Below are 288,358 nucleotides of genomic sequence, written 5' to 3' on the forward strand. Positions count from 1 at the left end.
CAGTCTGCCAGACTACCGTTGCAAAGGAGACACATTCTTCTATTGGTTGCCCAATGACAAGTCAAACCTTGCCTCGGGGGAAGTTGCAATCCACTGGCCTCTTGTAAGTCCATGTAAAAGTTGTCATCTGTGTAGCACGGGAGGTCATAACCATCTCCATCCCCACAATCAACATTCCCAACCTGGAGTGCCCTTATTCAGAGTCAAAAAGATAATGGAGCTTTCACTGGCATGTACGCCCTTGTGGAGACACAGGGTCACTGCTGACTGCTCGCGGGCGTGACTCCGGCAACTTGGTGTGGGAGACGTTTTTACATGAAGACCACAACTTCTTCTGATGTTTGGTGACACACAAGTTTACCACCGGGTCCTTGGTCATCTTTGGGTGCAGGAAGGGACACTTCCCATAAAACTTCAAGTCAAGGCCTGAGCCCATACACCAAAGAGACACCCCTTGTGTGTTAATTACCAACATCTGTTTCCTGCAGTCACAGTACGGTTTGAAATATGTAGCACACTGGAACAGATTTTAGAAGTTGTTATGGGAGCAGAGGTCTAGTTCTGCAGCAAAAGACACAGAAAATGAAGAACTGACAGCAGCATGAAGGGGTGGGCTTTAGGCATCTCAACTGCCACTTCTGGGGTGCTATGGAGCCAATGCAGAGCACCAGGGAGCCACCAAGCGACATACAGGAGCACTGCTGAAAAAAGCAGTCCGGTGCCTATGGAATATTCAAAGGTGAGGAATCTGTGGTTAGAAATACCATGAGAAATGTTTTATGTTGTTATCCAGATAGAAAATGGTGACATGTGGCAAGCTTTTGAAATTTATTCTCAGAGGCCTATATTCAAGTCTAGTATTTTACATTGCTTTCACTACTATTAAGGAATGCTTTTATCTGTGAATGTGGCCAGAGAGTGCTTGTTTAGCATGTCAGATAGCACACAGGGATAGGCCCGACACTATTTTTTTATATTGAAGTGAAGTTACCATACATGTTTTTCTAAACTATGGCAATTGCTTGAGGAAAATAGATCTGGACGGGAATGTACGTGCTGATTTTCTTCTATGATACCATCCCTAGGATGAAGAACATTCAACTCGTGGATTCTCGAGAGAATTTGTAAGTTCTCTTGACAATGGGGGATTTTCTATTGCCCCTAAAAAAGTGATTCTAGTGATATAGTGATATAGTGAATCTAGTGATTTTTAGCTCAGGCTACTCTTTCTCAGGGAAAGCAAGTTTTATGAACACTGTAAATTTAGGCTTACTTTCTAAAGGTTTTTTTACCACCGTCTTTTTACAGCTACTGGTATCAATTCTTTCAAGTATAAAGTGGGTTTTGTCTCCACACTGAGAAGTATTTCTCTCTCAGCACATGCTACTGGCTATTTTACGAACCAATGCACACTTTTCGGGTCTTTATCTCATAGCTATCCTGTATATAGAAAACAATGTTTCTCACTGCACCTGGCGTTTTGGAATGTAACACTGGCATACACAAAAGGTCTGGTTTTATGTGGTACTGCATGGAGACAGACATGCACAATTACAGTTGCATGCATTAGCACATTAAAGCTAGAACTATTCGGAGAGGAATACCTTTCTCTGTTATGTTAGCATGATGAGTTACTTGAGCGCTTCTAGAACCTTTAGGGATTTTGTATCAGAAATAGTGTTCAACTTTTTCGTTCCAGAGTTAGCGAAGACCTTCGGATTTTATCAAAATAATATGTGTACTGTACTCATCTATAATAGGTTTCAGCAAGACCTCTTCATCCATATGTATCTCATTGTGCAATTCACATTTTCTTCCAGCCACTACAGGATACAGCTGGGTCAGCTGTCGTCAGCCATTAAATAACTTCACTGTGAGAGATGAATTCGAACCTTTCACAAGGAACGCATCCACAAAGTAGTTCCCTTCAGTGCCAGAAACTACTATAGCAGTGTGCGCTTTTTAAAACCAAAAATAGATTTCCTTTTGGCTCCTTTGGAGCTTCCCAAACAATAAAGGTTAGCCAAAACCATGACAAAGCAAAAGAAGAGCTGACAAAGTTGAAAGTCTGGCAAATCATGCAAACTTATTGACTTTGTCAATGTTTGCTGTATATCGATATTACTGGCAATGTTTGTTGTATGATGAAATCACAATTAAATCTGAAAAAAGAACATATTAAACAGTGTACTCTTAATGCTGAACACTTAATACAACTGAGGTCCGGGGCAGTTACTTGTTTGTTGTGCTGAAGTTGTTTTCTTGATTGGTCTATGAGAATGGATTGAAATTTTATATGATAGCAATAATGTGACTAAAACAACTAAATGTATGAATTAAAAAGGAAAAGAGTTTTTGTTAATTATTTTTACAATTTCCGGATGGACAGTTGATTAAATTGCATGTGGAATATGGTGTGGCAAATTTCCTCAACTGGGAAACAAGAATCTTTCACTTGCTGTAAACATGTGCGCATAGATGTAATAATTTTATTTGTCTGCAAGATCACAGTAACTATTTACAGAACATGAGTAGAGAAATTCTACATACAGTCTTTGAGATGTAAACAAGAACCTCCTGAGGCACAGGAGAAGGAAGATATTGTGGGGGCAAGGAGAAACAATCCATGACAATAAAATACAGAATTTAAAATACAAACTTTATAACTTTCTGGACAAGATATCATTTTGGTTAAATTACCTACAAAGCTACAAAAATCAATCATGTAGAATTTTTTAAAAAAACAATTTCCTTTATAAGGTAATTTGTGAAATCACACAGAGGAAATAAAAGTTTAACAAACGGATGAAGGCATAGGAATTTGTGCCAGAGTTGGTTAAAAGCACTTTACATAAATAAGGGAACAAAATGTAAAAGTGAAATATTATGTCTGTAAAAAAACCTCTACCAATTAAAAAAATAATGTTTTCAATTAATCAGTAAAATCAACTATAAGCAGTGTTTCTTAAAAAAAGAAAAAGTAGAAATGAGCCTACTTATAAATAAAGTGGAGGAAGTACTCCCCCCATCCTTGTGAAATTTCCACACCTTTTCGCCCCAGAAGTACATCGGGTCACACACGCACACACACTATATGCACACAAACCTCCCGCACCCCTATTTTCAGATATTTTCTGCAATCGTAATGCCCCTTAAAACCTCTCTTAAATAAGGCCTGTTCTAGCCGTTCTCTCCTTCCAAAACAAAAACAAGGCTACATGTTAAACTTTTGCTCTGGAGACAGTTTGGTGAAAACCCATGTTTCCAGTGGGTCTGAAATTTGCTGGACAGCAAAACCAGGGAAGGTGCCCACTGCATTTACCAAGATGCACTTCAGCAGGAAAGTGTGCACTGCTAAGCCACAGTAAGCAGTTCATAAATACACATTGGTGGACGGGGTGGGGAGGTGTGCTGCACAAAGTAATCCTAAGGGACATTTCCTAAATTGTGGAGTACCTAGCCCTATAGAGTTGGAAGCCAGGTACAACACTAGAGATTATACATTGTTTTAAGATCGGTCAGTGTTCCAAAAATAAATACAGTCCTTGGTATCCATTCACAGGCTCTTGTAGCCAGTTAGCTATTTTGCACTGAATATCTGTGCTGAAAATAAATCAATGCATTTACCACCTAACTGTAAAGAAACAACCTTCTGATGTGAAACTCCGCCAACAACCTTTACTGTTCCTTCTGGCTCCATTTTCCAGAGCAACCACTCTGCTGGAATGTGAGTGGCATCTCTTCTGGTTCATCTTAGATTGCAATGTCTAAGACATCCCCTCCTATTTTAATGGACACTTCCTTCCAAATGGAAGCGGAGCGGCGTGATGTCCAGAGGACATTCTGAAAATCACAGATGGGTAGTATCTGGACTTACAACCTCTACGTTGAGTCTGTGCTTGGCTTCAGCAAAGTAAGGGAACTCCATATGGTGGAAGGAGAACAACCAGATTGAAAAATAAGTACACACACACACACCATAGGAATGGGCTACTGTTGCTGCTTTGTCGAACGGACTGAGCTGTAGCGGCTCCCATGGAAGCTAACAAAGTCTGTGCAGGAGCACCTTCTACCCTACAGTACAAAAGGAAAACGTTCCAATGCTCTAGTCTCATCTCCTTCGACTACCTGTTCATTACATCTTAAACTTTTAATACAGAACATTCAAAACATTAACACTACTTGGGGGGGTTTACTCCTCTGCAAGGAACCACACTGACATGAAGGGACGGTGTTGATTCAGTGGACCATCATTTAACACCCTTGGGACACAAACATTGGGTTGATCCAAAAATAGGGTTTCCTTCACCCAGAACCCCTACTCTCACTTCAACCCACCCCTCCTATACGTAATGGCTTCTTTTTTGTTTTTCTTCACTTTATGTGTTTTACAATAACGGGTTAAGTGCCTCTGGCTGTTTTTTCCATCACACCATCACCAGGTGGGTTCTTTCCACCAAAACAATTTGCCATGTACATGTTCTGGTCGTGGTGGGCTTCGATTCCCAATTTTAACATGCCTTCGTAGCAAACCCGTGGGTATAACCAGTTGCTAATAACAAGCATTCGCTGTGCATTCACTCTTCCCAGGCCGAAAGTAGCCTGCTCTATGATCGAAGGTCCAGACCAGTCACCTGTCTGGTGGTTAGCTAGAAGCAGCAGGGGTGGTTACCCCACTGCTCTGGATAACTGTGCGTTTCTAATGAGTCTTCTCACGTTTGCATAAGTGCCTGTGAATGTTCTTTCAAAATGATAATCTAAAGGCCTCAGGAAATGCACACATAAACACAAAGTAAGCTCTTATTGCATCCTGCCCCAGTAGTTCTGGCTTGAATCATGGCACGGTCCAGCTGACGTCGGATACATTTTATGATATTGCCCATCATTGCAGCAAGTGGAATCCAGTTTAAGTTCTATAGAACTTAAAAATAGAGTCAGCAGAAACATGTTGGGTCAAAGGTTGATGATCACCCGAAGTTGATGGAGGGAAACAGTTTTGTACAACACCAACAGCAGCGTGCCCATCATAAACATTTCTTATTTTTGTCTAGAACCAGAGCCAATTAGCCAATGGATTTTACATTATGCCAGGGAGATGCAATAAAACATCTAGTTGCTGCTTCAAGCATGTTTTTTTTTCTGAACGTAAGCACGGCACAGAATAGTACAGTTCCACCCTAGGGGCGTCATGGTTTATACATTCTACAGTAAAGCTCTATTGCAATCACATGTAAACATCATTGTTTAGAAGGAACAAAGGCAGAGCTACAATGAGGCCCTGGCCAAAGACAGACGCTCAATCCTTCCTCAGAACTAAGAGTGGGTCAGAAACACTACTTCTTTGGGAAAACTACAAATATCTCCAACTTATTCTAAGGCTGTTGAGGCTGTTATTGCCTATCTATACATTATGGCTAAATCCCACAGGTCCTCTTTTGTCAAAGATCTGCAACATGTAGAGGTCTATGGAATGTGGAAAACGCATGTCCATAACAAAGCATGTCAGGAATCCTTTTTCCTTCCCTTCTGTTTGGATGCCAGGATCCTTATGGAATATCCTGATATCGCAGACAATTTTCCATTGGCCAGGTCAATGGAGAATATGGCTTTTATGCTACCATGGTGACCAAATGCATCATGGAATTCTAATCTTCATGGCTTCTAGCTCTTGGACATATGTAATACGAAGGACAAAGACAAGAACTGAGACTCAAAAGGCCTGGGGAAATTTCTTGCATTATTGCTGAAAAAAATATTTTCCTCGGATTTCGAGGGCAGGAGGCAAAGAAGGCAAATATATTCTCTAAACCCCAGAAGACAGTAAGAAGCAGGTAAAATACAGTAGTGGAAATGAGGACTACTTAAATGAAGTGCTCTCTTTTCCAGGCTCCCTCAGCAATAACCCCAGATCAGATATAACCAGAGCCAATGGAATGATGTGATTCTGCAGCCGTGGGGCTTTGCGCCTAATTATGGATTAGCTGCCCCGTCACAATCCATCTGCTGAATAATCTGTAGATTTTAACAAAAACAAATTCTATCTCAAACAGATCAAAAGTTACTAAAATGTGGAAATTTGTTCCCAGGTAGAGGAAGGCCCTTCGAAAAAGTTCAGTAGTCATCCTTAAGTTGCTGATGGTGCATTTGGTTATTAAGCAGGTACTAACGAGGTGGACTCTTTTCCGAGACACTTTATCATGAGGAAAAGTGCCAAAATACTAAAATAGTACTGTCACAAGATGTGTTGAATTATGCCACATAATTTAGCTTTTCTTGACAGATAATTTAGTCACCATTGCGGCATAATGTCTCTCACGAGCTGCATAATTCCTGTGGTCCTTGATATAATTCAACCACGGAAAAATAAGCTGGAGAAGTTAAAGCATTGATGTGTGACCACTGTTGAACAAATGGATGACTAACATCTTGGTACAGGCCATGGCAGGCTGTTATCAAAAAAACTCTTCCAAGTCATTACTTAATTGGCGCTATTTATTTTAACGTGCTTAATGGAAATCAGTTTAATTGCCACATACAATCAATTTGGACAGAAAAAGGTTCTTCAAAACATCCACAAAGGATTTGTGCAGTACAACACCAATCCACTAAGGAGAAGAGAACGCCATCTCACATGTTTGAGCACCTTGATCTTGCGTTCTCGACCAATTTTCAGCTTCCAGCCGCAGAAGAGACCCTCTAGAACCACAAATAGCACTATGCGAAAAAGACATCTTTATTGCAAGACTTAATTTCCAAATAAGAGTATTCCATGTGCGGGGCCACCTCAACACCAACTTCCCTGCTTTCATAAAGAGAGGTAGAAAGGCAGATGCGCCATAATCGGACATTTTTACTAATAATGGCAGCAACAATTTGAGAAATATATTTCATTTGACTGCAAGCTTGTACACCTTTGTCAGCCCCTTCAAACCCTATCTCTCACTTGTTTCCTTTTCAGAATAATCCACTCCAACGCATCTTGGAATTGGAAGCTGCTCAGTTTGCACACAGAAGATAAGTGGTGCTTAATTTGTAAAGAAGTGTTAGGGCCATGGTTTTGCTCAGGAATCCACAGTAGGTTGCACTACCGACTGGATCTGCCATCACTTCCATATGCCAGTATAATCGCGGTCTACCAAATATAACACTCCTATAAACATTGCTGTATGGACAATTCCAGGTCAATTAAAACAGTAACAATGGCCTAAAGCTGCAGAATTATTTTTAATGGTTAATTTATTGTTAATCTGATGTGCTCCGTACACAAGTTAGACAGAGCCACCATGTGGTCTAGTGTCATTCATTAATTCCCTTGTAATCAAGTGCAGAGCACAGGAAAACAACACAAATTAAGCACTGAAGACAAGGTATAGGTTTGTAACTTTAGTTGCTTATGCTCGTCACCTATGACTCTGCTGACTAGACCTGTTCTGTCCATTGAATGTAGCAAACAATATTTATATGACACACAAGGGTTGGAGTGAACACCCCTCTAAAGCAAAATTCTGGCCTTCAACACACTTTTGGGAGGAGCCAACTGACGGGGCCCAAAGAGGTGTATGTTGGTATGTTTTAAGGGCTATCTCAGTGTCCCACAGATAGAATAAATAACCCAGAGGGTTGCGCACCCCTATAAGTATCTATAATCTGCAAGATCAGCAATTTACTAATTATACTTAAATAGAGATGATTGTTTTGGGCTTATTCTGAGTAAGTTACTTTCCAGAAGGAAAACCGACGTGTGTTGAACCTCTACAAAGACAGGCCCGTCAGTTATCTGTCTAAGGTCGCTACACTAAGACCTAGTAAGCGAGATGGCAATAACATACATCTTTGAAGAAACAAAAAATAATCCTCCGTTTAGATGTAAAACTTCATTATCTGCCTTGTATGCCAGAAAAGCTCCTTATTATTAGCTAGTTAATGAATGTACCGATTCTTGAAGGCAGCTCACCTCACTGTGAATTTTACAATCTATTACTTCTCTGATCAAGACTTTTGGGAGTTAGTGCCAGGGTTTAGCTTACTTTAAGTGACTTTTGTACCCTTCTGGTATGCTAATTGAACGTCATTTATTCTTTGGCAAAAACCTCATTACAATGCATAGTTTTAAACCAAGGAAACACACATTGAACCAGGAACACACAGTACAAGGCTAACAATAAATACATCTTTAGGATAGAACTTCTCTTTTTCCTATTAAAAAGTAGTTTATAAGTCCATCTCTATACACAATTGACATCTTTGTTATTACACACAACAGATGGCAATGGCAAGTGGAAAATACATTTGGAACTCCGTGACGGGGCAGGTAAAGGGCGAAGAATGACCGGAGCAGGCATGGAGGAGCCAATGTCTACAAGCACACCAAGAATAACCAATCTGAAGCGACAATGCTATAGTGTGGCAGTGGGACATCAAACACCGGTGAGACTCACAAACAGAAGCAGCTTTACTCAATGTAAACATCAATTTAAAGGGATACAAGTCTTTGTTCTTTCTCTTTCTGTTCTCCCTACCCCCAATAGACTCAGTTAGTTTTTTTTAGAACGTAAACATTTCCGAAGTGCCTTGACTGAGGTATTGAGGTGCTCCTGGGGGTGTAAGGCCATTATCGCTGTAGGCTGCGCTGGGCCTCCTTCAACAGGCTGTCAAAGTCCATGGTCTCATACTTGCTCTTCATGGCGGCCGACGGGGACATGTCCTCCATGTTTGAATCTGAGGGCGAGAAAATGAAAGAGGCTGTGTGAGACACAGTAAGTGCCATGGCTCGTCATAAGCTCACTAAACATGGCGGATGGAGGCTGTGTGAGATTTACCCAGCAGGAGGGAACAAGAGGTATTAAATCTAACAAATTCACTTAACTCATTATTCCCAAAAAGCACCTACCACGCATGTTTGCTCTCCATTACTTTCAGTTATGCTTCAAAACATTTAATATGGTTTATAAGTGAATAAAAAGAAGAAAAAAAAGTTGATGAGTGGTAAGAGGCACACGATGCAGCACTTCCGTCCACGCCCTTAGTTATGGGAGGAGTGTTTGCTTCTGGTATATCAGACAGAGGCCAACAACTCAAGTTTCCGTCCAGTTCAAAGGGATATGGGAGGAAGGGGCACGGTATTGTAGACTTTCAGTGAAAACTGACCTATTTAGAAACTGACCCCCAAGCATGAACTCTGGCTTCCATGTTTATCGTTTAATGGTACCAATAAGAAAGCGACCCAGACAAAGAGATTCTGAAATGAGGCTCGTCATGGTCATCTTTACAATACAGCGGAGAATGATTCACTTGCTCGTGCCCCCTGTATTACAGTATTGCCCTCTTACAGTCTGATCTCCGTCTACATGAGGCACATTCCGTGCGGTCACCGGTCTTACCCAGGTCAGTGTATCTGGTCCAGAAGTGCCTCAGGCCCCCGTAGCTCAGCTGGAAGGCTGGCTCTTGCCTCTTCCGCAGGGAGGCCCCATTCTTCATCGACAGAGCAGCATTCTCTGGGCATCGGAAGGTGACGAAGCCATACTTTCCCGCTCTTGAACATTGAGAAGAGGCACGTCATTACCTTCGGGTTATGTTTTCTAACTTTCACATTTCAACACGAACTCTGCATTTCACGACATTGTGCAGACATTATTACAAGGTATTACCGATTCAATGCAAAGCATTAAGATAAAAAAACACCCGACATGAGCTCTGCAAACATAAACATACACACCTACATATCCCAAGTGTATACACACCCTACATGGGTAGACCACCCGTTGTTTTAATTCACTTAAAAAACTCTAAATGCTAATGCCGACAGCATCTTTAAAGCGAGGATGCCAGCAGTATAGACAGACCTAGCAGCCGTATTCTATTCAGCACCATGCGTTATCTCAAAGCTCTGTAATCGTGGCCTTGAAACCCTTCTGACTTCCCATATCCCCGCATTCACACAAATGTGGGACTACAAGATTTCAACACCCAATACTTCAGCAAATTGTTCCTGCAACAACTTGTCGGTACAATTAGGCCTAAGTCACCATCCGAAAAGTAACCCTTGATGGATGAACTTGGGCACTTCCAGATCCCAAAATGGGTAATGTGATGGGAAAAACTCTGCCAACATTTAAAAGGTACGGTGAGACGTAAGTGCTTTCAAAGTGGCACAGCTACACCTCTCTGACGAACTCAAAGCCAAATGTGCGCTAGGAGTTGCCCAAAAGCAAAAACGTGAGGAAATCTACTACCACACAAATATCAATCAGCATCGACTACAATTCACTTGGACACAAGATTTTGGGATAACAACCCAAGGGCTATTTTCAATTGTGACAAAGCAGATGAAGCTCTGAACATGTATACACGGTCTGCAATGAGTGGACGGATCATTAAATCTAAGAACACTGGAACGTTAGGTAAGCTGACTTACTGTATTACATCCACATTAGCACACGTTAGAAGTGCACATAATCAGTTTTCAGAAGTGTACGTGTTTATTTTTAAATAATGGCACATGTTTTTTTTTTTTAATTGGCAGAATTGTAGATTATCTTACTTATTGTTTCTACTGAGCACCCTGCACTCTGTTATCTCCCCAAATACTTCAAAGCGCTTCTTTAGCTCACAAGAGCTCATGCTGCTGGAAAGATTCCGGATATACACCAAACGACCCTCGTCCTGCACAGAAAGAAAGAGTAGTTAACACAACCTCCACCAGACCTTTCCCGGGGAACACACCTGATTAGGCCATTCTGCACCTTAATCACAGTTCATTCTTATAGTAACCTTTCGTTCTCTAAACCACATTAATCCCATGCTCAATTTGCACTTCTCCTGTCTTCTGAATTAAGTCTTGGTGTGATTTTAGAGCCCCTTCTTTGAGTTTATGGGGGGTGGCCACCCATTTAAAGAGTCGCAATGAAGGATGTAAAAATGTCAGGTGTGATGCTTGAATTAATCTCAGTCACTAGTACTTACTTCGGGCCACATCCCTTCCAAGCATTTTCTTGCCTAGAACGCCACATGAGGTTAGACCCAGCTATATGCAAATCACTGCAATATTAGGAGCTGAGAATAATGCGAGCATGCACTCCATCCATCACTTTTTTGTATACTTTTAACTGGATATGACCAGACATGGGACCTGTGCACACTGTGCAACTAGAACTAAGCTATGCCTGACTGATGAGCCCTAATAAGGGTGAAACCAGTCTCGAGTTGCCTGTGTTTTGTTTCAGGGAGCACCTGACCTGGCAGTTCAGGCTGGACTGTTCCGGTTCGAGTAGGGTCAAGACCAATTTGCATATGGCTGGGTCCAAACTGAGGTGGCTTGGTGTGCAAAATAACGAAATAATTAGCAGTGGCTGAGATTAATTCAAGAATTACAGCCACTATATACTTTGCTGGTACATTCAGAACTAAGTTTGAAATGAGGTGTGAAAATCTTTAGATACAGGACAAATATGTATATTTTTTATGAAAGAAGGGACAAGACCTTAAAAATGAAACAGTACCTATGGACATAAAACCAACTATCAAGAGTCAATTCAAAACACAGCAATGTGTTAAGCAGTTCCTCCATTTTGACACACAACAGTCAGTGTTGCCGTCAGCAGGTACTCTCTATAACCACCTCTACTATTAAGAATGGTCTCTCAGGTCAGTCTTCACCTGAGCATACAGAGATTACCAAACTCTTCATAGCTCTCCAAGGTCCTCAGATTAAGGCAAAACTTCAGGTAGATGCATATTATTCAGTCACACAAACGGGAAAAGAACAAATTGTACAGAAAATCAGAACTGTTGGTCCTCTTTCTAAGAAACAAATCTAGTTACTTTTTCTTAGTAATACTGAAATCTACTATATCATACTAAAAAAATGTGGATTGTTTTTTAAATTCTCCAGTTTATCTGAACATTTTTTATGCAGAAATAAATCCCACCATTCCATTTTTTTGTGGGACTTTTTGGAAGAGCTTCATTGTATTAGAGTAAATTCAACAAGAGTGTAAGGAGCAAAGGATTCAAGGATCTGCTTTGGTTTTTAGCTAGTCATAATTTTACCTGAAGAAAAGAAAAATCTGCTGGCTGCTGGCGAGAATCTAGTAAATTCTTAGAAGTTCTGGAATGGAGTCAGCATACTAGTGCCATCCTGCCTTACTCTTGTCAACAGAGACAACTCCAAACTATACTACTTAAGGGAGGCGTGGGAACTAGTGCCTAGAACTCAAAGACAGAGGGCATTTACTGTAGTGTCAATGTAGGCACACCGTTCTCCATCCTTGCTATCCATGCTGGCATTTTGCCAATTAGTTACAGTTTTCAGCTTATGAGTGGGATCCTTATGACAGGTGCACATCTGCATACATCTGGCATATCTTTTTTGATTGAATCCTACAGTTTTGGGACACATCTGGTAAAGCATCTAATATGTTACTTACAATTGCACGTTGGCGACTCCGCTGGACATGCCAATGGCTCTGCTTCCAGTCCTGCTCATTTGTTTCACACCTGGTTAAAAAAAGAAAGATTTGGTTTACTTATCTGAAACAGCGATTCAAGCAATTCCATGTACTTACAGCAAACATTTCAGAAAAGCGACGGTAGAGAAAATATACTCTATGAGATGATGCAAAATAGGTAAATGGTTACGTGCAATAGCACTAAACTAAATGCAACCTAATTCAGATCATGCAAAGCGAACTGCAAGCCAGCATGTAAACGAACCTCTACCATAGGGAACACCGGTACTCTGGGAAGGACCCGTCACACATCAGGCTTGTTCAGTTCAATGGTGGTTTGAACTCTGTGCGAGAAAACCATGGTGGCTAAGAAAGCCCCAAATCAAATATCAGCCATTCACCTGCAGTAGGTGAGGGCAGCAAGCACTATAGCTTTCAACGATTCATACATAAAATCCAATAGGAGTTCGGCCACAAGGATAGTACAGCAGGCAAAAGAGGAGAAGACTTTCACAGAGGTGTGCTGTGCTAGGATCTGGCAAGGAAGGTGCATTAAATATCTCAGTCCTGACACTTTATACTCCTGTGTACGTGCACCTGTTTTTCTGAACGCTCATCGCAGACACACATTATTTTAGGAGTATCTTGCAAAGACCGCTTGCCCATGCCCCATGTGAGACGGGCACCTTAATATGTTTCCTTTGTTATAGAACATTAAGTCTTGCTTTTTTCCAATCTGCCTGACTTGTTCATCAGCGACAACAAAGCCCTCCTTGGGTGTATTATGCAGTCATTTAAGGTCATATTAGGAGCTTAGGGTACGCTCTCAGTCAATAATACACCTTAAGTCCACTTCATGCACAATGTTTGGTTTACAGCGTGCCTCAAATGTATGTGTCTGGTATGTGTACAGCAAGAACCTAGCCAAAAGTCAGCAGACCGCTGTACAGGGTCAAAGGCAGCAATACAGTCAGTGGGTGACAGGGGAGAGAAGCAGAGCTCTGCAAGTGAAATAGGACTGTCACTTCGTGGTGATGTAGTGTTCTTTAAAGGAATAGGTCTTATTTTACTTCTGAGATTTTTGTGTTCCGGTTTGTAATTGCTCCCTGGAACTCCTCGCAATAAGTTATGCTCTTGCCAGGGTAACTGACTGTAGTAGCCAGTAGAAACCCCAGTGCTACTGTCAATCAATCAGTACTTGTGTATTTGCAGTGTCTTCCGTGTGTTGTGTTACTCTGGTAATTCATCATCTTCTGGCAATGAAAGGTAAGTATTAACAATTTAGATATCTTTCCATCTGTAACTAGTACTCGTAAGTAAATGGAACGTTAGTTGGCAGCATGATACAAAACTGTAGTAATGAATAAATGGTTATCTTGTCCTGACAACAGAAGTCTGTCTTACAGCAAGGATGTCCAATATGTATCTGAAAGAACCAGATTCATGCCAGATTTTCAGCCTATACACAAAGAACAAATTACTTATCGTTGGTAACACCCTTCCTGATGGATACTCGATCTGCTTACTTCTCACCTTTTGATTGCTCACTTTTGGAATCTCCCCAAGGCGCAAGACAGGATACTGAACATTTGCTCCACCAAGCTGACATGTGCCACAACTGGACTCACATAGTTGAATTACATAGCCTCTGGAAGGGACAGTACACAGCCATATATAGATGCTACCACTGTGAGCTGACATTGTTTTTTTTAATGAACCTTCAGACATGGATCACACCTAACAGCCTGCAAACATCACAGTGTGCCAAACCGAACCTTAAAATTCCTCACCACAAAATGAGGAAGGAGTAAGACAGAGACAAAACTGTGGTTAGAAAGAATATCCAATGGAAAGAATACCATCAAAGTTAAGTAACTTGTTCTTCAGGTGGATACTTCTAACCACACATCCCACACTTGAATAGACGGCATTGCAGAACCTCGCAAAAGATGGAGGGTCTGTAGTGTGGACTTTGCATCAGCAAGTCCTGAACATGCAAAATGTCCCTCTCAGTGGACTTGAGACAGCACTGCCTTGAGAAGGGGTATATCCCCAGAGTAGCAGCTTGGCAAATGTTCAACACCAGGACACACCTAGCCAACGCCATAGTGGCACCCTTGGCTTTGGTGGAATGAATCCAAAATAAGCTTCTTCTTTGCCAGGGCATAACCCATTTTATGCACAAGACAATACACCTGAACTGTCCTTCCTTTCTTAACTGCAGCAAAACGGACAAACAACTGGTCGTCCACCAGGTATCCATATTCTAGTTGATTTAAAAACGAAGGGACTCTGAGATGTAGCCGGCCAAGCCTCTCCTCTTCCTTCTTGAGGCATGGAGAAGATAAAAAGTAGGAGGGACAGGCATTATGGGCTCTCTCAAGTCGAAGGCTGACCCTATTTTTGGTTCAAAGGAAGCAAAAGCCTGCAGCACCAATTTGTCAGGGAAGAAGCGGACATACAGCAGTTACACTGACAGCACCTGCAGTTCACACACACGCATAGATAAGCAACGGCAATTAGCAATCTATCACTATAACTCTAGAAAAGTCCTTCCTGATTTTCTTCAGACTTCATGACAGGAGTGGCAGCAGTGAAATTGCATACAGGAGGCTGTTGCCCCACCGTAGGCGAAACAAGTCTCTTAGTGAGCCTCAAGTTAGAGAAGTTCCAGGGCATAGTAGTTGTGAGACTGTATGTTCTCCACAGTGGCAAAAAGTTTTATCCAAGGCACACCGAACTGAATGAATATGTCTTGAACCATACCAAGGGCGCAGACACCATTTATTGTCCACCAGATGACGCCTGATGAGTCTAAGCGCTACCTGGCACCATACCCAGCTCCCCAGACTGCCATGTTTGTTGCAGTACAACATGGTGGTTCTGTTGTCCATTAGGATCTGGACCTGCCTCCCCTTGATTGATGAACCTTCAGGGTCAGCTGGATCTGTCACAGCTCCTGAAGACGGATATGGTGCCTCTGCTCCAGAGATCAAAGACCTTTTATTTCTATCTCATCCAGGTCACCATTCCATCCCAGAAATTATGCCTGTCAATACGGAGTTCTGGGTGAGGAAGGAAGAACAGTCTTCTATAGGTCAGGTTGGCATCCGCCAGCCAGCACTGAAGGTCACAGGCTGCCTCGTATGATGTATAGATGCAGTCTAAGAGCAACCTTAAGGCAGAGCCCATTGCAGGCAGAAGTTCCACTGCAAATCTTGCAATGGTCAATGGGGGCAGGAAGCCAATGGAATGGAGGAGGCAAGAAGAATAAGAAGCCTCAGAATGGTCTACATCAGTATTGAAAATGTCACTTACCCAGTGTACATCTGTTTGTGGCATCAGTCGCAGTAGATTCGCATGTTTTGCAATAGCTCGCCATCTGGTGTTGGGCCGGAGTGTTACAAGTTGTTTTTCTTCGAAGAAGTCTTTCGAGTCACGGGACCGAGTGACTCCTCCTTTTGTCTCCATTGCGCATGGGCGTCGACTCCATCTTCGATTGTTTTTCCCCGCAGAGGGTGAGGTAGGAGTTGAATTGTAGTAATAGTGCCCATGCAATGGAGTGACTAAGTATGCACCTATTTAAGGTTGAGATGATACATATATAAATAGTTGAAGGTAACTTCCAAACTGCTACAGGCTCCCGGGGAGGCGGGTGGGCACATGCGAATCTACTGCGACTGATGCCACGAACAGATGTACACTGGGTAAGTGACATTTTCAGTTCGATGGCATCTGTCGCTGTAGATACGCATGTTTTGCATAGACTAGTAAGCAGTTATCTCCCCAAAAGCGGTGGATCAGCCTGTAGGAGTGGAAGTAGTCTGAAATAATGTTCTTAATACTGCTTGACCTACTGTGGCTTGTTGTGCGGATAACACGTCTACACAGTAGTGCTTGGTGAATGTGTGAGGCATAGACCATGTGGCTGCCTTACATATTTCTTGCATTGGGATGTTTCCTAGAAAGGCCATGGTAGCACCTTTCTTTCTGGTTGAGTGTGCCCTTGGTGTAATGGGCAGCTGTCGTTTAGCTTTAAGGTAGCAGATTTGGATGCATTTAACTATCCATCTGGCTATACCTTGTTTTGATATTGGGTTTCCTGCATGAGGTTTTTGAAATGCAATAAATAGTTGTTTAGTCTTTCTGATGTTTTTTGTTCTGTCAATGTAATACATCAATGCTCTTTTGACATCTAATGTATGTAGTGCCCTTTCAGCTACGGTATCTGGCTGTGGAAAGAACACTGGAAGTTCCACTGTTTGATTTAGATGGAACAGTGAAATAACCTTTGGCAAAAATTTAGGATTGGTCCTTAGGACGACCTTATTCTTGTGTAGTTGTATAAAAGGTTCCTGTATTGTAAACGCCTGAATCTCGCTTACTCTTCTTAGGGAAGTAATGGCGATGAGAAATGCCACCTTCCAGGTTAGGAACTGTATTTCGCAGGAGTGCATGGGTTCAAAAGGTGGACCCATAAGTCTAGTTAGGACAACATTTAGGTTCCATGAAGGAACAGGTGGTGTTCTTGGTGGTATAATTCTCCTAAGGCCCTCCATGAATGCTTTAATGACTGGTATCTTATATAGGGAAGTTGAATAGGTAGTCTGCAGGTATGCAGATATTGCTGCAAGGTGTATTTTAATGGAAGAGAAAGCCAGGTTAGATTTTTGTAAGTGAAGCAAGTAACCCACTACATGTTCTGGAGTTGTGTGTAATGGTTGTATTTGATTAATATGGCAGTAGCAAACAAACCTCTTCCATTTACTTGCATAGCAGTGCCTGGTGGATGGCCTTCTGGCTTGTTTTATGACTTCCATACATTCTTGGGTAAGTTGTAAGTGCCCGAATTCTAGGATTTCAGGAGCCAGATTGCTAGATTCAGCGATGCTGGATCTGGGTGTCTGATCTTTTGGTTGTGCTGTGTCAACAGATCTGGCCTGTTGGGCAATTTGATGCAGGGTACTACTGATCGGTCTAGCAGCGTTGTGTACCAGGGTTGCCTTGCCCAAGTTGGTGCTATTAATATGAGTTTGAGTTTGTTTTGAGTGAGTTTGTTTACCAGGTAAGGAAGGAGAGGGAGAGGAGGAAAAGCGTAAGCAAATATCCCTGACCAGTTCATCCATAGGGCATTGCCTTGGGACTGTTTGTGTGGGTATCTGGATGCGAAGTTTTGGCATTTTGCGTTCTCCTTTGTCGCAAACAAGTCTATCTGAGGTGTTCCCCAGAGTTTGAAATAAGTGTTCAGAATTTGGGGGTGAATTTCCCATTCGTGGACCTGTTGGTGATCTCGAGAGAGATTGTCTGCGAGTTGATTTTGGATCCCTGGTATAAATTGTGCTATTAGGCGAATTTGGTTGTGAATTGCCCAACGCCAAATCTTTTGTGCTAGCAGGCTTAACTGCGTGGAGTGCGTCCCCCCTTGCTTGTTTAGATAATACATTGTTGTCATGTTGTCTGTTTTGACGAGAATGTATTTGTGAACTATTATTGGTTGGAAAGCTTTTAGTGCTTGAAAAACTGCTAGAAGTTCTAGGTGATTTATATGCAGTTTTGTTTGATGAACGTTCCATTGTCCTTGTATGCTGTGTTGATCGAGGTGTGCTCCCCACCCTGACATGGAAGCATCTGTTGTTATTACGTATTGTGGCACTGGGTCTTGGAAAGGCCGCCCTTTGTTTAAATTTATGTTGTTCCACCACAGAAGCGAGAGGTAAGTTTGGCGGTCTATTAACACCAGATCTAGAAGGTGACCCTGTGCTTGTGACCATTGTGATGCTAGGCACTGTTGTAAGGGCCTCATGTGCAGTCTTGCGTTTGGGACAATGGCTATGCATGAAGACATCATGCCTAGGAGTTGTAATATCATCTTTGCTTGTATTCTTTGTGTTGGATACATGCGTTGTATGATGGTGTTGAAATTTTGAATTCTTTGTGGACTTGGAGTGGCTACTCCTCTTGATGTGTCTATTATGGCTCCCAGGTATTGTTGTACCTTGCGCGGCAGAATTTTGGATTTTGTGAAATTGACGGTGAACCCTAGTTTGAAGAGGGTTTGTATGATATGATTTGTGTGATTTGAGCACTCTATTAACGAATGGGCCTTGATTAGCCAGTCGTCTAGATATGGGAACACATGTATTTGCTGCCTTCTTATGTGTGCAGCGACTACCGCTAGACATTTGGTAAAGACTCTTGGTGCGGTTGTTAATCCGAAAGGCAGTACCTTGAATTGGTAATGTATTCCCTTGAATACAAACCTTAGGTATTTCCTGTGCGATGGGTGTATTGGTATATGGAAATAAGCATCCTTGAGGTCTAAAGTTGCCATGTAGTGGTGTAGTTTTAGCAATGGCAATACTTCTTGTAGTGTGACCATGTGAAAGTGGTCTGATTTGATGAAAGTGTTCACTACTCTGAGGTCTAGGATTGGTCTCAGCGTTTTGTCCTTCTTTGGTATCAGAAAGTACAGTGAGTAAACTCCTGTGTTTATTTGTGTGTTTGGCACTAATTCGATTGCATTCTTTTGCAATAGTGCCTGCACTTCTATCTCCAGGAGATTGGAATGGTGTGTTGTCAAATTTTGTGCTTTTGGTGGTATGTTTGGAGGGAATTGTAGAACTTCTATGCAATAACCATGTTGGATAATTGCTAGAACCCAAGTGTCTGTAGTGATTTCCTCCCATGCTTTGTAATAATGACTTATTCTTCCCCCCACTGGTGTTGTGTGGAGGGGGTAAGTGACATGTGAGTCACTGTTTAGTAGTAGGGGTTTTGGGGCTCTGAAATCTTCCTCTATTCCTAGGGAATTGCCCTCCTCTATATTGTCCCCGAAAACCTCCTCTATACTGTCCCTGGTAACTGGACGGTGTTGCTTGTGAGGTGCTGGCTTGTGTGCTCTGACCCCGAAACCCCCCTCGAAAGGGTGTTTTACGGAATGTGCTGTAATTCCCTCTGCTCTGCGGGGAGTAGAGTGCGCCCATGGCTTTGGCAGTGTCCGTATCTTTTTTGAGTTTCTCAATCGCTGTGTCCACTTCTGGACCGAACAGTTCTTTTTCGTTAAAAGGCATATTGAGAACTGCTTGTTGAATCTCTGGTTTAAATCCAGACGTTCGGAGCCATGCATGCCTTCTGATAGTTACAGATGTATTAATTGTCCGTGCAGCTGTATCTGCAGCGTCCATGGAGGAGCGGATCTGGTTGTTGGAAATGGTCTGTCCCTCCTCAACCACTTGTTTTGCCCTATTTTGTAAGTCCTTGGGCAGATGTTCAATGAGATGTTGCATCAGTGGGCTCTGTCATAGCGCGCAAGTAGTGCCTGGGAGTTCGCGATGCGCCACTGGTTTGCAGCTTGTGCTGCGACTCTCTTACCAGCTGCATCGAACTTGCGGCTTTCTTTATCTGGGGGTGGTGCATCTCCAGATGTGTGGGAGTTGGTCCTTTTCCTAGCTGCTCCTACAACGACAGAGTCTGGTGGCAGCTGTGTAGTGATGAAAACCGGGTCTGTAGGAGGCGCCTTATACTTTTTTTCCACCCTTGGTGTGATTGCCCTACTTTTGACCGGCTCCTTAAAGATTTCTTTTGCGTGCCGGAGCATACCAGGGAGCATAGGCAGGCTTTGGTATGAGCTGTGGGTGGAGGAGAGTGTGTTGAATAAAAAATCATCCTCGACCTGTTCTGAGTGGAGGCTTACGTTGTGAAATTGTGCTGCTCTAGCCACCACTTGAGAATACACGGTGCTGTCCTCTGGTGGAGATGGCTTCGTAGGGTATGCCTCCGGACTGTTATCCGACACTGGGGCGTCGTATAGGTCCCATGCGTCTTGATCTTGGTCACCCTGGCTTATGGTGGTGTGAGCTGGGGAGTGTGATGGAGTGTGTGCTGGTGAGACGTTAATCACGGGCGGAGGAGAGGGTGGTGGGGTAACTCTTTTCACCACTTTTGGTTGTGGTGTCTGTTCAGTTTGGAACTCCAACCTTCTCTTTCTTCTAATGGGGGGAAGGGTGCTTATTTTTCCTGTCCCCTGCTGTATGAAAATACGCTTTTGCGTATGGTCCACATCAGTTGATTGTAGCTCTTCCTCAAACCTATGCTTTTGCATTTGGGAGGTTAGCGAGTGCTCTTCTGTATAAGAGACTGAAGCTGGGTCGCTTGCAGTTTGTTTCGGCACCGAAACCCTGTCTGCGTGTTTTTTCGGCTCCGAGGTGACTTTTTTCTTTTTCGGGGCCGAAACCTCTCGGCGTCTATCTTCTTCGGTGCCGCTGTCTCGGCGTCGAGCCGTGTCCACACCGGCATCTCGGTGTCGAGGCTTGTCTCCAGCACTTTCTCGGTCCCGAGAAGGCTGCGTGCCGGTGTCTCGACCGGAGTCGGACGATCTCGGCACTGTTTGGGCCTTTTTCGGTGCCGACGGTCGGTCACCAAATTTATGGGTGGAGCCATGGCCTGATGGCAGTGGCGTCCCCTGGGCCTTGTAAATCTTCCTCTGTGTGGTTTTCGACGTCTTACTCACGGTTTGTGTATCGTCGAATCCTTCGGAGTCTGAGTCTTGGATCGAGAAGGTACCTTCCTCTTCTTGTTCCTCGAACTCTCGGTGGGCTGTCGGCGCGGACGCCATCTGAAGTCTTCTGGCTCGACGGTCTCGGAGTGTTTTTCGGGACCGGAACGCACGACAGGCCTCACAGGTGTCTTCACTGTGCTCGGGTGACAGGCACAGGTTACAGACCAAGTGTTGGTCTGTATAGGGGTATTTATTGTGGCATTTGGGGCAGAAACGGAACGGGTTCCGTTCCATCGGCGTTCTTCAGCACGCGGTCGGGCCGACCAGGCCCCGACGGGGGATCGAAAAACTACCCCGAAGGGCACCGGAGCTCTTCGATCTTCGATGCGGTGTTGAATCTAACTACGCCGATCCCGAACGCAACAATACCGACGAAAATCTTCCGAAATTAGCTATCTTTCCAGTCCGAAACTCGGAGCGACAGGAACACGTCCGAACCCGATGGCGGAAAAAAAACAATCGAAGATGGAGTCGACGCCCATGCGCAATGGAGACAAAAGGAGGAGTCACTCGGTCCCGTGACTCGAAAGACTTCTTCGAAGAAAAACAACTTGTAACACTCCGGCCCAACACCAGATGGCGAGCTATTGCAAAACATGCGTATCTACAGCGACAGATGCCATCGAACACATGATTCCGATGATTCAGGCACAGTCTTAACATGAATGTTCCAAATTGGCTGTGGTGGTGGGAAGGTCTTTAAAACCACTATATCCAAGGTGGCCCCAGTGAATGAAATCTTCTGCATTGGTTGCAAATTAGGCTCGCTGATGGAGAACCTCAGGAATGACAGGTCTAGAATCCTGTGCTCTTCTCCTAGGGTACGCTCCTTACAGCCCTCTTAGCCACCAGTCCTCACACTTTCAGTGAGAGGACGGAAGCATGATAAGTTGAAATCCAAGCAAGAGTGAGAGGATCAAGATTAGGAGGAACATGAGGTGGAGAAGACTAGAACAGGAGGGTGTAACCTTGTTGAACAATTTGAAGAACTCACCAGTCTGAGGTAGCTGCAATCAAAATGGGTAGAAAATAATTTGCTAGCTGCAAACAAGTAAAGTGGGAGGAATCGTATCGGTTCAGCTGTAGTTGTGGCAAGGGACGAAGAAGAAGATGAATGCTGTCACTGCTGATGGCTGAGAACTGTGCCACCCCACGTCCTCTAGAACCTTGATAGTGCTGCTTTGGGTGCAGCGAGGATTACCTCAGTAAACTAGCAAGGCCTTGCGAGTATCCTTTGAATTTGCGGTACTGCTAGAGGAACTGAAAACTTAATTTATTCCACTTCAAGAAATATCTCATCAGCTCGATAAGTACATCTTTGTTGTTCTTTACTATCTTCTACTAGCTACCACTAATCAGTATTCCTAGGTACTTTATCTTGTTCTGCGCCCATTTGAGGGCCGGACCATAAGGAATGAGCTATTGTCGGAGGTGCCATTGCCATGAGTGCAATATTGTTTGAGGTGCCATTGCCATGGGTTTGCTTAGCCCAATTAATTATGTAACCAGAAAACAAAAAAACGTCTGAACCAAATCTATCAGTGCTGGGATGGATATCTCAGGGGAAGTCAACGTTATCAGCAAACAACTTAATTTTTAGATTGCCAGCTGGACCGTCAATACCCACCATCTCCTACAAACAGCATATGGTAATTGTTACTGGCTCCAGCGCTGGTAAAAAGAAGGGAGGCAGAGAACAACCATGGCTGGTACCTCTGTTGATCTAGATATTGTCTGATGGCAAACTGTTGCAATTTTGTTATTTGATTGTTGAACTACAGTATAACCAGTTCATCGTATTAAGCTCTTGTGGTCTTTTAATGATCCTCTGTTGGAAACATTGGTTGAGATCTGGTCTAAGCCATGCTTGCCTCCGCCGGTGAGTTGCCTTGTTGTGAGTGTAATAGACCTGCTCATTGGGACCTTGTCTTTCTGAACCAAAATCCAACTCCTGAAAGATGGGTGGTTCAAGCCTTCACCAGCAAGGTCAACCCTAGTTCGTACCCCATGGCCCTTTCTCACAAGGGGATGAAACACATTTACTACTATCGTAAGAGGGTTCTTGTTAATATTGAGTTCCATGAACACAGTGTCTGCCATACAAGTCTCCCGGAATATGTCAATTAATTAACTTAAAGATACTTTATGATTGGCACTGGTCTCTGAATAAGCTACACACAGTATTTCTGGTTCTGAATTCATAACGCAGGAGATGTAGCTAGATCAAAGAAGATATAGTACTTATTTTACGGCATTGCCTGGTTTTGCTGAATTTCTGTAATTCAGTCTAGTATAAAATTAAAGACACAAGTGACTTAAATCTAAAAACGCCTCTGGAACTTGCTTTGCTCCATGATGTATGTGGAATCCCCAGAATCACTAACCACAAGAAGAGATAGCTGCCTTAGGCGGTGGCAGTCAGTACAGTGTGTATCTTGAGGTATGAACTTTGAAAATGTCTCCCATGCTGCAAGAATGACTAGGGCCTTAGTGACTATGGCATGCAAAACATGAACCCTTGATTTATATACTAAATGATCAACTGCAACTATTTGCAGCAATCTGGGGGCCATAAGTCACATAGTGGCTTGCAGCCGCCCACCACCCGCATTGACACAGTAGATGAGCAGATTTGCTGCAATAAGATTGCTCTTGGGAATGTTCCTTATGACGAGTGTATCTAGAGTCATCTATGGTTATACTAGAATTCATATAATAATCATTAATTAATTAGGATTCAGAGTACTAGTTGAAGAAACACTACATTATTAATGTTTCTGAGAGCTTATCATTGCTGTCATATCTTCTGTTATTTTTAGTGTCAAAAATGATTAAAAGATTAAACAAAAGTAAATGTAGCAAGGGCTCAGAAGATGTAGGCCCCGGCCGCAATATCTCATTGAGAAGATTTGTCGTTGTTCCAACCATAGGCAACTGAAGGTATAGCACTGCAGGGCTCTGTGGGCTTACCAGCATGAACACGATACTCTCCTTTGTAGGGAGACTGTCTTGAGAACCAAATTCTGTTTTAGATTAAGCGTATTTAGGCCACTAGCATTCTGCAAATCAATTTATAAGCCATAATTGATGTAATGGGGAGGGAGTAAATTATCTACCTACTTGTCATATTCATTTTGGAGCCCTGGTCAACATCCGGATCCAATCCAAAAAGTCTTACGCCTGAGGTAGTTCAGAGGTTAAGGCATCACCAATGTCTGGGATTCCTCACAAACCAATGGCTGTGCTTTTGTTACAGTGCATTGAGACATTGGCTGAGATAAGGCCGATAGTGGCACTGCATCAGATGCGGAACTTCTGGAGCAGAGACTAGTGCTGGAGCAGTTTAAGCCTACTGCACAGATACTGAAGCATGGGTTGGCAACGCAGGGGGACGTTCAAATGTGGGAATCCAGCAGATCCATGGGCCCAAAGGCCCTCCAAATGGACCTAGAATCATCCGAAACAACTGCAATATGGTCTCTCTAAAGGTCTCTACTTGCAGCAGAGGGTCGATTATGGCCTCAGAAACAGAGCATATTGGGACAAGTTGGTGGGTACGCTTTAAGATGGATGACTGAAGCGGCGTTGGGTCCTTCTAATGCAGACTATGTGACCTCTCCCAAGAGTGTAAGTATTTATGACAAGACCGGTCTTTCAACTTGGTTTTCAACTTACCAAGGGATGGTTATTTGGACTTGAACCAGGTTTAGAGCCCCAGAGCAGGCGCACAACCTATCCAGTTTCTTGTGCTTGGACACGTACATCTTTGCCATAAGCTTTCTAGTGCATCAGGGAGCAATTGTCGCAGTACTTCAAATGCAGGGACCCAAGACTCCAAAGATAGATGTGCAGGATCATGATCAACATTTGTTTCCTGTAGTCATGAAACGGATTCAAGCCTTTAAACTTGGAGGGAGACATTTTCCTAACACAATTTCAGAAAAGGAATGTCTGTGACTAGTTTGGCACAGACTAAAGGTAGATAGCGGAGCTCTAGATCAGAGTCAAAGGAAGAAAAAAGAATGGGACCCAAAATAAGCCTGCAGAAGTCTATACACTCAATTCCTGAGGAGGTTCGATCCAGCGCTGGTTCCAAAGGCGCACACCTGTCTGCAAACAGGAGCAACTGCTGAAAAAGTTCCAGATTCAGTCTGGAATTCAAAAGATGAAGAAACAAAATGTTAGGAATCCGCAGTTAGAAGTAACCATGAGAAATCCATGTGCATCGAGTGTCTTTTCTAAATGGAGCTTACTTACATATACATTGCTTATCCTGAAAGTCTGGTATGGCTCTAAACCCTCCTGAAGTGTGTTGTGCAGCTATGTCTTACAGCCTGTCTTCACTGGTAGACAGGAAGAGGGCATCTCACCAGGGGAGCCAATTAAATAGCACGCCTTGCATGAACTAACATGACCAGCTTCACCTCCTATGGCTGCAACCATCTATGCACGTTTCCTCACGCTATGACTCAATGTAATAGAGGGCAGCACTGAAAGCCACTGGAGGTTGAAGAGATAAGCGGAAGGAAGACACTAAACAAGTTTGAAAATCCATTTTTAAAAACGTTGTTATAAATGTGGATCTGAAAGAGAAGTGCTTACTCAATCACAAATGCTTTCAACTGACAGCTTTTGGATCACTCACTGGTGGTGTATGGATGTGCATAATACGTATTTCTGCATACATATATGATGAGGTATTTGTAAAGCACAAACCAACCTGGTAAGCCACAAACCACAGCACACCAATGATTTGGGGGAAGTTAGGAACATTTTCTGTAGAAACCTCAATCAATCATATACCAATGTTACAAGCGGAACAACACGACACACTGAACATCTTTCAATGAGAACAATCCCTGGATGAGTCCTCGCTCCACAAAGTGTCAAGAAAAAAACAACCAGGGCCACATATCTGAAGGCTCATTCACACTCTTTAAAAACTGGCTCAAATGGGACCGTTATTTGCCTTTATTTGAAGACCTCTGAGAAGCCTCAATTACACACCTGTTCTTGACTTCATTTAATGAATCCCATTGCCTCTTATTACCACGATTAGCCTACCTAAGATACTTTTGTTGTATTCCTCAAAGAAATACCTTAAATTTCTGCTGTTTGCCGGTGACCTGGACCTGCAGGACGACCTGGAGCCAGAGAGACTGCGGTAACGTAGATGAGAAACGGTGCGCGTTGGAGAGCTCCTGTGTGGGCACTGCGTGGACTGGAAAGGGGAACGGCTGCATGTATCCCCTGCCTGGGAGCCATCACTCTCGCTGCCACTGTCTTCAAAGACTGTATCGTTACTTGGACTCAGGCAAGGCATAATGTTCACGTCCTCCAGAGCCTGGTCAAGGAAGCCAAAGTGCTTGGTGAGGCTGGCACGGATCTCAAGGTCTCTCAGCTGGTTTTCATCCTCTGTGTGAGACTCCTGCAGTTGTATGCCATCCGTGCTGTCCCCTGAAAGTCTACGCTTTGGTGGCACTGACGCCAATGACAGATGCTTGGTTGCCAACTTACTGGGGGGTTCCCACGAATTTAACACTTTTCTCTGTGACCAGACCTCAGACCGCACAACCTGACAGTAGTCGTGGTCACCAAAGGAGCGGGACAGCGGCCTCTTGGTGCTCTGATGCTCCTTCCAGCATGGCCGTCCTGATGAACGACTCAGGTGTGCAAATAGCTCTGTCCTCTCCGGCTGCCTCCTGCAAGACTTGCCAGAGATCTCCAAGGAGGTTTCTGTGCCCTCACCGGTTGGTGAGGGGATGTTTGGGACCTTGTCCTTCACAAGTCTGCACTCTATGTCAGGCTTGAACAAGTCGTCATCAGCTGGCTTGTATGGTGGTGTTGTTGGTGGTGTAAGACCTTCAGAGAAAAATAATGATATTAAAGTAAGCAAAACCGGAACTTGCTACCTACATGTGTAGGAGTCAACAATGCAAAGTGCAAATAAGACCACATAGAAGGCACAATCCAATATTTGTAAAAAAAAAATATATATGCTTATATATATATATATATATATATATATATATATATATATATATATATATATATATATATATATCAACTTGTATTTTCCTTAGGGGGCCTTTTGGAGCTCCTTGGTACTATACAAACTGCTTTTCCCACTAGGAATGAAATTGTCTTCACAAAAAAGAGGCTTATCTTGTAAGAAAGAGATCATAATCCAGAATAAAGAAACCCAAATCTGTAAGAGCAGAGGGACATATGCAGTTTATTCTAATCAAACTAAACATGCTTGCAACCACAACCCTGAACTGTGCAGGACAGTCACTGCCGGACACCACCCACTCCTCACTGTGGGAGGATGTTGTTGTGCCTACCGAACTATAGGTGGTGGCCTTGCAGCTTCACAAACCATGGCCCATAAAAGCTATTTTGCTCACAATGAGATGCGGGAGGCGACCATGAAGGGGTACAGGTCAAGACTGCCACTAGCTTGCGGGAGCTACTGAGCTGACGGCGGTCACTGGCACAAAAGTAGAAACCACTTTACCCTCCACTGCACCAAGTTTAGCGCTCCAGGAAGAAACACATCAGTGGTGCTGGTCTTGTTCCACCCAGAGCCTTCTGTTAAAGCTGCTATGCTCTCCCCTACAGCTCAGTCACCTGCTCAGGCTGTTGTGGACATTACTACGTCCTCAATGCTCCAGGGAACACTTGGAAATAATGGGCAGGAGCAGCCACTATTTCTCTGCATGTGGTACGCACTTGTCACTGCCTCCCTCCTGCTCCAACGGTCCCATCTGCTTCAGATTAACTTCCGAAGGAGCTCATAAGGAGCGCTGGAGCAGCCCATCCTACACCACGACCTCTGAAGTTCACTTGTATGCTTACCTGCTGTTCCGCACAACTCCACGGTGACGCCCGGGTCAAAAGCCTTCTTGGTATAGATAGAATCACTGTGGGAGACCGAGAAAAAGGCAATTAGAGGTGGGGATAGCAGCAGAGAAAGCAGTCAGAACCCTAATCACAAAGCATCAAGTCATAAAGGCTGGTGTTGTTGGTGGTCTAAGACCTTTAGAGAAAAATAATGATATTAAAGTAAGCAAAAACGTAACTTGCTACCTACATGTGTAGTAGTCAACAATGCAGAGTGCAGAAGGCCAACACCCAGGGCTCAAGATCGGGCCTCCTCTGACAATCGGACACCAACTTTCCCTGGGTGCCTCTACTCTGTGGAAGTGAGATGCTTTGGTTCGGAGAGTGCAGGTTCTTTGAAAGGAAGCCATCCTAGTCCCCGGTGCGTATATATCATGATAAAAACATCCGGGTGAGTGTACATCATGAGAGGAAGATGCTATTTTTTCCAATGCATGTGTGTCTTAGGAGGCCGAGAGGCTCTAGTTTCCGGTCCATGCATGTCATACATGAACAAGGAGCTCTGGCTCTCGGTACATGTATGTCACATGAAAATGAGACTATGAGGTATCTAGTGTGTCCCAGTCACATAGTTCATTACAAGTTTGAGGCATAAGCATAAGACACGGTCTCCCACCCATGGAGGATGCTGGATATATTCCCAGCAGAAGATAAGGGCAGCCACCCATACCCAAAGATTGAGTCCCGTGAGAACAAAAAAAATAAAAATAAGCGGGAGAGAGAATAAATCAGAATCCATGACATCCCCGAGGGTACCTTTATGTGAACACATGTACCTCTTCGGAGGCACTGTTTGGAGGGAGAAAGTGGAGAAGGTTCAAAATTCAACTATTATGCTCTTACAAGGAGGCAACAGCTGTTGAACACCATGTGCCAAGGACATGTATGGCCACAAATACCTAGCTCTATCGGGAGACTGGCAAGTTCTGGAAAAACGTACCTTTCGGGCGAAGGAAGCGTGGAGCCAAGATCTGAAAAAATAAAAAAGTAAAGAAAGAATGCATTACTCCCATAGTTTTCAAAAACATACTTGTTGGGTACATGAGGCAGGAGTAAGAAAAATTATGCCAGTGTTCTCACTGCTTTTATGGGCTTTGGAGGGAGGAAGGATGTGGGTTACATCCAGGATACTACTCTAACCACAAGGCCTGACAAAGTAACCCACCATGCGCACACCATCAACGTTCCTGGGAGACAGAAGTATGTTATGTGTTAGGTACACAGGGAGAGTCAGGCTCAGGATGGCTCAAGCCATCGTCATGAAGCCACTGATACTTCACGCAGGCTATCAAATGCCACACAGGGATTTAAGAGCTCACAGCCCCACAGCGATGTGACAAGGCCTAAAATAAATCTCCTGGACCCAGTCACAACCTCAATGGTGGAGTTTAATACTGTATGACACATCTCAACTCAGTCATGTACACCCAGATATATTTAACTGCCCACTAAACTATCTTTGTGTATGAAGATTATGGTGGGTCGGCAAAGGAGTTACTCTGGCCAACTCAGGCATCTAATTATTTGAACTGTATCCTTCCCGTATGGTCTACACTCAAGATGTTGACATGGAGTGTCCATTTTTCCACTCATTTGGAAGGGCAAGGGTTGACCCGTGAGCTCTTACGGCATACACTCTAGCTTTCATAGAGTGATAATCATTCATGAGCTCCCAATGTACCCCTTTGGAGGATTTGGCCCATTTTAAGGGTATCCTTCGACCCAGACGACATCACTGGAACATTAATATGGACAATATAATGCTACTCTGTCCAAAATAATAATGATGTGGGTCTCAATCTCCTAATCGTGTGACGTGCCCTGAGAAGACAAACACACCTGCAACCAAGGTTAACATGTCTGTACCAATTTGTAGGCTAAAGAAATTTTAATGGTGAACTTCCATACGCATAAAAGTTCAATCAGAAAATCAGTTACTGGAAGAGCAAGTTGACAGATACACACTGTTTGCTCTGTGTGTTCTTAGTTCCTCATCTGGGGAACCCTAAAGAGGAACTCAAAGTTCCTTGCAATCAAAGTTCTGACCTTTCAGCTTACAGTTTCAACTGAGGTATCTGCATCTATATGCCAAAAATGGCCTTTATGTGAGAGGATCTGGGGTTCCAGCTGATCAGTAAATGGCCAGTAATGACCATCTGAGACATCGTTGTCAAGAGTGATATTTGGAATGTGTGTACCATTAGTATGACCATAGATTGTTTTTTTTTAGACGAGCAGTGACTTTTATAAAAGAGCCCCAATGTTTCCATCATAGATTGGAATCTGATGCGGTTTGTGGATCCGTGTTCAACAGAGAGTGGGATGGTTCACTTCACATTGGACACCAAAGATCAGATGCTGGACACGGAGAGGTGAAGCAATTTTTTCAGCCCCCATTCTAGGGCAATGTTCAACCTCTGGGCGTCACAACATGATTATACTCTCACAGGGTTGAAAAGATTACAGTTTGCCCTTTTAAGGCCCTCGGTTTTATAAATTATTTAATTCAAGAATAACGGGGAATCTACAAACGTGACAAGAGTAAATACTTGTTTTTCTACTTTATAACTCTCAAGTCTGTCTCTTGCCAGGTAAAACATATTTTGACCGTATCTTCCTTGAGCCAAGTATAGCATATAGATAAATATGGCCACCACAGAGCAACACAAAAACAATAAACTAAGTATTGCAACAACACACAATCTTGGGGCACTATTGGCGATCTAGGCTCGTTTAATCAAAGTTTATATATACCCACAGAGAACACTTTAGATAGTGATTTTTTACAAAACACAGTGAGATTCTACTTGGATTATTTAAGACCACAGAAAAAAGCATTCTTTGCAGGAGAACAACATTCCCCGTTCACATTAAGTGGCAACAGAAGAACCATGTCAAACTCTGGATGTATGCAGCACTTTATTAACTTTATAAAGTGGCGCTTGGAAACCCTGCCAGGTGATCAATTTGTCCATGGCGATTTTGCTCTCTGGCTACCACGTCCTGTAAATCGACTATTTTGATATGGGAACCTGGCTATTTGTTTGTTAAACTGTGGCTACCTGTCCATTGATGTTTCATACCTCCATGAGGCGCATGTTTAGTAACCAAGCTGTGAAGGTGTAGCTATTTGAGTGCCATGCTCTGATTGCTATCTTATCCTTTGGATTTTGGTTAAAATGGACACCCTTTTGGCAAGCACCTATACCACTGGCTGCACACAAATCAACTCAACATCCAGTGGCGGCCAGTAACTTTAAGAGGGCGGGGGGGGGGGGGGGGAGGTTACACAAGCACACAAACACCTCAGTCACACCTATTCATTCACACAAGTACTTACCCACTTATTCACAACACTCAATAGAAATACACATACATTCATACATGCACTTACACACAAACCAAACATAACGAAGAAAAAAAAAATTGCCTCCAGAGCAGCAGCTTCGACAGGGTCGCCTCGGAGGTCCCAGGAGAGTTAGGACTGCTGCCTTCCCTCATCAGATGACCCTAGATCAGCTGACCCTAGAAGGCAGCAGTCCCAATCTTGTCACTGAGTGGGGTGGGGTCAGCAAGACTGCTGACCAATGTTCCCTCTAATTTTTTTCCACTGTGTGCGGCAGTGTGCGGTCTCTGTGCGCTGCAGCCAAGGATACGTGTGCCAAGAAATTGACCATTCAAGCGCGCGCATCGCATAACTAGCCAAGATCTTTGGCATTAGCCTCTCCATACCACTAAAGCAAAAAAGGGATATCATTGCTCCATGCAATAGGGCATCAAGGCAGTTTTGTGACCTGGGTGCACACCCCAAGGACATGACCTGTTATGTGCCACCTACACCCCAGTTAGAGAAAACAGAGGAACATTGCCCGCGGCCTTTAAACGCTGTTTTCATTGACTTCAATCCAGATTCAAATATTAGCATTTTCTGCAATAGAAGAGCACGACTATCGCTCTAAAAGGCTTATTTGAGCTTAGAAAGTGATAATGCATATAAACAACTATGAAGTATGACAATGATGGAAAAGTTGATAACAGCACATTTCCTACTGTTCTGAAGCATTTCCTAGCTCATTAGCCATTAATTTTCAACATAAATATCACTTGCTCGCTTGTATGCTAAAGTACGCCAAATGATGTTTAAAACACTCCCCGCGGCATTTAAACGCTGTTTTCATTCACTTCAATCCAGATTCAAATATGAGCATTATCTGCCTTAGGAGAGCACGACTATCGCTCTAAAAGGCTTATTTGAGCTGAGAAAGTGATAATGCATATAAACAACTATGAAGTATGACAATGGTGCCTTAGGAGAGCACGACTATCGCTCTAAAAGGCTTATTTGAGCTGAGAAAGTGATAATGCATATAAACAACTATGAAGTATGACAATGGTGGAAAAGTTGATAACAGCACATTTCCTACTGTTCTGAAGCATTTCCTAGCTCATTAACCATTAATTTTCAACATAAATATCACTTGCTCGCTTGTATGCTAAAGTCCGCCAAATGATGTTTAAAATACTCCCCGCGGCATTTAAACGCTGTTTTCATTCACTTCAATCCAGATTCAAATATGAGCATTATCTGCCTTAGGGGAGCACGTATATCGCTCTAAGAGGCTTATTTATTAACGTGTGCGCTTGCCGAAGGGGCCTGCGCGATGGGGTGCGCGTGCGCCTTACAGGGAACATTGCTGCTGACCCCACCCCACCCTATGACGAGGTATCACCGATTGACACTCTGCCCAGGGCACTTCAGGGCTTAAAACTGAGGTGCCCAAGTCCAAAGCAATCAGTGACGCTCCCCCTCGTCTTGAGGGGGAGGGCCTCGAGGCACCCTATCCAGGCTGAAGAGGTCACGCTGACAGGAGCTGTGGTTCCAGCCCAGCAAAGTTCAGCTCAGGCAGCTAGGAGTCTGCGCATTTAGCGCATGTCCAGCTCCTGGCTGCGTAACCTGAACCAGAAGAGTGTCTGTCAGGTTGTCTTTTGTTCAGCCTGACAGACACTCCTCATGTCAAGAAAAATGCAGAGGTTGTGGGGGCCACTGCTGCAACCATCAATTATTGACAACTGATACTCAAGGTTTGGACTATATGAACTGCCATTTCTCCCCATCATATACAAGGATTGCTTCCACCCTCGTTTAAATAATAAAGTATTTGTAATCCCATCCATTGACTATCCCTGAAAGAGGTAGACCCAATGTCAATGCGGTTATCTGCATCTGATGGGCCTTCTATAAACCGAGCCTCTGACAGACGGACACACAAAGCCTACACCTTCAGCCCTCGGGGGTGCTTTGTGTACCTTATTTAGAAAATCACTATCCAATCATCTACCAAACACAGACATGAGGTAGGGAAGGTAGGTGTGGCAGTTCTGGTTAAGAAATTTACGAGGTTTAAGGTAGGAGTGGTACAGGTTGATTCCAGAGGAAGATGGGTAGTGGTAGAACTGTGTGTATGCGGTTATTGGATCACAGTGGCGGGTTATTACGGGCCGAACATCGACGATCCAACGCCATTTCAAGACTTATTTAAGATTTTACTTTCAGCTAGGTACCCAGTGGTATTAGGTGGGGATTTTAACATATTGTTAGACCCTGCTCAGGACAAGTCAACTCCCCGGGGTACAGTTAATTCACCTGAAACAAGGGCATTGGTGAAACAAGCGATGCAGGATTTAGGCATGGTAGATGTTTGGCATTGGATAGGGGGTGAAGGAGACAGATACACATTTCACAATAAAAAATATGGGCACAGATCTAGAATAGATTTTTTTTTAATACATAAAAGTTTATGCTCAGAGGTGAGAAGGGTAGCCCACAATATACCACATCTTTCAGATCATTCAGCGGTAACACTACATTTGGATATCAGGGTCACAAACAAGGGTATTAGGAGTTCAATTAATCGTGCTTTATTCTTAAACGCAATAGTAGAAGCGTTAAAAAAAGATACAAGAGAATTTTTCCATATGAATCAAGGCACTGCAAGTTTATGGTGTGTTTGGGATGCATTCAAGGCCTATATAAGAGGGAGGTTAGTGAGCCTAGCTACTTACAAGTATCGAGAAGAGAGGGAAAAGCTGGGCAATACGGAATTGTCATTAAAAACGCTTCGAGTCTCAATGTATAATGCACGGTTAGAAGGGAAAAACGATCTATTAGAGGAGCTGTCTCGTCAAGAGGAAAAGGTTCGGACTACCTTAGACGCATTTTTGGAAAATCGCAGCAGGCTAAAGTGGGAAAGTAGTCAATATGCACACTTTGAATATGGAGAAGGTTGTAGTAAGCTGTTAGCGTGGAAGGTTAAGTCGGACCTTTCCAAAAAGCATATCTTATCAGTTAAATCCGATCTTACGAATCAGATCTGTACGGAGCAAGAAGAGATTGAGGGGGCATTGGTATCTTTTTTCAGGAGATATATTCAGAAAGCTCGGTTAACTCGGAAGAGTCGGTGAGAGAGTTTTTAGATAAAGCATCTCTCCCAGCATTAGAGGAGTCTAAAATGCTCTTATTGAATGATAAGTTAATTAAGGCTGAGCTTGTTGAAGGCATAAAGGCGTTGAAAAAAGGAAAGGCAGCTGGTCCAGATTGTCTACCCAATGAATTATATAAGGCTTTGGGGGATGAACTTGTTCCATTTTTATTAGAGTTATTTAATTCTATGTTGATAGAAGGTGCCCAAATACCGAATTCCTGGAGAGAGGCGATAATTTGTTTACTGTTAAAGCCAGGTAAGGACTCAATGTCTTGTTCATCATATAGGCCCATCTCCTTGTTGAATGCGGACTACAAACTTTATACAGGGATCTTAGCTAAGAGATTGGGGGTAGCCATTGGCAATTTGATACATTTGGATCAAAAGGGTTTTATGAAGGGGAGGCAACTTCATGAAGTAACTCACGAGTTATTTGCTGCAATAGATCTAGCGGAACAAGAGAAGTCCCCATTGGCAATTTTGACCTTTGATGCGGCTAAGGCCTTTGACCGTGTTAATTGGTTGTTTTTAAGGGCTGTGTTGGAAAAAGTGGGCTTGTGAGTTCCTTTTGTTAGGGCGATAGGGGAATTGTATAGATGCCCCTTAGCGAGAGTCTTGGTTAATGGCCATTTATCACAGGAATTTTAGGATCTGGCGGGGTACGCTACAGGGTTGTCCCCTATCTCCCCTGCTTTTCAATTTATACATTGAACCCTTGGCTATTTTACTTCGGTCTTGTGAGGAGATTATTCCATTTCGAATTCGGGGGTGGGAAAAAAAAACTAGCGTTATATGCAGACGATCTAATGATATATACGAGCGATGTTAGGTCTACTTTACCTAAGGTCAACACCTTGATGGAACAATTTGGTAGATTTTCTGGGTACAGCATAAACACAGAAAAGACGGAAATAATGTGTTGGAATTTTACGCATGTTTCCCCCTTAGTTAAACAGGAGATTAGATACTTGGGGATTCGATTAACAACTGATCTTAGCGAGGTAGCTAAATTGAATTTTGACATAGTACATAGGGAAACTAAAAAACTGCTAAAGGCGTGGGCCGCTCTTCCTCTCACGATAATCGGAAGATCTAATATTTTGAAGATGTGCATCCTTCCAAAATTTACTTTTTTGTTCAATTCTATTCCATTAGAGTTTAAGAAGAGCTGGTTTAAAAAACTACAGGGGGACTTATCCTCATTTGTATGGGCTTCCAAGGGAGTAAGGATTTCATGGAAAAGAATGAGTAGGAAAAAAGAGTGGGGGGGTATTGCGTCTCCGGACCTGTTTAGGTACTATCTGGCTTTTCAATTGAAAAACATTAGAATCTTATTGAATAAAAAGTCAGAGTATGATTTAGTCTGGAGAGCGTTAACAGCACATCTTGAGGAAGGAGCAGATCCTTTCTTACATAAATTCGGACACCCTAGGTACTTTAAGAAGGTTCGTTTGAAACTTCCCAGACATGCATGCAATGTTTGGATGTATTTTCGGAGGGTGTTAGAGATACCTTACTTCTGCAGTTCTGCCCCCATTTGGGACTCACCTGGTACCCCTGAATGCCTCATCGATAAATTATCAATTCCTTTGAGAGCAAGTGGGATGGTAAGATGGGGCCAGATAACAGATGGATCTGAATTGTTAAGTTGGTCTGCATTCCAGGAAGCTACTGGGGGGACAGTTTCTAGATTCAAGTACTTTCAGATATCTAGTTGGGTAAACTCTCGACCAGTAAGAGAAATAGGGAGGAGCGTATGGGAAGGGAAATTAAACCAGAAAATCATTAATAAAGAGGTTGCATTGTGGTACCATGCTTTGTTGGAAACAGCAGAGGATAGTGCATCCCTTCCCTTGTCGAAGTGGGGGGCGATCTTTCCAACATCAGACGTCATAGCACTGTGGCAAAAGTCTTGCTCAGAACTGTGGCTTACTACTAGGCCAGCAGGGTTGAAGAAAAATCACCTGTTTACACTCCATAGGGTTTATTGGACACCGGCTAAATTAACAGCCATTGGGAAAACCCAGAAAAACTGTCCAAGATGTGGGGAAGACAAGGCAGACAATATTCATATGTTTTGGCAATGTTCTAAGTTGTTGAACTATTGGGGGGATATAGGGAATACCTTAAAGGTAATCTTTAACGTTAATTTAGTCTTAAATCTATCAACAGTGGTGTTTGGGGTCTGGGAACAGGGTACAAAGTACCGGAGACTGTCAGTACATCAGGAGCATCTGTTGTTTATATTAATCCTCCTAGCTAGACGAGAAATATGTCGTAAATAGATTGATCCTCTTCCTCCCCGTGCGTTGGACTGGCAAACATCTGTAAATCGAATATGCACATTGGAACAACGATGCCCCCTATCTAGAAAAGACAATTTTTGGATGCATTGGGAGAATGTTTATCAATAATGTATTTTTGTGCTGTATAGGTTTCTGTTTGGTCTCTTCCTCTTGAATTTTTGAACTCTTAAGTCCAATGATTAGAACTCCCCCATACCCTTTTGGGTGCTGCTTTGGTTATGATAAGGTTCTAGAAAATAATAATACTTGATCGATGACATACGTTTGGGAAAAACACAATTAGTAGAACAGGTTTAACTGTGGTATGGATTATATACCCGGAGGTAGGCCGTGGTCTGCCGGGCCTGTGCTTTTCCCCATTAACCAAAGCAAGGGTGATGAAATGAGGACAAAAAAAAAAATGAGGTAGGGAAGGCAATCTAAATGCACGAAGAGACAGTACATTTGTGAATCTCCTCCTTCTTCAAATCATATCCGTTCCTGAACAAGGGGCTCAGTGTGAGAGGAGAATTTTTAAAGTGTCTATAAATCGTTTTTTAGGTAAGGGGGAAAAGTGCCCTGGCCTACGTTTATTTGTTGATTCTAAGTAGACTTTGCTCTTTCTTCAGATTCAGAAACTGTATTGGTCACTTGGTTCCCACAGAGTTTCTTAGATGTCTACAAAAAACTGACATATAATCTGAAGATCTGACTTCAGGGGATTCCCATCTACCTGTTTAGAGACGTGCGGTCTTTTTCGAACACTTGGACACTAACCCAAACTTGGTGGAACTCAATTATTGTAAAGTCTCGTGCCTGAGGCTACAAAAAACATGTCCAAGTCCAAATTACTTCCATGTTACAGAAGGGACGAAGAGCCCAAATGTTGGACCCCTGCCTGCATTGACTGCAAGAGGGGAGATTTAATGGATTGACCACGGACTACAAAAGGAGATAACTATTGCTCTTCACCCATTTCAAATACCTGGGTTTCAGACACTCGTGGCCATACCTCATACTTAATTATGATGATTTTTTTTAAATGTCAAATTTAGGAGAGATTCTAGTGTGCACTTCACAGTTCTACTTTTAAATTGCTTCTCCTTTACAAAGGCCTTTTATTGATTTGTCGATTTTGTAAGGTAAAGTGTTTCCTATTCATTATAGGATTATAAAGACCGCTCTAATGTGTCTCGGGTATTGGACACAGATTTGAGGTGCCTGTCAGATGTTTCTCTGCTTAATTTTGTGACAGACATTCAAACGGGGGAGCGTCTAGCAGCGCAGGACATGGTGGTGACTTAAGAACTTAGGCATCAGCTACAGCTTACCCCACTCAACCACCTCACCCCTGTTTGCTGTTACCTGTTTCTGCTCTGAGTGGCCTGAGAACTTGCTTGGAGAGTTCCAGGTTTTCCACTTCACTCTTTACACTCGCAGCTCCTGCCACCGCACCAAGCCCGCTCTCCACCTCACACAAGGCTTTGTTGAGCTCGTCCTCCGTGAAGGACAGCCACTGACCCAGCTCTGGATTCAACCGGCCAGAGCGCCGCACTGCGTGGATCGTGCTCTCTGGTTTTGGTGCAACCTTTGTAGATGCACTTTCATGTCTTACTAGGGAAGGCCGTCTCAGGTCCCGGGCAGTATTGCCTGCCTTATTTTGGCCCAAAGGACAAACTTTGAGGGCTGTTTTCACTGGGGGTTGTATTTTGGCCTTAGGTGCACACATCCAGTTGTTCTCCACCTCTTGCTTGACTGCTGTGGGCGACTTGCACCTGGTAGGGCTAATCAGTGAGGCATAGGTTGGTTGCACCAGTCGATATGGTTTACTCACGTCGCTGGCAACATTTTGAGCCAGCAGCTTCCTCAGTATGGAATTTTCTGAGCAGTGTCTTTTCGGCCGACATTTTGTTGAGCTGACCAGGTTGAAAGTGGCTTTGCTAGAGATAACTGGCTTCTGTGGAGGGGACGTCATCTTGGCTTTCTTGACAACACTGCCATCATGACGACTCTTGCCATGTGAGTCCTGGGCACTCAGCTTCCTGAGTGGAAGGCAGTAGGTATGCATGTACTGGATAAGCCCCACCATAGCCTGTTGCTCCTTTTCACTGATGAACTGAGGGTCCACCTCACACAAAGGGCTCTGCTGGGTTTCAATGGCACCCTGCGGGAGCATGGGCTCGCCATCACTGCTCCCCCCATCCCCAGAATCATTGCTGCAGGCCTGGGACACCCTCTCGTTAGTGTTGTGACTCTCCTCTCTCACAGATTGTGGAGTGTGTTGAGGAGTCACTAAGTGCTTGTGAAGTTCGGTGCAGCTTCGGCCATGCCCATAGCTTTTTGTGGATGTCCTCTCCCGCGAGATCTCAGCCTAGGGGCAAAGGAAACAAAGGCACAGTCAGGCAAATAGTTTCTAGTGTATAAGAGTGACAATTTCAGCATGGCGATTGTAGAGCATAAATTAAAACAAGCATGGCACTGAATAGGGTGGCACTTGTAACCTCATCTTCCCATCCACAGCCCCCCTATAGAATTGTGTAAGCAACATCATGCTCAAAGGACAGCTTAGGAGAAGAACTGGTGACGTAGTAGAAACACCTTTGCTAAGTGACAATATGAACCAAGTGAAAGTCAAGCTCAAAGAATGCTACAGAAGCAGTGTTTATTATCAATCACAGGTGCTCTTTTATATGTGCCATAAGTGTTTATCTCACAGCCCAAATTTTAATCAATTTCATGTTTTTCTTCGAAAGAACCATTCAGAACATGAGTAGAATACATTCATAAGCGGTGAAAATATTTATTAACTTCAGCCATGAAGCAGACTGCTGAAAGTTTTAGCAAGTCAACGGTTGAGGGGTGGATGTATCTCGTGAGGGTGGATGGATCTTGTGAACATTTAGGAAGCTGGAGGCGATAACCATTTAGGGTTATTTGGAGATCAAAATTGTTGCTTAGTTGTCGAGTATTTGACAGGATGAAGTCATGGCCTAGAGGGCTTTAGATGCAGAGAAGGACGAGTTACTTACCTTCGGTAACGACTTTTCTGGTGGATACATTAGCTACCTGTGGATTCCTCACCTAATGAATTCTCCCATGGCGCCAGCATTCGACGGAAATCTTCTTCCTAGTCTCTGCACGTCGACGAGGACGTCACTCTAGCCCACGCGACGCCGTCTGACGTCATACAGGCAATAAGAGGTCCTCGACGACGTGCCGACGTCAGTACCAATCATTTTTTTTTTTTTTACGTGCATGAGAACAACCAGGCAATGCAATGAAAGAGCAAGGCAACATCCCATAACATTGTAGAATACACAACATTGCATGAATAGCTGTAAATCTTTTATATATATATAACTCTCTCTTTTTAAAAAAAAATATATATACACATCAAGTATATACACAAAGATATATACATATATAAATATATTATACACAACATCTATTGCACCCTCGAAGACCAAGAGGAGCGCACTCAAGGATTACTTGGTAAGACTAGAAAGGCAACGGGGAGGCGGGTGGGACCGTGAGGAATCCACAGGTAGCTAATGTATCCACCAGAAAAGTCGTTACCGAAGGTAAGTAACTCGTTCTTCTGATGGATACAACTACCTGTGGATTCCTCACCTAATGAATAGAGTCCCAAAGCAGTACCCCGCCTGGCGGTGGGTGCCTAAATGGTCAAACCAAGAAATCCTGCAGCACTGACCGTGCAAAATGGCCGTCCCTTCTAACCTCAGAATCCAAACAGTAATGTTTTGCAAAAGTGTGAAGGGACGACCAAGTTGCGGCCTTGCAGATGTCGACCACAGGAACACCTCTGGCCAAGGCCGAAGTGGCCAACTTAGCTCTGGTGGAATGAGCTCTAATGCCCTCAGGAGGATCCTTCTTTGCCAAAGAGTAACAGATTTTAATGCAAAGAACAACCCACCTGGATAGTGTTCTCTTGTGGACTGCCTTTCCTCTCCTCTTGCCCACGTATCCAATAAACAGCTGATCCTCCAGCCTGAAATCCTTTGTTCTATCAATAAAGAAGCTCAACGCCCTCTTTGGGTCCAGACGGTCCAGTCTTTCTTCCTCTTTGGAAGGATGAGGCGGAGGATAGAACGTGGACAAAGTAATTGCCTGAGCCAAATGGAAAGGTGAAACAACCTTCGGGAGGAAAGCAGCCTTGGTCCTCAACACCACCTTATCCCCATAAAAAGTTGTATAAGGGGGCTTTACTGATAAGGCCTGCAACTCACTCACTCTCCTTGCTGATGTTATAGCTATCAGAAAGACTGTTTTTAAAAACAAATACCTTAAGGGGCAAGAATGCATAGGTTCAAAAGGGGACCCCATAAGGAAAGTCAGGACCAAGGACAAATCCCATTGCGGCATAACGAATGGTTTTGGAGGATATTTATTTAGAAGACCTTTCAAGAATCTGATAACAATAGGGGATTTAAATAAAGATGGTTGGTCTGGAAGACATATGAAGGCTGACAAGGCCAATAAATAACCCTTAATGGTAGCCACTGCACAACCTTTCTGCGCTAGAGACAGAGCAAAAGACAAAACGTCCGATAGATGAGCATGTAAGGGATCAATCTGCCTCTCTCCACACCACGCAACAAATTTAGACCATCTATTAGCGTAGATAGATTTAGTGGAGTGTCGCCTGGCCGCTAATATAACATCCACTACCTCAGGCGGGAGAGAGAAAGAACTCAGGTTGCCCCGTTCAATCTCCAGGCATGTAGGTGCAGACTCTGGAGGTTGGGGTGTAAAACCTGCCCCTGCAACAGCGAGAGGAGGTCTGCCCTGAGAGGGAGACGGAGCGGAGGGCACATTGAGAGTTGGAGAAGGTCGGAGTACCTTACCCTCCTTGGCCAATCCGGAGCTATTAGGATGACTAGAGCCCGGTCCTGGCGAATCTTCCTCAATACTCGAGGAATCAAGGGTATGGGAGGAAATGCGTAAAGCAACTGGCCGCACCAGTTTATTTGAAACGCGTCCCCCAACGCTCCCTGCATCGGATACTGGAGGCTGCAGAATAACGGACAATGCGGGTTCTCTCGAGTGGCAAACAGATCTACCCGAGGAAACCCCCACCTCTGGAAGATTAAACTGACTTGATCTGGATGGAGACGCCACTCGTGGTCTGCCGAGAATTGGCGACTGAGACTGTCCGCACGCACGTTTAAGACTCCGGCCAGATGGTTTGCTATCAAGCAAATCTGATGGTCCTTTGCCCAGGACCATAGTCGAAGAGCTTCTCTGCAGAGAAGGTACGACCCCACTCCTCCCTGCTTGTTTATGTACCACATCGTGGTAGTATTGTCCGTTAGGACCTGTACCGACTGACCACGAAGGGAAGGGAGGAAGGCCTTGAGAGCCAGACATACAGCCCGTAACTCTAACAGATTGATGTGAAACACCTGTTCCTCTGGAGACCAAAGGCCTTTGATCTCCAGATCCCCCAGATGAGCTCCCCACCCTAGAGTGGAAGCATCCGTTATGACTGTGGCCACTGGTGGCGACTGCTCGAACGGCTTTCCTTGTGAAAGATTGTTGCTTGCAATCCACCACTTCAAATCCACAGCAGCATCTCTGGAGATCTTGACAGTACTCTCTAGATCCCCTTTGTGTTGAGACCACTGCCTTCGGAGGCACCACTGAAGAGCCCTCATGTGCCAGCGAGCATGCGTGACCAACAGAATGCAGGAGGCAAACAGACCGAGCAGACGAAGGACCTTGAGAACTGGAACTACCGCTCCATTTCGAAACATTGGAACCAAATCCTGAATATCTTGAATCCGCTGAGGCGGAGGAAAGGCCCGACCCAATGTTGTATCCAGTACTGCCCCTATGAACAGGAGGCGCTGAGAGGGCTCTAGGTGAGATTTGGGCTCGTTCACCGAAAAACCCAGGTCGAACAACAACTGGGTTGTTGACTGCAGATGATGCGACACAAGCTCCGGGGACTTGGCTTTGACCAACCAGTCGTCCAAGTAAGGGAATACTGCTATCCCCTTCCTTCTGAGTTCTGCCGCAACCACCGACATCACCTTCGTGAAGACTCGAGGTGCTGAAGTAAGACCGAACGGAAGGACCGCAAACTGATAGTGCTGCGATCCCACCACAAACCGGAGATACTTCCTGTGTGACTTGAGTATCGGGATATGAAAGTAAGCATCCTGCAAGTCGACAGACACCATCCAGTCTTCCTTGTTCAACGCCAAAAGCACCTGTGCTAGGGTCAGCATCTTGAACTTTTCCTGCTTGAGGAACCAATTCAAGATCCTCAGGTCCAGGATTGGTCTCAAACGACCATCCTTCTTGGGAATCAGGAAATACCTTGAGTAACATCCTCGACCCCTTTCCTGCTCTGGGACCAACTCCACCGCGCCCTTTGAAAGGAGGGCTTGTACCTCCTGTTCTAGCAACAGGAGGTGTTCTTCTGAACAATAAGAAGGGCGGGGCGGGAACTCCCGAAAGGGAAGGGTGTAGCCTTTTCCCACAATACTGAGAACCCAAGTGTCCGTTGTAACAGTCTTCCATTTGTTGAGAAAATGCTGTAATCTTCCCCCTACAGGAGAGGAGTGAGTGGGAAATGGTGGAAGCCTAAGGCTGCTTCCCCTGCTGCACCCCGCCAGAGGATGAGGAAGAGGCAGAGTGCTGCTGAGAGGCTCCTCTGGTGCGGACCCTACCTCTCCCTCTAAAAGATCTATAGGGATGGGAAGAGGCAGGTTGCTGATATCTTCCCCGAAAGGAAGAGGAGGAAGAGCCACGCCCAAGTCCACGAAACCTCCTGAAAAATCTGGAAGAGGCCGTGGAAAAAGGAGCTTGGAGCCCTAACGACTTAGCCGTGGCCCTGCTCTCCTTAAAACGTTCCAAGGCCGAATCAGCCTTGGCTCCAAACAGTTTTTCCCCATCAAACGGGAGATCCAACAATGTGGACTGTACATCCGCAGAAAAGCCCGAGTTACGGAGCCAGGCCTGCCTCCTTGCCACCACAGTTGTGCCCATTGCTCTGGCCACCAAATCGGTCGTATCCAGTCCAGTCTGGATAATCTGGGTCGCAGCAGCCTGGGCATTTGAAACAACATCCAAAAGACCCTGGGGAAGCTCTGTAAATGATGAAGAAATGTCATCCATCAGAGCATGAATATACCTCCCCAGGATACAGGTTGCGTTGGTGGCCTTCAACGCCAGACTGCAGGACGAAAAAATCTTCTTGGACTGCGCCTCCAGTTTCTTTGAATCTCTGTCCCCAGGCACCGTCGGGAAAGAACCAGGCGCTGACTTGGATGAACAGGAGGCCTGCACCACCAAGCTCTCCGGCGTAGGGTGCCTGGACAGAAAACCAGGGTCAGTTGGAGCCGCCCGATACCTCCTGGCCACGGCTCTGTGAACTGCTGGGGAAGATGCCGGCCTCTTCCACACCTCTAACACCGGATCCAGCAGAGCGTCATTAAATGGCAAAAGAGGCTCCGCCGCAGCTGAGGCCGGATGTAGCACCTCTGTTAGAAGGTTTTGTTTTGCCTCCACCACCGGCAAAGGCAGGTCCAAAAAACTAGCTGCCTTCCGTACCACTGCGTGAAAGGAAGCAGCCTCCTCAGTATATTCTCCCAGGGGCCGAAAGATCCCACTCAGGGGAAGTGTCCAGCCCACTGGCCGACTCCAGACCACGCAGCCCATCACCCGAGTCCTCTAGCTCTCCTTCCTCCAGGGCTCGTTGGTACTCCTGCTCCTCTAATACACGTAGAGCACGTCTCCTCGAATGAAGCCGTTGCTCAATACGCGGAGTCGACAATGCCTCCGCTGAAGTCGAAGATCGGCGCCGATCTTCAGAAGCCACCGACGCCGCGTCCGGCGCCACAGGTAACTTAGGCGCCGACGAAAGAGCAGTCGAAGCGGATGGACCCACCGGAGTCACAGGCCGAAATCCCGACGTCGACGGGATGGAAATCCCCGGGGCCAATCCCTCTGAAGCCACCGGAGCGGCCACCGGCGCCGACACCGGCGCCGAGCCCATGTTCCCAAAAGGGAGAAAGGGCATAAAGGGTGCCGGCCGAAGAGGCGCAGGATCACCCAAAGAAAAGGCCAAAGGCCCAGCCGGAGCACCCCCTGGAGCCATCTGTTGGAAGATGGCATACATCGCATTCAAGAATGCGGAACTATCGGCTCCAGGGGTGGGAAAAGCCGGATACTGGTGTGCCTGTCTCGGAGGCGACCCCGACGCCGGCCTCGACGTCTGCGACGCCGGAGATAACACCTGAGGCTCCAATACCTCAATCACCGACGCCTGTCCAGGTGAAGTCGGAGACGCCGGGGAGGTCAACGGCGTCGAAGGATGCGGCGTAACCGTGGGACTGATCTCCCATGTCCTTCGGCGCCGATCCGAAGACCTGGAACGAGTCTCCTTGCTTGAATGACGCCGAGATTCTCTACGGTGCCGGGAGTCTTGATGACGCCGATGTCTTGGCGAAGAAGACTTCTTGTGATGCTTTTCTTTTTTCGATTTCGCCATAAACAGCTTTGCCTCACGTTCCTTGAGGGCCTTTGGATTCATGTGTTGGCATGAATCACAAGTCGAGACGTCGTGGTCGGAGCTCAAACACCAAAGGCAGTCGGAATGAGGATCCGTCACTGACATCTTGCCTCCACACTCACGACAAGGCTTGAATCCAGACTTTCTCTGCGACATTATTACCACAGCGAAAGACTACGCAGCAAAAATACACTGTAACCAGAAAAGTAACAGTTGCTCCCTCGAAGATAACCGTTTCGAATGCACGGAAAAAAGGGAACTGACGTCGGCACGTCGTCGAGGACCTCTTATTGCCTGTATGACGTCAGACGGCGTCGCGTGGGCTAGAGTGACGTCCTCGTCGACGTGCAGAGACTAGGAAGAAGATTTCCGTTGAATGCTGGCGCCATGGGAGAATTCATTAGGTGAGGAATCCACAGGTAGTTGTATCCATCAGAAAAGGAAATTATGCTCATCTTTAGTTAGGTGGAGCATGAAGTTAGGTGCAGACCTCATGAAAGGCAGTTGCAGGTTCGGTTATAGTAAGTGTCCTAAAAAGAGGGAAAAGAGACCAAGGTCAGAGTCGCACAAACTTAGGATGCATGCACAGCAAATAGAGGATTGGTTAGTGGCCAGAGCTGTGGTGTACAGGAAGGGGAAGCAGTTTGCTGGAAAAGAGCTTGGCAGAATTTTGGGTGAATGGGGGAGAGGGGCGGAGGCTCAGGTAGTCAAGAAAAGCAAAGGAAGTTACAATGGCGAAGAAAGAGAAGAATGTGGCTTGGAAGATTTCAGTGAGGCTTTGGTTAACCACAGTTATTAGAAGAAGGCCCTGGCTTGAAATATGGCACATGGCAGACAGGTGAAATAACATAAAAGCAGAGAGGTTAAGATAGGTGGTCTCAGTGGTATGAAAGGAGAACGGATGGATGCATTAATGAGGTGGATGGGTTGGTTGTTCTGAAGCACATGGTAATGGCAAGACAGAGGTAGGGTGGTGGCTTCAGGTGGAAAGTGGTTGCAAATTCATCAGCAGGGAGCGATGAATGTGAAAGCTGGACAAAGACGAGGCTGAAGTCTGTTTGGGAAACATTTTGAAAGGGTCACTCAGGATAAGTTTTTGAAAGTAATTGGATCTGACCGGGCTAAGAGCAACAGAAAGTGCTTTCACACTTTTGTGTACACTGCTGGTTATCCAAAATAAGGTGACTGTTTCCATGTGAAGACGTGGTGAGGCATTCTTGATTCAGAGTGGAGATAGTTGTCACCACCTTTTACAAACAGAACTGTAGTTTTGTGCTGGGATATACTGAATGCTTGCAAAATGCTCACTACCCACGGCAGACAGATGTTGTAGGGGCCTTGTGCAGTCACCCCCGATGTTGATCTTTTTTGCACATCTTGCATGTCTCAAAAGACAATGACAGGCTGGAAAAATACATAAGGGCATCAAGAGGTGATCCTGCAGCAGATGGACTGTCGGATAAAGGTGTCACTGGTTAAGTCAGCAGAAGCTGTACAAGGCAAGGGCATTCCTCCACATCTACACAAGGGTGGAGAGAAGTGAGTTTGGTGTGAGGGTGAACAAGTTGACTTACAATGGTTCACCTGTACCACCAACTCTAAATGCCCCCCGTGTCTTGAAACAATGACTCGATAGTGACCACCATCAATCTGATCTCCAGTGCCCGCATTTTGTCATTCAGGATGACTGAAATAGTCCATTGACTACTTAAATGCATTGTTGTAGAATGAAGGGTACAAAGGCCCCTTAAGGGTCCCAGAGTGGCCCCTTAAGGGTCCCAGAGTGCAGTGGTATAATCTTTAAGTTTGCGAGTACACCAAGATTGTGCCTGATATGAACTTCCCTGGACACTCGCCAGAAGTCTTAGAACTTACCTTAAAACAAGGTCTCTGCAACCTGGGCTTAAGCCCCACTTGTCGCTGGAAGCTCTCCTCCTTGGGAAACTCACCCCCTGAGGGTGTTGCAGTAAGTAGCAGCTTCTTGAGCTGTGGAGACAACCCGGGGAAAAGAAATCAGCCATCTAACACTGTCCACTCCTAATCCACATACCTTAGCCACATTACTTAGTGAAATTACAGCAGATCAGCAGTAAACAAGACATTAATAAATTCTCCTCATCGATCTGTACACCAACTACCACCATCTGAATTTTTCCAGCAACACTGACACCCCGAAGAACCTTTTGGACAGGTGTACTTATTGCACATAAATACATTTTACCAACATACTGTGTAAGCCAGGGGGCGTACCCCAGAGTCATCCTACATGGTAATGGAATACAGGTGACCTCAGTGAGAAAATGGTGCTCAATCAGTAGGGCCTGGGGAGTAAAAGCTACTCGTCTGTGATCTAAGTGACTCACCACAGCACTCCTAGACTTCCAGGGGAATGGGTCTGTTGAGAAGAAGTGTCCAACGTTCTACATAGGCGTGACAGGAGTGACAGGCTTCACGGGAAAAGATTGCAGCCCAAGCCCCACCTGCAAACCAATTCAGGGCAAAAAAGCTTGCAGAAATATGGGGCGAGGCTGTAAAAAGGGGGTGTCCTTGTACAGTCATGAACCCAATGTTTTTGTGAGGGCTGCAGCAGGAGTTCAAAACCTCTGTCCAGCAACCAGTGAACTGAACTGCGAGAAGTATGTGCTCCTGAGAGCTGATGCAACAGAATGAGGCTAGATGTTCTGAAATCTGCTCTGAAAATCATGATGGCATTCAGGAATCTTCAAATAATTGAAACCTGATACTGAACTATAGGCCACTGCTCATATAATTTGTGATTGTTGTATTGCCAGCAATCGATTGTTGACTAATCACCAACTTGCTTCTAGCTCCACAGCAGCTTCTGGCAGTGAAATGGAAAAATCGCCAACGGTGCCAACAATGAAAGAAAAGCAAAAACAAAAGACGATGGCCTGAATGCAGAACAAATGTTTGCATTGTTCAGCATTCCATCCATCATCTGTGCATTTGTTGCCCTAAGTAGGAAGGGTATGCCCAGACGTGGGTCCCATACTCACTGAGCCACTGGAATCATGCGAGCCTGGCTGATGAAGGGTGATACCGTGAATCCAGTCTAGGATGCTTGTTTCCTGTCCAGGGAGGACGTAGCTTGGCAGTTCAGGCTGGTCTCTTACCATGGGGAATAGGGTCACAACTGATTTGCACATGGCTGGGTCCAAAGTGGGGTGGCGTGTTGAGCAAAAAAACGATGGTTTAAACCCAGATTTTTGTGACTGGGGGTATATGTTCAGCATTCCATCCATCATTTGTTCTTTTAACAATGCAAGAATAGGCAGGAAAGCTTTGGGTGCATTTGGCCATGGAGAAACAGTCCTGGAAACTCAGAGAACTCAACCATAAATTTGATAGCCAACGGCAAGCACTGTTGGATTTTAGATTATCTTATGGACAAAGGGCTGGAGTATGGCTGACCCAGGTCCCTGAGATTCCTTTGTCTAATGGTCCCTTGAGAGAAATCATGTGTTACACTACCCATGTTTACTCAAAGCATAAGACGCGAGGTGTAACTCTACAGATGGACTAAAAAGTGAGGTCATAAAATGTCTTATTGTGTGTCCCTGTGAGGGCTGAGGGTTATGTTTTGCTCCTAAATATGCTTTCTACTGTATGTTGTACAACATGTTAAAATCAATACAAATTTCTTTGGGAAAATGTTTTTGACAAAGCTGCCTATATGGGTATTCAACATGTAAAGTAAAACATGGCGAACTATGCCAAATATAGCAACATGTTTAGCCAAAAACAAGGGTGCGTTCTGAGGAACACTGCCCACACAGAAACCAGAGTACACAATTACATGTGCGGGCTGCTCTTCAGAGGCAAATCTAGTCTTTGCAACAGGTGAAACAAATCAAATGAAACAATTAAAAGACTACTAACCTGATTCGATGAGGATCATATAAGGCGGACACACTTAAAGCCCTGTAAGGTGTGAGGGCTAAGCGTGACCATGTGTAATAAGGAGCTGGTCAAAGCACCTCTTGGGAGCACGAGCCTGGAGAGCGAGTTCTCATTTTCTCAGGACGTCAGTACTTCCGGGATAGAAAAGTACTTACAAAAGTACTTCCGGGATACAGCCAACTGAACTAAAGCTCAGCAGAGAAGTACGGCACCTAATAGGGCACACAGTCAGAAGCTTGAAGGCGTCACATTGTACTGGGGGTAAACTGCACCCTCCAGGTCATGATATAGTTTTCAGCCCTTGACTTCTGTGTGATACTGTAATGTATTCTGGGTGTGGTAATTTTGTTTTAATTCCACTAAACTAGACTAAAACACCTGAAATGATTCGCAAGTAAAAAAAATAAATAAAAAAAAAACTCAGAATTGGACTAGCATACTAGGCAACTCATTTGTAAAGTGAAAATTTTGATTTCTACAAAAAATGCTGCTAATTTTAATTTTATTGTTCGTTTTTCTTGTTTCTCTTAAAAAGTAGCTGAATGAAACAATCTGCAATTTAACTAACTTGCACGACTATTTTTGCTCAGCTTTGAAAGGTAGCAACATGCGGGGGGGGGAGGGAGGAGAATAAAACCTTCAGTGGTAAGAAAATAAGGTTGCAGGAGGACTGGGAGTGAAAAAGTTGTTTTGTTTAGTGAAGGAGCAGTATGATTTGCAAAACATCTAAAAAGATGCTTCTGTCTCAGAATAGATTTAATTGAATCACTCAGGGGGGTGGTGGCCAGGAGGATTGCCAGGCAACGGGAAACTAACATCAGATGTCGCAAAATACATCATTTTTGTCCCCTTAAAGGTAGTTTTCTGGACTTGGAACAGACATCTTAGACAGGGCAGATGTAGTGGACTGCGCCCTTCCCTTTCTCCCCAGAGGTCAGTGTTACTCCTGAGAGAATTCAGATGCTGGGGCTCTGTGTAGAGCGGAGGAGAGAGTAATACACAGTTAAGGTACTTTGCTTTTTAAAATATTTGACTGAGTGCACCAATATATAAAATGCAACAGTTAACCTTAAACATGAAATGAAAAAAAACGACAACTAAATTTAATATTAGAATCACAAACATATAGCGCTAGAGCTTAGCAAAATTAATGAAAAAATAAATGAAATTGCCCAACATGTACAATCTAGATTTTCAAAGCACATAAGTACACTTCCAAGATTTTCAAGACGACGTGTTCATTCTAATTTAAATATGTTACATAGAAACCCAATCACATTATCAATACTTTAAATATTTACAGCTTTTGTTCAAAGTTTGTGTGGAGACAACACTAAATAAAAATCCCTGGCATAGAGTCTCCCAGGGAACACGATTCCGCATCTGCAGGGGTTTGTGCTTAGTTATGGATTTACCACATTTGTGACCATGCACCATATGCTGCATAATAGCAAAATAAACATACCACAGAATTTTAAGCCTCGTGCCACAAACCGCTTTTCCTTGCTGCTTAATTTAGTCAAAACTATTGCATACCGTGAGCACCAATGCTACATAATTCCAGGGACCCTGATGATCAATCCCTGCATGCTGAAAACAGACGACTGCACTTATGCACCAAACGGCTGAAATAAAGGTAAGCAACTCTACATAGGCATCACTATTACCCATGGAGGGACCCTAGCGCTAAAGCAAAGAGTGTAGGCACATGGCGTGCGCTAAGAAGAGCAGGTCACTTGGTGGGCCTTAAATTGCAGGGAGGCAGAATGTGCTCTATGCAACGTGCATGTGAGAGTCTGGTGAGTGAGGGATTGCGTAGGCACCCAAGTGACTGAGGTCCTGCAGGGTGTTGTCTGTGTGATGAGAAAATGCTCAGGTGATGATGGAGGTCGGTTCAGTTGGTGTTAAGTCAGACTGTTGCCAGATAGGCTACATCGGAGACTGGCAAGCAGCCTGTCCAATGAAGCTGGGTGAATGGTACACTGTCACAGGCAGGCTAGAAGAACAATTAAAAGTGCTGATGGGAGGTCCAAGTCCTGGCAGGTCAGCACTATGCTCTCCTGAACCACCAGCGGTCAAGTTGCCTTAGGACAGGCTGTTCCCAAACAATCAAAACCACTGGAGGCAGCCGAACGATGAAAGAAGTCATGACCCACCAGCAGCCTGGATCACTAGCAGTGCTCCCAGCCCCTGGGTAAAAGCCATCACCCAGTTGTAGAGCCTTATCACCATCTAGCACACAGCCAACTAAGGGTACAAGCATGGCCTTTGCTCTAGGGACCTGAGCTTGCACACCAGAGAGGCACTCTCTCAGTGCCTACTTCTTTACACCTTTAGCTGGGGGTGAATCAAAACCCCACCCACAGGATTCCACCTAGAGGGAGGGTCTGGCCATACTACTCAAAGGGGCAGGTCTTGTTTATTCCCGCTCCTTCACAAGCTGGCTCCAACCAAGAAAACGGTGGACTGGATGGTAAAGGCATTACCATCCCAGACTTAAACATTTAAATAAAGTATCACAAAATGGAGATCTACTCCTTCAGAATTCAACCCTACAGATATCAGCCTCCTAGCACACCCCTTCAGATGTAGTCACGTGGTTTAATCCTCAGCCATAGCAGCCCTGCCAAGTCCCACACATCATGCGTTAGACTAACGCATTTTAGTGTGGTGGTCTGCATCACCGCATTAAAATGCATTAGTCACGCATTTTTAGCGCCTTGAAAAGTAGCACAAGACCCGTAAGTACTGTGCAGAATGTGCTACAAGAATAGTACCGACCTCCTTCAATCACGTCTGTGTACGAATGACTGAACGTTAGCAGCTTGATGTCAGTTTGGGCGCTGACTACCGTGGCGGGCTGAGCTCAGCGGCCTAAATTCATCTTTCCACAGCTTGGTCAGGACCTGGTGCGGCTGCTTCAGAGGTGATACCTCGTGTCACGTGGCTGGTGGATCAATCCTGCTAATGGTACAGTGTAGAAACAGCAGAGAGAATCCGGGGTGGCACCTTCTTTCCTGTGTTGCTGTTATTCAGCGACTGACGTTAGTACCATTGACACCTTTTGGTGGGCTGCATTATCTGCCGAGGATCACAGTGGGCACTAACTGTTTTTTTTTTTTAATCTTGAATCGGCTCCGCTTTTAAGAGTACGGCCGCTGGTGCCTCGGCGCACGTGGAGAGACTATTTGAAAAACACTGAGACACACAGATACATCAGTAAAATAACGGGCTGGTGGATAATATTCCTGCCGGGAGGTTCCAGTTTGATGTCTACTAGCAGTTTTGACTCACCAGCACGGCTCGTAGCGCAGAGGGTCAATTATCCTGCTGCAAAGAACGCATCCCTCGCTTTTTTCACAGACCTTTTATAAGAATTATTACAGCAGTGTTTTACTGCTTTTGTCATAAGACATCCTTTTGTGATATGTTGAACTTCTGCTGCACCACGGCTCCTAGCTCTGAGCTGGGACGGGCAGAGGATGGGAGGGTCAGGTGCTTTATATTCAGACATAAAACCACGTGTTGCTAAATTCCTTGTGTGCCCAAGAGTTTTCAGGAAACAATTAAAATGCCAAGCTAGCACAAGTGAATACTGTTTCTAGTGGATAGTGAATAATGCTCCTGCTGGAGGGAGATCAGCGTTTTGTTTGTGGCAGTTTTCACTCTTCATGAAGCAGCAGAGAGAGTTTATGTGCCTGCTGCAAAGAACGAGTACCATGCAGATCACTAACTGCATTTTATGTGCTAGCTCAGTGAGTTACTGATTTTGTCACATAGTGTTACTTGCTGTTCATAAGTTACAATCCTCATATAAGACAATGGCATGAACGGCCTTCAAACTGCATGGTACAGGTTAGAAAGTTATCCCCAACGTCATTCATTATCATAATATTGCTAAAAGGGGTTTGTTTTGGTATAAATACATTCTGGTTCTAGTAAACCGAACCACTATGGCATGTTTTAAATCTGAGTTTGTGCTTCTCCGGACCAAACACTTTTAAAATATACTTCCTGCTAGTATGAATGATGCAAAACTTTTAATCCTCACGGTCTTATGTAACATTTCATACAGACTGATTTACACAGGATTCGTTGTCTCTGTATAATGCATATATGATGTAAAGTGCTCTGACTCCCTACACTGGTAAGAGGAGTGCTATAAAAGAAGTAGAACACATAAAAGAGATAGGTTAGTGCCCATCCATTTCAGGTACTTTTAGCAGTTTCAAGATCTTCCTAGTTTCTTGTTGCGCAAATCTGTCTCCATGGACTTCCCTGCTTGATTTTACTCGCAAAATAGTGTCACTACAGTATCACACAGTTGGTCTTGGATGTCACTCGTAAGAACACTGAAACTGCGAAAACATCAAGCATAAGTAATCTAAAACCTTGGCAGCAATGCCAAAGGCTGAAGAGGCATTGCCGTTTTTCAGTCTTAAAACTCTGTATTCAACTGAGAACGTTTAGCTGAATGGGGTTAGTTGATGAACGAGGCTCCAGAACTGCAATTTGAATTTAAAAGATACATTTTCATTCAGAACCACCATTCGTATCTCAGTGTACCGATTGCTCACGTGACAGCTTTAATGACGATGTACTTATATTAAAACAAAACAGTGAGCTGAAACGGTATTTAAAAAAACAACACAAAAATATTCTGAGGTTGTGATCCGTTTGTTACCGAGAGAGGGCGCCATTACTCAAGCATGTGGACAGCTAGATTTTTTGTTTCTTTTCACACCAACATTCTTTTTAAAGACCGGGTCGCTGCCATTTCTAGTTAATCAAATTACTGTTTTTTTTTCTTTCTTTTTTTCATATATAACGCAGAGTCGACGAGGCAGCGCAGTGAGTTAGAAGTTGGTCTGCAATAATCCATCCACCTTAAACCAGCAAGTCAAATTCTTGCACTACAGCAGGTCACTGGTTTGGGTGGTCAAAATGCATGGTTTTGCAGTAAATTAGGTGCCAAGAGGCAGCTTAATCCATCTTGCTATATTAAGTAATCGCATTTGGTCAAGTGACAACAAGGTCTTGAGCATCGAGTGCAGAGAAAGGGTGGCAACCTTCAAGTTCAGTTTTTGATGCAATCTGGTACTTGTAGTCCGATGTTTTCCTGTTATGAACACAGCACTACAAACACCCGAATGCAGGAAAAGCTCAGCAGTGAACGAGCCACTTAGACTCGAACGTGAAAACTTGAAAGTTCTGCCGATGGCACTGTGAAACTGGACTGGCACAGAAAACGGGCAGGTGAAACTGAAGGGACGGTAGGGCTGAGGTAGAAGAGTAAAACTAAATCGCCTATAATCGAGCCCTACTGGCCTTTTATCTTACTAGTATATCATGAAGTCAGACAATCGCTCCATAGGCCAGTAGTCTGTATCCCTCACTTAAATAATTACTACAGTGGTCTACCATTCATGACGTAGTCAATAACAGAGCTAGACGTCAGGTACACGCAGTGTTCGAATCAGTCACTGGGATACACATCCCAGGAACAAACTCTTTAGACTGATCCAGTGGCCAACAGGTCTTTAATCCACCCCAACACATACTATGAGCTGGCATGCTAAAGTAGCGGGAAGAGTGGTGGATTCCTTGGGTTGGAAGGCGAGCGCCCAAAACCTTAAATCATCAGGTCAGAAAACCACAACTGCTTGGGAACAAAACATGAGCAAAGTTTCTACATCATTACTACTACAAATTTAGGTTAAAGCCTTAAATGGAAAAAATTCAGACCTTTGTCGGCTATCATACCCATGCAGCCGGCTAGTCAGGGTAGGCATCCATTGCCACTTTAAACAGTAGGAAGTGGTTCTTACTATAGACAGCTCATCTTCATCGGCCTCAGAGGGAGGTGGCGACTCTGCCACCGCCGCGTAGGAGGCGGGGCTGAGCGGGGAGGTCGGCGGGGCAAGGAAGCCTCCGTCACATGTGGCGGCAAAGGCGGACAGGCCAAGATCGTCCTCTTGTATGTCGTCCAGCGTTTGGGTGAGGGCGGCCAGTAGTGCCTCATTTTCACTGTCTATGATCTGCAAGGACAAAAGAGAAAAACTATGAGAGTGGGTAGGGCAGCTTTGTGGTATGACATTTCGATTCGGTCATAAACCTAATTTCACATCAGTTTTTTTGGAACATAAATTAACATAAAAAGGGGGGACCCCAAAAATTAAGAGTGAAAGGGAGTGGCGACTTTCAGAATCCAGTGGAACCCTAGTAAGCACACAAATGTTCTTTATTTAAGAAGTATTCTCAAGCGTGTTGACCATCTTACAAAAAGCTGTATGCTGACTGGTATATTTATCAACATGTAAATAAAATGTTACAGCATATAAGCTTAAACTATATAAAAATATTAAATACAAAAGATACAAGTCCACCTCATCTGTACACACGCTCATACATCCAAAAACGAGTTCCTCTTTCTACTGGATTCTAAACAATTTATTGACGCATTTACTTATCCAGTGTTAGATCCACATATAGTAAACTCAAGCTGAAAAAACGTTGACATGCGTTTTTGTGACTTCACCTGTGATTCTGGAGCACCTTCTTTAAGACCGCACAGTGTTTTTAATCAATTCCTGGCCAATAGTCCAATCATTACTGATGACAATAAGATGACCAACGTTTATCTGCACATAGATTCCAATGTATATTATCCAGATAGGTGCCATCAACAGGCCCGCCCAAGGGAGCCCTCTGGCCCACTCAAGGCCCATCTAAAAATACAAGCGTGTCCATTTGTGTTATTTTTAATCTATCATGAGTGCCTGCAACCCGATCTTTCTGCCACACTCACATATCTAGCAGTGACTCGGAATACTATGAGTCTGTGTGAAAGGGCAGTCACAGTGGAAGTGCAGTTGGGTCTGTGTTCCAAAGGCCTATGCTCCAATGGGCTCCCTGAGATCTGGTAGGGAGGCACTGTGAGGAAAGAACACGCCACAACAGTGAAGAGCGGCTTCTGTGACCCTTGCATGTTACAGTCAGGGCTTTATCTGGTACGGGTCCTGACACTGTTCATTGTTGCTGGGTCTGAGCAATTTAGTTAGAAATGGGTCCCTACAGGGCTCTATATTCATGTCTTAAACTTAACAAGCAAAAACATTTTTTGCGGTATCTCTACAATGACTTCAAACACCTTTTCCATGTCAATGATGCGGTCCGCGCTTACATTTCACATTTTATTTCATCTTGCCTTGCTTATGCAGATTTGTTTTTTCCGAATGTTGTGTTTGGGTGGCACGTTTTAGTGAAACACGAGTCTTGTGTAGTGCATCCTGTGAAAAGAGTCACCTCTAGGTAGAAGGGTGAGATCAGTGTATGGCTCTTCATGAGGGTGCACAACTGAGAGGCCTGAAGTTGAGGCTAAAGGCAGTGCGAGTGTCTCACACTGCATCTCAGTAGGTCATAAAGGTGTTCCGATTTCATTAAATCATTAACATCTCTGCAGAGGGCTCAGAGCAATGGTCACATACGTTCCAATTATAATTGCCTTTTTATGTGAAAGTGGGTGAAAGGAGTATACACAAAAGTGAAATGCTGACAGCACCAAAGGAAAAGAAAATACTAGGTTTACAAGTGGGGAGAGAGAGCTTAGGAGAGGAAATGATGAATAGGAGGGTACCACAAACAATACATGCAAAAGGACACACTTAAAAGGCAAAGATGAAGAAGCAGATGTGTGAGATATTTTGATGGGCAATTTCAGAAAGATATGGGGAGATAAAAGTTACCAGAGTGAGTGATTACATGAGAATGTGGTATTGAGGGGAGAAAGGGAGTGACTGAGAAACTCCAATGCACCATGCTGTTAATTTCAAATAATTATTAGAGAGAAACACCAAGTACCTTATAAAATCTTATTTAAATCCAGCTGTATTTCAAGAAAAGTTACTGGCCCAGTATGCATTAAAATATACCATTCTCCGATTTCACCAAAATTCCTTCGGGGAAACCCATCTTCCTATAACTAAAAAACATTTTCTTTTGATCAATGTTACTTGCCCACACTTTAACAAAAAAAGCTTCAATAGAAAATCTATTTTCTAATGATTAATTCAAGTATTCCATCTATCACTTTTTTGTATACTTTATTATGTTGTTCTAAGTGGAATGAGTATGCCCAGATGTGAGTCTTGTGTACAGTGTCATTGGAACCAAGCTATATCCAGCTGATGAGCCCATAACAAGGAGCAAAACCAGCCTTTGGTGCCTTGTGTTCTGGTTCAGTGGGGACCTGACTTGGCAGTTCGGGCTGGACTGTCCCCACAGAAGCAGGGTCAGGAGTTATTTGCATAAAGCTGGGTCCAAACTGAGGCAGCATGGTGTGGAAAATAACATGGACCAGGATGCGTCCCAAAATAATTACTGTTGGCTAAGATTAATTCAAGCATTCCATCCATCAGACTATGGGGGTTATTCTAACTTTGGAGGAGTGTTAATCCGTCCCAAAAGTGACGGATATACCACCAGCCGTATTACGAGTTCCATAGGATATAATGGTCTCGTAATACGGCTGGTGGTAAATCCGTCACTTTTCCGTCACTTTTGGGACGGATTAACACCTCCTCCAAAGTTAGAATAACCCCCTATATGTCTTGTTTCTGTTAGGTGCAGTGTACACAGTTGGCCACCAGAGGTCAATGGTAACTCATAACACAGCACATGAGCAAGGTTAGCTTCAGGGAACATTCTACCTGCAGCGACAAAAGGAGTCCGATATCCAGTGACAAAGGTCAGCAGAAGAAAGCGCGGAAGCCTTCTGCACTGCAAGCTCTATTAATGGCGTAATCAGGAGTCACTCAGCCAGCATTGTACTGCACGAAGTGGCTATGAAAGTATAACTTGATTCTGGAAAGTTCTGCAGCAACTACCTTTTCTTTCAGTCTTTCATACGTATACTAAACACACATCCGTACCAGTATGTAAGCTTCGGAAGAAGGCATACGAAACTCGGAATGCTTTGACAGGTTTAAGGGGGAAGCACAATATAAACTTGGAGATGAACAATCTCTTCTTGACTGCAGAGCTAGGCCCTTCTTCATTGCTTTCCCAGTTACACTGATTGCAAAGTAGAGGCTCAGCGATCCTCTACCTGGGCACTTTGGCCTCTCTGTAGGCACCTGCTTACTCACAAAGGCTGCAGGTCCTCGGGGTAAAATCCCCGGGTCTGCATGCAAACTCTGCGGCTCCCATTCTACACCTTGAACTCTTCAATTTCAAATGAAAACTGAGTATCTGTTTGGAGGTTATAAAGTGGGGCTCTCTGGAGCTTTCAGATCTATGGCAGAGTACAGCATGCCCGACTTATGACTGAGTCTTACGCGGCCCATGTGGCCTCTCAATCTGTTACAAATGTTCCCCTTTACAGGCAATATACTTCTGATCTAAATAATCGAAAGCAAAGCACCACCATAATATGAAGGTAAGTCCAAGAAGCATCTACTCAAAAACCTGCTGCCGAGGGTAGAGAGAACATGGTTTGCCCTTTGCTGAATCTGGACAGACCTACACTCTGATATAAAGAAGGACAACTAGTGGTAGATCCACCATGGACAAGATGAAGAAATGTAAACTAGCATCCAGGATTTAGCCTTGTCTATCCCACTCCCCCATCCCCCCGACACTCACTTGCACCTTTATCCTCGGTCTTTGGTAACTGGTCTCCAGGGGTGTAGCTTGGTCGTTACTATTGGGGTGGGGGTCAGGTTTTCCAAGAACCATGCTGACACATCAGAGATGACAGGCAGAGAGTGTGTCTTTTAGTCTCTGGGTGTATGGAAAAAATCCCTGGTGAAATCCGAAAGACTCCTCACCACACCAGACTAAAAACACCTGTACCCAACTATTTACTTGCGAGTAGATTTATTGTGGGGGGGTGGGGGGTAGTAACAGCCCAAACACCCTCCTCCTGAAGCTACGCCCCTGCCGTCTCAGTTATAGGGCCAAGTCACAGTCTATAGGAGGTATGGGGGAAGCACAGCCTGCTGAAACTTACACAGGGCCAGTACCACAACACAATTTTCAACAATATGTCTTTCAAGCGTGTTTGTTTAAAGTGTGTGGTGGACCTGTCCCCAAATCCTGCGCTATGTGTGGAATAGAGAGGACAGTGGGTTGATAAAGGTGGCCAGTCACTGTCGTTCAACAACTAACAGCCAGTCTTGGTATCACGTTCGTCTGTTTATCATCTGATAAAAAGGTGCAAATTAAAAATGTGAGTTCAAACTAGCAAGGCTTCAAGGGGCTGACCCAAAATCGTATCTGTGCATTGTGTTGACATAAGCCCTAAAAGTCATCAAGCTGCCCCTAGCCAGACCTATTTAAAGAAAAAATATCAGAGGCCTCAAAAGGAAACAAATCCACATTTGAGCTCCTTTTTGTGTAACATGGACAGAAAGGACTGTGGAGAGACGTGTCTCCTGTGGATGGCGAAACTGGGAAGGGGCCTGTGAGCCCTGGGGTTAAATTCACCTGCTGCTCCGATCTAAACTATTCTGTAAGGCCCTGTGGACAGTACTAATAAGATAGGTCGATGGGCTAATATATCTATGATCCTCTCACAATTTATTGCAATTAAAGAAGAGGTCTCTGAGTGACCTGACCGCCCACTTTCACGAGTGAAAAGGCAATAAAATCTGTATTAAGAGTTGCACAGCTATAAACTGAACGCAACATTGTTGCACTTGAGATCACCCATACTGCCAATGTTGGGGGCCTTATTTCTTTGCCCTGTGTACTACATCGTTTCATCCGGGGCCTTGTTGTGTTTTTTTTTTTTTTTAGGTTGAGTCTAGGCAGTGCGCATGCGCTGCCTATCAACATGTTATAATCTATCTCTGTGGGCTGGCACCATGCCCATGTCACACCCGTCACTTTTATTTGTTCCTTGGGCTGCCTTTCAAAATTGCCTTGATTTCATAGGCAAATGCTTTACATTTGTCCTGCCTTGAGGCTGCTTTGTTACCGTCCTGGAGACTGACCCAGTTACATGGATTATTGCATGACTGGCAATATACCTTAGTGTGGTGCACTACTTTCTTTTCTTTTTTTTTCTTTTGCCTCTCTGCTTCGTACTCCATATCCGTATGTTGTTTTTTTCCTCTTCCTTGTTTTTGGGCATGTTGCTGTTTCTTTGTGGTGTCTGTACCTACTGGCTGCAAGCTGGAGGGGGATTCTTTTTTTATTTATTTGGAACTTTCATACATCGTAATCTCGATCAGAGGAGCACTTTACATGGGTACCCCTTACGTACAGGTTTAGCAGTTGAAAAATATACAAACTGGCATATTTTAAAACTGGAAAAAGGAAAAAAAAACACAGAAATCCTCAATACGGCTCTCCCAGCTCAGCGGGAGAGCCGATAGTACAATATTCACTGCACTCGGGAAACTTGCCCCATAATGCTTTGCAAGGCATTTCTTTACAAAACATTTTGCCTCATAACTCAGCTTGTGGTGGTCCTACGGCAATGGATCCACCACCAAACCAGTCAGCACAATGCTCTCTTTCTGTCTAGGTTGTCTCTGAGTGTCGCGCTAGTTTTGGGGGAACCACAAAATAGTAACCTCTCCCACCATTCAGCGTATTTTTAAACTCTCATGGCTGGAACTTTTGTTTTACGGTTGGGAGTAGTTTGTGTTTTTAAGGGCCTTGCATGTAATATCATTGCAGTAGGTCTGCTAGGTCTGAAAATGTGTAAGGCACTATGCTCCCTAGCAGCTAAATATAAGGTTTGACTGCATTACTTTCTGCATAGTTACATGAACATGTTTCTCACAAATGCTATTTTTATTGTGGTGCACTCTAGGACCTGTTTTGAGCACTGTGTGGTAGTCCTATGACAATGTGGCAACCGTTAAAATGTTCAGGACAACCCACACTTTCTGTCTAGGTCATCTCTGGGTTCCCATACTTGGTTGGAGGACCCCAAAACAACAACCCCTCCCACCATTCTGTGTCTTTTTAAGTTCTCTCATGGCTAGAACTTGTTTTAGAGCTGGGAGTGGTTTGTGTTTTAAGGGCCTTGGTTGTAATACTATCCTAGTAGGCATGAAAATGTGTAATGCACTATGCCCTCTAGGGCAGTGGTTCCCAACCTGTGATCTAGGGACCCCTGAGGGTTCGAAAAGCCTCCTCAGGGGGTCCGCAACTGCCCAGAAAGTTAAATATTAACATATTATCTCTCCAGCTTTCAGTATTGACTCCGTGGGGGGTCCCATATTCCAATAACGGTTCAGTGGGGATCCCCAGGATCCAGTAATGATCATGTGGGGGTCCACAGAAGTCAAAAGGTTGGGAACCACTGCTCTAGGGGCTAAATATGTGGTTACAATGCATTTCATTCTGCCATTCTGTTTTCATGTGGTTATGCTCTGAGGGGATCATTATATGGTTACATGACTATGTTTCTTCCAAATGCTAATTTTATTGAGGTGCCCTCTGGGGGCTGTTCTGAACATTTCAGTCAAGATACTACAATATTCACTGCACTTGGAAAATCACCTCATAATGCTTCGTGGGGCATACCTTTCACAACACATTTGTGCCCATAACTCACCATGTGGTAGTCCTAGGACAATAGGACCACCATCAAAACGGTCAGCACAAAGCACTTTCTGTCTAGGTCATCTCTGGGTCTCCCACACTAGGTTGGGGGGAGGGGGGGACTCCACAATAATAATGTAAATAAATAATGGCAATATTTTCATTTTTTGCTGCAGATAGAGGAAGAAGGTAAATGGAAGTGCTTTAATTGTATGAAGGGCCACTGGAATTATGTGGCAGAGAGGACTACATTATGCGGCAAGGTTGACCAATTTACGTGGCAAGAAAAGTCTGTTATGCATTTACAACGCCAATAGCTCTATCTCAAGCAAACGAGAGACCTATTGCATTGTAAATGCTTGTTTTCCTTGTGCCCTTTTGCCTGAAATTGGTGAACGAACTCTGTTTTTAGGCAGCATCTGAGGGAAGAGACCACAGGGTCGAAGGGTAGAATTTCTCACAGCTGCACTGGAGGGGCTGGGGTCTGCTGAACTCACACAGGGGCTGCGTCACAGGTGCCAATACCTTGAACAGATCAGACTCGTCGTTGTTGTACAGGCTGGACTTGGTGCCTGGCGGCGCGCTGCCCCATGGGAGCTCATCAAAGTAGCTGGATGAGTCAAAGTCGCCTGTGTCTAGCTGCAAGAGATCTATCTCGGAAAAATCCAACGAGAGGGCCTCTTCGTCTGGCACCTGATTCTGCAAGAGAGCAAATGGCACAGCATTATGAAGGGCAAAGAGGTAGGTTAAAAGAGCGCACACACAAAAGCATAAAGCCTAACAGTGCAATAACAGACCAAAACACATTTGAAGTGGGAAAACAATGTTACAGCTATGCATGCGATAAATAAGGTTCATGATCGAGCCGGAACACAACATTGGCCCGAGCAAAAAAATAAAAGTGGCTCCCATTAGCGAATCAGATAGCTAAAAAAAGTGGCCCACATTCTGCAAATTAGGGCAACTTTGAACTTCTAAGCACACATAGCAATGACATCTGGTGCAAAGAAGACCTCAATTCATGTTATTTTGTTGAACTTAAAATAGTGGTTCCCAACATTTTGACTTCTGTGGACCCCCATGTTATCATTACTGGAATCTGGGGACGCCCAATGAATCATTATTGGAATCCAGGGACCCCCAGTAAGTCATTACTGAAAGCTGGGGACCCAGGCCTTTACATTGTCGATGATTTGAGTCGCAAAACAATACACAAAAAAATACAGAAACAAGCATTCCATCAAACACATACACAAATGATAACAGTTTAATTTGCAATTAAATAAAAAAAAAAAATTTAAGGGTGAGGTTGGAGCTTTTGTACATTCAATTGAAGCCACACATTGTCCACAGTATATTTTGTTTGATGCACATACACTGCTCTCACAAATCAATTTGAGGATGCTAATATAATTTTTAGCCTTCAATTACAAATTCCTTGACATTTACAGTAGGTTTTAAAAAATTCAGTTTTACATTTAGCCACTTTGTTCATTTTCTAAGCAGTCATAGACCTCCTGATTAGGATTTGCAGACCCCCAGGGGTCCTCCGACCACAGGTCGGGAACCACTGCCTTGAAAGAAAAAGAGGGATATAGGTACAAACAGAGTTGACACAAACCAGAATGTGCAGTGAAGGAGAAGACCCTCTGTCCCTCACAGTGAGAGCATTGAGAGCTTCTACCAAGTCACCAGCAGCCTCCACTGTAGGTGAGAGAGGGGTCTAACAAGAGTCTTCCAGTCTGCATAAAATTAAAGTCCAGAGGTTGTTACATTCAGTTTCAGTTTTTCTTTAATCGTTCACCTATCTTTTTAGGGTATGTCCAAATGACCTATAATCAAAGGCATCACCGATCTCCAACCCTTGTGTGCCCCTGGAGAACACTAGCCTAAGGCTGAGGGTATATGGGAGGGGAGGGGAGGCAAAATGACCATCAATCTTTTTGTCTTGCAGGGGTACTGCTCCTCGACTTTATTATAGTGAGTGCACTGGCTGATGTGAAATGAAAGAGATATATAGATAAACCTGCCTAACTGCAGGTAAATTCCAGTTATGTGCTGTAACAGTGGCCCTTTCCCCCTCATCAGAATGTGAGGTAACAGCACAAATGTGGTTCAAGGGCACCCTATGCAAAATGTTTGTGCATGTGAAAAGATAGTGGATGCATACAACCAAAATGGTAGTTTCCCCACTCTGCTAGAGCTCTTTTTCCCTCTAGGTTTCTACTGAGGGCCATATTGCCATGAAGACAACCAACCTGAAGGAAAACCCTTTGTAAAAATCATATTCAAACTCACTTCGTGCTACCTAGTCTGAGGGTGAACACAAACACCTCCCCAAAATTAGCCTGGACAACGCGAATTAAACTACATACAAAGATGTGTCTTTCTCCTGTATGGCTTGGCAGTGGAATACACACTGGATCCAAACAGAAAAAAAACAAGAAAGGTAATAAGACTGCAAACATGCATTTAAACATTTACCGACTGGCACTAAAATCTTTAAATATCAAAAGCAACCTGATTTTCATGGGAATGCTCGTAAACTGCAACTAGCTAGTTCGCTGCCATTGCTTGACAGACGTCGTTCAGAAAGAACAACTCCAATCCATCCCAACGAGACTAAAGAGTCTGTAGAGAGTACGCCGGAGTTCTCTAGAGGCCATTCTTCAGACAGTGGTACCTGTAGCAACAATGTCCAGTGCAGATGAGCCGACTGCCAGAAATGGAAGCCCTGCCTCTCTTACTCGAGCTCGTAGCAACATTTTTATTAGTGTGGAAACCCTCCATCCAATACCCCTGCTTACACCTAGCTTCCATGAGGCATGATAGGTTAAAATTCCTCCAATCTTGAGAAAGAGCACTGGAAGAGTGTCTTCAGCCACTAAAGTCTCTCCAGCCAGCGCTAGGTTTCGTGATCCAGTCTGACAACTCAAACTGGGAGGTACATCATGTAAACACTTACCCATTCAGGCTAGGATTAGAACGTGGTCATTTTGGCTTGATCGAGACCAGACAACCAACATCTTCAAGAAGGACTTTCATTGACCCCTGACCCAGAGTGGTTTTATGTCCAGGAATAAAAATGTAGGATACTAAAACGACATGGTACAGTCCTCTGCTCCCTTCTAGACTACATCTCACCAAGACTGATAAAATAATCTAACAAAGGCACATTCCTTGACAACACTCCTAAACAAATCCATTCAAGCTCTGGTCTGCAAAGGAAACTATACAACCTGTTTGAAGGTCATAACTTGGACTACGAAGCACTGTGATGTCAAGGATTATGCACGTGTCAAATAACAATAACCATCTACAGTAAACGCGTCCACCTGAAGACCCCTCGTCTGGAGTATTTGGTGCATTTCTCAAGGCCATGTCAAGATACTGTATTGGATTTTTGAGGTTTCGAATTCAGACAGAGACGACCAAGTCAGCCTAGTGAACTGTTACTAACTTCATGCATAATTTAAACTGCATTGCTGAAAATCGAGGGAAAGGATGGGATACTAGTGGTGAATCAAATGCCTTAAAACAATTACCCTACCACAGAAGGTTGTGCTTATCATGTGTGAGTAGTGCTGCGCTTGTGGTCTGCATGTGCACTCCAAGACCCTTCCCAACCCACTCCTCTTTGCTCTCCATCTTTTACTAAATGTCAAGGACTTTGGCAGCTGTCTCAGAGATTAATCCATCCTTTAAGAGTGCAGTGGGATAATTGTGCTGAAATATTTAAACAGTGCTTCAGATCCCTGACACAGGTCACAAAGTGGCCCAATTTGTACCTGGTTCCTGGGCACGCTTTTAAAGAGCACTTTTGAACAGGTTGTTGTCTGTGGTTTACCCTTTATGCAGGGCCACTGGAATTATGTGGCAGGGGAGAGCCAAAGTAAGCGGTAGGGATGAGTAAATTATGCGGCAAGAAAAGACAAATTATGTGGCATGATGCAGCACATTTTTTGTTAGTATTTACTTCATTATTTCATCACTTTCAAAATTGCTAACATTGTCTGGGCATTATTGGACCTCATTAGTACCAGTTTGACACCCAAATATAGCAATTCAGCAACACAAAAATAACTTTGGAAAAGGCCTTCCACTGTGCAGAAACGCGTCTGTTACATTTTCGGTAACTTTTGAACTGTTTGAGCTAGAAACAAAATTGTTTTTTGTTAAAATCAGCAGATTATGCGCCGGATGATGAATTAAATGGAAAAGCAGCAAATCAGTAATTATGTGAAAATCGCTGCAGCCACACATTCACATAATTCCAGTGGCCCTGCCTATGCAGGACGTGTTAAATGAAGCCCCTGAGTTCTGGACACAGGCTATAAACATGCTGTGGTGGAAGTGCTTCAGAAAAATGCGAGACAGACTGCATGGTGACAATGCTTACCCTATACCATGTAAATTAAACTAGTTAATGTCTTATTCTGGGTATGCAGAACTCAGGTGTATGTATCCCTTACACAAACATCTACTGTCAGTTTTGGTTGATTATAACGTATCACAATGAGCCTCGTCTTCATGCATTGCTATCAATTATACTTTCAGTTCCGCCTATTTTTTAAACAGTTGATCCAGCTTCTCCTTTGTGTTACACAAACGTTTAAACGTGATTTCATTTCATAACCCAGACAGAGGAACAGACGACTGATCACTAAGTTCTGCAAAAATGCAAGTATCATTAAAAAAAAAGTTGCGACTTCAAAATCTGATTCCACCTCTTTCGAAATCCACCCCAGTTAACTTTGAGAGCCATTGGTAATCATTTGCTTCCGGCATTAATAACCTAAAAACAGGACATGCTGCACAAAGCGAAAACCCACCACGCCGCAGCCGACCAAAACCGGCTCCATGTTCCCTCGGTATAAAGTCAGACCTTAGCGTCCACGTGCAAGCCACCTGGCCCAGAAAGGCATCCGGCCCAGTCCGCCTTCTATAAGAAGGTTAAGCCGGGGTGCCCACCCACCAGCTGTTCAAAGGTCTTAAGAGATATCCACTCGGGGTGCCACGGCCAGGTCAACTCTGGATTATCCCGTCGCTGTCTGTAATTACAGTGAAACGGGAGGCTTTAAACACGCGTAAAGTACAGACAGACCTGCGTGACACTTTACAAATTGTCATACTGCTACAGCAAGGCCACGGTCAACATAAGCCACAGCAGCCACAAAAAATATAATTTGAAAAGTCTGGGACAAACCAAATAGGAGCAATGGTAAAGCTGTGGGCTAGTTAGCCCTGAGTCAACAGTGGCCAGGAAAGGACTGAACAGGCCTGGTGGTTCCAGGCTAGAAGGGCCCGGGGGTGCTATCTCACCAAGGAATCAATGGCAGTTGCCTCGCACGATGTGGAATGTGTTGTGCTGGTAGTATTGGGCCCCATGGCGGACAGAGAGTTGAACACGTCGGACATGGAGCCAGGGAAAACCGAGGCCCTCCATTTCAGAGATTCTGGCGGCTTCCGACACCAAAGCGGTCAAAAGGTCACTTTTTACACTCACTGTGGGACGAGTTTGTGCCACAAACCTTCTGCCGTGAGTGACGGCCTGGAGAGGCGCCCAAATTGCGCGCACCCTTCTTCATCCCGAGAGTGTAGCATGGCTGTACTATGACCCTCATTGATATGGCAAGGGAGCCATGGACCTTAATGAAACTAGGTGAATGGGACCGTACAGTAAAGGCTACCATAACTTGGGTGACATGCTCCCCGCCTCCATGCAACACTGGGCCCGGAGCCACTTCACCTTCTGCATCACTGATAGTAAAGTTCCTGGTTGTTCGGGCACACTAGCTCTGTCCCCGCCCCTCCCCATCCAGCCCACTTAAAACACCTGCAATATCTCCCCCACCCTCTAACTGCAGCATCGCAGGCCCCCCTGGCCGCCTCCTATCCTCCTTGCAGCTTCCCCCTCTCGCCTTTCAAGATCGATGGCTACCTCGTGCAGCATGAAGGCTCTGGGAACATTGCTAAAAATATCCCATCTAATTACAGCGAGCAGCTGCGGCCCTGCAGCGCACTCCGGATTTCCACAGCGCGCGCACCGGCGTCTTGCTGCACGCGAGGTGCCATCAAAACACCGCCTTTCCGGACCTGGACATCCCTGTTAGAAATCTTTACCATCAGATGCGTCAGTCCAACTGCCTCCGTGAAGCAACTAAGGTCGCACAGCATTGTCCACCGAAATCCCAACATAAGAAGACAGCCTTGCCCCACTCTCACTGCATGAGCTGCTTGGATCACTGCGAGTTCGAACGTCACAAGTCACTGACGGGTTCGCACTACCATGGGGCTGGTTTGCTTCCGTAAACAGAGTAATAGGTTGGGTTCTCTTAATACAGACACGCCGTTGATTAGGAGGACCAACTCGCCCCAGGCCATCAAACGCTGCTTCTTGTCCTTGAGTTGTGCATGTCAGACTAATGCATTCTGGACATTGTAGTCTGTGTGCGCTAACTGGGAACAAATTAGACCTGTTACTAATGATTGGTCGGTGTAACGTCCGGGAGCAAAAACACTGTCCGTGATGGCATGGGGTGCTGGTCACCCTACTAGTGATCAACTTGGTTATAATTACCATGTGTGAGCTCTCCAAGTGACGTTAAAAGGGCAGGATTCCTAGGAAAAAGCTGATCGCTTTGAGGTGCTACTACGGGGTATCGGCTGGAGCAAGGGAGAATGCAGCTTGAAAAAAAAAAACACACACATACAGTTTCAAATGGCTTTACTATGTACTCAGGCACCATGTGACAAGCAACGTTTAACATGAAATACTTAATTGGTGCTGTTGGAATAACCTCCAGCAAACAGCCAACCATTGAGTCCATAAGCGTTGCAAACACAGGAAGGCATTGAATTCACTGCAGCCTACAACCGAGTGCAATTTCCAGAAGTGGAGTGTGTTTTGTTGGGAGTCCCCCATTTTACTCATTAAAACATAAGGCTCAGCCCATTTAGAGCAGAAAACAAAAGACAATACGGAGTAGCGTAAACATAAAAAAAACAGTGGTGTGCATAGTGTTGTCTTGGTATATTTCGAGGCAAATGCAGGACAATGGGATTGCACTATAACTTTTTTTTTAGAGAGCCATTTATGTAGAATCGAGCTTTGGGTAGTCCATGCTTCGGAATCCATGTTTTTGCAAAATATATCGGATTGCATGTGGTTTCACAGGCTGCAGAACATAGTGCCTCGTGCAACAAATGACGTGGGATCTTCGGGTCATGTTCACTCCCAGTAGGAAGCAGTCCTTGCTGATTCTAGGGTCTATTTAATGAATCTAGGTGACTAAAGTAGCAGGGATATGTTTCTATTGGTACACCAATGCAGGACTGAAGCAGCAGCATCATATAATAAAGTGGATTATTGGTCGTCATAGATCAAAGATCCCTATACAACAAAGCCGGCCGTTTACTGCTCCTAAAGCTCATTCCAAGGCTGTGTGCAAACTTGCTGTGTTGTAATGCAACTCCCATAAAGCTAGTTTGCTTCTGTGTGGCTACATTGCAAGGGCAGATTCACCTTGCACTTCACTGCAGTGCTGACTCTGTGATGAAGTCTTCTGAGGTACATTCATGTGTGTAGACGTCATTGCCCAAAGGACTTGCTGTCATCCGCGTTTGTGCTGGAACCCCTCTCGTCCTCCAGCTGTGGAAGTACGGACTGCAGACTGTCCCAGCATTCTACAGTGCAGTGTTCGGTATGTGGCAGGCTTCAAGCTTCAAAAGACTTGGCAACTCAGCAAGGGGGGCAGCTGTGAAATGAAAACCCCAAACCTCCGATGTGTGACCCGATCATTAAAACACTGCAAGTATTCATATGGGGAGGAGGGAAGCCCTCTTCATTTCAAATATAGGCAGAGCTGGAGGTACGTCTGCAAAATGGAGAGATGCAGACCCTGCATGGAGACCCTACCTGGTTGGTGTAAGTGGCCCTGCATGAAGCCCTCAGTGGTGTACAGTGCATGCACAGGCCTACTACTGTTTGAAAGTGACAGCTCAAAGTGGAGGCCAAATTGGATGACAAAAATGTGGACACAGCTCAAGAATGAGACCATTTTTGAGACACCTGGGTAGGGACACTGGAAGTGCTCACCCAGTTTAGAAGGCTTCGATGGCAAGGTTTGAGGATGTATGGTCGAAGACAAGAGCACACGTGGAAAGAGCGGTGAGACTAAACAAATTGTGGAGCACTGTCCCTAACTTTACAGTTAATGTGGAAACCGTCTATATTTCTCACCCTTTGTAATAACAAAATCACAACAATCATATTTTTGCAGATGAACTCTATGAGTATTTTCCATGCTGAATGTATGTTTTGTGCGCTACCTTCATCATTTCACATTGAATGTGTGGACAGCAGTTTACCAGATGGCAGCAAAGGATCTGTAAGATCCAGTACTAGGTTTTACTCGTTAACACTCCACTGTTAGGAGTGGACTATAAGTGTGCACATCTTAGTTGTCACTTTTGTTTCCATAAGTTAATTTACAGACGAAAAATGCGTGAGATCCACCGATCTATGTGCTGCTAGACCCACAGTCTCTCTCGGTCGTGTGCCCACGGTTTCTTCCTGCCCTTGAAACCTTTAAGGATAGCAAGCGGTTATCGTTTGGGGAAGTGGGAGCTATGTAACTGCGTGCCCACACAAACCCAGTCTGCTCATGGCATTCAACTTCCACTGTGAACTGGGTGCTCGGCTAGAGTAGGTGCCACTCGCATACTCAACCCTCCCTATTCAGAGTCATGAGACCATTGAACTTTATCCCAGTTCCAACTGACCCACATTAAAGTACTGCTTTGGGCAGCTGGGGCAGTGCCATGAGACACCCTGTGAATGGAAAGTGAGCCAGGGACAACCACCGCTGCAGGCACCATTTCATCATAGATACAATTACAGCTACACGCAGCAGGTCGTGCCAAGGTCACCCAGTGAGGGGAAGACAGCAACTGCAAGCTACTCTTAAAAACATGCGGTATCCACAGGCACAGAGAGACAAGTATGTTGCTATAGATACAAGTGCACTATCACCGAACCATAATCTCACAAAGTACACAGGCCCACAGAACCAAAAATGTGTTATGTGGGCACCAATGCAGCAGCTCAGTGATTGAATCACAAGGCCATCAGAAATAGAGGCAGACAACACTACCATCGAGCCAGGAGGGAAAAAAACGCTACTTGGGCTCACAAAAACACGAAAGAGCCACAACGAACCCATCACTCTGGTTCAAAGAACTACATTTGAGCTATGTAGTCACCAAATGCCAAGACTTGCAGTACCTCCCTTAATCCACTGGAAAACAAGTCACCCAGAGCCCACATCCTGCCAAAAGGGAAAACAATGGCCTGGCCTGTGAATACCACCATCAAACAACAATGCATCTCAACCAACAGTACCATCAGAGACTGCTGGGTACACAAGCACCAAGGCCCACAGATTCGTCATAGAGCCAAGATTCCAATCAGACATACCAATAGCACAAACATCAAGCCATAGGCTGATCCCGCCCCGACTCACACTCAAACTATTGAGCCACACTAAGACAGAGATAGTCAGATACCCAGACTAACACCACCACCATCAAACTTTCTTGGCTCCTAAGCGCTGAAGCACATTCCTTGACCACCAAACAACTAAGCACAAAGTACAATCTTTAGGTACTGCACCAACAAGCACTAGGCCACAGAACCAACAGCCACCAAGAACTTTGAATTGAACGATATAAAGGTGTTGTCGGTTTAAGTGAGCAAAGATGCCGCAAGCTGTATGTTCCTCTCTTTTGCCACAGCCACAGTTACTCCATCAGAGTGCAATCTACTTGGTTACCGTCGTATCTATCACGTGCTGCTCGCTGCACCGAGAAGTGTTCTGACGAGATACCGGCTGCTGCCACATTAACAAGCTCAGTAGACGGAAGTGGAGTGAAACAGTATGTAATGATTCAGTGTTTGGCAGACATAGCTGTATAATGCAATCAGATTAAAAGAGGCCCTACCCAGACTTTCCCACGGCTCCTTGGAGACGGTACAATTTATAGGCTGAAGATGGCTGTGTCTGTATTTGGTAAAACTCCTGCACATTCAGAATACGGAGGGGACATGTAGCGTGGCCACGAAAGAGCAGCTGGTGGCCTGCAAGCTGGCCACGGCATTGACTCATTTGTACCGAGCGAACTTTCACGCTATAGAGCCGAGAAGCTGCACTTCAGAAAGCTGGCTACATAAACATAGCTAACACAGCATGATACAAGACTGAAAGCGAACAGACAGGCGTTTTAAAACTAAATAACGAACAGACAGATGACTGTGTGACTTGCTCGCACACCCTCATTAGGTGGGATGAGCGTTCCCTGAAGGGAAATGTGTGTAAAGGGCAGTTTACAAGATACAATCCAGGAGAGAAACATTTCTGATTTTCGACTTGCCAGGGTGGGCACAATCATACCACCGGGCTAGATAATAACAGGCACGTTACGGAAAAGAACGCACTGCTGGAAAGAAAGGTCACCGGTTTGTGCATTGTTAACTCCCTACTGGAAGCCCCTGGGTCCATCAATATTGTATGTCCAGGAAGGGATAAACCTTCATTCTTGTCCATACACCACCCCTAATGGAGGAAGGCATGCACGCCCCTACCCCGTCTCGCCTCTCTCCATTGTTTATAATCGTCTTTTGGAATCAAAAGATGGCACTCCCTGGACAAGCACTGCCTCATTAAACCCTCGACCTAACCCCGCCACCCAGGACCCACATTTTGAGAGAGGGAAGCACAGAGGCATTGCCACTGAAAAAGTCACCTCTTAGGTCTGTGGAAGCACTACGAGAAGCAAGGCAAGTACGCACGCGCTGAGGCGACGGTGGGAGTGCGTTGTTGGAAGGCCGCGGTATTTGTTTTTGTCTTTTCCTTTTCTCCCACACAGAAGACCCCACTTTTCTTTCATCTCTCCTCTCACCCGTTGCCGGGCTCGCCTCTCTTTCCTGAAATCCCTCCATTCATACCAGTTTTCAGCTCGGTTCCCTTTTCTCTTTTTCCATGCTCTCGTTCATCCCTGTCTCTTTGCCCCACACCCTTACCTCACGGCACCCGTCTTTCGTTGCTTCCCCCTCTTCCATCCAATCATCCGTGCCACCTTTTCCGTTCTCCCTTTATCCCTGTCTAAATGCATCTCAGATTCCTTCCGCTACTGTATATTCAACCTCTAAACTGAACAGTAAACCACCTCTGATGTCGGTTAGAGCACAAACTGAGCCCTTGACAGAATTTTCCAAATCTTTGTATTCTCCTTTCAGCTCTTAACGCACCGGCCCGCAGGAAAGGCAGCTAGGAAATCGCTACCTTTCAAAATCCAAGGGACCTGGACTACGCCACGGCCTCCACGCCTGCACACCGGCCATCTTTTGGCAGAGTGCCCTTTCACACCCACGGCCTTCCTGGGCGCAGGGGATGGGTGCAGCAGATTTGCATAAGCCTTGCATGGAAAGGGCTGGGCACGAGGGTTAGGCGGCCTGATTAGCTACTCAAGAAAGGAAAGATCCGTGGCTGAGGGAATGCTTCAGGGTTGTGTGTAATCTGCCGGTCAAAGGTTAAACTCCTCTGTAAACTGCACCTTTCATGTGCCCAAAATCAATAAAACGTGTATCAGTGACTTACTGACTTGGGTAATGGTAGTATGCGCTACTGTAGTGCCAGGTGGTAGCTCTGGTTGATACGTTAATTGCATTTTTTTCACGAAAGGGAAGCAAGACTTCTTACCCTTTTCCAAACCACACAACCACCACAAAAGGAATAATATTCTGCACATACAATTAAAGGCATACTTTAGTCCATAGCTGCCCGGCTCCAGTACTCGTACCATATTAAACACAGGATCACCCCTTTCACTGGCACTCATCTACCTCAGCCACACTTACAAATAATCTTCAACTACAGGGTCCTTCATTATTTTTTCACGCAGATGACACAAATCTGAAGTTGCACAACATCAATTAGTCAACCCAATTCCAAGGCCTAAAAAAAAAAAACAGCCTGGTTCAGGACCATGGCTGGCTACTTGTTTCCCAATACATAGTGGTTCCCAAACTGAACTACTGTGTCGGACTACTAAACACTCCTCCAAGTGAGGCAATCACCATAGCACCAGACGTAAACCACAGGAGTCAGCATGAACTTAAAAAGGAACTTCTATGCCTTTCTGGGTCTCTGATCAGCACACTGACTCCTAATATACTTGGACATTTGTGCTCCACCTAGTATAATACTTTAGTCCAGTGGTTCCCAACCTGTGGTCCGGGGACCCCTGGGAGTCTGCAAAGCCTCCTCAGGGGCTCTGCAACTGCTTAAAACAAAAAAAATAATATTAAGAGATTAGGTACCAAGCTTTCAGTAATGACATAGTAGGGGGGCCCCAGACTCCAATAATGATTCAGAGGGGATCCCCGGGTTCCAGTAATCATAACGTGGGTGTCGTCAAAAGGTTGGAAACCACTGCTTTAGTCCGTTAGGGGTGTCTAGTGGTCTAAGCAAAAAAAGGTGAAAAAAGTAGTTTTGGACCACATGCAATCTGTGAGTGCACTTTACAGGTTTGTCACCAGGCCAGTGGCCAACATTGGTGGACATTTTAAAGGCAGTAAAGGCTAGATGGTAGCCATAGCTAATCACAGTTATTTATCTGGTAATCGGTCACTATTTTAGCCTTCAGATATTTGGGCCCTGTCCATACAGAAACTCATGTAATTTGCAGAAGGACTTAATGGGAAACATAGATTTAAAATACAAAGAAAAGTGGCTAATGTTCGCACCTCCTATACATATATGTATTGTAATCAAGATAACACAGTCAATATGTTACTAACAAGTAACTTGATGGGTGTCCAACTGGTGAGCATCCAGCCATCAAGAATGCAGATAGCATCATATAAAAAACATATGATGCCGGAAAGTTCATAAGTATATACCAGGGCACACCATGTACATCCAATTTTCTTCCGTATTTATCAATGAAGATTCCAATAATTCGAAAATGATGTGTAGTCGCGTTTAATGTTCATCCAAATATACTCCATAAGGTAGTATCCATCATACATCAAGAGAAACAACAGCCAACACGTGCTTCGTCAACATGACTTCCTCAAGGCAATGGAAAATGAGTTTCCAATTATCAAATGTTTCGAAGTAATAAATTCGAATGCACCAAGGCGTCCTATTAGTGCAATTCTTGAGACCATTAAGTAGGAGTCAGGTAGATTTAAATGAAACAGACACAACCACGAGAAGCCTGTCAATACATGTAGAGAACATGTATTGACAGGCTTATCATGGTCATGTACATATGGAAGCAAATTGGATGTACATGGTGTGCCCTGGTATTTACTTAGGAAACCTAGATCTCACTGGGAGCCAAGAACACAACACGCATGTATCTTTGAAAACTTGACTTACTTTCCTAAGTCCCCCTGTGCTGAAGACACCCTTGCATTCTTTGCCCTTGGAGTTGAAAAGTCCTGTGATCAACCATGACCATTTACAAAATATTCAATAAAACAATCTCGAGTTCACAACTGCACCAATAGGAGCATGGTTGGTTTACTTCAAGCCCCATTAGCTGCTTCCAGGCCTACACAGAATGCAGAAGTAATTGGGTAAGATTTACAGTACTCTTGGGGCAAAAACAGAAGTACTGGGAGGGCTTTAAGTGGGCAGGGCCCTGCTGGTGCTGCACCAGCAGTTCTAAAAAGCAGATATTGAGACGGGTTCCTATTGCGCTCTCAATTTTTGCACTCACCCTCAGGGTGAAAAAAACAATCTTAACTCTGCACCAGTACCACTCCACAGCTTTTGATATAACTTCAATGAGACTCATTATAGTTCTTTCACAGCCTCATTTCAGAACTGAAGCATTTTCAATAATATATACGACAAAGCCACTGTTGCTTACTTATCTTATGTAACTAACAACCAATGACAAAGACAATAGTTCTGGCTTGTTGCAGGTGTAATGTTACTTGGTGCATTATATATCTGGATGCAGTGGCAAAAAAAAAACAGTAAAATACCAGTCAGGTGGCACCTTATACTGAGCACAGATTAGTAGCTTAAGTGTCTTTAAGTCATGCCCTAATTACATTGGACACACCCCTTTGAGAGACCCCCCCCCCCAATTTGTCCCACTTAAAGCCCTGTGTACTGGCCTTGGTCCAACACAGAGGTGACCCATGCATTCTGGGTCCTTGTAGCAAGGAAATCATGTGGTCAGCCATGAACAATTAAAGAACATCCAGTAGAACAATCTGGAGTTCACGAGTGTGCTAATCATTAGTCTACTCATATCTGTCCTCTTTCCAGCCTGTGTGCACCTTGCACACTATTATTTCACCAAAAAGCTCTGATTACACAACTTTACAGTGTGTCTAAGGCTTCTGCCTCTACCACAAACACATCCACTGAAGGATCAGAAGATAGCTCACAAAGATAAAGCAGTAAAGCTCTGGTTGCACCATGCTTTCATAGAGTAGGTAGCAGTCTTACAGTCCAAGAACACCACCTAAGGCAGTGCTTAAGCTGAGCCAATGGTTTCTACTGCTTGGTACCGGCATTTAATTGTTATCATTGGCACTTACAGCAGCCAGCCACTTTAACACTGTTTCTCTAATTTAGTGATGATGACAACTATTAATAATTTTATGTACATTGAAAATTACTTGCACCTGCCACCTAAATCATAAAAGAATAGTTTGGGTGGCAGGTATTAGTCATGTTTAAGGTATAAAAATTCTGAATTGACCAATGGTAGGGCAGACTGTGCAATGGGTGGTGCAAACTGAAGAGGGTCTCTGTACTTACTTCATTAGAAACGAAGTACTGAGCGGAGACATAAGTTCCTCGTGGTCACAACCTACATACACTCTGCCCCGCCTTCAATGCGCACACTCTTCGGTTCAGTGGTCTCAAAAGACTGACGGGTGTGCCTCACGCGCCAGGGACACAGCACTCCAACTGTCACGCACTCAACGCCACCACGCGCACCTTGCGGAACGACGACGTAGATGCGCGCGTGCCTCGGCTCGGCACTGCACTCAGATGCTGAAGTGGACGTCGGGTACGCCGAGACGTGACGTCGCTGGTGATTGAAGGATCACTGCATTGATATGAGCTCTTGCCTGCGCACGGGTGCCCTGGTGAGAGGCAGCGTCAGCAGATCTGAACGACACCGGCCTGCCCTTCAGCTGCCTCTTTACCACTGCAGTGAAACCCAGAGAAAGCACTGCTGAAGGAACAGCAGGCCCCAAAGCTCGTTTTATGGCCTTCATTTTGCGTCTTCATAGTTCGATGCCTAGATGTCAATGAAAGGCTGCGGTCCACGAACGATGAACAGTGGCAAGCAGATTCATATCACCTAGAGCTTACTGCAATTCTTCTTAAATGCACTCATAAGCAGTTATGTTAGACCCTTACTATGCCCTACTTCGGGATAATGTGAGCAGAACTTGCCGTCCTCCAGTAAATATCTCCTGTGGAACCTTGTGAGGCACCGGAGACTTACGACATGGCACAGGAAACCTTCCTCACAACATCATGCCACCACGATGATAGATAGCGCAATACTCGCAGACTGGGAAAGCCATACCAATGTCATGAGACATGATATTCTGATGCCCGATATGTCAAAACTGGCAACTAGATGCATATTTTTTTGATAAGCCATTATGCTAGCAAATAGTGTGAGGAGCGCTCTTGTGTTGCGTTACATTTTTGATGCCAAATGTTTTAATACCAGATTACCATCTGGGCAAAGGATATCCCGGTGATTAAAAACCGCGCGGGAGCAACGCTACAACTGTGTTCTCCATTACTAGGTAACAGTTACTATGCCAGAGAGAGGAAGATAAACATTTTAGCGAATACTAGACTGTAGGCAAAATGTGACTAATGTATCAATGTGCCACGAGGGATTGGGGAGTGCTCGGATGGTTTGGCCCTTGGATATTGCAAACAAACTAAGGCTACTACCAAACCTGGCCTCCGCGTGGCCTTTGCTTGTACTGTTCACATTCTTGATTAGTATAAGATGCATAGAGCAGTTTGCCACACAAAATCACATAAACATCTACTACCCTCGTTGAAAATCTCAAGAGGGGCCGCACATCGAATGGGCATGGACTCTGAACTACAGTCCCCAGAGTGCGTGTGCGCAGTGGTACAAGCAGACCGAGGTGTGCAGGCAAGAGTTCGCGTTAGTGAGTGGCTGGGCGTTGCTATTGTGGAGTGACAAGTGTTGGCACGAACAAGCAGCGCAAGGTGTTGGCATTAACTGTAGCAAATTGTCAGGGTGTGTGAAGTACTTTGACTGGAGGGAAGCCTGAGGCGCTGGCACAGTTAGTAACTGTTGGGGACCTTTCCTCCTGTGAAGTACCTAAAGACCCCTAAAAACTCACTGTGCTCTATTCACATGAATACATACAATTTTGTATTGGGGGTAAGAGGGGCCAGCAAGTTTTCCTGAGGAAACTAAAATGTAGGATAGTCAATTTCCAAACGTAATTTATAGCTGAATGTTTTTAATGAAATTAGAGTCACTCTTAGTGGAATACGTTGTTTCACAAGCGGACACTTACAGCCAGATGCCATAGGCGTCTGAAAACGAAACCACGGCATCCTCCTGTGCTCGGCTGCTAAGGGCCTGTACCCAGCGGTCATGGAATAACAGATCACCTGCTAGTACAATATAGGTCTAACTATTAGTTCAGCCGTGCTTGGTGGGGAATGTAATCCACTGGAGGAGAGAAAAGGGGCTACTGAGAGAGGTAGAGGCCAGTGCAAGAGAACCTGCCCTCAGCAAGAGCTTGTGAATTGCTGTTATCGAATCTGAACGAGTCGCAGTTCTCATTAGAGCCAAGGGGTACATTACAAAATGTATTTTTTCAGAGCAATACCTTAAAGCCTGTACTCTGCCTGTAGAATAGTAAACATAGTGCATACAGTTAAACGTTTACGGGTTTTCATCCATAATTGAGAATCATGTAGGTCATGCCATAATGGGCAGTTCTAGAACTGCTAAGCATAATCAAGAGATTTGGTGCAGCCAGGGAAGGACATCTCTACAGGGACCGAACAAGGATCACTGGGGGGTATATCTCTATGTGCAACTCCACCCCATCCTCTTGAGCCTCCGGAGCTGGGGTCAGCGGTTTTACACTCCTAAAGTATGCAGAATATCTTATTCATGGATACAGAAAATGGATCCCTGTGGGAGTCGGTGAAGGGTTACAGCGATAACCCAGGATGCGAAGACAGAGAGTAGGTTTGGTGGAGGCTAGAGAAAGAGAGAGGAGATGATACCCTGGATGCGGTGTGTGGTCTAACTGGGAATAAGTCTGCACTGGTATCTATATCAGAAGATCTCCAAGGACAGCAGTACAGAAATAGCTCTAGAGGGCAAGGCGCAGGCGAATCCAGCTAAGGAGAAACTAGTGCTTAAGGCCATGGAACAACAGACCTGGCCTCCCAGAGAGCTGTGCGTTCTGAATACTGCACCAACAAAGTTGTGCACAATGTCAGAAGAAGCACCCCACATAATGTCCAAAAGAAGCACCCCACAGAATGTCCTGCCCATGATAAAAAGCTTCCCAGAACATGCTTAAGTAACCTCCTGCAAAATACCACGTTATATGGAAAAAACGACATTGCAGAATACCAGTCACGCAAAATTCCCTGACGCCATGAGTAAACAGCACATAAGCATGTCATGCATCAGGTACAACAGAGCTCCTATCTGAGTAGAACATTAGGACTCGGAGGCCGCCATAGGGGCCTCACCCCAACACCGGTCATACACCAACCAACAAGACAGTTTTGTTTGTTGGAAGAAGTATTTATTTTCAAATATACTTTTATAAACATTCATAAACACAATTTATGGAAGTCATCATATGCACTTTACTCAACTAAAAACATTTCACTGCAAACTTTAATATATATAAACTGTTATAGACGCTACTTTGTAACCATAGATTTTGACAGGATCCCTTCCTGTCCTGAACCTCCTTTGGACCACACAGGGACTGATCGTCACCTGTATCCTTAGGGGGGGCGGTATCCCTGCTTCCTCTGTTCCTTGACCCCTTGTTCAGGGTTCCGCCCCCTCTCCAAACACCACTCAACCAAGGGGTGTACCAGGGCGGCCCAGGGCATGAGCCCCGTGACCACCCCAGTGATCTGGGCTCCCTACCCCCAAACAGGTGTGTCCATCCGCAGGTTGGTCCAGGACTTCAGGATCCTATCTCTGTTGTTATACCGGGGCTCCACCCTTGGGGTCCCCTCTGTTGCTTCCGGTTACTTTATTCTCTCTTTCTGCGCCCTTCCTCCAAGCCTAATAATAAGGAGAGGGTGGGTGGGAATCGCCGATGGGTCTGCCTGTCCCTGGGCCGCCGCGCACGAAGTAAGAAGGCCAAGCCTTCTGGGGGGGGGCGCTTTTATGCCCCCCCACCAGTGCGTGGCGGACCAAACCGGTCCAGCGCTGCCCCGACCACCGACGCTCTCCCAGCGTCGAACTTCCGCCCGCGCGTCTTGCGAGACGCGCGAGCGGAAGCCCATGGCCAGCCTGCGCACAACTAGTGCGAGGCTCGGCCCCAGCGTCCCCGATCCCTAAGGGGCCGTGCTCCCCCCATGTTGGGGGGGCGCTCTTCCATAGGACTCGGAGGCCGCCATAGGGGCCTCACCCCAACACCGGTCATACACCAACCGACAAGACAGTTTTGTTTGTTGGAAGAAGTATTTATTTTCAAATATACTTTTATAAACATTCATAAACACAATTTATGGAAGTCATCATATGCACTTTACTCAACTAAAAACATTTCACTGCAAACTTTAATATATATAAACTGTTATAGACGCTACTTTGTAACCATAGATTTTGACAGGATCCCTTCCTGTCCTGAACCTCCTTTGGACCACACAGGGACTGATCGTCACCTGTATCCTTAGGGGGGGTGGTATCCCTGCTTCCTCTGTTCCTTGACCCCTTGTTCAGGGTTCCGCCCCCTCTCCAAACACCACTCAACCAAGGGGTGTACCAGGGGGGCCCAGGGCATGAGCCCCGTGACCACCCCAGTGATCTGGGCTCCCTACCCCCAAACAGGTGTGTCCATCCGCAGGTTGGTCCAGGACTTCAGGATCCTATCTCTGTTGTTATACCGGGGCCCCACCCTTGGGGTCCCCTCTGTTGCTTCTGGTTACTTTATTCTCTCTTTCTGCGCCACGAGGGCGACCAGGGCCCCAGGGTCCTACGCCCTCCCCACCAGAAAACAAACACTTAGCGAAAAACCACATGTCTGCCATGAATTGGTCAGTACCTGCATCAGATAAATGAACCAAATCCCTATGAAACATTTCAGGTCCTTTCAATTGTCTATGTGGGATGTTCCACAAACGGCCTGGACCAGGGCAAAGCTTTGACATCTCCGCGTTAAGCCGCCTAACTGACACATTGATTGTTCTTGGTTTGATTCCTGGGCCCCACCTTTTCCGTGGCACCATGTGAGACCAGGCGATGGCTGCATTAGGAAATTGTTTGGCAAGCTTTGTTATTTCTAGGAATATTGCCTCTCTGAGGGCTTTTCGCCCCAGATGTACCAGGTCATTGCCCCCAAGGTGAATGATGATGAGGTCCGGGGATTGGAGCCCTGCACATCCGCGAGCCAAATCAACCAGCTGCTGTAGCTGTTTAATTCCTTTGCCGCCAACCCCGCACCACCTGAAGGCCACGTCTAAGTTTGTCGCCGGATTCGGTTTACGGAGCTGCTGCAACCGGTACGCCGCCCGACGAACGAATGAATGCCCCAGTACCCAAACCACACGCGGAGCCATCTACTGCAATAAAGGGAAAATTGTGTGAGGAATGATACAGCATGTTAAGATACACAAACACTCCAAATTAGACCAGTTCTGGCCTAACGTAACGCTTATAACAGTTAGATGACCATCTGCCAATGGCCTTGACTTCAGAGATGGGCAAGCCTGCCCCCGCAGCTAACGTAGCCGCGCCAATCCTGAACGAGTGAGGAGAGTAACCTAAAGGCTCTATGCCTGCTGCCTTTAATGATATTTTCATTACCTCTGTAAATTGGTAGCGCGACAAACAGTCCCCATTTGCGTGTATGAATAGCGCCGTTGATTTTTCTAAAGGGCGCACCTTTAGGTAAGCGTCCAGGTTGGCAACCGGACAGATAAGAGACCCCTGCGCTGCCCGAAGAGCAATCCTCGCCCCTTTTCCTAATTGATCAGTCTTTGATTTGCGCAGTAGTATGGTGGCGGAGTTATTATTGATTATTACATCTGGCCATTGGAGACCCCCTGCATGGTCGTTCTTGGAAGTACCTAACATTTCCCCAATACGGAAGGCCCCATAGAAGGCCACTGAAAAAGCTGATGTGAATAAGGCAGTCTCAAAAGGGGAGGAAGAAACTACAGCAACTGCACCCAGCAATTTCTCTAATACCTGGGGGGTTATAGGTCGCCTGGAGTCTACTTTGGGGCCCTCCGCTCTTGACCACCCCACCAGAGCCTGCTTAATAATAAAGGCATTGAGTTTCGCATCTTGCCCTCCTAGTTTGGCGAAAAAACGGATGGCTGCCAAGTTGGCCTTGGCGCACGAGACCGGCTTTCCCTTGTTTTTTAAATGTTGCAAAAAGGCACAGATTGCTTCGGATGAAAACCAATCTGAGGAGTTCACTGATTTCAAAAACAGTCTATAATTCAAGAAGGCCCTTTCATATGCCCCCTTTGTTCGTGTCGCCAAAGAAGCCCCTACTAGGGCTGACAGCGCGGGACACCAATCTTCCACAGTGATGTTGGAAACTCTGTCATCCTCTCCGACGCCTGTGGGTGGAACCTCTGAAAATCCTGCATTAGTGATCGAGACAAGGCATCAGCTGCATTGTTATTTACCCCAGGAACATGTTTCGCCCGGAAGGTGATGTTGAGTTTCAAACATTGCAGCACCAGATACTTAAGTAGTCTCAGCACCCATCTGCAGCTAGCTTTTTGTCTATTGATTGACTCCACGACTGCCATGTTATCTGACCAAAATACTACTGTCTTGTTTCTCAAAGTGTCCTCCCAAACAGAAACCGCTACAATGATGGGAAATAATTCCAAGAATGCAATATTTTTGGTGAGCCCCAACTCTACCCAACCAGTTGGCCAATCCGCCCGGCACCATGCAGGACCAAGTATAGCCCCAAAGCCCACACTGCCTGCCGTGTCTGTAAATAGGCCAAGAGAAGGGCTGTCGGCAGGGGGAAGAGGCCAGATCACCGCCCCGTTAAAGTCTTGAAGGAATGCTTCCCACACTCTCAAATCATCCCTTACTTCCGCAGACAGTCTGGTGTGATGGTGTTTCTCGGTCAACCCTGCCATAGACCTAGCTATGGATCTGGAAAAGGGGCGGGCCATGGGAATGATCCTCAGGGCGAAATTTAATTGACCCACCAGGACTTGCAATTGGTGCAGGGTGACCTTGGAATGGGATAAGACAATTCTGATGGACCCCTTAAAAACTTGAAGCTTGTCCAGAGGAAGGCGACACTCCCCCGCTACGGTGTCAATTTCTATGCCCAGGAAAGTGATGCAAGTGGAGGGGCCTTCTGTTTTTTCTTGGGCTATTGGGACCCCGAATTCCCTGAACATGGTTGTCAGAGACTGCAGGGCCCAAAGGCATTTGTTTGACTCAGGAGGGCCCAACACTAGGAAATCATCCAAATAATGTATAACATTTGCATGACTTGTACGCCTGGTGAAAATCCATTGCAAAGCAGAACTGAACTGTTCGAAATAACTGCAGGACACACTGCATCCCATGGGCATACATTTGTCATAAAAATACTCCCCATCAAATTGGAATCCCAAAAAATGGTAATCTGCAGGGTGAACTGGCAAAAGCCGGAAAGCTGCTTCGATATCTGTTTTTGCTAGGAGCGCACCCCGCCCCAGACCCCTCAGCAACACTAGTGCCTGGTCTACGGTAGCGTAACGCACTGAACATAAAGTCGGGTCTATTGCCTCATTCACTGAGGCGCCGCGTGGGGCTGATAGATTATGGATCAGTCTGAACTGTCCCGGCTCTTTTTTGGGTACTACTCCTAATGGGGAACATACAAAATTAGCTGTGGGTGGGGAAGTGAAGGGGCCAGCCAGTCTCCCTAGAGCGCATTCTTTTGCAATTTTTCTAGCCACCACGCCGGGGTTTTTTATGGCAGACATAAGATTTCTGCAGTGACCTGGGGGGGGACCTGGGATGCTGGAATCCTAAAACCCTGTGAAAAACCTTTAATCAGTAGTTCAGCTGAAGCCAATGCCTCCACCTGGCGCTTAAGTTCAAGTACCGAGTTCTGCAATGGGTCACTAGCCCATGGGGTCGTGGGGTGTGGTGTTGGCACTGGCACAGTGAGGTTGGCCAACATCTGTGATACTGACGCCAATGTTTGGGTTGTCAGGTCCTGGGATGCCCCTGGATGGGCCCTAGCCGCCTGCCCCGGTTCTGTGACTGCGCTAGCTCCTGGTGCCACTCCCTGCGCAATGGGTAATGTTTGTGTGGGTACATCACTGGCTGGTGCTGCTAATGCTGCTACAGAACGCCGTATATCCGCCAGCATAGCTTCCACACCTGTGCTAGATGACCTTACCCCTGCGTGATGCCCAGCAATTTCTTCAGAAGGCGCAGCCGCTGCAATACTGGGGGTCACCACTGTGACTAACTCAATCACAGGGGGTGGGGGAGGGGTCAGAACTGCCTGAGGCGTAGGCTGTTGAACTACCGTCTCCCCAGTCTGTTTTTTATTCCTACGCTTAACTGGGGGAAAAGCTGCGGGTGGTGCTACGTTCGCGCGGCGCGGGCGGGAAGCCCTTACCTCACCGTCATCTCCATCTGAAGGAGCAGCCTCACCTTCTGAATCCCCGCCCCCTAACTTAGCTAAGACCAATTTTAATAGCTGGGCAAGATCAGGATCTGTGCCCTTCCTCTTACCTCCTCTCACCCTATTAGCTGCCATAATGCCAATATTAGGTAAACAAGTTGTAAGCAGTGGTAAGGCAACTATCTAAGTTATTAACCTAAAAGGAATAATCTGTTAGCCCAATGCCAACAACGCTTTTGCACAGTACAGTGGATATCAGTCCTAGGACACTGTCACGCAATGCGCAATCAAACACAATCAAATTAATGACAAAATTATATCACAATTAAATAAGCACCTTCAACAATTGAATATATGACCCCCTTTCGCTTTACCACACTGCTGAAGTGAAATGGGAGGAGAACAAATATCTGTTGGCACAAACACTTTTTTGCCCCAGCGCCACAGCCCTCTCCCACGTGCCACACAAAATGTTTCAACCCTTAAAAGTAGGGAGAAACCCTTTAACTCACTGACCTGGGGTGGACACAAAATCTAAAAATATATAGGGAGAAACCCTTTAACTAACTAACCTGGGGTGAAACCCCTAGCAGGTGAGAGCGCGCACAGAACAACCTCCTAACAACGGAGTTAGCCTCCGTGCGCTCACTCACCTCGCTTTCCTTTTATTTCCCACACGAGACTGACGAGGTCGCTCCCCTGCGCCTGTAATTACGCGTCCGATTTGCTGCACCCGAAGAACTCCGGTAATCCTGCTCCCCTTCTCGCAGGTCCGTCCTCAGGCGCCTCCCGGCGTGTGCTGGATTCGAACTCGGATCAAGGATAGCCTGCTGCCTCCCAGGCACTCGCCCTCGCCGCCGTGCTGCAACTCTTTACCGTCCTTTTGTCCAATCGCCGATGGGTCTGCCTGGGCCGCCGCGCACGAAGTAAGAAGGCCAAGCCTTCTGGGGGGGGCGCTTTTATGCCCCCCCACCAGTGCGCGGCGGACCAAACCGGTCCAGCGCTGCCCCGACCACCGACGCTCTCCCAGCGTCGAACTTCCGCCCGCGCGTCTCGCGAGACGCGCGAGCGGAAGCCCATGGCCAGCCTGCGCACAACTAGTGCGAGGCTCGGCCCCAGCGTCCCCGATCCCTAAGGGGCCGCGCTCCCCCCATGTTGGGGGGGCGCTCTTCCATATAAAAAGCACTGGCAAAGCCAAGCGGTCTCACCTATACAAGAATTATTGGCAAGGTGCTTTTGCCATGTTGTTCACCAGTGTGGCTGCTGTTTAGCATGGCTAAACGTTAGTGGAATGGAGTGTCAGAGTGGAGTGAGAGAGTAGGGTCAGAGTGGATTTGTTGCAGTACAGTATCATAGATTGGCGCATAGGGGAGTAGAGTTCAGTGGCAGAGTGCCAGAGAGTGCAGCATCTTAGAGAAGAGTGGTGTAGAGTGAAGTGGGGTGGACTAGGTTGGACTGGATTTGAGTAGAGTAGGGAGGACTGGACTGGGATAGAGTGGGGTGGAGTGAGTGGACTGGAGGGGAGTGGACTGGATTTTTGGTGGATTGAAATCTGGTGGATTATGGTGGATAACATTAGATTAGGGTGGGTGGATTGGATTGGAGTGATAGTACAGGGGTGAGGTGGATTGGAGTGGGGTGGTTTAGAGTGGGGTGTTTTGACGTGGGATGGATTAGATAAAACTGGAGTGGGGTGGACTGGATTTATTGGACTTGAGTGGGGTGGATTGGACTAGACTTGTGTGGATTGGACTGGAGTGGTGTGGATTGGACTTGAGTGAGGTGGATTGGAGAGGGGTGGACTTCACTGGGTTGGATGGACTGGAGAAGACTGGACTAGAGTGATGCAGGGTAGAGTGGAGTGGGGTGAACTGGATGTGGCGGATTGGAGTGGGGTGGACTGAAATAGGGTGGGATGGAGTAGACTAGAGTGGGATAGATTGGATTGGAGTGGGATGGGGTAGATTGGGGTGGGTGGATTCAAATGGGGTGGGGCGTATTGGAGTGGGTGGATTGTTTTAGATTGGAGTGGGGCAAATTTGGGTGGACTGGGAGGATGAGGGTGTGGTGGATTGAGGTGAGTAGATTGGAGTGGGGTGGATTGGTCTGGGATGATTGGATTGGTCTGGGGTGGATTGGATGGAGTGGGGTGGATTGGGTGGGGTGGATGGGAGTGGGGCGCATTGAAATGGAATGGGGTGGATTGGGGTGTACTGTACGATTATGTGTAAAAGCGTAATTTCAAAAATTTCATATAAGAAAGAAATGATGTCGCTTTGCAATATTTAGAACAAGATAATTGTCATCTTTTGAGAACAGTACTCACCAGCAAAAACAAAACATGAGTACAAAGTGAGACAAGAAGACTTGGAAAAATAAAAGAAACAAGTTAACTACAGAAAATAAAACTTTGCACATTTGTTTGTCCTGCTGGGCACATTTTTGTTAGTCACACACCTACTTCTTGCATGGTCTCAGAAGTAAAAAATGAGTACCTCAATCATGTTGGGACCAGCAAGTAAGCACTGATTAAGTTGACTCAATCAGTGCTTGGTTTCCGAGAGGAACGGGAATTATGCTAGGCCTGCAGTGACCTATTACAAGGCTGTAAAGACGAGTGCCAGGCAAGCCAACAAATGGTAGGCAAAGGGTGGGCTCTAAGCCCACTGTGAGATTACAATAGTCTAGAAGAGACAGCGAATGCACTGCCTAGCTGAGGCCTAAAAAAGCCTCCACCAAACTAACGCACTCCATGCTACCATAACAGTCCACCTATGACACCACTGGAATGTTGGGAGTGCCAGAGAAGACAGTGGACTGTCCAAGGGCTAATAATTGCTTGTATAGATCTTCTGCTTCAACATTTGAATATTTGTTTCATTATTCTCCCTCTAAAATTTAGAGCAATCTACCCTACATGGGTGGAATGGTCTGCTATTACTGTCTCAAGCTCGAACACTCATTAAAGGCCCTATTCTCAGTTAGTCCCACACTTTCAGCTTGGGTGCATAACTTGGTAGACAGCCAATACAGAACGCAGCGGGGAGGGAGGTGGGTGATAATGCTATAGAGAAATGGTCTGTGATAAAAAAATGCCCGTTAGAATAAGGAAGTCCAAAATAAACAAGCTTCACGCGGAATGTTGCATCCTACACCAAACACCATCCACAGAATACTCTGGCCTGCGAGAAAACAGGGTACAGCAGAAGCGCATCGGATGCCACTCTGAAGTACTCCAAAGGGACAGTGAAGACAAACTGCAGGTAAGATACAACTTATTACCAAGTGATAAAAGTATCAGATGTACAAAGAATACTTGTAAAAAAGTTGCCAGAATTTACCACCACACTTTTTGCGACCAATACTTAATTTTGCACACAGACTTTAGTACTAATAGGTCAGGTCACAGAAAAATAATCACACAGAACAACTTCCTAATTAATATTTTCTTGGCAGGTCACAATTTGCGAACATCTGTGATTGACTGCATTCACATGGATGTTGGCATGCAAGGGACACCAGACAACCACCCCAGACTATGTGTTTCAAAACTGAAAACATTTTTTTTGCCTCCTAAAAAACAAGCATTGGCAAAGCCAATAGGTTTCACATCTACGAAATCTATTTTATTGTCAATGTTTTTTTAGACATGCAACACAGCAGCGATAGCTGCTACGCAGCATGTTTTAAAGTTTAAAAAAATAAAAACACTATGACGCGGTCACCGCTGAACTTTAATGTGGTCAATGATGGCCATGTTATAGTGCTTTTTTAAAAATAATCTTTTAAATATGCTGCACAGCAGCTAGCACTGTTGTGTGACATGTCTAAAAACATCAACAAAACCAATAGATTTCGTACAGGCGAAACATATTGGCTTTGTCAGTGCTTGTTTAGATGAGAAACAGAGGTCTGTAGCGGAGCTCCCCAGGATCACACAATTTGCCCATATTGTCAACTTAAAACTCTGGGTGCCACAGACAATAACTTACCTCAAGACCGAGGTTGTTCGTCCTCCACAATGTTCTGCAGGTTAGTTTCCTTTAGTCATATATGCACTGTCAGCTATTGCAACCTGTGATTTGAACTGGTCTATCCTGAGATTTTAAAGTCAGCCTTGCAGATACTATAATAAAGATGTAAAATGTACAGCGATGCCATGTAATGCACAGCTGTTCTTTTCATGCTTCTGTAAGCTTACTTTTGGAAAACTTCAATTTCTATGTTGCTTTGCTTTCTGGTTCTTGTGGTCTTATTTTATAGCAGTTGTTTAGCTGTACTCCACTAGGACTGTCATGTTGGGCTTTGCTCTTTTGCCAAACCATTCTTGTTTGATATTGGTTTAATTATGAACCTGGACTACTACACCCAGAATGCATTTTTCATCTATTGAAAGTTGTCAGCTGGAAACATTTTACATATTAACAATCTGGAAAACATATGTACAGCAGTGTGGGCCTCTCTAATACAATGCCTTTCCAGGACTTATTTACTAAGCATGGGTGGGAAGACATGGAAAGAGCACGCTTAGGGGTCTAACGTCTGCCCTAGGGACACTTGGCGTGTCATGATTCACCCACTTGTCTCTGCGATGCTCAGGCCGGCTTGTGATGGGATGCTGTAGATGCACTCAGTGCTTCCTCCTCTCTGCTACTCCCGGCTCCTTGCAGTGCAGCAATGCAGTGGTGAAATGCAGCTTTTCCAGAGCAACTCGCGGGTGGTGATTCTTCCCACAGGCTACGAAACAAGTGCACAGGATGAGCAATGCAGGGGTGAACTGCAGCTTTTTAAGAGCAACGTGCAGGCGGTGATCCATTGCACAGGCGAGAAAAAGGTATATGTAGTCGTATAACTGGCTTGTACGGTTTGATGAAAGCGTTTCCAATTGGCGATATGATAGCAGATGCAAAAGACATCTTGTTTTAAAAGGACAGTGCAGATGGAATCCTCTTTTATAAAGACAAAAAAGTACCTGCACAGTGGATTAGCGAGTGGAGGGAAACTGACCATCAGCTAATAATAGTGACCAGAAGCTGTACTTGGTCCAGACGCCACTCAATGGCAATGACTGCAAAAGAAGAGCAGGAACTGAAAGCAGACGATGTGAGATGACGTGTTGGCCAATGAGAAGCAAGTAACAGAGATCGACATTGGAATGAACAAATGGTAAGTTCAGGTAAGCAAGAGGCAGGTTCTAAGCCCCTTTTAACATTTTTTTCGTCACAAAAGATTTTGCATGCAAGCGCGCAGGCTGGCAAAACCTATAAAGGAATATATAAATACATTTTCAACTTTGAAAAACATCAGAAAGAGTTAACAGTTGTCCCCTGGACCACTTGTCTGACTCGCAAAATTGGTTTAGTAAACAAACAAAAAAAGTTATTTCGCAGTCACATTCCTTTAAGTGTAGCAATTCACATTGTTTGCAAACAATAAATCACTCAGTGCATATATGACAAAGAGATCTCCAAGAGTTCCCCCTTAGGAGTGTGGGCAGAACTTCAATTAGACCCATCAATGGGCAGTGGATCAACTTTGCATGGGCTAGTGTAAGGCCAGGAGGAACAGGACCAGTCAGTCCTAGCAAGCCTCCTACAAAGAGCCTTTTGCTTTAATAGCTTAGGGGGTGGAGCTGTAGGTGGAACATTTATGAGCTACATTCTACCACAACCCCAAGATGGACATATGTGGGGCAGACATTCAAGTCGTATAAAAGTCTGGCAGCGAACTCCAATCATCACTCACTTTTTGATGCCTCACATATCAGTTCGGCCAGGATTTACATGTTAACTTACTTGGCTGCTGTGGTTACCTTACTAAGTGTTGTACAAACATTCTGGGGGCTGTAAATCATGGGTAGGCAGAGACTGGAGAACAAGCCATTTTCTGTTGCATATCCCATTCCTCAGGCACGACCAGTGCTTTTATATTTGAACAGACTTTACTCTTACCTCCCTTTTTTAGCACCATCTTCACTATTATTCTAAAGAAATATGCAACAGATTTTCAGAAATGCCCGTCAGGCATTTCTTCCATTTATGCCCCCAGGCCTACTTCTACATTAGACATGTTTCCAATATAGAAGAGGCAGAACTATTTGGAGTGGTGAGTGCTTGTTCCGTTTGTGCTGAACTGGTTGAGCCTGATTTAGTGGGCTATCTTGATCTAGAACAAAAGTCCCAAGAACCCCAATAAGCTACATGTGCCCTAGAGTCCCGTCCTGAAGGCTGCTTCTCCCGGAAGAAAACACACTAGTCAGGGCTGCAGAAAGAAGCATTTGTGTCTCATAGTACGATCCACTCCTTACTTATTTTTGGAATAACTTCATGGAGTGTGAAAAAGAGGGCTTTGGAAATGCCTGCATTGTGCAGTGCGAAAACCGCACAGCATCGTGACAGCCCTACAAAACGTGTGGCTATATATAGCGCTCCATGCTCTGCAGACTGTACAAGGAGGCGATAACACACTCATCTAATCGATGGGTTGTTGTTACTAGGGCGACTGACGAATCCCAGCGCAAGTGTCAAAAGCTGATGAAGCGGGATGGAAAGTGGGTCGGGGACAAGAATGCCAATCTGAGCGCCTCTCGTCCACTCCTACGTAAAGGCTGACACTTATAATGCAGAATGCTCTTCTGGAGCGGGCCCCTAAAACCATCTTGGCGTTAGTACGAGCAGCGCAGCATGGAGCAGTGCGCCCACTCTCAGCCAAAATCACATCTCCCTACTCGTAGTATAATACTTTGCATCGTCTAACCTACGACGCCTTCTAAATATGCCACTAGGAAAGTGCACGCACCACACAGTACAGTAAGAATACCCTGAACCAAATTCTGAAAGAAACAGATGGTAAAACGCTTTGAAAATGTGGTGCCGACTGATCAACCGGTAAAATAGGTTGTTAGCAAAAATAAGCAAACACTGGCAAAGCTGATGGGTTTCGCCTTCCTGACCTATTGGCTTTGCCCCATGCTTTTTGCTGACAAACCTAACCCCCCCCCCCAACAAAAAAAAAAAAAAAGAAAGATACAGATGTTGCCGGTCACGTCATTTTATAGATGAGCGCATGTATGATGATGTATGAAACTTCATACATGTGCACTTATGTCCTCCCCCTTCCCTCCCACAACAAAAAACAGTATTTTATCGACAGACAGGATCAGGCTATGGACGACAGCTTCCACTTGGGCATGACTGAGTAGGTGCAATAACGACAAATCTCTCAAATGCGCGGGAACAGGCGCGAGGCGGAGTGACATAAGGAACAGACCATCCCTCTCGGAAGAGGGGGCTTCTGAGGTAAGCACCTGCTCAGCATCCTGTTCACTTGCGCGGTAAGAGCTGCGACTTCAGGGAAGGGATTGTCGGCGCAGACCTCAGACTACGATATCTCAAAGTGACTTGTGACTTTGAGAGATCCCTCTCCCTTTTACTTAGCTCACATAATAAAATATTCCTCTGGCCAGTCTTTACTCCTCTACCAAAGCGTGCTAACCGTTTCGTCCTCTTCCAGCGCTGGGAGGCCTTCGTGTAGCCATGCGCTTTATAAATCTATTAAACTAAACTAAACTGTTTCGTGGTTAACAGGTCACCAAGAGCCAGAATAAATTCAATTTCCTTTCCCATTCTACGTGGGTTCAATCCCTTTCTGCAAGGACTCCAATCTATATGCATGCTGGCTAGAGATAGCAAGATCACAGAAGAGCGCCTAGTGCCACCTGAGATTATGTACAGCAATACAAGGTCTTTCATTTATTCATAAAAGTGAGCACGTTCGACAGCCCAAGGAGCCATCTTACTGTAAAGGAGGACATGACACTGTTACAACAGCCCTCTATATGACGAATGGAAATGATGTACATTGTTCTAATTCACTCCCACTGCCCCAAAAACCCCAACTATTTATAGGACGTGTGCCTCCGTTCCGAGTTCAAGCAACAAGCTTAGACGTCCAGCACTGGTTGGATGGTGAGCAAAATGAATACATCATTTATTGATTGGTGTTCTTGAGTGTGGCAGTTCTTTAGTTCCAGGGTCTTCACAATGAACCATCTTGTATGTTTGTAAAGGCATCCTGCTGGGCGTGTGGTCACCCAGTGGAACTGCTCATACTACCTGGCCCTACCAGCAATTCGCAGAATCTGGCTTCTGTATAACAGCAATAAAAACCATGAGTGAATTAATCGACTACAGTGGGTCTGTGGTCGAAGGGCCTGGTGGTGCTTATCTTAAAACGAAGTCCACAGGTATGCTTGCAGGTGGACCAAAGATGTAGGCAACAGGAGCCAATTTTCCTTGGTTGCATTAGGACCCGTGGCACCGTCTACGGCACTCCACGTGATTGACAGGTCACAGTTATATATTATATCGAATGAATCCAATCCACATTTTCAGAATATTGAATAACAGAAGCATGCACAGCTGAAACCCATAGACGCCAGGCCCAGACATGGAGCCGGTTATACCTGCACATGACTGGGACTGGAAGAACCTGCCAAAGCACCACCACAAGGCGGGGAAAAGCGGGAACAGCCCTCGAGTCCTTGGCGGGCTTCAAGCGCTAGTGCATGGCGATGGCGGGCAGGGTGTGCCAGCAGGAATAGACCCCCCCAGGGCTGCTGCGCGCGCACGAGCGCGAAACGCCGCCAGAACTTTCACGCTTCCCCGGGTTCAGGCATGAGTAGTTCCTGCTCTGCAAGATAACTCTTTACCTTCTGGAAGTTGTAGTCATGATTTTATAGCTGGATCATTTGGACGACAACCCAAGTGTGGATGGGCTGTGCACTCAGCAAGCTGGGAGGGCTGCGAGTTCTGTGCTCGCTGCAAGTGGGCTGAAAGAAAGGTTATTTTCAGATTCCAAACAAATGCCAGGCCTCTTGATAAGGCCTACGACGGCAGCCCAGCGTGCAAGTGAGAGGCTATGGGTTCTTCGAGAAGAAGTACAGATGTTCCCTCCCACAGTACAAGACCGAAGGCAAGGTACACTAATTTCACACAAAGACTGCTCGGAACTATAGAAACGGCATCTCGCTGAAAATTGGGCAAAGTCTTCGGACAATCTGCCCCCAGCCCGACAACACTTACCGGAAAGGGGTATAAATTGGGGGTATATAGCGAAGGAATCCAGCAAACAAAGAAAGTGCATCAATGGTACTATAGCGCTCTAATGCCTGGTCGCCGGACTGCAAGCAGCTCAACTTCAACCTGCGAAGGCAGGAATTGCTGTTTGCACAAGCCCCCACAAATGCTATGCTATACAACGAGATATCCAGGGTGAGTAATGCCCCACCGACATGTAAAGCCCCCGATCAGAATTTAGGGAGGGCAGCCTATGGTAAAGAGAGGCGGGTTTTTTAGAGTCCTCAGTGCCACGTTTGTGCCATGGTTCTGCTCTCGCTCCAGGGTCAATAAAAGTACCTATATTGTGCACGAGCTGGGAGCAGAGCAGTCATCCTGACAGGGACGCAGTTTACACACTTCGATGAACTTTTAATCCCAAAATAACACCCCGCCTGCTCCTGCACGCCTTCGCCCCTAGACAGAGTCACTCTGTGCTAGCTTTCCTGTGCTGTTTGTGCCACCTGAGCTGTCTGTGCGAAGCCTAACACAAGTAAGAACATGGGCAGGTTGGCAAATTTGTGCAAAGGGCGGAGAACAGGGTTAGGGCCAAAGGTCAGCTGCACACAAAGTTCTGCTCGGAGTAGGCCTATAGTAAGGCGTGGCGAGGTCTAGGAGGCAGGTGTGATAGCAAAACCGTGCCCCTGGATCCTACCCTGGTACAGCCGAGGCGCTGCAGAACAGGAAGAGCATTGGCAGCCGTCGGCTGGTCTAGATTCTGAAATAGCGGGTGCTGCTGCAGCGGGCCTGAGGTGGATTGAGAGAGGGGCGTGTCACTGTCCCGGGAGAGCGTGTTGCAGGTCTGGATTAAGACTGCGATCTAGATGTGTACTTATCTGCTGTTGTGATCGTGGGGAAGGGGCGATGTAGGTTTAGAGGCTAGGATTAATCAGTCTTCAATGCCATACTTATGGAGACTGCGTGCTATGCAAATACCAGTAATGCACCATAGTAACAGTCCCAGTACATCACCTGCGTATAATATACACTCAGCTTGATATACCGAATGAATATCTTTTGGTAAAAACAATAAAAGCCTTGGTGCCCCAGTTGTGAAGTTCTGCACTAATCCAAGAGCTAAATAGACAACCCCTTCCTGCTCTTGTACCGGGTCTAAACACCAGCTTCACACCCACTGGTGCCTGTGATCTGTGCGCGCAGACACACCTCAGCGGCAGGGGCATGAGCCCAGCGAGCTCACATAACCGATCTCAGAGTAGACATCAGGGCTGCCAGGCCAAACCTTCAGGTTTTGCAACACAAGCTGCCTAGATTGTGCAATTTGGGGTTTTCCGACAGAAATAAAACAGAAACCCAGTGCAGGGAATTGAGCCGCAGTGATCAAAACTAGTTCAGCACCGTAAACCCCACTCTGAAGTGTGTGTAGGATGTGTGTAGAGGGTGTGCCACGCACAGTTTACATGGACTGGATAGGGAGTGTGGACATTACTCAGACAGGCCAGTAGAGCTGGGGTGGTTAGTGTAGACGAAGACCCAGCACCCACAGACCACGGAGTGGAGCAATGTTGATTAGGCTCAACATACTTAAACTCAATGACGTGGAAATGTCCAAGTACCAACCCACAACCACCTGGCACAAAAAACACGAGGCACCAACAGCGACATTAAAGGTAGTAAGACACTGGAGTGCTCCAACATGTCCCTAAGCCCGCACAACACGAGCACATCTTTCAAAACCGGGGAAAGCCCACAGACCCTACAGGCCATTCACACTTGCCGACCTTGCACACAGACTTTGCAGGGACTTCCCTCTTCCTATTTTGCAGGCTGCAAGTGATGCGCAACAAAGCATCAAGGCTGGCAATGCACCTGCATTCAAAGGACCTCATGACATGGGTGCTTTACGCAGTCCATTGGCTACCTACAGAGACATTCTAACTTCAAGGAACTTTACATGGTACACAAATCCTTCTTCAGGAATGGACTGTAGTTCCACTGAAGATAAATTCCAAAGAGAGTTCAAGAGTTTAAATTAGTGTTAAGGACTAACACTTCATCTCACCATTGCCTCCTATTAGAAAAGACCATTAGTGAACCATTGGTCAGTGAAAGCGGCACAACTTTGGAACATTTTAGCAGCCAAGATACGAAGCATGCAAGGTCATGAGTGGTTTCAGAAGCAAGTAAAGGTATGGGTGTTCTCAAAATAAGGATAAAGAACCAAATCACAACTCGACTCTTCCAGAAATAAGGCTACAGAACCAGGTCAAGACTAGACACCTCTAGAAAGAAAGACACAGAACCAGACTGGTGACTTGGCACATTAATGCCAAACAGATGAGGTCAGAACACAAGCACTCCAAAACAAGGGAGCAAGGTCACTTACAAGAAAAGTTCATCAAAACCTCGTCTTTGCCTTGAATTAGACTTCTGATTCTCTGGCTGCCCTTTAAGTATGGCAGTCAGAATAGGGACAGTTTCTCCAATATCAGAAAGGGACAGTAGCCTATTAGCTCGACGCCTCCCAACAACCAGTAAAAGCCACAACACACCTATACATTTAGATAGCCACCACAGACCATCCTACACCAATCCACATAATACAAAGAGGACATGCCATCCACTACTATTAACTGGATACACTGATGTTTTATAAACTCTTGCTAATGGTTGGTACCCTGAATGACTTTGCCCGGCATGCCAGCTGTTTTCCCTCCCCAGCCTCCTACACGGTTAATGCATGCAAATCCCTCGCTTGAACATCAAGTGCAGAGGTGCGATTCATCAGTGTAAGAATGGTATGAGTGGATGCGAGTCAGCACGGGAAGCTCAGCCTGACATGCGAATCTGCCTCCAGCAGGGGTGGAGAGCAAACACAGAAAATGCAGGCAGTGTAGGATTAGCAAGGGAGGATGGAAACCGAAATCAGTCCTGGCGAAAACGCTCAAGCCTGCCCCATTTCGCAGGGGGCCATAGGTGGAATGGGGGCATGCAGGGCTGTAGATGCAGGATTGCGGAGCAATGGCACCAACACCCAGTAGCCACTAAGTAGGTTATTGCTGTCTTTTACTAGCCAACCAGTGGTCAGGTGACCCAGCTGTCTTCACGGCACCTCCACACCCGTGCTGTCCCACAAGGGGCATGGGTGTGCCATGGTAAGGCTAAGATGGAGACCAGGCAGTCGGTGCATTTCATTGGGTGGTGACTCACTTGTACCAATGACAAACAGCTGCTTCCTGCAAGTCCTCCTCTACACACCTGAATAAGCCGGGCTTGCACCCGCGACCCGGGCCTGTCCTCGGTGACTCGGGGTAGGATTACCCGAGTCTGAAGAGGCGAGGGGGAGGAGCACAGGCCGCGCTCCTGCTGTTTACAGTTACATCGTTCGGGTTTCCTGGGCCTCCCACTCTTCTGCGGTGTAAGCAGCGGGTCCTGGGCTCTGTGCAACAGATCCGGTTTATGGTGGACACTTCTGAAACAAAATCCGACCCCGGGCTGTCACTGTATCCGCGGCTCGGGAGCACGCGCGGGTCTGGGATGAAAGGGTTTCTCCGATTCCCCCAGCTTGGGTTCTGCATTGTTGGAGGGGATGGAAACTATGGGACCCGGATCTGTTAGCCGCACAAGCATCCCGGCTACTGCCTTCCTGGACTTTCCCTGCCCGGCTTCATCGCGCGCTCGCCCCTTTCCTTAGCCTCCCGCCTTCAAAAGAGAACGCTGAGCGAACAAATAGTAATAAGGAAACACTACAAAAATCCAGATGTCCGTTCCTTCGGAACACCCCCCATGGCCCCAAGCAATGCTTAAAACAAAGAACTTGGGATTCACCTCCTGGAAAGACACTTGGAGTGAGTCCAGGATTTCCCACACTCTTTGTATGACACTTGTCGAACCGGTCTGTTTTGTAAAGTTCCTGTGCCTTATTGCACATTTAGTCTCTCAATGATTGCTGGCAAACGTACACTTGCAACGCCCTCTGATACCCTGCCTATGTGAAATATATAAATAAATAATGATGTAAATAAATGAGGGACCGACTCCGGCCGATGACCCGGCAGATGATCCCCCCACCACCCCTGCACTCCCACCCCAGATATGGAACGGGACTGGGAGGATGAGCTACGGAAACGGCCAGGGCTACACAACGGGGGCGAAAGCTCCATTTGTGACCTGCAGATAAGATACCGTACATGCGGCCTACTCAAAAGTGCCCGCCGAACCGACCACACGTGCTGTTGCTGTGTGCTGCTCCCGTTGCGCGAGCGCTCACAGGTTCTTACTAGAACTTTTGATGCACAGACACGTGAAGGGAGGGCGTCGTGCACTTATAACGGACACATGAGAGTCGCCTCAGACTGGAGTGGCCGAGAGACTCTTCCCAGAGTCTGCTCATTAATTTTTTAAGTTGGGGGGGGGGTTGACTGTTCCCGAGCAAGGCAGACACTCGTTCAGGGAAGGTCTGGCTCGGTCACAGCCAGGCGGAGAAGTGCACATTCCCTCTCAGCCTGACTGGAATACTGGCTGTCGCCCTCCCGGCGGCCTGCTCAGGCCCGCGCGGAATGAGGAAGACGAAAGGACAACCAAACAAGGCGAAGATCAGGGAGCCACAATTGCTGGACCAGGCCCAACATGTGCAAGGAGCACCGGGGCCAGGCTATGCAAGAAGGGCCCCGGCGTGACCCTCTCTGTACTGAGATTCTCTTCTAGGACTGGCAATTAATTGCAAGCATACTCTCCTACATTCTAATTTCAATACTTCACGGCTTTTCAATCCCTTTTGTTTACACCATATCTTTTTTTAATGTAATTATCAATCGTTTCTAAGGAAATGTGACATAACTTTTGATAGATTTAGTGCATAGGCTTTCGAGGCAATTACAGTGTCCGGTACAAACTTGAGTTCGCTATTTGTTGAAGGTAAACGCATAACTGGAAACAACGGTTCCTTGCCCATATGAAGCGATCTGGCATCCTAGCGCCTGGAACAGCAGCCATGATATGTGCAGGAGCGGTCCTGGGTCCAGACAACCTCTGCAAGTCATGCAGGAGAGGCAGTGCGGAGGTGAAGACCAGCAGGGAAATGAAACTGGGGCCACTTTGGAATAGATGAGGCAGGCCTCCCTGCGTCTTAATGCATTTAAGCGGCGTGTATGTCTCATGTTGGGCCAATTCACTCAGCACCTAACTGGATCAGGCACAGTGAAACACAGAGCATAAATACGGACAAACAGGGCAGGCTCTCGGCACCCCATCACATTTCTATTAAGCAGGAGAGTGAGGGGGCTTGCAGCGGCCAATGGGAAGCGTGATTTGCAGCGCACAGACAGGCGCAAACTTGGGCAGCCACACACATAGCTTTATGCCAATGACTCCTCTAAGCAGCTTAACTCGTGCTCTATTCACTAGAGGGTATTTTCTGCATCACAGTACACTTCAGTGTGTACGTGGCCTTCAATGTTCCTTCTGAATGTAGCTGCAGCAGGATGTATTTTACCAAGTCCTTGCAGACAAGTACCTAATGGAAAAGCAAAACTAGGGTTTAAAGCGACTATTCTTCCGTTATACTGTACAAGAAACAGGGACAACTCATCTTCAGAGAGGTCCTGAAGAAAGCAAAATTGTCCACATAGTTCGTTGATTCAGCGGAAATGGTGATGGGGCAACTGAAGGAGCTGTGACCAGTACATCACCAGGGGAAGTAAAGCCCTCACGGCTGAGCTGACAGCAACGCTCAAGTAGCAGTCTCTCAAGGTGATCCTAATTTCTAGTACATGGACTGATCCTCTTGTGACCAGCGGCATCCCACTTCATCGAGAAAAATGGTCCGGTTAGTGGGACATTACCGACCCTGTTCTCAGATCTCCTAATTGACACCTTCTTTGTTCCTGGCTTGCCCCAGAGGGAAACCAAATGGCCAGGACAGTAGCGGTGTGTCCCTGAAGGGAGATCGCACCTCATCCAGGCACCAGCAGGATACAAAGATGGTTCACCATGATTCCCAAGGACCAGCCCCAATCCTCCAGTCTCCAGCTGGTACCAGTGATTCCACCCACAACCCTCAGCCAATCAAAGGAGGGAGGTAAAGGTATTTAAACTGCTGCCCCCAGAGCCCTTCCTTCGGTTCCCGAAATGCTGCCACTTCTCAAGCAGCAATAGACACAATTCTTTGTAAACTATGACCAGAAGGCTAGCAATGTTGTCAATATCATATTAATTAGTCAAAATGGGAGATGGCTGGAATACTAAGAAATCTTTCAAAAGTCCTGATTGGAGGTGCCAACCCCACTGATATTCAGTGACACTTGGAGTTATCTTGGGATGCACAAGACAAAAAAGTGACTATACTGAGCCTACCCGCTTGCCCCGACTCCTCCTCAGTGACTGATGCAGATCAAGCTTATAAAGATGCCCCACATTAACCTTGATGTGTATTGAGAACTGGACTAAAATCGCAGATCCGGCCTGGACACCTGCTCTGGAATCTCTGCTCTCGGAACAAAGGCCTGCCTGCTGAAAGGGTGCTGCTGACTGAGGATCGGTGCTCAGTTAAAGTCACTGTGGGCAAATACCTTATAGCACTACCAGAGGGTGCCAGTTTTCAACAAATGTTCTTAAGGCTAGGGCAATTGTCTTAAAAATTTTACTGCTGCACACCTCACTGATGTAAACAAAAAAAGTTATGGAAGGCCCTCAAGAATGCCAAACACCTTGTCTTCCCACTTAGTTTTATAAAAATAACAGTTCTAAATGAACAAGTTACTTACCTATGATAACGCCTTATCTGGCAAAGACATATTCTATTCGCATATTCCTTACCTTAGAATTTCCCCCAGACTGACACCTGGGGGAAATTGTAAGGTAAGGAATCTGCAAATAGAAGTCTCTATCAGATACATTTAATAGTCAAGCCTGCAGTTAAGCTCAGTAATCCATTAAAAAAATACAGTCAAATAATCTAGTGTAAAAGAATCCCCAGAGTGATCTGTTCTTTTACAGGAAATGGGGATCAGGGGAAAACTTGAAGATGCATGCAGATTGTGAAGGTTATTTGGACCGCCCTGCCACTTTGACACCTACTCCAAGCATGGACACGAGCTACAAAGTTTGTAATGATGGCCCATTACACAATGGCTCACTGCCACTTTTTTACCACAAAAACACAGCACTGTTTTCAACAGGATGCTGCTCATGGCCATTGCCTTACCCTCAATTTCAGACCCCACTGGCGATGCACCCCCTAATGTGAAGACCTCTGGACTAGAGGCACCTAAGTGAGTCCAAACAAGCTGCACCAAATGTGGGTGACACTTCTAGTAGGGTTAGCTGGAAATGCCCCGGGCTCTTGCATCCGGCGAGGCTTCAAGTGAAAAAAGTATCATAGGTCCAGCGAAGAATGCGCGCAAACGTTTGTAAAATGTTTCTGAAGACAAGCTGCAATTTACAGAAAACTGTATCCAAGACTGTGCAGAACCAATCGCTTTATCCATCACCCCCACAATGGAACCATGTCCTTTGGCTTACAAACTGCATGGAGGAAGCATAGAGGCAGGCTGGTTTGCATCAGCCTGGAACGTGCAGACTAGATGGGCCTGATCTTCAGACATGGTGTGACAAACTTCACAGCACATGCAGACTTGCTACCTTTTCCACCGACATTAGGACACCATTCCAGGATCACTCTGCCCTCACCTCCCAAAACACTGTACCTTTTTCTTGTAAAGCCCGACAGACACATAATTCTAAATGGAAACTCGAATGGAAGTGAAATGCACTCGATTTCGCCATTTATCTTTTAGTATTAACCACAGTCCAACATCTAAGGGCTAACGCCAGAGCTAACGCGAGGCGCTCCCCGCAGGAGTGCCGAAGAATTCAAGGTGTGTTTTCCTCTGGGTGCGAACTACTGGCAAGAAAGGATTCCACACAGTCTGCCTGCCCTATTAATCTACCTGCATGCTGCAGGCACGTGACCAAGCTTTCCCCTTCAGAAACCAGACTTGGAAACATTTGTTTCCAACACACCAAGGTTTTGCCTAGCTGCTAGTGGATAACGATCCGCAGAGTTCTGGAAACGGCAGCCACGGTTGGGTAAAAGGCACTAAAAACAGACAGAAGGATCCCTGGCTGAAAGATCAGTCACTGTTGCCTAGTCCCTACCTGGAGAGGGTGCTTGAGCCTTTCCCCTCCATCCTCCACAGATGAAGCACCACTGCACCGGGGTTTACTCAACGCCCACTTCAGCCATTGACTAAATTCACTGTGAGGGACAGCACTCAGCCATTTCACAAACAAAAGTTTCCCAAGTGCTGGGGGCTACTTTGGCAATGTGTTTTTTGATACAAAAAATATATTGCTTTTTGCCATTTTTAGGGTCGAGCCTGCATTGCATGAGTTTCGCTTGCAAGACACTTTAGGAGTTAGAAAAGGGCTCGGAGCCCCGTCCATGTCACGTCAGTGTCTTTCATTGGTTCGTGGGCTTGCCTGTTAAAATCTGCTTGCTTTCATTAGTGAAAGGCACGCATATGTCACGCCTTTTCCGGTGGTTAGCCCTCCTCGAGTGCACCAAGTACTGAAAACATGCGAGGCTTGCTGTTTCCCGTCAGGTTTGTGGACAACTTTTTATCTTTTATTGGCAGCGTGATCTCGCTTGGCAGAAGTCGAGCGTTTTGCATGACATCGACCCTGTTACATAGTTAATTGCACTTTTGCCGGTTACGTAGATAATTGCACTTTTGCCGATAGGTTTCACTACGAGTGAACTGTAGCAGCGCGATCACACTGTTTTTTTCCATTCAATGTGGCAAGAAAAATATGGTTGGGAGTTTATAACTGCTAATAGCTGTAACTTGGAGAAATGTGAGACCCTATTGCATTGCAAATGCTTGTTTATGTTGGTGAGGGTCCGTAGGTTCTCCCACAATAAAGTTTTACAAAAACAAAGGGAAAATAAATCAAGCATTGACAAAGCTAAAAGTCTGGAGACCAACACTAGAGCTGTTGGCTTTGCCAATGCTTGTTTTTGGGCCTTCCCTTGAAAGGACTTGCTGCACAGTTAAATGCTTGATTTTGTTTGCTCCACTGGGAGGTAGTGCAGTTAAAGAACAGGTTATGTGACTGGATCTATGTCGAAGGTTCCTGACCTCGACCTGTACAGCTTTATTGTGGTGCTAGGTATGCTTCCCAGTTTCTCGGTATTGCTACTTTGACACAGTGGAATTCAGGATCTCTCTTTTTTCTCTCCGGCATTTACAGTGCTTTTCATCCCAGTAAGCAGGATGAGATATCTGAAAATCACCATATGACTCAATGTCACAAGAACACATTTTTTCCAATCCTTGTCTTTCCTTACATATGCCACTCTCCTCATGCATCACAGTCAAGTGGTTCAGGTGAACTAAACTAAGATTATGAGTGCCAGTATAGACTAACCGTGTAAATGTAACCCAGTACTGAAAATTATGAGTCTTTATGAAATGGAGTAATAATTGAATCCTAATGTGCCCTTACGGAAGGCTTCGGTTAAGCTGAATTCAGCAGGGGGGAACAGCAGTAGTCATCATGGTGTCCATGAGTAAGATGAAGCACATAAGCTGGTCCCTCTTATTAAGCCCCCAAAAGGCAATGGGAAGATAAATGCAACCACTGGCTATCGCTCTAGGGAAATTCGGACCCACCAATCTTTTGCCTATAATGCTATCTCAGATTAGACCCAGCCATATGCAAATCAGTTTTGTTTCTGCTCCAATTGGAAGAGTATAGCTTGAAATGCCAAGCCAGTTCTCTCTGAACCTGAGCACACGCAACCCAAGACCGATGTCACCCTGATTAGGGCTTCACAGTCAGTTGTACCTTGGGTCAGGTGGCACAGTGAACCAGGGACCTAAGTCTGGGGACACCCTTGGCCACTTAGGCACTAATGTTAAGGCCTTGGGCACTCAAACCGAGCCCTTTGCAACTAATGTTGTGTGTTACAGTATCTTACAGCGTCCATAGGAACTTGAAACTTCTTTAGTAGCAAAGAAAGAAAAAAGTGTGCTTTTAATATCCTAGGCTCCCCAATATGGAACTTAAGACAACCAAAAGTATTAATTTAAGAAAGGGGCAGTTACCTCAGCTGCAAGGACTGACCCAAGACAAGGCTACCCATTACAACCACCCCTCTTAACTACTTACTAAGCAGAACACTGTAACTCGTACACTATCCGATTTTGTTTAAATTTCCTCAAATTCATGCATGGCAATGAAGCGCAGGCATGTGCTCAGTTTTCCTTTTGTCCATCGGTTGGTCTTCTGCCTTGTAAAGTCCAAGGCAAAGAGACTGGCCAGATTTGACGGAGGTGGAATTAGACTGGGTCTCCTAGCTATGTCCTGGAGTACTGGAAGTCTTACTCCAGACCATTGCCCTTGGCCTGAGAAGCTTCATTTATGTGCTAACAATCTAATCTGTGTGGACTGTAAATCTGTTCAAATTCTTGTACTGGCAGAAATTGCCTGGGTAAAAAAACATCATTTTGTGTTACTAATGTTGCCCTAAGTGGGAAGGGTATGCCCAGATGTGGGTCCCTTGCTCACTGTGCCACTGGAATCAAGCTAGTCTGGCTGATGAAGGGTGATACCCTGAAACCGGTCCCAGGACGCTTGTTTCCGGTTCAGGGAGGACCTGGCCTGGCAGTTCGGGCTGGACTGTTCCCATGAGGAACAGGGTCAAGACTGATTTGCATATGGCTGGGTCCGAACTGGGGTGGCATGGTGAGCAAAAGAACGATGGATTAAACCCAGATCTGTGACTGGGGGTGAGTGTTTGCATTGTCAGCACTCCGTCCATCATCGTTTTGTGTTACTAAAAAAACTATCCCCATAGCTTCTAATTGCCTGGTTTTACACGATCCCAGGATGAACTGGGGCCAAGGATTACATACACTGTTGATCAATGTCTGCAGTGCTCCAAAGAAGGGTGCTTTCTTCCCTTGGAACAAGGAACATTTTGAAGAGCCTCTGAATCAGGTCTTGAAGGAAGATCTGGTGGGGTCATCTGTTTGACCAAGGACAAGACAGGTTTATAGACTCATAAATCTCTCCTGGCTGGAGTGGCAGGAGTGGAAAGAGAAAGACCAGAAGGCACTGGTCACCTGTGGCTGGGTGATGTTTTATTGAACATTGTGTAACCTCTCAACACTGTAATTTGTGGATACTTAAAATGAGTAATTTGCAATGGCTCTGATTTTTTTGAGAAGGGAAGTTGTTGCCCTTGGTACAGACTGCCAGCAACCCTGCAGGTAAGTGCGACAGAGCCTTCATGTTCTATATTTTCCCACCTTTATCTTGTAAATGGGGGCATATGAGCACTCCCGCCCTTCATTTTTAAATACGCGATCGTCATTTCAAAGGGATTCTTTGTTGGTATTCTTGCAGGACACTTAGCACTGAAAATATTTAACTTCGATTTCTCTGCATTTTGCATGCGAAATAAATACTGCCCAAATCAATGATGCATACATGTGTGCACAAAGCAGTACATGTACACACAATTCCTGTATCCTCTGCATACACCTCTCCTGTAAACAGAAGAGCTAAGCAGTGCATGCATGTATCAAATGTTAGAAAACAGGGCACGTAAAAACAAACTCTTTAGTATATACACGGAGTATAGAAAACATGCAGGCATCAAATGCTGTGTGCATGCTTAGCTGCCAGTTTCCCAGGTCCATGGGTGATGTGATACTCCAGTCCAGTTTTTCCCCTTGAATCCTGGGACTAGTTGTCCTGTTTTTTAGTGGCATAAACATGACTACAAGTCCCAGAATTCAGAGGACAGGGAAAATACCTGGCCCGCAGCAGCATATCAGACAAGGCGCTTGGAAACATGCAGGGCTGTGCATAGGGTGTGTACAAAAACTTTAGGATGCCCACTCCTTCAAAAAACGTATACTACACCAAGGCCCTTGGAATGCAAACGCACCGTCGGCTGGCCATCTACTTCGCACATATACTGGGCCCAGTTGTACATAGTATGTACCGTACACACGCCCCCGGTAGTAGATTACACAGACTCCTTCGGGCACGAGTCCAGCCAGCATGCGCTGTAAACCCGCGGAGCTCGGCTGCCTTCCTCTAACCCAGTTCACATCCGAACCTGCTGTGAAGAGTCTAAACCCCTCCCTTGCTTTCCCAGAAGTGTTTTTGTTTCCTCTTTATCCCAGCTTCATGTGCCTTCAACATTGTCCATTTCATCATCCTCAGGAGTCAGTCACCCAACGCGGGGCTGCAGATGTACAAACCACGAAGGAGGCCGCGCAACCTCCTGCCACTAAGCACGCCGGCGAGACGTACAGTAGGATTGCCAACTAGGCAGCCAATACACGATGCCAGATCGTAAATGTACTCATTTAATTAGTAAACGTTAAATATTTTTTCAAAGAGTTAAATAATTTTGAAATACCAGCGGTGCACAAAGGACACGCCTAATCAGTTCAGCAGGATCAATCACGTGTCTAGCTTAAACAGAACCTTTTAACCCGCTAATCTACACCCACCTTTGCTAGCTCACCAGTGTGAGACCAAGTACATCAAATACTCGCCAGTGCGCTCCTGCCCTCATACTACCCCCGCCCGCCCAATGCAAGCGCCCTATGCGCATAACTTCTAAATGTATCCCCGGAGCCAAACCCGGGAAACACACACCCCAGGCACCTGCCCACGAAAGGGAGCGGATCTCTGATGTTTCATTTACAGATATATATACAGGTCCCAGAGCTGTCTGAAAAGCAACTGACTTTACTGGAGTTAGGGAACTAGAGGTCATCTGGTGTTTCAGGGATGCAGTGTCCCAAGCAGACATGCAGAGTGGCCTTGCGCAAATCAATGCAATTATATTTTAGTTCCCACAGCAAATTGCAGCAAGTGTAAACAGTAGAGGGCCTTGTCAGGATGAGTAACTAAAATGAATAAATGCCACCTTCGCACTGGAAGTGCTGAGAAAACAGCTCTCTGTGGGCCATAAACCTGGCAACAGAAACTTTAAAGGCTACCCCGTGAAGCTTTCGGCAGTAAAATACGGATACATTCACTCCTTTTACAGCACAAAATAACAATATAGTAAGGCAAAGGTTCAATTAACTGCACTCCTTTTAGAATAGGCATAGTTTTGTGAAAGCTTTGCGTTCACGCCCGTGAATAAAAAAGCCAAATCAGTAAAAAATAAAATAAAATGAAAATAAAAATACATTGAGAAAAAACACCGCACCTAGAGGGTAAGATCTTCCAAATCCCAAGGCTGACTGATGGGCATCTTGCAATTCTGGAGATCTCTGGGACAGGTTCCTTAGTCCCAAGGGTCCGACTTTGTCCAACACCTTGGGGTTCTCCTGGAGAAAACAATGTAATATCAAGGTTTAAACCCCCCTAGGTACAAATTCAGACATGGACAGGCCCTCCATGAGTTGGTCTCCCTTCCTTGGCTGAGACTCGTCCAAATTTCTAAGGGAGCGGATCGCTAATCTCAAGGTTCTGATGGAGATGTTGCCACCTCCTTGGATTTATGCTCAGATATTGTGAGGTTCTCCAAAGTGATTATGAGTTCAAAAGTTCCAGACACAGACTTCAATTTCCAAGACTTATCTGCTTTTTTTTTTAAACAGCGTTAACATAGCACTTGGGAATGCGAGCCATAGAGCTGTTCCTCACAGAGTCCCTACGTACCTGCTGCTAAGAACCCTCCTTGTAAGCAAGGATCAACCAGTGGCAAATAAGCCACCCTGTTGGGGTTTTCCAACATGCCTCACCCCTGCTCTGAAGATCAAGGGCAATTTCCCTTCAGTGCAGCCACTTCCTTTTCACCTCCACATATAAAAGGCCCACTTGTTTTTTTCTATCTTTACTCAAACACAGCCAAGTACAAGCAAAACTGTAACCGACATAACTGTTCCAATATAGACTGAAACAAACCCTTCCATTTGGTTTTCTACCAGAATGTAATGCAAGCATGCAATAGGGGGAATATTGAAATTCTAGCTCACATTACTAAATAAGTATTGGCCAAGTCAACAGCTGTTTGATTTAAAAGGCCTAGCTCTTAGATTTGTCTTTTTTTAATTGGAAATTGCTCACAAACACGTCATGGTCCTGCACACACATGGACGGCAATCTGGCAAGCATGCACATGCATTGTGAAGCATGGTGATCATTTTATACTTTTTAATTAACTGTTCTAACATGGCAGATGGCCTTCCCGGAACAAAAAATGGAAATTAATAAATAAAAAAAGCAATTGAACACTTTGCAGCTGCCACGTCCTTTTAAAAATATTGAAAACAATGAGGAGGAGAGTGGAGTAAGAAGCATCGTGGAGTAAGGAAAGGTTATAAAAAAGTGAGGACAGGGAGATGAGCAAGCAAGTGAGACATCAAAGAAACAAAAGAGTCCGCTCGAGCGATCAGTGGAAGGATATGACTCACTGAGACCAAAATGCATTTAGGCTCAACAAATACAGGAAAAGGTCTGAAAGCCATTGATTTGAAATTAGATAACTGATGGTCAATAAATCCATACAATAAGAGCAGAGGGCCAACATTATTATATGGCTGATCCAAAGCCCATGATAAGTTTATGAAATATATCGGAAACAAAAGCTCTGCCTCCAGACAGCTTCACCTGTCTGCAGCAGGGATCTAACGACCCAATCAATCAATCCACCCAATCAATCAACCCAAAAAAATGTGGGGGGTTTTCTACCTGGGCAAAGAGAGACATGAGCTGTGTCCTGGGCTACCACATGAATCCACATCACAGAGTTTCTAGTCCTGACTTTCCATTTACAAATCAATGATTTTGTGTTAAAATTGACTAAACCAAGACTGCATCCTTGAGAATCCACTCAGGTGGTAAGTGAAAGCCTAAGCCTGCAACCAAGGTGCGCATTTGACATGGAGTCATGGTGACCCTACTGCTGTGGTTCATTTCAGCTAGACAACAACAGAAGAACCATCACCAGCAAGCATTTTCAAAACCTGGTAAGTGTGGTGGGAAAAGGGACAGGTTGCCACTTTTTTTCCTGCTCTTCGGATGGAGGTAGAGACAGTGTGGTGGCGGTGGGTGGCAGGATGCTGGCTGTACCGGGGGTCTCTAACCTTTTCGGTAATAAGAACTTTATGTACACAGAAAATGCATAACGTCCAAAGCTGCAGGGCCCTTGGTACCAAGGTAATAATAAGTAATAGGTATCCTCATAGCCCATGATTGATCTGTACATATCAACTTAAAATATATTTTGGAAATTCAACTATTTTTCTCCAAATATCAGCTAATAAGTTCTGAAAATACATAAATTTTCGTCTCAAATACATGCTTTATATTTTTGTTTTAAATATATTAATGAAAACAAGCGAAGCTTTAGATTGACTAGGCTGGGCTGTGCACTGGAGAGCTTCTCATAGGTAGCTGGTGAGCTACCTGTAGCTTACAAGCTAATTGTTGGAGAATGAGTTGAAAAGACTGTGCTATACATTATTTTCAGTTACGCCTTGTGTGGTTCAGGAGCGGGGATGAGGGAGTAGTGCCATGTTGGACATAATGCCTCTACTCATTAATAGAGGAAAAGAGCTTACCTATTGGGGGTGGCCGGAGCAAACATAACATTTAATTGTCCATGGGTTCCCATCAATAACTTGGTTGTTTCCCACCTTGTGTTTCCAGGTGACATCATGAACACTAAAATCATTTTGATTGGTTCACACATTCCTGCTAATGTGTCCGTATTTCAGAATAAGCATGCAAGATAAAGTTATGTGCAAAGTAAACAATTGTTTACAATAGCCTGCGAGTATCCAGGTATTGCAATCTTTGAAAACCACAACAGTGTGCTGCCACGAAGGAGGAAAAGAGAGATGAGAGGAAGAACATTAAACACTGGCATGACAGCTTACTGGTACAGTTAGGACCTGTGATCCGGAACACTATCTTCTATTCCTTGGCTGGCATTTACCAGCTAAATGCATTTTGGGGCTTGGGGTCCTGGTTCGCCTTGACTGAACCGGTTGCATTAATGGGCAAGATTACAATCGTTTGTAGAACTGAATGCTAACGTGGAATAAGGTGTGCTCTCTCCCATGGTTTCTTCTGCTAACCTTATCAGATGGGTGTGCGCCAGCTGCAAAGTCCTGCATGCTGCCCAGCGGTGTTCAGCACAAGTCCAAAAAAGTCAGATTTCCAGGTAATCTACAGAAGATATATGTCAATGCTATTTCATAACTAAAACTCATTAACAAAGTCATTGATCAGCCCAAAAATCTAGCATGAAGCTGACCTTGCTGAATCTACGTTGGACATCTCTGGTGTAACCAGTACGGCGAATGTTTGAATCCCTGAGAGGTACCATGTCGGTCGTTCAGCTTTTAGTTTATTAAAATGAGTAAAGAGTGATCACATACTATTTAAGAGCTAAGTGGCACTCCTGTTCCCGAAGCACCATTTCTAGTTAGCCAGCATATATTAATGCATCTGCCATATTTCCAACTAGTGGCACATATGGGCGCTTTTGTCAGAGGCTCATAGATGTAGCAAGGTTTCTAAAAAGAGGAAATGGGGAACAGTGTTTAAGGGGCAAGTTTTGTACCCCAAAACATCAATATGCTTCAACCACTAAACGCTCAACGTTTTTATTAGCAGAGTGGACAAACATAAGAGCAGGACAGCTTCAAAGAAGTTGAAAAGTCTTCAAATGCAAGTTTAAGATGTTTTGAAAATCTAACAAAGGTGACTTATTGTAAGCTATCCTGTATCGTTTCTAGCGCTCAAGCCCCTGTCCGGTGCTCCAGGGCTCTCCAGTTTAGTTGACGTTTTAAAATCCCACTGAATACATACAGTTTTAAATAAAGTAATATTCAAAGGAAATTTTAAAAAGATCAACATATCACAATGACTAGTGCTCTGCAAACACCATCGGCCGCAGTGGAATGGTTTTAAAATTCTTGTTCACACCCAGGCGAGTAGTTACATTTTCCATTTGTTGGGACACTGGAAATTGAGATGGCTATTATTGATGCTACAATGTATACCCCCCACCCCTCCTTTACTCTAGAGTTGCCAACTTGTTTGTTACCTTTGGGACACTTAGTTTCCATTTCTGACAACTTAACTCTCCTGATGACAATGACTCGTAACTGAAATGTAAAGGGCTGCAAATATGGTGGCTAGATCAGTGCTTTAAATGGGCCGGTACTCACCGGTACTGAGTACCGGCACTTCTTATTTTTTTCAATCTGAGTACCGGCACTTCTCTGCTGCCAAGGAGAGTACCGGTACTCATGAACGGTAGGCTCATTAGCTGCTAGTGCTGGTGAGCACTGGGCTCTCAGAGTTGAACCCGCCTCTGACAGCAAAGGTGCTTCTGTCGCCCTAAACTGAGCCCCGCTGAGCTATTCAGCGGTGAATATGTGCCTAATGTCTGGGTATTTACGATCACGTGGGTTTGTCAGAACAGGGTCCATTCAGGCCCTGTGCTGTCAATCACATTTACACACTCGTGTGCTTTTGTGTAAACACAGGAATTGAGGCAGCCCCGCTGTGACAACTAAGAAAGCCATGGGAGGAAAGTTTAAAATGGCTTTGATCCCACCTTAGTCTCTTGAACGAGGGTCTGCTTATGTATGTGTGTTTGCCTGCTGGTATGTGTGTGTCTTTGTGTGAGAGAAAAGCAAATGAAAGAGAGAGAATCAGGGCACTTTAAGGAGGACTGTGTGGAATGCTTTGGGTGTGCGCCTCTGCTTGTTTCTTTCTGTGTGTGCACGTTCAAGAATATATAGTATTGTGCAAAACGACAGCAAATATGTTTGCCAGTAAGATAAATAGCATTGTGTTTCGCTTACATTTCGTTTAACGAGTTAACTTGTTTTGTTTGTTCAAACACATTTCTCATGGGCCTTGGCATGTGCTGCAACTGGTATATAAGAATGTATCCCATGTCTTGCTCTTAGCCCCGCCCATAGCCCCACCCACCACACTACTAGTATGTGTTAATGAGTACCTGCACTTATTTTTTCCCATTTAAAGCACTGGGCAAGATGAATTGTAGCCAGGTAGCATCCCTCACACTTAGATCCTGACCTGAAATACCTGATTCAGAGCTTTGAACTAGATAGGTTTGCCCCCAGCCTCACACCTTCCCCAGTGCACGGCAGCTGTTAGTGACCAGCCCTGGGAGGAATGCCTGCCTGAACCTAAAAACTGTGCCATAGACCTGGCGATGCATCGAAAGAGCGGATGAGTGAGAGAGGGTGGTGATAGTGTGCCGATAAACAGCCAAGTACACTTACTTAACACCGACAAGAAGCCTTTTAACATATGCTCCACAAAACAGACACACAACTCTGTGGCAGAGCACACACCTTCTCCATTGCTAGTGTTGGACTCAAGCCATTGCTACTATTTACTACTGTCCAGAATACCGTGAGGATGTTTAAAGACTCTCTGAATCTCCCCTTTGACCTGGAATCAGTTTGTGATCTACAGCTCATGGTTAGAAAGACCTAACCAGGAGTGCAGAGTTCCTACTCAGAAAGTGGCCCCAGCCAGGAGGGATCCACCTACAAAATAATTGTCTAAATGCTAGCTGTTCCTCCCAATACATAGCCATGTAAATCTCCCTGGGTAGCCCAAAGAGTGCGGTTCCAAGATCCCTCAAGCCGTTACTCTACTTTACTTGACTAGCCGGCAAATCCAATTGCAAACAAGCAAAAGAAGGCCTTAGGCACTAGCGAACATGGGAACATTTAAGCTGCAATTTCTAAAAAGTCCCAGTTTACAAAGGATGGTCAATGCCCACTTAATTCACATTAATGTTTTTTCCAAATCCCCTCAAATACAGCAAAGCCCAATGAGATGCCTTGGAATCCCTACCAGACATTAGCAGACTGCTGTGCCTGCCCTGTGTGGCAGGCACAGATGCCCTGGAAATGTCTGTTCTCCCCGATGTTTGTAAGCGGAGCAGTGATCCTAATAGCCTCAAATGCCTCCTCCATAGACTAACATTGGCCTTTGCCAAGCGTAGGTAAAGATAACAGTTTTATTTGGTCACACTGAGCTATGTAACATATGTGGGATCTTGTTGGATCCCATTTCTAAAGTGCTTGACACCGCTGGTCTTCACCACTTATTCTCATGGTCACTGTTGTTTTTTTCATATGATTTATTAAACATATTCCACCTCTGGGTAGTGAACGGGAGTCTTATTTCTACATTTTGCATCTTCGGAGTATATGCTTTGTACTCCTAAAAACTCTGCATGAAAAACTCTTCTCTCCCTTTTTTACAAGTGACACTTTTCCTACTTTCCACCTTTACATGCTCTGGGCACAGTCTACTTTAAGTCACAGGCATGTTTCCTTTGATTTTTGTCATTGTATGTCTGCCAAATGGCCTCATTTAATTCCAAAATTACAAGAATCACAAGCTATCCTTCCTTGAAAGCCATTCCTGCAACCCAACTATAACAAATCTCCTCTTTCTCACCTGTTAATTCTACCAACCATCTGTATCAACTCACACACCCTCCCCCACTAATGATTACACCTAACCTAACGTCTGTTAATTTAAAAAGCCACAAAGCTGGAGTAAATACACAGAATGGTTTTCTTGAGAGCACAAGCCTAAACCCAATAACCACTTTATTACCCACTAACCTTAGATTACAGAGCAGCCTGCTGCACAGCGCACAGCTCTTTTATGTCTCATATGCGGTAGTAAGCACTATATAAATGGATTTACAATACAATATGTAACCTTGCTGGCACACAATACCACAGCGGTCAGGCTGACCATTGTAGGTCATGCAGGCTGCATAATAATTCACTTATAATGCGGAACACTTTTACACCTACATAATACAAAACTGTGGCCATGCTCATCACTCAGTACTGTACCAGTCCACAGCAATAAACCACCCATCACCAACTGGAGAGATCTACCAGCTGCCGCCGGCCAATGGAGGACTGTTATTTATTTCACTACCTCAGGTTCCAGCAAGGTACATATTATGAATGCTTCTTGACATTCACAATAACAAATCAGAAATTAACAACGTCAATCCCAGCAGATCTTGCTAACATTTCTTACTCGAACCATGTATACAAGGGACCATAAACTTGTCTAAGAATGGAAAACCAGTGAAGTAACCATGTAAGTGGACTACAATCATAAACAAAAATCTATTAGTGGACTAGCAGAGCTGCTCAAAACTGCGAGCTTATTGAGGAAACAAACTGCACACCACTCCTTCACACTTTTTCATGTATTCATCTATCACTTTGATGTTTTGTCCCATAAAATGTTAACCGCACCTTTTTGGTGATCATGTATGGCATGAAAACACTTCCCACACAGGATCAAAACAAAGACAATACACTTTGACATACACATCCTACACAGTGAAACGTGCTACCCAAGTACACAAGTGTCCCCAAATAGGATTAGTTAGCACTATATAAATGTTTTAATACACTTCAATAGAATTACACAGGACTTGGCAGCACATTTCACATCACACAAAAAGTAGACAGGCTTTGACCGCTGGAAACAAAAGGAAACCAAGTAAGTCTTGGCCAGGCCTTGCAAGCAAAAGTGCACAGTATTCTAGGCTTGTAACACAGGCAGACCCATCACTGAAACGTTCCGGCTCTCCCAACAAATTCCACAACCAAAGCCAGGGAATGAAAGTAAAAAGAGGTGGCACATGGACACCATTTTGAGAATGAATGAATAAGGAAAAGAGAAGAACAAGTAGAAATAGCTGGGAAAGCTAAACAGTTTAAATAGTGCACGTTTGTCAGCATTTAAAAAGCACGGATGTGAGGTTCGCAGAATATATAAAACAGATGATCTTGGGGATACAATGAAGTAACAACCAATAAATGTGGTGCATTTCGTAGTTTAGGCAGGAAAGAGGTGGCAGAGCTGAAGAAAAGGAGAAGCCTCAGCTGGGTGGGAGGATGACTGTTCACAGCACCGTAGCACTGGAGGTTACTGCTGTATGGCTACATGTCTTTGTACAAGATGAATGAAGGTCATAAAAAAAGGGTCACAAGCTCCAGTCCGCTACAATCAGACAAAACATACACAGCCATATCATACTCAAAAGGTAGACTCGTAACTCATGTAACCAATATATAGGTTAGAAAAAAAGTTATTCTGACTTGTTCCTCTTCTCGACACATGCACGCCTTTGCTCAGAATCAAGCCTCTCCGAAAATTCAGAACACTTCTCTGGACCTCGGACAGAAAACCAAAGCCTGGTCACACTAGAATTCAATCTGTAAGGAAGCTCTGGATTGTAACAAAGCAATCAAGTCCGCCTTGCACACACGCTCTAGTTGCGTCAAACTGAACAAGGCAACCAGGCACTGAAGCTTCGGCATGCATCTTACAGGACAAAGCAACCAGGCGCTCAAGGCTCAGCATTCATCTTATAGGACAAGCCAACCAGGCGCTCAAGCTTCAGCGTGTATCTTACAGGACAAAGCAACCAGGCGCTCAAGTCCATCGTTCATCTTATAGGACAAGCCAACCAGGTGGTCAAGCTTCAGCATGCAGCCCAGAGAACAAGGCAACCAGGCACTCAAGCTTCGGCGTACATTTTGCAGAACAAGACGACCAGGTGCTCAAGCTTCAGTGTTCATCTTATAGGACAAGACAACCAGGCCCTCGGGCTTCGGCGTGCATCACAGAGAATAAGATAACCAGGCACTCAAGCTCCTACAACCAGGCACTCAAGCTCCAACGTTGATATTACAGGACAAGCTAACCAAATGTAGGATCTTCAGCGTGCAGCCCAGAGAACAAGGCAACCAGGCGCTAAAGTTTCAGCGTTCACCTCAAAGGACAAGGCAACCAGGTATCAGAGCTTCGGCGTATGTCCCACTAAACAAGGCACCCAGGCACAGAAACTCCGGCGTGTATCTGATAAGACTAAGCAATTAAGCACTCAAGCTCAACTGTGCATATTATAGGAAAAGACAACCAAGTATAAGAGATTTGGCGAGCAACTCTAAAGGCAAGGCATACGGGAGCTCAGGCTCCAGTGTGCATCTTACCGAAGAAGCAACCCGGAGAACAGGTTGTAATACAATTGCTATATCATTGGTAGGGGAAAATGAGAAGTGTATTTTTGAAAAAATAAAGAAGTAGCAGCGTCCCTCAATTGGAAAGTACGCCGTTAACATTCACGAGGCACAAGCTGGAGTCTTAAAGTACCCCTTCATCAGCAGGATACTGGACATATCCTGTTGCGTAACTTCCAAGCGAGTACGCTCTGTGTTAAGGCCGTGGGTAGGGAGACGGGTGGCTAAGAGCAACTGCATTTGCCATTATATTTTAGTGGGCAGACTTAACCCGGAGACCTGCCCAGGTCTAGGGAGGTCAGATGCTGGAATGGTGTCCAACTCGGAGGCCAAGCTTCCAGAAGGCTAGAGACACACTGCAGACAGTCCTGTGAAGCAGTAAAATATAAATAGGTTTACAACGCAGAAACTCAGGGGTAGAGGGGTGGAGCACAGACAACTGTAACAGTAATAACGAAAAGATTCGCTTTATTTTCCATCTAGAGATTAGTCCTAAATGTAGAGGCCGTTGTAGGCAAATGAAGGCATTAGTTGTCCTCCCAGTCCCAACACAAGTGTTGAAGATACAGACAAGACATAGCATTGAGAGCTGGTGGGCTCACCAGGGGCCCGGGCAGTGCTGCCTATGTCTTTGGGAAACAAGCACAATCTAACGGATAAGGAACGAACAGGCCGGGGAGATAGGATTCACACGACTACCTCCTGCCCCTTCGCTCCACACGTGCCCTCACTAGCCTTCATCCCTATAAAACAGATTATTTGCACTTCACAGCGATCTTTGATGACGTTGGCTTAAAACACCTGCAGACAGCCGGTGTTGCACAACACTGAGCAGACCACGGGTTGGTCGTCACACACCATCGCTCTGAAGAGGGTTATCTCGAAAACTAGAATTACTCATCTTTGCCCTCATTTTCCCCCTGGCCTCAAGCACGGATGGGTTTGTGGGTTCTCTTCTAGGAATACGCCCCTTAAACAACCGATGAACTGCGAGGCAAGCCCTACCAGAACAGCACGGTTGTAAGTTTGGGGTATAACTGGCGCCACCTGCTGGGCTCTGCCCTCCATGCTTTGATGAAGCCCGGCATGTCAGCGTCCATACACACCGGTAGCGATGTCTAATCTACCACTCAATGTTTTATTAGTTGCTGCTGGCCGTGGACGGTCTCAGGCCGTCGCTGCAAGAATACAGGAACTGAGGCAGTGAGGGCCCGCACCAGTTTTGCTGGGACAGAGGAAGTTTGGGTCCCCTTAATAGCTAACACAGCCCAACTCATGCAGTGCACCCACGCCCTGGAGCTGGGCTCCACTGGACGCTGGCACAAGGCACAGTGTGCGCCGCAAAAAGACACGCTGTCACACAACCATCTCCCGCACCTGCACATCACAGATTTAGGAAGCCCCCAAACACACAGGCTAGCCACACAACAAAAAACAGCAAACACTGCAGGCCCATTCCCCTGCTGCTGGCCCTGGTCTCAGGCATCCTTGTGGCCAGAGCACTAGGAAGTCACCCTCCGACACCAGAAGGGTGCAGCGCCGCCGAAGATGACTAAAAAAGGAAGAAACAATGGGATCCTGCGCGAGGCGGCCGGTCGCTAGGAGACCGACGTGTTCCCGCGCTCTCCTCCCAGGCCCGTCCTGCATCCGCCGGCATTCCTGCCCGGCGCGAGACGCGGGGCTTGTCACGAGACGCGTCGGGACCTGCCGCCAGCGTTCTAAATCAGGACCCTCTAGGTAGCCCCCCCTGGGAGCAGGGTCTCGGGACCTCCCGCTGCGCCTCTCCCCACACAGGGTTAGGAGTCTTGCGAATTCCGTAAGAGGAGGAGAGGGGGTGAGAGGGGGTGCGAGCGCCACTGTGGACGAGTCCTAAAAACTGCCACAGAACAATGAAGGACATGCTACTACCTTTATGGGCTGCGTTTTGTGCGTGAGGGCTGCAGTAATTATGCACAATAGTATTGTAGGGGTGGGACCGAAGCATCGGAGTCCCACTACCATATGTACTGGAGTGCTGGGGGCGATATTGAGGTGCTCTGACAGAGCTGAGTGGCCCCCAGCGAGAGGTGCATTTGCTATGAAGATTGTGTGGTGGGGCTTTCGTGGCATGAAGTAATGGGTGAGCAGAGGATGTTGGAGGTCACGCACCAGACGCCCTGGCAGAGCCAGGCAGTGCCTTGGTACCGGTATAGAAGGGGATACTACGAGACGCTGGCGCTCTAACGGAGCTGTCTGGAGTGAGATGCATTGCTGGAGCTGCGTAAAGTGACATTTGATTTGGCGGAGGTGATGCAAATCAGAACTGAGGTGCACTGAAGCCCACATTTGTAGCGTGGGGTGTAGCAGGATTCAGGCAGAGCTGACCTTTGCTAGGGAGCGCCCCGAGCTAAACCAAATTTGACACCCCTCTCACTCGTCCTAAATGTCTATGTACTGACAATATTGGAGAAGTTAAAGGAAGGTGAAGAGGCGGTAACATTAAAGAGCACAATGAAAATGAGAACACACAAAAAGCAGTCCACGCAGGCGCCAGCAACCTTCAGAAAAAGCGTGTGGGAAACACGGAGGAAGAGCAACAAAAAAAAAAGCGTCACAAAGGGCGAAAGCAGAAAGCTGCAAGAGTTAACTGAAGAGGCACGGAGTGGCTTTTAATGCATTGAAGAGGCCCAAGATGACTTCGGGTTTACGCTACCGCAGTATTCTGTGCCTGCACATTTAGCTGCCGCAGCCGCGAGTTTCAGAGGAGAGCTTCGGGAAGCGGCACGTTTTTATTTTCAAATTAAGCACTGGTTTCGGTGTACTGTACATATAGCATAATATGCCAGTCATAGGGTAGGAAAGGGTTCTACAGACTGGGGGTGGGGCCTTGGGGGGGGGGGGGGGGGGAGTTGTTTGCTTGTACGTGGTGGATTAGATTCTTTCCTACAAGAAGATAGAACAAGCGGTGGCCCACATGCCCTTCGGTTCATCATTTTGTGATCTTCTTTCTGTGAGGGGTACCTCAGACATTATTCAGCACCTGTATGGTCCCTCTGGCCAAACTTGTTACATCTTTGGACTTGCGGATAGCTGCTATGCAAATAACACACAACTTATCCTCAAATAGGGAACAGCAATTTTCTTACGCTCTGGATAAATTCCAAAACTGTCTATACTGGTGCGCAAATTAATCACCAGAAGCGTAACTAGGTTAAGGTATAAATTCTTATCCCAGGAGGCCAACTATTTTTCAGAATCTTAGTGGCTTAGATTGCTAGGTCCTCCATCTCAGCCACTAAAGAAGGGCAAGAATTTTGGTACCATTTCTGAAGATAAGCCGTTTCATCAGTTGCAGTTTGCTACGCTATCTTCTTCTTGCGTTCATAGCACTTAGAAGCACCATAATGGTTCTTGCACCGACTTGATTATAAGAACGCAGTTTACAAAATGCTTCCTAAATATCTTTAAAACTGACTTTAAAGCATCTAGAATATGCTGCTTGTCTAATGCAGGGATACTTAGAGAATGAATATATATCAAATATCACTATATATATATATATATATATATATATATATATATATATATATATATATGTATATATATTCATTGAAAAAACAAGGGTTACATGGCAATTATAGTTAGGTTCTGAATTACACTCACAAAACCTCAGAAATTCAGCCCCTGCAGTTAAGAGTTATTTCAAGTAACAATAGCTTGTGCCCTAAACTAACTAATATCTTGCACCATTGCCATGCAGAGCTAATTACCCCACATATTACATCATTCATGACATCTACTAAGGCATCACTGATAATATCACTACAACATTTGTAATAACATTTTTGATAAGAAAACTGTGCATGGCAGGAGCACAACCTATGGTTACTTTAGGTCTTTAGGGCACAAGTTACAGTTACTTGAAATAACTAACTGTAACAGCAGAATTTCTATGATTTTGTGAGTATAAAATCAGAACCTAACTATATCGTTCTTCTTTGTTTTTTCAGTGAATTTCTAAGGCTTTTTATATGCTAATTCCCAACTATAACATCCCAGTACTCTTTGGTTTTTCAGTTAATATTTTTGTTTTATTTATATATATATATATATATATATATATATATATATATATATATTTTTAACATGGTGGGGGTTTTGCAGCAGGGCCTTGTCCCCCGCATGCATCCAGTCCAACACCGCGCAGGACTAAAGAGCGTACACAGCAGTGGGTTTACCACAGGGCCATCTCCCAGTGTGCTGCCAGCGCCACGCTGCACCCAACCCAGCGTGCCAGGGTTAGTGTGTAAGTTTCTGAGTGGGTGTATTTATTTTTCAGTGGGCTCTGGATCCACGGATCGGTTGTGGATTTATGCTGGGGGACACACTGAGCAATGAGCCCTGTGGTCGATCCATGGCACAAAAAAATAAAAAAATAAAAATTGGCACATTTTTGCCCGTGAGGGATCCCTGAGGGCCCTCTCCTCCTCCTGACCTATAGGATCAAGATATGTATTACCTTATCCATTATGTCATTTTTCACTTTTATTCTACTCCCCACAACGAGCTGATGAACAAAGTGATGGCCGCAACTTTTTTCTCAGATTGCGGCCAGCCAATCAGGGCTTTTCTTTGGCAGGAGGATCCACCATGGAGGATCTGCGTCCCTAGGTAATCAAATTTGTTTTTTCTTTAATAACTCAGCAACTGCTGAACCGATTTACATCAAATCACAGAAAACGCTCTTTCTGGACCAAGAGCTAGCTTTCTGTCAAATTTGGTGTAATTCTGTTCAGTGGCTCAGGCTTCTGTTGTGTCTAAAATCCCAATGGGAAATTGCATGGGGAAAATGCGTTTTGGGACCCACGCTTTTTCTCGGCCCTCACTTGACAGAACACCCTAGAAACTTTCCACACAGCAGCTGAACTCCGGAGCATACTAGAATTGAAAATGTTCCTATGGAAACTAGGTCCTAACTATAACTGTAGGAAATATATTATTATATATATAAAAAGACGTCCTGCTATTCTTCCTGCGCTCGCCTATCGAGGTGGGTGCTCAGACAATGGGCACAGGACCCATTCAATATATGCTGCACATAAAACTCGAACGATGGCACCCTATGCAGATTACTGTCCTTTATTTATATCCAAAATTTCATATCAATCCTTGTAACTCAGAAATCACAGGGACATCGAAAAAAAATATATTTTTTACTTTTTTTATATTACCATGTGCATTCCTCGTCTATTTTAAAATAGTCGTAGAATGCACATGGTAGTATAAAAAAAAAAAAAAATAGATTTTTGACTGGATGGCTTTTTCGTCTATGTCATTTCCCAGCTTCTTATTCGTTGGCTTTACTCCCTTCTTTGTTTGTCCGGTCTTTGGAGCATTTCTTATTTATCGTGTTCTGATTCAGTAACTTATATCCTTCCACTGCTGACATCAGGCAGCTTTTTTTCTTTGTTTAATCATTCAATGGAAGTATATATCTTCTCCACTCTTAAAAAATATAAACAAAGCCCGCTCTCTCCTTGTACCTTCCCAGTATCTCCCCTTCCCACCCTGATTTTATATACTTATTTTTTATATTCAAGCCATGTTTTTATGAGGGCTTGGTGGCCTGGCACTGCTACCGGGCCTCTCGTCCTTGCTTAACCCCTTACCTTGGCTCCAGCACGACCCTTCCATACCAGTTTTTTTTAAATTATAAAACAACAGAAAAATCAACAAATGTTTTTTCGCGATAGCCAAGCAGCTGCTTCCCTAGCCACTCGCTTCTAAATCTTTCTTTCCCCTGCACACAAGTTTGAATGGTACTATCCCCGCCTGAGGTGCACTGGCCATGCTGCATAATGTACCTGAAATGATACAGAAAGGGATGCTGTGGACCAGAACTTAAGTGCAGCTGTAAAGCTGTGCAATGTCTATTACTAGTATAGAGGGGAGACCGAAGTTTACAAATAATGGCAGTGCAGCGTGCCAATACCTGCCTAGAGGGGAGTGCTGAAGATCAAGAGTGGGGTGCAGGTCAATCAACCTATAAATCAATCTTGATTTGTAGAGCAAGGCTAATCACCTGAGAGAGTACCCAGGCGCTGAAAATGCTGCTGCAGGTGTCTCAGTTGAACAGTTAGGTCTGGAGTCCTTTTTTGAATTCCAGCAGATAAAATTATGTCTGTAGGTGAGGTGAGTTGAGGGATTGTTCTATGGCTTTGCAGCTAGATAGGAGAAAGAGCGCTCTCCACTGCTGCTTCAGCGATGCAGGGGGTATGGGCGAAGCGGAGGGGGTGGGGCACATGTGCCTGGAGGGAAAGTGGAAGTTCAGTAGGTGGTTGATGTACGCTGGAGGGGTCTCCTGATAGTGAGTGGATGAGCTAGGTATTGTCGGCGTAGAATATGATGTTCAGTCCATGTGATCAAATGACTTTGGCCAAGGGAGTCATACAAGTCTTGAACACGGTAGGGTTAAGGGACGAACCTTGAGGGTTGCCACAGACTGTGTTCTTGGGTTCCGAGGTGAATGAAGGGAGGTAGATTCTCTGGGTTCTTCCAGTGAGGAAGGAGGCAATCCACTTAAGGATGTCTCTTTGGATTCCAATGTTGTGAAACCTTTTGATCAGGTTGTGGTGTGGTTATGTCTCAAATGCTGCTGAGAGTTCAAGGAGGATCAGAGCTGCCGTTTTTCCTTGGTCAAGGAGGGATCTGATGTCGACTGGGGCTGCAATCAGGGGGGTTTGGTACTGTGCTTGGTGCAGAAGCTAAATTGAAAAGTATCCAGAAAACGGTTGTACTACAGGAATTCTGAGAGTTGGCAGTTGATGGCGTTCTCAAGGACTTTAGCAGGAAAGGGCAGCAGAGAGATGAAGAGGAAGTTCACAGGTTTGTTAGGGTCGACAGATGGTTTCTTAAATAGGGGCTTGACTTCTTCATGCTTCCATTCTTCGGGGGAGTTGGCTGTGTGGTAATGGATGCATTTAGGATGGCAGTGAGCTCGCTGCTGATCCTCTTACTCCTGAGGTAGACGCGGTAGGGGCATGGGTCCGTCAGTGCTCCTAGGTGATGGAATTCATGATGGCTGTGGTGTCTTGTGTGGTGAGCTGGTCCCGATTGGTGAACAAGGTGTTTCTCATTCATGGGGGGCAAGGTGGCTGAGGATGTCAGTGGGTTGGGGTTCAAAGTTTCTGTAGATGGTAACGATCTTGTCATGAAGAAGTCTGCCAAGGAGTTGCAGAGTCCGTGTGAAGAGGTAATGATGTTTTTAGTGGTTGCAGGGCTGAAGAACTCTGACATTGTTGAAGAGTTCCTTGCTGTGGCTGGAGCTTGCTACAATGCGGTCGGTCAGGGTGCTTCTTTTTCTCTTTTTCAAGAATTGGTGGTATTGGCCGAGGGCTATTTGGAAAGTTGTTTGGTCCGTGCGAGGAGTTGGCGTCAGTCTATTGGCTCTCTAAGACCCTGTTCCTGCTGTGGTGTGAAGTGAGGGGCAGCTTGAGGGTAGTTTCCTGGGGGTCCCACGATGGTGAAGTGGACAATGGCATGGTCAGTCCAGGTGAGCTCAGTGACATGGCTGTACTTGATTCTTTCACTGGTCATGAAGATGTGGTCAAGCGTGTGTCCCGCGATGTGAGTGGAGTTGGTGGCCCGTTTGGTGAGACAGATGTTGCTCATGCTTTCGAGTAGGTTGGTGGTGCTGGTGTCGTTGAGGTGAAAATTGAGGTCACTCAGGAAGATGTCGTTTTTGGAGTTGATGGCGAGTAGAATTATGAAATCAGGAATGGTGTTGCAGAAACTGGGGCAAAGTCCTGGAGGTCTGTAGGCAAGGGGTACCTCTGATGGTGGTTTTGCTGTCTGTTTGCAGTTGGAAGTTGAGGTGTTCCACAATCAGGTGAGGTAATCGGTGTGGTGGTGGTGCTGTGGATGGTTTCCTTGTGGATGATGGTGATTCCAAATCCGTGCTTGATGATGCAGTCTCAGTGTACGATCTTGTAACCGTCAGGTGTGGCTGAGGCAATGTCTGGCGCCGATGCTGGGTTGAGCCAGGTCTTGGTGAGGAAGATGACATCAGGGTAAAGGAGGTGACGATATCCTGAATCTCAGTGACGTGTTGGCAGAGGGATCATGAATTCAGCAGGTGGCAGTGGAGATGATCTGGGGTGGTCTCTGAGTGCTGGTGCTATGATGTTGACGGAAAAGAGGTAGTGCTGGCAGGTGAAAGGTCCTACCATAGATAGGGGAGAGGGGCAGCACCAGGTGTTACTGAGACCTGTGGCAATGGCTTGGAGCTCAGCAGCAGTGTATGTTCGGGTGGCGGGAGAGTCACGGTTCCTGGTGCTGGTTGTGGTCCAGACGCAGACGGGCTTGCCTTCAGGATGCCAGTGATGCATCCGCTGTGTATCTGTGGTGCGGCATCCATAAGTAGTCCCGAGAGGTGGGAGTGGCCGGCTGGAGGCGAGAAGCGGGAGGGAAAGGAGCAGGAAAAAACAGTATCTGGAGAAATGCAAGAACAGAAAACAACAGAACAGAAGTAGCAAAATGATACAACACAAAGAAACAATGAAACAGAACAGATAGTGGAAGAGCTGTACACTGCAGGACTGTGGACGGCCAGCAAACTACATACTTGGCCAGTACTGTTATAGAGAAGCGTTTTCTAGGTTTGGATTAAGATATATTGACAAAGCTAGCTAATATACCAGTACCATACAGCGGAGTGTTACACATCTGGAATAATGTGCCCTGGCTGGACAGTACTACTGTCCCCACATTGCTATAGTTTGCGTGGTGTTGGTCGATCTGAGTTGCCTCAGTAGAGGTACAAAATCTGACTCGTACAGTGGAGTCTTGCGGCTCAGGGGTAGAGATGCACTGGAAAAGCCGTTCAATTGCCCAATACTAGCACTGTGGGATGATGCAGGGCAGCAGCAGAGGAGTACTTCCCAGCTTAGAAGCAGAGGTAAAGGCTGAGGGCCGGCAAGGTGCGGACCCACCCCCTCTGGAAGAATACATACAACAAAAAAAAGTTTTGGGAAAAATATGGTTTGTATTTATTTACAAACAACGTGTCTTTAACCTTCACTAGGCATCTCATTTACTCTGGATAAGCACATCTAAAATTATTTCACAACAATCATTTACAAAAACAAGTTTTGATATTTAGCGGCAAGATCACTAGTGTTTCAAGGCGTTGGAGAGAATGGTCGTTGGAGCCCACAAAGGTACGTGCAGGACGTGATTAAACTCTAAAGTGATAGTGAATTTACTTCAGACTTACAGGAAGCCTTCGAGACACTTCCTCCACTGTAGGCAGCGCAAGCCGTCCTGCCTTCAAGCACACCAGACGGTGCCTTCCCCCGCGTGGAGGAGAGGAAGAAGGGAGGGTAACCAGAACGAAGAAAACAAGCACTGGCACATGGAGAGCACGCTCAGCAGATTAAAGGCATCTGTTGTGTATGGCTTACACTGAGGTCCACCATTGTGAATACCAGATTCTAAATATGGTTATTTCCTGCAGCAACAGTGGATAACAAAAATTGTTTGCGACTGTTGCCACCACGCTATTTTTGAAATTCAGACATCTTCAAACTGAAAGGGGGGGTGGGGGGGCGGCGGCAAGTTGAGTTCTCACAGCAAGATGCTGTTAGGAGACATCAAGATTGTAAAGAAGGTGGGAGGGGTCAACGCTCCAGTGAAAATCTACATCTTAGAAGTGAGAGCTTCAGAATTTGAAGCAGACTTTCATGTCTGCTTTTTTCCAGACAGACATTGAAATCACAATACTCTCGTATTCCACCCGCCCCATACTGCTGGTGTTACTAGTTGTGCATCAAACACGAGCATGGAATACTCTAAAGACCACAAACGGGCGACCCCTGGACAAACGGAATGAATAAAATACAAAAAATGAAACATCCGCCACAATGAACCAACCCCTGGTAAAATAATGTGCGAAAACATTTAAAAAAAAGAACAAGTCCAGTACTTTACAATATTTTCACTTGCTTTTAAAGGCCCCTCAAGTTGCAGATTTCAGTGTTATAAAATATGAAAAACGGTTATTACAATATGGCACCCCTCGAATACTAAAATGCTGAGTCAACTTATGGGAAATATGAACCGTGAACGAAAGATCTTCAAATGGCTCACTAACCCACTGAGCTAGGGACTGGCTTCACAACAGCCGGATTCCCTCGTTCTTGCTCTTTCAATGTCTCTGCCCGATTAAGACTACAATGCAGTGTGCTGTAAATTTGCATGGGGCGGGCGGGCAACAGATTGCCGTCGTGAGGTTCACTGGAGGTTCACTGGATGGCGGCACCTCGGCACCAGCCACATTGGGAGAGCAGAGAAGAACTGACGTGAGTAGGGCTCTAGGGCAGAGCTGCCACCCGTCCGAGGTGACAGACAGAGTTTCTGGAAAAGCGTCCCCCCAACATGGGAGGAGCGGGGCCCCTTAGGGGTCGGGGACGCCGGGGGCTGGACCCTCGCACTAGTTGTGCGCGGGCTGGCCTGCTGCTTCCGCCTACACGCCTCGGGAGGCGTAGGGGCGGAAGTAAAGCCTCGGAGAAGCGTTGGTCCGACGATGGAGCCAGTGGGGGGCTTAAAAGTGCCCCCTCAGAAGGCTTGGCCTTCTTCTTGGTGCGGCGGGCTGAACGGTCAGGCTTCCTGTTGACCCACCCACCCTCTCCTTAGTATTAGGCGGAAGAAGAGGTACTAAAGTAACCTGAAGCAACAAAGGGGTCCCCAAGGGTGGGGCCCCGGTATAACAAAAGAGATAGGATCCTGAAGTCCTGGACCAACCTGCAGATGGACACACCAGATTGGGGGTAGGGAGCCCAGATCACTGGGGTGGTCACGGGGCTCATGCCCTGGGCTGCCCCGGTACACCCCTTGGCTGATTTGTGTTTGGAGAGGGGGTGGAACCCTGAGCATGGGGGCAAGGAACAGAGGAAGCAGGGGTACTGCCCCCCCCCCCCCAGGGATATTGGTGACGACCAGTCCCTGTGTGGTCCAAAGGAAGTTCAGGACAGGAAGGGATCCTGTCAAAATGATTTATGGTTACAAATGAAAAAATTACGTATATCAGTAGATATCAATTTTGGATTTGCAGTGAAATGTTTAATAGAGTAATTTGCATTAAGATGATTTGCATAAATTGATTAATGTATTTTGATTTTAATGAAAGTATATAAAATAAATACTTCTTCCAACGAAATGGTTGTATGACCGGTGTTGGGGTAAGGGCCTGCTGGCGGCTTCAGAGTCCTATTTTCCGTGACCTTCCTAAAACGAAGCCCATATCTACCATCTCCCACCTATTACATTTCAAAAAAGCTCCCAAGTAAACCATGAGGCCGCATCCTGACCCTCACAATGAATAATTAGATAGCGCACCCCATGCAGCAGGCTCCTGCTGCCATCTCAGGCCCGCACATCATCTCAGAAAAGCCTCTATCGAACAGGGGTCATTTTAACATGTTCACTTCATCTCTCTGCATGGGCGGAACCCCTTCTGGGTTGCTTTTTCTTTCTAAAGGCAAATCATCTGCAGTTTAGGAGACAGTAATGTTCACTACTTTGTATTTTTCTTCAATTGGGCCCTGGGGGCAACAAGCCACCATCTAAACAGTGGGTGAACTCTGGTGCAAGAAACCTCAACCAGTAGGTCTGTTCCCCCAAACTTCTCTTTATAAGCTTAGTCATCTGCTAATTCATTGCATCCAAACCCCTCCCCATCTAAACAAAATATCTTAGCAAGTGGCTATGGACCTCAGGGCCCACTGGTTCTCTCAGCCATCTCCCTGAATATGGGCCACCATAAAGACCACGAACAGGTAATCACTGGACATGCAACCTACTACCCTGCCACCCACTGACCAGACGCCCTCTGGCACGCGGTGTGCCCTCCTAACTATTACATAACTAGTGATAGGTTGCTCGGGATATGCTGTTTGTGCCACTGCACACTTCATGAACAGAGTCAAATTAGCTCTGGGCACATCTGCCTCTAACCATAGGCCAACCAGGCTTATCTAGTCTATGGGCAGAATGCCCATCACCCATGATTGTGTTAGGGGTAAGGGGTCCACATCAAAAAATATTTTGCGTTAGGCATCTCGGAATATTATATTTTGAAGACCACTGACACAAATGCAACTGCAGCTGAAATCTGTTTGCAATCCACAGGTCAAAGTCTCAAAACTAGTTTTGCCCTGAATCAAACTTTTATGCTGGGATTGATTAAAACGATGCTCCACAAGCACCGCTATTATCTATGTATTTGTACAGTGTGCGAAGAATGAAGAAATTAATACGAACTTGCACTTAGGACCACGCCATTAGGTGAACAACAAGATTAAGTTTAAGTAATTATTGAATTAGTTGATTTTATTGATTGATGTTTAAATGTGTAAATGAAGAATGTATCTCAATGCATTGTAAAGTATGCCCAGCCCTTACAAAATAGGTTTAGCGTAACTGTTTTTTCCAGACAGACATGAAATCACAAAACTCTCGACTTCCACCTGCACCATACTGCTGGTGCAACGAGAACGAATCCAGTTTATATCAGGCTCACGGTAAAGCTAAAGTGACCAGGGTCTTAAAAAAAAAAAAAAAAAAAAAAAGAAGTTGCTGCCCCAATGTAGGGTGGGTACCAGAGCGATACTCTTCACATAGAAGACCACAATCTGCCACAAAAGCTAAGCAGAGATGGTGGTACTAGTTTGGGCCTTAGTATCATGGCACAGGAAGTCTAATACTGAGACTTGCTCAAGATCACAGTTAAACTAGAGGAGAAATAGAGTTTTACTCTTACATGTAGTCCAAACAGGGGATGTTTTTAAAATCCTGACGGTTGATTACGAAAATGCGAGTTCTAATCCCTCCTTACCCTTTTGACCACAATGACAGTTTCTGAGCACGCACTGCATTTCATTGGGCAGAAATTCCCCTATCTACCACAACTTTAAGCGCTTAGAAAAGGACTAAACCATAATATTAAGCGGCGTTTCAAAACAAAAATAAGCGCGTATGTTATGTGAGGAATGTTCTAGATCTATAATGTCCATGCAGTGACGCTGCACAGGGGGATTGTTGGAATGTAGTGAGGTGAAATGGAATGCGGGGGAGCGAGACTCGGAGGTCGCACTGATGCTCCTCACTGTGCTGGGGAAACTTGACAATAAACTACACGGCATCACAACCGGACTCGGCCTGACACTACAGCGTACTAATATGATTTCCAAAGTCCACAATGAGACTGCACTCCAGGGCAATCAGGAAGGTATGAACGAGGTTACAGCCTCAAGCATCGGTACAGTGGAATCATAAAATGAATATGGGTCGTGCCAAATGATACTCTAAGTTCCAGGGTTACTGATTAACAAAGGGTTATCTGGTAGCCTGCCCACTGCATGGCACAATACTTTGGCAAAAGGGGAGAAAACACCTGCATATCCTTCACAGATCAGGATATGAATGCCCTAGTAGGTGTCAGTGGAAAAATGAAAATCATTCTATAATTAGGGCTCTCGGCCTGTAGAGAGGCGTCTGCACATTTCAGGAATAAGGCCTAGAAATGGAGACTGCTGCCTTGAGAATTCAGCAGCTGTTGGATTCAATTTTGAGTTTCCCACCTAAAACATGTTTGCCTCTCTGTACCTCATTTATGTTTTTTCAGCCAACAAAGAATGAACAATACAGTAATAACATGTGTACTCTCTGATACAGTGTCGAGTAATGCACCTATTTATGCATCACAGCTGAGAAAGCCTGTAGAATGCATAATATAATGTTCATACAGTAAAGGTAAGCAACAGGGGAGAGAACGAAAAGGCGTTTGTACTAATAATGTTGGCCTCAAACACTCTTCCCTGTGCTTCTATACGATTTAATCAAATATCAAAGGATACAAAGTACTGTTGCCTCTGCCATGGCTTATCAAAATACAAACGCTCACGTAGATCAATTGTGCTGCATTGTAACATCATTTATTTAATACTTAATACCACTGCCAATGTATGGAAGCACTTTACTGCTGGTCGCACGCTGCTGCAGAAACCAAGGCTAATCGAGTAGTTATTGGGATTAGTCTTGTACTCTCCAAAAGACCATAACCTGCTTTTGCTCCAGTTTCTTGTGGTAAACTAAATTTACACGTTAGATGTGATTAGTGAAGCAATTTGAGTTTATGCAAATAACTGCTGGGATTAACAAATAGGTTAGAGCAGATTGAGTAGTATTAGATTAAAATGGGAATTGTGATCTATCCGATGAGGTGTGGGCATTTTAGAAAATTACAACATTTATGATTATAGCAAACATGTACGAAACTTAGGAGCACTGTACTCTGAGCGAGGCAGCATTCAGAGTATGGAGAGGCAAAATACAGACTTTTTTTTTTTTTTAGCCAGGGTCACATCTTCATGCAGGGTTTCAAGGAGAGGGCACCCCAGTGGGGAGCGGTGCACTATGACCCGAGGACCCCATGGACCCGGACCCTCACCTGCTCTTGCGATTCTCTGGCCCACGGGGCAGGCAGGAGACACCGCAGTTTAATTTCCTGTCCCTGTGAAGCAGGGGACTGGAAACAGGAAGAGGACCGCATGAGCGGCGAGTCACTTCTGTCCCTGGTGTCGCGATGTTGCCGGGCTATTTATGTCTGTGTCGACCTGGCCTTTTCCTTGTCGGCCGGGCCAGTGCGACTTCGGGACCCGGGCGGCGCTCCCCAACCTGCAAAACAAGTTCCCACTCTCCCACTCCCATTTTTGGCACTGGAGTGACAGGCAGCAAAAAATGATCAAGGGGTGAACGAACTCTCCTCACAAATACGTCTTAGGGCAGCACCGAGGGGATGAGCAACAATCCCTATTCTGCTAAGGACGGCCACAGCTACTTGTTGGTGGGAGGAGGGGGAATAGATCACAATATACCAACTGAGCCCATGGGGCTGCCAGGGGCGGAATGGTGAAGCGGGCGATCGGCCAAAGGCCGATGGGCCGGTGCCTGAATGCCAGCAGGGGGCGCTTCTTTGTGGGGGTCTCTGTTAACTTCCCCCAGAGTTTCCTATTGCCCCACACCCCGGCCGCTGCCATTCCCACATGCCCAGGTCATTGTTTTTTAGGGCCAGCATGTAGGTTAGTCAAACACAGAGCTTTGTTTTGAGATTGGGTAAGGGTGTGAGGCTTGCAGCATGATTGTTGGAAGGTTGCCATTTTTTTTTATAAATAGAGCCCTGTTTTGTCTAGTCAGTTTTAACTATGCATAAGTTAGCAGGGACGGTTTATGTACCTGCAGCAAATCATAACCCTTCTGCAAATCATAACGTGTGGTTTGCAGATCACAGATTTGTATTTTATGTAGAAAGGCCAGTGGGTTACTACTTCAAGGTCCTTTTGTTATTTGCAGCTCATAAATTATAATCAGGTCCCCTGGAATTAAGCAGCTTGGGAGGACCAAATAGTGCGGCAGGGTTGACTAAATTGTGGGGCAAGAAAAGACAAATTATTCAACGTTTGTCATGGTATTGCTTTATTAATTTGTCACTTTAAAACACTTTAACCCAGTCTGGACAAATGTTTCACCTCGTTAGTATCAATTTAACAACCAAGCACAGCAATTAGGAAAAGGGTGATGACCAGTCAACATTGAAGAAGGGCCTTCCAATGCGCAGAAACACGTGTCAACAAGTTTTTAGTAACTTTTAAACCAACTGAGCTACAAACAATTTTTTTCCTTACAAGCTACATATTATGCAGTAGATGAACGATTAAGTGGCAAAAACGACAGGCAGATCCGTAATTATATTGAAAATGCTGTGGCAGCTGAATCACAGTTTCAGTGGCCCTAGTTATATTCTTTCTACTGCAGCACAGTGAGCTATGAACCAGAATCAAGGGGCTGCATGCAAACTGCAAAGCATAGCAACTTATTCAATTTTTAATCAATCTTTATTTTGATATTGCTAAAAGGGGTTCTTTGGCTGGTAATAAATTGCAAGACTCAGATCTTGGCGGATGGAATTCTTCGTCACAAGCATAACGGATATCCCGTCCACTGTATTTCGGTCTCCATATAATATAATGGGATACTAATATGGCGGATGGGATATCCGTTTCGTTTGTGATGGAGTATTCCCCTCCACCAAGTTCTAAATCAGCCCAAAGTCTCATTAGTGAAGACAATCCTAACCACTGAGTTAGCCTTTAATTTTTGTGTGTGTTTCACCAGACCAAGCATTTTTAACATATAATACCAACCAGTACAGAAGATATGCAACTTCTACACCTTGTAACCCTCATTGTCTTATGTATTGTTTCCTATGAATTGATTTACACACTTGTATGATTCATTTTCTGTGTACAATATGTGAGTGTGATGTAAATCGCTATGACATCCCGCACTGGGACACACAGCTTTCTAAAAGAAATTAAATAATAAAATAAACTATACCTGTCCCTTACATACAGGGGTTGAACAAAGTCAAAAAGCTGCTTTGACTGTAGCGTGGTGTAAAACTTGCTCTAAATTCCAGTGAACAAGCAAAGCGAGCATGCCCAACTTTTAGGAGGGTTCCAGGGGTGTTTTCCCCTCAATTAGTTTAAAAAAAACAAGATCAAATAGTGCATTTTAAAGCAGAATTTTCACATAAGCTAGCTCAAACATCACTGTCTCTCAAAGTGTACTATTACATTCTGAAATACTTTAAAGGTGTATCAAGACATTGAAGATAGACACGTCCCAGGATCTGATCCCACTAATTAAAATTGTACAGTGGGTGCATCTGTACATCAATAATTACCTCTGTATCAGGGCTAGAATTTTGGTATGGATGGATCCCATATGGCATGGGCACTCTTATGCTACGAATTACATACACTATGGCAGTGGCAGAATATTCCACTGGCTGTATATATATATATACAGGGAGTGCAGAATTATTAGGCAAATGAGTATTTTGACCACATCATCCTCTTTATGCATGTTGTCTTACTCCAAGCTGTATAGGCTCGAAAGCCTACTACCAATTAAGCATATTAGGTGATGTGCATCTCTGTAATGAGAAGGGGTGTGGTCTAATGACATCAACACCCTATATCAGGTGTGCATAATTATTAGGCAACTTCCTTTCCTTTGGCAAAATGGGTCCAAAGAAGGACTTGACAGGCTCAGAAAAGTCAAAAATAGTGAGATATCTTGCAGAGGGATGCAGCACTCTTAAAATTGCAAAGCTTCTGAAGCGTGATCATCGAACAATCAAGCGTTTCATTCAAAATAGTCAACAGGGTCGCAAGAAGCGTGTGGAAAAACCAAGGCGCAAAATAACTGCCCATGAACTGAGAAAAGTCAAGCGTGCAGCTGCCACGATGCCACTTGCCACCAGTTTGGCCATATTTCAGAGCTGCAACATCACTGGAGTGCCCAAAAGCACAAGGTGTGCAATACTCAGAGACATGGCCAAGGTAAGAAAGGCTGAAAGACGACCACCACTGAACAAGACACACAAGCTGAAACGTCAAGACTGGGCCAAGAAATATCTCAAGACTGATTTTTCTAAGGTTTTATGGACTGATGAAATGAGAGTGAGTCTTGATGGGCCAGATGGATGGGCCCGTGGCTGGATTGGTAAAGGGCAGAGAGCTCCAGTCCGACTCAAACGCCAGCAAGGTGGAGGTGGAGTACTGGTTTGGGCTGGTATCATCAAAGATGAGCTTGTGGGGCCTTTTCGGGTTGAGGATGGAGTCAAGCTCAACTCCCAGTCCTACTGCCAGTTCCTGGAAGACACCTTCTTCAAGCAGTGGTACAGGAAGAAGTCTGCATCCTTCAAGAAAAACATGATTTTCATGCAGGACAATGCTCCATCACACGCGTCCAAGTACTCCACAGCGTGGCTGGCAAGAAAGGGTATAAAAGAAGGAAATCTAATGACATGGCCTCCTTGTTCACCTGATCTGAACCCCATTGAGAACCTGTGGTCCATCATCAAATGTGAGATTTACAAGGAGGGAAAACAGTACACCTCTCTGAACAGTGTCTGGGAGGCTGTGGTTGCTGCTGCACGCAATGTTGATGGTGAACAGATCAAAACACTGACAGAATCCATGGATGGCAGGCTTTTGAGTGTCTTTGCAAAGAAAGGTGGCTATATTGGTCACTGATTTGTTTTTGTTTTGTTTTTGAATGTCAGAAATGTATATTTGTGAATGTTGAGATGTTATATTGGTTTCACTGGTAATAATAAATAATTGAAATGGGTATATATTTTTTTTTGTTAAGTTGCCTAATAATTATGCAGAGTAATAGTCACCTGCACACACAGATATCCCCCTAACATAGCTAAAACTAAAAACAAACTAAAAACTACTTCCAAAAATATTCATCTTTTATATTAATGAGTTTTTTGGGTTCATTGAGAACATGGTTGTTGTTCAATAATAAAAATAATCCTCAAAAATACAACTTGCCTAATAATTCTGCACTCCCTGTATATGCATATACATACATATATAGGATGGGTGACCCATAGGTCAAAACTACCACTAGTATATATAGGCCAGAATTTTTTTGTGATTGTCTGCGTCCCCCGCCCTATATGCCAGGGTTGTCCTCCCTAATGCCCAGAATTATCTTGGGTATGGAAGCACCAACATTTTGCTACAGGTGTCCATGTGCCAAGATTTAGTTCCAATATGTCAGGGCCAGCATTTTACTACCAGCGTCCCATAGGCAACAAATTACCTCTAGTGTGCCAGCACCAGAATTTTGCTGTAGGTGTCCCATCCCATATGCCAATAATTACCTTCAATATGCCAGTGTCTGTATTTCGCCATAGGTTCACCTCGTACCAATAATTATGCCCAATATGTCACCACCGGTATTTTGAGACCGGTGTCCCATATGCTCCAAGAATTACAACTTATGTGCCTGTATTTTGCCTGTGTACATCATATACCAAGCATTATCTCCTTCACTCTTCTTAATACTCACTCAGTCACTCTAGCGCATACTCGCTTTTATTCACTCTCTTATTCCAACTTAGTCTCACTTTTCCCACTTCCTCTGACTCACTCAATCGCACTTAGTTACTCTATCACTCATGCACACACACACACACCCACGCTCACACAATATTTTACTGGGTTTTATTTTACCTACTTACCTTTAGCTACCTGACCTGTTGTGCTTCAGCTGATTGTACTGGGTAGACTCTTAGGGAAGGTACACACCTTCTTCCATCATCAAAAACTGAAGCACATTGTTGGAGTCTGCACAGTGATGCATAGGCTACAGCTGTCAGTTTCTTGGGTTTTCACCTTACCTTCTCCCATCTGGTCATAAGGTAGGTTCTTGCCAAACCCCTCTCTCCTGTGATGAGATGGGAAAGGATGAGATGGGAAAAGATGAGCTGGCTGCATGGCTGATGGTAGCCCTGGGCACAGTAGGCATTATGACAAAAGTGCCCAGGGTTACTTGTACAGTGATACTACAGAATGTCACTAATGGGGAGTTCTTGAAGCCTGGCAGTAGCCAGAGGCCAAGCTAGGACTTTGCTAGTACGGATCAATCTCTCTGATGGTAGTTGTAGGTGCCTCAAAGCACCTTTGACAGCCATTAAACTGATTAACTGCCTGGCAACAAGGGGGGACATATTTGTTATTATACTAGCAAATAACAGGTTATTATTAGCTACTGGAATTATTAAAAAAGGGGGAAGAAACCAGGGCGAGTGCCACTGAAAATTATAGGTTTTGTTCTGTGAAACCCCTCTGCACTGAGTCAAGAGGAAGAATTTCAGAGCTGTTTTTTCTCCTTTGTCATTTTAGGTTATTTTCCCAGGGGTCCTGTCCTAACCACTTTTACCCCTTGGCTTTGTACTAGATTTCTGATTGATGTTATAATTAGGGTTGAGGACCTAGTTGATTGGGAGTGTGATTCTGGCAACCTTGTACAAGGCGTTGATACAGGAATAAGTATTCAGTCTTTACAGAAACTGTTTCCAGTTTTCAACAATAATACAGACCCTCAAGTTTTAAAATGCTTAATGTACCACACATTTTCCCCCAAATTAGCCTCCTGATACTAGCTAAGCAATGTTTTGTAAAAGGTTGCGCTCCTCAAATGTGGGCCAATTTTCTGGGACTGTCCGGGCCTACTTTTGGTCTCAATCCGACCCTGGCTGTACCTCCTGACCTCCTATCTTTGGACTCATGTGACAGTACAGTATTGGAGGGGCAGGGCCCGAGGCAGGGTTTTAGGAATATATAGGACACTTTTTGAGACAGCATGTACCCGGAGGATGTAATACTGTAGAAAGTCTCTTCTTTCCTTTGGTTCTCTACCAGACTCCCTTCCAAGGCTGAACTACATATTCAGCCTTTGGAAATCGTTAATATATCTTTACTTCACATGCAAATGTTAGTTCTTTCTACAAAAACATGAGTTGGCGCAGTTTTACATTTGCTGGATTTACTGTAATTGCTTTGCACAAAAAAACATGGCTATACATAAAACGTGTCCCATTCAGTTCTGCATCCTACTCCTAATAAATGTCACTACGCAAGCTTGAGCTTGACGTCAACCAGAAATGGCAGAACTAATCACAGGGATTACGTACAAAGCCGATCATCATTTACTGGCAACTCTTGAAGCAATGGGCTTCAGGGCTTTGAATGGAAGGCTGCCATTAGACCTGCCAATGTCAGCGACCAGCAGATCAAAAGTAAGAGCCAGCAATAGACTATGTATTTGCCTCTCTTCATCTGTTGCATAAGGTTTTAGATTTCAGAGTAGAGGATCAAGAAGAAAGCAATCTCCTCCCCCTCACATTGGAGATTATTAACCAGAACGAGGATGTCCCCGAACGATGCAATACAGGATTGCAAGATCTGGGATTTGCATGGCACTGAATAAAATGGATGGAGGTCACTCATGCCAAATACGTGATCTGGAAAAGCCTCATTCCCTAGGTAGATGCGCATCCCAAAATTTGGTGGATGACTTGGAAAAGGTTTTGGAAGATCTAAAGAAGGCACGTGGCCCCAGTTACTGTCTAATTGCGCTACTGGATGTTGAGACTAAAATATTTGCTAGAATCCTTCTCCAGGAGCTGGAAAAATCATCAGAAGAGACGGGTTGCCTTGCATGCGATCAAACCCGCTTTCGCCCCAGTTCAAGCATGATGGACAACCTTGTGGTGCTAAGCATGCTCACAGCCAAGCAAATTCAGAAAAAGTAATTCCTATACACATGCTTTATCGATTTCTCAAAAGCTTTTGATCATGTGGACAGGAATTTGCTGAAGCACAAATTAGCTGAATGGAAAATTCCATCTTATCTCCTACGGGCAATACAGCTTCTGTACACTGAAACCTGGGCAAAGGTCAGCCTGGATTCAAATAAAGGCTTATGCACAGCAATTCCCACAGGCCGAGGCTTAAAACAGGGTTGCATCCTTGCCCCTGTTTTATTCAACCTGTTCATCTCAGATCTAAGCCAGCATTAGACGAGGAGCACTTGCATCCCTTAAAGTTGGGGCTGTGCTTGATGACATCTCTGCAGTATGCAGACATTGTCCTCATGAACATAAGGCCCATCGGTCTGCAAAATCTGCTTGATATCTTGGCCTCATACTGCGAACAACAAACCGATGACAGTTAATCTAGATAAAACCACAGTATGATCGGGACTGGACGTAAAAAGGAAGGAAAATTACACCCGGGTAGCAGACAAGAAAAAAGAAGCCAGATATATAAATACCTGGGGTTTGGCTGCAAGAGTAGCACTCGCTCAAGCTCCATATAAATGCCCTGAAGCCACATTTGGCCTCACTAATTGCGCTTTCCAAAAACTGCATACAAAATTGTTAATGCCAACTTGGAAACCAATTGTAACTGTAATCAAATCAAAGCTCATTCCAATGCTTGCCTATGCATCCCGGCTTTTACAAGACAAATGAACTCCTTCCTTAACAATGCTCAGAGTAAAGTACATTGTCTAGTATTTAATCTCCCACAACACACATCACCGGCGCAGATCTGGTTAGAAACTGGGCTCCTTGACCAAGGTGTAGCTCAACAGTATGTACTCCTAAAATAGATGTCATCTGCTCGAGCGGACCTGCCAAATACTCTGAAATCATTTATCTGGAAGGAGACTGAGGAGACCTAGGAGTACAGCCAGTCAAATTTCTGGGCCATGACGAGTAGTGAAGCCGCCACACTACACTTTTAAGCTGTCAATGAATAAATAAGCAAGGCTCCTGTCCCAGATGCAGGACAGGTGACGGTTTCACAAATGCAGACACACATGGTTATGTATTAATACCTATAAATCCCTAACACCACAGAGTTATTTTCTCAAATGTATGAATGGCCTTTATAAGACCAAATTTTTAGCATTATGATTGGGTCAGTTCCCAACAAAGGACGCCACATCATCATTCTTAATTGCATGATTACTTAAAATCTTCGCAAACAAAACAATTTATACTAAAAACAAAACAAAACAATGCAAATGTATATAAAATGCTCCCAAAGAGACAGTTGTCTAGATACAGGTTCGTAAAGTAAATGTTACGAGGAGTAAAATGCCTGGACCAGTTGCCTTTCTCAGGGGCTGAATCAGAAGAAAGAGTTTTTATAAATAGTTTAGGTGAGCTTTGTGTGGTCGTCAGTTCAGCTTGGAGCATCTTAATGAAATTCCTGAATTTAGCCAGGTCAACTGGTTTCTTTAATGCACACACCAGAGATTTGGCCTCCGTACAGGATCTTACGTTTTGGCGATGCAACACCATATTGGGCCCCAGCACCAGCCTCTGTGTTGTGTAGGTTATGTCACGGGGCGAATGAAACCTTTTTGCATCTAATATGCATCTGTTCGCCTTTGTTAACAGCACGTAGGAAGCTCCTAGGCATTTTGTTCAATGCAAATAGAGTCGGAACATGCCACCAAGCCCTGATTTTTCTGTCTGCAGGGTCAAAACCTTCAAATAACTGCATGTTTGGGGAAATGTATCATCCTTGCAGGGTCGCAATCGACAGCAGTGGAGTGAATGTACTTTGAAGCCCATGATCCTTAGCCACTGCACCTGTCCACCCCCTGGTTCTCTATATTATCAAGAGTGACATTAAACAGCTCTACGAAATACTAATCTATTTTACCTTTCCATGTACGCACGTTATACTACCAAGGGATTTACACTGAATTGTTTTATGGAGCTGCATTAACTGGCATGCCTAAGGCTGCCTCTCATTCAACTCAGCAGTTAATTTCTGTTTTAAGGATAGCTTTAGCACAAGCTTACACCTCAGACTCAGGAAGCTTCTGCTATGCTCCCTTAGGTTCTGACATATGCCAAAAGGCTCCCACTTAAAAGCCTCTTTCAATCGGCTAATGTTTGTTACATTGGTGAAGTATTACAAATTTGTGTCTCGGCCATGTCTAAGGATACTACATTTAGTAGCAGGACAGATACAATTTGAATATGTCAAAATCATTATTTATCTTTGCCTACTTGTATTTGGTTCAGTTTTAGCCATTAGCACTGGCGAAAACAGCGCTCCCAGGAACTGGTAGCAATTTTAATCTAATGTGTTGTTGGTTTTATTAGCACATAATGTAAAGTTTTAAGTAACTATACCCTGATTAATAAACTTGAATCACATGGAAAGCAAATCAAGTCGTCTTCGTGTTAAAACCGAAACTAAACGGAAAATGAGCATTTTTTTCTTTAAAGGAAACGCGTCATTTGAAGGTAACGCCAAAAAAAAAAATATGGTAACTGTTTTTGGCTGTAAAATAAAAAATGAAGCTGGGGTGGTAGGGTCTGCAAAACGAGGATGGTTGGAGTAAATTGGGGGGGTTCCATGCCACGTGCTCCAGTCCACTCTCCCCACCACGTGCTCTGCAGGCACTGCCGCTCCATTCACAATTCACTGAGTTGTAGGAAACCGGAGGGCGGGGCTGCTCGTAGTAAAGTGGTGACGCCAAAGGCTGCCTAGGGAACCGCCCCCCCCTTCTTGGAAAGTGCCGGGCATGTGATGGGCGCCGCTGGCGTCAGCACTGACAGCCGCGGGAACCGCTATAGCCGTACAAAGTCACATGCTTGCTGCACGCCCCTTGAGCGCAGGGACATTAACCCCCTGGGCGCTCGGCCGGGAGCCACTGGATGCAGTGGAAGCGGTGTCCTGGTCTCTCATGCAGACTCCGACCCAAGCCCTAGGGAGTCGCGGAAGTCACGTTAACGCTTAAGCGGCTGCAACATTGCATCACCACCTGCCGCTCCTTGGAGGGCCGCCTACGCCGCCGTGAGGCCTGCTCGAGCTGATCCCACAGTCCATGGGCACGTTTCAGAAGTCTTTCCCGGGGACTGATGGTGCACTTAAACGTGGAACTTTTGACAACCACCGTCACCCTCCCCTCCTGCTGCTGGTTTAATAGCACTGCAGTGAAATAGAGAGTACGTGAGACAGTCTAAGAAAGAAGGAGTTTCTAGCAAAGCGGTGCTTCTGCTGCTACATGGCTGGCACAGAGGCAGCCGCAGGTTACTCCGAATACTCATAGGCGGTGTCACGTTAAGGGATGAACGCACAGGTCTTATCGTACAAAGCATCAAAAGTAGGAGTGCATACAATTCATTTGAATTATTAATCACTTATCTGACACCCGGAATGGCTTCTTTAAACTGCCATATAAAAAAAATATAAAAAATATCCCACTTTGTTTTATGCGTGGGTTTTTGGTAGGATTCCACCCTGTTACTAGCAAGTATAGCACGTCACTAAATGTGCATCGCCTTATTAACAAATTGAGCCAACTACCATACCGGGCTTATACCCGGCTACATAAAAATGCTAAATATTGTAGAAATTGACATGCCGTATCACATGCATACAGAACAATAAGTTGAACGAATATTTAAGGAAACTTACACATACAAGCAACATTCTAAGATACGCGCCTACACCGCAGTCGTCCGCCATGGATGGTGATATATACCCAATACTTTCAGATCCACATGCAAATTACATCAGGCCTATTGCGGAGGCAGCCAGATACACATCCGTGAGCACTTGTGTACAGGCTCATAATAGCCGGTTACGCGCAAGAGCACAAGAAGCGCGCACATGCAGGCCACATGTCAAACTGATGCAGCAATGTGGAGTAATCGTCTAGAATCGTGCCCTCCTAACGCCGACCCACGTAGATAAATGCATACGGGAAATAACGTATACATTTGTATGTGCGTACAGTACCAGCACTCAAAGCACTCTTTGCTTGAGTATGTGCACTTACGCGAAATTTGCCCAAATGTTGCGCGTGTTCTGTCCACTATTGTGCATGGACTATTATGTTTGTCTACAAATCTTGATTCCTGCTCCAATGGTCTTGAACCGTTGCTTCTTTCTCAAGTATCACCGTGAGATATCACGTGCACTTAATTAGGCATTGCTTGAAATACCATAAAGTATTTTTGCATTGTACTCCAGTTGATCCTCCATCAGAATGTCCCCTTGGGCCTGGAGACATTGATTCCTATCTGCACATTACACAAGAGGTGTGTTCACGCCAGACCCACAGCGAGCAGCTCACACTGCACCAATCTGGCTAAAGCAAGAAAGAACGGGCCATGCCTGTGAGCTGTGCTGTATCAACAGTACAGCCAATGCAGGTATGTACAACCAATGACGCAATACCCCTCGCTCCCATTTCACCCTCCGCACCTTGAAACTTAGCAGTGGTCAGACCATCAAGCCAGTTCCTGCGTCCCACTTGCCAGTCCAGACCCTCCCCCCTCCTCTTCGGAGGCACACAGCAAGGCCTAGGTCACCTCACAAGCCGGGACAAGGGCACGTTCCGACCGCGCAGTCTGGAGCCATTCGATTCTCAAAAGTACCCCCATATTAGGGCACCCCAAACCAATACTGTAAGAGGCTGCAGAGCTCGCTGCACTACGGTGCATGCGCAGTGTTGTTACTTGCAATTACGAAAGGCATGATGAGCCAGTTTGCCAATCACCAAAACTCCCGATATTGCAGCAGGCTGGTTCTTACAACCCCATAAACCCTTTTGACTACGCAGCGAATAATGCGATCACAATCCTCGCAGGTCTCAGCACACCGGCATTCTATTTTCTTTCAGTAATATACTGGTTTTCGGTTTGCATTAACATCGTAGCGGATTCAAATGTAGGCTCGTCTTACGATCTGTTAAGAGATCCGTATCAACCCTTCGTATTTTATTTCATTCTGTATACACATTTTATTCTCTCCATACTGCATTTCCAAAGTGCACACTCTACTGTATGGGCGCATGTATTGTTGTCTTCTGTGCAGAATTTAAAGAGAAATTGAGCGAGGTTTATTTTCGAATATACTTTTAATATCATTTTGCTACGAGAAACAATGATCGCCTATTATACAAGTAAACATTTTTATACATCACGTGTACTTTATTCTCGAACAGTATCACACACACTATGCATGCGCCGACCCATGCAGTGTTGTATCCTCCCTTCCCGCACTGTGCTGTCCATCAGTGTAAACCTACGCACACCATGACACGTGGGTCATTTTCATTTCCTCCTCCCACTGTTCACCAGAGCCGCAGTGGAGACTGCAGATGGCTTCCCACCCTGCAGACAGCTGCCTCCAGCTTCCCATGAGCACGCCTCGGTGTCACGAGACAGCTCCACGTGTGAAGAATGAATGGAGTTCGCGATGGTCTGCCGCTGGAAGAAGAGAAACCAGTGCAGTGAAGAAACTGTTACCACACGGAGGGGTTTCTAGCACGTGTGTGAAGGGTTATGGGGACCCTGTGCCAGATATCCGGGAGTGAACCGCTTTCAAACACGTTATGGGCGTCATACTCACGAAGCAGAATCAGTGGCATGAGCTGGCAACCACCAACCTAAAAAGCATACAAAAAGAGAGGAAGCAAACGCGAGACCCATTAAGCACATAACGACCAAGCCCTGCAGCACTTTGAGGCTCGCGAGGGACTACAAACACGCGTGTAGTCTGGGACGCCCCATACTCGAGGTTGATTCTCGTCTCCAAGAGCGGTGCTGCAAAAGGGGCAGATAGCAAGCAGCGATTATGCAACTTCAGACGGGGAGCGTAAGAGGATTTGATTAGCTAAACAGTAGCTCTTGGAGTGGCCGGACTATGGGGCACGTGAGATGGTGCGGGACAAAGTACCTATGTGGGCAGGGAACGTGGGTGCTCACTACACACCTCGCCTTGACAGAGGGCTCGAGGGAGGACTGCTGTGCCTGCCTTCCCGACCCCTCGTGCAGCGAGCACGGGTGCACGAGACTGCAGCGCAGCCCCAAGCGTGAGTCGCTCACTGAGTAGCGGCGCGCGAGGGGGGCTTGAGCGCAAGGCAGGCGCTGATTGGGCAGCGGGCGCCTCACGCCGGCCGGTAGCCGTTTGTGTTTCTCAGACCGGGGTGTCTTGTCAGTTGGCGGCCTCTTTCTGCCGTTTCCGGCTCCTTATGCCTCCTCACCTCAGACTCCTCTAGGTAGCTGAACACGAATGAACTGAGCGCCTCATCCAGCTCCGCGCCGCACTCCGCCATCTTACAGCAGCGCCTCCGCGGCCCGTGTGAGGGAGTGTGGAGAGAGCGGGCAGAGGAGAGCCGAAAGGGCGGAGTCAGAGACGGAGGTGGGAGTGGCAGTGAAAGGCAGCGCTACAGTGGCTCCTTTCTGACAGTACATGCTGGCTCTAGTCTGGTACGTGTACTTGTTTCGCTCCAGCAAACCCTAGCACACAGCTTGGCGCAGTGGCTCTAAAGCCTCTCCAGAGGTCCGTTCATTCTCTTCCAGGTCTTCAGAATTAAGCATGATGACTCGTCAATCAGCGAGGCGTTGTAGAACTCACCTGGGTATCCCGCTTTTAACCCACCGAGACAACATTTTGCCTGGCCTCCCCAATGCCCTTTGCACCCTGCGGTGGTATAGAAGTTACCTGTCCATGGTGCTTAATCTGCCAGCACAGTGCTCCCCTGGCTATAGAGGTTTACGCCTTTCGGCTAGGTAAATAGGTGTGTCCGGGGTACTTTACATACTGAGCACTACAAGCCTTTCCACGGTGCAGTAGATATTGGGGCAAGACAGCCCTGATTATGGTGCTTTTCATTCTAGGCCTATCCGGAAGTGCTCTACCCCTAGTTCAAAGTGTTGAAAGATGACAGCTTACAGCGGCAAGAAAAATAATACGGTTTCTTCATAATAGAGGAAAAAACTCTACAACAGCACAAATACCAACGGCTTCCAGTAGCAGCACAGTTCCAGAGTCCAGCCTGCAGGATGTCGAAGATCAAACGAAGCTCACAGTGGTTTGTTACATGTAAAGTTTATTACGAATGCAAATAGAATCATTACAAAGCGCATCCAGCTCCTCATCCATCAGCGTCCTGTCTTCAATAGTTTTTTCAACTTCTCCCCAACGTTATGTCCATACTCTCACTCCGATTTTCTGTACCACCTCATGCACACCAAATCCCACATTCTCTATACCAGCGTTTTACACCACCTCGCACACACCAGCACACATATAATAAAGGCTCATAAGTATCTCACAATACCAAAAAACTCAACAACATTCTATATATATATTGAAATAGAAGAGAACCCTAAACACACAACATATAACACATGTTCCCCTTAAAAGAACAAGAACACTCTAGCATTTCACAGAACATAACCCCCCAACATCACCACACCACCAAAACCCACAAACACTTACCAACACCATCAACACACATATACAGGAAAAAAGCACACTATAAAAAATATCAGAACATACACATTAAAGTCTCACAAAATCCATTATGCATGCCCCTAACTTGAGTACCTTCTCTGCAAACTGCTACATCAGGAGAAGCTCTACTAGTTGCAGCTCAACTCTTACTTAGTGTCTTTTTAGAACCAACTTCATCCTTGTATGGAATAGTTCCTCCTAACATGGTGATGTTTCAAGGAAGTGTTCCACACATGGATGCATTTTACTCACTTCACCTTCCTATTTCTCAGTTCCAACAGAAACCCCCACACAATGTCTAGAATCAACCACTACCTTCTCCTGCTCACCCAGCACATACAAAACACCTCACCATCATCTACAGAGACCCATTCAAAGTGGTCAGCTGAGGCACCAAGACCCTACCCAATTTCCAAATCCTTCCATTCTTTTCACTCTGCTAAAGACCTCTATTATCCTGACAGAATCACTCCACTTAGAGAGGCCCTTTCCTATATCAAACTTAATTCTGACCAATTCACCCACAACAAACGTGACTCATACAGATACATTTTCTCTTGTCAACATACTCATTTATCCTGCTTTGATAACATAATACCTTTCCACATGATCCCAGACCCTGGAAAAATCCACCACTTCCTCATTACTGTTCCGTTCCATACTCCACCACAGAAACAATTTGGAACTAGGTTTCCATACTCTTATTATTTCAAAAGTCGAATAATCAGTAACTGAATTGAGATAACCCATATTCAATAAAAGAGAAGCATGCAAAGCCTTTATCCAGAGCAAACTACTCTTGACAGCCAGCTGAATAGATTTTTGAACTACTCTGTTGAAACACTCCACTTGCCCATCAGACTTGGGGTGATAGTTTGCAGCTCTCCTATGCACAATACCACATCAAACCAGAAAACTCACATCTTTGCTCACAAACTGAAGGCTATTGTCCTAAATTAACTCCTCTACCACCTCTACAAAATGTATCCTCCAAGAACTCCAATATCACACTGGCATGAACCTTTTCCATTATCTTCACTTAGACCAACTTAATAACATAGTCCGCAAAGAACCAAGGCAAATGCTTCTTTCTTTGGGGAAAAAAACCAACAAAAAGGACGCAAGTATCAAAACCAAGTGTTCTTCATGGTTCAGTGGCACACTCCACAGCCACCAACACAGGAAGACAATCTCTGTCAGTCTTATTCTTACTTGTACATTCTCTACACTCAGCCAATTTGTCCACCAATCTATCAATTCCTGGTCACCAGTAAAATTTGTGAATCCTTCTTTTTGTACTGGACATACATAAATGCCCCTCAACCCCTTACCCTTTAACTAAATACTCACAAACCAATTTCATCTCTGCATCATGCTCAACTGTTTATGCCCACATTTTTTAGAAACAACACACTCCAAACTTTCAATAGCATTCGCATCCTCTACTCTAAAATCAACATCACATTCATCTTCTCCCTCATCATCTCCTTTTTCACCACTCAAAGAAAAATGGGACATGCAAACCTCATGTACATTAATCCTTCCTGAAATGTACTCAGTAATAATAAGCTTGGAGGTTGGCTGCTAAATAAGCAAGAAGTGCAGATAATGACCTACCCCCACCAGGAGACAACATGATATAAATGGGTTTGAGGTCCATTCTTAACACAAATCATTTGACTCATTAGTATTGCCTGTATTGTTCTGCTCTGGATGTGCACACCAATAACTCCTCCTGTATGACACTGTAATGTAGCATTATATTTCCTCAGTGGCTACAATGCATAAGACAACATCCATTCAACTTCCTTGTCTTGCTGGAGCAACAGGTCTCCAAACCTGTACTGACATCCAGTGGCACTATACTACTTCAAATAAAGAACGTGCTCCATTTCATCTGTCAATTAATAGGAAAGGACACTGCTGATCCAGTCTTCCCAACAACTGCACTTTTAAAAATATCAAATCAATGGTTATATTTAAGTAGTTTTGGAAAGAGTATGGTGGGGTCAAGGGAGTGTTATTCACCAACTAAAAGAGGAAACCCATTGCTATTCACATACAGCCCTTTTCAAATTGCTGCAGGCAAAAATGACCCAACGCATACTCTAACTCAGACCTGGAATCAATCAAGCACAACAAACGGCCAGCCACTTCTACTGCAACAACATTCCCTAGAAAATAATGGAGATAGGGACTTAAAATAGAACCTGTAGGGAATAATGTTAAACTGAATTCATTCATTTGAGCTTTTTAAACACCCATACACATTTACTTTAATTTTGAACATTTAAATATGTTATAAATCAACATTATTTTATTTAAAAATATATTATCATTTTTACTTTAACAATAAATGTAAATTGTTTAAAAAAAAAAGCTAATTAAATTATTTGAAATCATAAAATTTTGCTACTTTCAATACATAATACATCAATTTGAAAATTTTACCTTTTGTGGTTCTTTAATACATTTTTAAAAACGAATTTTAATTTAATATACTCAAATAATTACATTTTTAATTCAGTATTAAGTTAATAGTGATAGTGCTGTAGCATTTTAAAATTGATACTATCTTTTAAATAAGTTTAGCAACTTAATTTACATTGATATTAAACAGAAAATATTTAGTGGCATTATGCCACAGCACAGCAAAAGTGTGCACTGCGAGGAAGCCAAACAAATTTTTCCTACATACACATTCTCCAATTCCGGAGTGGAGGAGGATTCACAAATCAAGGCCCACCTTCATTGTCTCATTCTTAAATATGAATGTGAACTGACCAGATTGGCTATGGGCTGATATACACCTTCAACTGAATGTACATACACATTTTTACTGCCACCTATCTCTAAGGATATTGTCTTAGTGATGAAACATTTTTGTACTTTTCTGGATCTTCCTTCCCATCTCCTCTTGGCTAATGCTAATCTTCGTAGTCTGGTGTTCCTCCCTGTTGTTGTTATTTTACCTGCATGAACGGAACGAGCCAGCCAAAGGAGCACAGCAAAGTGGACTTAAAATGTTCGGAAGCCCTCCAACCACGGAGCACAAATAAAGGTGAACTTTCAAGGTGCAGCTAAACTTCCCCAGGAGCAATGACTGCGTACTGAAGCATGCTACCTTGTTCAATGTTTCATTGTCTGTGGAGACTGTCCTTGAAGTATTCCTGGTCCACACTAACCTGTAACCTGTAACCTGAGTGGCGTCAGCATGTAAAAAGTGTTCATAAGCTACAAATAGTTCCCCCCTGGGGTGTCCATTAGAACTGAAACTGGTGTTACGCCTGCCAGCCAGATCCTGTATCTTTTGACTGGAGAGTGAAAGCATTTTATTTGCAGTTTTCTGGGACCACATTTTACCAGTTTCTAGAGCAAGTGTCTATTCTGAATTTCTCTCCTGGATTGACTCCTCCAGTGCCAAGAACTAATGATCCAGTATTGTTGCTGGACTTTGAAACAGAACTGAGATATAACACTTGTAAGGCCCGGGTATCCCAAACCCCAAACAGAAAATCTGGTCCTACTGTGCCACCCAGTGTTGGAATTTCTGACTGTGAGTTTAACGTTTTTACTGTTTTAATATTTGTGCTATGACCCCTGGGCAACCAGCTAGCTTGAAATAGGGACACCAGCGTTTATATTATGGTTATAACAGGTTTATCTTGAAATATCAAAGCTAGAAGTTCAGGTGCCCTGAGGGTGTCCTAAACAGTAAACCACAACTGGTAGGAACTGAGATATGCACAATTCTAATTTAACTTTATTTTAGCTTTGTAACGGAACTGCTGTTGATTCAGTTGTTATGCCTTTGGGCCATTGCAAGAAATAATCCCATTAGATGTCAAAAGGTTTGAGTCAGGATTAGTAGAGGGCCGACCTGGGGTACTTATTTAAGCAAACAACCAAGTGTTTTTTCAAGTTACTTAGATGCAATTCTATAGGGTCCTATGCTATACGTGTTTCATCACACTGTACAGCTTTGGAGGTATGCATGGTACTGAAAGCCCTTTGGATAATATCATTATGATTTCTCCATGAAAGGTCCCCAGACCAACCCAAGCCATGTCATGGACTGGAGAACAACTGTCATACTGGTTCTTAACCTGTATGAATAAAGATAGAAGTATTTTGACTTATAGCTATGTAAAAATCAATACAACCATCTTAATATTTTAATTATTGTTTGTTCACAATTTTAAGGTGTTATTAAAGCGTTCGATATTTTTCCAAAGTAGTAACCTTGTTTAGGGCTCCATCTTTATTGTTTCTCTGGTGATCCTCACCTTCTACAATTGTGTCTTTAACTAGGCTAAATTTTACAGTAAACAAAAGTTCGGGGTCCAGCTTTCCATGACAGAATCAGTACTCAACATAGGGACTTTTTAATGGGTCAAGAGTTATTGAGCTCCTAATTTTAGAACCAGAGCCTTATTACTATGGTGTCCTGAAGATTTACCTTCCTTTTGAGCCCAAAACTGAGCACTGCATTACTTGACCCTTAAGATATCGAAGTGGCGCTGACCAAGGCTTAATCAGGGAGGTGGTGTGGGTTAGAAACTCTGAAGATAATGAAACATATAATTCCACTTAATAAATGAATGTCCCGTCAGTGCTTTTACCTGTAAGAAAAAGTACTTTGCTTCAAGCGCACAATTAAATACTTTATATGTAAAATTCAGAGGTCGGACTACAAGTACACAGGCACTTAGATGTCTGTCACTGTTGTGGAGAAAAAGTTGTCATAGAATACTTGGCTACTTTCTTTATTCATTTATCGTATCTTGATAAATAAGGTCAATGCCAAAGCAGGCTGTAGCCTTTAGGGAGGAAATATATGCGCAGTCAGATGCTGGGTGCCTCTGCTGGTTCCTGCCTGTCCTTTTTCAAAGTCACTTCTAGATAATAACTGGATCACAGAAACACAGACTTCCCTATTTCTTAATTCTAATCCACACTGCTACAATTGTACACTTAACGTTTGATTTTATTCCAATGCTGGTCAGTCTGATTTTGGCAGCTGAGAATGGGGTCAGCGCATGGTCTCCAGGAACATTTGTGCTTACTCACCTCAGGCCTGTGCCGTAGTGTGTTCACTTCATGTTGATATGCAGGCACACCCTGGTATGACGAGCCATGGCAAAGTCAATGTGAGCCCTGCTCCACTAGGGCTTCTCCAAGATGGATGGTCTTCATGCATGAGTATTCCTTGAGGTCCAATATAAACCTACTATCTAAACAAGGAGGAGCCCACGAGGGTGCCACGATCCAAAGCTGCCCAGGAAGATACAACAATGAGGAATCTTGTATTAGCAACCACCTCCTCTAGGTGCATTGAGTATAGCTGCTGATCTTTGGGAGAGGGTCTTGCACCTGAGTCTCCGCAACCAACACTTCCCACTTAGAGACTGAGTGGCAACAGTCAAATGCTTTTCATCTGCTGGCTCAGTATTAAATGTCATCCCTGCAGCTTGACACCCACCTACGCATGGAACTCGGTGAACTTTGTTGACTGGTGTCTGGTGTTGTGCTCGTCATACCAACACTTGCAAGGTCAAACATTCGGATGTGTTGTAGTTTGTTTTATCATTGACCCAGCAAGGCCTTGCCATGCGCACAGTTGAGGGTTATCTGTCAGTCCTTTTGGCCTTTCTGTGCTGCAATTGGACTTTAAGTTAGTGTTCACATATCTTATGTGCACACCTTTCAAGCTAATGCAGAGCTGCTCAGAACAACTACTGATGCTTAGAATAGTCTTCCTAATTGAAACTACCTCTCTGTGATACAGCAGTGAACTGCAGGCATTCTCGGTGCAACCACTCTACGCCACCTTTTTTCTAAACAGGTTAGTTCTTAGAATCCAGGCAATCGTATTGGCAAATGTTGTGTTATCTTTCCACATTGTTTAATCTATCACTCAGTTAACATTTTTCATCCTTCCAAGGAGGAGGAGAAACTCTATCAACTCAAACCTAAAGATGTTGATCTTTAACTTTGACAGGGCAGGGGATCATCCCAGCCAAGAAGTAACTCCCGAAGGCCTGCAGCCTCATTCAACTAGGGCTAAGGCTGTTAGAATGGCATTGGCAGGGGGGTGTCTAGTCTAGACATCTGCTAGATTGCAACATGGGCATTGGTGTACATGTTCACAAAATACTGGTGCCTTGAAAGTCTGGGCCAAAAGAAGGGCTGTTTCACCTGCTCGGCCCTGCCAGAATTTCTGGCCTGAGTCCACTCAGGTACTGCTATGGCATCTAGCCTTACAACGAGGCAGCTGAAGTAGAATTATCCATCAGAACACAAGTGCTGCTCTTACTGGTGGATTCTTTATCTGACATCAGATTCCTAACTGCCCTCCCACCTCCCCATTATGTGGAGTGGACTCCTGGACATCATAAGGATTTAAGCTATGTTTGTCACACTTGCACCACCAATTTTGTACTGCTCCATATCAGGGGGCTTGAAAGAAGAAAGACTAAGAAACTGACATCAGTGTGCGGAAGTGGCATTTATCTGTGACTTTGCTCCATCACCGGGGCAAAACAGAGTCACCACGGGGTTTCCACAGGGTGCTGCCTATCAGCCCACGGGAGCATTGCTGAAAAAAGTCTCTGGATCCACTCTGCCACCTATGATTATTCTAAAGCTAAATAGAACAGTTTTTCGCAAACTGTGGATCAGGATTGAGTGCTAAAGTGCATGTTCTCTCTCCCCCTAAAACTTGGTGTGATTGGCTTACACCTATTTGGCTTGTTTAATTTACCTGTAAGTCCCTTGTAAGTCCCATGTATCCATGGACTGTAAATTAAATGCTACTAGTGGGTCTGCAGCGCAGATTGCACCACCCACAGAAGTAGCCTTTCATACTTGTCTCACACCTGCCACTGTAGTCGTGGCATGCACAGTTTAATGTCACTTTGACTTGGCAAGTCAACGACTACACCTAAGTCAGCTCTAAAGTAGGCCCGAGATAGCCCTATGGGCAGAGTGCTGTGCATGTAAAAGGTAGGACATATATTTATATGTGTTACATGTCTCAGTAGTGACAAAGAGCCTATTTTGTCACAGATTTGGGTGGGTCTGATCAGGACTCTGGTGGGGACACCCCTTGAGGTCACAGAATATCCCAAAGAGGTAGTGCACTGGGGCAGAAGAGCAGCTAAAGGCATACACAGAAAGGACAGCTATGGACAGGCACAGGAAACAGGAAAGTTAAAGCAGAGCAACTCTTGTGTGAACAAACAGGAAATGGATTACTAATGGACAAACACGCTGGGGTTGTACACAGAGTAGGGCGCAGAACCTCCCACAGTGACAGGGAATGTCAATGCCTCTGTGCTGTTTGCTCTTACACACAGTCATCCCACAAGCCCCATAGAAAGGAGGCAACAGAAGTGATTTTGTCTGTGGACCTGTAGGAGGCTGGACTGGCTTGTAGTGAGTACCAAGGGGTACTTACACCTTGCACCAGGCCCAGGTTTCCCTTATTAGTGTAGAGGGGTCTCTAGCAGCTTAGGCTGATAGAAAAGGTAGCTTAGCAGAGCAGCTTAGGCTGAACTAGGAGACGAGTGAAGCTCCTACAGTACCACTAGTGTCATATGCACAATATCATAAGAAAACACAATACACAGATATATTAAAAATAAAGGTACTGTATTTTTATGACAATATGCCAAAAGTATCTCAGTGAGTACCCTCAGTATGAGGATAGCAAATATACACAAGATATATGTACACAATACCAAAATATGCAGTAATAGCAATAGAAAACAGTGCAAACAATGTATAGTCACAATAGAATGCAATAGGGATAGGGGCAACACAAACCATATACTCTAGAAGTGGAATGCGAACCACGAATGGACCCCAAACCTATGTGACCTTGTAGAGGGTCACTGGGACTGTAAGGAAACAGTGAGGGTTAGAAAAATAGCCCACCCCAAGACCCTGAAAAGTGGGTGCAAAGTGCACCTAAGTTCCCCAAAGAGCACAGAAGTCGTGATAGGGGAATTCTGCAGGAAAGACCAACACCAGCAATGCAACAACGATGGATTTCCAGACGAGAGTACCTGTGGAACAAGGGGACCAAGTCCAAAAGTCACGATCAAGTCGGGAGTGGGTAGATGCCCAGGAAATGCCAGCTGTGGGTGCAAAGAAGCTGCCACTGGATGGTAGAAGCTGTGGATTCTGCAAGAACGACAAGGGCTAGAAACTTCCCCTTTGGAGGATGGATGTCCAACGTCGTGAAGAGTCGTGCAGAGGTGTTTTCGTGCAGAAAGACCGCCAACAAGCCTTGCTAGCTGCAAAGGTCGCGGTTAGGGTTTTTTGGATGCTGCTGTGGCCCAGGAGGGACCAGGATGTCGCCAATTGCGTGAGGGGACAGAGGGGGTACCCAGCAAGATAAGGAGCCCTCTCAGAAGCAAGCAGCACCCGCAGAAGTGCCAGAACAGGCACTACGAAGTGGAGTGAACCGGAGCTCACCCGAAGTCACAAAAGAGGGTCCCACGACGCCGGAGGACAACTCAGGAGGTCGTGCACTGCAGGTTAGAGTGCCGGGGACCCAGGCTTGGCTGTGCACAAAGGAAATCCTGGAAGAGTGCACAGGAGCCAGAGCAGCTGCAAAACACGCGGTTCCCAGCAATGCAGTCTAGCGTGGGGAGGCAAGGACTTACCTCCACCAAACTTGGACTGAAGAGTCACTGGACTGTGGGAGTCACTTGGACAGAGTTGCTGAGTTCAAGGGACCTCGCTCGTCGTGCTGAGAGGAGACCCAGAGGACCGGTGATGCAGTTCTTTGGTGCCTGCGGTTGCAGGGGGAAGATTCCGTCGACCCACAGGAGATTTCTTCGGAGCTTCTAGTGCAGAGAGGAGGCAGACTACCCCCACAGCATCCACCACCAGGAAAACAGTTGAGAAGGCGGCAGGATCAGCGTTACAAGGTCGCAGTAGTCGTCTTTGCTACTTTGTTGCAGTTTTGCAGGCTTCCAGCGCTGTCAGCAGTCGATTCCTTGGCAGAAGGTGAAGAGAGAGATGCAGAGGAACTCTGATGAGCTCTTGCATTCGTTATCTAAAGAATTACCCAAAGCAGAGACCCTAAATAGCCAGAAAAGGAGGTTTGGCTACCTAGGAGGATAGGCTAGCAACACCTGAAGGAGCCTATCAGAAGGAGTCTCTGACGTCACCTGCTGGCAGTGGCCACTTAGAGCAGTCCAGTGTGCCAGCAGCACCTCTGTTTCCAAGATGGCAGAGGTCTGGAGCACACTGGAGGAGCTCTGGGCACCTCCCAGGGGAGGTGCAGGTCAGGGGAGTGGTCACTCCCCCTTCCTTTGTCCACTTTTGCGCCAGAGCAGGGCTGAGGGACACCTGAACCGGTGCAGACTGGCTTATGCAGAGATGGGCACCATCTGTGCCCATCAAAGCATTTCCAGAGGCTGGGGGAGGCTACTCCTCCCAAGCCCTAACACCTTTTTCCAAAGGGAGAGGGTGTAACACCCTCTCTCTGAGGAAGTCCTTTGTTCTGCCTTCCTGGACCAAGCCTGGCTGGACCCCAGGAGGGCAGAAACCTGTCTGAGGGGTTGGCAGCAGCAGCTGCAGTGAAACCCCGGGACAGGTAGTTTGGCAGTACCCAGGTCTGAGCTAGAGACTCAGGGGATCATGGAATTGTCTCCCCAACGCCAGAATGGCATTGGGGTGACAATTCCATGATCTTAGACATGTTACATGGCCATGTTCGGAGTTACCATTGTGACGCTATACATATGTCGTGACATATGTATAGTGCACACGTGTAATGGTGTCCCCGCACTCACAAAGTCCGGGGAATTTGCCCTGAACACTTTGGGAGCACCTTGGCTAGTGGCAGGGTGCCCACACACTAAGTAACTTAGCACCCAACCTTTACCAGGTAAAGGTTAGACATATAGGTGACTTATAAGTTATTTAAGTGCAGTGGTAAATGGCTGTGAAATAACATGTACGTTATTTCACTCAGGCTGCACTGGCAGGCCTGTGTAAGAATTGTCAGATCTCCCTATGGGTGGCACAAGAAATGCTGCAGCCCATAGGGATCTCCTGGAACCCCAATACCCTGGGTACCTCAGTACCATATACTAGGGAATTATAAGGGTGTTCCAGTATGTAAATTGGTGAAATTGGTCACTAGCCTGTTAGTGACAATTTTGGAAAGAAATGAGAGAGCATAACCACTGAGGTTCTGGATAGCAGAGCCTCAGTTAGTCATAACACAGGTAACACATACAGGGCACACTTATGAGCACTGGGGCCCTGGCTGGCAGGGTCCCAGTGACACATACAACTAAAACAACATATATACAGTGAAATACGGGGGTAACATGCCAGGCAAGATGGTACTTTCCTACAGGACCCTAGTGCACCAACAAGGATAGTACTTACATACACAAGACACACTCTTGTGGGTCCAGCTAGAAACACAGTGGCAATTCCTGGAAAAGCAGCAATAGCACACTGTCACAGTTAGGCATGAATAATGTATAACACTAGACAAGGATGGGGGCTGGAAATGCCTCCTGGAAACCAGGAGCCAACCCCAGTACAAAGGAGGACACTTATACACTGGTGAAGACTGATAGAACACTTACCAGACACAAATACTGAGAGGAAACAGAAACAGAAGGGACAAACTAGGAGACAGAGGTAGGAACTGGGAACAGGCTCAGGCTGAAGCAAAGGCAAGACGAGGACTGGAAAACAGGGCACAAACGTCTGGCTGGAACAAACAGCGACAAGACTGGGAAACAGAAAGCAGGCTCTGGCTGGAACAAGCAAGGACAGGGCTGGAATACAGGGAGTAAGAATAATCAGAAAACTAGACTTGGAAACAGAGAGCAGGTTCAGGCTGAAACAAGCAAGGACAGGGCTGGAGTACAGGGAGTAGGAATAAGCAGAAAACTGGACTTGGAAACAGAGAGCAGGTTCAGGCTGAAACGAGGCAGGAACAGGACAAAGAAACAGGGAGCAGTCTGTGGAAGAAACAAACAGGTACAAGGCAAAGAGATAGGTAGCAGACTCTGGCTGGAACAATCGGGAGCAGGGCAGAGAAACAGGAAACAGGTTCAAGCTGGAACAAAACAAGAACAAGACTGGAACACCATCCAATAAAATAAATGAATCGAACTCCAATGCATGACGAAGGATCTTTAGAAAATGGCTGCCTATAAGCAGTTCCAAGCTGCAGAAAACCCCAGGTGGAATCACATGACTGGGCAGCACAGGAGAGGTCTCAGGTGTGTGTAGTTTCAGACACTCGCAAGTCCTGGAGGAGAGGATCTGGTGAAAAGGAGCAACTGGACTTCTCCCATAGAAAACAATGGTAAACAGAATCCAGGCTTTCCTGACTACCAGGCTGTGCATTCCTGGGATTTGCAGTCCCAGGAAGCAAATGTAATACTACAAAAGCATACCACTGTGAAAAGAGAAACAAACGGGAGTCAGCAAAGGACTCTAGATAAGTGTTCAAGGTGATTTCCAGGCTTCCGACAGTCCCCTTACAGCGCCCCCTAGAAATGGGACGACAGAGCCGTAACATATTTAGTTTTTCACTGCTGTGAGTGCTGCTCCTCTCATTGGTTTGTATTGGGAAATCTCTTATATATGTCTAAGTGGGAGTTTCTGATCTATGGGGAGTAGCGTGGCCCTGTTTGGTATGTTTGGAATAGTAGTGAGAAATCTTGCTTACTGGTGTAGGTGGATTTTGCATTAGTATTTTAGAAATGCCATTTTAAGAAAGTGGGTATTTCTCTTTGCTCTAGTGCTTTGCAGCCTGACTCCAATCCACTTCTGGGACAGAGTGACAGCTCCACTTGACGAATACCTTCCAGACAGCCATCACACAGGAGGGGCTGGGTGTGACAGAAAATACATCTGCATACTGATAGTCTTCCTAGGCTGGTGAGAGTCCATCACACCTTAAATGTGAATAGGTTGTGTCCTACCCTCACACAGTGAACTGATTACCCCCTACTGATGTCTGGAGACAGGGATGGGGTGGAAAGGTTTTGTGCTTCACTTGAAAGGGTTCTTTCAAAGGCATTTTTTGGAGTATAAGTTCAGGGGCTCTCGTCCCATGTTTTTTCAGAGCACGTTTAGAACTGGGACTGAACCTCTGTCAGAAGGACTGCTGGACTGCACAAACAAAGGACTCATCTGGACTGCTCTTCTTTTGTTGCCCTGATGCCTGGTGTCTGCTGGATTGCACAAATGACTCGTCTAGATTGATTTTCTGCATGTTGCCATGCTGCTCCCTGATGCTGGACAACCTGACTCTCCAGGCTTCACAATTTCCAGAGCACTGTTGAATTACCTGGAGGGACAACCATTTGCATCAGTTGCTCACATGTGCTGGCCTGCCTGTCTGCTGCTGCCTGCTTTGTGCCCAGTGTTCTCAAAGGGCTTGCTGGTATGCCCCACCTGTTGATGAGGGATCTCAGGAACAACAAAAGATTCCCTCCTCAGAGCGCTGTTTTCTGCTCCTGTACTTCCACAAGACTAGAGTGTGGGGAGCACTTTACTTTCTAGTCAGGACATCATCTCCTCAGGTTTAGAGCCTGGTGAGAGCCTAATAGTTTAGCAACCCATTGCTTGGTGTGCTCTTTGGGCTCCGCAATTCCAGTGTGCCATGAACACTGTGTGCTTCCCTTCCCCAGAGTCTGTGGAAAAGACAAACCCCTGTCACCTACAGCCTGCCCCCCTGCTGAGGGGACTGCAACAGACAACCTTGTGAAGAGTGGTGACGCCCTGAGGCACACCTTTCCTGTTACACTGCATCATCCATGCTGCTAGGTGTCAAGAGCCCCCCTGCAAGGCTTCTTACACCGAGGAGATGCGGAGAGCAGAACGTGCTGCCTGGAGTTTCAGGGAGAATCTGTCCCATCGCTGCTGGCTGCTACTGCTGATAAAGAGAACGAGCAGGTCCAAGGGAAGTGCGGACCGTTCTGTTGGCATTAAGGTGCCTGGCCAGAGAACTGCGCTCCCCAAAGAGGCCGTCCTCCGCCACACTACATCGGGAGAGCTAGGTCCCTTGGAGAGTTCTTCAGTCACCCGGCGCTCCTCGGCAGACAGCTCGACGTTTTCCACATAAGGGCAGAGTGGCCTGTGAAGAATACTTCCAATTGCCCGCAACCGTGGAGCATACCTTGGGTCTTCTGCCACTCTCCACCATTGTCCTCAGGGTAGCGGGGCCGCATTCCTTTGTTGCCCTGATGGTGCGGAGGGTTGAGCGAGACCTTGCCACATGGCTCCTAAAATTTGTGCCTTTTCCTCCTTTGTAAAGGTCTTTGGGGGCACTGGAGCTGGTGTGTGTGTGGGGAGGGGTTTCGACAAAGGCCCCCCCTAACCATTAGAGAAACCACAGGTACAGGTGTATAGATTACCATTTGCTGATTCATGTCTCTATTCATCGCACGCTGCCCTACATGCTCTCAATGTTATGGCATGCCATTCTGTACCTCGCATTATTCAGAATAACAAATACTATATAAGGTGATAGCATAGCATGTATGGTAACGATGTTATTATGACATGTGTAACATATAATCCTTTCTCTATTGCACTCATTCTGATGGATGATTATTGCCTAGTGGCAGAGTAATTATTGGTTCATACTGTGTTTGTCTATTTAATATAGAAACTTATTTTTATATCTAATTCTGTGTGGAGTCTCTTTTGTGGTGTACTTATTGTGACACTGGGGTGAGTGTGTTGCGCAAATGCTTTATGTAACGAGCCCCTGGGGGTTATCTGTGGCTTGTAACTGACTCGCCCTGACTAAAGTGATGGGTTCTGCCTGGCTGAGGTGCATACCCTAGCCTGCCAAAAAACCCATTTCTAACATGGTTCAGATACAGAGGTCAAATGTCAGGCTATGTATTCTGACAAACAGCTGCTTTTTAGGGTTGAACGTGCAAGCGCTTTAGCTTGTTGTAATCTCCCTGTAGGCTTTTAACCATGCCCACTCTTGCCATTCATTCTTTGTTGTTCTTGTCCTAAATGCTTCATTTTTATTGGTGCATTTTGTGAAATGTTCCTCCTTTGTGTGCTGAGTACCCTCCCTAGGCTATTTAGCTAAGTGAACATTTCTGTTGGCTATCACACTATGTCACGCTTCCTCCTGTTACATTGTGTGATGGCCCCTCCTCTGGTTTCGGTTTGCCTTTTATCCCTGTCGCGATCCTTTTTAGACATTTAGTCAGGGAGCCAATAACTTTCGCGCTCACGCTCACGGTGGCGGTGCTTTGAATCGTCTTGCTTCTGTCAACTGTTTTACTTTTCATTTTCAATTTATGTGGCAAGAAAAAGATCAGTTAAGAATTTACAGCGTTAATACCTCAAATTCGAGCAAATGCGAGACCCGGTGCATTGCAAATGCTTGTTTAACTTTGGGATTGGTTTTTACAAACACCTCTCACTTTTCAGTCAAAGAAAGAAAAGTACAGTGAATTATGTGACAATCTTACTGGTGTACAGGGATTGTGAAAGGAATGGCTGCAAGACATCATTTTTTGTAACACACAACAAAATGTAAATACCTGTACTTGAACTGTACACATTCAGCAGTTAGGAAGGCAAAAAAGCATATGTTTTTGTAATTGTAAAATGTGTTGGAAATAAGATACTTTAGTTGGTGGCACACAAATGTTAAATATTCACTGAAACCCAATTTCTACACATTATCATTTGTGTGTAATTTAGTTTAATCAGTAAAATAATGTCTTTTCAAATTTAGTGGCCATTTCAATAAAAAGTTTGCTGTCTGTACATGACAGCGCGCTACTGGACAATGCTAAAGTCACATTAACAATTGTGTTAGCCATGTCCATTAAAGCTAGGTGGGTCGTAAAGGTTTGTTGTGCTAAAATTTTGGTTGTGGTTCTAAAATTTTTGACTGAGATAGAATAATCCTCAGAAAGAGCATTACTGAAGGTAAGAGTAGCAAATTGGGTTATTAGTTAACAAGAGTAACTGCCTTTTGAGAGTTCACCCTGACAGTCCTTCTCAGGGTGAACTCTCACAGCCACTTAATTAACCTAAGCTACCCACCCAGCAGCTATGTCATAGACCCAGGCTTAAAAGTTAAAGGCAATGTGTAAAGTATTTATGCAGTACTAAAACAGTATTTAAGTCAAAATGCAAAACAATAAAAATCCCAAAGCAAAGTAGAAAAATAGACTCAAATTTAATAACGAAAATAACACAGAAATTACACAAATCCAATCAGGTTAACCAAGAGATACGAATTTTTAAAGCTTAAGTAAAACCAGTGCCATGAACCACAAACTGGCAGACAATGATAGCCAATAGTCGAGGTAAAACATGGCCTTGGCTCAATTTGACAATGACTGCAAAGGAGCGTGGTTCAGATGCACCAGCCAGGTTTGACTTGGGCAAAATGTTTTACCTTCTTACTTTAGTTTTTTAAAAACCCATCCCCCACAAAATTACATTTTTATAACCTACCCAGATTCTCAGGACAGGAAGTTAGAGACTCGTAGAGTGTCAGACAGAGGCCACAGCAGGGTCTATTCCAGATCTAGCTGCCACTGGTCTGCTGGGAAGTTGCTCGAAAAGGCCTCTTGTATCTTTTTGTGTCTCTGTAGCTTTAAATGGAGGTCAGCCTATTGACCCTTGGAGGCTACTTCTTTGTCCTGGATACAAGAGGTTGAGCAGGTCTAAGATTCATGTCTCTTTTAAAGTCATACCCAGAAGACCCAGTTCTCTTCTGTGCCTCCAAGGCTCCAGAGGTGATCTGAAGTGGCTGATTGGAGGTGAAAAATGTATGCCGGAAACAAGCTAGTGGGTGGGAATGACCCCTGGGGGCTCCCTAACCAATCGGGCAGTGTTTCCTGGGTCAAGTCCTATCTACTTTGGACATATTCAAGATGGCTAAACCCTTCAGCCACACTAACTTGGGCTGCGAAGGCTGGAGGTATGAGTGGGCAGTGTACTATGGTAATCCTTGCATCCTCCCACATCTAATGCTAAAATCCAGTTTTAGGCAGTCCCTGTACCCACAACAAGCTCAGAGACAGAAGTTTAGTAAAATCAAAGCTGTTTTCTGAAACCAGACAGTGGATACACACAAGGTGTTCTGGCATCCAGTTTCCCTAATTTGAAGTGCCCCCCCCCCCAAATGTTATATGTAAACCTAGCAGACCTGTCAAATAGCCTTTGACTTGTTATATCAAGGGGAGTCCCACTGTGGTTGTGCCCTTACTGGATAGAGGACAATAGAAGAGCCCTACTCAAATGTCAACTAACATTTGCCTATGAGAGGGGAGGCCCCTTTGAGGTGCACCTAGTGTCATATGAAACTCCCAAGCAGACCTGTCAAGCAGGTTGTGACATTCAAGCAGGACTTGACACTTCAATATCAAACAAGATCCTCCATACTTTCCCTGAGTATTCTATTAGGTTCAGAAGGTTTGTCTCTGCCCATTCAGGTCAGCCTATGTTTTGCTCCTGGGAGCAGTTTACCCCTCACCACAGGGGAGCCATCAGCTGGAAAGTCACAGTTTGAAGGCACTGAAAGACATTAGAAGCTTTAGGCGGGCAAAAATAACGTTTCTAAATTACCCTCTTTTTAATACACAACATGCAAATGTACCATTACGTTGAATTTTGTTTAATTATTAAAAAAAATCCTTGAAATGTTTCTCTAGCTGTTTCTTAGGTACAGATAACATTTATTAAACTTAATATTGTTTCCAAATGCTTTCCAACGGAACAGCTAACCTTCTACAGTGAAAATAGCATTGAGCTAATTTTCATTGTAAGAAAATGTTTAACAATAAGCCTTTTCAATACAATGCACCATTCCTTTATGGGCAATAAGGTCTACTTATCCGCATGCATTTTTGTAATATATGTACCATGTTTTTTGCACTGAAGAAAGTGGCAACAATTTACAAAGTCCACTGAAACAATTTAATTACAATAGATGGTGACTTTAATGTGTACACCATGGACCATGTTTAATGATACAAAGGTTTGGTATAATTGAAATAGACAATTGCTGGGTGTCTTATGTGTATCTCCCCCTTTATTTTTATATTTTTTTAGTCTGGGTTGTTTTCAATACGTACAAAGTTGATATGATCACTATATGATTGATGACGTGCATATATAAAGAGCAAAATTGTCATTAAAGAAGGTGTCTGTATATACACCATCAAATGTTTCAGGATTCTCCATATTTTTGTGGTATTGGTCTTACATTTATTGGGAGGTGGATTGAGTCTGATCTGAATGGTGACTCCCGTAAGAGTGTTGAACGGTTGTGTGAAACTTAGTGATTGTCCAAGGGGAAATTTGAGTTATGGTAGACAGACTGTGACCACAACCATGGCTTACAAAAGAGTTTTTCTGTCGCCGCTGGTGTGGGACCTCAGGATTCTGATAGAGAAGCCTTGACACACCTTAAATTTGCTCATACTTTTTACATATTCCTCCCTGCCTGGTCCAGTCAATTATAACCAGGTATTAGCAAAAGGTGAATTGAAGTGGGAAGACAGTTGTTAGAGGGAAATCCAGAAAAGGGCACAAAGGAGAGAGAGACTACTCTATTTAGCTAATTGTTAACTGATCAAGAAATCCACTTTTAGGGAACAATGGATCAGGTTACTGCCCTACTATAAAAAAAAAAAAACTTTTGCCTTTTCATGTCCCCGTTCTGACCCCCACACTATAGTCCAAACCTCTACAAGGAAACACAGAAATGCTCTGAAGAAGCCCTGTAATTCACATTGGTTTATGAAGCTTTCTCGAGCCCCCATCTCGTGCTCCACTTTGAGGAAATCAAAATACATTCCTGTGTAGCAATAACCACATGTAATAGACACTGCACAAACATACCGCTTTCTGCATACACAGGAATTAAACATACACTCCAAACATCCATGACCCACACGGATGGAGTGAAGGGTCCATTTGCAGGGGACTGGCAGACAAGTTTAAAACACGAGAGGTGGATAAGCAACTGTTCTTGTCAGTTGACGGAGAAAGAGGCAGTCCTGCCACAATATGTCAGTACTCAGCCTTCCTGTTTGCTGACAATAGTCACACAGAGCTAAAGCGCAAACTCTGTATATCCTTCCAGACCACAGAACCCTGCTTTTGGTAGCATTCTGTGTCACGGAAAAACATCGGTAAACACACACTGTTGCCGTGCGTGCTAAAGTGAAAAGTTAAAAAACCTATATAACTCTCTATGGGGAACTCTAGGCAGAGGCACATGCACTCCAGAGCCATACAGAGGATCTTTTTTTGTCTCAGGCACACAGTAACCTGGACAGTATGGATGGAACATATCCAGCTTCACTTTTGTCTCTGATAGGCAGTACCTACAACTTCAAACAACTGGGAAATAAATCGACACTAGGCTCTTACCCGACACAGGAAACATGACATAAAATCCTGGGACAGGACATAAAAGTGATATTTTTTATACCCTAGGATTTTCGATGGACCTTTTTTTCCATGGGGTCACTGCTTGCCCCGTATTACAAATAGTTGAGCTTCCAATGATTTGTATTGCACAATTTGTGATAGGGACATACATAGCTTAATTTATCAGAGAAATATTACTCTCGGGTTCTGCCCACCCCTGAAGTATTATTTCATTAGTTCATATTCACAGACCTGAATCGGGAATTAAAATCAACCATGTTCAAACCAGCCCTACACTGCAGGAGGATGTGACACGAATGGGTGCATATTTGGATCATGGCAGGCTTTCCTGCTCTAGAAGCAGCCTGTGGCCTCCCAGGAAGGTGTCAAAGTTGCAGAATGGCCACCCAGAACTCTCAGTTAAACCTACAATATTTTAACCAATGTAGGTGAAAAACAGTGCTGGGAATACACTGTCCCCATTTTTCAGGAAGTTCAATGGGGAAAGATATGCCCAAGCACCCTCGTAGCAGACGGGGCTTGTTTGCTGTGCTTGGTCCTTTTGGGGTTTAGGATGTATTTTCTTTTTCGGTTGCATGCTTGATGTCTGCAGTAAGTCCGGGCAAAACTTGCATGATTTGCGGAAATTTGTCCACAGGTTACATGAAATTACGCAATATTACGCAAAATGCCTGTCCAACATCTCATGTCTGAATAGAACATATGGAGGGAGTTTGCAGTAAAATGGTGCAAAATTGCGTGTGGCACGAACAACAGCTTCTCGAATTTGGTTTGTTTGCATTGTTTCCTTGCTCCTCTGATAGGGTTTTTACCGGTGTGAAATTTTGCTTATGTGACGTGGTGTAATAGCATAATCTGAGGCGCACAAAAGATGTAATACAAATGCCAGAAAATATGCAAGGTTACATCATCAGAAGGGAAATTTCAACTGGAATCAATCTGTATTTAACACAGCTGTATTCTTGTTCCTAGATCACCACATCTCCATTTGTTCTTCCCGCTCAACACATTGCCATCTACTCTCTAGTAACGTCCAATCTGCACTGCAACTTCCCCTGCTAGAGTATTGAGAACGTGTACCCCTGCCATGAGTTTTGTCCTTGTGATTTTCTGACTTGTTTTGGCCTCAGTGTACATAATAATCATGCATGTTTGCTGAAGACCCACTGTCACATGGAGTGCAATGTGGAGTGAGCCCTATGGTGTGTAGGAGTGCTCCAAGTGCATCCTTTTTTTTAGAGTGACTATGGCCAGCTCACTGGGTTGTTGAGGATTGACCCTGGTGGCAACAACAGATCATAATAGCAAAGCATGCATTTTTGCATGTTGCCTGCTAAGGAGATTTGTCCATAGACCTCTTCTGTTTTGAATTGGTCTCTTCATTACTTTGTATAATACAGGTATGATTAGAGCCGGTAAGTGCTATAGGACGTGCCTGGAGTGCATGTGGTGTCCATGACTGGAATCATTTTGATTTCCTGCGCAGGAGTGGTGCCTCAGATGGAGGTTGGAGAAAGACAACCAGACAGCAATATGAGTTGCAGGGAATCGCCAAAGCATTCCTCAGTTTTTTGTGAAGGCTACGAAACAGAGGGTCCCCTTGTACTGTAAGGACAGCAGTAGACCCCTTCCTAAGTCATTTTACCCAGAGGTGTTACCCCCAACGAGCTAAGAGATCGCTTGAGCAAGCCTTTACTTGGTTTGTCCCTATGTGTTTGTGAAACAACCTTTCCAACCCTCCTCAGAGTGACACAAAGAAAACACAAACACTAGGCAAGGCTCCACAACAGATGAAATGGTTGTTGAGGTACCAATGTTTATTGGCAGGCTAAGGCAGAAGGCAGACCCACATCCCAGTGTTATGCCTTTGAAACAAGGTTCTTGTGGGGGGGCGTGGCCAAGCAGCCAAGATGGCGCACGCTCGAGAACGTGGCTCCGGAGGGACCTACAATTAATCCTTGAAAATGGCCCACTCTCGGGGACCATCGACTTGTAGAGTCGGTACCCGGGGGCTCCAGGGGTCCAGAGGAACGAAGGAGAGTCTGATCCCAGAGCGTGGGGGCCCCCGCTGGAGCCAGGGCCGCGGGGCTTGCGGCCGTGGTCGAGACCGGGGACTTGAGTAGTGACATGGTCCTGCCGGTGGCTCCGGCGCTTGCCAGAGGAGCACATTGAAGGGCGAACTCATCCCGATTTGGCAGAGAACACGATGCAGTGCATTGTATAAAGCGCCCGTGTGTGCTGGGAGCGCGGTCCGCCGGTGGTAACGGTGCGGGCCCGGCACCCATAACGAGGAAGTAGCACCGGGGAATGAGGAACGAGGTGCAGAGCAGGCCTCCAGGGGACTTGTAGAGGACGTTGAAGGGCGGTCTCCCCCCGGCCTGGCAGAAAATACGCTACGGTACATCGGATAAAGCGCCCGCAATGAGGAAGTAACGCTGGGGAACAAGGATCGAGGTACGGCGCGCACCACCAGGGGAATTGTAGAGGTCGTTGAAGGGTGGTCTCACCCCGGCTTGGAGGAAAATACACTGCAGTGCGCCAGATAAAACGCTCGAGGCGCGACAAAGTGTGCGGGCCGCCGGCGGTGTTGGTGCAGGCCCGGCACCCATAACGAGGAAGTAACGATGGATAACAAGGACCGAGGTGCAGAGCACAACCCCATGGGACTGGAAGTGGACGTTGAAGGGCGGTCCCGCCTCGGACTAGCAGAGAACATGCTGCAGTGCATCGTATACAGCGCCTGTAAACGCGGAGAGTGTGGTGGAGTACGTGGTCAGCCGGCGGTGTCGGTGCGGACCTGGCGCCCACAACAGGGAAGGGATGCTGGGGAATGAGGACCGAAAGTAAGTGAAACACCTTGGTGGGCAGAGCGATCTCACACTACGCACGAACTTTAGACACCAGGAGTGAGCCCAGCTCCCCATAAGGACATAAAGCAGAAGTGAGGGGGTGAGTCCTACCGGACTTAGCTGGAAGGAGGGAGCGCACTTGGACTAATGTGAAGGTGGAAATGAGAAGGCCTGTAATAGCCGCTGCTGCCCTGGGTGGTGTACTGCACCCGATAGAGGAAACGCTGGAAGTGGAGAGCAGTAAAGACCTGGGCCCGGTGCTTAGGGCAACAATAAGAAGGGTCAGCTAGGGACCTAGGAATGAGAGAACCAGGTGAAAGAGGGGGTACACTCTAAGAGAACCACAATACTACTGAGTGGAAGAGCTGAGTTGGACTGCTGGATTTAACTGACTGGTCCAAGATAAGCCTTTGAGCTTACGTGAATGAGTGAAATATAACAGTCCGGCTCACCTTCCCGTTAACTCTGAAGTGAAGCACTGCAAGCCCGATGTCATCCAAAAGCCAGCACAAGACCAAAGCTATGGACCGTCCAACACACACTGACCCTAAAGAGGGGGAACCTCTGAACTTCTCGCAGGCTAGAGTGCAGGATACCCTAGACAAGATCCTAGGGGCAATTGAAGACAGCAAAGCTACACTACATCACAATATCAATCAAGTGGCTGTAGAGGTGGGGCTTCTGAGGGCAGACCATCAAAAACTGTTAGAGTTAAAGAGGCGGAGACCGCATTGGCGGATATCACTCCCAAACAAAGAGACACAACAATTATGGTAGAGAATCTCAACGACAGAGTGAAGCGGCTGGAACAGAGAGCTGAGGACGCAGAAGGGAGGAACCGAAGGAACAATATCCGAGTAGAAGGCCTGCCGGAGGGAGCGGAAGGGACGAATATGGTGGCATTTCTGGAAAATTGGTTGCGCACGGTTATAGCAGCAGACAACCTGACTCCGTTTTTTACGCTTGAACGAGCACACCGAGTGCCCTCGAGACCCCTTGCCCCGGGCAGACCACCCAGAGCGGTGATAGCCAGAGTTCTGCATTACAGAGACAGGGATGCCCTAATCCAGAGGGCCAGGGAGACGGGCCCCTTCAGAGTTGTGAATTTGAGAGGTGACGTTATTCCCAGATTTCACCTTTGAGGTCCAGATCAGGCGAAACTCGTACAAGGCAGTCAAAAAGGCCCTCGGAGTGGAAGGAATCCAGTATTCGCTCCTCTTCCTGGCTCGCTTGAGAGTGACACAGAAGGGTAAATCTTTGTTTTTTCAGAACCCCAAAGAGGCCTGGGAATGGTTTGAAGCTCATGGAGGCCAGTCGGCCCAGAGCGCAAAAGTTAACGTAAGAGAGACTGGAAAGCGCAGAGTCCTAGGGAGGTGGAGGAACAGGGACCGCTCACGTGGGATACCAACGCATATATAGAAATAACTTGGAAAGCAAGCGGCCTTTGAGGCGGTGGCATCCATGAGCAGAGAGGGATCCCCCCGGGGTAGACTCAGATGGCACGGCCGGGTCCTCCATAGGATGCTCGGAGTCCTCGCCACGGGCCCCGAAGGTGACCCCCCAGACATCAGACAAACTTGTGTAACGGATGTGATACCACAACCCTGGGGCAAAGTGAATTGTTTGTACACGTGGCCCCTCCGGACTATATCCCCCCCACCGAGTTCTCGTCCAACCAATCAGACTGGCGAAAATGTTAGATACTCTGTTGAACATGTTGCACAGTTTATTGGGCACCCTACTGTTTGCGAGGCGCCCTGGGGTTAGGGAGTTGGGTTTTACAGTTACAACTTTCGCAGTTGCGATGGGCAGGGTGGAGCGAAATACTTATGTACACATTCCGAAACACGAGGAGACTGTACCCAGAGCAGGGGTGGGCAACCTGGAATGCTAATAAGACAACCCCATGGCGGAATATAATATACTAACATGGAATGTACGCGGTATGGGGTCCCCATCCAAACATCACAGAATACTGTCCTTTTTTAAAAGAAGGGGTGTGCAGGTGGCAATGCTACAACAAACCCACTTAACCACAGGAGAGGTGGAGAGATTGAGGAGTAGATGGAGAGGGCAGGTGTTTGCCACTGGCTATTCAGCGTATGCGAGGGGCGCCTTGATTTGGATACGAGCGGGGGTCCCTTTGAAGTCATATCTAAGGACATAGACCATGAGGGTCGGTTTGTGATAGCGGAGGGGAGGCTTCATGGAACTCTAATTGTCTTGGGCAGTGTCTACGACCCCAACCAAGATCAGGTCCCCTTTATAACGCAACTGTCGAGTCATCTCACACACCAACAAACCGGGGGTATCTTAATCGGGGGAGACTGTAACGGAATATTAGACGTGGACTTAGACCGATCCTCTCCACCGGTTACAGGGGCAGCGACACATAGAGTGGCAAGAAAATTGAGAGAATGGATGAATGCATGGGGCCTATTGGATGTATGGTGGGTCCAACACCCCACTGAGAGAGACTATTCATTCTATTTGGGACTTCACCAAGTACATACCAGAATAGATAGGGTGGTGTGTACAGCAGATATCAGGGAATGACCCACGCAGAATACCTTGCTCGCACATTATCAGACCATAGCCCCCTACTGGCCACCTGGAAAGCGACAATGGATATGCCTCCTGTCCCGACATGGAGACTGACCCCTGGCTCGTTAGAGGACCAAGCATACAGAGAATCCCTTCGCCTACACCTTTCAGACCATATTAAAACCAATAAAGGATCAGCCTCTTCAAGATCCTTGGAATGGGAGGCCCTCAAGGTGACAACTAGAGTTTTTTGCCTAGGTCAGACAGTCAGAGTGAGACGCACTCTAGAACGCGAACTGAATAGTTTAGAGAGGATAATACATGAAGGGGAATGAGATGGGGAGAATGGGGATGCAGTACAGGAAAGATATGTCCAGGCACAGAAGTCATATGCCCAGGTGGAAGAGCAACTCCGCTGTCACAGCCTCTGGGAATATCTGGCATCACTCCAGGCTGAGGAGGGCCACTCGGGTAGAATGCTGCGTGGTTAGTGAGGGCCTAAGGGGACAGTGAACCCATTACAAGTGTCAATGAAAAAGGGGGGAACGTCAGTGCATGCCGGGACCCATAAATGACACCTTCAAAGAGTACTACTCCCATCTCTACGGGGCCCTGGGAGAGCTTAGAGCAGATGACCTTGACAGTTTTTTGCGTCCACTCCTTCTGACCACGCTAGCACCCGAGGAACAGGATAGTTTAGGAGGCCTGCTGATGGTAGACGAGGTACAGGAGGCTATTGCACAGATGGCCTCCGGTAAGACCCTAGGGACGGATGAACTTCCCATGGACTTTTACAAAAAATATACTGCACTGTTAGCCCCCCAGTTGGTGGAGATGTACAAGGAGGCATTGCAACGCGGAATGCTACCGGACTCACTTAGGGAGGCACTGGTGGTCCCTCTGCCCAAAACGAAGTAGAGAGAGGCCTCAGTAACGGACTTTCGACCTCTGTCGATGTTGAATAATGATTTTAAAATCCTCAGTAAAGCCTTAGCCAATAGACTCCTACGCCACATCACTGGGTTAGTGCATACCGATCAAAATGGCTTTGTCCCGAACCGCAGCACCTCTTTGAACTTGTTCGTTCGCCATCTTGCACATGCCCGAAGAAGAGAGGCCCGGGGCAGGACTGCTGCTTGCAGTAGATTTTGAAAGCTTTTGATTCGGTCAGATGGGACTATTTGAGAATAGTGATGCGGCAGATGGGAATGGGAGAAGGCTGGATAAAATGCGTGGACTTACTGTATATGTCCCCGTTGGCGAGGGTGAGGACGGGCAGAATAATATCGGATACTTACCCTATATACTGGGGGACGCGACAGGGGTGCCCTCTTTCGCTGCTTCTATTTGCTCTGGCCATAGAACCAATGGCGGTTGCAATGCGAAGCAAGGGCACTGGCAAGGGAGTAAAATGGGGCCAATCAGAACATATCATTTCACTATATGCTGATGATATACTCATATACCTCAATGATGGAGAGTCGGGTCTATCTTGGGCCTTGCAGACGCTGGACCATTTCGGTACACTCTCAGGTCTATGCCTCAACAGGAGTAAGACATTCGTTTTTCCCCTAACACAAACTTATGGGCGACCCTCCTCCTGCCCTGGGAACATAGTTTGGGCTCCACGCACTTTTCAATATTTGGGTATACAGGTATACCATGAGACTGGGGATCTGAGAGATGGAAACATTGGAAGGGCACTCCGCTCCCTGAGGGCCTCAGTCGGTTTCTGGCGCTCATTAAAACTATCCATCATGGCCAGAATTTCTTTATCTAAAATGATCATGCTCCCCCGCCTCCTCTATTATTTTGCTAACCTACCATTATCGATTCCCTCAGCGTGGTTTCGAGAGTTAAATACTCTACTTAGGGAGCTTATCTGGGACGATGGCCGCAGCCGTACAGCACTCCCGACCCTGTGTAGACCAACTTTAGCAGGAGGCCTGGGAGTTCCAGATTTTGAGGCCTACTACCTGTCATGCCAACTGCAATGGGTCGCCAGTTGGTTCCTTGGAAATGGTTAACTGGACAGATGGATTATAGTGGGAGATAGAGGTATGGACCGAGTCATAGCGCAATTGATTATTAAGAAGGTGGCACGCCAAATGGACAGTCTGATGACAAAAGTAGCCTTTCTTTGCTGGAAGAGGTGTGCAAGACGAGTGGGGGTGGGATCCCCTTATTCTCTGACCTTGCCACTGACCGCCCTAATACTAGATCTAGGGGAGGATGGCTTGGTGGGTAAAGGGCTCGGGATTTGGAAAAGGGTGGGAGTAGAGACGGTAGGTGACTTATTCCGGGATGGGGTGTTGAGGCCCTTTACTGATCTAGTGAATGATAGAGGAATCCATCCGGGACAATTCCTTCTGTACCAAAAGTTAACACATAATCTACGGGAACACAGGGAAACAGTGAATGCAGAGCCTGCCACCCATCAGATATTACACCTCCTCCTAACATTGGGGGATGATGCACACCGCATCACAAGACTGTATCGAGCCCAACAGGAAGGAGCCCTTGACCCAATGCAATCCTTACGGGAGAGGTGGGAGAGATCCTTGGAAAATGAAATAACAGACTCAGAGTGGAGTAGAGTGCTAGCGTACCCAAAGGAAGTATCGAGAAACACGAGACTGAGATATACTCAATATAATTACATGCACAGGACGTACCTCACCCCACACCGCTTATTCTTAATGTACGGGGGGTCCTCAGGGCATGCCCCAGGTGCAGTGACGTGAACGCAGACTTCGACCACATGGTGTGGAGCTGCCCGGACCTGTGTCAGGGCTGGGGCAGTGTGTTGGCGGACCTCTCTAGACTGCTTGAAAGGGATTTGGCCCTTTCTCCCAGTGTGTGCCTATTGGGTCTTGGAACCGGACTCCCACGTGGGAAGGTGAGGGGTCGTTTTCTGAACCTTGCTCTGGTTTTATACCGGAGACTGATCACCTTGGGGTGGAAATCCCCCAGATGCCCATCACTGACGGAATGGAGACGGGAAGTAGAGAAGTGGGCCATAGCAGAACTGCAGATACTGAAGAGAGAGGAGGAGCGTGGACTCCGCCAGACCCCCATCGCTCCAGAATGGGAGGAGATACTGACAAAGTGGGAAGGGATACTGAGGGGTACGGACACAACCACAGAGGGACTGACATGAAAATAAAAACTAAAGGCCTAAGAAGGAGGACGGCAGTGACACAACTCCTGGGGTAGGGAAGGATAAATCCAGGGTTTGGAACCTAGAAGACACTAGAAAGGTAACGAAGACAGACATGGAATGCACTGCCAAGGGCACAGAAATGACCGAGTGGGGTTAGAGGGAACGGGCATTATTTGAAGGAGTTACCATCTTGGGATTAAAATAGGGATGGTAAACATGAAAAGTACCAACCCTGCTCCAGGGTAACGGAGCAGAGGTTGACTTCAGACAATGGAACCACCTGCCCATACAAGTTCCATTGCACCATTAACCTGTTTAATTTTAGTTAAAGACTGTTTTAGACATACAACAATCAGATCGATGGCATAGCTCTCGTGTGGTGCACAGGCAAATGTACGAGGCTTCAGAATTAGGCCATAGGCAATTCAAATTGATGTAAAGGTAAAAGAACGTATGTGATATTTGACCAAAAGTATGTAACATCCTGAGCTGCATGGGAAACCTCAACTGCCACACCAAATCATTCTGTATTTGTATAACAGCAAATTGTTAATAAAAATATAAAAAATAAAAATAAAAAAAAGAAACAAGCTTCTTGAGCCCTGAGTCATTCTTGTTGGTTCTTCATATTTGTTAGAAAGTGCTCTCACTGCAAAACCCCGAAAGGGGACATAGTCCAAACATGGGCAAGCATATACAAAATAGAAATGACGCATATATACACAAACTCCAAGACCACAGAGTAAAATTATACATAATGCAGTGTGGGCAAAAACAAAAGAACAGAAAACAGGTGGAGTGTTTGTAGGCAAAAGGAAGCTGTGACCTTGCTTGTGGGTTTGCCTGATAGGCTGAACTTAATGTGTGAGAGAGAGCTAAACTTTACATGGCTTGGAGAGGTTTCTTTGCACTGATGATGTAGGTGTCAGAAAGGTCAGTGGGGAAGCCTTGGTGCAGAGCTGAAATAGTAATGTGAGGGAGGGGGAACTGTTCTGTGAAGTAGATAGGATCACAGAGCACATGAGAAAGCAGCTTGGCCAGGGATGGGAATAGGCAGCTTAGCGGGATTCCGATAATGCAGGAGAGAATTGGAACTTAAGTATGAAAACTATGTGGTACATACATATGGATATATATTTTTCTCAAAACTGTGATTGGATCTCCTCTTGCAGGGAAATCCATTGCACCCCCATCCCGACTTGCTCGCAACTGTCTCAAAAACAAAGTCTGGTTTGATTCCAAATATTGCACAGCCATTCCAGGACTCCAATTTTTTTCAACCACCTCTTCAACTTCTCCTTTGCTTCTCGAGTCATATGTATCTTGTCCCCGTACCACAAACCCTCTGATAGGCCCAACATCTTTAGATGTTGAAGGGCCCTGCAAGTATGGAACAGAAAACATCAGTGTTTTTGCTAGGATTTCGCAATGAGTACAGGGGTCCCAAACAATTAGAGACCGAGAAAGACATTCCATGGTTAGGGGTCACTGGCTGATAACTCCCCTTTCCTAGGTCCAGGAACAGGAACCAGAAATTCTGCATCCTGCCAAGAAGGGGCCTGTCTTGATATGCCTTAAAGGAAGTTGCCACACAAACTGCTGAGGAGGAGTGTGGAAAGTACCTCTTCACAAGGAGAAGGCTGCCTGTTAGACCAGTCAGCCCTAGGTTGGTCTTTTCCCAAGCATTCTTTGTTCTCCATTCTTGCTGATCTTGTTTTATCTGGCCCTAGGACTCTATGCACTTTACCACTGTGAACTAGTGCTTAAGTGAATGGACTCACTCCTTAAAACATGCTCACATTGACATATCCCGGAATGTCATATTTAATTTACTTACAAACCCCTAATAAAGTGGTACTGCATGTACCCAGGGCCTGTAAACTAAAGACTACAAGTGGGCCTGAAGCACATAATGTGCCACTCACTTAAGTAGCCTTTTAAACAAGCCTCAGGTCTGCCATTGCAGCCTATGTGTGCAGTTTTCATCTTCCATTTCAACCTGGCAAAATAAACTTTTTGCCAGGCCAAAACCTTCATTTTTAATACACATAAGTCACATCCAGGAGAGGCCCTGCACAACCCAAAGGCCAGGGTACAGTGTATCTTAAAAGGTGGACATGTACCTTTAAGTTTTACATGTTCTGATAGTGAAAAGCTCTTTAAATCAATTTTCACTACTGCAAAGCTTACCTCTCTTGCAGAGTAACATTGGAGTTACCTTATTACATTTAACAAGCTCTAACTTCCCAATCAGAACAGGTAAAAAGTTCATGTTTGGTGTCTTTAGGACTGTAATGAAAATTAATCTCTTATGGCGAAGTTGGATTTTAAATTACGATTTGGAAAATGCCACATTTAGAACGTTAGAAAGCCTATCTCTAGGTCACATGACTCGGTGTAGCTGACATTTGGGCTTTGTGTATGCCCCCTAGACTGCCAGATACAATAGAGAGCTTAGGTGTGTCTGGGTGCACCATCACTGGCAGGATGAGAGGGCAGAGCTGAGCACAGCCCTATTTACACTTGAATAGACTGTGTCCTGCCTCCACACAAAGGAGTGCTTACCCCCTGTAGGTAGGTCAGAGCCAGGGAAACTTCTAGAAGCTTCCTCCACTTCACAGGAAGGCACAGGTATAAATATTGGACCTCAGGCCCCAACTCTTCAGTTCACTTCTAGACCTGTGGCTTCTCTGCCAGGAAGAAGGACTGCTGGGCCTTTGAAAGGAATGCCCCTCTGCTGGACTGCTACTCTGAAGTACTGCTGCCCTGCTGTGCTGACCTGTTGCCTGCAGGTCTCTTGCTGGGATGAGAAGGACTAGACCTGCATCTGTTGAACCCAGGACACCAGGGTGACTCCAAGGGTTAGGTGGCTAGCCTCCTAACCACAGCCTCAGGAACAGAAGACTCCAACAACCTTCGACCCAGCAACTGGACTCTGCCTTCTGTGAGAGCTACCCTGTCTAGTGGTGCCACCCTAGTTCAGGACTCATGGAAGGGCCCCCAGAGGTGCCTGAAGGTGCTCTGTCAGCCCACCTGTGGACCCCACAGAACAAACACATTGCCTGGGCTACACGACGCATCCTCGATGCGGGGCCCACAATGCTCCCCAACCAGGATTTAAGATGCGCTTATAGCGGCCCATATTCCATCGCAGTCGGCTGGGACTTGTGACTTTGATCTGTTCCGGCATGACCAAATTGCCATAGTTGGCTTGTGGTGCTTTGCTGTGCTCTTTTTACTGTCTTTAAAATTGCATATCTCCGGTTCTACCGATTGTATGTTTGTTGTTCGGGTCTTTGTTTACTTATTAAAAATTACTTTATATTTTATTTTTGTAATCTGGTGTGGGATCCTATTTTGATGTATCCTTACTGTAGTACTGTTTGAACTGTTGCACAAATAATTTGTACATTGCCTCTGAGTTAAGCCTGACTGTTCTGTGCAAAGCTACCAGAGGGCTGACCTTAGGTTAATTTAGAGTTTGCTTGTGACTTCACCCTGACAAGGATTAGGGTTCCTGCTTGAGCAGGGTTTCACCCCTTCAACCAGTAGCCCAATTTTGTACACTGTCTAGAAGAAAACACAGAGTAAAATAAGCCAGTTGAAGGAAGGATCTGCCCTGTCAGTCATTTGATAAGGCCTTATGACCTTTGTTTTTCTTGCATTGCACTGCAGAGCAAGATCACTCGATCCCCTAATCTGTGGTTGCAATTGGGGTTTTGTGAATTATCCAATTTTTTCAGCAGTGCCATGCAGAATGCAACCAAAAGCAAAATGTTATATTTGAAGGGATGCATGCCCCTTAAAGATAGATTTGCTAGAAGTAGTGCCAAGGGCCAGCACAGGAGACCTTAGGGGTGAGGCAGACTCCAGCGCTCCTGCAAGAAAAGTATTTGAGGGTGCACAAGACCACAAGCAGGGCTCTAACTAGTGGTGGATTATAGAAAGTGATGCACACTGAATAAACTGAAGTATTGTTTGTTACCAAAACTCTGTAGTATAGAAAAGGTAAGTGTAAGACATTAGAAGTTACCCTATTGTGACCTCTGTCTAGGATATAGCAACTGCCTGGGGTAAGTGAGAGAGAAATGTAGTCCCTGAGCCTTGGTGCCTACTGAATGTGTCCTTGCACCCTGATCTTAAAAGGAGCCTTGGAGTAATAACCAATCAGTATTAAGTCTTCAGGAGATCACCCTGTACATTATTTTTGCTGCTGCATTTTATGGGTAGTATTGGACTGATTGCCTTGACTGTGGAGACACACATATTTTATACTTGGTGCCCACTTGCCTCTGTCTATTTTCATTGGAGCACAGGGCCATTGGGAGCGCACCTCCAAGCTAAACGGTTGTGTCCCCTTCACACTGCCGGGCTACGTGCAGGTCCAGTTTTGGGTCTGTGTGTTCATTCCATCATCTCCGTATCCTCAGCACGTTTTTTAAATTCCCTAGTGAATCTTTTGTCTACTCCAGGAACCAGCGTTCCACAGTGCGACTCGTCTTTAAAATTAGAGTGATGAGAATGTGTTTTGTGGGAGGTGGAAATCTTTGATGACAGTGAGCAGATCATTGCCACTAATTAGGTGTGATTTAACCATTAACTGGATGGTTATTCTGAAGTCAAGCCCTCTGAGAAATTATTTGACTTGTGGGCAAGTGACAATGGATTACAGATTGTGCTTGCCTTCTTAGCAATGTGGGTTTGGGAGGTGAATCTTTCGATACGAATTCCGAGAGACATGGTGCGTTTGACAAGTCGGGAAGTAAATGTCTGTGTGCAGTGAGAGTGCAGGCCAATGGGGCTCACAAAAGAAATCAGAGATATACGATTTTACTACTGCAACTCATCTCTCTGCTGATTACTGACATCGGTAGGTCATGGTGGATATCTAAGAACAAATAAGATAGCTTTAATGATCTGTCATAGATGTTGATCATCCAGCCCTAGGCGTAGATAAATTATAACATAAACATATCTCTGTATAACTAACTCTCTAAATTCTTGAAGTGAATCTGACATTTCTAAAACGAAAACAACATCATTTAGCACCTCATTAATATGGAACACCCCTTCACTTTCATTTGACAAGGAACCCATCTTCTATTTCATGAAAATGAACTTGTTTTCAAATGTCGTCCAGCAGCCAATAATAAACACAGAGTCCAGAATCCATATGTAAGAGCCCATCTGTAGCAACACTGTGGCACAGTTGTCTAGCAAGGACACTGTATAGCATGAGAAGATGTATACCCAATGATCCAACATGACTGCCACCTTCTCCAAACAATGTGAGAGTTCAAGGATTCTTGGGAAATGAAGTTCTCCTTTAAGGAACCTCACATAGTGCTATAGTCTATTCTCCACAACCCTGAAGCCTTTCAAGGGGCATTGCTGAAATTCAGTTACCACGACCAGCCTTTCCTTCCTTGGAATGAATGTGGTGTGAGGGGAATTGGAGTTTTACACCCCTGCACTTGCTGATTATTGACCTTAAAGCCATGTATCCTAACAACCCTTGTTCCCTTCTACTGATCAAAAGTTTTGCTTCAATGTTCAATTAATTTGAAAGCACATTTGACAAATGAATATCAGACGGTAACTACCATTTAGAAAATCAAAGATCCTCATTTAGAGTTTGGTGGAAACTTAAAATCCTCAGATTTCTGTAGCAAGCCCCAAATATGGAATAGAGTTAAAAGACTGACAGGGTCATTCTGACCCTGGCGGGCGGCGGGAGCCGCCCGCCTGGCGGCAACCGCCAAATGGCCGCTCCGCGGTCAGAAGACCGCGGAGGCCATTCTGGCTTTCCCGCTGGGCCGGCGGGCGACCGCCAAAAGAGCGCCCGCCGGCCCAGCGGGAAAGACCCTGCAACAATGAAGCCGGCTCCGAATGGAGCCGGCGGAGTTGCAGGGGTGGGACGGGTGCAGTTGCACCCGTCGCGATTTTCACTGTCTGCTAAGCAGACAGTGAAAATCATGGTGGGGCCCTGTTAGGGGGGCCCTGCACTGCCCATGCCAGTGGCATGGGCAGTGCAGGGGCCCCAAGGGGCCCCACGACACCCGTTCCCGCCATCCTGTTCCTGGCGGTAAAAACCGCCAGGAACAGGATGGCGGGAAGGGGGTCGGAATCTCGCCGCCATGGAGATTCAGCCCATGCAGGGGAAATCCGGCAGGAAACCGCCGGATTCCCTTTTCTGACCGCGGCGGTAGAATGGGCTGGGAAGCACCGCCAGCCTGTTGGCGGTGCTTCCGTGGTCCCCGGCCCTGGCGGTCTTGGACCGCCAGGGTCGGAATGACCCCCTGAATGTCCTCTACCATATAATAACTGTGGTGAAAGGGAACTCAATACTTTGAGTTCCCCAGATATTGAACGATTTTAAGTTGCCTCCAAACTTTAAGTTGGATCCAAAGCCTTTTAGGGTCTACTGATGCGACAGATTGGGTATTAGCGCTCAATGCATTTTAACTTCATAAATCCAAACCTTCTTCAGGAGTGTTCATTTCGTATATAGTTTACTTTTCCTATCAGTTACTTACAGGGATGTAGCTTCAGGGGAGAGAAGGTGTTTCACCCCCCTAATAAATATATTATCTGATAAATAGTTGGGTACAGGTGTTTTCAGTTGGGTATGGTGAGATATCTGTTGGATTTCACCAGGACTTTTTACATACCCACAGATAAAAACACACACATACTCTCTCCCTCTCTGTTTTAAAAGTCCTCATAAATATTAATTATTTTGCAAAATATTGTGTTTTCTCTGTTAGTACTTCTACCAACCCTCATTCGTCTCCCTTTCCACTGCCCCATTAGCCCCTCGCCTGCACCCTGCTTGTTGTATAATGTATTTAAACATTATATGCTAGTATTAATTGTCAACAAATCTGAAGTTCACACCCCCCCAATCTTACCAACCAAGCCACGCTCCTTGTTATTTAATGATTTTCATTAAATGTTAAGATTGATTGTATCTCATAAATAAGGATAATTTACACCTTAGATTATTACCATCCTGCTAACTTTTTAAATTACTATAATGTTAAAGTGTTTAATAAAGCATTTTTGCTCTGCATGGTCCATCATATTTCATGCAAATATTAAAATGTCCTTCATTTGTAGATGATTTTGTATATGACTCTACCTTCTCACCACTTCCCATAAACAAAGTCTCCATGATAATGCTACTTGCGATATTCAACGAGGCTTTCGTTGTCCAGGTTTCAGTTTCTAATTAGCACCTAGAATTCTATTCTGTAAGGATTAGCATGGAACTTCATCTTTGCTACTGCTTGGTGGTCCCTAATATCCCAATAATTTATGACATAATTCAGTTAAGACCACCCCCTCCATCACATTCATGCAATCACATTCACAAAGCAGTTCCATGTTAGCCCTTTAAGGATGAGACGGTGATGGAGTGATCGGGCATCATTAGTGCAGGAGCGCCAGGTATGGGAACTGCACTTAACAGCCTCATACTCCGGATTTTACATTGTAAGGTGATATGCTCTCTTTTTGCTTGTTCTTGAACCTGTATCTCTGGCACCCTCTCTTCTCTGCTTTTAAAAGTCCTGCACTCCATAAATCCACCATAATTTCGTTTTCCTGGTAGGAATTAGCTCTTTGAAGCAGGAAGTTTACAGGCCTGGGAAAGGAAGCTGTTGCTGAGGCATGCACATTACTATGGTGAAAAATCTCACTCTCTCTGTACTCTGTACTCACTGTTGACTACTCACTCTTCTTGGGAGTGCAGCCGAGAATCCTTCGGATATGCAGTTATCTGATTCTACAATGGTCCTTAATTGAACTCAGCACAGGCGCTCTATTTTACTCCATTGGTTCATTTTTCGCTGCAAAATGTAAGAGTTTAAACCGAGTTTTATGGGACAGCAGTAACCGGTTCCCTTTGGTCTGTGCTCAAATTCTTCAGCATGCCACTAATGCCATTTTTGTCCCAAGACCATGGAGTTGTACTGAAGAGACCGCCTAGGTTTCCGACTAGCCAATACAGCATCTTATAAGTTATCTTATAACTACAATATCATAAAAATAGATTATTAGTGATGGTTTCAAGTTTCTACTTCCAACCAATCAATAGACCTGTCGGGTAGGGCCCTGTCCCAATGGATGCGGACTGATTCAAGTAACCTTTCTTTTAGTCTGTCATTCAGCCTAACACCTTTCATAGAATGCAGTGGGCCAGTGTTATCCAATTCATATTTGGTACCATGAATAGCTGTAAAGCTGTCTAAAGTAATGAAAGACTTTAGAGAAGCCTCAAGGGTACTGCATCTGAGACACACCATACAAAATGTTAGTGGTGTCACTTGAAAATATCCTAAGTCTAACTGAATATTTTGATTATTTTGTTAAAGCCTGAATCAAAATCTATCAAAGGTGGGTATAAGTTCTGTTATTTTCGTTTCTTTTGGAAAGGTTCTACATCTCATAGTTCCCTGGGGTACCGGCTTACCCTTATCCTCCAGGATCTCTGTGTACCTGACTGTTGGGTTGAGGAGTCTATGGGATTTTTCAACTGGCTTAGTATGTAAAGGAAGCCATTTGTAATATATTGTTTACGGTGGAGTGATGTATGACAATTGCAGTTTGCCTCTTCATCCAAATTCCACTTGCCACTGTGAACAGACAACCTAAAAGTAAGTGGCCTAGTGGCTGAATTTTAGTTGTTCTCGGAAATGAGGACAGCGTTAGAGACATGAACTGAGTGCAAACGTTGTTTCTATGGCCTCCAAATGTTGAAGGACATTTTCAGGTCAACAAATACCAAGCCAAGGCTCTTAAGTGTGAGGTGAGGGATCCATTAAGTAGCACCTAGAATGCAAAGGGAGTCTTGTTACTGTGGAAGATGTATGGGAAAGTAGGAGTTAAGGAAGAGATGCATACAATGGACATTTGTCGAGACGAAGAATCATTGTAGTGCATTAAGTGGTCTGAGAAGTGGGTATGGCAGAGCTGAGATAATCAGATAAGGGAATAAATTATGCAAAGGAGCCAGCAGAAAAGAGATTTCCAATGTAAAGGGCAAGCACAGCAAGACCTTTCCTTGGCAGTAGCGTAAAGTACAAAGGCAGGGAGTGGATTGTTAGACTGGAGCAGGAAAGGAAGGATGTGCCAAAGCCCTTGAAACTAACGTGTTAACATTATTCTTGTTTATTATTCCCAATATTAAGTAAAGATTTTAGCTTGTAGAGAGACGTTGACAGTTTCTGTACTAATACTTGCATGAAATTCTAGATTTTATAGATGACTGTAAAATTAGTGAGGAGGGCTAGATGGCCAGATCATTATAACAACAGCATTTGCAAAGTGAAAAGGTCTGTCATATAACTGAAAGTGGCTTTCCAGTCACTGCTGCGTGTAGGTGCTCTACAAGTCAACATAAATTGCACTCTGTCCCTTATCCCTGCACTCAGACATCCATGCATTCACCAACTGACTCATTCATATATTCACTCATTACCCATCCACAGCAATACAGGCACACAAAATCACCATGCATGTGGAAAATAAATTGAAAGAATCAAAGTAGAAAAAGTAAAAACATGCCACCGCCTAATATTGGTGGCCGTACGCTTGCAGTACAAAAACAATGAACATAGCAGCGGGTAGTATTATAGTATTACATAGTATTATAAAAAGTGTATGTGTGTGTTAAAGTTCCAGCTTAACTGTCACATGTAGAAGCAATATGTTGACAATCTTAAAGCGTATACTATTCACAATGCTATTCTAAATGGACGCTCAGTAAACATTGCATTGCACATCCATTTTCAAATTCCAAAAATGTATAATATATCATTGCTGTGCTGACACAAGGAGGCCAACATAATGCTTCTAAACACAGTGGATATCAAGCAACGGTAAAACAATGACACATCAAGGACAATACCATTCCAAGATGGCTGAACTGTTTAGAAATACAGACTGTGCAGGATGCGGCACACTGCATATGAAATCAACAAGAAGCAAGGAGTCTAGTAGGACCCCCTGGGGAGTTGCAGGGAAATGAAAGAGTGTTAAAGAAAAAAATGAAGTTTAAAGGACTGACCACCAGCCCAGACATTTAAGCACTCTAATTTCCATATGTGCATATGTGATCAAGCAAAATGTTTTTCCCCACAGGCCAATAGAGTCAATGATAGAAATAGGCTAACCCATTGCCCCATTACGTATGCTCTCATGGGGAGATAAAGAATGTGAATGACACTCAAACAGACAGAAGAGGACTGAGCCAAAGACCCTTTATGTATGTAGAGTTTTTTTTATATTTATAGTTGTTTTTTAATTTACCTGCCAGACCCTCATAAGAGGATTTAACAGGGAATATTCTAATCTTCTACCACAGGGTTTGTCTAATGCAGTTCCCAACTCCAAAATACTTTCTTACTACATTGATCTTTGAGATTCCAGGTAACAAAATGCCTTTCTACCAATATTAATACAGTATTATACAAAGCACCATTAAAGCCGTATTTGCTTTAAAATATGATTTGCACAGTAAGTAAGTCAGGCCTTTTGCTTTTGTTGTAAACTTTTTCAGAATAAACAGATTGGAACTGTAGCATCGGACATAACTTTTCTTAATCAACTAATGAGGCCGTAATCATTTATCATTGGCTCAGGATTATAACGTACTCAAGCCTTCTATATTCAGCATACACTTTCCTACAAAAAAAACACTAAGTAGACATCCACACGTTATGATTATGCACAAAAGTAAAGTTGGCAAAACAATATATAAATCACCTTCAGAGTGTCTAGCATATTTGTTCAGGAGAAAGCATCTACCCCATGGTTTTCTAAAGTAAGGTAACCATCAACAGACCCCTTGCCTATTATAGATCATAGAAATCTATAAGAATTCATATTACTCAATATCTTGTTGCAGGCTTTAATACAGAGTTTTTTAGGGTTTAATACAGTATCCACCTTTAAAGGCCTAGTGCCTTCTAAATATATTTATGACAATAAATAAGTCAGGTCTGCCACTTTTGTCGTAGCTTGCCATAATAAACAGATCAAACATAACACCAAAGGCCAGACGTACTACAGTCATTTCAGAGATTCCATGTAACAATGTACCTGTCTTTAACTATCCTTTTAGCTCTAATAGCTTCAATACGTGCCTCGCTCAGTCAGTAAGTCGGACCTACTATCTTTGCTGTACCCTTTCATAATATATAGATCATTCCTATAGCATCTGACATGACATTGTCCAATAAATCAATCAAGCCTACAGAATTAATCAATGGTCTAACATGGATTAAAACACTGCAAAACTTCAATTCTAAGTTTTGTCGGAGTGAGGATAAAAAACACCAAAACCCTTGCTTACTACAGTTTGTGTGAGATTCGATGTTACAAGATATCTGTCTACAGCCTCTAAAACAGTGTAATGACAATTGTTCTTTAAAGACCTATTGGCTTTTTTGACAAACACTTTCACAATACTACCTTTGTCATAATTTTTTTAAATAAACATATCAGACCTGTAGAATCCGACATACATTTTCTAAAAGAACCAATGAGGCCCATCTATAGCCTTTCTTGTTAGCTTGCATCTATAACCATATCATTCCTACTGACTACTGTATAATCTTTCCCACAAGGCAACTTTCAGACACAGTCAAAAAATGACAAATAAACCAGAAATTGTAGTTTGCAAATCAACCAGATAATCATTAAAAGGTTATCTAGGATTATAAAACTGTAAATCTTCTGTAAATCTTCTGACGGCATGGCTTGTCAGAGGTGGGAAACTAACACCAAAACCCTTGCCTACTACTACTCAATAGTCTGTGAGAATGTATTGTTGTAAGGACTCTTGTATCTCTACGAGACTGCTGGTTTAGGTGCAGCAGCACCTTGGCTTGTAGGCGACTGAGTCACTCCTACATCACTTGGCACCTGTCGGTCCAATCCTTCCAACTTTCTAGCAGCACCTCACGAGCACACAGATAGTAAAGGTGATTTCTGGAAGCCGAGCGCATTAACTCTGATATTTTCCGAGGAAACAATCGTGGTGGAACCAGCCATAATCTTTTCTCTCATTAGCAATAAGTTTCTTACACACACACAGGCAAGGAAGGAGATGCAGGATAGTTTTTAATACATTTATTGAAAATACTGCCATCTATGATAAAATACATGAGCTGCAATGATTAGGATAAGAGGCAAAATCAGGATTGTGAGAATTAGCAATGTGAATATGAACAATCCCAACATTTTGCAATAAACATAAATACACAAATTCCCCCCTAAAGCTTATTGGCTACCCGAAAGAGACCAAGGCATGATAAACCTAATCTGCCCAAGCCATGTCAATGAGAAGCGCCCCAATCCTTGTTACCTTAGAACAAGTTCAGCAACTAGTCTCCAAATGAGGCGGTGTAGAGACACAGAGGCTGAGGTCTGCTGCAAAGTGACATGCAGTATGGGTGGAATTATCTAGGTGGAACCCTCTCTAATGATCTTGGTCTCACAGAGTGTTTTTATAAGGCCCATGTTATTGTCCATGCAGACAGCCTGATTTGGTTATGTACCGAGGCTTTAGATTGTATGCGCAAACTTGGATCGGCAATACCATAACAAAAATGCCTGATATGTTCAAATTCTGTACTTGTCTAATGTGAAGCAAAGGGACATGATGACAATCCAAGACGTACAATACTGATAATGACGCTGTCGCGGAATGGCAACCGATTATAAAATAAAAACATTTCTCCTAAAATGCAAAAACTGCAAGCAATGCTAAAATTAATAAGACTAAATAATAAAACAGAGCATGTGTAGCTAGGTAAAAGGGTACCGACCTGCAAGCTGATGCTAAGCTAAACTCCTGTATCCAGGCAAACTAAAATGGATCCACATTCCTACGTAAAGCAATTATGTCTACATGCTTTAACACAGTGTAATAACAACCACACCCTGGAGGGCCTATTGGCTCTAGCATGACTTTCAGAATAAATACGTCAGGCCTAATATGTTTGTTATTAATATTCATAATAAGAAGCGGAGGAATATGGCTTCTGAAATAACTTTTTTTTGTGTTGTAATTATTTTAGTATTGGTAATGTAAAATAATACAGAACAAGGTAGAGGGAACAGAGAACATAGGCCCTCATTCTGACCTTGGCGGGCGGCGGAGGCCGCCCGCCAAAGTCCCGCCGTCAGATTACCGTTCCGCGGTCGAAAGACCGCGGCGGTAATTCTGACTTTCCCGCTGGGCTGGCGTGCGGTCGCCTTCAGACCGCCCGCCAGCCCAGCGGGAAAGAGGCTTCCACGATGAAGCCGGCTCGGAATCGAGCCGGCGGAGTGGAAGCTGTGCGACGGGTGCAGTTGCACCCGTCGCGTATTTCACTGTCTGCGCAGCAGACAGTGAAATACATGTAGGGGCCCTCTTACGGGGGCCCCTGCAATGCCCATGCCAGTGGCATGGGCACTGCAGGGGCCCCCAGGGGCCCCGCGACCCCCCCTACCGCCATCCGGATCCCAGCGGTCGGACCGCCGGGATCTGGATGGCGGTAGGGGGGGTCGGAATCCCCGCGGCGGTGCAGCAAGCTGCGCCGCCGTGGAGGATTCAATTGGGCGGCGGTACACTGGCGGGAGCCCGCCAGTGGTGCCGGTCCGACCGCGGCTTTACCGCCGCGGTCGGAATCCCCATTGGAGCACCGCCGGCCTGTCGGCGGTGCTCCCGCGGTCCTCCGCCCTGGCGGTCAAAGACCGCCAGGGTCAGAATGAGGGCCATAGTCCCCACAGCAATTTGGAGATCGTACAAACCGCAATGTATGGGTAATAGGCTGGGCCAGACATTGTCAACTGTAGTCTTATACACTCTAAGGGGACAGTAATATCTGATGAATGGGAAAAAAAACTGGTAAGTGATAGTAAGGAGGAGACGGAAGAAGAAGAGGAAAGGCAATAAGAAAAGGGGAAGGGGAGGGAATGGACTGAAGGATGAGTCTTTAGGGCGCAACATAGGTCGATGAGTATGGGGATGGAGTGGTGGTGCTACTGAACAGCGGTACCCAAGGTATATGTGTTAAAGAGATATGTATAAAAGTGTTCCACAACTAGGCAGCTAGACAACAAAACGCTCAGTTGTGGTGGGAGAGAGACAATAGAGGAGGATAGGTATGTGGAGGGGAGGGTGGGGTTGGAAGAGGTAGAGACTAGAAGCTAGAGGCTAGGGACTAGAAGCTGGTGTCCGTAGGACAGAGACCGAGACAAGAGGGGAGGGGATGCAGGGGGTAGGGCATGGTGGAGGGGGAAAGGTGAAGAGGGGGAGAGGGGTAGAGGAGGGGGTATGAGGGGGGTTGGGGCAGGGGGGAGTGCGGGAGGGGTAGGAAAAAGAAGAGCAGACGTGTAAGAGTAAATGCTGGTGGAGGGGGGGAAGGGAGAGTGAGGATGGAGAGAATGTCAGTAGGGGATGAATAGAATAAGGACTGGAGGGTAGATGGCCGAGAGAGCTGGCGGTGGGTCGGGTGGTGGATGGTTTGCAAGAAAAGGAGCCCACACCTGGTGAAACAGCGCAGCTTGGTCTTGCAGATTATAAATGATTCTCTCATGTATGGGAATGCGGGTCATTGTCGCTATCCATTCATCCGGAGTGGGAGGATTCATTGATCTTCAGTGGCAGAGGATACAAATTTTCGCGGTAGTGAATGCTGTGTGCAGCAATCTTTGGAGCGGCCGTGATAGTGCTGGGAGGCTATCCATATCATGCAAAATGACAAGAGACGGAGGCAGCGGTGTTGGAAGTGGCACTGAGGTAGACAGAGTGAGTCCTACGGCCTCCCACAGGGGCTGTACCGATGGGCATCCTATGAGAATGTGGAGAAAATCACAGTGTGTCTCTGGGCAGTGCCAGCATGTCGCGTGTGGGAGGAGCCCTGCCCTATGCAGCCTCACCGGTGTCCAGTACCAGTCGTGGATGATCTTGTAGAGGCAGAATTTTAAACGAGCTTCACGGGTGCCCCTGTCTGGTGCTTCCAGCAAGTCTGCCCAGTCTTCTGCATCAAAGGTCCGTCGCAGACGGACTTGCCACTGCAGGTGTAGGTTTTCCAGGAGAGGCTGTGAGTATTTATGATGGGTGATGACCTCATAGAGACCTGCCATAACCACTTTGTGCGTCCCCCACGTGTGAAGATAGGTCACCACGGGCGAAGTCTTTAGACCTCAGCGAATTATGTCCTCATTGTGCTGTAGGCAGTGCTTGAGTTGTAAGTACCCGCCATTCCTGCTGTGGTTGAAGATGGAATTCCTCCTGCAGCGTGGCAGAGGATTTAATCGCTCCGTCCTTTAGGATCTGGGCCAATTGGACAATGCCAAAGTCCTTCCAGTGTGGCCAGTTAAAAACCTTTCCCCCTATGCGCAAGCTAACATTGTTCCATAATGGGGCCTGGGCATTGAAGAAAGGGTAAACTCCAAAGAGGCGGTGAGGCCTCTTCCACGCCGAAGATGTCGCCTTCAAGATCGGATTTGTGGCTCCGAGGGTTGAGGAGATAGCGCAGTATAGTCCACCAAGGTCTCCACTGTGTGAGAGCATCGCGCTCTACGCTGTTACCCATTGTGGCGATTCCGTCGGTCCGGGCATTAGACTGGCCAGTTGTGACAGGTGCAAAGCCAAGGCATAGTGTTCCACTGAGGGGAGTCCCATTCCCCCGTGGGAGTTGCGTGCCATTAGTTCAGCTGGTGCGAGTCGTGGGTGCATAGAGCACCACACAAAGGTTCTGATTGCTGCGTCTATGGATTGTAATGTGGTAAGAGGCACTTGGAGGGCTAGGAGGCCTAAAACGTAGGTGAAGCCTGTCACCGTGACCATTCTCACCACCTGTACGTTGCCCCACATGGAAAGGCCTAGGTGGGACCACTTGTCAAAATCCAGCTTCATTCGCGTAATGAGAGGGGCGAGGTCGTCCGTCATCATATGGTCCAGGCCTCGGTTGACCAGCACTCCCAGGTGTTTTACGTGCTTTGGAGTCCATCGGAATGGAAAACCGTGGAGAGCAGCCTTCGTTGTCTCCTGCGAGAGGGGGGAGGACCTCTCTCTTCTACCAGTTTGCTCGTTAGCCGGATAGAGATGCTAAGCCATCAATGATTCCCAGCAGAGCAGGCAGGGAACGTTCGAGATCGGTTACGGTGATGAGAACGTCTGGCAGAGTTGCACCGCCAGCAGTCGGCTTGCTTTCTCTCCCTGCTCTTAGTGTCGTCCCTGTATGCGTTGGAGCACGTACTCGGCTTGGGAGGTATACAGCTCGTTTAAGGCCATGCAAGAGCGTTCCAAACGTCGACGCACGGGGAGGGACGGGCGGTCCGTGTACTGCCGCGTCAGTTGCCGTATATCATCTTCCAGAGTCGCTTAGCGTATTCTCTTTTCTTTGTTTGACAGTGCTGTGTCTCTCATCATCTGTCCACGTATGGTTGCTTTGGCCGCTGCCCACACGATTCTCTTGGAGTCTGTGGAACCTAAATTGTTCTGGACATAAGTGGACGTGTGGGCTTGTAATTGTGCTTTTCCTTGTGGGGAGCGATAGCGATGAACCGCAAATCTCCAGGGCTTGCAGGCCTGGGACATTAGGCCCATTTGGACAGCTAATTGGATTGGGGAGTGGTCCGAGAGTCCTCCTTCCAATATACGGGCGTCTGATACTTGCGACACTAAGCTGTGGCAGATGAGAAAATAGTCTAGTCAGGATTGGGTACCATGCACCGGTGACAAGAAGGTATAATCTCTGTCAGGCGGGTGCGTTAACCTCCAGTGGTCTACCAAACCATTATCCTGCATTATATCTGACTGGAGGGCTCTGTCCCTATTATTGGCAACATCTATGGGACCAGTCCTGTCTAGCACCACGTCTCTAGCCAAGTTCCAATCACCTCCTATAGTGTACCGGGTAGCTCCTATTTCCGATAAGAGGCGGTTGATTTGTAGAAAAAATAGTCGCTTTGAGCCCGTAGGGGCATATACGGAACCCACGCATAGTGAGGAGTCACCGAGTTTAATTTTGGCGACCACGTATCGGTCCTCTGGGTCCACCCATGTTTTTGTAACAGTGAGAGGTATGCTTTTTTGCAAGAGTATTGCGACGCCACATTTCCTTGGGACGCCGCCGTCCGTTTCTCGGGGAGTGGGGCTACAGCTGTATAAAGCTGTTCCCACCCAGTCACAGTGCAGTTTCACGGATTCCACTTTGTCAAGGTTGTCTCCTGTAACAGAGCTATGTCCGTCCATTTCGAGTGAAGGTATGAGAGTATCTTCTTGCGCTTTATGAGGTGGGTCAGGCCGTTGACGTTCCAAGATAGAATCCGCAATAGGGTAGATGGGTCCATTGGGATCCAGCCATGAAAGAGTTAAGGAATGGAGGTGGAGATGGGCAGCGAGGGGGGACGGTGTGTGTATGCGAGAGAGGGTGAAGGCCAGTACCAGAGCAACTGAGAAGGGTCGGGGGAAAATGAGTGTGGACCAGGGGGGAGGGAAGAGAGAGAGTTGGAGGGGAATGGCAATAGGGTGTTAGTAGCCGGTAGGAAGGCGGATCTGGGTAGGAGGTGGGATGGTAGAGGGGTAGGAGTATGGGTAGAGGGAGGAGGTGAGGCAGAGGAGGGGAGAACAGGTGATAAAAGAAAGAAAAAAGGGAGGGTTGGGGGGAGAAGCACGAAGAAACCCAGGGAGAGAGAAGTAGGAAAGTAGGTGGCAAGGGTGAGGAGAAGAAGAGAGGGGGAAGGAGCGGGGGGAAAGAACGATGTGCTAGGGACAAATGCATAAAACTGGAAGATGATGAAACCAACTCCAAATCGGAGGGTCCAAGAAAAGATGGGGAGGGGACAAGGGGGCAGAGCACAGCAGCCCCGCTCTTCATTAACTGTAGTCTGTGTGTCTAAACCTAAGGCCTCGGGGTCCCCAGTCCCGGTCAGCAGGCCTCCGGCTGGGAAGGGGCATGCAGGATGTTCCCAGTGGGTGGGCTCCCCCTCTGTTCAATGGTATAACAGCAGTAGTGGCCAATTATGTTGTTCACGGTAAGGGCTAGAGCACTGTCATTGTATGTGGACCATATGGCGGTCGGGCAACGCTGAAGAAGCAGAAGTAGTGGCGTGCCACGGAAGTGGGGGGTGTGGGAGTAGTGGCAGTGGGGTATCATGATGAGGAGGGTGAGTTGGCGGCAAAAGAAAAAAAAAGGGGGGGAATGCATCTAGGTGACCCAGCAGTCTGTATTTTCTCTCCTGGGGGCCCAGTGGGTTCCAAGGGTCGGGCGGAGATCCTAATACCCAGCAGTGGCTGCAAAACATAGGTGGACAACGGTGCGGCCGTGTGGGATTCAGGCCGGTAGCGTGAAGGGTGTTGGTGGGGAGGGGGGCACAGTCGAAGCTGTTGAGACGCACGAAATAGGCTCAGAAGATGGGGTGAGAGGAAGGAAAAGGAGGGGGAAGGGAGGAGTGGGGGATACAGGGGGAACAAGGAGGAAAAAAGTGGGCTCTCAGCCGCTCGAGTAATGTAACAGCAATTTTTGAAGAAACAGCAAACAAACAGCATCAATTCTCAGTAACTTTCGAATTCCAGGCAAATCGTAGAAATCCACAGGGCAACTTGTAGATGGGATACGGAGGACGCAGAGTCTGGGCAGGCTCCTGACAGCAGGGTTGCCTGCCTGCCGCCTCATGTGAACCTGAGTGAGTACATTGTGATTTTAAACCAAGAAAGGCAGAATAAAGGTACAAACATTATTTATCTGTCCATTGGTATAGTGGAGAGTTAGTTATACCACGCGTAGGATACCGTTGTGTTGCTTGCGGCAGTGTTTCTGTCACTCATCAGATGCCTCTGCCTTCAGGTGGGAGCCGTGGAGGGGAGAACGAGATTTGTCCCTGTCTGCCACTTGTGTGTGCATTGCCACCGCATGTAGCACTTGCCCCCTGTTATCGTAATTCTTCGAGAGTCTCTCTAGGTCTCTCACTCTGGGCAGAAAGTCAGTGGCATTCCGTTCCGGCCTCTCGCGGGCAGAGTCCTGTAGTGAGCGGGTCGCAGTCGCCATAGTCAAGCTCTGAGGTTGGAGTGGTGTGGCAGTATCCATGCGGCGGGTCTGTAGGTTGTCAAGAAAAAGGCGCAGATCTTCTGGAATATAGAAATCCTAAGACACATTGTTTTTGGTTATCCACATCCTCGCTGGTTCAAACAGGCCAAACTTCACTTCTAGCTGGCATTGACGCGGTCATAATGCCAAGAATGCATTCCTACGTTCACTGGTTTCTTTGGAGAAGTCGGGAGTCATCCGGATCGTTTGTTCGTTCATCTGGAACGGCCCTTGCGTGCGGGCTATTTGGAGGAGTTGACGAGTCTGCGTGTGTCGCAGGAGGCATGCTATGATTGGTCGGGCGGCTGGCTTCATCTCAGTGCTTGGGGCCAAGTCTGTGCGCTCTTTGAAACTCCGGGGGGGGGGTTGAATGTCAGGCCAGTAAACTTGGCTAAGGTCTCTCTCAGGAAGGAGTGGACGTCTGTTCCTTCAATGTTTTCTGGAAATCCTAGAAAACGGAGATTGTCTCTGCGGCTCCTGTCCTCCAGGTCGATCAGCTTACTGCGGAGATATAGGAGCTCTTGTTCTCTGTCCAGGGAGATGGCCTGTGCTTCCACTATCGTCACATGCTGCTCCAGGCTTGTCACCCGTCATTGGAAGCCTGCGATGTCCAGATGCATTGACTTTGCTTCCTCCGTCAGAGAGGCCATCATGCTGTCCATCCCTTCCAGCCTGCGGCCCACCACCGAGATCTCCTGGAGGATGCGGTACATGGTTGTTTTCTGCGTTGGGTCTGTCATAGAGCGGGACTGCCTGTGTGGGTGCACTTCAGGTGCAGAAGAGGGAGTCCGGGAATGTTGTAGGGCTTCAGAGAAGAGCAGTTATCTCGCTGGTTTGCCTGAGTGCTTGCTCGATGACCTGCCTCCTGGCATTACAGGTGTCAAGGTGCAGATAGTGCCTGGCATACTGTGGGTCTAGGCAAGATGTGATCCTCTGCATTGAGACTTGGCAAAAACAGTGGGCTGCCTTTGCCCCTGATGTTGAGCACATGAGGGAGGGATATGCATTAGGGGGGAGAGAAGGCTGAGGCACCGGGGGGACGCCGAACCGGTTAGATGGTATCCCTGCTCTCATGTTCCAACGGCCGTGCCCACCAGAAGTCCGAAGTCAGGGGGGGGGTCCCTGGAGCACGGGATCCTGCCTCCCCTCAGAGCGTGGATGTGCACAACGCAGCCAAACCGCGTTCCGGGCACTCCCACCGCACTGCAACGTCTGATGGGAGTGCAAGGGTAGGCACTGGGGCCCCGTAGTCAGACGGGAATGCTCCGGAATGGTCCTCTGGCGGGGCATGCTCCGCCCCTGAAATCATCCGGGGTATTCCTGTCCCCCTAAGTGTTTTGAGTCTCCAACGTGCGGGGGCACAGATCAAGGCAGTGTCACAGGTCGTCACTGCTACTGTGAAGCACGATTCAAGTGGGTTCAGTCAAACAACCATCTCCATAAGTTATGAGCACCAAGGGGTGACGATAGCTTTCACGCCGTACAATGAAAGTGACCTCCAAGAGTCCACGGTGTTCTGGTCCCCCAGAGAAGCTCTGTTTGAGGTAGAAGGGGGCGAGAGTGCGATGAGATATTGGATGGGGAGAGGGTGGGATCAAGCCCACAGGTGTCGTAGCGATACCTATTGGTGAATTCTCTCGCAGCGCGTACCTGACCACCTCTCATCCCGAGCCGCTCCCTCCGCACCACTGTGTTGGGCAGAGGAAGTACGAGAAGCTGCGGCTCGATGTCAGGACAAAGGCCTCCGCGTGCGCACTGCGTGGGCGAAGGGTGCCGGGCGCTTATTGTCTCCGCCAAGCCTTCCCTCTGCTGCAGCGGCCCGTAATGTGTTCTCTGAGACTAAGTGAGGGGGCACATTGTATCCAGAGCACCTTCCCACCCGGTCCAAGGCCCACCGCCGATCTGAGCTCCTGCGTTAGGCGGCCATCTTCGATCATGGCCAGACAACACCCCCTCTGGAATAACTTTTATCAAAGAACCCATCAGGCCTATAGCCTTTATCACTGGAATTCAAGCATAAACGTATAAACTACAAAATTATCCTGCCCCTCTGAACTACCAATAACTATCAGTCTGTGGTTATTATGACTGCAGTGCAGATGTTTTTTCCCCTTAATTTCGGTCTGTTGCATTTTCTTATTTTCTAAGAGAAATTATTATTTGAAACATTTTGTGTATTTAAAAAAGATGAAATTACAATATATACAAAAATACAGTAGGTAAAAGAACGTACAGCCCTTACCAAAATGTCATACAAATAAGTATTTGTTGAACGCGAAATATTCTATGCAGAGGATTTGTTACAGGGATAAACAGGGAGTAACCAATGCCAAAAGGCTTGCCTACTGTGGTAATCTGTGAAATTATCTGTCACAGAATTCTGGTTCTCACCCTGTAACATAGTGTAAAGAAAAATCCACTATTAAAGACCTATTGGTGTCAATATGTATTTTTCCAATCAGCACGTCAGGACTACTACTGCCTTTGTCGTACATTTCCTTGCTAAACAGATTAGGCATGTAGCCTTGATTAATTGCTTATTCCAATAACCAACTCAGTCCTACTATGTTGAAGATACGCTCCGACACAGGGCAAAAAAAGTGTGCACTACAAGCACCTTTTTTCAGCGAAATCACACAGTTTCTGTCCAATCAACAAGGTGGTCAACATTTGAACGAGGTTTAAGCCCCTCTCGCAGCAGTGCACCTTAACGCTTTTTTTCTGTTTATCCCATATGGAAGGTCGACAGCTGCACCGTGACGCCCGACCTAAAAATGTGCTCTATAAACATAGGGACTGGAAATCGGCTGAAAAGTCTTGGTTTTACAAGAGTTCTGTGTTAATTGCACACAGTCCGCCCCTGACAGATCTGTGCAAGCTATTGGTTCCTGACAGAGGGCTTCAAGACACAATATATTCAGATGTGTCAGTGGAGGACAGTCACCGAGGAGATTAAAGGGATTGCCGGCCAGCTGCTTGGGCCCGATATTTAGCCCGTGGAGACCGGATACAGTTACCGGCAAGTGTCCTTTTGGCAACAGTAGAAGAGGAGAGATCAATTAATTCCACGAGGCCACATGTTTATTTTACAGCGTGCAGTAAGGGAAGTCGCAGAATACATTACAATTTGAATGGGGTAGGATACAAACAAGAACAAGAACACCTCATTGCAATTCTAACGGAGGTGAAACCGCCAATAAAAATACCCTCCTGCTGCTGATTGACACCTTGATTCTGAGCTGGCTTGCTCCATGTTCCCACCTGTTATGTCACTCTCAGGTTAGCCACGGTTCACTTAATAAACTGGTTATTCTCTTTTCGCAAACATGGCCATGACAGAGGAAAGTGTCATTCACATATGTGTTGTCCATTTGTGAAAACAAGCGAAATCCAAAGTGAAGCAGCCGGTTCCTAGAGAGCATATAGAGTACAAATAGTACATCAGGAACATCAGAAAAAAATGACATTTTATTTACAGCCTTAACATTCCAAAAGTCTTTCTTACTTTATTCCTACAGTAGGATGAGCACTGGGTAAATTTATTTGATTTAACCTGTAACAGCATTCTTCCCTACGCCAATGTAAATGGTGTTCCGGTCAGGGGGGCCCCTCTGTTTTATTTTTCCGCTTACTCAGGTCGGGACCAACAACCCCACATCACCAGGGAGAAGGAGTAGTGGTGGAGCGCTCTAAGTTTGTATGTCACTTTGGTCTAGGGCTGGCCAAACTGACATGCACACTTAGAACTCTCCACAAGCTGTATTTTACGGCCGGCTAGAGACCAAGCGCAGGCTCCCACTTTCCCCCTGTGCGGCTTTTCAGCCCACGCAGGCCAATCCCGGTGCTTCTATCATGCTGTGTACCAGCATGAGAGAAGCGTCTGGATTAGGTAGGGAGGGGAGTAGAGAAACACTGAGACGGCAGGAGCACTGAGGAGGCGTCAAACAGCACAGGTAAGTGTTTTTTTTAATGTATTATTCTTCCCCACCACTGCCACCCAGCCCTCCGCGCGCTGCCCCTGCGGCTGTTCCTGGTAGTGGCCGCCACTGGTTCCAGTACGGTTTGGATTTAATTTCTGGCAGTGCCAGGGGTACCAACGGGCAAGGCAGATTTAGCAGCAGGTATGACTGGCAGCTCCTAATTGATGTCAGGTGAAGCCAGAATTAGGTACCCAAATCTTCTGAATCTAAAACAAGCTATCTAGCCACTAGATTATAGCGCTTCCCTTGCAATAACCACCTCCTGGTGTTTTTGGAGACTTGCCTACAAGAGGAAAAACAAGATTGTCTGATTGTCCCATTTAAGAATACGCAAACATTACACACATGCTTGGAATATATACTTTTACATAATTCGTGCTCTGAAAGACTAACAACTATCACTCACAAGGCATCCCCCAGGAGTGAGTCAGGAGTAATCAGACGCTGTGTGACGCTCTCTAGAATCCCTTAAGAAAGTGATGTGCAGACAGGAGACAAGCTGGAACCATGTTGCAAGGTAATTTTTCCTGGGAAACTCATCACCATGTACTCTGTATCCCAGAAGAGCGTTAAAGAAAGATCACATTATAATCTCAGAGCTGGTCTGAAACAATTTGCTTGTGTAGTATGCTCTTTGAATAAGGTGTATTTCTTTTTGTTTTATAAATTTATAGAGCACAGCTGGTACATGGAAGCTGGGTGTCTTGCACTAAATACCCATTGCCACTGATTTATTGCAATCAGCAGCGCAGAATGTAACCAAGAAACTAAAGATGCAACATCTCCAGCTGCACTCTCGTTTGGGAAGTCTTGGTGCTACAGTCACCATTCTTCTAACTTGCTATAATCTCCAGCCTCTTATACGTTATATTATATGCAATGGTATTGGTTGCTCTAGGACACTAGTGGCAAAAGGCAAAACCAAAATAGTATTTGCCAAAAAAATGACTCACATTGGTCAATATGTAATGTGATCACTGCATTTTAGACTTCAGATGACACTGTACACCACTCAATAAACTCCACCAAATTTGGTAAGGAGTAAGCTGTAATCACTGCGTAGAAACCACTGAGGGTCATTTTCCTAATTGCAACGTAAGAAATTTGTGCAGTCAGGGGGCTTCTCTCATGTGGCACAATTTAGGATTAATAGAGTCTAACAAGTCTAGTGGAAATTAGTTGACTTTGCCAAGGATTGAAATAGGCTCAGAAACCTCAAGTACAGGGCTAGCAGAACCACCCGCCCACATGGTAGGATGCTCCTGTCACCTATTATTCTTGCTTCAACGTTACTGTGGCCCACTTCTGTAGGAGTCCCAAACTCCAATTGGCCCCCTCTACTGAACAGTTGTCATCCAAGAGAATAGAGACAGCTATCATTGCGGTAAAATCTAAAGGGGATGCAGGCTGCAGAAAATTCTGTTTCAGTTACAGGAAAGAAGAAAAACGTATATGTGCATGCGAGAATAGGTAAAAATGTAGACAGGAATATACAGAAATGGAGACCTCTAATCACTCAAGGCTAAAAAGAGATGGTGTTGGAGGCAACCAAGCTAACCCTCAACCTTTCTGTAGCTACCAATATTGCCTGTCATACACTTTTTGTGGCTCACAATTTCCAAAAAGGTAATGCCCACATTCACCATTAATATTACTGTGCAATGTGCATGACTGACTGGTGGCCATTGAGTTTATCTCCTGTATGAAGATGTTTGCAACAAAGTAGACCACAGTGGTTCTGCAGAGCTGTCTTCTCCATTGTTGGAACATAATTGTTGGACCTGGACCTCTCTGCAAGCTCACCCTCAAACTTTTTACCTTCTCCTATTTTTAACCCTTTTTTGTTGGCTTTTATGACTCTGTGCACTTCCACTGATAACTCATTCTAAAGTGTTTGTGCTCACTCCCTTAAACATGGTAAATTAGCTTTCAGCTGATTGGTATATTATTTAACTCAGTTATCGGTTCCTAGTACAGTGCTATACTATATACGCGAGGCTGGTAAACTAAATGCTACTAGTGTGCCTGCAGAACTAATTGTGCCACCCACTTAAGTAGCCCTATGAAACATAAATCAGGCCTGTCATGGCAGTGTGCAAGCAGTTTTAAACTGTAAATTTAACTTGGCAATAAAACCCCCTTGATAAGTCTAAAACTCCTTTTCTATTACATGTAAGTCACCCCTAAGGTAGGCCCTAAACACCTATAAGACGGGGTGCATTATAATTTGAAAGGTGGACATGTACTTTTAAGTTTTACGTGTTTTGGTAGTGAAAAACACACAAAAACAGACAGAGCAGTCTATCTCAAGATTTGTAATTTAAAATCATATTTTAAGTCACAATTTTGAAAATGCCACTTTTAAAAAGTTGGCTTTTTCTTGTCTTTAAAATGTTGTGCTTACAGCCTGTTCATGGGTCACATGACTAGGTATAGTTGGCAGTTGGCCTTTGTGTAGTCCTCCAAGACAGAATTACAATAGAGGGTCTGGGTGTTGGCTGGATGGACCATCCATGACTTGATATGGGAGACAGAGCTGTCACCTACCACATTTGCACTTTGAAGGCACTGGGTCAGTTCACACACAAATGTCTTCACTCTAGCCTATTGTGTCCCCAGACAGACTGGGACCAGGACAGAGAGGCTAGTAATTCCAGACACCTTTTTAGAGGAAAACTCCAGAAGCTTCTCCCACTTCACAGTGAGCACCATGTATAAATATTGGACCCTCAGACCAACTCTTCAGTACACTTCTGGACCTGGGGAAGACTGAAAAGAAGAACTGCTTTGCAGAGCTACTGCAAGAAGTACTGCGCTGCTGCCCTACTACTTAGCTGCCCTGCTGCTTGAGTGAGAAGGACTGGACCCTAATTATGAACCCATGACCACCAGAGTGACTCCATGGCCTCCTGATCAGATCAGGGACAGAAAAGGTTCCAACCATCTTGAACCCTGCAACTGTACTTTGCCTGTTGTGAGGGCTAAAGGTGCTCTGCCAGTCCTGATGTGATGTCGTCAGAACCAACACAGCGCAACACAAACTTGATGCAGCTCTTTGCAGCACATCATCGGAATGGACGCACTGTGGCACAGCTCTGCCACAAGTCTGCATCACAGCCTACACAGCTCATCGGTACTGCTGCTGCGCAGTACATCCTTGACACGGACCTCACAGCTTCTCATCAGAACTGACGCAGCACAACACAGCCTTCACACAAGCCTGCATCACAACCCTCGCAGTTCACTGTGCAACGCTGTGCATCACATCCTTGACACAAGCTCGCACCGCAGCACTCACAGCTCACCAGAACCAACTCCACATGATGCATTTTCGATGCAGATCTCGCATCGCTTCGCTGGATTGCTGCGGCCCAGAATACTCTGCAACCAGGATTTAAGGTACATTTCTCAGAAGGACTCATTTTGTGGCATAGGTTCTGATTATCCTAATGAGACTACTGGATTTGGGTGGCAGAATCACCTGTACTGCAGGGGACTGAGCCTGATCCCGCACCATGTGACACCTGTCAGCCTAATCCTGGTTTTGTTCCAGCTAACTAGCAGTGCCTCATCTCCACCCAAGAGCAGGGATGATTGGGCAACCGGGCGCATGACATAAATGACTCCTCAGGGGAATCGTGGTCACTCCGATCTCATCTGTTTCTCTCAGTTACATTAGTCTCACATATGCAAGGACAATCAGAGGCAGAGTATAGTTCAATAAGGTTTTATTGAAGTAAGTGCATCTTAGATAATAAAGCATGTATTGCAATAACTAGGACGATGAAGCACAATAGGATTTAAATTGTGACAATGAGAGTAAAACACAAGAATAATGCTACCATGTTCTCACTAAGGTTTTTAAGGATGGTTTCTACCTAAGCTATGTTAGAGCCCTTTAGGTTTCCCCTGGGAAGACATCATTCCTCATACCTGAGCAAGCGGTCTGTAGTCTGCATAAGAAACTGCAGCGAAGCAATCAGCATACAGTTGTGGTCATCTGGCTGGAATCTCCCTTTAACGTACATGGGTTAAAGTAGTGTTTTTATAATAAAACATCTGATGTTCCAAGAAAAGATCCCCACGTAAGAGTTTGTATGTTTCTGTTAACATTGGAGACAACGCGTATCACTTTTGCCGGCAACCTATCTTACTGAAGCCTTGAGAAAAGCACAGAGTGAAAGAAATGTCTTGTATAAGAACTCAGTGCTGACCTAGACGAAGAACAGCTAGATAGAGAAAATAAAACAAGACCCCAAATGTGGCTACTATTAAAATAATATAACAAAGCTAAAATAAAACGCATCTAGGTTAAAGTGCACAGCAGCAAGCCTAGTTTGCTAGACTAACGTGTTTAAAACTACAGCTAAAATGACTACACAACAATTTTGTCCTTGCATCGGGCCTGCACTCCATTGTGGTCAACCTGAACTTGTGACTTTGTCCTGGTCCAGCACGACCAGTAGACCACAGTATTCGCTTACTACTTTTAAGTACTATTTTTACCTAAATCTTTAAAATTGTATATCTCCGGTTCTACTAATTGGATTTTAGTCATTTTGGTGACAAATAATTTTTTATATTTTAGTCTGCTTTTCAAAATTTGTTTGGGATTTCCCTTGTGTTGTGTTTTCATTTTATTACTGTTTGTGTAATACATAAATACTTTACACATTGCCTCTAAGTTAAGCCTGCCTGTTTTTTTTGCCAAGCTGCCAGTGGGCTAACCAGAGGTTAATTTAGTGACTTTAGTGGCACAATCTGACGGGGATTGTGGCTGTTTCTTGAAGAGGACCCAGACCCCTTTCAGCCAACAACCAAATTTCTCACAGGAATGATGCTTGAATTGATTGACTTCTGGTAGGATAACACATGAGAGTAAGAGGGATATTCCATTGAGAATGTTTAGACTAACTCTTGTCCAATATCACATGAACTTTAAACATTGCAGTAACAGTAGTGTTCTCTCTTTAGACATGGAGCCATCCTGTACTGGATTTCAGCTGTAAGATGCAGGACCAATTTCAACAAAAACTATTTTAGGGATTTTTGATACACACCAGAAAACCACTCTCAAACTTTCGTAGAATTTGAAACTTCTAAAGATGAAGAGCTGAAACATTTGAGAGAAGAAGAGGATTTCATGAGAAATGTATTGTGCATCATAGGGATGTTGTTAACATCAACAAATGCTTTTCCACTGCCCACCATTATAAAGCCTGTGTCTAATTGTGTAACCCATAATAATGTGGTTCCAAGGATGACTGGGTGAAGTTTTACAAGCATGAAGGATCGGTTGAATTGGCAGAGCTACATTTTAGTGCATTGTCAACACCAAGGCCCTCATTACAACATTGGCGGCAAAGGCAACCTACCTCCAAGGTGATGGCCGCCAACATACTGACTCTGTGGCTAGCAACTGTCCACCAAGATATGATCATAGCTGGCTGGCAGGATTCCGGCTACGATCATGGCGGGACGGCGGTAAGGTGGCCTTGCTGCGCCATGCCAGCAGAACGCCGCCGACCGTATCATGAGCCATGATACGACCTGGCGGTGTTCTGCTGGCAGCAGCACCGCATCCCGTCTCCTGCCGGAGAACCTCCTGCAAGCAGGTAAGTCAGGTTCTGTGACAGGAGAAGAGGGTGGGGGGTGTTGTGTGCGTGTGTGGGGGTGTGTGGGACTGTGTATGTATACGTGCATGCTTGTGTAATGTGTGTGTGTGCATTAATGGGTGTGAGTGTATGTGCATGTTGTGTCATGTGATTGCATGTGTGCCTGGATGTATGTTAGTAAGTGTTGCTGTGTGTGTATGAATGTATGCATGCGTGGGTGAATGTGGGTACGCATGTGTGTATGTATGTGCGTGTATGTGTGTATATGTCAGGGAGGGTCGGGAGGGGGAGGGGTGTTGGGGGAGGACTCTGGGGAGTGGGAGGGGGTGGAGGAGACCCCTATCAGTGCCAGGGAAGGAATTCCCTGGCACTTGTAGTGCCTACCGCCATGGTTTCAGTGGCGGGACAGAAACCATGGAAACCATGGCGGTGGGTGGGGTCATATTACCATGGACGGCCTAGTGACGGCCACCAGGCTGGAGACTGTAGTCTCCAGCCCGGCGGTCATTACTGCTGTGGCGGTCGGTGTGTTACATTGGCGGTTTGGCTTTGGCCAAACCGCCAATGTCATAATATGGCAGTATGTACTGCCAGCCTGTTGGCGGTAATACCGCCACTATTGCACCGACAGCCGGGGTCATAATGACCCCCCATGTTTGGAGTCTGTTGCAGAGACGTTTCTCTACATAAACCACTCAGACTTCTTAACTCAATCCTTTACCTTGAAGAATGTCAACAAGAAAAAGATCAGTTTAATCACCTAATTCAAGATGGACAATGTTTGAAGAGTGAGATTTTGAAGTCATTTTAGAATATTTGAGTCTTTCATGAAATATCTTTATTTTTTTAATGTTTACATTTCTTTTGCTGCAAGGGTTATATTTCATGGCTTGTCCAAGTTGTCTGGTTAGAATGAAATGTGAGGCATCTTAATGGTCAGGGTGATTTTATGCTGATGAAGAGGAGGGTATTGTCCATTCCTCCCCAGCATCACTTGCTGGTCCAATTGAATTAGGCCTGTTTACATTGTGTGTCAGTGCTCATTTTCCTCCTTTGAATGCTAAGCTCTAGCATATTTCTGCAGAATTTGATATACATCCAGGCTTATGCCATTCACTTTGCATATAATTCAATATAATACTTAAAACATGCATGGATATGTTTACCTAGTACTGATAAGTTCTCTTCTATCAAATCAATGCCAGGTCCCTATCCTACTTGGAAATGACAGTAGATGTTCCATTCATTCTTTTCTTGTTTCAGGCTTTCCATTGGAAAAACTGAAGGTCTTCAGCCTTCAATCGTTGCCTCATTTACTGCCATAGGAGGCTCTTTTTGTGACTTTCCTCTCTTCCCTTTTTGACATCTCTCCAAATTCTCTTGGCTCTTCTGTAATTCAGCCAGTCTCTTATTGGACTGCATATGTTAGAGAGTAGTATCCTTTCTCCAAGCATCAAGGCCCTCTTTGACCTCAAATTCTACCATCTATCAATGAAGGGCGTGCAACGTTGCAAGACTGACAACTTCTCAAAAGTGTATTTTTTCATGCCTGCTGACAAGGGACAGACTTTCAGTGCAATTCTGCAATGTGGCATTATTCTTTATGATTCAGCCTGTCCTCTCTCGTGGTGATGCTCTGCTTGGCATAGTGCTTGCTGCAGAAACTGATGAATTACTTGAGTACTAAAGAACATCATTACTAATTGAACAAGCATTGGGAAAGCAAATAGGTCCCGCCTTTGGGACCTATTGACTTTTTCAGTGCTCTTTTGTCAATGCTGTACAGCACTGGCAAAAGACAAACTGAAAAAGAAAGAATGCATCCTGATCGGTGCATAATGCTCACGCATCAGGATGCTAATGGCACCAGCATCATTTAGCAGGCATGCATAAGCACTATAAAATTTGCGTGCACATGGGTCACCACACATGTGCACATCTGCTGGATGACGTGGGTGCTAGGTATTTTTTTTTTTATTTACTAATCCCAGATGGATGCTACCTGGCGTGGTAAACAAAAACATTAAATTTCAAAGGTGCAAAAGTGCATTTCTGCAGGTGGAGCACCCTGGCAAAAAGTGGGAGCTGATGGGTCTTCCAAGAAATAAAAATAACATATAATAAATAAATATTAAAAGAACAGCAAATGGTGGGTGAGCGACAGCGGAAAGGGTAGGGGAAGCAATGGGAAGAGCTGGAGAGAAGGAGGTGTGAGTGAGTGTACCTGTACTCACCTACAAATATCAAACATTCTAGGTGTGACCTTAAACACATGATAGAGTTGATTACTATTAAATTTGCTCTTTGGGAAGCAGACATTCCTCTGAAATCTAAATGACTGAATAAAGCAACCGTCCATATATATTTGTGTTGCGAAAAAGTGCTGACCTTAATATATATGTTCCCAATTATCTTGCAAGACACAGCTGTCTTGAAGGAGTAGCTAAATATGCATTCAAAATGACCTTAAACTATCTAAAAATCTCCCATATTTAGAAGTGGCTGTTCTATGGAATTCCCATGATGCTCCAGTTGAGTTCCATTCTCTGTCACTTATTTATTTATATGACAGTCTTATATAATTCTCCTGGACCACAGAGGTATTAGCATACATCATTTAAACACTATTACATAAAGTCTATACTTACCTGTGGATATTTCAGGTCCTTTATTTTGCCCTCGATATTCTGTGCCATCTATATTTTCGTTTCGATATTCACGGTGCACACCCTGGTAATGAATAGCGATGCTTCCTGGCTATAATGCTTCATTTATGTTCACTATCTCGCACCCTTTCACATTGTTCACTAACATGAATGTGCCTTCCTGAAATAATAGATTACTAATTGCGGGAATTCAGTTTCTCTTATGCTATCGACCTGGGATTGTGGGAGATCTCCTTTGCCTGCTGCTAGCCTGCATGGCTCCAAGGCTGCATGAGAAATATTGCTGGCGCAGCTCTGAATGCTTGACGGTCACCTGAGCTATTGCTTATTGTCTCAGCATACACATGTCCCCTGCTTCTCCGCAGGGGGTCATAGATTCATATCTACAGGAACAAAATATCCCACAGTAGCTCTCCCCAGCCTATCCTTCTGCCAGCGACTAGAGGAAGCCAGAGATCTATTGCCAGATTAAGAGAGATTTGCTGATGCATGGATGGCCAAGGCCAGGTTAAGGTCACTGGACGGCCACTTCACGCTGCACAACAAAAAATAATGATTTGGGGAAAACATGTTAGGAGATTCGGGTACAGTCATCAGCTCCACAAGTGAGTCACCATTCGTTTATTTATTTTTCCATATTGTCACTATGGTGCTCTTTTTATATATATATATAGGTGTGGGGGGGGCGTGGGGGTTGAATACTAATCCGCATGTGAATACCTAACTGCAGAGGGATTGCAATTTCGATATTTGTAGTACATCGAAACCCCCGACCCTCCTCTCCCGACGCGCACACACATACAATTTTCCCCTGAAACCTTTCAGCTGGTAAACCGTGTTGGAATTTACTAGTAGAAAAACATGTGGTAAGATTTCCAATACACACAGCCCTCAGGGAAGAAAACACCAGTTTTGCGTGCAATTTCTCTTTTTCCAGAGGAAAATACAGAGTTGGAGGTGTCTGGGGCACCCATGTTGTACCACACCTCGCGCAAAGTACACGAAATGTAGCACCCTTTTCTGGCCCCAGAGTACTCAGGGCCCAGATTACACACATGGCCGCTTATGCAGAGTTTACCGAACAATGGAACTGTTACCTTCTTGCCCAACACCTTTACATACTCTTTTGTAGAGACAGGTATTTGCTACTTTATATTTTATTTTAATGGCCTTAAACGCGGTATGAAAGCGCTGCATGAAAGGATTTTAAAACAAGCATTGGGTAACTCAATAGGTCTGGCCTGCATTTTTATTGACAAAAATATTTTTCAAAAGCCTGCTGCAGTGAAAAAACAAAAACATCCTTGCATTCTGTATTCTGTGCAGCCATGAGGTAAATACACGTAATGTGTCCTGATTCAGTTTACTTGTGAAATGCTCCCTCATGCACTGTAATGCAAGCACTCCATAGGAAGCATAGTGACACACCAAACAGCGAATGCATGCAGAGACAATTACTGCTCTGGCTGGAGCCCCTGCTCATTCTATGCCTATTTTAAGGCAACGCAACAGTAAGAGTGAGTCTTAACCACAGCTGAACTGTCAAGACATACCTAAAATACAGAACAAAAACGTGACCCGATGCAGAAAAATATATTCACAGTTCCCCTGGAAGCACAAGTACACATGGGTGCGGCCAGAAAGGGCGTAAAAGGCGTAGCAACAACACTGATGTTCATTGTTAACTAAGTGGCAGCGCTGAGAGAACATGTTTAAGGTGTTGAAATTTGTTTTTCAAAAGTGTGGTGTTTTTTTTCATTTCCTGGTAACTCCCACAGGACCTAATGACGGAACATGAAAACAGGACAAAAATATGAGCTGCTTGAAATATAAGCTTAAATTTCGGCCTTGGAAGTCAGTAAAAGCAATTCACCTTCGGAACCAATTGATATTATCGTGTATGCGATTTGAGGTGATAGTTGTGCTGTTGTAAAATATCAGTCTCAAGATTAAAATGAAAGCCTCCTTATCAAATGTAAGGCACAAGGGTTTGCAGTATGTCAACAAAGTTTCAAACCGAGAATGAAACAGGGCCCATGTATTGTACGGAGGCTGGGCAGGCCAAAGCATTCACCCATGGGTGATGAGTTATGGCGATTATGTTCACATACAGCAAATAGCATGAGCCTCCTCCGTTTCTGACCCGGATACAGCAGCAATGGACGAGGTATATGTCCTCAATTTGTTTTCAATTCCATTATTCTCAATAGGAAACACGAAGTATCAATAAAGTAAATGAAACCGATGACTTCTCAGCATAAAACATCTGCGATATTGTCGCTTTTGTGGCTTGATGAGGGCAAAGTGGAAGTGCTGAGACACAAAGTGCTGACCCTCGTAGTGAGGTAGGCTTGGGGGAAATGATCAACTAAAAGATACGATCGTGTACTGCTTCAGAGCTTTAAAAGCCCCCTTTTCGAATGAACTCATTAAATTAAGAGAAAAGCCAGGGCGATACGGATCAATGTCTTCCTGTTAATTATTAAGAGACCATATATTTCTGGGTCCTTCATAACGCCATCAAGCGCTGGTTGTGGTGCAGCAGTGCGCAACAAGGCATGCTGGAACTCATGTGGCCTAGTGCGCCAAAACACCTCCAGTCAGCTGCCAAAGAACGAGGCCCCTTCATTCATGTATTTGCTCTCAGGTCTCATATTTACCCGCTTTGTTTGTAGCTCTCCTGGGAGACAATCTGTTGGCCCTATCCATCCAGTTCTGACATTCGTTTATACTTTTTTTGTATTTGATTGTGTACACTTAGGCACTGGCATAAAATAAAATGATGGGGCTCACCCACCAGAATATAAAGGACCAATGAGTCTCCCTTATTTCATAGATATTCATTGGCCTTTGGAAGAAAGAGGTTTGGGGCCTCAAGGGGTTGGCGTGCCCCCTGACTCACAGGGGCTACAGGGGCCTCCGTTATGCCCCATGCATTTAGTATATCAAAGAAAGCACGACATGGAGAGGTCAAATTCAATTAATCTGCATTTTGCAAAAATATGGCAAACAATTGGTCCCTTAAAAAACGACACATATCAAGTGAAAATGTATCACTTTCATCTGAACTCTAACTCCTGATTGAGTACAAATACATAAATGTTTGCTACTTTGTAGTGGGATTTTTGCATGTGCAGCATCCCTGATGTGAACAGATGGACACATGAGTAGGCAAAGCCCAAGTATTTCTAGAAACTCCAAGGGCTCTATATGCACCGTGCTGAGGGTGAAACTCATTTTTAGCTACTAAGATGTGTGCTTTGCTTCAATGTATTTTAGAGGAATTGGTTTAGTCGTATGAGAAAGTGTCAATAATTTGTGATAAAGATGATTGGATGGGTACATACTTCTCTCTGGTTCATTTTCAAGTGTGCTTCCTTTCTCGTCTTAGAAAACATGCTGTTTTTGCTGTGTCAGATAAAGAAAGGATGATGCAGATTGAAGGTATAGATTCTTTTTTCCAGGCATTTTTTAAAACAAAAAGCTATGATAAACAAATCCACAGTACACTTCTGTTACAATACATATTACATTGACAATGCTTTTAAGACGACAATTGCCTAAAAGTAAGAGAGACCGTGCAGTTGAGTATCAGTATAACATACCTTATCCGACTGCACAAAGTAAATTGGTTGCTGAGGAGTTAGCATTCATACTATAAAGTGAGAACAATGTAGATCTCTGTAGCTCCGGAGCAACCAATGACACATAACAGAAGTATACAATAGTATCCACAAATCAGATCATGGCGAGGAGAAAAATAGAAAGAAAGAGGCAAAAAGAGCCCCAAGAAGAAAGAGTGCGAGGGATAAAGAAAGAAAAAAAGGAAAGAGAAGTCTGCAGTATAGTAATCCAGCAGGACCGCCATCAACCATATCCAGTAATACCAATAGGAACATGTGATGCCAACAAACAGCAATAGCAGCATGATTTTAGCAAGCATATGTCCAGGGTGGAACCTAAGGTGGCTTGCTTTTCTGTAAATATTTATAGAAGGCGTACCAAAGGTGTCTAGAGCTAGAATCATTGTGCAATTTTGCATACAAAATGTTATCTGCACCTGTGATGGACCACAGCATATTCCACCATTTTTCTATGAAGCTCACTGAGGTTAGTTTCTAGTCTGATAGTATCGTCTTAGTACCGAGCAACAACAAAAGGTCAAGCAACAGCAAGTTCTGTTCGTTGAAACTGAATGATCGGGGGTTTGTGTGCAAGCCAAGAGCAATGGTCAAAAAGTCGATCTCAAGGTATTCCCTTGTTATCTTGAGAATTAAGTATGGCATCTTATTCCATAACGGGCAGGTCATCTCACAGGTAAAAAACGTATATTCTATATACCCCATAGCCTCCCGACATCTCCAACAAACATCTGTTGTACATAAGCCAATCTTGTGTAATTTAGAAGAAATCCAATATATCCTACATGTAGACCACAATATATATAGGAGTGTGATTTTCTCAATAAAGGGAGATTGCCAGACTTTTCTCCATGCGACTTTTGGGATGTTCAAGCTTTGCATGGAATGAGTGTAAGTGTCTCATTTCTGGGTAAGTGTTTTATGCCAGCAGTTTTTTGGAGATTCTCAAAGTTTATATATGGGTGATGCAGAATGGCCACATCTTTTAAAATTACCTAGTAGACCCAGTAGGTGAGGTGGGTGAGGAGACTTCAATTGACCAATTATGCTTTTCAATCTCAAGAATTTATAGAAATTGATATCTGGTAGATCGAATGTCGTGCTTAGGGCCAAGAAAGGGATAAGTTATAGTTGAGTGCCTAAATCTCCTAAAGTGTCTATACCCTTCTTCGCCCACGAATCCCAGAACACCGTCTTCCCATCTAATTTAATCCTCTGACTATCAGCCATTTATTTGTCTAACAACGTATCAAGCAAGAGCAAAGCAGATACTGTATCCAATATTATCCATCTTGATTGTTTCAGGGGGAGTCTGACTAAGTTGTGTATAGAGAGGGTGGAGCTGACAGGTAAAGGATAAGTTAGATGGGTCTCTATATTAAGCTAGGGATGTGGACAAGTCTCATTTTTCTCAAACCACCAGGGACCATGAGATGCTTCGACTGCTTGTTGTTATAGTGGGAAGTCAGGAATGTTCAAACCCCCTTTGGGTATAGATTATTTTATTAATTAAACAAATGCCAGAAAAAGACACCTGTATGACTTTGAGCATTTGAGTGCAATCCCATATTTACACTGATTTTATTGGTCTGTGTAAAATATGTTACTCCCAGTGGCGTAACAAAACTGGATAGGGGCCCCATGCAAAGAACATGGAGGGGGCAACCCTCTGGACTTCCTCCTGCCAGGGTCTGTGCTGAGGGGGCCCCCTGGAGCTCAGGGGCCCTCTGTACCATGGGGGCCACAGGCCCCTCAGCACAGCGCCTGGCCGGAGGAAGTCCTGAGGGTTCTCCCCTCCATGTTCTTTGCAGGGGCCCCTATCCAGTTTTGTTACGCCACTGGGAGTAACATATTTTACACAGACCAATAAAATCAGTATAATTTTTTTTGTTACACCACTAGTTACTCCCTTTAATATATAGAATTCTTCCTGTTCTCTGTGTTGTTATCCTATGCTATAAATATGTTTATTTGCCAGGCACCATGCTACTGAATGGCTCCATCTAAGGGTGGGGCTTGGCAAAAGGGTCACTGAATCAAGGATGTCAGAATGGAAATTGGATCATAGAGTAGAGTCCAAAATATCAGCAGACAGTGGTCTAACCACAACATCCTAAGAAAAATAACTGCTTCTTCTAAACTTGTTTGGATCATTCATTTCCTGAGGAATACTTGAGGGCTTGTTCACAACTTTTGTGCCCAGAGCGGGAACAGTGCTATCCCTTGCATTCACCTTTGTACTACCAATCTGATACTCTTGCGAGATCAAAGGGACCTTTAACTGGTATTTAGAAAAGGCTGAATTTAGGTAATATGGACCTTCCTTCCAAACTGCTTGGTGTTGCAGGAAAAAGATATTAAGCATAATGCCCTTCTTGACTGACAGTCAATGCAATGAGCTTTTACAGCTATGATATGACCTTCTCTTTTCATTTAAAAGATGGCTATAGCTGATCAATTGTAAACATTTCGAAACCTTACCAGTTTATTGGCTGGAAGCACTTGGTAAACCACATTTACACCGTTCAGTTTTGGTAGCAATAAACCTTTAAGTGGCATGAGTTGTGGATTATGTAAGAAGGGACCATAATTTCATACCACTCTCAACTTCAACTACATCTCTTAACTACTTTATGCATGTGTTTCATCATGAATACATTGTACTTGAAGTAAATGCCCAGATAGTTTACTGCCCAACTAGTATGAGGAGGACAGTCCAATGTTTCTGATTAGTAAAAAGGTAATTGTAAGACACTGGATTACTGGCTGAGGGCTGTGAAACTCTACTCAAGCAGAAACTGCAGTCCTTGTTAGGATGAAGTCACAAGCAAACCTCAAATTCATTGGTGCTCAACCTTCTGGTAGCTTGTCACAGAGCAGTCTTGCTTAACTTAGAGGCAATGTCTAAAGCGATAACGCAACACCTCAAACAGTAATAAAGTGAAACCACAATACAAGAGGAATCCCATGCCAAATTAGAAAAATAGAGTGAATTTTAATAAATAAAACAAGACCCAACAACAAAAATCCAATCAATAGAAGCAGAGATATGCATGATTAAGGTTTTAAGCAAAAATAGCCCCAAAAAGCAAAAGAGGGCTAACTGTGGTTATCTGGTCACACCGAGTGCAACAAAGTCACAAGTTCAGGCCAACGACAATGGAGCATGAGCCGACTACAGGGACCCAGTCAGGCCCACTGAACAAGAGTACCTTAAATCCTGGTTGCGGAGCAATGTGAAGTCCTTGAGTTCACTGGGCCTGTCTGGCGTCGAGGAACCATTGACATGGAGCTTGCGATGTGAGGTCCTGCACCAAGATGCATTGCGCAACAAAGTCAGTGACCGTTGATGGGCACTTGCAAAGCAAGGTCCAGCTTTGTCATGGAGATAGCCACTGGGGCTTGCGAAGACTTGAGTAGCGAAGTATAGGTGCTAGGGTTGAGGTGTGTCTCCCTGGATTGGTGCTGAAGAAGCCGCTGGGGCTTACAGGGACTTGTGTCAAAATATGCTGCACTGAGTCAACCTCAGCCAGTTGTCGTGTCGAGATGCATTGCGCTGGGTCGGGCTGGCAGAATCGCTGAGGCAATGCGTGGTCTTACTTCGGAGCTGAGAGGAGCTGCGATGCCCTGGGATTTTTGTTGGCATCGAGATGTATTACGCTAAATTAGGCTTGTGGATCTGTTGAGGCTAATGGGTGGTCCTGAGCCGAAGATGTGTGGTGCAAAGAACCCTGTTGTGTCCCTGTGGCTTGAGAACAGGCAGGAGGTCTACTGACTCTTGAAGATCTTGGAGTCCTGGGACACAAAAGCAGACTGATTTCAGTAGTGCATCACACAGCAGAAGAGTGCTGGTGAAGCTACAGTAGTCCTTGGGCAGCAGAGCAGTCCTTTGGTAGCAAAGCAGGTCAGCAGGGCAGACTTCACAGCTGGTCAGTCCTTCTTTCTGGCAGAGTCCACAGGTCCAGAAGTGATCTGAAGAGTTGGTATCTGAGGTCCAATATTTATTCCTGGTGCCTTCTGTGAAGTGGGAAAAGCTTCTAGAGAATTCCATTTGCAGTGCTCAGGTTTCCTGCCTCTCCTGGCTCAAGACCAACTACAGGGAGTGTGCAATCATTTGTGTAAAGGCAGGACACCGCTTATTCAGGTGTAAGTGACAACTCTGCCCCCTCATCCTGCCAGTGGTGGCCTATCCAGTCACACCTAAGGTCTCTACTGCGTGTGGCTGTTTGGGAGGAATACACAAAGACCAGTTGCCAACTACACCTAGTCATGTGAGCCAGAACTGCCAACTACACATAGTCGTATGACGCAAAGTTTGGCTGTAGGCATTAAATGGCTAAGAAAGGAAAATGCCAACTTTCTAAAAGTGGCATTTATAAAATTATAATTTGAAATCTGAAAAGAGGATTTTTCATTACAATTCAAAAGACACCAAACATTAACTGTTAGCCTGTTCCCATTTGAAAGCTATCCTTATTAGGTGTAACAAGGTAATCCCAATGTTATCTATGGGAGAGGTAGGCCTTGCAATAGTGAAAAACGAATTTAAGAGTTTTTCACTATCAGGACATGTACATCTTAAAAGTACATGTCCTACTTTTTAAATACATTGAATCTTGCCCTGTAGGTTGTTTCGGGCCTACCCAAGTGGTGACATATATATTCAATAGGAAGGTTTAGTCCTGGCAAAAGGTCAGTTTTGCCAGGTTGAAAAGGCAGTTTAAGACTACACACACAGGCTGCAATAACAGGCTGGGGCAGATCTGCAAGACTATTTAAGTGGGTGGCACAACAAGTGCTGCAGGCTCCCTAGTAATATTTAATTTACAGCCCATGGGAACATGTAGTACCACTTTACTAGGGATTTATAGGTAAATTAAATATGTCAATTGGAGATAAGCCAATGTTACAGTTTTTTAAGGAAGGAGCGCACACACTGGCTAGCAGTGGTGAAGTGCACAGAGTCAAAAGGCCAACAAAAACAAGATCAAAAAAATATGAGTGACTCAAAACGTTTGGGGGAAGACCACCCTAAGGCTAACAGGTCTAACAGTATTAATGTTGATGATGTATTCTTTATTAATGTTGAAGGCCATCTTATTACCTATCATCAACTGAAAATGTTCCACAGACGCTTCTACCCATGGTAAAAATATTAAGCTTTCTCTTCTCTTTCAGCTACAGCAGGAGCAGCTGTTATCTACTATCTGTCTGATAATTCAGATAGTATGGCCTGACTACACCTACCTAAATAAGTTAACACCAAATAAGATAACACTAAACAAGATAACGATTCTGAGTTTGTGACAGGACCAGAAATTGGCCAGGGTGTGTATTGGTAGCAGGATCTTAAGAAAGAGGCTAGCTAGGCCTCAGCTGTATTTCTAAACAACAATTCTTGTTTTATTTATTCCATCCAAATCTTATTTTATAACAAGTTGAATTCAACCATCAGGTCCAAAAGAAGTACAAATGTTGATTTCTCCCAGTCATTTGAACACATCACCACTGACATCCTCTTGTTTAATAGACCGAAGCCTAACTGATGAGTATCAGTGAAAAGAGATTATTCTGGACAGCCTAGAATTTAACCTAAAAGCAGTACAGAATTGTGCCATGTTGTCCGGTGAGAGGCTTGATTTCTCTAGAAGGGGACACACTTGCAAACTGTAGGGACAGGTTTAGTCTCTTCACAGCACTGGTTTACAATCCTTACAATTAGTTAGGTTATATTTGGTGCTAGGTCATCACTGGTGCTGTGCCGGTATTAAATGGTGATCCCTATTCAGCCCCATTAAAGAGTCAAGACTTCATCTTCAGTATTATGAAAGAATAAATATCTGAATTCTGAAAATGAAAAAGGAATGAGAGAGATTGGACATTACACAGAAACTGGTGCACCCACAATACCATTCTTTAGCAATCTTTTTTTTCCTGAAAAGTACTTGCTTAGGCTTTTATCGAGGGGGCTGCTGTGGTATCAGAACAGGTCCATTGTACTGGCTGCTAACAAAGTATTCTGAAAGACCTACAGACTTTACTCTCGTATCACTCTAATTTTATTTATGTTCTTCTTATAAGCACCTGTGCCTCTGTTCTTGGATATTTGAAGCGAACCATAGATTTGTTACTTTCTTTTGGTGACCTTTAGAAAATCTTTCGTTAGCAATTCTAAAAAGTGCAAGAATGTTCAGTTTTTTTAGTACAGCATTTGGCGCACCTAAGCAGTCTTCTAAAGAGATATCATCCAGCAGGCCTGGAACTTTGAATTCCTATTAGTGAAGCGTTGCTCAGTGCCTTGAACGGCGAGTACACCCTAGTCAGTGCTAATCTCTCTATAACGGTGTAGGCTGGACTTAAGTGTAGTTAATTGATGCCTTGCCAAGCCCAATTAGTGCCCTTTTAAAATGTGAGAGAAGCTGCTTGATTTGTGAAATCAAGATCTTCTTGGCTTTTTATCAGGACATGGCGCCTATAAATTATTGCTATAATTAAATGGGCCAAGAAACAATTTCAATGCAAGAAAGACATTAAAACATAATCATGTCAAAAGAGCTGGTACCCCTCTTTTCTTTCTGTTTTTAACAAATAGGGTAAGGTTTATCGGATAGGCTCCTCCAACTGAGATGTGTGGAGCTCAGAAACCCTTGTGTTCGTAAGTGCCAGAAATCTTAGGCTGTGTTTGGTAACAGGGTCTTGCAGGGGTGTGGTTTTGTTCTTTGCCGATATGGCATTTAACATCCCTCTCTTTTCTGCTCTCATTTAGAATACTATTTACTGCAACTGAAATCTTTGTTCAAGGAAGGGAAGATGACCATCTTACCACTCTGGGTGTTCAGTAATAGCTTAGACTCTACCTCAGAATTCTTATGTGCTGGGGTTTCCTCTTCTCTAATCTGAACGTTTTGCTCTGCCTCATTCTTCCGCACACCTGTACAATGGGGCCTTATGATACCCAGCCCACCTGCTTCCATTCTGGTTGAGAATGGAAGGAAGCACCAGCTTGGGAGGGGGATTATTTAGCCTAGTACTATGCCTTTAAACTGATCATTACAGGGGCTTGATCAGTGATTAACAAGAAAACTGCAAAACATTTAACAGTTGTGTTGTAGTCATTTTTTTTATTGTAGCTTGAGCAGAAGCCCATTGTGATCTTTTCAAGCATTGCTGAAGCTTCTGTTCCATCAATCAATGCTTTGAGTAATCTACGTGTTTCAAATGTAGCACTAACAGATGGACGTTTCCTCTTTTATCAGCACTCCTGATTTCGATGAAAAGGAAATGGAAGCAATGCATGTTCATTTATCTTTGCCCAGGATCACACAATGTGATATTCTTGTTAACCCTCCTGGCCCAACAGCCAGCAACTTAGCGACAACGCCACACTTCGCCCTTCGGGATGTGTTAACTGCATGACATGGAGAGCTTTGCTCCATGGTAACGCAGCTTTTTTTGAACAGTCTTACAACTGCACTCTACAGCTGTACCTATATTTAGAGCCTTTGTCTTGAATGACACCCTAATAGATGGGTGTCCAACTCTGGACTAACGAGCACCGTGGGAGATTCCCGGGAAATCCAATAGAGGTAAATATACAAAGAGCACATCTAAACTGGAGTAAGTTTGACTGGCAGAAGTAGCTCTGTAAATCTGGCATTGCTGTAGCCCATCAGGTGATAACCACTGGTGCATTACAACCGTCGCAATTAAGACTCGCCTCTCCAGCACAGCCTGGCCTTATTTTGTTCTGGGCATGCATCACGACGGTCCTAATTTAGCGTCCCTCGGTGGTCCGTTGATGCAGCATGTGCATTGGCACAGGAGTCCAGAGGCCAGAGTGGCCAATTGAACCCTGTTTTTTGCTGTAGTTCACAATTCAAACGCAGCCGGGGAACATGACACACTCGCTACGCTACTGGGAATACTGATTTCCCTTGGTGAAGGCTGGTCGCGCGGGGCAGAAACGCAGGGCCCGACAGCCTCCTGTGAATTATGGACAGAGCCGATGATGCCTCACCGCGGGAGCTGGGGGTTCGGCGCGCGCGGCCCTCGCGTATGACAGTCGGGAACATCTCGAACATTCCTCCGCGGCTGGAGACCTGCAGAACTGCCGAGCCTGCAGAATCAGCGGCCCGCTCCGTGCACCCGCTGGTGTGCATGCAGCTGGACGAATAAATGCCCCTTTCACTTCGCCGTCTAATGAAGCGCCGTTTAATGTGATCCCAGCCTCGGATTTTAAACACAACTGGCATCCAAAATGAAATACTTTTCACGAGGACGCCAGCTGAGATCCAAACTGGTCTCTTAGTTTCTAGTTAATGCAGGGGACATTTGTTGCTAGATTGGGGTTAGTTATCAAAGTAGAATCCTTCTGGACATCAAAATCAAGAGCCTGCATCTCAAAACAGCCAATGAGAAGTCAAGGGCACCCATATCCAGAAAGCGCTTAATGGACTGTCTCACCACTGGGACTGAGAAACTAGTATTGAGACTGCCAAAAGGCTTAATAGTTACCTTTATGTTTCATAACCGATGGAGAATAATGCCACAGAACGGTCAGCATAATTTACCTTTCATTACATTGAATAACATACAATTTGCCTTTCTTGTTGAAAAATGTATTTAAGCCCTGGCCCTGCCTTGCTACTCAATTTCAGTGATCGTGGACATTTCAGATGAAAAGAAAATCTATGGAACAATGCCTAAGCACTTTTTTGTTGTCCTGGAAGTACCTTACTGAAACCAACAAACCCTATCAATGCAGAACTGAGAGAAGACACCAGCAGTGACTGAGGATTAGGTTTACAAAATCATTGGTGTTTTTCTAACACAAATTAAAACACCTGATGGAAATTAAAATGAAAACGTCCCACATTAGTGAGAACAGTTATTGCTGAACCTCGACTCTACCGCTTTATTAAGGAAGTTTTAATCCTGAGACCGCAAAATATACTTGACCCAAAAGTATTTGTCAGACACGAATTTGAAAAGAAAATAGATCCACAATGAAGCATTGAAAAAGACTCAGGATTCGGACTGACATGCACGTGGCTATATGATCAGGAATGTCTGAAGTTCATTGCACAAGAGAGCGTCACAGAAGCAAGAATTGTGTAATATTTAAAAAATACGATATGAACATAATACAGGAGATAAATCATTTGCAGGAGACAGATAAAAAGTTACTTGACTTAAAAGGCAGCTGGAAATCAATTGCTAAACTGCTCCAAGAAATATATTTTTCTAATGATGAAGAAACCCAGGAACTAAAAACAATTACACATACCAAACGCCAGCTGGAAGACAGATAATAGATAACTCACAACTATCCAACAGAGGCTGAATAATCATGACAAAACGTATTAGAAATTTCAATAAAACGGCGACTCTGTTACACAATGCAACAAATAACAATTGGTCATTGCTGTGATATGTTTTTAACGCTTAAAATATGATTTGTAGTTTTTACAACAGCATAAATAAACTATTAGTATGTGGGAATGATTACTTTTCTCCTGTGTGATTATTGCCAGAGACCAACTGTACTTGTGCCACTATTTGTCAAGTAATCCTTTTCATTAATGAGAATATCTGTCTGCGAGATTTTAAGTAGATGGACACAAGTGAAATTAGGAGCTAACAAGATGGAATGTCATACGATATTCCGCTTTGAAATTAGACAATTTGCTCAGTTTACCCATGGTCAGTTTTCCTCACAATAAAATGTATTGGTAGGCACAAAAAATAAAATAAAATGCATATTAGTGTAAAATGCAAAATACCTGGATTAAATGGGTCTTCGGTGGCATGGTAAAATAAGGTTACGAATTCTAACTACAGGAATCCATTACATTGTACCAATGGAGTTGGGAGATTGTACACTCAGGACATATGTTGGATTTAGTTCAGAAACCACCTGTCTGCTCACCCAAGCAGGAACATCATCTTCATGTGAGGACACTTGAACAGAACTGGAAATTCTCCTTCTTCTTGTCCTCCTCCTCTTTCTCTTTCTCCTCCTCCTCCTCAAGAGGGCAAGAGATATGGTCCCACCATCCCAGAGAAACCAGGGATTTTATTCCAGATTCTCTGTGATAAAGAAGAAAATGGGACAATAGAGGCCTATTCTAGACCTCAGAGAACTGAACAAGTTCCAAAATGAGAACATTGTTATTTTGCATGGTAAGGCTCCAAGGTGCTCAAAGAAGGTTACCTGACCTCCCTGGATCTTCAACCTGCATATTTTCATGTCCCTATACACCAAAAAGCACACTTTTCAGTGAGGAGTAGCACTATCAATTCAATATTCGGCCTCAGATCAGCACCCCAGATTTTCACCAAGTGCCTCTGCCAGTTGCTGCCTTCCTCAGACAACAGGGTGATCAGGTGTACCCATACCTGGACAGCTGTCACATCAAGGCTCCATCAAGGGAGGAGGTAAATCCATATACGGCTGCCTGAATCAATCTGTTTCACAGGTTAGACTGATACAAAACATCAACAAGACCTCTATGACTACTAATGATACTTGAATCCTTCTGATCCATGCTGGACATGCAGTTGGGAAAGGCATTTCCCTCGGTGACCAGAGCGATGAACCTCCAAGCAATAATGGAGACCCTCACTTCCAAGCAATCAGTCAACATCAGGCAATACAAACCTCTTGTGTGCCCTAGACATAGCCCTTATACTGCTTTGCAGGCTCTGTATGAAACCCATTCAACAAGAACTGATGAAACAATTGAAGTACATGGACGTCAAGTCACATGGTGACTGAAATATACACTGGTATGATGGAGGCTCCATCCAAATCTCAGTGAATACCTTCCATTTTATCCTGCATCACACCGAGTAGTGTTGACTACGGATGCATCCTTGGAGGTCTGGGGAGTTCAAATACAGGAACTATCGCTGAGAGGTCTTTGGTTTCATGAAAAAAGTGGTCAGTATCCTGGAGCTCTATGTCATATGGCTGGACCCACAATCATTCCTCCTGAGACTGGCAAGTCAGTGGTCCTCATAAATATGTGCAACATGACATTGATGTTTTACATCTCTAAGAATGGAGAAACGAGGTTCATGCTCCTGTCAGAAGGGGTGAAGAGGGTATTATGGAACTGGCCCATCTCCCCTCAGGTCGATATCGGTGTAGCTAACCAAACAATGCAAAAATTATCAGGTGGACACACTCAGTTGAACACTATTGCAATGCCAAAAGTAGGAGCTCCAACAGGATGAATTGGACTATGTCTTTAGCAAGTGGTGTCACCGCACATTGGGATTTTATGCCATCTGGATCAATAAGAAATGCTGGTGCCATGTCATCTTTGCATACACCTTTCTTCCACTTCCCCTGTTCCCCAGATTACTGAGGAAGGCAAAAGCAAATTGCTGCATCCTTGCTCTCTTTGCTCTTGTGTGGCCATGCCAGTTTAAATACAGTGAGCTCCTGAAACTATTCGCACTTGCAACAATACCACTAAAAATGCATTCCAGGCGGCTCTCCCCACACAACGGGGGGATACATTATTACGACCTCAAGTTGCTGAGCCTGGCAGCATACTACTTGACCACTAAGAGTATAGTTATTTGGATCCACCAGGCACCCATAACCTCATCAGGCCAGGCCTCTCGAATACTAAACATGCTACAATACATGCAGTTGAGAGTTTCCTGTCCTCCCTGAGATTACTTCCTCCAGTGTCTCAATCGCTCCCTTTAATACACAAAGGACTATCTCCCTAATGCTTACATTTCTGATGCTGACTCATCACAAATCATGCCTGTCCCTTTATTCATCACACTCACCACTCTGCCCATCTCACAGTCATCGAAAACTGAAATGTTCACCCCATAACCTATGCCCTCAACCATATGTGAATAATAGTGTCAAAAGTTTAAGTAGTCGCAAGTAAGATTACAATATTCTCCCCACAAGAAAAAACTCAATAACCAGTGAAATACCTACTCTCAGCCACTAAGAGAACATACTGTTTTGTTTATTGATACCTCTCACTTGTTTTCATCCACTCAGGATGGCTGGGACAAACTAGATAGCATAAAAACAGAAATTAACTACTACAGACCTGAGAACAATAATCTTTACTACTTTAAAAATTGAAAGGAGCCTTAGCTCTTGCCTCTATTCTGACATAAAAAAGAGCTCTCTTCTACCCATGGCCATCCTTCTGCAGAAACCATAAAGACTACCACCCAGGGAGATCTCTCAGAAGTAAATATTGAGTCTCTATGAGAAAGTTATTAATCACCCAACTCGACTTGCCTACCTACAAACTCCCATATCATACCGGTCATAGAAGGCAACAGGAAGCAAATGCCTCACCAATCTGAGATACATTCAAATATTATTTCTGTTGTTATTACTTCTCAAATAACAAAATCTATAAAAAACAAACTAAAGTGCATACCACTTAAATGCAGATCTGCTGCAAAACACTCAATATAGGTTTTTGAAGTTATCAAAGCCACAATATTTACATTTTGTTCCTTTCAGAACTTTGGTTAAATGACTACTCCGCCCCTATAATCGACGTAGTGGCGACCCCGATTTCCTGATCAAACAACTAGAACAAGAGAGCCACTCTGGGAGACGGATCATAGACATCCACAAAAGCTCAATTCCATTGGAATATTTTTGAGTCAAAGACTTCTCTATGTTTGAAGGCTTGGATGTAGAGCTCTGTGCTGGGGATAAAAACCCAACCAAGATACTCATTAACTACCTGCACAAAGTGACAATCACATGTTAATTGAACAACTAATGGATCTCATAATTGAACAGTCCCTGTCATTCTCCAATAACATTTTGGTCAGAGATTTCAGCCTCCAATGGAACAACCCGATGATCTCTCAGATAGCCCAACTAAGTTTGTTTCTAGACAACAGTGATCTATCACAACTCTGCATGAGATCAACCCACTCGAAAGGACCTACTCACGGCCTCCTGATTGCAAAAGAAGGGACATATCTGTTGACTTTCTGTTACTGGCTGGTTGGTCTGACCACTATCTCATTGTTTCCTAACTCACCTCCAAGTCAATCCTGTCCAGAGGCCAAGGTTATAGATCCAAAATGTGGATCAGATGTGCAACATAATGCAACATAAGTTAAACCCAAAGAGTTCTCCACTAAATTTTTGTCACAACTTCAATCCATTAACGACATGGGAACAACAACTCACCTACTAACCACGACTACGACTTTATGGCCAATGTTGTTGATGAAGGGAAGGGTCAACTCAGATTAGCTGAACATGGTGCAAAATCCATTAACCTTGAATCTGTTGATTCTTTGTGCCAAAAACGGTACACAATCAACATCTTTGTGAGAAAAGCTGCTTTCTTCTGATCTCAACTCAACCAAGCATGAATGTCCCAGAAAGATATTCAACATTATCTATCAAAAATGGTCCTATGTCGAAATTAATTGCTAGCATGTCTAAAGAAAGGTCTGCATGGATATAACATTTGTTTGCAGACAACAAAATTGAATCTTCACTGCCATCTCACTGTCATCTAAATAGACAGCGCAACCCTTTCTATAACCCCAAAGAGCAATGCATGTTGGAGCTAATGCAGAGAAGCTAATGAAAGTGAGCTAATCAAGATGACAACTAATAAGAAACCTGCCAAGCACTTTGCTGATCCAATCCTCTCTATCATAGTCAAAACGATTAACGTTCACATCTCCCTTTAGTAGAAGCAGCTGATCAACTCCTCCTTGACCTGTGGCAGAGTGTCTAGCTGAAATAGGAAAGGTCACCCCATTCTTGAAAAAAGCATTGGCATAGGACTCACCCTCGAGACCTTTTTGGTTACCAGTACCTAGGGGAGGCAATAACAGGAGGGGATGTGAAGCAACGCAAGGGCATGGGTGGGGGGAGCAACATGGAGGCTACAGGGAGGATTATGGATGGGGGAACTAACGAATGAGAGATAGTGCCTCTTGTAAGTGGGGTGGAAGCCCATGAGTGAAACATCATCCAGGTTGTGACTTGACGGGACACAAATGAGAACAGAGTACCATGGACTTGAGGGGAGAGCAGGGACACATATGCACTCTTTAACTAGAAAGACAACAATTCCTTAAATAATTTGCTGTGGAAAGACACAAGTAATGCATCCATGTTTCTTGGGAGGGACAAACTCGTTCAGTTGAAGGAAAGCCCATGCAAACCTTCAATAAAAAGCAAGCAAATGAGAGTGACGATGAAGCATTCAATAGTAAGCCCTCTGCAAGGTGACAAAAGGTCTTGCATTAGACAGCACATGCACTGTCTTGGGCAAGATCTAAAAACCAGGAGCCTACCCAGAAGATGTGGCCAATTTTTGCCTTGTAACTAAACACCCATTCCTAGTGGAAATTTTGGAAAGCTGCATCGATACTGCTCGTAGCAATACATCAATGATTACAACCTAATAGATGATTTTAAGTCTCTTTCTTCCCCTTGCCACTCTTTCAGCTTACGGCTCTCAGACTGTTTGGCTTTTTCAATCTCTATGTATCCCGTTCTCCTCATCACTTCTTCCTCTCTATCTCACTCTATTTTATCCCTCTCACCCACTGTTTGTTTCCTTAACTTTCTCTTTCTCTCTATTGTTTTTCTTCACTCACTAGCTAGACCAATACACAATACAGTGTGTGCACTGAGTGCATAGGAACCAATGCACAGTCATTTATTCTTATGATTCAACATGTCCTTGTCTAAAACAAAAATTGTGCAATAATTGAATGCTTACATTTTAGGCACACCTTGAACAAGAGCACGTTGACCTCCCAAAAGCAAAACCTTTCAATACAGTAAGAGCAGAAATAAAAGGAGAGTCTGACAATATAAAACAAAAGACGAGAGGCTGTGACTTGAGAGTGTGTGTTTTAATGCTCCATGGATTGCATGCTCTGAAGTAAAAAGCCACTTCTGTGCAAGTCTTGTCATTGTTGCTGTTCTTCCCTAATTAATTAATTGAGCCACTGGTGCATCTAAGCCACTCAGAGCTTATAAATATACAGTCAGGACAATGCCGGTGTTAGTTTTCAAACTATGTGTAGCTCAGCCAGTCTCACAAAGGTCACCTCTACAGGGCTCCAAGCTGATGATGTGCTGCACGCAGGCTTCTATTATTCTTTGGCCTGGGAGTCGTTTACACAACTCCCCAGTAGGGCAGAAGGCTGTGTGGTGGCCAGCATCATGCAAGGACACTGGACAAACTAGGCAACAGAGTGGCAACTTTACAAAAAGTTGCCCTTCACTAAAAGTGACATTAAATTCGACTTGGGTATCAATTCAGTTTTAATGTCACAATTAGTTTGATAGCTTGAAGTACCCTTTTTAGTAGTCCCATTCAGAAGTTAGCCATACTGAAAGGTCAGCCAGCAATTTTGTGTTAGCCAATGGAGCTACTAAGCTTTCAACAATTTGGAAGTTTTGCTCTTAGGGCATAATAAAAGTATATGTCCTACTTAGTATTCTACAGCTCCCTGCCTTAGGGCTCCATAGGCCTTTCTTAGGGATGATATATATATATATATATATTGTTAAGGGAAGCGAGGACTTTGCAATTAGTTTAAATGGCAAAGTTGAACAAGCAGTTTTAAAACAGCTCTTCCAGGCTGCAGTGGCAGGCTGGGAGCCATTTTGTACTTTGTCACACACAAGGTGGCACAATCAGTGCTGCAGCCTGGGGAGGTACTCTGTCTTACATGTCCTGGGTACCCTTGGTACCATATACTAGGGAAATATAAGAAAGTCATACATTTTGTAATGGGTTTGGTACACTGGTACTGAAGTCCTGTTTACTTGCCACATTGTACTCTCAGAGTCGAAAAACAAGCAGCAACACTTCATACTTTGGGGGTGATCACGCATAAAGAGGCATTTCCTTAGACATTTATATACTTTTTCAAGCCTTAATGTAGTCAATGGTTTATACCTACTGTGACGAAACCCATGCTGGCTGGCTGGATTTATACAAATTAACGAAATAAACTACTATTGTGATACTGTTTTCTTCAGAGTGTTGGCAACCATTTTATCACCAGTACAGTATATATTTGATAGATGCTCATACCTCTTTCTTCCACCACCCTACATGTCTTGTCTCTATATTGTATACTTGCATGCTCTTTTTCATCTCAGATTTCTGCTTTTGTCACTATTTTCCAGTCATTCTTTGCTTCCTTCTCCCTTTTCTGTCTTCCTTACCCTTATCCTGGTTCAAAGTCTGATGATGAAAAATAAGTCCTAGTCCCAAAAGTCATTGCTGGTGTCCACCACCTACAAACACTTTAATAAATTAACTACTATACGTGCAGTAGTGCTACACTATTACACTATAGACACACACACACACAGCTGACACATGAAGACTCATTAGTGACACATTCCCCTCTGCATGCATATACATATATTCCTAGAAGAGCAGACATCAAAAATGAGTTTTTCACACAGAAACAATGCTGAGCCAAATATGACACCAAGATGTCATGCTAAGTCTTAGTTTTAACTTTTGGATAAATTCCTTGCACGGAAAGGAAAGAAATCACAGCTAATTAAGTTGACATGAATTCTGAAGTGCACAACTTTGTGACTGTTTTAAAATAGCATTAACTCCAGGTAGGTTTTGGAAGCACTGCAACAATGTCATCTTTTCTTGGAAAGAATGTTTATATCTTCAAAGACCAGAAAATTAGTTTCATCCAAAAAGTGCCTACGATGGATGTGGATATGCAAACGTGCAAGCATGCGCATTTCTGTAAACATGTTCCTCTAGTAATTTCTTTTTAACAATATTTATATTGGATTCCTAATCAAACAATTTTGGTTGAGAAGTACACATATAGCTTGCATGCCACACATAGGCCCTCATTATGACATTGGTGCTCTCTCCCGAACACTGCCTTGCTGACGGCCGCCAAAAGACTACAGTGGCAGCGGTAATCCGCCCGTCCAATTAGGACACACAAAACAAAATCACCAGAACACAGCCACATAAATGACACAGTCCGGCCGAATGATGGCAGCAGAGATGCTGTACCACTACCCAAACCGCCACAGCAGAAAAAGACAGTGCCCCCCAATACCATTCACAAATCATCACAGCAGTCATAGCATGACAGAAATCCATTGGCAGTCAGGACTGCGGCAGCCGAACTGGAACCTCCACTGCGACACAACACCACATAGGCCAATTTGAGTACCCCAAATCTGAAACACATACACACACCACACACACCCCTATAAAACACACACAACCCACAACCTCTTGCCATGACAAAAAACGGACATAAATTGCATGACCACGCTGAAGATCGCACTGCACACAGACATCACAGACACCTGCACACCTCTCACACATCACACTTCACTTAAACTATTTTACACTCACACACACATCACACTCACCATGTCCAAACAAAAGCACCCCCTTTTCACCGATGATGAATTAAGAACCATGGTGGACGAAATCATCAGGGTTGAGCCACAGCTGTTCTGGGCACGAGTTCAGCAAACGTCAATGGCAAAGAAGATGGAGTTATGGCAGAGGATCATCGGCAAGGTGAACTCGGTGGAAAGCCACCCACGCACAAAGGATGACATAAGCAAGAGGTGGAACGACCTGAGGGGGAAGGTACGGTCCAGGGCGTCCAAACACCAAATCGCCCTTATGAAGACTGACGGTGGGCCCCCACCTCCACCCATGGAGATCACATCATGGGAGGAGAAGGTCTTGGTGATTCTGCACCCTGAGGGTCTCAGTGAATTCCTGGAGGACTGGAAACTGGTAAGTCACCTATAGTCCCCTTGTATGAAGTATACCTTGCATGCCCAACCTACCGCACCAGCACCAATCCCAAAGTCCACACTCCCAAATGCACCCAATGTACTGCATGAAGCACTATGACTCCCACAATGCATCACCCTTTAGCCACCTAACAATGCAAATTTCCCTCGCATAACTACACCTGAGTCCTAAAGCATGTCACATAGCACTCACCTTGCAGCTCATGTAAAGTACATCAGGCAGATGTGAATAACAATCCATGTCATCCACAGGTGCCTCTGAGAATGTCATCAGACAACCAGTGCCACTTACAGCCAGTCCCCCACCTGATGAAGACCCCAGTGATGACAGCGACACAGGATGTCTAGAACTGGAAGACCTACCTGGCCCATCTGGGCACTCTGGGCAGCCCAGCTCCACCAGCCTCACCGAGGACACCATGGAGCCCCCCACAACCTCTGCCACCACAACACCTGTTGTCCATTGCCCCCACACCAGTATCTCAAGGCCACGTCAATTCATAGTGTGCCCACCTGTACAGGGACATGAGTCAGCACCCACCACATAAGACGATGAAGGTCCTGGTGTAAGTGGGAGTGGGCACATCGTGCCAGAGACACAGGTACAGGGGGCTAGGGCCAGTGGGAGTGTACCTAGGGGGTCACAGGGCAGGGCAACCCAGAGAGTCACCTGCTCCTGAGGCTATAGCACATGTCCTGAGAGCATACAACATATCCCAGGACAAGATGGGACAGATATTAGACCTGTTGGGGGAAAACCTGAGCCAGCAGAGGGAGTACCACCAGGAGGCCATTTAGGAGTGGCATGCCCTCAATGCCACTTGGGCCTCCATGAAAGGCTTGATGCAGGAGCTCATCACAGTCCTGCATGAGTCCTCCGCCCTCCACCAGGCCCCTTCCACTAGCCAACCGACTGACCAGCCCTCTACATCTGCTGCAGCTAGTGGGATGGTGGTCATGCCGGAGGACTCACAAGCCACCACTGAGCCACCACTTGTTGATGAGGAACCCCCACGCAGATGTGGTCGCAGATCCAGACATCTTGCAGTGACAGAAGCTGAGACCAACCCCACTGCCAGGAAATGAGCCTTTCAAGAACTGTCTCCCTGGTGTGCCACTGAGACACATTGTTGACTTTCCACTGCCATAGCCCCATTTCCAAATGCCACATGGATAGTGGACCTGAGCTACCAACTGCTGGGCCTTACAGACTGATGGAATCGATCACCATGGTCCCATTGGTTTGCACCCTAGCCACCCTTTGGTATACACAATAAATGCACTTACACACAAGTTTTGGTGTTATGGGTTTACTCACTATATTAGTGCAACACATATGTGACATGTCACAGAAATTGAGTCATAAAAAACAGAGAAGATGTGTATGTATCATGCTTTCATCCGGCTTCCTGCAGCAAAGTCAGTGGCCACACATCCCTGGGTCTTCAGGTAGCAGACTGGGAAGAGTGGTGAAGTACATCTGCAAATGATAGCACAGAATGTACATCACATATTATTTTCACTGTTTGCCATCAGTATGTACCTTCACATCATGATGATTAAACGATTTACACTGTAGATTTACACATTGATGGACAATCCAAAGCTATTGCACACATGACCACAACCCTGTTCAGTTACTATGAGACAAGATAATTGTTGCATCTAACAGTAATGACCTGAGTAATAGACACTCATTGTAGTTGTACTACACAGCTCACACCCTTGGATGGCAAGTATTAACAGCACTTGAAGTCACAAGAAGCAGCACACTATGCCAATGAACATGTGATACCAGAATGGAGAAGTCACAATTGTGTGAAGAAGTAGATACGGTTCCTGAACTACATGCAAGACAGACAGATGGACTAGCTAACATCACAGTGGCACTGTTGACCTACTTGTCAGACCACTCCTTTATACACTCACCTGAAACCCAAGTGGGGTCAACACCTACTCATATCAGGAATGGATAATGAAGTACACCCAATCTGTACACCAACATGTGACATGTTAAACATAGAGAAGAACCTACCAGAAGCTTAGCTGAAGTACTGCTGGATGAGATCTGTCCTTGTGCCAACATCTTCCTCATCCCCATCTTCGTTACTCATATTTCCTCCCTCCTCTGCCACTGAATTGTCCCCTACTCCTACCTCTTACAGCAATGGGCTATTCCTCCTTAGTGCCAGATTGTGAAGCATGTAGCAGGCCACCGCAATCTGTGACACCTTCTGTTGTGAATACTGCAGGTAACCACAAGAGATGTGCAGATATCTGAACCTTGCCTTCAAGAGACCGAATGTCCTTTCGATCACCCTTCTTGTCCTCTCATGAGCCTCATTGTACTGTTCTTCAGCCCTGGTCCTTGGATTCCTCACCGGTGTCAGTAGCCAGGAGAGAGTGGGATAACCTGACTCACCTGTGGACAGGGCAAACTAACTTTTGCATTCCACTATGCCACATACAGACTGAATACTAAGGCTGGGGTAACAGTAATTACAAATACATTCATCATACTCACTGATGAGACAGGCCCTCACTCTTTGTAGAGGCGCCATCAACCGTGGGACAATGCAATTACTAAGCATGAATGAATCATGGACAGACCCTGGGAACCTTGCAGTCATCTGGGAGATATACTGGCCAGCTAAGCAGACCATCTGCACATTAATGGAGTGAAAGCCCTTAGGGTTCCTGTACACTTGCTCATCAGCCCTGGGTCATATTAGTGCAATGTGGGTGCCACCTATGGCCCCAATCATATGAGGGACATGTCCCATTGCATAGAAACCAACCTTCACAGAGGACAAATCTACAGGATTGGGAAATCAAATGTTGCTATCCATATGTTTGACTAAGGCGTACAAGACATTCCTTAACACAATGCTGAACATAGGTTGAGACATGCCTGTTGCCATTTCCACTATCTCCTGGAATGAGCCAGTGGCCAAGAAATGGAGGGCGGATGCCACCTGCACAGTTGGAGGAATGGCTTTAGGTTGTCGAATGGCTGGCAGCAGATCAGACTCCAACTGCGTACACAGCTCCCTGATTATAGCACGGTTCAGTCGATAGTGGGAGATGATGTGGCATTCTTCCATCGTTGCCAAGTCAACCTGGGGCTGGTACACAGGTGCATGCCTCACACTCCACAGTTTTTGGCATCTATACATGGCATACAACACAAGTATGTCAACGATTACTCTCATGCATCATACTGCAGGGTCACAAATGGAGAATCAACATCACATATGCTGCCACTTGTTGCATGCAAGGCTTCAATGTGCTGAGCCGTTGTAATTCCCATGTTAATTGCACATACATCTGGGATTTACAATGGATGACATCAGTGAGATGCTTGTCTGCCACTGCTACTGTTCAATATGTACGTTTATTCCCACACTGTCATGTGTCATTTCCTGAATCTGTGCACACTCCAAGTTCATACTGCCAGATTGTAAATTATACTGTCCCAGGGCGTAACTCATCACATATCCATGATGAAAATGAGTAGTGACGCTATGAAGTTATGTTTTCGTAACAGTTGCAGTGCAAATCGGTTGCTGCCTGTCCTGCATGCAGGGGACAGATGTCAGCGAGCTCATTCCGCCCTGCGTATGCCGTCATGGCAGTCAGAACCGTCGTGCAACTCCTCATTGGTTAACATTGACACCTATGGCATTCAGGGACCAATGACCACTACCGCCGGCGGTAACGGTGCAGACCGCTGCAGCTGTGACCGGCATTTTCTACAGTGTATTTCACTTGACTCCTGACTCTCCAGTCATTAAGACCTCCACTGAGTATGCTGTTGTGTCGTGTTCCTGGGTGCCATGATGGCACGTGTTACAGGGGATAGGGCCCCCACCTTCACATCAGAAGAACTGGAGAAACTTGTGGATGGGGTCCTACTTCTGTACACAAAGCTGTTTAGGGCTCCAGAACAACAGGCAGGTCGCATTATGGTCATTTGATTTGCTACATGGGTATGTAAGTGTGTAATAGTGTAATAGTACATGTATGCAGGAGTACATGTATGCAGGATGTTACAGTGGAGGGTGTAGCTATCGATATGACTGCTAGGAAAGTTGTGGAAGTGTGAAGTCATGTACAATGCTGATATATGTACTGTTAGTAGGCCTATGAATGTCGTAGGTTGTTGGATCTACAGTCATTTGCGTTTCCTTATGTGTCTCACATGCAGGTCAGTGCCCCTCAGAAGAAAAGGATTGTGGAAAGCCATCGCCATGGAAGTGTGGATCCTGGGGGTCCAAATCCAGCGGAGGACCCACTGCGGGAAGCAGTGGGAGGACCTGAGACGCTGGGCCTGAATACTGCAGAGGCCCAGTTGGGGACGGTCTCCCAAAAAGGAAGGGTTGCCCGTCGGACCACGACCCCCTGATGGCCTGCATACTAATGGTGGCCTACCCCAAGGTGGATGGGCGCTTGAGGGAAACACAGAAACCACAAGGGTGTGAGTGACAGAGTACATTTCCTGTACAGTTTGGTATAGACTGGATGGGTGTGTTAGCAATGGAATCACAGATGTCTACTGTAGGTATGACAGTTAATGTAGGTGGTTGTGCTGTGAACAGAAGTAGCTGTGATAGGTGAGCATCTGAGCAACAAGTTGTCATGGCATTTTTACAGTGCCAAATAGTAGGATTTGACACGAACATACAGGATCTTAAGTTGGTTCCCATACTGATCTATACATGTCCATTATGGGTAGGTAGGTATGACATTGTACAAATGTTACTCATGGACAGAATTCTCACAGTAATTATTCTGTATACAAGAGCCCTAACAGTGTAGAGTAGTACCTGTATGTAATTGTAGTGGTACCATGATTGTGTATGCACATCAGAGTGTATGCACAGTGGGTGTAGGGAAATGTCTATTAAGGTTGTACAGAGTGCATTCAGAAATGTTCATAGAGCGATGTTGAAATGTACTAATGTGCAATGGGGATTGGTATTGACCCTATGCTTTCATCTTTCTTACCCCTCCCCTCCTATTTGTACTATCCTTTCCTTTTGTGCATTAGCATCAGCAGGCAAAGGAGTAGGGGCCCCGGCGAGTGGGGAGGCTGCAGCCCATGGGACCCAGGAGGCAGAGATCACCGAAGCCGAGGAGCACCACGGGGGAGACTGGAGCAGATACCACTGATACAGATTCCTCCTACGATAGAAGCTCCCTTGTGGTGGTGGCACCTTCTGGGACCATACCAGCACCATCTCGTCCACCACCCCCCTTACCAGCACCACCCTCACAGTAACTCCCCATCCAGTTGCCTGTGCCCGCACATACATGCAGGCACCTCTGCCCTAGTCCCATTCAGCCCTGCTGCCCTCAATGGAGAGGCTATTGACCTTGTGAGGTCCATCTCTGTAGGGCAGTCAACCATTGTGAATGCCACCCAGGGCCTGGCATCCTAGATGAAGCAGACTAATGCCTTCCTGCAGTGCATTCACAGTGCCTTGACTGGCCTTCAGAGATCATTTCAGAATCTGGCCTCTTCATTGACGGCAGCCAGTGTTCCTAGTACTTCCGTGATATTTCAACTTGTACTTATTGGATCTTTGTCATTTGACCTTATTTTAATCAGATAAATATTATCTATTTTTCTAAAACTGTGTGGTGTATTTTTGTGGTGTCTTCACTGTGTTACTGTATGATTTACTGCACAAATGATTTACACATTGCCTTCTAAGTTAAGCCTGACTGCTAAGTGCCAACCAGAGGGTGGGCACAGGATATTTTGGATTGTGTTGTGACTTACCCTGACTAGGACTGCGGTCCCTACTTGAACAAGGGTGTATACCTCTGTCAACTAGAGACTAAAAGTACATATGTATAATCTATGCACTGGAGGTCACATGAGCGCATTAATGACACCATTCAAACTGTTTGATAGGATATTTATTAAATATGGTGAGTCAAGTTCAGTTCATGGGGTCAATGGGTGTAGGGAAAGAGGAACACCCCTACCCACACCTGTTCCAGCTGCCATAATATTCTGTGAAATTCAAAGGACTGCATCAAGCTTTAGGGATATTGATACTAAATCTCATCAAATATGCACCCATGGTTCATCTTTACTGCAGAAGTAGGTATCTCAATCAGTTCAAATAGGTCACTGATATTTTAATGACATGATGCCCCATAATAAATCTTATTGTTCTAGCTTTTTTATAGAGCTAATGGTTTCATTCAATTTCTTTGAAAACATCGTCTTGAGAAATGGACTATTTGTATTCCACGAATAGCATAAATAATTTGTTCACTAATACCACCCTACTCCAGGTTTGAAGAGCAGCAACTTCATTCTGAACTACTTGAGAGACGGATTTATTTAATTATTAAGTATTTTGCAGACTATTCTGCGTCCACTAAGTGACACTTAAGAACTATGAAGCTATTTTAGACTTTATACATTATGAGACAGGGGAAAGGGAAATCTCATTGGGGAATGGGAGAAATACAGTACAATATTCTTCAACCAAAATCCTCAACTTGTGGAATTTCGTTGTACGCAACCAAAAACATACACATTTAAGGCTTTTCCCTTAATTTCTACATATTCAATAATGCCCTCCGATTTGGATGCAATCTATCACCACCAAAGAATCTCTTGTGGCCAAGGGCTGAGTTTTTTTCCCAGAGATAAGAAAAGCTCAACCTCTTTGCGATAGAAAATGTGATGGACCATGGGTCAGGACAGACCTGCATGCTACAAAAAAAGGGGCAAAGAAAGTGTGTTGGGAATAATGCATTGGAGAGATTTGTTGCAGCAGAAGCAGATTACTGGTGTAAGCTAAAGTACACACTGCACTCGAACAGATAGACCTTTAGCCCTGGAATGAGACTTAATATCAACAATACATCAATGACAGTGAAGCACATTTGGTCTGACAAGGATGAGAGACAGTAGAAGATTTACAAACTGTGACAGTTCATTAGTAGATTTAAAAAAAAACTCTAATTATTGAAAGTCAACAAAGATAAATGTCAGTTACATGTATGTCTCCATTACATAATTCAAATCCATTCAAAATTAGTAAATACAAACAAAATGCTAAGACTTGTTAAAGAGAAAATAAAGCACGTTCGGTTTCCCATTAAGGAAAAATTCCCTGATTTGAGAAGTTAAAGGATATCAGGAAAATCTGTGTGAGAAGTCTAGCAGGTGGTGTCGATAAGTGAAGCCTCTAAAATACAGGATCAATTAAAGATGCCGTCAGGGAAGTGAGAATGGATTCGCTCAGGATTCAAACTCTTTGAGGAGGAGAAGAGGCATCTAGGCCCATATTTATACTTTTTGACGCAAACCAGCACTGGCGCTGGTTGGCGCCAAAAATGTTACCGCCGGCTAACGCCATTCCTATGCACCATGTGGGCTCCTTATTTAAGGAATGATGTTAGCCAGCGCTGCGGACTGGTCAGAGTAAAAAAAAATGACTCAAACCAGGCAGACTCTTACCTGTACTTACCTGGGATGGGTCCCCACATCTATGGGTGTCCTCCAGGGGTGGGCGAGGGTGGCAGGGGGTGTCCCTGGGGGCAGGGAAGGGCACCTCTGGACTCCTTCCATGGTCAGAGACCATGAAAGTGAGCCCACAGGTCCCTTAACGCCTGCCCTGACCCAGGCGTTAAAAAACGGCGCACGTCAGGCTGTGCGCCGTTTTTTAAGGCCCGCCCTCTCCTGTGCGTCAAAATGACGCAGGAATATAAATAAGGCGCACAGGCCTTAAAGTCATTTTTTGGGCAGGAACCCCTACCTTGCATGTCATTAAAGCAAGGCAGGTTCCTGCATCCCAAAAATTACTCACACAGAGGAATTTTGACGTCCGCGGGCTCGGGCGTCAAAGTTTAAATATGGTGCACGGTTTGCGCCGAATGACGCACATTCGGCGCAAACATAGTATAAATATGCCCCTTAGTCTCCAGTGAGTGGAAAAGGGCATCTGACTATAATTATCTCATTAATGCACAATTAAATCATACAAGTGTTTACAGCGACGTACAACTACCTATGGCCCTAATGAAGAGAACCAATCAGAATCTAACATTTCACCATTACGCCCAGACATCGCACAGTGGTAGTGTTTTGCTGCGCAGCCCTCAGGAAGTTTCACGTAGCAGGATAATACTTCAAAGTAGGCCTGACCTCAACCCAGGTGCAGTGATTCATTACTAAGCTCTCCATAAAACACACACAGATAAATGTTTGCAGAGAAACTTTAGACATGAGAATACATGTTAACTGAACGATAACAGTTACAGCTTGGCTCCTGAAATGAGAGAGAGAGAAGAAAAGAACACAGAAGCCTAAAGTACAATTCTATGTTAATGTGAATCATTTTAACCGAGACCTACCTTAACTATGGTCAACTTGAACATGAACATCACACTAAGGCCCTCATTACAACCCTGGCGGTCGGCGGAGAAGCGGCGGTAAGACCGCAAACAGACCGGCGGCAAAAAAAATGGACTTTGGACCGCGGCGGTCACCGCCGCGATCGACCGCCACTTCACCACTCCGACCCCCACGGCGGTAATGCCCGCTGGGCTGGAGGTTGCGGTCTCCGGCCCGGCGGTCCTCACTAGACCGCCAACAGTATCAGGACCCTGCATACCGCCACAGTTTCTGGCTGTTGGGAACCGCCATGAGAACCATGGCGGTAGGCACTATCGGTGCCAGGGAATTCCTTCCCTGGCACTGATAGGGGTCTCCTCCACACCCCACTACCCCCCACAAGTCCTCCCACCACACCCCCCACACCCCTGCCAACCCCCAAAGGGGGTACACAACCCCTCCCCACCCCCACCCCAACATGCACATACACGTACATACATGTTTTCACCGCGGCGGTAACTTGGCGGTCTTGCGAAAAGACCGCCAATGTTGTAATGACCCCCTAAATGTATATTTGTACATGAAGTGCATATTAGTGTATGTTATGCAAGCATAAAATAGTGCCAGAGCATCATCAATCTTGTCAAAACAATTAATTGGCCTGTGAATGCTTAACTAACTCAGGAATGTGAATTTTAAAGTGCTTTTTGTTTCTCGTACCTAATACATTGAGTACATTTAGGCCTACTGACTGTCCAAAGTACATGGCGAATCATAATACCTATACAAGCTGAATTCCAGGTAACTTAGGTGTCTCTAAACCCTCTGGAGGAACGTGTTTGACTCACTGGGCACTGAATGGAGATGAAACATTAGACTTGTAAGAAGGGCGAGTCATTCCTCTTTTTATTTTTAATCTTATCAATGCAAGGCAGAAATAAAGAAATGACTACAATATCCATTTACAATTTCTGAATTCATATGCATGGTATACGGCCTTATTGAGAGTTTGTCAGAAAAGGAACTCTGGACCTGATTCAGATTTTGGCAGATGGAAGTAAGTCCATCAGTATTGAAGGAAGCTTTATTCCGGCCACATTGAGGGTCCTCTGACTGCTAAATTTAAGGATGTCCACTGGCCCAGAATACATTTCTCAACATCGGCAAGCCACACCGTCACAGCAGCTCCTGTCAATGTCTTAAAAGTTTGACGGATGGTAATGTCAAACCTTTACCATATTTTGTATTTTCAAAAACAAAAGCAGGATTTTGTTTTTGAAAATGCAAAACCTTATGACCCTTACAACATGGGCATTGTCTCCTATGGTGTGGTGGTCATGTAACTATGTGGAAGTAGACTTGCTGTCCAGTTCCTCTTAGAAAGGAGAAGTAACCTCAGTGAAGTCCCTTTTGGTCCCCACCTCACCATCCAAGCTCCCAAGGCAGGAGAAAACCATGATCTAGTCTCTTAAATGTTGCTGACATGTCTGGGAATAAGGGAGCTGCCTGTCTTCCTTGATCTTTGAGATAAAGCACTTTCTCACACATGCCGATTAGTGCTTTCTCAGACCCACTCAAGTTCAACAAATCTCTCTCCAGATGCAGTAACCTAACATTTGCCCTTGCAGTACGGGGGAGGGGGAGCCCAAGCTCCTGGGGGTCCCGTCAGGACATCAGGGACTGTACACCTGTGATAGCCCTTAGCCTGAGAACTCCTGACTTGGTCCAGGGGGAGGTAGATGGGGCCATCCATATACTTCGAAGGGGGGCTGCTCTAATGCTGCTTACCGCCATGAGAGAAGCACCTGGATTGGATGGAGCACCCAGAGTGGATGCTCCTTCAGGCCCTAGAGGCCTGTGCTTGGTCACCCAGTTTTCTTAAGACAGCTAAGTGGAGAGCTTCAAAGTGTGCATGTCACTTTGGTCAGGTCAAAACAACTGTACAAAGTGACATGATCACTTTCGAGTGTACAGTCAAGCCAGTCCCATGTCTCTGGGCTGGTGCGCACTGCGCTGGTAAAAATAAAATGGCAGTTAAATCTTTTCATTCTAATTTTATTTTTGCCTGCATAGCGTGGCAGCAGGCGGCGGGGGCGATGTTCCCCCACCCTCTAGAAGAAACTGCCTCTGCATAGTCAATCCAAAGTATGTGATACTTTGTCTGAACTTTTAAATCGGTGAGTTCCTTTCTGGCTCAGCATAACTGGTGATTAGTGATTGTGAATTCAATTCTTAAAGACTTTGACAAAAACATTTGAAGAGCAAATTAGAGTGTCACTCCTGAATTGATGCGATTCACTAGAAATGCTCTCCTAATTCAGGAGCGTCCCATAGCTTCCAGTTCTACTGTTCAGTTAAAGACAGCTTTAATTGCCTGTAGGGAGATCTATTGTTTCTATTTCATTGAGAGTGGACTCGCTTATGAATGTACCTCCTTGTGTGTTCCTGATTTGTTGACTTTCCTCTCCATACTTGTGTTGGTCCCTCCCAAGAGCATTTTGGTCTCACTGTGTTCTGATTTGAGAAGTTGCCATTCCACTACTCGCTTGACAGTGGTCTTTTTTGTTCATTTTATTTTATTTTATTTCAGCACTCCATTGGAGTGCATGTTGCCTTGCTCATTCCCCTATTTGCCATGCCCCTTTCACCCCTCTTCATTCTCTTTTCCCTGCTTGGCCTAGACTTATTGGCTTTGCTAGTGCCTGTTTTGTAATGGAAGTGAAGACTGCAGTTTGTGCCAATGATGCTTAGACTCGCTACCGGCTCAGCAGTAGCTTGAGTTCAAAAGTTCTTACACCCTCTTCCGCTTCATAAACAAGTTAAACTCGCATTCACCAAGGAGATTGTTTTGTTTGGCTACTGCTCGATGCCTGTTTATCCACCATTTCAAACGCCGAACAACGAGGCGTGCTCCCTATGTGGGTGCACAACTTGCCATGAATGAGCTTCCTTTGGAATTGAGATACAGCATTTAGAAAAACGTCTTGTTTGTGGTTTAGAAATTTGATCCACATACAGGCCTTTGAGAAATTATGCTAAACTGTTCTCGTTTCACATATTGAAACATGTCTAAATTTTATTTTTTTGTGTTTGTCGTAGCTTGTTCCTTTCACCATGGAATAGCAGTTCTCTTTATGGTGTTTTATTATTCTGATGGGAGAACTTCGAGCATAAGATTCTCATAACAGTATAGTGTGCGGGGTCTGGCTGAGATCAGAGTAGAGACACCATGTGATGGAGATACATATTATTGTGACTTTTCTGCATTCATGGCGTAACTTAGGTGTTGGCTGTGGAGGTAAACATGGATAAAATTGTTTTGTAATGATATTGCCACACATTATACCCTATTTCTACTTATGTGACTCAGAAATGAAAACTCTGCCGTAATGGTAATCTCGCTGCTAGGTTTTACCTTCCAATTTTAATCTCATCTGCAAATGACATATAAATGAACAACAATAGTTTCAGGTAAAAAGATAACTGTTACACAGTCAATAAATGTGAAACAGACCCCAAAAATAACAATAATAAAGTGCCCGCACAAAAATTCAAAAATATATTGAATTAATATTGTAAGCAGAATTACATAAAACGTGAACAAGACATTAACGATGGATACATAAATGCTTGATGCTCAACTTATTACACACCAAAAGCACTTTAGACAATACATAGGCCCTCATTACAACCCTGACGGTCGGTGATAAAGTGGCGGTAACTACCGCCAAATTATGACCATAGCAGTGAGAACTCAGATAGACGGCCACTTTACCACACCGACCGCCAGGGCGAAAACAACAGCCACCACAGTGGTAGCCGCCAACAGCCAGGCAGAAGTCAATGGTCCGCCCACTGTATTATGAGACAAGAAACCACCACCTTTTCCGGGGCAGTACCAACAACCTCGAAAGCCTGTTGGAAACACTGCACAGAAGGAAAAGGAGTCACTGTTGGAGACACAGGGAAGAACCACGCCGCCATGGAGCCCGAACTGCAAATATTCCCAATAATTTTCTACGTCCTGCTTCACCACGAACACCAACGACGGCGAAGACGACCATGGTGAGTACAGCCGCTTAGCACACAGGGAAGTGGGGGAGGAAAAAGAGAGTGACACACACACGCAACATACACACAGCCACTTCCAACACCACACAAAAATCAGCTGCAGTAATAAAACATATTTACCCCGTAACCCTGAGGAATAATTCAAGGACAACAGGAATGTGCAAAAGTGAGTGTAATAATAACAACACAGAAGAAATACGAAAAAGCAATGTAATGGTATATACATATGTACAGTTCAAGGGACACTGCCCATTCCTCATTGTGCGTGGGCCACAGGGCCACAGGCCAGAGTCCAAGGCCCCACTTGTCACCTGCACCTACACGGAGAGAACACTGCAGGGGCATCAGTTGGAAAAAAGGCAGGCACCTCAGGGGGACGGGGAACGGTGGGGCACCTCAGCCGGCAGATGGAACAAGATCACTGGTTCTGGAGAGGGCAACATGCCCCATGCTTGGTCCTGGGGAGTGCAAGGCAACAGTCTCTCAAGTGGGTGACTTGCCCACATGCTCTGGAGGGGGCAACATGCCCTGTGCTTGGTCTTGGAGAGTGCAAGGCCACAGTCTCTCAAGTGGATGATTTGCCCTCATGCTCTGGAGGGGGAAACATGCCCTGTGCTCAGTCCTGGGAAGTGCAAGGCCACAGTCTCTCAAGTGGGTGACCTGCCCACTGGTTCTGGAGGGGGCATCGTGCCCTGTGCTTCTGATCCTGGGGAGGCTGGGATTGGTGGGTGTCTTCCACACTGGTTCTGGAGAGAGCATCGTGCCCTGTGCTTCTGATCCTGGGGAAGCTGGGGTTGGTGGCTGTCTTCCCCACTGGTTCTGGAGGGGGCATCGTGCCCTGTGCTTCTGATCCTGGGGATGCTAGGATTGGTGGGTGTCTTATCCACTGGTTCTGGAGGGGGCAACGTGCCCTGTGCTTCTGATCCTGGGGAGGCTGGGGATGGTGGGTGTCTTACCCACTAGTTCTGGAGGGGGCATCGTGCCCTGTGCTTCTGATCCTGGGGAGTGCAAGGTCACAGTCTCTCAGCTTGGTGTCATATCCACAGGATTTGCAGGGGGCAGGCCGCACAGCAACCCATGGAGGCAGGACTACATACCGTCCACTGGCGGTGACGGCTGCTCAGTGGTGGTGGTGGTGCTGCTGCTGGTGGTGGTTGGGGCAAGCTCCTGCCCATCCCCTGCAGCCTCGGACGGCTGCCCACTGGTGATGGTGGTACTGCTGCTGCTGGTGGTGGGGGGGGGAAGCTCCTTCCCATCCCCTGCAGCCTCAGGCGGCTGCACAACCATGGTTGGTTGTGGGGGCTCCATCTGAGTCCCTGCACCAGGGGCCCTTGTCATTCCTGGCAGCAGCTGGGGCAGGTTCTCTGCCCTTCCTGGCAGCAGCTGGGGCAGGCTCCCTTTCCTTGGGGCTGCCTGGTGCTCTGGATCCTTTCCCACCACGAGTGGGTGTGGAGACTACTGGGCCCGTGGACTAGGTGGCTGAGGTGCTTGCCTGGGTTTTTGGCACCCTGGCCAGAGGTGAAGGAGGTGGGGGTAGGGAAGAGGTCAATGGTATAGAGGAATAACTTCTTAGGGACATTAGGGCGGGAAGAGGGAGAAGGTCTGGGAGTGGAGGAAGAGGGATTGGTGGTAGGAGGTGTCTGTCTGCTGTGTTTGGGTGCAGGTGCATGGGCTGGATGCTGTTGTGAGGTGGATGGCTGTTGGTTGTAGGTTGGGGTTAAGGGGAATGGGATTGGGAAGAGGAAGTTGGAGGGGGGAAGGTGGAAACAGGGACAATGGCTGCCATCAGAGAGGAGGCCAGAGCCTGGATTGATCTCTGTAGGGCCGCCAAGCCAGTGTAAGTGCCCTCCAGGAATGCATTAGTCTGTTGCATCTGGGCTCCCAGCCCCTGGATGGCATTCACAATGAATGACTGTCCTACAGAGATGGATCTCAGGAGGTCAAAAGCCTCCTCACTCAGGGCAGCAAGGCTAACTGGGGCAGGGCCTGAGGTGCCTGGGGTGAAGGAGATGCCCACCGTCCTGGGTGAGTGGGCACGGGCAACTCGATGAGGGGCTGCTGGGAGGGCAGTGCTGGTACGGGGGTGGTAGCTGTACATGTAGCTGGGGTGGGCACAGAGGTGTCCGCCACCACCAGGGAGGTTCCATCGGAGGAGGTATCTGTGTCTGAACTGTCCCCTATTGTCTCCGCCGTGGTGCTCCCCTCGCCCTCCATCCCACTGGTGCTCTCAGCGTCGATGGACTCTGCCTCCCGGGTCCTGTGGGATGCAGCTCCCTCCATCGCCGGTGCCTCTGCTCCTCCACAAGATGATGCTAATGCACATAAGGACAGGGTGACAAAACAAAAAGGGGGGGAAGAGACAAAGGTTACACTAGGTCAGTGGCTGCACCAACACCACCATTGGCGTACACACCACGTCACACACAGGGAACAGCTCTACGCACTAGGCATTGCACTACCAGTTATAATGCCAGCCACCAAGGCATGGGGAGGGGCACATACTGCCAAATGCAGCACACCTGCCCTGACCAGTTGTGGATGCCTACGAGCTAGGTAGCAGAATTATCACTTCAAAACCCTGGCCAACATGGGACTTACTCTGCAATGTCAGGCCTGGCCTAGGGACACCCACTGACATACATCCCCCACCGGGGTACCCCCCCTATCATGCGTAATTTGTAATGATGGCCACTGTACTCACCCCCTTGTGGTTGCTGTGATGCCCTCAAGCGCCCATCCAGCTCCGGATAGGCCACTGTATGTATGTGGGCCATCAGGGGGGGTCAGGGTTCGACGGGTACCCCTTCTTCCTTGGGAGGCCATCCCCAGCTGGGCCTCCACTGTCTTCAATGCCCAGCATCTCAGGTCCTCAAACCGTTTCCGACAGTGGGTGCTCCACCTACCATAGACCCCCAGGGTCCGCACGTCCTTGGCGATGGCACGCCATATACTCTTCTTTTGATGGGCGCTGACCTGCAGAGAAATACACACGGGAAATGGTATCAGTCAGACCCTTACTGCCTGTTATACTTATGGCCCGCCATACCCCTTCACATCATCATTTGCACACACATGGCCTGGCACACAAGCTGCAAGCCTCCTAGGGACATCCACCCACACCCCTACATGAGGCCTTCACACACACCACTCCATGCATTCATGCCACATGCATCGTGCTCACAGTGTACTCACCTGTTGGTCTGGAGGCCCATACAGCAGTCAGTTCTGGGGTAGGACCCCATCCACCAGCCTCTCCAACTCAGCCGAGGTGAAGGCAGGGGCCCTTTCCCCAGTCACACGAGCCATGGTAGGTTCCAGACACAGGTCACAGCAGCACATGCAGTGTAGGTCCTCTCCTGCTGAAGGTCAGGTAGGAAGTAAGTGATCAGATAGAAAATGGTGGTCATGTCTGCGGCGGTGCATACCGTCACCGCCTGCGTACTTCACCATTGGCCACTGTACCCCATAGGGCCCAATGTTAACCAATGAGGAGTTGCACTGCGGTTCCTGACTGCCTACTGCAATGGCGCACAACGTCAGCGGAATTACCTCACTTCCACCTGTCCCTCCACACAGGACAGGCGGACGCCATTTCGGGGGGGGGCAGGCCCTGGATAATAACTGCTTCACAGTTAAAAATAAGACATACACGACAAATCCCACTTAACCATTACAAATTGCCATCATGCATTATACTGTTGTGGCCCCGATGTTTAGTTTGTGACCGGCTCCTCACTCTTTTGTCCCTTAGACTGCAACCACTGTGGATTGATAGGAGATGGAGACATACCTCCGTGTACAGACCCCTGGTGGACTTGGCAACAGTGGAGGACAGGCACATTATCCTCACCTATAGACTTGACTGAGCCACAATCACAGAGCTGTGTGCACAACTGGAGCCTAACCTGATATCTGCTATCCGTCACCCCACTGGGATCCCCCCTCTTGTGCAAGTCTATCTGTGCTCCATTTCTTGGCAACTGGTTCTTTCCAAGTGACAGTGGGATTGGCAGCAGGAATGTCACAGCCAATGATCTCAATAGTGCTGACAAGAGTGTTGTCTGCCCTGATTAACCACATGTGCAGCTAAACCTTTTCCCCCAGGTGGAGGATTTGGCCACAATGAAGGCTGAATTTTATGCAATGGGACATATCCCCAACATTATTGGGGTGATTGATGGAACTCATATTGCCCCCCCCCCCCGGCAAAATGAACAGGTGTTCAGAAATCGAAAGAGTTTCCTCTCCATGAATGTACAGATGGTGTGCTTGGCGGACAAGTACATCTCCCATGTCAATGCTAAGTGCCCTGGGTTGGTGCATGATGCCTTTATCCTGAGGAATAGCAGCATCCCTAATGTGATGGCCCAACTACAGAGGCACTAGGTGTGGCTAATAGGTGAGCCCTGGTTCCCACTCAGTAGATGTTGGTGTATGGTGTGGGCCATATAGGATAGTGTGTGGCTAAATGTTTTCCCTCCATATTTGCAGGTGACTCAGATGACCCCAACCTATCATGACTTCTTACCCCTGTGAGGAATGCCAGGACAAGGGCAGAAGAACGTTACAATGAGACACATGGGTAAACAATAAGGATAATCAAACGGACCTTTGGCCTCCTGAAGGCTAGGTTCAGGTGCCTCCTTCTAACTGGGGGATCCCTGTGCTACTCACCCAAGAAGGTCTGCCAGATAATCATGGTGTGCTGCATGTTGCACAACCTTATCTTGAGACACCATGTGCCTTTTCTGCAGGAGGAGGAGGCTGGAGATGGCCGTGTGGCACCAGTGGACCCTGTGGACAGTGAAGATGAGGAAGCAGAGGATGAGGATGAGGACAACTGAACAGCAGTGATTCAACAATACTTCCAATGACACACAGGTAAGACAGTGTTACTTCACATTCCATTGTCATTATTTAGATTATCTATGGCACTGACATGCTGTTATGTCCCACTTCTATGCCCACTCACTGTACCCTTTGGCAACTCATTTTGCAGATATTGGTGCCCCACTATCGCTCCTGGTGTGATCACTGCAGCCAACTACAAGTCTTTCCTATGAGAACATTACTGTACAGTTGAATTGAAATGTTTGAACCTGGTTAAACAAATACATACTTAAATAGGTTTGACATACTCCATACTATTTTTTCAAAGGGTGTTTATTGAAGTGCTAAGAAGAAGAGGGGCAAGTGCATTGGGATGCGGTGATGATGGAGGAAAGTCCAGGGTATTGTTCCAGACTATTTGGTGCACAGGTGCATAGTCCAAGGGGACATAGGAAGGGGAGCAATGGCAGTTCAAGGCAGACAGGGTGACTGGGGCACAAGGGTGACAATCAGGAGAGTCTCATTTCCTGGTGGGGGTCTTGGCAATAGCCTCTGGCTTCTGCCTGGAGAGCAGGGAATATTTGCGGGGTGGTTCACCTTCTGCAGGGGGAGGGGGGCTGATGGCCTGTTGGTCCTGTGGCGGGGCCTCCTGTCCACTAGCGGCAGCGAAGGTGGAATGCAGTTCAGATGTCTTGCTAATGGCAGGGGCCTGCTGTTGTGAGACTGTCTCCCTCATAATGTTGGCCATGTCTGCCAGCATCCCTGCTATGGAGACCAGGGTGGTGTTTATGGCCTGCAAGTCTTCCCTGATCCCCTGGTACTGTCCCTTCTGCAGCCGCCTCTTCTCCTGCACGTTTTCTAGGATCTGACCGAGCGTATCCTGGGAATGTTGGTAGGTTCCCAGGAACTCTGCAAGTGCCTCCTGGAGAGACAGTTACCTGGGCCTGTCCTCCCCTTGGCGCACAGCAGTCCTCCCAGTTTCCCTGTTGCCCTGTGCCTCTGTCCCCTGAACCGTGTGCCCACTGCCACTGACACTGATTGTCTTGGGTATGAGGTGTGCGCTGGGGTCCCTGTAGTGGTGGACACACTGCTGATTGACGTGTCCTGGGGACAGAGGGATGGGTACCCTGGGTGGGTGCTGTGGTGGTGTTTCGAGATGGGGGAGGCTCTGTGGTGGTGTGTGACTGTGGCTGGGTAACCGACTGTCCAGAGGTCCCTGATGGGCCAGGTTGGTCATCCAGATCCAGGCGACCAGAGTTGCTGTCATCACTGTGGGCCTCTTCAGTTGGGGGACTGGATAGTTCTGGCACCTCTTCTCCGCTAACATTGGCTGGGATACCTGTGGGCATGTAAATGCCGTGTTATTGTTTCTGTGTGTGACATATTGTGCATCGGTGTTTTGCCCTCTTTGTATTTGCCCTGGCATCTTTCACTTGTGTACATTGGTATATGGTGGGATGATTATTTCTCTCTAGTGTACATGCTTTAGTTATAGGTGTCCTTGCAGGTCTGTGAGTGGTGTCCATGCATTGGTATGGCATGCAGGGCTTGGCATTGGGATGAGTTAGATGTGATAGTGGGGGGGGAGGTGGTGGAGTGATGGGAGTGAGGGGGGGGTATGTGATGGTATGCAGGTAGGGGGATGATAATAGTGGAGAGTTGACTTGCCAGAGTCCAGTCCTCCTGCTACTCTGGCCAGTCCCTCAGGATGCATGATTGCCAAGACTTGCTCCTCCCATGTTGTTAGTTGTGAGGGAGGAGGTGGGGGTCCACCGCCAGTCCTCTGTACAGCGAGTTGGTGTCTGGCTGCAATGGAACGTACCTTCCCCCATAGGTCATTCCACCTCTTCCTGATGTCGTCTCTTGTTCTGGGGTGCTGTCCCATTGCGTTGACCCTGTCCACGATCCTCCGCCATAGCTCCATCTTGCTAGCAATGGATATCTGCTGCACCTGTGCTCCAAATAGCTGTGGCTCTACCTGGATGATTTCATCCACCATGACCCTTCACTCCTCCTCTGAGAATCTGGGGTGTCTTTGTGGTGCCATGGGTGTTGTGTGAGTTGTGTAGGTGAGGGTGTGTAGGGTGATGTGTTGTGGTGTGTGATGTGGCATGTGTGGGTGGTGTATAGGTGTAGGTGGTGTGTGGCTCTGGTTTTGTCTGTAGTTGTGGTGTCTGTCTTGTGCCAATGGTTTGTAGTCATAAAGGGTTGTGGGTAATGTGGGTGTGTGTTTTATAGTGGTGTAGGTGTGGTGTGTGTATGGGTGTCAGGTGTGTGTTATTTAAATTGACCAATGTAGTGTTGTTTTTTATGTGTGTGTGTATTTTGAGTGCAACGGTATGTACCGCCAATGGTTTACTGCCATTGAATGTCTGCTGTGGTGATTCGTGGGTCATAATGTGGTGGGCGTAGTTCTGTTGGCATAACGAAGTGGGTTTTGATACCGCCAGTTTATCACTGGCCTTTGGTGTGGCGGACTTGTGTCTGTGGCTGAATAGTGATGGATTGGTGTGTGTGTGTCATAATATGGTGAATGGATATCCGCTGCGGCGGCGGTATGTTGGCGGCAGTCAGCATGGCGGTAAGTGGGATTTACCGCCAATGCCATAATAAGGGCCATAATGTGTTAAAGGGGAACAAACAATGGCAATGGGAGAATGAGATTTTTGGGTAGTCCATAAAATGAAAATGAAAAATTGGAGGTTTCAGTCCCTTGCCAGAAGCGTTGACCAGGTTTTGACCCCCAAAAATCAAACAGTCACCATTAGGACAAAAACACAAATATCTGAGCAAACCATAGACTATCCAAAGTTTATGAATGGGCTTATTAAATTAGGCCCCAAAACAATTATGTCAAGGAAGGGCTGGAATGGAGAACAAGTTCACACAGTTTCAGGAGAAGGCCCGATGGAAAAATTAATGGTGCCAAATAGAAAATGTGCACATCCCCTCATAACTCCGAGGAATACAATCCACTGTGTCCACTCCTAACTGAAAATCGATGCAGAGACACCCACAGATTGTTTTAATATATAATCTTATAAATCATATTTACTGAGGCATACATTGCTTTGCATACAATCCCTATGGTCCCTTCAAGAGCAGAAGTCAAGATTAAAACTTGGCTCCTCAGGGTCAGAAGTTATTAACTTTTCCACTGGGCCACATTACCGCAATGAAGATAGATCTTTGCATTTTTTTATGTTTTATCTCCTGTATATTATCCGCTTTACCACATGTTTGCTTTTCAGATTTTATATAAATAAAGTTCTCATTTTCCCTATAAATACCTCTGTTACCAAGTTGGCGTCACCTACACTACATAAAACTGCAAAAATAACAAACATTGGTAAAGCCAGACAGAGTGGCAATGGCTGCCAGCCTTTTGCCTTTGCCAATCCAAGATTTGTTTTTTTGTTTTGCCACAGTTTTTTTAAAACACTGTGGCAGCTGCTAGGTCTTATGAAAATGAGAAATACATTGGAAAAATTTAACATATATATATATATATCACCTGGTGGCGCATGCCACTGGGTAGTTATAATTAGGACCATTTGTTCCATACACAGAGCGTTTATTGCTTTTCCAGTAACATTGGCGTCACTTGAAGAATCTTCACAACATTTTCAAGAATTATACTTTCGTCAGTTCAGCTGTTCTCTTAAAAGTTTAGGGATGATCGCCAAGTGGGGGCCGAAAAAAAGGGGGGGGGGACCAAATTGTTTTTTCCTAATTCTATGTCAATGGGAGTTTTCAAAATTTTGAACATGTCTACTGCCCAAACCGCTGAAGGGAATTACACTAAATTTGACAGAAAGCTAGATTTTGGTCCTGAAAGTGTGCTTTTTGTGATTTGGTCTAAATCCATTCAATGGTTTTGGAGATATTTAAGTGAAAAAATACATATATAGGGACGCAGATCGATTCGCGGATCAAGGAGCCATAAAAAGCTTCTGATTGGGTGACCGCAACCTGACGCTATTTTTTTTTATCTGGGAACAGTCCCCGGGGCTGAAATGTGGGCTGCAATTGATTTGAAGGGGACTGGGTAGAGGTTCCCATGGCTGATGAATAAATAAATTATAAAAAATGTATAAAAAGTATTTATTTGTTGATGTTTTCCGAGATGCATGGATCCAACCGCAAATTTACACAGGGGCCGCACTGAGCTCTGCTGATCCTGGAAAACATAAAAAAATATATATAAAATGGTAATGCACACACTCAGGCATCCATAGACACTTTCACACCTGCTCTCACACCAAAACATACCATGTCACACCAATGTCACACACAGACAGACACTGTCACACCCACTGTCACATCAAGACAGACACTCTCACATCCAGTCTCACTCCAAGACAGAGACTCTCACACCCATTTGGACACCAACAGAAACACTCTCACACCAAGACATACCCTTTGACACCCACTCTCACACCCAGACAGACACTCTCACAGCCACTCTCACACCAAGAAACACTCTCACACCCACTTGGACTCCAACAGAAACATTCACACACCCACTCTCACACCAAGGCAGACATTCTCACACACAGTTGGACACCAATAGAAACACTCTTATACACACTCACACACCAAGGCACACCCTGTCACACTCACTCTCACACCCAGACAGACACTCTCACTCCCAGTCTCACTCCAAGACCGAGACTCTTACACCCACTTGACCATGATCAGAGACACTCTCACACCCACTCTCACACTGACATACCCTATGACACCCACTCTCACACCCAGACAGATACTCCCATAGCCACTCTCACACCAAGAAACACTCTCACAGCCACTTGGAGTCCCACAAACACACTTGTACACCCACTCTCACACCAAAACAGACAGTCTCACACACAGTTAGACATCAATACAGACACTCTTATACCCCTTCACACATCAAGACATACCCTGTCACACTCACTCTCACACCCTGACAGACTCTCTCACTCCCAGTCTCACTCCAAGACAGAGACTCTCACACCCACTTGAACATGATCAGAGACACTCTTACACCAACTCTCACACCAAGACAGACCCTGTCACACCCAGACAGACACTCTCACAACCACTCTCACACCAAGACAGACACTCTCACACCCACTCGGACACCAACAGAGACACTCTCATACCCACTCTCATTCTAAGACAGACAGTCTCACGCCCACGTGGACACCATCAGAGACACTCTGACACCCACTAACACACCGAGGCATACCCTGTGACACCTGCTCTCACACCCAGACAGGCACTATCTCACCCTGTCTCACACCCACTTGGACACCAACAGAAACTGTCTCCCACTGTGAGAAAGTAGCCTCTTTCTAGCATGGTTACCCCCATGTTTGGCCTGCTTGTGAGTGTTTTTCAGTGTGTTTTAACTGTCTCACTGGGATCCTGCTAGCCAGGACCCCTGTGCTCATAGTTAAAACCCTATTTGTCAGTGTGTTTTGCCCATCTCACTGGGATCCTTATAGCCAGGACCCCAGTGCACATAGTTTGTGGCCTATGTGTGTTGTCAGTATGCTTGACTGTGCCACTGAAGTTCTGCTAACCAGTACTCCAGTGCTTATGCTCTCTCTACTTACCAAATTTGTCACTAAACTTTAGTGACTCCATATTCCAATTCTGATTGGCACCCTGGACCCCCCCTTATAAGTCCCTAGTATATGGTACCTAGGTACCCAGGGCATTGGGGTTCCATGAGATCCTTATGGGTTGCAGCATTTCTTTTGCCACCCATAAGGAGCTCATACAAACCTTTCATAAGGACTGTCACTGCAGCCTGAGTGAGATAGTGCACACACTATTTCACAACCATTTTACACTGCACCAAGTAACATATAAGTCACCTATATGTCTAACCTTCATTTACTGACGGCTAGTTGCAAAGTTACTGTGTGTGAGGGCACCCTTGCACTAGCAAAGGTGCCCCCGCATTGTCCAGGGCCAATTCCCCAGACTTCGTGAGTGCAGGGGCACCATTATACGCGTGCACTACATATATGTCTATACATATATGTAGCTTCACAATAGCAACTCAGAGTATGGTCATGTGAGGTGTCTACGATAATGGAATTGACCCCTCAATCCAAATCTTGTATTGGGGGGGCCAATGCTTGCACCCAGGTGGTCCACCATGGGCCTCCAGTACTGCCAACCCAGCTCTCTGAGGTTTCCACTGCAGCCCCAACTGCTGCCACCTCACAGGCAGGTTTCTGCCCTCCTGGGGATTGAGCAGCTCAATCCCAGGAAGGCAGAACAATGCATTTTATTTAGGAGAGGGCTGTTACACCCTCTCCCATTCGAAATAGGTGTTACAGGCATGGGAGGGGTAGCCTCCCAGAGCCTATGGAAATTCTTTGACGGGCACAAACGGTGACCTCCTTGCATGATCTAGTCTACACCGACTCAGGGACCCCCAGTCCCTGCTCTGGCATGAAACTGGACAAAGGAAAGGGGAGTGACCACTCCCTTGTCCATCACCACCGCAGGGGTGGTGCCCAGAGCTCCGCCAGTGTGTCCCTGGCGTTAGCCATCTTGGATTCCAAGGTGTGGGGACCCTCTGGAGACCTCTGAGTGGCCAGTGCCAGCAGTTGACGTCAGAGAACCCTCCTGATAGGTGCATACCTGGATAGGTAGCTAATCCTCCTCTCAGGGCTATTTAGGGTCTGAGTGTTTCCTCAGCTTCGGTTTGCAAGATTCCTCCAGGACTCCTCTGCATCCTCTGCTTCAGCTTCTGACCGTCGGATCAACTGCAGACTGCTTCAGGAATCGCTGTAGCTGCAACAAAGTATCCATGATGACTCCTGTGACCTGCAACTTCATTTGAAACAGTTTCCAAGGTGTGCACGCTCTGAGGACTGCCTGTCTTCACCCTGTACCAGAAGGACTGATGGAATCTCCAGTGGAGTGAAGGAGTCACTTCCCTGCGTCTGCAGGCACCCTTGTGCAACGACAATCGGTACTATGGGACTCCTCTCCTGATGACGAGTGTGCTCTCTGGAACACAGGTGGTGGACCGAAGTGACCAGGACTGTCCAAAGGTACAGCTGTCCAAATTTGGTGGAGGTCAGAGCTTGCCTCAGTACCCCTGTGCACCGCATCTTCTGCAGTTCCTTGGGCTTCTGTGCACTTCTTCCAAAAGATCTTCGTGCACAGCATAGCCCATGTCCCCAGCACTCCATCCTGTGATGCACAGCTCCCTGAGTTGTTATCCGGCGGCGTGGGACCTTCCAGTGCTGAAATGACTGCACTTTGCATTTTCTTTGTCCCCGTGTTCTGGGACTCCCGTGGGTGCTGCTTGGTTTTCTGAGGGCTCTCTGAAGTACTGAGAGCCCCCTCTGTCTACTTAGTCCGTGATGAGACCCCAGGTCCCTCCTGGGTCCAGGTAGCTACTTTTTGGCGCAAACTGGATACTTGCATGAAGCAAGGCTTGTTGTTGGAATCCAGTGACACAAACAGGCTACATCCAACAACTCGATGTGGGACATCTGCACCATGCAGGAACCCACAGCCATCTTCTTTGGTGCTCTTCTGTACTTTTCCTCTGACCGGAGGATCCACTTTTCCACCTTCTTCTAGGTTGGCAGGGGCTCCTGTCCTTCCTGGACTCTTCTTTGACTTCTGGAATCCATCATTTGTTGCTTTCAGTCTTGCTTGGTTCTTGCAAAAACCTTTATCATGATTTGTAGTGTGTCCTGAGGAAACTTGCTGTATTTCACTCCTGCTTTCCTGGGCTCTGGGGTCTTGTACTTTACTTACCTTTAGTGTTTTCCTACACTCCTAGCGCCCCTCTACACACTACACTTGCCTAGAGTGGAATTTGACATTCGCATTTCACTATTTTAGTATATGGTTTGTGTTGCCCCTAGGCCCATTGCAATCTTTTGTATTTTCTACTGTTTGCACTATTCTATGACTGCTTACGTACCTGATTTTGGTTAATAGTGTATATATTGAGTATAATACTTCCCTCCAGAAGGAGTATTGCCTCTCAGATATTTTTGGCTTTGTGTCACTAAAATAAAGTACATTTATTTTTGGTAACACTGAGTATTGTCTTTTATTGTTTATAAGTACTGTGGTATTGCAGGAGCTTTGCATGTCTTCTAGTTCAGCATAAGCTTCTCTGCTACAGCTACCTCTAGACAGCCTAAGCTGCTACAACACTGCCTACATTTCACTAATAAGGGATAACTGGACCTGGTATAAGGTGTAAGTATATTAGGTACTGTAGGAGGCTGGCCTGGCTTGTAGTGGGTATCTTGTGCCAGGTCCAGTTATCCCTTATTAGTGTAGAAGAGGTGTTTCTAGCAGCTTAGGCTGATAGAAGGTAGCTATGGAAAAGCAGCTTAGGCTGAACTAGGAGACATGCAAAGCTCCTACTGTACCACTGGTGTCATATGCACAATATCATAAGAAAACACAATACACAGAAGTACTAAAAATAAAGGTACTTTATTTTTATGACAATATGCCAAAAGTATCTCAGTGAGTACCCTCAGTATGAGGATGAGAAATATACACAAGATATATGTACACAAACCAAAATTATGCAGATAATAGCAAAAGGAAGTAATGCAAGCAATGTAAAGTTACAGTAGATTGCAATAGGAGCACATAGGTATAGGGGCAACACAAACCATATACTTCAAAAGTGGAATGCGAACCACGAATGGACCCCAAACCTATGTGAGCTTGTAGAGGGTCGCTGGGACTGTAAGAAAACAGTGAGGGTTAGAAAAATAGCCCTCCCCAAGACCCTGAAAGGTAGGTGTAAAGTGCACCTACTACCCCCAGAGAGCACAGAAGTCGTGATAGGGGGATTCTGCAGGAAGAACAAACACCAGCAATGCAACAATAGTGGATTTCTGGACCTGAGTACCTTTAAGACAAGGGGACCAAGTCCAAGAGTTGCGACAGTGTCGAGAGTGGGCAGGAGCCCAAAAAATGCCAGCTGAGGTTGCAAGGAAGCTGCCACCTGTTGGAAGAAGCTTGGTGTTCTGCAAGAACGAAGAGGACTAGGAACTTCCCCTTTGGAGGATGGATGTCCCACGTTGTGAAGAAGCTTGCAGAGGTGTTCCCACGCAGAAAGACCGCAAACAAGCCTTGCTAGCGGCAAGGGTTGCAGTTAGGGTTTTTGGATGCTGCTGTGGCCCAGGAGGGACCAGGATGTCGCCACTTGGATGAGGAGACAGAGGAGGCACCCAGCAAGTCAGGGAGCCCTCAAAGAAGCAGGCAGCACCTGCAGAAGTACCTGAACAGGCACTTAGAAGAAAAGTGAACCGGAGTCCACCCGAAGTCACAAAAGGGAGCCCCACAACGCCGGAGGACAACTCAGAAGGTTGTGCACTGCAGGTTAGAGTGTCGGGGACCCAGGCTTGGCTGTGCAGGAAGGAAATCCTGGAAGAGTGCACAGGAGCCGGAGCAGCTGCAAATCACACGGTACCCAGCTATGCAGTCCAGCGTGGGGAGGCAAGGACTTACCTCCACCAAACTTGGACTGAAGAGTCACTGGACTGTGGGAGTCACTTGGATAGAGTTGCTGAGTTCCAGGGACCACGCTCGTCATGCTGAGAGGGGACCCAGAGGACCGGTGATGCAGTCTTTTGTTGCCTGCGGTTACAGGGGGAAGATTCCGTCGACCCACAGGAGATTTCTTCAGAGCTTCTGGTGCAGAGAGGAGACAGGCTACCCCCAGAGCATGCACCACCAGGAAACAGTCGAGAAAGCCGGCAGGATGAAGCGATACAAGGTTGCTAGTAGTCGTCTTGCTACTTTGTTGCGGTTTTGCAGGCGTCCTGAGCAGTTAGCGGTCGATCCTTTGGCAGAAGGTGAAGAGGGAGATGCAGAGGAACTCTGATGAGCTCTTGCATTCGTTATCTGGTGAGATCCCCAAAGCAGAGACCCTAAATAGCCAGAAAAGGAGGTTTGGCCACCTAGGAAGGAGGATTGGCTACCAAGAGAGGTAAGAGTCTCTCAGAAGGAGCCTCTGACGTCACCTGCTGGCACTGGCCACTCAGAGCAGTCCAGTGTGCCACAAACACCTCTGTTTCCAAGATGGCAGAGGTCTGGGACACACTGGAGGAGCTCTGGGCACCTCCCCTGGGAGGTGCAGGTCAGGGGAGTGGTCACTCCCCTTTCCTTTGTCCAGTTTCGCGCCAGAGCAGGGCTGGGGGATCCCTGAACCGGTGTATACTGGCTTATGCAGAGATGGGCACCATCTGTGCCCATCAAAGCATTTCCAGAGACTGGGGGAGGTTACTCCTCCCCAGCCCTCACACCTATTTCCAAAGGGAGAGGGTGTTACACCCTCTCTCAGAGGAAATCCTTTGTTCTGCCTTCCTGGGCCAGGGCTACCTGGACTCCAGGAGGGCAGAAACCTCTCTGAGGGGTTGGCAGCACCAGCAGCTGCAGTGGAGACCCCGGAAAGGAAGTTTGGCAGTACCCGGGTTCTGTGCTAGAGACCCGGGAGATCATGGAATTGTCACCCCCAATGCCATGGCATTGGGGTGACAATTCCATGATCTTAGACATGTTACATGGCCATGTTCGGAGTTACCATTGTGACGCTGTACATAGGTAGTGACCTATGTACAGAGCACGCGTGTAATGGTGTCCCCGCACTCACAAAGTCCGGGGAATTTGCCCTAAACGATGTGGGGGCACCTTGGCTAGAGCCAGGGTGCCCACACACTAAGTAACTTTGCACCCAACCTTCACCAGGTGAATGTTAGACATATAGGTGACTTATAAGTTACTTAAGTGCAGTGGTAAATGGCTGTGAAATAACGTGGACGTTATTTCACTCAGGCTGCACTGGCAGGCCTGTGTAAGAATTGTCAGAGCTCCCTATGGGTGGCAAAATAAATGCTGCAGCCCATAGGGATCTCCTGGAACCCCAATACCCTGGGCACCTCAGTACCATATACTAGGGAATTATATGGGTGTACCAGTATGCCAATGTGAATTGGTAAATTTAGTCACTAGCCTGTTAGTGACAAATTTGGAAAGCAGAGAGAGCATAACCACTGAGGTTCTGGTTATCAGAGCCTCAGTGAGACAGTTAGGCATCACACAGGGAACACATACATATAGGCCACAAACTTATGAGCACTGGGGTCCTGGCTAGCAAGGTCCCAGTGACACATAACAAACATACTGACAACATAGGGTTTTCACTATGATCACTGGGCCCTGGCTAGCAGGATCCCAGTGAGACAGTGAAAACACCCTGACATATACTCAGAAACAGGCCAAAAGTGGGGGCAACCAGGCTAGAAAGAGGCTACTTTCTCACAGGTACCCACTACAAACCAGGCCAACCTCCTACACCCACCTACTCTTACACAAAGACATACCTAGTCATACCCACATTCACACCCGGACAGACAATCTCACATCCACTTGGACACCAACAGACACACTCTTACACCCAGTCTCACACCAAGAGATACCCTCCCACTCTCACTCCTAGACAGACTCTCTCACACTGAGACAGGTACTCTCACACCCACTTGAACTTCAACAGAAACACTCTAACGCCCACACTCACACCCAGACAGACATTCTCACATCCACTTGGACACCAACAGCAACAATCTTACACCCACTCTCGCACCAAGACATACCCTACCACACCCACTCTGGCACCCAGACAGACACTCTCACATCAATACAGACACTCTCACACCCACTTGGACACCAACAGACATACTCTTACACCCAATCTCACACAAAGAGATACCCTCCCACACCCACTCTCACTCCTAGACAGACTCTCTTACACCCACTCTCACACTGAGACAGGCACTCTCACACCCACTTGAACTTCAACAGAAACACTCTAACACCCACACTCACACCCAGACAGACATTCTCACATCCACTTGGACACCAACAGAAACAATCTTACACCCACTCTCACACCAAGACATACCCTACCACACCCACTCTCGCACCCAGACAGACACTCTTACACCAAGACAGACACTCTCACACCCACTTGGACTCCAACAGAAACTCTGTCCCACCCACTCTCACATGAAGACATACTCTGTCACACCTACACTTGCACACAGATAGACACTCTCCCACCCACTTGGACACCAACAGAGACACTCTCATACCCACTCTTTCACCAAGACATACCCTTTCACACCCACTCTCACACTCAGACACTCTCATGCCCACTCTCACTCCAAAACAGACACTCTCACAGCCACCTGGACACCAATAGAAATACCACTCTCACACCAGCTTTTACACCAAGACAGACAGTCTCACACGCACTTGGACACAAACAGAGACCATCTCACACCCACTCAGAGACCAAGAAATACTCTGTGAAACCCACTCTTACAGCCAGACAGACACTCTCACACCCAGTCTCACTCCAAAACAGACACTCTCACACCCACTTGGACACCAAAAGAAACATTCACACAAGGACATACCCTGTCATAGAGACCCTCACACCCAGACATCCACTCTCACACCCACTTGCAGACCGAGAGACACCCTCACACCCACTTGGACATCAACAGAAACACTCTTCCACCCACTTTCACACTAAGACATACTCTGTTACACCCACACTCACACCCAGACAGACACTGTCACACCCACTTGGAAACCAACAGAGACATTCTTACACCCACTCTCACACCAAGACATATCCTACCACACCCTCTCTTACTCCGAGACAGACTCTCTCACACCACTCTCACACCAAGACAGACACTCACACTCACTTGGAACCCAACAGAATCACTCTCATGCCTCTCTCACACCAAGACAGACAGTCTCAGACCCACTTGGACACCAAATAGGACACTCTCACACCAACATATCCTTTCACACCAACTTTCACTCCCAGACACACACTCTCACACCCATTCTCACACCAAGAAATACATTCTCACAGCCTCATGGACTTCAACAGAAACACCAGTCTCACACCCACTTTCACACCAAGACACCAACAGAGACACTCTCAAACCCACTTACACTCCGAGACATACCCTGTGACACCCACTCTCACACCAAGACAGACATTCTCACATCTAGTTTCACTCCAAGAAAGACACTCTCACACTCACTTGGACACCAACAGAAACATTCTCACACCCACTCTCACACCACAACATACCCTGTCACACCCACTTTCACACCCAGACAGACACTCCCAAACCCACTCGCACACCAGAAGAGACACTCTCACACCCACCTGGACACCAACAGAAACACTCAGACACTCACTCTTATACCAGGACAGACAGTCTCACACACAGTTGGACACTAATAGAGACACTCTTACACCCACTCACACACTAAGACTTACCCTGCCACACCCCCACTCACACCCAGTCTCACTCCAAGACAGACACTCCCACAGCCACTTAGACACCAACAGAAATACCACTCTCACACCCACTTTCACACGAAGACAGACAGTCTCACACCCACTTGGACACCAACAGAGACACTTTCAAACCCACTCACACCAAGACAGACCCAGTGACTCCCAATCTCACACCAAGACAGACACTCTCTAACCCACTCACACACCAGAAGAGACTCTCTCACACCCACTTGGACATCAACAGAAAGACTCATACACCCACTCTAATACCAGGACAGACGGTCCCGCACACAGTTGGACACCAATAGGGACACTCTTACACCCACTCACACACCAAGACATACCCTGCCACACCCCCTCTCACGTCTAGACAGACACTCACACCCAGTCTCACTCCAAGACAGAGACTCTCACACCCACTTGGACATGATCAGAGACACTCCCACACCCACCCTCACACCAAGACATACCCTGTCACACCCACTCTCACCCCCAGACAGACACTCTTACACCCAATCTCACTCCAATAGAGACATTCTCACACCCACTTGGACGCCAACAGAGGCAATGTTACACCCACTTTCAGACCAGGACATTTTTACCACACAAGAGGTAACCCTTAGTTGGGCTATAGGTAGGACATAGAGAAGGGTAGTTTCTTATTAAGAGATTAAATATGTTGTTTTAAGTTTAACTGGGCTATATGTGGACTTGCAAAGTATTATGCTCATTTGTGTATTAACTGTGATGTAGATACTACAACTTATATTGCTATTAATAGTGGAATAGAGCCATTGACATAACATTTAGAAATTTAGAGGGCTGCTTACACATTCATGTGTACAGGCAGACAGTAGTTGCATTTTCAGCAGTATTGGAGGTAGTTGCACACATTGTTAGATACGCTGGTATTCACCATATTTACTTAAACTTCTGGTGGGACTCTCACAAAGCTAATGATAAAGACAGATATGTAGCTAAATAGTGACACACCCTACTCACTTATCCACACAAGTACTACTTTAAACATAATAGAGGCATACTGCTGGAGACTGCAAGTGTGCACTTGTATTGCCAGCTTGAGTACCCATTATAAAGGCTGATTGAGAATTCCAAAACTGTTGTCCTACCACAGTAAATTGAACACTCAGCTAGTCTCTAGCTAGGTAATAGAGGACAGTGCTTTGTGCTTAAAACAGTAAACAGTCTTACTGAGTTAAAGATGTAATTCCACACACCTATTCTCACTTACTTAGACAGTGTCCCACCTATATTTCAACTCATATATCTATTAAGAAAAGGATATAGCCACTGACACAGTTACAGAGACTGTGACAAGCCTGTTTATAGATTCATACGCATATGTAGGCAGCAGTTATGTTTCTAATAGACACAGAGTCACTTTCACACACACAGATATATATGTCTGTATTCGCCATTTTTATTTAGACATTTGATGAGACACTCATAGAGGTACTGATACACTCACTCAGATATCTACCAAATACTGACATATTCTGCTCATCTATCCACAGAAGTACTAATTTAAAAATGGCTCAGGCTTACTACTGTAGACCCTGGGTATGCAGTTTTACTTTCAGGGGAACTTGCCATTACAAAGGCTGCTTGTAAATCCTTAAGATATGTTTTTACAACTGAAACTTCAGAACTCAGGTAGGCTGTAGGTAGCCTTTGGAGTTAAAAGATAAAACATGTCCTTTTTAGTTTCACTGAGTTAGACATGCAGTTGCAGACTCCTATGCTCTCTTATATAGGTATAGTGTCCGTCATAAAGCAACTCATATAGCTAATAATGAAAGGATAGAACCACTGACACAGCCTGTGTGAAAGTGAGATGTCTGCTTATAAACTCATGCACATACTCATACAGTAGGTCTGTAGCCTGCGCTATCACAGCCAGCTGCACACACTGTTTCATACTATTGTAGTCACCAACACAGACATCTAGCTATTCATAGAGACAATTACAGGCAAATTTACAGCCCTGTTGACTTAGTAAGAGAACCAGTAATATACTATCATGTTTACTTAAACATCCAGTGGACTACTCATACAGAGCCTCATACGCTCACTCACATATGTAGTGAGCTACTGACGCAAACTAGCTATCCACATATATGAGTACTCCTTTACAGATGGCTTGAACCTACTACTACAGAACCTGAGTGTGCAGTTTTACTTATAGCTCAAGTTGTCATTAAAAATCCACTTATCAATCTGTAAAGTGTACTTTTAGAACAAATAACTCACCCTTCACTTAGAGAATCAGTGACAGATGGGCATTCAGATGGTTAGAGTGCCACTTGTACATTCATGTATACACTGATATAGCACTTATGTATACAGCAGTATTGGCAGCAGTTTCACACACAGTTACATACCCCTTTACTCACCATATATACTTAAATATCGGGTGGAATAGTCAAAGAGGTACTGATACACTCAGTCAGTTATGTAGCAAATAGTATCAGAACCTACAAACCTACGCACGCAAGTACTATTTAAAACATGGTCAGGCCTAGCACTGTAGACCTTGAGTATGCAGTATTCCTGTCAGCTGGATTACCCATTAGAAAATCTGTTTGTCAGTCCTTAAAATGTCATTTTAGTGGTCAAAAGTCACTTCTCAGGGAGTTTCATATTTAAAAGATGAAACGTCATTCCAAGTTTCACTGAGTTAGATGTGCAGTTACAGGGTCTTATGCTCACTTATATATGCACTGACTAACTCATACTGCAACTCATATAGCTAATAACAAAAATGATATAGCTAATGACACATCCAGCCATACAGTGAGAGAGCTCCTTATACTATGCATGCACACACCCAGACAGACCTTATGTTCCATTAGTATTGGAGCCGGTTGCACACACAGATACATAACCATGTTAGCAGTATACTTACTTAAAAATCTGGTGGGACATCCATAAAGGGACTCCTACACTCACTCAGATATGCAGTGAGGTATTGCCACAATCTATTCACACATACAGATGACTATTCCTTTAAACATGGCTTATTACTGCAGACTCTAAGTGTACATCTATATTGTCAGTTCAACTTGCCAATATATAAGCTGGTTGTCAATCGTTAAGCTGTCATTTTACTACAGAAAGTTGAGTACTTAGCTAGACTGTAGCTAGGCCATAGAGCAGGGTGCTGTATGATTAAAAGATGAAACTTAACCTTCTGAGGTTCAACAAGTTAGACATGCACTTGCAGACACTTATGCTCAGTTATATATGCACTGCCTCATCCATACTGCAACTGATATACTCATTAGCAAAAGTATACAGCCAATGACACATCCAGTCAGACAGTGAGACAGTTCTTTATTCATTCATGCACACACCCACAGAGCAGCTATGTTTTCAGCAGTATTTCAGATAGTTGTACACAGTGACACACCCCAGTGTTTATCATGTTTACTTGAACATCTAGAGGGACACTCATAGAGGGACTGATACACTCTGTCAGATATGTAGCCAAGTACTGATACAATCTACAATCCCATCCAGACAAGTAGTCCTTTAACCATAGCTCAGGCCTACTACTATAGAGCATCAGTGTGCAGTTGTAGTGCTAGCTCAACTTGCTATTAAAATCCTTTTCCCAAGTCTTAAAGTCTACTTTCACTACAAATAACTCACCCCTCACTTAGACAATCACTGACACACATGTAGTAGTAAGTGGACCCATTGACACACCTAATTATTTCTAGTATGTAATATAATACTATTTTCTGTAGAGCTAAATTCATTTTTATCTGATTTGCACATATCCACATGTACTGAAAAAAGAGACAAAGAAAAAAGATACAGAGGAAACAATACTTCCTTATTCTAACTGATAGTAAAAAGGCAGGTAAGGTGGAAAATGTGGACAAGAAGAAAAGAACAGCTGGTAAGAGCACAAAGGACATTCTAAAAAAAGTATGTTGAAAATTGCAAACTGGAAAAACTTTGTCCACTGAAAAGAGCAGTTGTAAATCAAATGAAAAAAGAATAAGGAGTATGTGCTGGTAAAAGTAGAAAATGTAATAAGGAAACAAAGGTTTTGACTTGGAGACAAAAACAGTTTAAGGAGATAAGAGTAAAAATGTTTCGAACAAGAGTAGTTCAAAATGTACTGAAAAGATGAAGAAGTATAAAAAGAAAAGTGCTACAATTAACCAGAAGCAACTTCTTGAAAGTCTAGTGGATAAAGCATTTGTTTTGAAAAGAAAACCTTTTATCCTAATATTGAACAGAATGAAGACACTAGAGAAAACAGTAGTTTGCATGAGGAAAAGAACATTAAGGAAAAGGCTTATTAACAAAAGTAATTTTTGTAAAGTTTCTAAAGGTGAATGGATACACACTTGTAGCACAGACATTTTTAACAAAGAGAGCTATTTACAAGAGAACACATTGGTGCATGCAGTTGACACAAGTGGCTGTTGCTATGAAGTGAAGGATGATAGTCCCATAGAAAAATAACAGATAGTTGCTAGGAATGTAGATCAAGTAATAGCAAAGAAATACAAGGAAGGCTTAAACAAGGTCCTGTGCACAAGTGGAAGTGCAGCAGCATTTGCACCGTACATCAGGAATCAATTGATAAATTGAAACACTTCCTAAGAGAATTTTCATGGAGGAGTCTCAAGCAGAAAATTAAGATGCTTCAAGAGTTAGATCCATGCAAAGCTATAAAATAAACTAACCTACAAGGTCATTCCTTGGTATGTCTTTCAAAGAAAGTGTGCAAAACACTTTTCATGATTTTAGAATGTTAGCTGTGCATCATTCAAAGATGTGCAATTTAGTTAGTAGACTTTATCATGCTGAAACTCTAGCTTTATGTTTATGGGATTTGAATGGAGCTCTGTTACATGATGGTATGGCAGACGTTGAGAACGTTTCGGAAGATATTCAGGTCGGTTTCTTTGGTCCTGAGAAGAACAGTAGAGAAAATGAGGAGGAACTGCTGAGAGCTGTAGAAGACGTGGATACACAGATAAGTACTGAAAATTCACAAAGGAGTTAGAAAAGTTCAATACACTGTGTTATGAAAAACCTGAATATATTTGTATTTGTTGTAGCTGGACTAAGTACAAAACGAAAATTGTAACATAGTTATATTTTCTAAAACTGAGCAAGACAGCACTGATGAATGGAAAGAATGTGGTACATATCTATTTGTAGAAGAATACTTTGATTTAGACACAAAGCAAACAATTTGTAAGTATTGCTATGTTAACTTAGAGAATGATATAATGCTAGCTAGAGCAATTCATAATAGATTAGAATTAGTGCCAGTTCCAGAAGAACTGAATAAGTTAAATGTCTATGAATCAATTCTAATACAAACAGTACACCCATTTCAAGCAATCATTTGAAGGGAGACAAAAACTGAAAAATGACCACCAACAGAACTACAGAAAGGACTTAAAGGCAGAGTTGTGTATTTACCTCCAGATTTTAAAATAAATGTTGATACTTCGGGTGTTAAAAAAGATGTAGATGAAGCACTCATTATTCTAGTAAATAGAGTTCCCACAAAACAAAATTACAAAAACTGTCAAGAAGTAGTTGATGTGAATAAAGTAAAAAAAGCTACAATATAATTCAAAGAAAATAATGTTTTTATAAAAATGTTGCTATTACTGGAGATGTAAGTTGTATTGATGATGGAATAGTACAATCTAGTGAACAAATAGAAAAAGTGGATAAGCAGAAGATAGAGGAAATATATGAACACTACATTATTCATCTACTTAACTCAAAAGATGGTGTGTGGGATGCTGTTTATCTGTTTCAAATTAACAGGCTAAGCGAGCTCCCATGAGTGTATGGGAAAAACGTTTAGAGGTTCGTTGTTTTTCACAGCTATTTCCCATAGGAGTAAGTGGGTGCTACGATGACCAACCTATACAAATACCAACAGCTGAATATAGGTCAACAAGATTATTTTCTTAACACCCAGGTTTCGACAATGTATTACTTACACATTTCATCTGTTATTTGAGAGTGACTTGCCAGGACCCTCCTATGCTATTAACTATATTCTTAGTACTGGAGTCAATCTGCAAAACATTTCTGCAAGGGAGTCTGTTGATAAAATAAAAGGTATGGATGACAATTGGATTACAACTTAATTCATTTGATAGCAGGTCAACATGGGGCTAACGAATATTGGTACAGACGTCATGGAGAACTTAAATGTATGCTCCACAACCTAGATCTACCTACTCGGTTTGTAACGCTTAGTTGCCGAAAGCATGCATGAGATGATTTAGTAGAATTTCTAAGACAAGCAAACTCTAACATTAAGGATATCCAGTTGAAGACAGCAGGAGACCTTTGCTCTTTGGATCCTGCTAATGTATGTAGATATTTCAGTCACAAGTTTCAAGCAATGCTGGGTTTAATAAAACAAATCCTCTCTTGGAGATGTTAAAGACTTTTTAGGGAGAAAAGAATACCAGGCAAGAGGTGCTCCTCGTATACACATGCTCCTATCGATAAAGGATACACCAAAATTTGGAAATGATACTGATGAGTGTGTACTATCTTTCACAGAACAGTATGTTACAAGCACCATCCCAGATGAGAATAATAACAAAACGCTATGACCGCAAGTTCTATGCTTCCAAACACATAGATGTGGCAAGTATTTCCTCCGAAGATACAGCTGTAAAGGAAAATCTTAAACAAGATTTTGCTTTGGGTTTCCAACCTTTCTAAGGAAAGAATGAACAGCTTTGTAGCTGTAGTGAGGCACACACTCACAAGAAAATCACCCAAAATATATATAATCTGAAAAGATCAGAGGCCTCCAAATATATCAACAGTTATAATGCTGTTATCCTGAAATTGTGGAATTAAAATATGGACATACAGCTCGTTGCTGACAGTTCCATTGCTGTTGCTCACTATGTTACTTCATACATCACAAAGTCATAGAAAACAGAGATGAAGGAAACATGGGAGGGGAGTTCTGCAGAAAAATCTCTATCTAAGAAATTATACAGTTTCAGCTCAGAAATGCTCTCACATAGAGAGATAAGCTAATTAGAGTGCTATGATAGGTTGAGTTCAGCTAGCTTGTTCTCAAAGTCTAGAGGAATTGTTTGGGTTAGCCCACGCCTTGCAAACATGCAAAACAGAGTCTTGAAATCTTACCCAGAAATTGAGTTCTTAGCAGAATTTGATTCAGAGAGTACAGATATTGTAAAAACAAATATGTTGGATACCTACTATCCAAAAAGAAGTCGACACCTCAAGAATTTGTGTCTTTATGAAATTCTCTAACGCAAAAGGTATAGAACTAATGTGTCAAAAACATTGATGAAAGCAAATATGGTGTAGCAGGTTGTGATGGTTGTTTAGTTTGGCATGCAAAAGGTAATTTAATCAACCATAGAAAACTTGCTTGTCAAACTGTTGAGAAAAAATAATTTTTCTACTTGCCCCTTCTCCAACTATTCAAACCTTGGTGATCTGAAACGGAGTTAGTTGGACAATTTGATTGCTATGAAGACTCTTTCATTGCTGTAGAAGACAGTATTCAGTGGCCAATATTTCCTAACTATGTGAAAATGCTAAATGAAAAAAATGAACAAGAAGGATCGATTGCTACTGAGATAGCCAAGGAAAGTTCACAAAGCAGCCATCGTTCTGTACCACTCAGTCAAGATACTCATGGACAGACAATAATAGAAAACGAAGCTGCCGTAGCAATGAATAAAGTGGCGACCGCAATGCAACAAGCACGAGAAGAAACTATTAACTTGGAAGATTTAGTAGAGCAACTCAATAATGAGCAGAAAAATATATACATGGAAGTAAATAAAAAAACAGAGCACGGGTTCCTACTCAGAAAACATCATATAAATGCACAACGTTTAAGCCAATTCTTTTGAATGTAAGTGGACAAGAGGGTGCTGTAAAAAGCTTTTTAATACAAGTTCTAACTATGTATCTACAGAAGACTACAGGCTCCACTTTATCATATATAGTAACATACCCTACTGGATTAGCTGCACACAATATCAAAGGAATTTAAAAAAATTACGCAACAAGAATTTTCAATTCTATGAAAGACTCGGAGACGGGCAATATGCTTCTCCTTCTTTGCTGTTTATTAAGGTCAAAAACACAGCAGCCAATGAAAACAAACTTTTTTTCTCAAACTACATTACCGATAAGATTTATGGATAACATCACAAGAACAGCCCAATCATAATCCTTCAAACGTTATATAGTCCAAAGGAACCAAATATTCTCTTGTTTCTCTGCTCTGAGATAAAAGTCTTAAAGTCTATAAAGGATTCAACAACAACATTCCTGAAATTGGTCTCCGACGTAGAAACAACGAAGATTAACGAAAGTGTCCAGCACGTAGATCCATTGTGATAACTCGAAGCTGATGATGCTTTCACTAGCCAGATTTTTGATCCAAAACTGTAAAGAAAACAGATGACAATGTGGTGTCTGAAAAGAATTATGTTATGCAAGCAAATCAAGTTTTGCAAATGTTTTCTAACGTTAACAATGATTGTCTTGTTAAGGAAAACAATGCATCATGTACAAATCTTGATCATATGCATATCAAACACGGTTAATGTATATAAACATCTCAACATTTAAAAACATTCCGCATGTAAGGATTGGATGGGATAGTCAAAGATAAGTGGATGGGATAATCCTTGCCTCCGAGTCCTTAATACATTTTAAAATTCTTGTCAGGTAAGCTAGAATTTTTTTATTCTATGTCAGGACCGGAGGCTTTGGTTTTGAATTATGCTAGTTTAAATGTTTTAAGTGCTGAATCTGCTGACCCGTCAGCTGCTCTCATTATGTCTTGTAATTGTGACGCTAGGGAGAAAGACTTTGAGGCCATGGCCCCTCTTAACAAATGAGCCCAAAACTTTGAGGTGTCAATTCCTGCTTCAGCCAAAATTTATCTCACCCCGCGATCTAAGATAGCTGCAGTAACTGGATGGAAGGGCTCAGGAGGGAAATTAGGAGTTGACCTCCGGGGGTTTGGCAACACTTTCTGGTTCGGTCTTCATATTCTTTTAAGGAATGGACTATGCATAATTTAGGAAAACTAGGGTAAGTCACTTGCTTAAAGAGGGTTTGGGTTCTTCTTGAAATGGAAAAGGTAACCCCATCCGGAGAATACACTTGTCCTGAAATATCTAGGGCTCTGACATCAAAGACACTCCTACAAGATACCAGGCACAACAGCATGGTTAGTTTAGCCAACAATTGCTTCTCTGAAAGGTCAGAGTTACAGGGCCAACACCATAGGAAGTTCAAAGTTATGTTACCATTCCATAAAAAAGCATATTTAGGCTGAGGAGAACTCGCTAGCCAAATGCCTCTCATCACTCTACTCACTAAATAATGTTTTCCTACAGGTTTTCCATCCATTGCCATGTGGCCTGCCGAAATAGCAAGCTGGTAGGTATTGACTGAATAATAGCTCAAACCTTTCAATTCCAATTCTTTCAGGAAGTTTGCTATAGAGGTAATGGGGGACCCCAAGGGATCCAGATTCTGTGTGTCACACCAACGAACCCATGTGCGGCAAGTAGAGGTGTTACGTTTATGGGTGGCGTCTGACCATGAAGCGGAAACAAAAGAGAGAGAGATTGTTGTGAAAGGCCTGGCAGAGACCAGCATTGCTGGAAATGCGCCAGGCTATGAGATGGAGTTTGTTCTGTGTGATCAGAGGATACGGTATCCCTGATGGACATAGCAATAAGTTGTGTATCAGGGGGATTCATACCAGAGAGTCTCTGGCCATTTCCAGAACTACTGGGAACCAGGGTTGCACTCTCCACATGGGGGGTGACCAGGATCAGTTCCGCTCTCTGATGGCGTGCGTGCGTATGTTGTTACCCTCAGTACCATTATGAACGAGGAAAGGCATAGATAGATGGTCCTTTCCATTGTTGTAGAAAGGCGTCCGTGGCTATTGCCATGGGATCTGGCCTCCATAAGAAGAACTGGTGTATCTGACGTGAGGGGCGGGAAGCGAATAGGTCTATGTGACATTGGCCCCATCTCTCTTGGAGGGCTTGAAACACAAGGTGAAGGAGCTTCCATTCACTGGAATCCCTGAGGAATCTGGAATTCCAATCCACTATTATATTGAGATCGCCTGGCAGGTATTCCACTGTGACTGTTATCCGATTCTGGAGACAGTAATGCCAAAATGTCTTCACTATCTCTGCTAGAATTCGTGGTCGCGTGCCCCCAGTTGGTTGACGTACCGTACTGCTGAGATGCTGTCCATGTGTAGCAGTATCTTACCAGCCACAGAGGGTAACCCAGGAAAACCCACAGGGGTCTGAGTAGAAACTTGTCACAAAACAACATGAACCCCCTTGGAACTGATTATAATCATATATAATATGATTATACATCCATTAGTCCTGAAGAAGACCCGTTGTGGAGCCGGGAGTTGGCCCAAAAACGAGAGGTGGTCGAAACATCGATGATGATGCTTTAGCCTGGATTTGGTTTATTTCTGAGAAGGACTCAATTGGGGATTTAATTCCGTTTGTGAAATAATATTGTGACTCAGTGTGGCAAAAGGAACAACCAACATGCTGTTTTATATCTTTTTAAGTGTATTTTTGGATTGGTTTAATGGGAAATTTATTACCTTCTATCTCTCTCTGAATCACAAGCACTTGATCTATTTGCACTTTGTTCTGTCCTTCTTTTTCTTTTGTTTTGATGATCCAATGGGGGATTGTATATTTTGTAGATATATGAAGAAAGAGTATATTTTGTATATAAAATAAAGGATGTTCTCCAGAATTAGTGAAGGGTAATGCTGCATTTTTTGATATGAGGGGTGAGATGATTGTGATTATAATCAGTTCCAAGGGGGTTCATGTTGTTTTGTGACATGTGTAGTAGTATGCAGCAATTGGACCTTCGGGCTAGGGTCTTTATTGCAAAGGACCCTGCTAAAAGTTCTAGGCAATTGATGTGAAGATGAGACTTGTTGCAGGACTAGTGACCGTCTGTGGCAACTGAGCCACAACTGGCCCCCAACCCCACTTGCTGGTGTCTGATTCCAGAGTGACATCTGGTCGGGAGCCGAAGATGGCTCTGCCATTCCGGGTGGACATGTTGTCTAGCCACTATTGGAGTTCACTGCAAGATTCTTCAGTGAGGTCTATGAGCTCTGTGTATGATAAGCCCTTCTGTAAGTGGTGAGTTTTAAGATGTTGAAGTGTCCTGTAGTGTAAAGGGGTCAGGAATATGGCCTGAATGGAGGATGCTAAGAGGCCCACAATCCTTGCCTATACTCTGAGGGATATCCTATCCTTGTGTAGAGTTGATCAGATTTCGTTTTGGATTGAGTGTAATTACTGGGCTGGAAGAGAGAAAGAGAAGAAGAAGAGTCTATCCAGAACCCTAGAAACTCCATTTGACGAGAAGGGGTCAGGTCTGATTTCTTTGAGTTGATCAGAAAACCTAAGTCCTGGAGCAGTTGGATGGTCCCTTCCAGGTGTTGTGTGAGGAATTGGGTATCCTGCACTATAAGGAGGATGTCGTCTAAGAAAATGATCATCCGAACACCTCTGGATCGGAGAATCTTTGTCACTGGACGCAAGATTTTAGTGAAGCACCAAAGGGTGGAGGAGAGTCCGAACAGCAGGACCTTGCAGTGGAACCTTTTATCATTCTAGCTGAACTGTAAAAACTTCCTGTGAAGAGAAAATATCGGGATTGATAGATAGGCATCCTGTAGGTCCAAATGGAATATCCAGTCGCCCTCTCTGTGAATGTCTCTGAGGAGGTGGATTCCCTCCATCTTGAGGTGTCGATAAAGGATCCAAGTGTTGAATTATTTCAAATTGATCACTAAACATGACCCTCCTCCCTTCTTGTCTACCATATAGATGTTGTTGTAAAACCCAGAGGAGTTGGGTTGACATGGCGAGACAGCATCTTTGTACAACAACTGGTTGATTTCTTGATGAATAAAGGTGCGATCTTGTAGGGAAAAATGGATCGGTTGAGGTAGAACTGTCTGCTGGGGGTTCCCAAAGAACTCTAGGTGAACACATTAGACCTTTTCCAGTACCCACTGGTCTGTGGTTAACGCGGATGAATTCTGTAGAAAGAATCTGGTACTACTGACAAAGGAGGTATCAGTCTTATCTTGAGGGCTGGCGTTGGATCCTTATTTGGTTCGGTATGAACCTCTACCGAAGCGTGCTCGTTCCGATCGCCTCCTGGTGGGGTAGAAGGTGTCTCTGTGGGAAGTATATCCTCTGTCTGATGAGGTGTAGTAGGCTTGAGGACTGCGTGTGGAATAGCAGGACAGGTCACTCTCTATTTCTGCCGGCCCTGGTAAAAAGTTGTTGCTGAAATACTTTGTTTAGCGAGGTCTGGGCCTTGTCCAGAGCCTTTAAGGTATGGATGAATTTACCCAGATCCTTTACAAATCCGTCCCCAAACAATAGACCATTGACCAGTGGTCCTGGTTCTGTATTGGCCAGATCTGCCAACTTGGGGTCAATGCGGAGGAAGATTGCCTAATATGCATAGTGCCCTTTGAGCTTAGCCTGCTAATGGTTTGGGGTCTATGGGGAGCCTGATTCCTTAGCACCACTGCTAGTTCCAGAAATTTGCATAAGGGGTCTGCTAGATCAAGCACTTTGTCCTGGCATGATTTCCAGGATCTATATTTATCTTTCTTGGGGTCTTTAGAAGAACGTTTAATGAAGTTTGCTAGATTAGGATCTAGTTCATGGATCAGGGCAACCTTCCCTTGGATATATGGGCGAAGGCATTGTGAGCAGAGGCGGTTCCTGACCTCTTTGTCCTGGGTTTTTCTCAGTCGTGTTTGAGCGTACAATGCAACTGTGGGATAGGGGTCCAGTAAGCCGATTTAGGGTGAATGATGGCTTCTGGGTCAAAGTTGAGGGTGGAGTTAGGGTCTAGACCTTCCCCATTCGGTGGAGGGGTTTGTATGTCATCTGGAGAATGGCGTCTTCACTTCTGGGCGGGCCGAGTGTCATCGCTAGAGTCTAAGTGAAAGGGGCAAGAGTCATCAAAGGCATCATCCTGAGTAGGGAAGGAGAGCGCTTGGGTGCTGGTGGAAGGCAGTGCTGAATATTTGTCGTCCATGGCTATGACTGCGGTCTGGGCCATGCGAGCTAAGTGTGACCATTCGATTTGAGGCTTGCATTCTTCGTCTGCGTGGGGAGGAAGGGGCATGGGGTTAGATTGAGCATCAGGAAGAGGTGGAACGACCGACAGGGGAAGGTGCGTTCCGCGCCTCTCTACACCATGGATGGCATTCAAACTGGTAGACTGCCCAACAGTGAGGGACCTGAGGAGGTCAATGGCCTCCTCACTGAGGGTAGCAGGGGTGACTGGGGCAGGGTCTGAGGTGCCTGGGGCGAAGGTGATGCCCACCCTCCTGGGTGAGTGGGCACGGGGCAAAAGCTGAGGGGCTGCTGGGAGGGCGGTGCTGGTAGGGGGGGTGGCGGATGTACCTGTAGATGCGGGGGCACAGATGGTGCCGCCACCGCAAGGGAGCTCCCATCAGAGGAGGAGTCCGTATCGCTGGTGTCAGCTCCTGTCCCCGCCGTGGAGCTCCCCTCGCCCTCCGTCCCACTGGTGAATTCGGAGTCCGTAGTCTCGCCCTCCAGGGCCATGTGGGATGCAGCTCCCTCCTGCTCCGGTGCCACTACTCCTCCGCCTGATGATGCTAATGCACACAAGAACAGGGAGACCACAAAAAGGGGGGGGGAGACAGAAGAAAGACATGTTCAGTGCATGCAATACCGCTACCGTTGGTGGACACGACAGACACAGAAGCCCCCTGCACTATGCCGCGCACTTGGGGTCCACTATTCAATCCCTGGGACATGGCTTACAATGGTATGGCCGATTTCTGCACACATGGATGTCACAGGAGCCTGACTAGGTGTAGTTGGCACTGTACACTGGTGGGGTGGGGTGCCACAGGGCCTGCCTGAAAAAGGGAACTTAACTACCAAACTCGCTCTGGCCTAAGGGAACCCACAGCCCACCTCCCCCACCCAGACACCTACAATGTGCACTGAATCAGCAGAATGAGAGTGTACTCACCCCCTTGTGGCTGCTGTGATGCCCTCAAGCGCCCATCCAACTCCGGGTACGCCACCGCCAGGATCCTGAACATCAGGGAGGTCATGGTGCGACAGGCACCCCTCCCACGTTGGGAGGCCATCCCAAGCTGGGCCTCCGGCATCTTCTTGCTCCAGCGGCGAATGTCCTCCCATCTTTTCTGGCAGTGGGTGCTCCGTCTGTGGTAGACCCCCAGGGTCCGGACTTCCTTGGCGATGGCACACCATATGTCCTCCTTCTGGTGGGCGCTGACCTACAGGAATTGTACAGGGGAAAAAGAGAAGTAATTACCAACTGCACCGTCACAGTCATTGGCCCGCATCCCTACCTTTGCCATGACACACATGCACTCACCGTCGTTTCTTGCACGCCTCATTCTCACCCCCCCCCCCCCTATCTTTCATCCACCCCACTCCACACAGGCATTGCCCATACAGCATGGTCACAGTGTACTTACCTGTTTGTCTGGAGGACCGTGGAGTAGCGTGTACTGGGGGAGGACCCCATCCACGAGTTTCTCCAACTCCTCCGTGCTGAATGCAGGGGCCCTTTCCCCAGACACATGAGCCATTGTCTCTTCCAGACTGAGGTCACAGCAACACTTGCAGTGTAGGTCCTGTCCTGTCAAAGATCAGGTATCGAGTGATTGAACAGATAGAAAATGGCAGTCATGTCCGCGGCAGTGCGTACCGTCACCGCCGGCGTACATCGTCATTGGCTCCTGGGACCCATAGGGTCCAATGTTAACCAATGCAGAATTGCACTGCGGTCTTCGACCGCCTACCGCGACGGTGTACAACGCCAGCGCAGTTACCTCATATCCCCTTGTCCCATCTACAGGTCAGGCAGCCGCCATTTCAGGGGCCCACATGGCTTTATTTTTGACTGCGTCACACATAACTAGGCCTTGCCTAAACACTCATACAGGCAAATTTCGATTTATGAATATTTTCAGAGTAAGCTGTGTTTACGTACCTCAGAGTTGGTTGACTCTGTGCTTGCTGTTCTCCTCCATAGGCACCGTCCGCTGGGGCATGTGAGGAGATGGCGGTATCCTCTGGTGTACAGACCGCTGGTGGACCTGTCGGCAATGGAGGAAAGACATGTGATCATCACCTACAGGCTTGATCGTGCCACAATCCAGGAACTGTGTGCCCAGTTGGAGCCAGACCTGATGTCAGCTATCCGCCATCCCACAGGAATCCCCCCTCAAGTGCAGGTGCTGTCAGTACTCCATTTCCTAGCAAGTGGGTCTTTTCAAACAACAGTGGCTAGAGCATCAGGGATGTCCCAGCTTATGTTTTCCAACGTGTTGTCCAGAGTGTTGTCTGCCCTGCTGAAACACATGCAGAGCTACATCGTTTTCCCTCAGGTGGAGGATTTGCCTACAGTGAAATGTGATTTCTATGCCCTGGGACATATCCCCAACATCATAGGTGCCATTGATGGGACACATGTGGCCTTGGTCTTCCTATGCAGGAGTGAACAGGTGTACAGAAACCGGAAGAGTTACCATTCCATGAATGTGCAGATGGTGTGTTTGGCAGACCAGTACATCTCCCATGTTAATGCAAAATTCCCTGGCTCAGTGCATGACGCTTACATCCTGCGGAATAGCAGCATCCCTTATGTGATGGGGCAACTCCAGAGGCAACGGGTGTGGCTATTAGGTGAGCACATGGACCCAAATCAGTGGGAATAGTTGTCTGGGTCTGTGGATGACCCTATGAGTTAGTTTGTGTCTAACAGTTGTCCCTCGCCATTTGCAGGTGACTCCAACCTATCATGGCTACTGATCCCAGTGAGGAATCCCAGCACAAGGGCAGAGGAAGGCTACAATGAGGCCCATGGTCGAACTAGGAAGATTATAGAGCGGACCTTCGGCCTCCTGAAGGCCAGGTTCCGGTGCCTCCATATGACAGGTGGTTCCCTATTCTACTCACCAAAGAAGGTATGCTAGATCATCATGGCCTGCTGTATGCTTCACAACTTGGCTTTGCGACGACAGGTGCCTTTTCTACAGGTGGATGGTCCAGATGGAGGTGTTGTGGCAGCTGTGGAGCCTGTGGACAGTGAAGACGAGGAAGCAGAAGAAGAGGACATCGACAACAGGAACATAGTGATCCTGCAATACTTCCAGTGAGACACAGGTAAGAAGAAATACCTGCCTGCTACATCTAATTTAAATCTAATACCTCTCCACTGTCTGTCATTTTCACACAGTGTATGGTCACTGATTTGTCACTTTTCCTTACGATTTCACAGATGTGGGTCCCACTGTGTGACATCTGCTTTGTTTCCTCATGGACTAGAGCTGTGTGACATAGGTATGTTGACATTACATTTGAAAGAGCATTTTGGCACTGTAATTGCTAATACACTGTTTCGAAATCACAGACAGACTCCAGATTGTTTTGTGCTGTAAGGGTGTTTATTTAAGTGCTCAATATTGGAGGGGGTTGTAAAATGGTGAGGGGTGATGGTGGAGGAATGTCCATGGCAGAGTCCAGTCTATTAGTCTCACAGGTGCATTGTCCAAAGGGGCATAGGAAGTGGAGCTGCGGCAGTTTGAGGATGGACAAGGTGGGACAAAAGGATGACAATCAGGGTGGTCTTATTTCTTGGCGGGGTCTTGACATCGTTCTCTGTCTTTGTCCTGGATCTCAGGGACCGTTTGTGGGGTGGTTCTCCCTCTGCAGGGGGTGGGGTGCTGGTGTGGTGGTACTGTGGCGGTGCCTCCTGTCCACTAGCGCCGGCAGAGGTGGTGGGCAGTTCATCGTCCAGGCTAGTGTCAGGGGCCCCTTGTTGTGCCACAGTGTCCCTCCTGGTGTTGAGGACTTCCTTCAGCACCCCTACGATGGTGCCCAGGGTGAAATTGATGGATCTGAGTTCCTCCCTGAAGCCCAAATACTGTTCCTCCTGCAGCCGCTAGGTCTCCTGAAACTTGGCCAGTACCGTTGCCATCGTCTCCTGGGAATAGTGGTAGGCTCCCATGATGTTGGGGAGGGCCTCGTGGAGAGTGGGTTCCCTGGGCCTGTCCTCCCCCTGTCACACAGCAGCCCTCCCAGTTCCCCTGTTTCCCTGGGCCTCTGTCCCCTGAACGGTGTGCCCACTGCCACTGCCCCCAGGTACCTGTTGTTGTTGGGGTGGTGGGTTAGCCTGGGTTCCCTGTAGTGGTGGACACACTGCTGATTGACGTGTCCTGAGGACAGAGGTATGGGCCTGCTGGGTGGGTGCTGTGCTGGTGTTTCCAGAGGGGGGAAGCTCTGTGGTGGCCTGTGCCAGTGTGAGGGGAACCGACTGTCCCGAGGTCCCAGATGGGCCGGGCTGGTCCTCTAGATCCAGTTGGACAGAGCTGCTGTCATCACTGTGGGCCTCTTCTATTGGTGGTGTGGACATGTCTGGACCCTCCTGTGCGGTGACATTGGGTAGGGGTCCTGCAGGAGTGTAAAAGTATGATTATTGCATCTGTGTGTGCCATGGTGTGCAATGGGTGGGTGACCGTGTACCCCAGTGCTTGCATTCCTGTGTGGGACCTTGTGTGATGATGGTTTAGGGGGGTGTATGGGTATGTGCAGTGGCCATGCATTGGTGATGGGTGTCCATGCTTTGTTGTTTCATGCAGGGCTTGGTGTTGGGATGTGTGGTTTGTGATATTGGGACATTTGTGAGGAGTTGGAGTGATGGGGGTGAGGGCGAGGGTGGGGGTATGTGATGGCATGCAGGTAGGGTGGGGGATATAGTAGTTCAGCTTTGACTTACCAGAGTCCATTCCTCCAGCTACTCCTGCGAGGTCCTCAGGATGTAGAATAGCCAAGACTTGCTCCTCCCATGTTGTTAGTTGTGGGGGAGGAGGTGGGGGTCTGCCGTCAGTCCTCTGAACCACAAGGTGGTGCCTGGAGACCACAGAACGCACCTTCCCCTGTAGGTCGTTCCACCTCTTCCTGATGTCATCCCTATTTCTTGGGTGCTGTCTCACTGCGTTGACCCTGTCCACGATTCTTCACCATAGCTCCATCTTCCTAGCTATGGAGGTGTGCTGCACCTGTGATCCGAATAGCTGTGGCTCTACCCGGATGATTTCCTCCACCATGACCCTGAGCTCCTCCTCAGAGAACCTGGGGTGTCTTTGCCGTGCCATGGGGTGGTGTGGGTGATGTGTGGGGTGGTGTGTGTTGTGATGTGTGGGGTGATATTTAGTGGTGTGTTGTGTGAGGTGCGTGGATGTTATGTGGGTGATGGTATTGTGTGCCTGTGGATGCTTGGTTGTAGATTGTGGTGTCTCTCTCTGGCCTTCTGTCGCAATTGTGGTCATAGGGGTTTGTGGGTGATGTGGATGTGTGTTTTATATTGTATTGGGTGTGTGGGAGTGGTGTGTGTGTATGTGCATCAGGTGTGTGTATTTGGAACTGTCCAATGTGGTAGTGTTTTGTAAATGTGTGTGTATTTTGAGCGCGGCTGTGTGTACCGCCAATGGAATACCGCGGTTGAAAGACCGCCGCGTGGATTTATGGGTTGTGATAGTGTGGGCGTATTCCTGTTGGCGTGACGGTGGAGGTTTTGTTTTCGCCCGTTTATCACTGACCTTTGGTGTGGTGGACTTGTGTGGGTGTCTCAATTTTGGCGGATTCCGAGCTGTGGGTCATAATGACCGTGGCGGAATTCTGCTGCTGCGGCGGTGTATTGGTGGTCTTCTGCACGGCGGTAAGCGGCTTTTACCACCAATGTTGTAATGAGGGCCTTTGTCTCTATCTAGCTCGGCGTGGATAGCACCTTGCTGATCCTATGCTTATGCTAAAAAGTGTTCCAAAGCGGATCCACTCTCCAAGGAGGGTGGAGCACACCAGCAATAATTATAAATCCATCAGGGAAAATAGTGCAAGGATTTAATAAACAAGATACGTTTCGGCCTTCACCGTGGCCTTGATCACATGATCAATATGCATTTTACACTTTGAATGGTTCATTCTGACACAATTCTGAAATAAAAAACAGCATGGCATTTTTACTATTCTGTTTCAGAACATGTATCGGCAATGTACAGAATTCCATGCGTAAACAAATGAAATGACATAGTATAAAAAAATATAATGATTATAATAGTCTGGAATTCCATCTCTTAACCAATCCCAGGGTGTGCAAATTTAATTTCTAATTCATTACCAATACCCCAAACATCATCACATAAATCACCTTTATAAATAAATCATTAGCTGATCTAAACATAAAATTCTATCTATTGGAGAAGGACCAAGGCTGATTTACATATGATAATTCCCAGTCTGTTGTAGCACTGTGAGCAAAAGAATGAGGATTTCGAATTGGCCACAGAGGCTGCAGGAATCGGCGTTACCCCCCTGGGTAAAGAGCAGACAAATATTAATACAATGCAATATGGAGATTTAAGAATAATTTCTACACGAATAACTACCCTTTGCAATTTTTTTCGACACTCTCTTTCGCGGGTCTTCAACACGCATCTCAAATAGTTTCGTAAATGTGAATGCAGCCCCTGGGGAAGTCAAGATGACCTGATATTAAGCACGACCTGATTTCCTATGTTTCTTCAAGGCGTCCCGAGGCTTTTCGTGCGCGTTGTGTAAGCAGACGCACAAGGGCCTCAGAGAGAGAAATTGCAGTAAAAGGCCATTGGAGAGTAAGCCACATTTCGTGTACGGTGCCCTCTGCTTCACTTTATTTTGAAATAAGAGAGCTGCACACACTAAACATTTTCATAGAGGACAGATGAAATCCGATTATAATTGTGTACTTAGAATTTCATTAAGTGTAAGTGATGTACTAGTACTGAACTGTAATAACGAAACAAATCTGTAAGTAACGTGGAAACAAATGTGCATACTAATCCATAAATGCAGCACAGTTGAAATACAGGTTATATGAAACAGTAATAGAACAAAAATATATATTAAAATAAGCCTAAAAACAATAAAGTGATATATGTATTATTATCAACTTAACCGTCTATACAGACTTCCATGCCAAATGCACAGCTTCCTGGAGTATAATATTTTTTATAGAATTATAGAATGAAACTATAAATACTGGGGATGATTTTCACTGAGGGGGTCCGTGTGATATCATAGACCAGTCTGACCTTTGAGTTGTCTAAGATGTCACTCTGAAGACCCTTGAGTTGTCTAGGATGTCAATCTGAAGGTCGAGTACACAGCCTTGATGAAAGTTGCCATTCTTCAATATCATGTTATGGTTGACCCCAATTATCTCCCTCTCCTGATCTGATGCCGTGCACCAGCTGTGGTTATGGGAATCAACACAAAATCCCACCTTGTTTTACTCCAGTTCATGACCACCAATCTCGCTATGCATAGTGTAAAAAATCGGATTACTAATTGAGGTTGGTGACTACCCACTTCTTGGAATAATCGCAATCACTGTCAGGGTGAACAAAATGCCAATGATAGTCAACAGTCATGTAGAATGGGACCTAATCAAATGTTGACTCTGAATGCATTGCAGCACGGATTCGTCCTAGTCAAAGAATTTACCTTCTGACTTAGGGGGTCATTACGACCCCGGTGGTCGCCGATAATATGGCAGTAAGTACTGCCAACAGGCTGGCGGTATTTACCGCCATATCATGACATTGGCAGGTTGGCTAAAGCCATTCTTATGGATGAAATCCTGCTGTGGTCATAATACAGCAGACGGTTGGTAGCCACAGCGACGGTCTTTTAGCGGCCGTTGCCGCGGCGGTAGACGGTTTTTACCACCATTGTCATAATGAGGGCCTTAGTCCTTTAAGTCCCAGTCCACCACAGGAGTACACTTCTAAAGCACCCAAAGACCTAAGGGAAGGCACGTAGAAACTCCTAGGGTATAAGGCAGAGGCAACAGTAGGGCCTTCCAGGACCAGGTGGCTCTGGTCAGATGAGCAGCTGCAGGAAAAGGCCTGCTGTAGCTTGTTGTGTTCCTGTAGCTTTAACAGGAGGTCAGCCTTATGACCCTAGGAGTCCACTTCTTTGACCTGGGTCTAAGAGGGAGCATGTCTGGTCCTCAAGGCCTCTTCTCTGGTCAGACATGGCAGGTAGAGTCCTCTTCTGTTCTTCCTCAGGTCAGGAGTGTTCCAAAGTGGGTGCTTGAAAGTGCCACATTTATGCCTGGCCCAAGATAGCGCGTGGGGCAATGAGTCTTGGGTTTGGCCTAAACAATGGCATACAAGTTCCTGGGGCCAACTCTACCCACTTGGGGCATTTTCAAGATGATGGAGTCCTTCAGCACACTAAACTTGGGTTCTGAAAGGTGTGTGTTTGTGGAGTGTACTATTGTAATCCTAGTGTCCTCCCACATCAAACACTAAAATCCAATTTTAAACAGGTACTTCAACAACTACACAATCAATAGACAATAATTATTTTTCATCCTGTTCTCATGTTTTGAAGTGTGCCCTAAGTGTAATATATAAAATCCCAGCTGTCCTGTCACTCAGGATTTGACATTCCAGCAGGATTTGACACTGTAATTTCGAAATAAATGCTTGCTGCCACACCCTGCTTTATTTGTCAGGGTCACCTGGGTTATCTCTGCCCATTCAGTTCAACCTATTGTTTGCTGCTAGGAAGTATTTCACACCTTTTCACACCTTTGGTAATGGTAATTAGTGTCTTGCAAAAGTGGGTGTACAAATACAAATGGCCCCCAGAGGCTTTAGGCAGGGAAAGGTAGCTTTCTAAAGTAGCTCCCTAAAAGTACACATCCCTTTCTATTTATGAAAATTTCGACCTCAACATTGAATTGAATTTTTAATAACAATTAATTTGTGTAGCTGTTTCCTAACCAAAGTTAGCACTATCAAATATAATAATGTAACCTGGTGTTTTCCTCAGGAATAGCCAGCCTTGCAACAGTGAAAATAGCTTTTGAGACTTTTTCACTGTAAGGATGATTCTCATTAAATCCCTGCATGTTCTTTATATACCACATGCCCTGCCTTATTGGCAATAAGGCTTTCTTGAGGTGACAGAAATATTCAAAAGGAAGGTTCAGACCTGTCAAAAGGAGTAATGATAGGTCAAATTCACAGTTTAACACTGCAATAGCCAGGCTACAAATGGTAGGCCTGCATGCCTGCTCACACTGTCACTCTAGATGATGGCACAATGAGCACTGCAGTACACTAATGATATTTAACCTGCAGGTCCTGAGTGCACTTTGTACCATATGTTAGGGATTTATAGGTAAGTTAAATATGCCAAATGAGGTAGTCCAATTGCACCCTGTTGAAAGGAAGCGCATAGGCACTTTATTGGCGGCTAGCATGGGTAAAGTGTGTACTGTTCTACAACTAGCAAAATTATAAGTTCCAGCAAAAATCATAAAATCCAGGGACACCCTATAAAAAGGGGAAATGTCCTTCACATACATTATAGAGTCATAAATAGTGACTCTGTAAGTCATCATTAAGTTGAATTTCCTGCAGGAAAGTGCCTTATTGGTTTGCTAATACATTTGGTGTAATTTGAGAACTCTGCAGAAGATATGGCAGGTGCTAGATGCATCCAGCTTAGTATCATCATTTCCAATGTTTGTGCAGATCTGTCAACATTGTTTTGAGTGAAGCAAATGTAGTGTTTTCCCATTTTAAGGCCCATAGGATTTTTTTATTTTTACTTATGCACAAGGTACTGTGGTGAAATTACACCAAACGTGAAAAAGGAAAGTCTTGCAGAACAGTCCCTTTTTGTGGTTTGGTGTAATTACTTTTAGTAGTTGTTGAAATAGGTGATGGATGCCATTTAAAGGGTTAATTTCATGTGCATACTGCTGGGTGGTCTATAAATTATACTCATAGCTACTGATAATTTAATCATAAGAATTTTGAAATATGCTCTTACCTGATTGGTCAAAGCAGCCTTTTTTCCATTGGTTGTAGCAGCATCTACAGATCATCTTTTGATGCAAGGGTCCAATCAACTTGATTGGCTGTCTTCACATAAACGTTCCTCTAGTAACAGCTACTTCTCTAGGTAAGGGCTTTCACATTTAATCCTATTTACTTCCTCAATATTAAGTTTTCAATTATGTGCTAGAAAAATATCATAACCAGAATATGGGCTACCAAAATATTGTTAAGGTAAGAACATACTTTACTTTAACTTCTTGACTGCGTATATATATATATATATATATATATATATATATATATATATATATATATATATATATATATATATATATACACACACACACATATATGTCTTCAGGTTCATAGATATGGAGTTAATAATAGCCTAAACTAGCTATAAACCTACTTTCATGATATGTTAGATATTCTGGCTACAATAATATGGGAGCACAATATTTTTGTGGTCAATATTCTCATACAACCTCCTGGAATCCTCATTTTCGGAAAAATATTTAGTAGAGCCCCTTGGAAGATAGATGGGCAATGCTGAGCATAAGGCTGACTAGAAAGTACGCAAGGGAGAAGAGAATGGCAAAGAAAACTAATAACAAATGTTTTTGCAAGGACAGCAGACTTCAAAAGTCCACAAACATAATTTTGCAAATAAAAGTAAGAAAAAGGAACACTTCGTAATGGAGAACTCATACTGACACCTTTACTTAAAAATGGCTTCCCTGTTCACTCACTGCGTCTAAGAATAGACAAAGACATAGCAGAAGCATATCTGCTCTGGCAGATATGACCTCACATGTAATATAATACAGCCTGCCTTAGGGGCAGCTCATAGGAGACAAGGGACACAGGCTGTGTGTCTTGTCATGTTTTCATTTTTAGCTGCAATGGCAGTCTGCATGTGCAAGGTGAGGGGTCCCTGAAGATGGTACAATACAAGCTGCAGCCCTTCGGACCCTCTTTGGTACCCATGCTCTAGGTGCCAGAGGTAGCATTTACTAGGGACTTAAAAGGGGGCCAAAGGTATTGCCAACTGGGGAACAACTGCACAGTTTTAGGGAAACAGATCTGGCATGGGAGACTTGGTTAGCAGTAACTCAGCGTATTTCAATCAAAATTGCTTCAGTTACCAGGCAAAAAGGGGGGTGACCATATAAAAAAAGGGCCACTTTCCTACAAAATGGAGAATGGGGAACAGTCCTAAAAGAGAAATTATGTCTCTATCCACCAAACTAGCCAGGCCAAGAATGATAGTGGGTGGGAGAATCTGCACACGTCCAGCCTTGCAAATGAACTGGAAGCCCTCTGTGCTTCACTTTGGGTGCCAGGGAGAGGTGAAATTGAGGGCCATCGTCCTGGTCAATGTAGCTGATAGTCCCATAGTTTACAGGTGCCTCTATCCCAATGTCAGGGAGAGGAGAACTAAGTTCTCCTTTTCCAGCTCAAGGGTTGTGATAATTTCAATGTCAGGAGCCCCCCTACATCTTTTCCCTTCCCCAACCAGGTTGTGTAGCCCAAGAAGATTCCCTGAATCGTTTTTTCCCTAGAACATCCAACTCAAGCTCTCTAGCCTGACCACGAGGCAAAGGGAGTGGTCCAATAGGGTACATGCCCTTCCACAGCCCTACCATTGCACCCAAGCTCATCCATAGGCTGGGTAGTATGTCTCTACATGTCCATTGTCCCCCCAAACCTCACACTGTCTGGCAGGGGTCTTCAAACTGGTGGACGGGCCTCCGAGGCGAGTCCTTGAATGATCCCAGTTGTGATTGGGGGGGCTGCAGGCTCTGGCCAAAAGAAGCATTATACTGATAGCAGGGCTTTGTTTTAAGCTGGAAAAAATGATCTGCACCCTCACCACTCCGTAATGGGTCATCACTAACGTGCTTTGTCATTTTTATCCAAGCTGGAGGCATGTGACACAATGGAAGGGGCTCCAAATACTCTTTAAATCCTCCACCCCTCCCCCTTCCAATAATCAAACTGTGGATACGTTTACAGGTTAGTAAGGCCTGTTTAACTAAAATAGCATTTTTAGCATCATGTATTTAATTGCATTTTCAAAACAGTAACAGAACTTAACTGCAATGTTTAAATACATCTAAACTAAATGAAATACTGCAAAATCAATAGAATAATTGTGAAATATTTGGAGGGAGGCCCAATGATTTTTTTCCCTCTGGGGGGCGTAGCATTAAAAAGTTTGAAGATCACTGCTGTATGGCAATGCTGCAATGCACAGTGCAACAGTGAGTGAATGCCTGATGTGGGAAATTGACCACTCACGAGCTTTCACTGTCTCACCATGCATTACACCAGCAACCAATGTATTGCAAAGACTGAAGGTGGATATGACAACCACTCAGCCTCCTAATGTCACCAAGGGTTTCAAGGCTTGATAATCAGGAGTACAGGAGCCTCCTAACTACATACGGAGGCTGGATGGCTGTCAATTAACAGTCCACTCTTTTCAACCACAGTGGCAATGGTGAACTAGAACTGAACTCTCCAAGCGTGATTACTCAGATTACTTTAGGGGTCATGCACAATCATCACTGGCAGTGGTGTTTGCGGTACTGCTTGGAGCCATTGAGGTTCATCAATGCCAGGGGCCAATGATGTATGTATTAACTGTGATTGCTGATGCTACTTGATGCGAAATGTTATCTTTGAACATATCCTGCATCCATGTTCATTGTGATTGAACAAAATCAGCACCGTCTTTAGCCATGTGCAGCAGACATTAAATCAAGGGCTTGGCACTTCCACAGTCCTACATCCATCTTCTGTGCCCACATATCACACTGCATATGGACCTTACCTAGGCACAGACAAGACTTAATGCAGGACCTACCCTCAGGCCATTCCATTTGTCCAGCTCACTAATTCAAATAGCTTATCATGGCCTTTGGGCATACACAGATGACTTTAGGTGCATGTCTTGGCTTTGTGCAAGGTATCTGCACCTGGCCCCTTTGTCCATAGAACCTTCTATGCACTGGGCTCGTGGTGATGCTTTTGGGTCCAGCCTGCACAAAACCTCCATACATACCAAACTCAGAGTGTAGACTCTGGATGAAGATTCTGAAAACAATTGTTATGTACATAGAAGCCATCGCTCTCAGCCTTCAGTCATGCACAGTGGTACTGGGGCACAGCATGAGGACTTTGGATACTCACTGTGTCCAACCATGCAAAGCTGACTGTAGGCACCCAGCCCCTGTGGCCTCAGAGCCCGCTTGCCCAGAGTGTGTCCAGAACGTGGAAGGCATTTTGGTTTCTGTGTCTGCCATTCCACTTCAGCGTGGGTTTCTGTAGATCTAGGAAAGACTGAAGAAGAAAGGCAAACTAGCCGCTTTCCCTGCATTGCACGAGAGCTGTAAAATTAGTTTTGCTTCTAACAGTTATGACATCACAGCAGTGAATACCCCGAACTAGAGGTCTATGTTCATGCTAATGGTTTCTTATTAAAGCCATAAATAAGATATGCGGTCTCCTTTGCCCATAGGAAAAATCAATTATGCTTTAGGCATGTTGAGAGAAGAGATTCCGCCTAGTACAATCTCAGATGCAAAAGGTCCTTTCTTAAAACATTGTAGTGTTTAATCTCATGTTTCCTTTGAACAGGGACAGGTGGCAGGAAGCAGATCACATCTCCCCCTTCACTAGGCGGAGAATGGAAAGTTTGACACATCATGCGACAGGCCTGTTGTGAAACAGGAGCCCTTGACTTATAGCAGGGTCACTGTGAGATGAGCCGTGTTCGCACACGGTGGGGGTGGGGATGGGTTCTTCTCTCTCCGTGTTAACTAACTAAGCCCTCTTTCTCTGTATAGATGCTGCTGTTTCAGAAACTAAGGGTCTGGGAATTATTCGTGCAAAGAGACCGCTCTATCATGGCTGGACACGGAAGATTGTGGGAATTTCGCTGGGATGCTTAATTTTCATTTTGGGATTTGTGCCTGTGTGTATAGCAGGGATGTTCGGTTTGCATCTAGCACGGTGTTCCAGTGCAGCACTGTACTTGCTACTAAATTGTATATATACTTATTTTCTTTAATATATGTATAGTTATCACATGGTTGGTTTTATTGCATCCTGCAATCACATTTTTCTCTTCTGTAGCCGGTAGGTTTATGTGTCTCCTATTGTTATATAGTATAATATAAGCAATCAGAAGGGTTTGCTTCAGAGTGCACAAAAGCATTGAAAATGTTCTGTGGAGAGGCTCACGTGAGGGGTCTAGTGAGAGCTGCAGATGGGCTAAGGATGTGGGGGTGGCCTGTGGCATGCATTAACATAAGGTGCCACACTCAACAGAGTTCAGGCTAAATGTCTAAGCTGTGGTCCTATACAATTGCAATAATAGTATCAACTTCTTCTCACCAGAATCTCTACTTTCACACTAGACCCTCTGGTCTGGGTCAGACACACCACTACCCTTATGAAAATATGACCACATCACTCGTATCCTCAAGAACTTGCTAGTTGCGGTCCAAACCAAAATTGCCTTTCGAATCTGTGGCATCATAGGTGTGCTAAAATGACTTACCACCTCAGGTGGCTAGCATTACATAGGAAGTAAAGAATTTGAAAACCTTTAGTCACAAAGGAAAAAGAGAAGCAAAGCATTTTTTTATCTATGTACCCAAAATCTGAAAGAACATCCTTTCACACATCAGGCCTGTACTGTCAATTCCAGCAATCACCAAATAACTGAAGCCTCACCTCTTTACGAAGCACCTCAACATCCATTTATAAGGACCCTCCCTCCTTTTCCATCCTCTGGCTTGGCAATGGGGGTCACTCTACCTCAAACATTTGCATATGTTGTGAAATGCTCCCTTGCTTCTTCTTTCATAGATCCTGTGTCACCTCACTGCTGCTTATAGACTCTATTGCTCCCGTGATACGTATTGAAAAACCAATACATACATGCATCAATTGGCAATCTCTTCAGAGAAATGCTGCAGAAATAGACATATGTTATGGCGTATTCCAGGTGGGTCTTCAAAATCTTTGATGCATGCTGGTGAGTAGATCTTGCTCTCTGGGTCAAGTTAGCTAGTTTTTCTTTTGCCAGTTTTTGATTTCATACTGTAGACCATAGTGACAAAATGACTTGAATAGACTGTTGGGGTGTAGTAGGCCAATGCTGTTGCAAGCTTTGGCTACAGATGTTTTTTTCTGGAACTCCTTTTCAGTGAGTGGAGAAAATACCCTTGAACTGTATGGAGGGAGCTTTGAGTAGCTAGCTGAAGTATCTCAGTGTTTTATCAATTTAGTCTAAAAGTTTAATATTGATAATTACAGTTGCCAGCATAAAGTTGACCACTGTAATCTGGCAGGAGAACGGTTCTGATGAGTGATGCTCAATGCTTGGGGGTAAGGAAAGAGATGATATTCCAACTGAGGCTGGAGCCATGATTAAAAGTTTTACTTGAGTTGGCTGCAGAAAGACAACGTTCAGTTAAAAATGACATGAAGTCTCATAACAGTCTTAGACAGGGTAGGGTTTAGGTCAGAGTAGGAGAATAGTGGAAAGGAATTTGAGGTACAATATATAATGGGGATTTTCAGTCATACCCACAATCACAGCCACATTTATGGTGAGAACAGTTTTAGCTGAGGTTAGACGCCTTGGAAGCAGTGGTACAGTAGGTTCTGAAGCAGCTACTCCCTTCTGCCTGGGCAGTAGTGAGTGGTGAGACTGGAAGAAGAACAGCGTAAAGATAGACATCTGTGAATCATGGAGGGTAATGCTCCCTGCGTGGTTGTTGCTTAAATGGACTGGGTGATGAGAGGTTTTGAAGAACAAATTTGAGGCAGATCAATGCAATGGTTAATACCATGGATCCGGATTAACCAATGGGCCTAGCCCCACCCAATGATGAGCTTTTTCGTTATTACAGCGTGTGACTAAGCTGGGCATAATTCGGGTCTCCTTATTCAGAAATGACGAATTTGCATGTTGGTGGAAAGCCAACCAAGAAACACCAGTATTGTGTTAGACTGTTCTTTCGCTGTAGTTAGGTATTGCATACACACCTAATACATAGTTATGCATTTGTTCCCCTCACTCTCATTAGTTAGGGGACATATGAGCAGGTCCCTTGCTTTCTAACCTTCTGAGGTATGAGTGTACATTTCAGACAGAACAACCCCTAGCAGGCACGGAGACTAAAATTCACGTTTTACATTTCCACCACCTAGCAAATTAATGGAATTAGAAAGGTATATAGTTATGCCCATGGACTATATAGCTATGCCAATACGTGACTCTACAAGTTAAATTTCAGACTTGCGCCTGTCTAGAGGCCTACCTCAGCAAGCTCTTCAGTCCATGACCAAGCATGTTTGAAACATATTCTGGGCGCACGCAAGAAAAAGAAAATTAGAGATTACCACTGTACATTACCTCAGCGGCTACTTCAAAAAACGGTTTCCAAACCCGGGGCAAGTAACTGTACCGGATGGCACTTATATCGTATGAGGCTTTTTGTCAGAGAAATGCTTTAAAGTTAACATCGAGGATTAGATGAAATTGAAAGAGAAGAAAAGGGTTTTCGGTTTGCGATCGATTTGACACTACCCAGGAAACTGAACTAATTCCCCTCTTGATTTTGCAGTGCTTAATTTGTGCCGGTGCCTGCAGGTACAGAGACACAGGATATATTTATGAGTATCTGGACCTAAACGAGCGTGACGGTGGTGCTGTATTTTTATACCAGGCAATTCTTGGACAAAGACATATGCTCTGCTTTTCACAAAGAAAAAGTAATGTTTTTCATGTACGTGACAATTCAAGTCAATGAAGGGGGTGTAATGGGGTGGGACTGTTGTAGTGCATCGGGGAAACTTAGAGGTAGCTCTGCCCTGGCAGTACATACACAGCAGCACCTGATGCCGTAAGGAATGAGGCAGATCTGCATCTTCTCTATTCCATTCACTTCCACAGAAGAAAAATATTACCACTTACATGCACCTGTACAATTTTAGGTACAAAATGTGTTCAAAAAGAACGTTAATAAAGTGCACTGAAGAGGCGAATTCTAGTTCTAAAATACTATCAATATTTGCACCGAGGTGTCATAACGATGACCTGCACTTCTCAGTGATATCCTGCACTGTCAAGAGTAGGTATTGAACAGCTTAATCTTACTCTGAAGATGCGTGGTATTGGTGCTAAATGCAGTGGACTGTTGGTGCCAGGAGTGGAAGTGGGTGGAAACAGTGCCCTCGCTTAACAAATAATTTCAGCCTGGACCGTTATTATTATTGCCATGGTTATTATTATTGTTGGATTGACCCTCTCTGCAGGGTCACCCACAAACGTTTTGCCTTCACTCCTCCTGTTTTTCTGACTTTCAATTTTGTTGACTTTGGTGCTCTGTGCACTTTACCACTGTTAACCAGTGCTAAAGTGCTTGTGCTCACACCACTTAACATGGTAGAATTGGAAAACACCCCAGTGGCACATTTAATTTACTTCTAAGTCTCTAATAAAGTGGTAGAAGTGCCCAAAGTCTGTTGATTAAATGCTACTAGTGGACCTGCAGCACTTATTGTGCCACCCACTTTATACATACAGGTCATTATTAATATGACTGTGCATTTGGTACAAAGAATTAACTTGATGTGCAAGATACATGTGTATAAATGTGCATTATTGGTAAGACAGGAGTCGTTGGTACAAGATTTAACAACATGAAGAACATAAATTGGAAGTCAAATGAATGAAGGAATTACTCCAAGTGTTCAAAAAGGGGAATATAGTCAAGCACATTTGCACAGTTTTGATAATAAATGTATTACATTATTCAGCAACATGAATTTCAAACTACAATTGGCAGTGCACATATCTCTTTACAATACAGAGGCTTCAACAGTCCTTTCCTTTCAGCTTGTGGGACATAGGTCGTCGCCGTCCATGAGCCCTGTAGTGGAGGACAAAATGCGGTTCTGAAATGGAGACATTGGAAGGGGCCGAAGAGCTTGCCATATCGGGCTGGGTTCAGTCAAGGCCTGCTGCCATAATGTAATGATCAAGGCTGTATTCACTCTCAGTATGATTGCAATTCCTGCATGTACATGTCCCAGCTGTTGGCTACAGGAATTTTATGCAATCCTCTTGCCTCTTCTTGTCTGAGCACCACTGTCTCAGCTCTGCCCGATTTCAGCAGTGCTGCACACCAATGGTCAATAGTCTGGATCATGGGTGATTAGTTTCAATGGCTCGCCTGCCTATTATCATGTCTTCCTTTGTTCCAGAAGAAGGTATCCACTGGTTTATGAAGCATATGGAAGACTGACCTGGGGAAAAGCAGTAGGAGATTATGAAAATAATACAATAAACGTGGGAAAATAACCATTTTAGACAGTGCAATTCTACCCTGAACTTTGAGTGAGAGGGTGCTCCAGTAGGCAATCTGAGAGCATATAGATGTAATAGCTCTTCTAAGGTTACCATTCAATAAATCTTTTGCCAGGCCTAAACTTTCCTTTTAATGCATATAAGTCACCCTAAGGTAGGTCCTAAACATTCCACAGGATAGGGTACAGTGTATATAAAAATTTGGACATGTACCTTTAAGTTTTACATGTCCTGGTACTGAAAAACTCCTAAATACATTTTTCACTACTTCTCCCATAGAATAACATTGGGTTACCTTATTACCTTTGATTAGTGATAACTTTTGATTGAGAGCAGGTAGGAATGTCAGGTTTGGAATTCAATGAGTTGTAATTTAAAATTCTCTTTAATAATAAAGTTTAGTATTAGATTACAATTTTGAAAGTAACACTTTTCGAAAGTTGGCATTTGCTTCTTCTACCCGTTTTGTGCCTGCAGCCTAGGTCACATGATTTTAACTTTTGTGTATTCCCAGACAGTGACATAAAGGGGAAATAGGTGTTGGCAAGTGGACCATTCTCTCAGGATGGGATGGGCTCACTTACATTTCAAAGGACCTGCCTCAGCACACTCACAAAGGACTTCACACTAACCTTTTGCCACCCCAGGCACCAAGCAGCCTGGGCAAGGAAGAAGCATATTTCAGCACCATCTGTGGGGAGAAAACTTTAGAAGCCTTTAACATTTCAAAGACAACACCCGGTATGAAAATAGGACCCTAAGACCTTTTCTTCAGTACACTCCAGGATTTGTGGAAGACTATATAAGGGCTGCTTTGTTCTCCAGAGGGCTTCCCAGCTAATGGAGGTCTGCCTTATTTGTCAAAGGACTGCATTGCTGTTTAAGGCATGCCTTGTTTGTCAGAGGATTGTTCTGTGCTACCAGGCGACTGCCCTCCTGCTTGAAGCCTGCTGCGTTCTTCAGAGTACTGCCCTGCTGCTTGAGGTCTGCCTTGGTTCTTACTGGGGCAAGGACCATCTTCTTGAACCTAGAGCTACCAGTTGGCTGATCTCCTGTTCTGAGCTACAGGGACACATCAAACTCCAGAGGACTCCCTGCAACTGCCCAGCTGACATGCTGCAAATAACCATGCCTCGACCTGCAGCTGGACCTACCTGGCCCTGCAACTGGATCTGCCTGAGCCCTCTTGGCTTCTGCTTCCCCATGTCCTGGACCCATTGCTTGCTTTAGTTGATCTGTGTAGGGGGCTGGCCTGGTTTGTAGTGGGTACCTAAGGTACTTACACCTTATACCAGGTCCAGTTATCCCTTATTGGTGAAATGTAGGCAGCGTCTAGAAGCCAGGCTGTCTAGAGGTAGCTGTAGGCAGAGCAGCTTCTGCTGAACTAGGAGACATGCAAGCCTCTTGCAATACCACTGTAGTCACACAGTACTTACACATAAGAAAGACAATACTCAGTGTTACCAAGAATAAAGGTACTTTATTAGCAGTTAGCGCTTACTGCTTCTTGGCGCCATTTTTATCTAAACCATTAAAATGGCATTTCTCCTGTTTTATTGATTACGTTTTTGTCATTTTGATTTTATCTAATAAAAGTTAGACTATGTTTTTAAATTGCTTGGGGATTTTATAGTTTTGTGTTTCACTTAATTACTGTTCATGTGCTGCTTAAATACTTTATACTTTTCCTATAAATTAAGCCTGACTGCTTTTGTGCCAAACCACTACAGGGTTAAGCACAGGTTAATTTAGTGACTTTGTGGTTCACCCTGACAAGCATTGTGGTTATTGCCTGAGTGTGGCATACATCCTCTCTCAACCAACAACACAAGTTCGCACACTTATTATTACCAGTTATTATGTATTTTTACAAATTACAACAGGTTGGTTAGTTGAGCGAGAGTAATGCGGCAGAGAGATGCCTTACTGCCAACTCCCTCTTTCTTACAGA

General features: G+C 45.3%; 1 protein-coding gene across 2 annotated transcripts; it reads right to left on the reverse strand.

The window, feature by feature from the left end:
• Positions 1 to 2,469: 2,469 nt before the first annotated feature.
• Positions 2,470 to 143,406, reverse strand: PPARGC1B (PPARG coactivator 1 beta). Of its 2 annotated transcripts, XM_069244609.1 has the most exons (12): positions 143,276 to 143,406; positions 62,217 to 62,390; positions 54,962 to 55,171; positions 47,088 to 47,198; positions 38,039 to 39,044; positions 28,847 to 28,877; positions 27,862 to 27,926; positions 26,103 to 26,865; positions 12,426 to 12,495; positions 10,541 to 10,662; positions 9,381 to 9,532; positions 2,470 to 8,718 (listed from the first exon to the last, which is right to left on the reverse strand). In XM_069244609.1, the coding sequence occupies exons 1-12, from the start codon at positions 143,345 to 143,347 to the stop codon at positions 8,612 to 8,614; spliced, it is 2,883 nt and encodes a 960-aa protein (XP_069100710.1). In that variant the 5' UTR covers positions 143,348 to 143,406; the 3' UTR covers positions 2,470 to 8,611. The 2 variants fall into 2 exon arrangements, with proteins under 2 accessions (XP_069100710.1, XP_069100711.1); XM_069244610.1 differs by lacking the exon at positions 47,088 to 47,198.
• Between the last annotated feature and the right edge of the window lie 144,952 nt (positions 143,407 to 288,358).

The sequence above is a fragment of the Pleurodeles waltl genome, chromosome 7 (assembly GCF_031143425.1).
Source record: "Pleurodeles waltl isolate 20211129_DDA chromosome 7, aPleWal1.hap1.20221129, whole genome shotgun sequence".
NCBI lineage: Eukaryota > Metazoa > Chordata > Amphibia > Caudata > Salamandridae > Pleurodeles > Pleurodeles waltl.

What these genes read in the sequence shown, in the direction of transcription:
- PPARGC1B (XM_069244609.1), bottom strand. Translation starts at nt 143,347, where the DNA reads ATGGCGGAGTGCGGCGCGGAGCTGGATGAGGCGCTCAGTTCATTCGTG. An exon ending in GCCACTCAGAGCAGAAACAG is followed by an intron (nt 28,878 to 38,038) that starts GTAACAGCAAAC and finishes TTATTTTTTCAG; the next exon opens with ATCTTGGCTCCACGCTTCCT. An exon ending in GGAGTTGTGCGGAACAGCAG is followed by an intron (nt 26,866 to 27,861) that starts GTAAGCATACAA and finishes TTTTCTCTGAAG; the next exon opens with GTCTTACACCACCAACAACA.